Source organism: Hyperoodon ampullatus (assembly GCF_949752795.1).
Source record: "Hyperoodon ampullatus genome assembly, chromosome: 3".
Lineage (NCBI taxonomy): Eukaryota > Metazoa > Chordata > Mammalia > Artiodactyla > Ziphiidae > Hyperoodon > Hyperoodon ampullatus.
In genome coordinates, this window is record NC_136916.1 from 145,814,910 (window position 1) to 146,103,267 (window position 288,358).

The following is a 288,358-nucleotide window of genomic DNA, read 5'->3' on the forward strand; positions in this document are numbered from 1 at the left end:
AAAAAAGCCTTCCTCAGTGTTGAAAGGGATATAAAAATATATATATATATATGAATACACATGCATTTATGAATACATAAATACTTATGTATGTTTTATATCTTGAAGGAATACACACAAAAATTTACAACAGGAGCTGCTTTTGAGGGGGAGTGATCTAGGGGACAAGAGACAGGGCAGGAGGAAGGCTTACTATTCATTGTTAGCCCTTCCGTATTATTTGAAATTTATACTATGTGCATAATTACCTGTTCAAAATGAGTGAGTGCATGCATGCATGCATGCATGAATGAACAAACGAGTCTCCCTTACAAACTCCACAGGACTTGCTTTTGGGCTTCCTTAGGCAACCACTTCCAGTGTTGAAGGGGACAGCAGAGGCTAGTGTCCCACAGTCTGGGGCTGTTCTATTCCAATCCTCAGGAGCTATGAATCCATTTGCAAGCTCAGCCCCTGAAGTCCCACTGGCCCAGTTGAATTTTCACCCTTGGCCTCCTGAACTACTGGGGTCAGCTTTCCATAGAGTCTGGGCACTCAAAATTGTGCATGAGAATTACCCGGAGAATTTATTAGCTGGGCAAATTCCCAGCCTCATCTCCAGAGACTCAGATTCAAACCTGGGGTGCAGCCAGGGACTCCTGTACCACTGCCAGGAGTGAGACTTCTAAAGCCCCTTTGCAGAAACGGACCCTGGTGATGTCTGCCCCTGTTCAGGCTTATAATGAGAGCCCGCAGGATTGGGGAAGAAAGCTCTGTTTTGAAATGCGGATTCTTCCCTGCAATATTCTCCATATTCATCTTCTTTACCCCATATCCACCTAACCAAAAATTGAGTGCTACACTCTCCTCTGGGTGTAGGATTATACTGGTGAGCTGAGGGACTGCAAGGGTTCACTGCGAGCTGCCCGCAGGCGGTGGCCTGTTGGCCTTTCCGGCTCCTAGGCCGGCTCCTTTAAAATAAATGAGTGCATGCATACATACAGTCGTACAGACGCAAGCAAATTACCCTTTAGGCTGTGGCGAGTTTTGTTTTGTTTCAAATTACAAATCAGAACTTTGGTCTGCCAGTGGGACAGACTTCTGCTCCAAATATCCGGGCGTGACGGTTCCTGCAAATCGCCCGACAAATGCTCGAACCTCCTTTTGGGGGGAGGGTCTGGTCTTGTGCCGCGTCCCGCGAGGGTCCCAGTTTGGTTGGGAGCTGAGCAGATGCCGGGGCTCTCCGGCCGCCCCGGGCGGCAGCCGATTCGGCCTCCACAGAGAGCTCGGGGCCGCAGTCTGGGAGACACCCCCCTCCTCCCCGCGGCCCACGGGACCCCGCCGCCGTCCCCGCCGCCCCAGGGACGAGCCCAGCGGTGCGGAGAGGTGGGAGGCTGGAGCCTGCTGAGGTCATTTCCTGTGCCTCTCCGCGAGCCGCCCCGGGAGCCGAGCCCGGCGCTCTGCCTTTAAGGAGCGGGCGGGGAGCGGACGAGGAGGGGGCGCGGCGGAGCGTTGAATGGGGCGCTGCGAGGTCGGCTCGGCTTTGTGCGGCCAGCCGGCGGGCACCCCTCCCGGCCCAGCCCGGCCCGCCCCGCCCAGCCCGACCCCTGCTGCTGGGGAGCGGAGACCCGGCGGCCGCTGCGGACTCGGACGAGATCGACGCAAGGTCAGAGGCGGACGCGCGCGGGGGAGGACCGGGTGCCCGGTGCGCGGCAGGAACGCCTGCGAGCGGGCTGGAGGTGAGCGGCCCCGCGGGCAGAGGTGGGGTTGGGGCGGGGGTGGGGTGGAGGGTTGGTTCGCGGGCCCGGGAGGGTGTTTGGTTGGGCGGAGAGGATCGGCTCCCTCTGGCTGGAGGGCGATTCCGGAGCAGGTGCCTCCCTACCTGGAAACGAGCTCCCAGCAGCCAGGAGCGCTGGGAGCGGCGGGTCAGGCTCTGGGAGCCCGCACTGCGAGGCGAGGAGTAGCCTTCCTGGAGAGGATCCGGAGTTTGGGACCGGCTCGATCCAGTTGCTCCGGGAAGGGCCCTCGGAGCGAACTTGCAGGCTTTCCACCGCGTTGCCTGAGCTCTCGCTAGCTCTCACCCCTCCCGCTTTCCTTAAAGTCTCATCTCGGGTTGTCTCTTCTGTGATTTCTGCGTGGTTCTCTTAGGGGTCCGAGGCTAGACTCCTAGAGGCAGGTCAGCCAAACAGAAAAGAAAACCCGTTGGGTGCCGAATGACACCAGGAGCTCTGCGTCCTAGGAGCTTTAGAGAGGAATCGATTACCGGGGCGCAGGGGGACCTTAATCGAGGTAGCAGAGGCCATGAAGACCCTCATCTGGTAGTAGATCCGCTCTCTGTTGGATCTGGCCCTGCCAGGGGACGTCTCCTCCATAAGCTTTTCACTATGAGTACACCTCATAAAACTCTTCCGGACAGAGCCTTAGTTCCAGCTAAAACTTCTGCTTGAAAGATCATTTTAATAGCAATTTCAATGGAAAAGACATTCGTTCCTTCATTAAACTTTTTGGACTGTCTTCTATGCCGCAGACACTGTGTATGGTAACTTCACTTAACACTTTATAGAACATAACTTCTAGTCTTTCTGCTTGTTATCCCCATTTGATAAAGGAGGAAACTAGGACTCAGAAAAATTGTGATTTGCCCAAGGTCATATAGCAGAAAAGTGGAAGAGGCAAGACTCAAACGGACGCCTCCTAAAGTCCAAATGTGGGGTTTGCTTCACTGTCCACCCCCCTCCATCTCCCATAGGCCTCTTAGGGGGTCTGCCCAGAGCTGGGTTATGGTGGGGTACACCCGGTGGTCCCAAAGTCATTGAAACTAACTAGTGAGCTGAGAAAATGTGACTCCGCTTCACCAGCTACAGGGAAGGGGTGTTGTTCTTCCCAGTGTGCTCCTGGAGGAGTGCTCCTTATTGTTCCCTCCTTCTCTCTGGGAGGCTGTGTAACTGTGTGGATCTCTGTGCTCCCTATCGGTTGAAGAGTGCTTTCTACATGCTGACGCTGAGGTGTCAGGATTCCCTCACTCCCGGTCCCGGTGACTTCATGGCAGGCTGGCCGCTGAGTCACCATCCTTGCATTCTCTGGCCAGCCCACCTGAACCGTCTCTCCCTTCTGTCAAAAACGAGTTCAAAACTGATCACCTCTGTGGGGAAACTGGCACTTGTTGCTGGCTGGAGTATGAATTAGAATAACCTCAGCGGAGGGCAATTTGGACTATTTGGCCATTTAAAAATGTACATTACTTCGTCCTACAATTCCATTTCTGGAACTTTATCCTTCAGATAAACTCTGATGTGTATGAAATGATGTCTATTCGTTGAACATTCATTGCAGCATTGTTTATTTTAGCAAAAGGTTTAAAACAACCCAAATGCCTGTCAGTTAGGGACTCAAATGAGATCATGTAATAGCCATACAGTAGAATACAATAAAGCTGTTAAAAAGCATGAAGGGAGACTTCCCTGGTGGCACAGTGGTTAAGAATCCACCTGCCAGTGCAGGGGACACGGGTTCGAGCCCTGGTCAGGGAAGATCCCACATGCTGCGGAGCAACTAAGCCTGTGCGCCACAACTACTGAGCCTGCGCTCTAGAGCCCGTGAGCCACAACTACTGAGCCCGCGTGCCACAACTGCTGAAGCCCGCGCACCTAGAGCCCGTGCTCCGCAACAAGAGAAGCCACAGCAATGAGAAGCCCATGCACTGCAACAAAGTGTAGCCCCCACTCACTGCAACTAGAGAAAGTCCACGCGCAGCAACGAAGACCCAACGCAGCCAAAAATAAAATAAATAATTTTAAAAAAAAGCATGAAGGGAGAATGGGATAGATAGATAGATAGGTAGATGTAGGAAACTCTCTGAGTTATATTAAGTACAGTGTGTATAGTGTGCCACTGTTTGTGTGTGTGTATGTGTGTGCCTCGTATATGGGAACACTCGTATATGCACTGAACAGCTTGTATTTGCACTGAAAGACACAAATCCCCATAACAGTAATTGCCTCTGGGGAGAACTATGGCTGGAGTACAGGGGTGGGAAGAAGGCTTACTTTGCACCATATACTCTTTTGCTTAATATTCAAAAATAAAGAGATAAAATAATTTTTAAAAATCCCCTGACCTCCTCCCTGATCTGGTGGTGAGCACATCTGTGGGCTGCATCTCCTACTATGCCCAGGGCACTGTGGGTTTGCTTTTTGTTTGTTGATAGTAACTGTCATTTACTGAGTGCTTCCTGCGTGCCAGGCTTTTGTAATACCTCCTTTAATTCTCAACAAAATCCGACATAGTGTGGTCTATGAAATTGCCATTTTCGAAGGTCAAAAAATGGTTAAATGTTGACAGTTTCATATGGTTCCACCTAATATTACGGCTCTCCTTCTCAAATATTATTGCCCTCAATTTCAAACAGGCTCAGAGAAGTTAGGCAAATGGTCAAAGGTCACGAAGGTCACAGGATTAATTCGTGCTTCAGTATTCAAACCCAGGTCTCTTTGGTGCCAGAACTCAGGATCTTACGTACTACACTCTGCCGTTTCTCTTTATTGGTTTTGTCTTCGTGGTTCTCTTAGCCCCTTTTGGTATTTAGATCCCAGAAGGCTTGAACGTGTTCACCTTTTCCTGTCTCTCCCAACATTGTGAAATGTGATGCTTACTCAGTACCCAAAAGAGGTTAAATGCGTGTTGTTGGCTTGATCACATGACAGTGAGAGATGGAGGGAGTTGTGCCCCTGTGTTCACTCACCCTCCCCCCGGCTCCAACCCCAGAAAGGGGGCGCAGAGCTCTTACTTGCCCACCGTTGGGCACGTGGTTAGCCTCATCTGTGGAGCACTTTCTCTTTTTTTTTTTTTTTTTTTGTGGTACGCGGGCCTCTCACTGTTGTGGCCTCTCCCGCTGTGGAGCACAGGCTCCGGACGCGCAGGCTCAGCGGCCATGGCTCACGGGCCCAGCCGCTCCGCGGCATGTGGGATCTTCCCAGACCAGGGCACGAACCCATGTCCCCTGCATCAGCAGGTGGACTCTCAACCACTGCGCCATCAGGGAAGCCCTGCGGATCACTTTCGAATTGAGAATGACAAAAGGTGCTCGTGGTCAGAGAGTGAGCCACAGTGAGGTGACAGAGGAGAGCCTAGTGGAAACTGTACCCAGAACAGAGTCCCTGTTACCTTCCGATGCCTCCTGCAGCGACCTCTGACCTCTTTCTTTTAGGCACTTGTGCTGATCGGCCCTCTTTGCAGGAAAGTCCCAGGATATTCAGACTGTAGACCTGAGCCTCACAAGCCACAGGATCTTTGCTCATCTTTATGTGCCCAACCTCACACATAGGAATCACTTAACAAAAGTCGGTTAAATTTAATTTTTTTTTTTTTTTTTTTTTTTGCGGTATGCTGGCCTCTCACTGTTGTGGCCTCTCCCGTTGCGGAGCACAGGCTCCAGACGCACAGGCTCAGCGGCCATGGCTCACTGGCCCAGCAGCTCCGCGGCACGCGGGATCCTCCCGGACCGGGGCACGAACCCGTGTCCCCTGCATCGGCAGGCGGACTCTCAACCACTGCACCACCAGGGAAGCCCTAAATTTAATTTAATTTTAGCATTTTGTCCATTTCTGGTCAAATCCCTAAACTTGCCAGAGCTATCCCAGTTCAAGTTTGCATTTTCTCTGAGACAGGCTAGAGTCTGAAGTTACGTAACAACGTCCTGTGCCCTCTCTTCACCACAGTCCTACACGCAGCCCCTGCCTCTTGAGGCATATCTCTGCTGGCTTCTGTGGCGTGTCAGTCCAGGGTGCTGGAGGGCTTAGGGAGTTCCAAAGTAGGTGCCAAGGCCATGGCAACCGTTTGACTCTTGCCTGCCAAGCAGTTTAGCATGCTGGGCACTAGTGGGGATCAAGAGAACTGGCTTTCACAAGAGTGGCTATGAGTTGGTGATCATTAGCTGGCTGGAGGGCACAGGGGGATTTATTGTACTGTTCTCCCTACGTATGTATGTTTGAAGCTAAAACATGAAACAAACCACTGAGCTGGGGTTTGTCCCCAGTTCACATCCCGTATATCATTTCCTCATCTAACACAACACATTAGTGCTATATGTGCATTAGGCTAGCCTGGTAGCATAAGACTCTACCACCACTATGGAAGCATCTTCATGGAAAGAGGACAGTTTTAGATGTTGGGAGATCAGGATTCTTGGCCCAGCTCTGATACTACTTGGCTGTGTGTCTGTAAGCAAGCCACAGATGTGATGAGTTTTCTCATCTGTTTACTGTGAATTATATCACTTGTCCTCCATCTCAGGGATATCCAGAGGGTAACAGAGAAATAACACCTGATAAAGCAATGCTTTGAAGAGTCAAGGACCATTCTGCAAGTTCTTTCTGCTTATCCTTGCGCATCTTTATGGGAGGTACAAGTACAAGGTGACTTAGCAGTTGAGGTTCATCTTACTGGTACCTTCCCTTAACATCCTGTGTTATATAGCCGCAGCTCTGGCCACCTGCTTCTGTCGGAAGAGCCTCTGGGCCTTGGCTTGGCAGCAGGCACCTCGTTCCAGATCCATTTAGAAACCTTTTAGCTCTCTTCCCATGCCGAGACAAGCCTAACAAGAGTGCCATCTCCCTTGCCAGCATCCCCAAGGCAGGGAGAGGATTTAGCAGAGCACTTGATGGGTTCAAAGCCTTGATGTCATGAGGATGCTGGATTGGGGAAAGTGCTGCCTACAGACTAGGTATGATCTCAGGTGTCACAGCGAGGCAGAGACCAAGGACATATCTTATTTCCAGAGTCCCTGGAGATTTTGATAATTTGGGTTTCCACTCCCCCTGTGGCATCTGAGCTGCAGTTTTGACAATCAATAAGAGGGAATTAACATTCACCAAACTTTTTTTTAACAACACAAAAGGATTGAGTTTCCCCTGCCCTTTGGTTTTACTTGGGTGCTTTTACTGCTAATTCTTAGCACAGGGCTAGGTTGCAAGAGTCCAAGGTCCTACCTTCGGATCTGCCACTTTTTTTTTTTTTTTTTTTTAATTATACAGGGAAAGTAAAATCCCCTTAAAGCACAAAGAAAACCAAACATGAAGCCTCAGGCCTTCTGTGGAGGCCCCACAAGGTTCTGTTGTGTCTTTTCAGCTGTGATCTTAGCTCAGAGAAGGTCATGTTTTGTTTTCATCCTTTGTCTTCCTGCCCGTTCCAGTTGGTCCCAGTCTTTTGAGGTGGGGATTGCTGGGAGGTCACAATGTCGGATTGTTTGGGATGACAGTTCTGGGAGAGCAGGGCTGACTGAGGTCATGTGTCCAGTGTTCTGAGCATCCCAGAACCGAAAGACTCCATCACCTGACCCATCAGTGGTTTAATTGTTGGGCCATTCTCTACGGGTCTACTGACCCTGTTTTTTAAACAAAAAGTCAGGACACATGATAAATGTCTGTGCTTATGGAGGTTAAAGCGTCAGAATATTTGAGACCAGGGCACCCTGGGAAATCTGGGGTATAGGTTGGCCTTACTGCCAAGGATCCTGAGAGGCCCTATAAAATATTTCATTCTTAACAGTCCACCCGACTCATTGTGAAATCGACATTGTTTGCAGTTTTGGGATGGGTAAGGAGCACAGTAGCTAAAAACAGGCATTTTGGAATGAGAATCCCAGCCCTACTACTTACCAGCTACAGAACTCTCTGTTCCTCTGTGTCCTCACCTGAGAGTGTGGACTAGTGCCCACTCCTTGTCTCGTGGGTTCTCATGAAAATTAAAGAGGCCACATGTGCCTGGCATATAGTAAGGACTCAATAAATAATAGCTGTTTGTTGCGTGTAATGGGAGAATGATATTGTAAAAGTCAGATGTGGGGTGGGAAGCAATATTGGTGGTTAACCTATCATACAGGAGGTGGCTGGGTTTTCTGAAGCCATGTGGCTCCTGAAGAAGGGAAAGGAGATTTTTTTTAAATGACAATTTTTTTAACCTTTCTTTTTTTTAATTCAAGTATAGTTGATTTACAATGTTGTGCTGATTTCTTCTGTACAGCAAAGTGACTCAGTTATACATACATATACATTCTTTTTTTTACATTCTTTTCCATTATGGTTTATCCCAGGATATTGGATATAGTTCCCTGTGCTATACAGTAGGACCTTGTTGTATATCCATTCTAAATGTAATAGTTTGCCTCTACTAACCCCAAACTCCCAGTCAATCCCTGCCTCCCTCCCTCCCTCCGGCAACCACAAGTCTGTTCTCTAATGACAAATTTTTATTATGGGAAATTCTAGGCATATACTCAAGTAGAGAGACCAGTATACACATCACCCAGCTTCAGAAATTATCAACATTTTGACAAATCTTATAGCATGTATCTTCCTCCACTCCAACTCCTCATCTCCTATGGTGAAGTGTTTTAAAGCAAACCCGACGCGTTATAACATTTCACCTGTAAGACATATGTATCTCTAACAGATGACATTTAAAAATACTATCAAGACTCTCTGCTTCCACTGCAGGGGGCACGGGTTTGATCCCTGGTCGGGAAACTAAGATCCCACATGCTGCACAGAGCAGCTAAAAAAATAAAAATTGAAAAAATTAAAAATAATAGGGCTTCCCTGGTGGCGCAGTGCTTGAGAATCTGCCTGCCAATGCAGGGGACACGGGTTCGAGCCCTGGTCTGGGAAGATCCCACATGCTGCGGAGCAACTAAGCCCGTGAGCCACAGCTACTGAGCCTGCGCATCTGGAGCCTGCAACAAGAGAGGCCGCGACAGGGAGAGGCCCGCACACCGCGATGAAGAGTGGACCCCGCTTGCTGCAACTAGAGAAAGCCCTCGCACAGAAACGAAGACCCAACACAGCCGAAAATAAACAAATAAATAATTTAAAAAATAAATAAATACATAAATAAATAATAGGGATTTCCCTGGCGGTCCAGTGGTTAAGACTCCATGCTCCCAATGCAGGGGGCATGGGTTCGATCCCTGGTCGGGGAACTAAGATTCTGTGTGCCCTATGGCGTGGCCAAAAAAATTTTTTTTAATAAATAAATTTTTTAAAAATTATAAATAAATAAATAAATAAATAATATATTATCAATCTAGAAAATTAACAATTATTCTTTAAAATCACCTGATAGTAGGGAGACCATATGTCATGGTTTGGGACAGACCAAATTTATGCTTGTTGCCAAACATAATTATTAATAGCACCCTGGAAGGGGGATTTAAAAAGTCCTGGTGGTGGATGTGTCTTCCAGCCCTTCTCTGCTTTGTGCCCCCTTTGCGCCTGTGTCTCCCTTCTCATACACACTCATACATCCTTCTTCATTTTCTCATCCCCGACCCAGGTTTTCTTTCTCTAAAATATGTTCAGGAGACATCTGGGTAAATCCCCCTGCCTGGAAATATTATAGGTGTCTCCTTGGCTTGTTCTGAATTTGTCTAAAGTGTTTTCTAAAGACTTGTGGTTTTCTCCAGAGGCTACAGCAAAATATCTACCAATTTTCTGGTTTGCATTTTATAACATAAAGGAAAGAATGAAAATCCGTTCCAAAACAGGATGATTTGATGACAATATATGAAATCCCAACTAAATAGAAAGTTGTCAAGGAAATTTGAAGCATTACATTTTCGTTCCATTTTTTCCCATCTAAAATCTATATAGTTGTAAAGAATCAGTACTCAGCTGGGAACCAGGGTTCCGCCTCCAGTTAGCCACGTGATCATGGATGAATCTGTTACCCACTTTAAGCCTTCCCTAAACACCCTCCCCCCAGCATAGTCCACTCCATTTCTCTGCTTCCATTTCTCTGCATATTGATTAGCAATTGCGACTACATTGTAATTTTGCAATTAGACTTTACTAAGAGTTCTTCAAAAAGACAAGGGGACCTCTCTCATTTCCCTTTGCATCTCCAGTGCCTAGAACAGTGTCTGGCACATAGATGTTTGTTGAATGAATAAAATTTTGTTAAATGGATAGTTGAATGAAAAACAAATGAGCCCTACTTTTGTTTTGTTCGTTTGTTTTGCGGTACGCGGGCCTCTCGCTGTTGTGGCTTCTCCCGTTGTAGAACACAGGCTCCGGACGCGCATGCTCGTTAGGCATGGCTCATAGGCCCAACCGCTCCGCGGCATGTGGGGGATCTTCCCGGATCGGGGCACGAACCCGTGTATTCTGCATCGGCAGGCGGATTCTCAACCGCTGCGCCACCAAGGAAGCCCATAAGTGAGCCCTACTTTTCACTTCTGTAACGATGAGACTAGGTCCTCCTTGCGGTTTCTTGGGTTTTGTGATTTCCTGAGGTTGCGCAGCTACCTTCTGATGGAACGGGACGTGCTGAGCTCAGAGAGCTGGCCATGGGACAGAGGGAGAGCCAGGCTCACTTACCTCCCCCATCCCCCCACCCCGCCCTGTTTCCTCTGTCTTCCTTTGGTCTCCTCCTCCTTTCCGCAGAGAACTCTTGCTCACACACTTTTCCCCTCTCTGTGTGCTGGCCCTCAGGGCTCCCTGGAATCTCCAGAAGTTGCTTCCATCATGGCAGAACTCAAGGTGGAGACCCGGACCAGTGTGGACTGGCAGAAGCGCTGCCTGGCCCTGGAAAGCCAGCTTTTCCGGTTCCGCCTGCAGGCCAGCAAGATAAGGGAGCTGTTGGCCGACAAGGTGAGTCCTGGAGAGCAGGCAGCCTCTAATGTCCCTGCAGAGGTCACTGTCAGAGAGGGAGAGTTGGGGAAAGCCAACTTTCTTTTTCTTTTTTTTTCTGAGCGGTTTGATTGATTGATTGATATATTGAAATATATTTGACATAGAACATTGTGTAATTCAAGGCATACATGTTAATTCGATCCATTTATATATTTTAATATGATTGCCATTGTAGCAGTAATTAGCACGTCTATCATATTTCATAATTATCATTTCTTTTTAGTGGTTGGAATAATTAAGTTCCAGTCTCTTAGCAAGTTTGATGATTATAGTACAATATTGTTGTCTGTATTCACTATACTGTGCATTAGATCTCCAGGGCTTATTTATTCTCTGTTGCAGGAAGGTGAACTTTTAGTAAGGTGCTTTCCATTCTTATAAAATGAAACCCAAGGTAGTTTGTTTTTTCAAAGACAAATTCTAAGCAGTTGACTAATCTGTCATCTTGCATCCTTTCCTGATCTGCTTCTCCATATGAGACACCAAAGAAATGATACAGATCTTCATGGTCGTGCATCATCTCTTGAGTCACGTGTATCTACAGTGGAGGTTCTATTATTCCCCTAACGTTTCTTCCTCAGTGTGGAGAAGGAAGATATTTTAGGAGAGAAGAATGGATATCCCCACCCTGCTGCTCACCCTCTATTAAGATTATGAGCTGTGGAAGGCAGGCTGGTTTCTGGTGACAATGATACAGACTTTGGAGCCAGACCTGCCTGGCTCTGCCACTTCCTAGCTACGTGACAGTGGGCAAGTCCCTTCACTTCTCAGCCAGGGACACAAATGTCTACCTTTCGGAATTATTTTGAGAATTGTATCAGATGACATATATAACGGTTCTGGCATAGAGTCGGTTTTAAATGGAAACAGTTATTATCTTTACAGGTTTTTTTTTTTTTTTTTTTTTTTTTTTGCGGTACACGGGCCTCTCACTGTTGTGACCTCTCCCGTTGCGGAGCACAGGCTCTGGACGCACAGGCTCAGTGGCCATGGCTCACGGGCTCAGCCACTTCGCGGCATGTGGGATCTTCCCGGACCGGGGCACGAACCCGTGTCCCCTGCATCGGCAGGCGGACTCTCAACCACTGTGCCACCAGGGAAGCCCTATCTTTACAGGTTTGGGTGGGCTGGGCTGGGAAACTGACCATTATTCATAATGTTTCCATGGGAAGATACATTCTAAACGGCTGTTTTCAGAGGCATTTTGGAGCATAACCCATCTAGAACGTGGCAACCTACACTAAAATATATATATCTTAATTGAATCAACCATTCTGTCTATAGTTTTGTTTACAGTAGCCATCTGCTAGTAAACCCTTCTTTCCTAGTACAAAAGTAAAATTCAGTCCACCTCTAAGTAATGTCAAAGTCTTGATGAATAAAGCCTGCATAAATGACCTGTTTTCTTGACAACCCCACAACCTGGAGTCCAGGAAGACCAGTCATTGACATCACCTCTGCCCTTCCACTGCTGAGGGAAGTGGCCCTAGACTAGCTTGGACTAGAATTCATGAACCTTGGGTGTGTTGGCATTGCTATCGCCTAGTTCAGGCTTTGCAGAATGGAGACCGGCAGGGTTCCTTTGGGTGTGGTTCAGGTACTGCTAGTAGAATTCAGCCACCTCCGGGAAAGGGAAAGAAACCTTAGACAGTGGTGTGGTCCTGGGTCCCCCATGCCAGAAAGCTAGAGTACTGGTTAACCATGTACATTCCTGGGCCCCACCCCAGTCCTCCTGATCCAAGTCTCGTGCTGCTAATTATCTGTATGTTTCAGAAGCACCCAGAAGTTGGTTTTGTACACTATCAAATTTGAGAACTTTGTCTCGTGTATGGAACTGGAGGTGTGTGAGGGAAGGAAGAGATAAGAAGGGATTGATTCAGCCAGCTGGTCTACAGCACATCTCAGAGCCAGGAGACTTCTGTTTCTAGTAATAACCTAAAAATGACCACCATGAGACACCTACTCATACTAGATTAAATATTTAAAATATCCTTCTAAGTGCAGAGCTGTGTACTAAAAAAATAAGAGGAGGGCTTCCCTGGTGGTGCAGTGGTTGGGAGTCCGCCTGCCAATGCAGGGGACACAGGTTCGTGCCCCAGTCTGGGAGGACCCCACATGCCGCGGAGCGGCTGGGCCCGTGAGCCATGGCCGCTGAGCCTGCACGTCTGGAGCCTGTTCTCCGCAACGGGAGAGGCCACAACAGTGAGAGGCCCGCGTACCACAAAAAATAATAATAATAAGAGGAATCTTCAGGGGGCAAAATGAAGAGGAAAAACCAGAGTGGAACTCAACACTGAGTTGGGCAGCTGAGTTGGGACTGGTGAGTGTGACCTCCCTTTAGTAATGAAACTTTCAAGGTTGAGTTTTAACATCTGTGGAGACAGAGATGAGGTCTGGCCAGTTGGAGGCTGGAGCTGAAACGGAAACTTCCAGGTAAAGTCAGGACTATCAAAGGAGTTTACACGAAATAAAAAGGTGGACAAGGAGAAGAAAATCATCCACCAGCACAGGGAGACAACAGAACAGCTTCTCATACTTAGCCAAGGCTCTGGGCAGAAAAAAGAAAAATAAAGAAAATAAAAATTGTTCCCCGAGAGCCTGATGATGTTAGTGGTTTAACATGAGAATTTATACTATCTGTGTGGTTTAGGAACCTGGAGTTCTGGGCCAGTGATACCCCCAGAGACCTTGTAGAAGCAGACACAGAACCTCTCCTGGAGGAACAAGACCTCAGCCCTGATTACACAGGATCCCCACAGGGGAAAAAAAAGTCTTTAGTGAAGATGAATATATGATCCAGGATGACTAAATCCTTGGGAGAATAACCCACAGTGAGTGCGAGTCCACGCATGCAACAAACAACTGGACTCGGTCACCACAAGAACTTCTAATAATAGAACTGTTGGCAACACACTAAATCAATGTGTTCAGAACTATTGAAAGGAATTCCCTGGCGAATTAGGACTCTGTGCTTTCACTGCCGAGGGCCTGGGTTCAATTCCTGTCGGGGAACTAAGATCCTGCAAGCTGCGTGGTATGCCCCACCCCACCAAAACAAACTATTGAAGACATAATAAAGTAATTGAAAATATAAGACAAGAACAAGACACCATCCAAAAAGATGAGGAAAAGAACCAAATAGAACTGCCAGAAATGAAAAATGTTTGCAATGAAATTAAATGTTCAGTGGATAGATTAATGTCAGATTAGGCACCACGTGAGACAGACTTCATGAACAGAAAGACAGACCTGAGGGCAGCATAGAGAGATGAAGACACAGGCTGAGATGTGATTGCCAGAATGACAGGATCCTTATGGAGATTCCAGAAGTGGAGAAGAAAGTGAAAGAGAGGCATGATTCAAAGAGATAATGGCTTTAAAGTTTCCAAACTCGGTGAAAGACTTAAAGCCTCAGATTTAGGAAGCAGGATAAGACCAACCAGTATATATGTTTAAAAAGTCCATTCCTTTTCCTGTAACATTCCAGATATAAGAAATCTAGCTCTGGGGGGAGGTCTGCTACATGTTTGAAAGTGGTTCACCCTCATGTCCACATTCCAGCTCCTTCCCTTTGATAGCACGGGCCAAAGGTTGCCTTCATTCCTTCTACTCACATCCCATTGGCCACTTACTCATGTGGTTATACCAGGCTGCAGGAAAGATTGCAAAGTGTAGTCTTTATTCTGGATAACGATATGCTCTGTTAAAAGTCAGAGGTCGTATGAAAGAAAAGTGGAGAACAGAACGTGGGGAACAAATAGCAGTCTTTAAGTCTAGATTTTAAGTCTAGAACAGTAGAAATAACAAACAGAAATAGAGCATATAACTTTCAAATCAGGAGAGCAGCTACTGGAAATGGAATAAAGTCTATTAAATCCAGGTGAGGAAGAGAGAAAGGAGTATAGAAAAAAAGTAGTAAATACAAAGCACAAAATGCAATGGTAGCAATAAATCCAAACACAACATTTTAAACCAACTATACTTCAGTTAAAAAAAAAAGAAAGAATCCAAATATATTGGTCATAAATAGACCTATACAAGAATGTCCTTTGCAGCAATGATGCATGAAAAATTGGAAATACTCTAAATGTCTATCAGCGGGGGATGGATAACCATGTTGAGTGTATCTGTACGATGGAATGCTACATTGCAGTTAAAAATGAGTCAAGTAAAGCTACATGTATAAGGTCAATAAATCTCAACAACCAACATTGAACAAAAAAGATCAGAAGGATATATATATAGAACAATACAGTTTATATAAAGTTTTAAAACCTGCCCAAAACAGTACTCTCTGTTGTTTAGGGGTGTATACAAATGAGGCAAAAATGCAAACACAGCCAAGCATAGGGTAAGTACACTTATAAGGAGAGGGGTAACATTGGAGAGAGGTACACTGGGGGCTTCGACTGTCTGTTGTGGTCCATTTCTTAGAAACAGCAGAAGCAGAGATGACGAAAATTAAGATTTGACCAAGATGAATGGTGGATACATGTTTTAAAAAAATTATTCTCTGCATGTTTCTGTTGGCCTGAAATATTTCATGATAGAAAAATGTTTTTAAATGCCTTCCTCCTCTATTCCCCAGGGGCCTCAAACACATTATAAACAAACACCTTCTTCTTCCACAGCCCCTTGGGTCTGGGTAGGTTGAACTTCTATAACATCGGCCCCTTCTTCTCTTCCAGACTGTGTTTGCTCACCATCAAAGTAACCAGAATGCCCTCCCATAACAATGTTGGGGGCTCAGAATGTGACTTGGGTAAAGAAAGGAGAAGTGTATAGACACAGGACAGAAGAGCCTGGCGGTGTGGGAGGGGAGAGAAAGAAACCTTGACTAGGAATCATGGGCTGGGAGACTTAAGTAGGGAAGAGGGTTGGGACATTAGCCCGACACTGGACCTCTTGGCAGGAAACCTTAAGGCCGTAAACACCATGTTGCTCAATGTCAGGGCTATGCCTGTCACCTGCTGTCATCCCCAAACCAATAGGCCAGGTTCAACAATTCATTAGAGGTTTTCCCCAATACGTCAAGGTAACTTTCAGGTCACAGGAAGAGATGACCCAGGTTTCTCGGCCACCGTCTCTGTTGGTGCTCCCAGAACTTACTTGTTAGTCATCATCAGTACCCACCTGCACCCAGGTGAGCCAGGTCAGCTGGGTCCCTCTGGCCAGCCCCCTCCCTTGCCTGTCCCCTCCACCTCTGCTGTTCCGCACAGCCCGCCCGGCCACCCGTGGAGATTGCATTGCCTGGATGATGGATGGCCACTCACTCGCTGCAGGCGGTCGTATAGGGCAGGCCAAGCCTGTGAGTTTCCCAGGGGCCCGGCCCTGCCTGGGATCAGATACCGCGCACTGGCCACTAAGGCTTGGACGCAAGCCCTCCTCCTTCCCCACCGCACAGTCTGCTCGTACCTGACTCCCTCTTGCAGAATTGCCATTCGAGACAGGATAATCCCTCACCTAAGGGTGAGAGAGGGCAGGAAGGTCGAGGAGAGGAGGCAGCCCTAGACCTTGCTTCCGCTGGGACACCTGTCACGGTCTGACATGCACTTGCCCAGGCCACCCATTCCGAAGCCAGGTGAGCTGTGGGTCACTTTCCATCCAGCACAGAAGTTGAGGGAATGGCGCATGTCTTAGAGTTCACATCTTGTCTGCTCTTGGGAACCGTTTCCCCAGTGCTCTTCTTGGTTGAAGAAGTCACAGAGGTAGTCAGATCAATCTAAAAACTGATGCTGTTCTAAGAGCTGGATATTAAAAGTCCCTTGGACTTTGTTCATTCTTGCTAAACTTGTGCCTCAGTTTTCCCATCAGAAAAGTAGGAGTATACTGTCTATCCTCAAAAGAGCTTTGTATCATGATGAACACATGGCATCAATATTAGGACTAAAACAAGTTAAATTTTTTTTATTTATTTACTCCCTCTTTGCTTCCAAAAGGGATTTGAGTGGATCTATTAAAGAGAAGACATTACGTAATAAAACATCCGTCATTTTTGAGCTTGAATATTTTTCACTGAGGCACCTCTTCCCGAGGCCTGTTCCGGTGGGACGGTGTGCACTTCCTCTTTTTCTAGAATCCCTTGCTAGTTTCTCCAACCAATGTTTTGAAATACAGTAACTCAGTTTTATATTTATATACCAAAAATTTGTACTTCAGGACTTTTTTTTTTTTTTTTGAGTGTATAAATGGTTCAGTTCAGTCCCTTAAACAAAGGAACAATGACTATTGCTCCTCCCCGCTCTGACCACGGATTATACAGAGGCGGTGATTCAGTTTAGACACCAGCTTCACAACGTGCTGATAGAACACAAGGCCCAGAAAACATATCCGTAAATACCTCAGAATTTGTGAAAAGGCCAGGTACCTTAAAAGGAGAATACTAGGGCTGTCACGACTAGTTGGAAATAAAATCTGCATAAAGTCAGCACAGAATCAGCCTTAGCAGATCTCCTTGCTGACGGATCCGATTTGCTTTGGGAGTAGATGCCTTCTAGAACTTTTATTCACTGTGTATGAGTGCGTACGTGCGTGCATGCGTACGTGTGTGTGTGCGCGTAGAGAAATTTTTTTATTCTCCTAACCCCCATTTTTAATAAGGCCCACTATAGTATTTCTCAGGAACCATAGTCTTGCTAGAGCTTTGTACTCCTATAAAGCCATTCGAGAAGAATCCTGTGCCAATAGGGGCTCTGCCCTGGGATGCTTGCTTTGTGTTCGGTGGCCAATCTAGTGTTTTTCAGAGTGTGGTCTGTAGACCACGTGCATCAGGATCACCTGGGATATTCTTTTCAAGCACATTCCTGGGTCCATGCCTCAGACCTGCTAAATAAAAACCTCTATAGTCAAGGCCCAGGAATCTGTAACAAGCTCCATGTGAATCCTTATGCCCCTGAGGGTGTGAAATCTACTGCCACAAACTCTTGCCCTGGCCATGTCCCTGGGCCCACTCACCTGTCCTTCTAGTGGACGCCTTGAGCCCTTTGAGCCTCAGAGGGGGTTCTGGGTGGCGGGGTGGGGAGCAGTGGACCCACAGACAAGACTTGGAGTCCTTTCTTTCCTGCCTCTTCTGAACTCAGACAGCAGGGCGGCCCCCCAGTTTTATCTTGGGAATGAGCATATGATTTCAATTGAACAAAAGATTTGATACTAAAAAACCAAAAAGTTGAGAAACATTGTCTTTGATTACAACAGAGTTAGAACCATTTAACAGCTAAAACGGGGGGTCGCAGTCTCAAAGGCTTGCAGGTAACTAAACTTACATGAGTAAGGATTCGGAGCAGTGTGCTACAGCTTGAGGAGGAAGCCGTGTATTGCCGTGAGAAAAGGTAATCCTAGCGTGTCCAGATCTCCTGAGTTTTCAGGAGAAGCTGGAAGTCGGGGATTGCATGTGGAATCTGGGTTTTTACGGGATGTGAGATTTGGATGTGAGGGGCACGGTGGTTAAGAGTATAATAGACTCCGGAGCCAGTCCTCCTGAGTTTGAATCCCGGCTCCGCCTCCTAGCTGTGTGAGGTTAGTCAAGTTACCTAACCCCTCTGCGTCAGTTTCCTTATCTATACAACAGGGATAATGATAGGACCTGCCTTCTAGGATTGGGATGAAGATTAAATGAGTTGATAAGTGTAAAGTGCTTTAACCAGTGCTGGACACATAGCAAGTGGCCTTGTTTAGTTATATCTGTGTCGGCTAAATGCCCGCAGCACTGTAGGTCTTACGTGATGCTCTGTAGGCTAATAGTTGGAAACCTCTGACTTAAAGCCATTCTTTCTGTAGATGGATCATAAGTAGGCCGGGTAATTTATCATCTAAACTGGGACACTTTGGAGAGAGAAAAGAAGGCTCTATTACTAATTATTCTGGATGACAAGTGACCACTGGACTGTCCCAGGCAAGCTGACCCTGGTCCTAAGTGCCATCTTTGTATATGAAAATCCAACAAGTGGCTTACAGCTGTGAACTGCTCAGTAAGTGCCAAGTTGTGCACGTGAGCTTGACATGAGGCATCTCCTGTGATCTTCACAGCAGTCCTAGCAGGTGATACTAGGAGGTGGTGAGGAAACTGAGGCAAAGAGAGGTTAAGAATGTATCTAAAGCCACACTGTAGTGGAGCCAGTCAGGCTCCAGAGCCTTAGGCTTACCTGTACCATTCTCTCCAGCCGGTGCAAAGCAGTGGTAAGAATGTTGAACCCTTTTCAGAGGGATAGCTGAGACCCAGCCTGGTGTGGCTCTGGGCTCAGACCACCACTCAGCATGCAGGTCTGTGCTGGGAGCGTGAGAGGGTGCCTGCTGCCTTTGGGGCCAGTATTTCACAGCGTCACCGAGTGTAACAAGGAGCTGTGGACATGGGGATTAAATACCAGGTTGGTGCCCAGTGCATTTCATCAGGTCGCTGCAGCCTGTTCTAGGGTGGCTTATGAGTCTTGGGTTAAGTCGCAGCTGGTGAAAGTAGATCCTGCCTAAAAGTCAGCTGCCCAAACCTGACACCGCCTTGGCTGGTGTGTCAGCCAGACCCACAAACTAAAAGGATAGCTGAGGACACAGTCCTAGGGAACCCTCTGAAAGGAGAAACAGAACCCAAATAAGGGGGGCCTGCAAGTAACTCGGCTTTTCAGAGGTCCAGGTGTGGCCCTCTAAGTGAGCATAAGGAATGATCTGCCATCATGAGAAGTGTTGATGCTGGGGTTAAAAGAAGAGTTTGAAAACCCCAAACATGATATTCCGGCATAGACACCCCTGGGAGTGTTCCAGTGGCAATGAAGAAAATGTGTTTTCATAAAAACAGAGGGAAACATGATGTTAAAGATATTCTCTTCAAACAAGGATGGCAGGATGTTGGTAACTGTTGGAGCACAGTGATGGATACATAGACGGTCATTGTACTCTCCTCTTTTAAAAAACTTCCAGATGTTCCAAATAGTTTTAATGTTCAGAAATTCACTTTAGAGAAAAGAGAATACTCCAGCGTAAAGGTGAATACAGAGCGCTTTGAGTCTCGAGTGTCCTTGCCTGGAAGATAAGAATGGCTGGAGGGTTGGCAGCAGGGAGGACCACGTGTCTGTTGGGCCAAGACTGGGAGGAGACCCTAGGCTCCTAGGGGTGCCTTCCTTTCCATCTGCTTCGCTGATAGCATACCTTAAAATATGTCTAATATTAAGATCTTGGGGGGGTAAAATACTCACCATGTTGTCAATGACAGAGTGATTTCTGCCTCTGACCAGTGTTATTGACCACTCTTGACCCAAATGGAAATGCCCAAGTGGGAGGTAGGACTCAAATACATTCTAGTCATCCCTCTAGCTTGGTTTCTCCATCTGTAAAGTCACGAATATGAATGATCGTTTCCTATGGAAATCGTTTGTGTTCTGAGCTACAGAGCAGATGTCAGATCTAAATGAAGGTTAATCTCTAACAAGGACCTACTGTAGAGCACAGGGAACTCTGCACAATGTTATGTGGTAGCCTGGATGGGAGGGGAGTTTGGGGGAGAATGGATACCTGTGTATGTACGGCTGAGTTGCTTTGCTGTGCACCTGAAACTATCACAACCTTGTTGATCGGCTTTTCCCCAATATAAAATAAAAAGTTAAAAATAAGTAAATTAATGAAGGTTAATCTAGGAAACTTGTCAAGAATCCAAAGCCTTCCCATTCAGTATTTCATTGTATTCTTAAAAATTAAATGTTCCCGGGCTTCCCTGGTGGTGCAGTGGTTGAGAATCTGCCTGCTAATGCAGGGGACACGGGTTCAAGCCCTGGTCTGGGAGGATCCCACATGCCGCGGAGCAACTAGGCCCGTGAACCACAACTACTGAGCCTGCACGTCTGGAGCCCGTGCTCCACAACGAGAGAGGCCGCGATAGCGAGAGGCCCGCGAACCACGATGAAGAGTGGCCCCCGCTTGCCACAACTGGAGAAAGCTCTCACACAGAAACGAAGACCCAACACAGTAAAAATAAATAAATAAATTAATAAACTCCTACCCCCAACATCTAAAAAAAAAAAAACAATTAAATGCTCCCAGTAATTGTATTAGTTAGGGGTGTGTTTCTGATGAGGGCAGAAACGCCAGCTCTGGCCAGCTTAAGCAAACAGGGAATTTATTAGGAGGAGCCTGGGACATCTCAGAGAACTAAAGAACCTACCTAGTAATCAGGACTTGGTAAAGTTTGTGCACGTTCTCTGGTGCAGCCCCCTGGCTCTCATCTCTGGCCTCTTAATCCCACATTTCAGATTCGTGGGGAGAGAGAACCTGATTCTCTCCTGGGGGGAGAGAGTTGGCTCTGGTGCCCAAGGGGGAAGGGTTATATAGTACTAACCTGGTCATGGTTATGTGTCAATCACTCTCCCCAACCCCGCCACCAAGTAGAATTTTTTTGTGTGCTAGGCAGCCACCCCTATAACCATAATATTGGTTTATTCTATGCTGTTACCTCCCCCATGGCTACAAAGGGCCAAGGGCTGTGTGATCTTGGAAAGGCCGTCTGGCTGTAATTGATGCCTGAGTCTGGCCAGAACCAACCCACTCTCTCAGGCTTGAGTCAAGAGGTTCCATCATGTTTATTAAACACAGGAGAGGAAGGAAAGAAGAGATGCAAACATCCTCAGCCTGAGCACAGGAATGCCTGTCAAAGATGGTCCTGTCTGGGCTTCCCTGGTGGTGCAGTGGTTGAGAGTCCACCTGCCGATGCAGGGGACACAGGTTCGTGCCCCGGTCCGGGAAGATCCCGCATGCCGCGGAGCGGCTGGGCCCGTGAGCCATGGCCGCTGAGCCTGCGCGTCCAGAGCCTGTGCTCCGCAACGGGAGAGGCCACAACAGTGAGAGGCCCGCGTACCGCAAAAAAAAAAAAAAAAAAAAAGATGGTCCTGTCTATTGGGAGCCCAGGGGGCATTTTTGTCGCATGGGTTGTAAATCTTGAGTTTTACTTGGGATCCTCAGTCCTTTCAGAGGGACTGTGTACTGAAAACATCTGTCTCTCCCCAACCCCAAGGAGGATAAAACGGATGAGGGAAGGCGGCCCTGAGAACAGAGTTTCCCCAGGTTCTCAAACATGAACTGCCCCCGGGTAACCCTCCTTTTACTGCCCAGCACCAGGCTGGAGGGCTCCTTCTCTTCCATCTTTTAATCAAGGAGGGAAAGCAGCATTTCAGCTGAGCAGATGAGAGGTTGGGAAAGAGAAAAAATTAATTGCTCAGTTCACTGGTAAATATCAAGCCAGGGTCCAGGCCAAAGGGAGAGGTTGAATAGCCAGAGAAAAGGCCAAATCTGCAGAGATAAGGTGGGTGAGGGCTGGACTGGAGCTTGGGAAGCAAGGCCTGTACAGCCTCGCGGAGGACAAGGCTGGGAGGTTACGCCTCTAGCGTATTTTTCCTGCATACCTGTTGCCCTGGGGCAAGGCAGGGCGGGGAAGGAAGCAGTTGCCTGACTAGGCCATGGCCCATGGCGCTTGGTAGGAGAGTGGGATGTATGGCTCTGCTCTGCTTCCGCAGGACTTCTGTGTGATGGTGTAAGGTTTTGGCAGTGCACTCTGAGCCCTGGCCAGCGGGGGGGTGGGAGCTGAAAGCCAGCTCACACTCCACTCAACGGGCTGTGAGCTCACGAAGCTGCAGAGATGCCGTGTGGGCCGTGGGCTGGTGAGCTGCTCCTTAGGCTTCACCTTAGATCTGGTCCCTGATGAGGCTCTGTGTATGAGAACATTGGTCCCTTTTCTTGGGCCAGCTGGCATACGATTCCAGACTGGTAGCTAGATAGAATTTTTTTTTTAATGTGCTTAAGATTAAAGAAATCAAATAAGGTCATACCTGTGAATGCCATTTGCAGTCAGAGGCATTCTTGAAAGAAGGGGAGGAGGTATTTGTCCCCAGCCAGGGAGCCATTCTGGGGTAGGAAGGAATATCCGACGTGATGGGGGCTCACGTGGGAGCACGTTCCATGCCAGGCACGTGGCAGGGCACTGCCTGCAGCCCAGTGCTGAGAGGAGAGAGAGGTCTGGGAGAGGAGCCTGAAAACAAGAGTGAGGGTGAGGATGCCTCAGGGAGGACGATGGTGGTGCTGCTCCCCCTCCCCGGGCGCCCTCCACAGGGAGAAAGACCCAGGCGTTTCCTCACTCAGCAGAGAGGACAGCAGCTCTAGGCTCTTCACCTGCCCAAGAAATTCAGGATAAGGGAGCCGAGGGCTGCCACGGCAATCTTTACCCTGACATCCTTGAGCCCCTTGAGATGGGCAGTTTGAGCCCGGCCTGTGTGTAGCATCTGCACAATTCACCTGCATTGCCTTGAAGCCATGTTCACAGTAGGGACACTGCACCTAGATCTCCCTTCCTCTCTGGTTGAGCAGATGCAGGAGCTGGAGCAGAGGCTGCTGGAGGCAGAGCAGAGAGCAGAGGACGCGGAGACCCAGGTAACCGGGGAGGGGATGGCAGGAGTGTGCAGCGGAAATGACCGTTGGCCTTTCCTGACCCTTTCCCTGGGCACACATGGACATGTCACACCGATAAGCCTCTTACAGGGATGAGGAAAACCAGCAGCCATGTGTTAGACCTTCTGAACAAATGAAGGTGCCTGGGGCTTTCTGTGGGCAGGAAGGAATCTTTGGGTAAGGGTCAGTGAAGTGAGCAGGTGAGTGGCTTAGTCCAAATAGACTAGGTTTTGCTGAGTAACCAATGAAGTCTGACGTGTCTGCGGTTTATCACATTTAGTTCTCACTCATGGTACCTCTCCATTGAGGGTTAGCTAGGGATTCTGCTTCGCACGGTGATTCAGGGATCCAAGGTAATGGAGCTCCCCATCTTCCAGCAGAACCAGCTAGAACATGCAGCCTCCTTGGTTGCCACGGCAGGGAAAGAGAGCTGGGTCCTTGTGCTCCAGCTCTTAAATACTTCAGCCCAGAAATGACTGAGTCATTCCACTCAGGCCCATTGGCTGCAGTGAATTCCATGGCCATCTAACTCCAAGAGGGCTGCAAAGTATCGGGAAGTTCATGGACATTCAGTGAGCAGCATATGTCTCTGCCACAGTGAAGCTGGAGCATTTCCTCTCCAGGGCCATTTGACCTGCCCAGCTTGTCCCTACTGGGGCCCCCAGAGTTAGATGGCCCTACACCCTGCTATTCCTTCCTTGTCAATTCCTTCTTTTGCCCAGATGAGGCTTAATAAGTGGTCATTGAATTAATTGGCCCCAACTGCCCTGGGTATGGGCTCTGCCTGAGAGTCACAGGTTGGGGCATCAGGAAGCATCCCATCCCATCCCATCCCATCCCATCCCATCCCATGTGGGAGGCCATTTCACACACCATACCCCAACCCTATGAGATGACTGGTACTTTTCAGGTGGGTGTGATGGAAGAGAAGGTGAAATTGTCCAATCTGAAGAATGTGGACTCAGCAGGCAGCCTGCACCGGAAGTACCAAGAATTGCTGAATGCCATGCAGGGCAAAGACGAACTCATCGGCCGGCTGGAGGCACAGTTGGAGAAGCAGGTAAGTGCCAGTGCCCCCCTGCAGTGCCTGCACCCGCTACCCATGGCTCCTTGAGCAGAGCCCCTCTGCTTGGGCCGCCGGTGGTGGGGACTGTCTCCCTCACGAGACTGTTCTTCCTCGCGGAGATGTATTGGAAGGTGCGTGAAGAGCCAGGCAGGGGATATGGTGGGAAAGGGACCTTGGAGGCTGACTCATCTGGGTTGAATGCCCCCCGTTAGCACCAGTGAGCAAATTACTTAAGCCGCTGATTCTCGTTTTACGCATCTGTAAAATAGGGGTTGTAGTATGTCATAGGGCTGTCGGCAGAATGAACTCAGGGAATCTGGGTACAGTATCAGACCTGAGGTCGGTGTTTGGTAAGGAGAGCTTTTCCTTTTCCACCCTGGTCTTGTGCCCTGCCAACCTGTGGGTCACGTAGTAGCAGAGCAGCACAGAGCTGGACCGCCAGCCTTGGTCAACTGCTCGGCCAAAGTTTCTCAATGAACCTGAGTAGACAGAGACCAGAGTTGCCACCTCCTCTGAAAAGCGCATAGGAGCCCAGGAGAGGCCACTGCCCAGTATTCCAGCCACAGTCAGCATCTTTGTTCTGGAGGGGACGTCTGGGACACCCCCCTGCCAGTCCCCTGGGCCCAGCTTCCCCTTCACGATCCCATTAGCTTCATCCTAATTCTGTCTCTTCCCTCTGCCACTGGTCTTACCTACCCAGCTTTTCCCTGGTGCCAGAGCTCCATTGTTTCCAACAGAAAACCTCACAGCATGGCCAGACAACTTGAGTTTTCCACATGTGTACTCTCCATGGAGGTCCCAGCTAATCCTGCTGGTGCCTTCCCACTATCATGGGCACATTCGTAATCATTCATCAACAGTCACTGAACATTTCCTTTGTGGGATGTGCCTCCCACAATGTGTGGGGCGCCATGTGTTCCTGAAAAATCATGGGAAAATATCAATAGAATGTTGACATATGGAATCTCTCATCAATTTCCTATTGGTTTTATTTTATTTTTAATTTATTTATTTTATTTATTTTTATTTTTGGCTGCATTGGGTCTTCGTTGCTGCACGTGGGCTTCCTCTAGTTGCAGCAAGTGGGGGATACCCTTCATTGTGGTGCGCGGGCTTCTCATTGTGGTGGCTTCTCTTGTTGCAGAGCACAGGTTCTAGGCGTGTGGGCTCAGTAGTTGTGGCTCGCGGGCTCTAGAGCGCAGGCTCAGCAGTTGTGGCGCACGGGCTTAGTTGCTCCGTGGCACGTGGGATCTTCCTGGACCGGGGCACGAACCCGTGTCCCCTGCATTGGCAGGCGGATTCTTAACCACTGCGCCACCAGGGAAGCCCTCCCATTGATTTTAGATACCTATCTTCTCTGTTATGTGGTTCATAGTTAGAAGTGGCAGCGCCTGGGAATTGGTGGGCAAAATGATTCCTGCTAAAGCTTACTTAGGTGGGAGGGGGGGAATCATTTTACCATAATAATAGGTCCAGATCAGAAGAGAGAGAATGCTGTTTTGCAAGTCAATAGACCTGGTTTTAAGCCCCAGCCATGGCACAAACTGACAGAGGCAAGTCATTTCACCCTCTGGGCCTCAGTTTCCACAGCCACATAAATATCAGGGTATCAAACTAGGTCAGGGGTCGGCAGACTTTTTTTGCAAAGGGCCAGGTAGTAAATATTTTTGGCTTTGCAGGCCACGTGGTCTCTGTTGCAGCTAGCCAACTCTGCTGCTGTAGCCTGGAAGTGACCCTAGACAATACAGAAATGAATGGGCAGGGCTGTTCAGGGAGGGACCAGGTGGAAGGCTGGATTTGGCCTGTGGCCCGTCTGCAAACCCCTAGATAACCTTACCGGTTTGCCAGCTCTCAAATACTGAGTCAGACATTTCCATATGCCCAGCTCATTTCCACAGACTACCTTGTTTGGAGCTTATGTCCATCATCATACAACTTTGAGGCAGTTTTTCCCTAGAAGTGCAACCAAAGTCGTTACTGCTGGTCTCTAAACAACTGAGAGTACACCAGTTGTCTCCATGCTTTTTATTTATTTATTTTTTAAATAAATAAATTTATTTATTTATTTATTTATGGCTGCCTTGGGTCTTCGTTGCTGCGGGCAGGCTTTCTCTCGTTGCAGCGAGCGGCGGCTACTCTTTGTTGAGGTGCACAGGCTTCTCATTGTGGTGGCCCCTCCTGTTGCGGAGCACGGGCTCTAGGTGCACGGGCTTCAGTAGTTGTGGCATGCGGGCTCAATAGTTGTGGCTTGCAGGCTCTAGAGCGCAGGCTCAGTAGTTGCGGTGCACGGGCTTAGTTGCTCCATGGCATGTGGGATCTTCCTGGGCCAGGGCTGGAACCCATGTCCACTGCATTGGCAGGCGGATTCTTAACCACTGTGCCACCAGGGAAGTCCCTCCATGCTTTTTAGAGCAGGGAACTAGTACTCGTTCTAGAACTTGTTGATTACCTGTGCCTCAGGCACTGTGCGGTGCACTTTATGTCCCTTCATCCTCAAGATGGTCCAGAAGGGAGATGTATCTTCGACCATTTTAGAGATGACATCACCAGAGGCTGATGTGGCCTTCCCAGTGCCCCACAGCAAATAAGCCTCAGAGGCAGAGCCAAATCCCCAAAGCCTGTATTTTGTTCTCTCCTAGGCTGCTATTCTTTAGATACAAACCTCACTTTTGAGTCATTTTACAGCGGTCGCTTGGTATCCACGGGGGATTGGTTCCAGGACACCCCGCAGATACCAAGACCCGTGGATGCTCAGGTCCATTATATAAAAGGGCATAATACAGTCAGCCCTCCATATCCACAGAATTAGGTCCGTGGTTGGTGGAATCTGCAGATGCCGAACCCACCAATACGGAGGGCTGACTGTGCTTCACCCTGTTATATCAATATAATGAACTTGAGCATCCACAGATCTTGGTATCTGCTGGGCGTCCTGAAACCAATACCCCTGTAGATACTGAGGGATCACTTTATACTATTGATTATTTTGAGGAAATTGTCCTCATGTGCTAATTTACCTTTATTTTTTATTTTTTAACTGTAAAGGTAATACATGCTTATAGTAAAAAATACAAAAAGACCAAAAGAGTATAAAATGACATTTTTCCTCCGTCCCCATCCTTCATTTTCATTCCTCACCACTAACCACTGTTCATTGTGACCATTTCCTGTGTATCAGAGCAGTGTTCCATTTTCATTTTGTTTATTCAGCCAAGCCCTTATTTGTGGACTCTTAGGTTATTTCCAGTTTTGAGTTTTTTGTTTTTGTTGCTTTATCAAATAATAATGCAATTAACGATTCCTAAGCAGTGGGTTTGTTAGATCAGTGGTATGGACATTTAAAATGTTGACAAATATTATCAAGTTTTTCCCCAAAAAGGCTTTGCCAATTTGTATGAGGTGGGCTGTTTTCCAACACCCTTGACAATTTAGGGTTATATCAAACTTTTAAATTGTGTTAGTCTGGTAGAGGAAAATGATGTGTCACTTTTATTTGCATTTTTAAAATAATAATAAAGATTGCACAGCTTTTCATGGGTTTCTTTCCCTTTATTTGCTGTTGATTTCCTATTTATATCTTTTGCATATATTTATTGGTTTGTTCATTTCAAATTATCCCTTTTGTATGTAAGTCATTTGTGTTGCAAATCATCTCCCAATTGGTCTTTTCATTTTGTTTAAGGGCATCTTTTTTTTTTGGTCATATAGTAATTTATAGAGATGATATAGATTTATTAATCTTTTCTTTCATGGCTATTTGGGATTTGTATCATGCTTAGGAAGGCCTTTCCCACTTTAAGAATATTTTCTAAGAATTCATAAATGAATGTATTTTTTCCTATCGGCCGACCTCCATCCAGTCCCTTAATATTTCTTCTCAGGGCCTCCCACCTCCAATTATTCACTAAAACGGTGACCACCGTGATGAACTAAAGGCCCTCTCTATCTTGCAGAAGAAGATGAGAGCTGAGGAAGCAAAAATCATTCAAGAAAAAGCTGCAAAGATCAAGGAATGGGTGACACTGAAGTTAGCAGAGGTGAGTGAGAGCTTATCTTGGGAAGCCTGCAAGGGACCTGCGTGGGGCTGCTCCTGTCCCTCTGCGTTTTTCTGCCTCTATCTGTTTATGGGGCCTTGCCTGCTTTTCATTTTGTTAACCGTTTGTCTCTCATTCAGCTTAAACACTGAGACACTTCACTTCACTTTTCCCTTCCTGTTGTCAGAGTTGGGTTTCCCTAGAGCTCCTGGTTTGCTTTGTGTCTGGGGAGAAAGAATGAGTCTCACTTCTGAGGGGTCCCATCAGCTTCCTTCTGAGAAGCACACACAGTCCTTACCATCCACCCTCTGTCCTCTGCATTCTTTTTAACTTTTTTTTTTTTTTGGTGCTCAAATATACATAAAATATACCATTTGAGCTGTTTTTGAAGTGTACAATGCAGTGGCATTAAGTACATTCGCAGTGTTGTGTACCCATCACCACTACCTCCTAAACGTTTCCCACCCCAAGCAAACTCCATACCCATTAAACACTAACTCCCCCTTGTCTCTCCCCCCAGTCCCTGGTAACCTCTATTCTACTTTCCACCTCTGTCCATCTGTTTTCATAGCTCATCAATTGCTACAGCTTTACTTAGGAAATCAGGACTAGAAGCTACAGCGCTGCTAGCAAAAAACCAAAAAACAAACTCTTTCTAAACAGAAGGAAGGGGAATCGAAGTTTGGGGAAGGGTGAACACTCACTCCTGACACAAGTGGCTCACACCTGCAGGGGGTAGCGGCTCATTTTGCCTCCTGTCCTTTCTGTGGACACACATCTCAGGTCACCTGCTAGACTACAAGTCCTTGGGGACAGAGCTGATGCCTATAACCTGCATCTTCCACAGCCCTGATCTCTTGCTAAAAGCTCAATGAAAGTGTGTTGGCTTTCCAATTAGAATGGGTACTAGACAGCCTATTAACAGGACCTGGCATATTGGCTGGAGACAATGGAAGAACAGTTATTTTTTGCTCCTAGGTGAATAAGAGGTCAAAGTTACTTTTATCAAAGGTTGAAACAAGAAAAAAAAGTATGTTTTGTCAGGGAAGATAATGAGGAATTAAGGGTCTGTGGATTATGACATGGTGAAATGATATGGTGAGAATAAAACATCAAACAATGAAAAATCTGGGTCCTAGAGCTCAGGATAAAAATCATTAGAATAATTGGAAAAGAAGAATGTAATTAACCAATAATTGTTAAACGCTTGCAATGCATCAAGTTCTAAGGCAGGCATTTTAAACATAGATACTGATTTACTCTCAATGACAACTTTGTGGAATGATTACTGCCATCTTCAATTTATCAATTAGTAAACTGAGACAAAAAAAAAATACAAGCAAGTTGCTACTGTGATAAAAGTAATTTTTATAGGTTGTATATTGTTCCCGACTCCTTTCCAGTAGAAGGATAATATATCCCTGCCCCTTGCCATAAGATTTGCTATGCCTCCCTGAGGAAGGAATATGCTTCTGCAGATCATGGACATTATGCTTGTTTATATGACTTGCTCTAGACATATATGTAAGCTATATTCAATTAGAAACTTCAAGAACAATCACATGGGGACTTCCCTGGTGGCACTGTAGTTAAGAATCCACCTGCCAACATAGGGACTTCCCCTGTGGTGCCATGGTTAAGAATCCACCTGCCAATGCAGGGGACATGGGTTTGAGCCCTAGTCCGGGAAGTTCCCACATGCCACGGAGCAACTAAGCCCGTGTGCCACAACTACTGAGCCTGTGCGCCTAAAGCCTGTGCTCCACAACAAGAGAAGCCACCACAATGAGAAGCCTACGCACTGCAACGAAGAGTAGCTCTCACTCACTGAAACTAGAGAAAGCCTGTGCACAGCAACGAAGACCCAATGCAGCCAAAAAAGGAAAAAGAAGTTTAAAAAAAAAGAAAAGAACAATCACATGAATTTATTATTGTCCTTTTCCTTTTTCCAGGAGATAGGGTTTTCTCCTTCATCCTGGATCCAGTATAAATAAAGCATGTGAAACTGAGTAGAATACATATGATATAAAATATAAGCAAGGAAATAAAATTTTTGTGTTATAAACAACAACAACAAAAAAGTGTGTTGGCTTTCATTTCAAAGAAAATGCAGCCACCCTGAGGCTGGATCTCATGGATAGTATGTTGAGCAGAAGAAGCCAGATACAGAAGTACATCTTGAATATTCCATGCAAATGGAAATCAAAAGAAAGCTGGAGTAGCAATTCTTATATCAGACAAAATAGACTTTAAAATAAAGACTATTAGAAGAGACAAAGAAGGACACTACATAACGATAAAGGGATCGATCCAAGAAGAAGATATAACAATTGTAAATATTTATGCACCCAACATAGGAGCACCTCAATACATAAGGCAAATACTAACAGCCATAAAAGGGGAAATCGACAGTAACACAATCATAGTAGGGGACTTTAACACCCCACTTTCACCAATGGACAGATCATCCAAAATGAAAATAAATAAGGAAACACAAGCTTTAAATGATACATTAAACAAGATGGACTTAATTGATATTTATAGGACATTCCACCCCAAAACAACAGAATACACATTTTTCTCAAGTGCTCATGGAACATTCTCCAGGATAGATCATATCTTGGGTCACAAATCAAGCCTTGGTAAATTTAAGAAAATTGAAATTGTATCAAGTATCTTTTCTGACCACAATGCTATGAGACTAGACATCAATTACAGGAAAAGATCTGTAAAAAATACAAACACATGGAGGCTAAACAATACAGTACTCAATAATGAAGTGATCACTGAAGAAATCAAAGAGGAAATTAAGAAATACTTAGAAACAAATGACAATGGAGACACGACGACCCAAAACCTATGGGACGCAGCAAAAGCAGTTCTAAGGGGGAAGTTTATAGCAATACAATCCCACCTTAAGAAACAGGAAACATTTCGAGTAAACAACCTGACCCTGCACCTAAAGCAATTAGAGAAAGAAGAACAAAAAATCCCCAAAGTTAGCAGAAGGAAAGAAATCATAAAGATCAGATCAGAAATAAATGAAAAAGAAATGAAGGAAACGATAGCAAAGATCAACCAAACTAAAAGCTGGTTCTTTGAGAAGATAAACAAAATTGACAAACCATTAGCCAGACTCATCAAGAAAAGAAGGGAGAAGACTCAAATCAGTAGAATTAGAAATGAAAAAGGAGAAGTAACAACTGACACTGCAGAAATACAAAAGATCATGAGAGATTACTATAAGCAACTCTATGCCAATAAAATGGACAACCTGGAAGAAATGGACAAATTCTTAGAAATGCACAACCTACCAAGACTGACTCAGGAAGAAATAGAAAATATGAATAGACCAATCACAAGCACTGAAATTGAAACTGTGATTAAAAATCTTCCATCAAACAAAAGCCCAGGACCAGATGGCTTCACAGGCGAATTCTATCAAACATTTAGAGAAGAGCTAACACCCATCCTTCTCAAACTCTTCCAAACAATATCAGAGGAAGGAACACTCCCAAACTCATTCTACGAGGCCACCATCACCTTGATACCAAAACCAGGCAAGGATGTCACAAAGAAAGAAAACTACAGGCCAATATCACTGATGAACATAGATGCAAAAATCCTCAACAAAATACTAGCAAACAGAATCCAACAGCACATTAAAAGGATCATACACCATGATCAAATGGGGTTTATTCCAGGAATGCAAGGATTCTTCAATATACGCAAATCAATCAATGTGATACACCATATTAACAAGTTGAAGGAGAAAAACCATATGATCATCTCAATAGATGCAGAGAAAGCTTTCGACAAAATTCAACACCCATTTATGATAAAAACCCTGCAGAAAGTAGGCATAGAGGGAACTTTCCTCAACATAATAAAGGCCATATATGACAAACCCACAGCCAACATTGTCCTCAACGGTGAAAAACTGAAACCATTTCCACTAAGATCAGGAACAAGACAAGGCTGCCCACTCTCACCACTCTTATTCAACATAGTTTTGGAAGTTTTAGCCACAGCAATCAGAGAAGAAAAGGAAATAAAAGGAATCCAAATTGGAAAAGAAGAAGTAAAGCTGTCACTGTTTGCAGATGACATGATACTATACATAGAGAATCCTAAAGATGCTACCGAAAAACTACTAGAGCTAATCAATGAATTTGGTAAAGTAGCAGGATACAAAATTAATGCACAGAAATCTCTGGCATTCCTGTACACTAATGATGAAAAATCTGAAAATGAAATCAAGAAAACACTCCCATTTACCATTGCAACAAAAAGAATAAAATATCTAGGAATAAACCTACCTAAGGAGACAAAAGACCTGTATGCAGAAAATTATAAGACACTGATGAAAGAAATTAAAGATGATATAAATAGATGGAGAGATATACCATGCTCCTGGATTGGAAGAATCAATATTGTGAAAATGACTCTACTACCCAAAGCAATCTACAGATTCAATGCAATCCCTATCAAACTACCACTGGCATTTTTCACAGAACTAGAACAAAAAATTTCAAAATTTGTTTGGAAAAACAAAAGACCCCAAATAGCCAAAGCAATCTTGAGAACGAAAAACGGAGCTGGAGGAATCAGGCTCCCTGACTTCAGACTATACTACAAAGCTACAGTAATTAAGACAGTGTGGTACTGGCATAAAAACAGAAAGATAGATCAGTGGATCAGGATAGAAAGCCCAGAGATAAACCCACGCACATATGGCCAACTTATCTTTGATAAAGGAGGCAGGAATGTACAGTGGAGAAAGGACAGCCTCTTCAATAAGTGGTGCTGGGAAAACTGGACAGGGACATGTAAAAGTATGAGATTAGATCATTCCCTAACACCATACACAAAAATAAGCTCAAAATGGATTAAAGACCTAAATGTAAGGCCAGAAACTATCAAACTCTTAGAGGAAAACATAGGTAGAACACTCTATGACATAAATCACAGCAAGATCCTTTTGGACCCACCTCCTAGAGAAATGGAAATAAAAACAAAGATAAACAAATGGGACCTAATGAAACTTCAAAGCTTTTGCACAGCAAAGGAAACCATAAACAAGACCAAAAGACAACCCTCAGAATGGGAGAAAATATTTGCAAATGAAGCAACTGACAAAGGATTAATCTCCAAAATTTATAAACAGCTCATGCAGCTCAATAGCAAAAAAACAAACAACCCAATCCAAAAATGGGCAGAAGACTTAAATAGGCATTTCTCCAAAGAAGATATACAGACTGCCAACAAACACATGAAAGAATGCTCAACATCATTAATCATTAGAGAAATGCAAATCAAAACTACAATGAGATATCATCTCACACCAGTCAGAATGGCCATCATCAAGAAATCTAGAAACAATAAATGCTGGAGAGGGTGTGGAGAAAAGGGAACACTCTTGCACTGCTGGTGGGAATGTGAATTGGTACAGCCACTATGGAGAACAGTATGGAGGTTCCTTAAAAAACTAAAAATAGAACTACCATATGACCCAGCAATCCCACTACTAGGCATATACCCTGAGAAAACCATAATTCAAAAAGAGACATGTACCAAAATGTTCATTGCAGCTCTATTCACAATAGCCCGGAGCTGGAAACAACCTAAGTGTCCATCATCGGATGAATGGATAAAGAAGATGTGGCACATATATACAATGGAATATTACTCAGCCATAAAAAGAAACGAAACTGAGCTATTTGTAATGAGGTGGATAGACCTAGAGTCTGTCATACAGAGTGAAGTAAGTCACAAAGAGAAAGACAAATACCGTATGGTAACACATATATATGGAATTAAAAAAAAAAATGTCATGAAGAACCTAGGGGTAAAACGGGAATAAAGACACAGACCTACTTGAGAATGGACTTGAGGATATGGGGAAGGGGAAGGGTAAGCTGTGACAAAGGGAAAGAGAGGCATGGACATATATACACTACCAAACGTAAGGTAGATAGATAGTGGGAAGCAGCCGCAGAGCACAGGGAGATCAGCTCGGTGCTTTGTGACCGCCTGGAGGGGTGGGATGGGGAGGGTGGGAGGGAGGGAGATGCATGAGGGAGGGGATGTGGGAACAGATGTATATGTATGACTGATTCACTTTGTTATAAAGCAGAAACTAATAAAAAAAAAAAAAAAAGAAGTACATCTTGAATAATTGCATTTATATAAAGTTCTAATGGGCACAACTACACTAATGTGTGTAGGGTGTATACTTAGATGGTAAAACACAGAAAGCAAGGAAATGAATCTCATAGACTCAGAAGAGTTGTCGCCTTAGTGGGGAGGGCGGATCATGTGATTGGGGAAGGACAAGTCCGGGATGTCTGGAGTGTTGGCAAATTCCTCTTTCTTAATCTGGGTGGCAGTCACATGAGTATTCATTTCAGAATCATTTGTTAAGCTGTTCATTGGTGTAGAATGCAGTTTTTTTGTGTTATATTTCACCATTTTTTTAGAAGGTTAAAGATACCTAGAAAAGAAGGACTTCCCTGGTGGCACAGTGGTTAAGAACCCACCTTCCAAATGCAGGGGACATGGGTTCGAGCCCTGATCCGGGAAGATCGCACGTGCCGCGGAGCAACTAAGCCCGTGCACCACAACTACTGAGCCTGCACTCTAGAGCCCGCGAGCCACAACTACTGAGCCCAAATGCCACAACTACTGAAGCCTGCATGTCTAGAGCCCGTGCTCCACAACAAGAGAAGCCACTGCAATGAGAAGCCCATGCACTGCAACAAAGAGTAGCCCCTGCTCGCCACAACTAGAGAAAGCCCGTGCGCAGCAACGAAGGCCCAATGTAGCCAAAAATAAATAAATAAAATTTATTAAAATAAAACCCCCCAAACCTAGAAAAGAAAGCACAGGGGCTGCCAAATGGAATTCTTTCCCATCTACAACCAGGTAGCGCAGAGAGGAGGAGGTCAGGGCTCCCGGGAGAGTCAGCAGTGTATTGGGGGGCACCATGGGTTCTTTTGTGTAGATTTGATCTTTAAGAAGAATTTTAATCTTATTTTGAATTATATGTCTGAATGTGTAGGCTGAGTATTTATTCTCAATCTTCATTTTTCTTTTTGTCTAGCTTGAGATGGAGAATCAGCACCTGAAAAGCTGCAATCAGCACCTGGTAGAGCAGGTGGGAGCCCTTCAACGTGCACTAGAAGGTGAGTGGGCCAGCATGTGCGGGAGTCGGGGGAGTGGGGTGTGTGCGTGCGTGTGTGTGTGCGCGCGCGCGCGTGCGTGGGGCTGAATTGAGGGAGCTGTTAACATGCCTATTTTTGTCCCAACCACAGCTCTTCAGATGGCACCTTCGGGGAAGCTGCTGGTGGCCCCCCAGGGAACCACAGAGCAGGATTCTGTCCCTTCAGGACCAGGAGCCCAGCCAGTGGGGCAGGACGGTGGGCCTCAGGCCCAGGGTGCCCTGAAGGCGGCTATGCCCGTACCTTCTCCAGGTGCTCTGCCGAGCAAGGACTCTGTTCCTAAAGCAGGAAGCCCCTTGGAGGATTCTAGTTCCAGTATGGTCCACCCTGGAGAAATATCAGAAGCCAAGACCCTTCCACTTCATCTGGGAGGACAGGGCTCTCCTGGCCAGCTGTGCCTGAAGCCTTGCACCCCCAGGCATGGTTTGGCTTCCTGGGGTGAAGGCCTGGTCACTGCTCAGGGAGGGACGCTTCCCAGGACAAAGACCTCTGCCAGGGAAGGTGGCCCCGGCTGCAGCCTGACTCTGCCGAAGGTGCGGGCTCCCAGCACCCACCGGGACAGCATCCAGCTGGCCAAGCGGCACCACAGCCAGCCCCAGGCGGGCCCTGTGCACTTTGACCACGTGGTGAGCATTGAGATTGGGACACTCTCGGCCCTCCACTCCTCCAGCCTTCCCAAGGTGGAGGCTGGACCTGAGCTCCGGGAGGAACCGGAGAAGATGGAGATGGAGGAGCAACCCCCAGCGGGGAAGATGGAGGAAGTGGATTTGGGGAACAAACCACCTACACCCCCCCTGCACCGGTTTCCATCCTGGGTAAGAGGTCCCCTGGGGACAGGACAGAGGGGCTGGGCTGATGGTGCGAATGCTGTCGGGCACAGCCATCTGCTGAGCGTGGGACGAGGCTGTCACCCTCACCCCCTCTGGGCGGTGGGTACCCCTGGGCCTGTCCAGATTACTCCGCCCACAAGGGGTGGAGCCAGGATTTCCAATTGGACGGCGGCCGGCTGTTTCCTGAGCAGGCGCTCACCGCGGGCCACAGCCAAGCTGGGTGCTTGGTGCCCATTTTCTCGTGTAGTCTTCCTGACTCTCCGTGGAGGTACAGTGTGGTGGCTAAGAGCACGGGTCCCAGGATCAAACCAGGAGGTCCCAAGATCAAACTGTGTGAGCCGGGGCAAGCTGCTAAACCTCTGCGCCTCAATTTCCCTCTCTGTAAAATGGAGATAATAGTACCTGCTTTATAGGGTTGCCCTGAGGATTAAGTGTGTTAATACGTATTTGGTGAGTAGTTGCAGCAGTGGTTCACAGTACGTGGAGAGGCTGTTGGCAAGGGCCAGGCCAGGGTGGAACACTATCAGGATCACCCCTCCTCTTGTTCCTTGTTGTCTTGTAAATCCAGATGCTCTGAAACCCTAAAGCAGAGGCAGGCAGTGAGGGAGCATTCGGCAAGGGATGTGGCAGGACGGCTCAGGTCCTTCCGGTCCCCGAGACAGGATCACTCTTGTTACCTTAAGGAACCACAGTGGCCCGAGAACCCAACCTCTCTTCTTAGGTGGGACCAGCTGGGCAGTAGCCACGTGGGGAAGATCAAGACTGAGAATTAAGAGAAGGACATTTCTCAATCTGAGGGAGTCAGATGGACTTACTTGCTGAGTTAGAGTTCCTTTGTCTGTTGATCCTCAAAACAACCGTGTGAGTTAGGCATTAGATAACCTTTTGTAAAACACTCTACATTTGTTGAACCTAAACCCCTCAAGCTTCACACTTTCATTCTCTCTGTGAAGTTAGAGGCCTGTCCGTGGTTGAATTCCACTACCACTGCTGAAAGAAATAATCGTCTTTATGGCTAATTTTACCACATGGACCCAATTTATCTGCCCTACATAATAAGCACGGAATTCCCTGCCCCAGCCCAGTGCCTGCCCCTCCCCTCCTCCTTGCGGCCTCCCATCTCTTCCCTTCCCTTGCCTCCAGTCACCTCTGGCTCTCATCCCAGCCCTCGCCAGCCCCTCCCTCTCTCCCCCAGGTGCCCCAGCACTGCTGCTCCCCTCTGGGGTGACCCGGATAGCATCCACCTTCCTTCCTGCCCCAGCCTAGCCCAGCTGCCTCCTCGAGCTGGGCAGGCCTTTCCCGGTCCTTGTGACTCACCTCTCACCTGAAGGGGCCTTTGTTTTCCCTTTACCTTGAGTGAAAAAGAGATATGGAGGAGGATAGGTGGGGCCTCTGGGTTGTTCGGGAGTGATCCAAACCTAAGAAAAGCTGCCCAGGCCTGTGGGCCTGCTTCAGACCCAGGGGACCCCGAGGGGCGAGGGAAGAGTCGAGGGTGGGAGTTCCCATCGATGTGTCTTCTACCGCGGCGGGGTTCAGGGGTCTGGGTGGGCCAGGACTTGGAGCCTGAAGCCTAACCATGATGGGACATTGTTACTGTAGGAAAACAATGTGTCCCAGTTTCCAAACAACTGGCTTCCAAACAAAAGGGCACGCACGTGCTTGCCGTGGGGCTCGGACGTCCTCATCACCAACCCCCCAACTTCAAGGGCTGTAAGAGGGGAAGATTCAGAGAAAACAGGTCCCAGTTCCCTCTCCTCCTGAACTTCCTTGCCCCACGGGAAGGATGGCAGCAAGAGAGGGAATAAATATCGCCTGCAGGGCACTGACTATGCTCTCCGTGTTAGACGTTTACGTTAATAATTTCAGTTGATTGTCACAACAGCCTGAAAGGTGAGTATTATGACCCCCATCTTAGGTCCAGAAATGATGTTAACTTGTCCCAGATCCCCCCCTGCCGGTCCCTGGCTAAGCGTGTATGTGGACCCAGGTCTGCCCGCCTCCAAAGTCAGAGGCCGGCGTGGACACGGGGGTGGTGAGCCCTGACCCCTTGTGACCTCCCGTTCCAGGAGAGCCGGATCTACGCTGTGGCCACGTCAGGCATGCGGCTATCCGAAGTGCCTGCTAGAAGTAATGCCACCTGCTGCGGTGAGTCCCAAGTGAGCTGCCCGTGGTGGGCAGGGTGGGCGTGCGGGGAGGAGACTCAGAGAAACACCCAGGGCCAGGTCACCTGCAGCCCGTTCCCTCCCACAGCAGGTGAGGTTCAGGTGAAAGCACGTGGCCCCGGCTCCCTTGGAGAGAGAAGGAAGCTGCACAGGTTCAGCTCATCAACTGCCTGTGGGTGGGAGTGGGCGGGAACAGAGCTGTAGCCAATTACAGAGCTGGAAGGGACTTTGGAGGCAAGGCTCTCCAGCCCTGCTGCCCACCTGCACCAGCTTCCCTTCTGCAGTGCAAGGGCTGTGGCCGAAGGCGCCCCCGGTGCCTTGATTTAGATAACCCCCTGAAGGAGCCGCATCCCCACCTGAGTGCGGCTCCTGAGTCGCCGGCCGCCCAGTCCCCACAGGGACGCGAGCACCCCATAGTCACACAGCTTGTAACTCGCCTTGGCAAGAGTGGGGCTGCAGAAGACCTTGGCCCGCGTCCTGAGATCTGTCCCCCCGTCTGTCTCCGGAGTGCTGTTTCAGGGAATGCTGTCTGCACGGATCTCTCTCCTCCTCACTCTGCTCAGGTCTCTGCCTCCCCCCGCCCCGCTTCCTGGGTTTTGCCACCTGAGTGAGTCTCATCCCTCTTTCCCGCCCCTCCAGCCTCAAGCCCTCCAGCCCTTGCATCCCCTGGGCCTTTCTCTGGCCTGGTCTGCAAGAACATCACCGTGCCGGTCTACACAGCCTTGAAGGGGGTAAGAAGCTGCTGTCCGAGGACGGGGTGTCCCCGCCCAGCACCCACTGCCCCACCACCGTGTCGGCAGGCAGTGGCTGGCGTGGGTCTCCAGGGGCAGGCGTCTGTGCACACGTAACTCTGGGCAGGGAGCTCAGCCCCCCATATATCTATTTATTTTGTTCATCTTTATTAGGTTTTTTTAAAAACTCTTTATTTTTAATTTTTTTCTTCCCATTTTATTGAGATATAATTCACATACAGCACTGCATAAGTTTAAGGTGTGCAGTATAATGAGTTGACTTACATACATCATGAAACAATTACCACAATAAGTTTAGTGAACATCCAGCATCTCATATAGATACAAAATTCAAGAAATAGAAAAAGACCTTTTCCTTGTGATGAGAACTCTTAGGATTTACTCGTAACAACTTTCATATATTAACATACAGCAGTGTTAATTATATTTATCATATTCTGCATCACATACCTAGTACTTACTGATCTTATAACTAGAAGCTTGTACCTTTTGACCACCTTTATCCAATTCCCCCTCCTCCCCCACCTCAGTAACCACAAATCTGATCTCTTTTTCTTTGAGTCTGTTTTCTTTGTTTTTGAAGTATAATTGACCTACAACACTATGTTAGTTCCTGGTGCACAACACAGTGATTCAATATCTTTATTAGATTTTTATTAGAAAAATGCTACATTTACAAAAATGTGAATCAGTATGATTATGGGCAAAGTAAAAAGTTAAAGGTTAAACCAATGCCTGCTCTGTGTCTCCTCCTCATCTTTTCACATGTCTATCCCGGAGGCCAGAGGGGCTCCTTCCAGAACTTTTTATGTATTATGTCATATATTCCCCTATGTATTCCCATAACATCTCTCTACATATTTTTTAACAAAAATCAGATATAGCTGCAACTTGATGTTTTTGTATACTTTTTGTCTGCTTTTTTTTTTTTTCTCCTACTGAAACCTTTTATTCTGAATTTGTTGCTGCTTAAGGAAAACAGCTTTGCCCATAATTCACTGTGCCCTGGACTTATGACACCAACTTGTATTTGGCCAATCAGAAACAAGACCAAACTGCATTCTTCTTAGGTCTGTTCAGTTGATAAATGGCACTTAACTAATTTCTTTCATATAATCTTTAACAAGAACTCATAAGTCGTATTAATTATGCCCCAAGAGATGAGGGACCGATGGTAATTCAGATGGCACCTCTGAAAAGATTTGTCAGTTTCCTGTCCCGTTCTAGCCAGATTTTTTGGAAAACTTTAGGGAAAGACTGAAATCCCCCACCAATCTGAGATTGCCTGCGAGATTTTACAACATTAACTGGAAAAAACAAGATTCCCAACATGTTTTTTGAGGTCACAACAGTAATATTTTGTAAAACTTTTTGTAGAAGGATAAAAAGCCAAAAGTGAAATTTCTTCTTACATTGCTTTTCCCTAATTCCTAGCCCCAGAGGCAACTCTCACTAATGGTTTGGTGTTTATTCTGTGATGCCCTCTGGTGCATTTACAAATGCATTTACAAATTTACTCTCTCTTACACACACGCACACGCACACGCAAAGAGGATGATGTCATACATGTCAGTCTACCCCTTGCTTGTCCACCCAGCCATGGGTCAGGTCTTCCTGCTCCACCTCCACACTCAGCACAGCTCTGCCTCCCCTTTCAGGACTTCCCAGTACCCCTTGGTATAGATGCCCCATAACTACCTTAACTTGTCCTCCCCTGATTCACAATGTAGGTCATGTCTCTATTTTTCTGTACAATCAGTGTTGCAATGAACATCACCATGCAAATACATCTCTGTGCACTTATATATGCATATTTCTGTAGGACAGAGTTCTAGAGGTGGAATTTAGGGGCAGATAAAATGCATGTTTTAAATTTTGACAGGTGGTGCCAAATTACCTTCTAAAAAGATTTTATATAACTCTTTTATATAAAATAGAGTACGCTTTTCCGCACAGTTTCCCCAATATTGAAGTAATTGGTCTTTTTAAATTTTTGCCATGATCTCTCGATTTGTCATCCCCACCCACTTTTAAAGCTCCTGTCTCACCCTGGGCCCCGTGGCATGGTTTTCTGGCCCCCTAGTGGCAGGGAGCAAGGGTCTCAGCGGCCAGGTGTTCAGCCCTGGTGGGGCAGCTTCACTGGGGACCACAGAGGATGATGGTGTGTGAGGGAGAGAGAAGCATGGAGGTGAGGACACAGGGGTAAGGTCGTCAAGTCGGGAAGGGACAGTTGTCTTTTGGGTGTCCCAGCTTGGTGATGGCTTCCCGTGCTCTAGACAGGCTGTGTTGGCCACGCCCCAGGCACTTGGAGCGGGAGTGAAAGTGCAGATGGGATGGGGCTTGTCTTGCAGCCTTAGCTGCAGTGGGGAGGGGCCTGTCTTGCAGAAAGCCACGCAGATCAGCACGGTGCCCTTTGTGGATGAGTCCTCTGGGTCCGATGATGACTGCAGCTCCCAGGCGAGCTTCCGAACTTCAGTGCCCTGCTCTGAGTCCAGGAAGACCAGTGGACTGGGCAGCCCCCGGGCCATCAAGAGAGGTATGGAGAAGGGTGGTGGGAGGGGTGCGGAACAATGGGGGCCCTTCATCTCCTCCCATGGGCAGTCCCACGTGGGTGCGGAAGGCCCTGCAGCTCCCAGGCTGTGTGAGCCAGGAGGCTGTGGACCTGGGCCTTGATTCCTCCTCCCTTTGGACAGGCGTCTCCATGTCCTCGCTGAGCTCCGAGGGCGACTACGCCATCCCCCCGGACGCCTGCTCCCTGGACAGCGACTACTCAGAGCCTGAGCACAAACTGCAGCGCACCTCAGCCTACTCCACCGACGGGCTGGGCCCAGGCGGGGTGAGCTGGGAGCTTGACCTTCGCCCCTGTGGGGCTGAGGCAGGGCCGGGTGGGAGCGGACCTCCAGCACGAGACCCAGGCAGCAGCTGCATGAGGCAAGGGGTCCCTGGGATTGGCGAAGGGAGGGCGGGAGTCTGGGGGCTGCCACTGATGATGTGAGGCCATGGGGAGTGGGCTGGGGGTGTGCAGTTGGGGGCCAGGCACACACAGACCCCATCACTATGGTCCAAGGGGCCCAGGAGGAGTTTACACATGCTACCTCGTTTTAGCTCCACACTGACCCTGGGATGCCGAGAGCTAACAATACATTTATTGAGTTTTTAGTGTGCCAGGCACCGTGCTCATGGCTTTGTATGCACTGTCTCATTGGTCCTCACAAATGAGGCTTATTACCCCATCTCGTGGCTGAGAAGCCTGAGGCTCAGAGGCATGCTGTTATGCGCCAGAGCCAGTGGTACATCCAGATGGCTCATTCCCCAGCCCTCGCTCCATAGCGCTGTGCTGCCCTGTCTTCATCTCCCCCTCCACGAACCCTCCACCCCAGTTTGGCTGATGTTCCCCAAACCTCTCTTGCCCTCTCCTGCTGCCTGGCATGGCCTTCTCCCTCCTCTGGGCTCGTCTTCAAGGGAAAGGCTGATTTCCTTCCAAGGTCAGTTCAGGTCTGGCTCTTGCCAGAAGCCTTCCCTGGCCAGCCTCTCACTTGTGCAGCCCCTGATCTACCACCTCCTCAGGGTCGGGTGTTCTCTCCCCCTGCCAGCAGGACCACTCATGCTTTGTAAGTCCTATCTGCACGTGCCCTGAAAACACACATAGTAGATACTCAGTAATTTTTTTAATTGATGACAAAGCAGTGACTCAGCTGGGCCATTTTGGCCTGTGTGATGTCCAGGAACCCCAGTGATTTCCCTCTTCTGTCCACCCCTCATCCCCCTACACCCTTCCACTCTTGCAGGAGTCACTGGAGAAGTCAGGCTACCTGCTGAAAATGGGGAGCCGGGTGAAGACGTGGAAGAGGCGCTGGTTTGTCCTGAGACAGGGACAGATCATGTACTACAAGTCTCCGGTGAGACCCTCCTTCCCCAGGACAGTAGGCAAAAGAACCCAGCCCCAGAACCGCATGAGAGGGGCTGGAAGCAGGGCAGAGGGTGAGGGTCTGGCAGGCAGGGAGAGGCAGCCTGGGCAGGCACCTGAGGCTTTGAGCCCCACACGGGACCATGAGACTGGTCACCGGTTCTCACTGAGGCACTGAGCAGTCAAGGGCACTTCTAGATGAACTGGCTTGGTGATTCCTTCTTCCTTCAGAAGCCGAGCCCTGTAAACGAACCATTCTAGGCTGCCCTCACATCATCAGGACCGTTCTAATAGGCAAGCTTGTCACCTCCTCCATCTCCTTCCTACACTGTTTGGAATTAGGGAGCCTTAGGATGTTGGGACCTAGTTTGACAGGCCCTCCCTAGAGAACCGATGTTAATGTTTTAAAGAAGGCAAAAAGGCCTGACTCTTGTGCAACTCCAGTTGATTGTTAGTTGGCTACCTTGAGCATCATGTGAAGGATTCAGGTCCCGTATCACTCAATGAGTAGGCATGCTCTGATTGATTAGTTACGTCTGCAGTGGCACTGGAGAAGGTGATGGTGATATATATAGGCCACCTGTTTGCAACACTATAAAATATGTAGTAGAAAGAATTTAAGGGCTTTATAGCTCAGGAATAACCTGGTGGTTTCTCACCCAGTTTTTTTTTTTTTTACATCTTTATTGGAGTATAATTGCTTTACAATGGTGTGTTAGTTTCTGCTTTATAACAAAGTGAATCAGTTATACATATACATATGTTCCCATATCCCTTCCCTCTTGCGTCTCACCCAGTTTTTAAAGGCTCAATCTATACTTTCTGAGGCCTGGATCAGGAGGATCCATGTCTCTAATCATTGCTCCATTTAGTTAGAACCAGGATCCAGAACAAGTTATCCATCATACCACAGCCCAGGAAAGCTTAGGAATCACTTTCCCCATCGTGACCTAGAGTAAGATCTGAGGGGAAATGCTGTGCTCTGGGAAGGCTCCAACCTCTTTCCTCTCCATTCCTTTCTTTACAGAGTGACGTCATCCGGAAACCTCAAGGTCAAGTGGAACTGAACTCCCGTTGCCAAATTGTTCGAGGGGAGGGTGCACAGACATTCCAGGTGAGCATGCTCCAGCGGCTAGTGCTTTAGATAGAAGAGGTGCTGGGTTTGGATGTGGCTCAGATGGAAACAAAGATGGGGCAGGATGAGCACGTGTGAAAGCCACTACCTCGACGTTTGCATTGATCCTCATTTGTGGGTTTGAGGAAGGAAGAGGAGGCAGAATGTGAGAGGTGGAGTGAAGGTAGGAGAGACACGGAGGCACAGAGGAGGAGGAGGAGAAGGGAGGGGGCGAGTACCAGGGCAGGAGGAAGGAAGACCCGGCGGGTCAGAGATCTGTGCCGCCGCAGAGCCAGGCCCCTGTTCTTCCATCGTCCTGTCTCCCCACCCCCAACCCCTCACTTCTCCACAGCTCATCTCTGAGAAGAAGACCTATTACCTGACAGCGGACTCGCCCAGCCTGCTGGAGGAGTGGGTCCGTGTCCTACAGAGCCTGCTGAAGGTCCAGGCCATTGGGCCTCCGGCCCTGCCTCAGGGCGGCGCCAAGCCCGCTGTGAAGGGCTGGCTGACTAAGGTATGGGTGGGGTTGGTGGGGGAGGAGCGTGGTGGGCTCCTCCTGAGAGTCAGGGGAGCCAGGAGTGAGTGCTGGGCTGGTGGGTCTCCTCCTGACACGCAGCTCCTTTCTCCAGGAGGCCCCTCACACTGACTGCCTGTGGGCTGAAACACACAAGGTGACGGTGAATGAGTGTCTGGAAAAATAGGGGTCAGTGTTGTTACAACGGCAGCTATTCTCGAGACAGAGGAGGAGAAGGAATGTATCGGACCCTTTTTTTTTTTTTTTTTTGCGGTACGCGGGCCTCTCACTGTTGTGGCCTCTCCCTTTGCGGAGCACAGGCTCCGGACGCGCAGGCTCAGCGGCCACGGCTCACGGGCCCAGCCGCTCCGCAGCATGTGGGATCTTCCCGGAGCGGGGCACGAACCCGTGTCCCCTGCATCGGCAGGCGGACTCTCAACCACTGCGCCACCAGGGAAGCCCAATCGGACCCATTCTGAGGTCATTAGGAGTTGCCCTCACCCCTGCCTCGTACCCACCACAGCTCAGTGTGAATAGTGGGAAGCTGTGACCTCGGCGAGACAGGTGTGGCCAAAGACTTATCTCAGGCTGCCCTAAAGACATTTTAATTAGGGCTCTTCCGGTTGCAGGGAGCTGAGAAGCACTTGTTAATCCCAAGAAAGGGGAAGTTAACAAGGAAGCGCGCGTTAACTAGGCCAGGATGCCGTCAGGAATGATTGTGTGAGCAAGTTCAGTGCTTGGGGCTCTGCCTCTGCCTCTGCTTCCCCGTTCAGTCTGTGTTCACAGCCATCTCCTCTGCCCATGTGCGGTGTTTTTTACACTTCACGATTACACTTGCCCAAGGGCTTCAGCCCACCGTGGCCCTTCCCTTCCGACTCTAGCCTCTGCTGACTAGCAAGTTCTTCTCGTGATCATATTCCTGGGACAGGATATCTGGTTGGCCTGGTCGGTCTTTTAATGGCAGGTCATACGAGGACAGATGGGGTGTCGCGTGGTCCCATGGACCCTCGCTGTGAAAGGGCTGGTTCCGTTAGTAGAGAATCTGGGTGGCCTCTGAGTTTGACCTGGGATTGACCAAAGGATCTGAGTTGGACCAGGGGTTTTGAGATCCGTCTCCCTGTGGCTTCTCTTTGCCAGTCCTGCATCTTCTTCTGGGGTCGTCTGGTTCTAATAATGCTGGTTCATTTCTGGCCTACAGGTCAAGCATGGCCATTCCAAACTGGTCTGGTGTGCTCTTGTTGGGAGAACCTTCTACTACTATCGAAGCCATGAGGACAAGGTACTTCCTGGCCTCCCGACAGTTTCCCCCAAACCACATTCCTGTGGCTCTGTGTCCTTATGAAAGGCCCCAGCTTTACCCTCTACCCCACCCAGCCCCACAACGAGTACAGAGCTGGCTGGCCAGATCCCTCTAGAGTGTGTGACCAGTGTGCATGGTCCGCAGATCCTGCCTGTGTGGTCTGTCTGTGCTTCTCCAAGCCCGCCTCAGCCAGGGAGCTATAGCCTCCCCCTCCCCATCTTGTCATCCACCCATGTCCTTGATTCCCAGCCCTGCAAGGCCTGAGGGTTCAGAGAGAGGAGACTCCTCCGTACCCCGCCGGCCCTCCCATTCACGGAAGGCTCGTGTCCACAGAGACCCCTGGGCCGTCTGCCTGTGCGGGACGCACGCATAGAGGAAGTAGATCGATCCTGTGACTCAGACGAGGACTATGAGGCTGGAGGAACCCGGCGGTTGCTTTCCTCCCACTGCACCCTTGTGATCCACCCCCCAGAGCACAGCCCCACCTACCTCCTCATTGGCACCAAGCATGAAAAGGTAAGGGAGGTGGCTGGGCCTCCATGGCAAAGCTTGGACCTTTGATTCTCGCCTTCCTTCTCTCTTCTGAGCTTCCCCAGATTCGAATCTATTTCCCTCCTGGACATTTTGGCAACTAATATTTCCTGAATATTCCTTGTATTGAATCCATTCCCAGGGACCAACATCTCTTCACTGGGGCCATGAGATGGAGGGAACCACAAGCTTAGGAACTTGGGTTCACATTCAGCCGATCCCAAGTCTTTCCTCTTAGGGACCGGTGGCCTTGACTTGTGCCAACCAGACAGGCTGACCCTCACCCTGGGCTTGGCCCCTTCAGGGAGGCTCCCTTGGAGCTCCTGCCTCCATTCTTCCCCAGCCCAGCCCCACCAGGTGGCTTTCCATCCTCTTCCAGGATACGTGGCTTTACCACCTCACAGTGGCTGCAGGTGGCAGCAGTGCCAAGGTGGGCACTGCCTATGAGCAGCTCATTGGAAAGCTGATGGATGGTGAGGGAGACCCAGGTAAGGCGAGGGTGGCCATCACTGCTGGGTTGGAGGTGGTGGCTGGGTAACTGTTGGTCAGGAACCCAAAGAAAGCACTACTGTACCCTGAAGCTGTTTGGAAACCTTCTAAGCCACAGAAGGGCATTCCCGTCCCAAGCTCCAGGACCCCTGTTTCTGGTGAGGATACTGAGGAGACCACTCAGTATCTGGGGGAGTTGTCTGGGGAGCAGACTTTCTGGTCACTTGGTCAATGTTTTACTTTGTTCACTGCAACTTTGCTGGCTGGGCAGAGGGTTGAGGAAAGAAGGCGGCTGGTTAATCTATAGTTAGAGTTTGTTAATAAATGAAGCCTAAGTTAGGATCAGGCTAACTAAGCCTGGGGCATTTTGGGGTCTTTATTTTGCTACTGATTCTCAGGACCCTGAAGATCCAAGGGCACCCAGAACACACACTGCTTTACTGCTGCTCCGAGGCTTGTTTGTTCCAGGCTGATATACGCTCCTCTATCCAGACCTAGCGCTGCAGGGAGAGGCCCTCCCCTGCACGCACACGCTTGCACTGCGATGTCCACGCCTTGCATTGGACGTTCACCCCTATTGCAGCCCCACGAGCAAAGCAGTAGCCGCCTTCCTGTAAGCCATGCTTGTGAGTGTGCTGAATAAATGCAGTGCACAGCCCACACTCTGTGGATATAAAGCCAGCACAGCCCATGTGTCCCGACTGTGAAAGCACTGTCTTCCCCAGAGATCAGGGTCGGGGTGCGGGGAAGGCGAGTTCCCTCCTCAGCAGTAACGGCTGCTGCTCTCTGGTGCTGTGCTCCGGGCAGATTCCCCCCTCTGGAGGCACCCCATGCTGTGCTACAGCAAAGACGGGCTGTACACCTCCCTCACCACCCTGCCCTCCGAGGCCCTGCAGACGGAGGCTGTCAAGCTCTTCAAGGTAAAGTGGGAGCTGAGCCCAGGCCCATGGACTGGTGGCGGCACCCTTGCCCTGTGCCCAGGCTCTGCCCAGAGCAGTTCTTCCCGCCACGGTGATGCCGGGGTGGAGAAGACCTGTGCAGTTTAGGGGGGAGCTCCCGGAGGGGTCTGAAGAGGAAGGGCAAGAAAGTCCCTCAGGGCTCCCATCGTGTCCTTTATGGCAGGGAGGCTGGAAGCTCTGGGACTTCATGGGCCCTTGGGGAGCACGAAGAGCTGCCCCCCTCCTGTAGTGGACAGCGGGAGAGGGCAGGTCTATGTTGCTTCTGGACCTGAGAGATTCTGGCCTATTTTAGAATATTCTTTGTTCCCCTCTGAATATTCTCTCTTTTTAAAAAAATGAATATGTCTTGCTTATGTAATGGAAACATGTAAAGGAAAGATCCTATCCCAAAGTAGCCTCCTCGGTAAGCGCAGACATGCTTGAGCAGTAACGATGCTCCCTCCTAGAAAGGGCTGTCTGCAGTGACCCGGAGCCTTCCTCGAGCCCTGGGCGGGGGGCGGCCCAGTCTGTCCCCTGTCACAGAGGACGGTAACCAGGGGGCTGTCAGTCTACCTGTGCCCACTGTCATTTCCCTGCAGTCGTGCCAACTCTTCATCAACGTGCCCGTGGAAGCGGCCTCGGTGGACTACCACGTGTCCCTGGCCCAGACCGCGCTGCAGGTCTGCCTCGTTCACCCCGAGCTGCAGAGCGAGCTGTACTGCCAGCTCATGAAGCAGACCAGCTGCCGTCCGCCGCAGAAGTGCTCCCTCATGCAGGTGGGCATCCCTGGGGCGGAACGGCCGACGGGAGCCGTCGGCCAGGGCTGCGCAGGACGTGGGAAAGGTGGAAGGACGTGACCGGGCAGGTATCCTCCGAGCCTGGCAGCCAGCAGGCGGCTTCCGTACTCAAGGCTGCCCGGGTCCCGCTGCCCTCTCTGTGCCCCTTCTAGATGTCTGCGCACAGTCAGGTTGTGTGATTGCGGCTCTGCACAAAGCCCGACCAGGCTGGCCATCCTGGTGCCCGCAGAAGGCTGGGGGCTGCAGTTCGGAGGGGGTGGTGAAGGCTCTGTAGCTCAGGACTGCGATGGTGGTGGCATGGCGGACCCAGCGCTCAGCCCACATTTCTTGTTCCCCCCGGCAGTGCTGGCAGCTCCTGGCTCTGTGTGCCCCACTTTTCCTGCCTCAGCACCACTTCCTCTGGTACGTCAAACAGCAGCTCCAGCGCCACGCAGATCCCCGGTGAGTGCACGTCGTTTCCTCTGGCACTACCGACTGGCATGATCCGGAGGGATGCAGGGGAGACTAGGATGGATCAGATCACCCCGCCCTCTGGGGTTTGCACAGTGGTCATGTAGACTTTGCCCATCACCATGTACGCAGATGGGCACGTGGAGATCTGGGCACGCTCTGCACACCAATCCACGTGTGTGTGGGTATTTAGTGGGGGCCCTCATGTGGAGCTACCGCGCCCCCAGATCATACCCAGATTTGCATTCTCTGTTGCCATGTTTTCTGACTTCTGCAGAAAATATCCGTGTCAGCAACCTGCAGCAGATAGGCCCCGAATGACAAATGAATACCCCAGACCAGTCTTTGGGGCTCGTGTCACAGCCTTCCAGCTGCAGGTTCGGTCCTATAGGTTACATGTAGGTAGGGAACCAGGGTGCCAAGGTGGTAGGGATGAGTGGATTCCCGGTTTTCCTTTCTTCCTTCGCCTTTTTAGAAATGAGACGGGCCAGTACGCCACGTACTGCCAGCGGGCAGTGGAGCGCACGCTGCAGACTGGGGAGCGGGAGGCCAGGCCGTCGCGCATGGAGGTGGTGTCCATCCTGCTGCGGAACCCCTTCCACCACTCCTTGCCCTTCAGCATCCCCGTGCACTTCGCCAACGGGACTTACCAGGTGACGAGCGACCTGCCAGGTGATGAGGCTGCCGCGCTCCCTGCGCTGAGTCTTCCCATATTGCCAACCCAGAGGAGAACACCTTTGGGCCAGTGGCTAAGCCTCCTTAGGCCCAGCAGATCTTAACAGGCAGACCAGCCAAAGGATGGGCCTGGGCTGCAGGGGGCTAGTGGGGCCATCCGTGCCAGCGTGCAGGGAGTACAGAGCTTGAATCACAAAAGTGCTTCACTCTTTGGGGCCTGGGAAGAGGATCTTTTGAACCCACTACGTGAACAGGGAAGCTGACACACTGACCAAGAAAGTGGCAGGGCAAGGGCCTCCCGAAGAGTGACAGCAAAGGAGGAACGGGGCTTACGCGGGGCTTCAGTTTATGGTGGGCGGGCTCCTCCCTTAAGCGCTCGCCCTCTGCACGTGGAAACCAGCTTTCTTTGGCCTCTGACGTCGCTCTCGCTCCTTTCAGCCATGCCTTTCCACCTCCCGGGCTCGGACCCCTCCACTAGCCCCCGTGGGCCCCTCTCAGGAGGTCCCCTCTCCCGGCAGGTGGTGGGTTTTGACGGCTCCTCCACAGTTGACGAGTTCCTCCAGCGGCTGAACCAGGAGACGGGCATGAGGAAGTCCTCCCATTCTGGCTTTGCCCTCTTCACGGACGACCCTTTGGGCAGGGACCTGGAACACTGCCTGCAGGGGAGCGTCAAGGTGATGGTCCCCCGTAAGCCAACTGAGCTTCCTCCTGAGCCACCTTGGTCTTCAGGATTTTGTGTTCCCAGCCTGTTTGGGGCTGAGCCCGAGGCCAGCATTTCTGTGCCATCTTAAAATGTGCCCATATAGGGCTTCCCCGGTGGCGCAGTGGTTGAGAGTCCGCCTGCCGATGCAGGGGACACAGGTTCGTGCCCCGGTCCGGGAAGATCCCACATGCCGCGGAGCGGCTGGGCCCGTGAGCCATGGCCGCTGAGCCTGCGCGTCCGGAGCCTGTGCTCCACAGCGGGAGAGGCCACACAGTAAGAGGCCTGCGTACCACCAAAAAAAAAAAAAAAAAAAGTGCCCATATAGGCAGAGAAAAGTCGTTTGTGCCCTTGTCTCTGGAGAGATCTCCACATCCCTCCCTCCCTCCCTCCCTCCCTTGAGAGGCTGTTCAGCTTCCAGAAGAAAAGCCGCTTCCCAGCTCAGGGTAGGAAGGACAGGGAGGCACTTCTCAGCAGCAGCCCCACCCGGGCAGAGCCTGCTGCCAGTTTCGTACACACATGCGTAGCCGGACAACTGTACGCCTGGACCCAGGAGATGTCGTGTTGTACGCTGGCAGCTCACTCTTACTTACCCTGTCTGCCAGGGCCCGTGCTGTGCTTACAGGTTCCACCAACTTTAAAGAGGTAGATCCTTGTGGTACTTCTGTGCGTAAAGGCCCTTGAGTGGGATTCGAACCCTATGTTGCATTAGGGTCTGGGGTTAGAGCCACGGGTCATGCTGGGTGTTCGTGGGATGTGCTGGAGCACTTGATGAGGATGATGGTTTGGGCTGCAGTTTCTGCTTTCTTTATGGTGACAGGACAAAGGCTCCTATAGTCTTTTACCATTGCCTGGAAAAACTATGCCTGGGCATCTGTAAATGCCCGGGCATCTGTAAGGCTTTGTTACACAGTAGGCCTCCGGTTATATTTGTTGAAGAGAATGGCGGTTGGTGGGAGGGAATGGAGCTGGTGATAGGGGCCATGGTTTTGAACTGGGGCCTGCCTAGCCTCTGGGAGGCCCCCTCAGATGTCCAGGCAATGGCGTCAGCATTCCATGGTTTGCTGCCCACGCCATGCTCAGAGCTACACCTCTGTCTGTGAGAAAGCCGCAGGCACCCTGGGTCCTGGGAGCACGAGGCCCCGCGGGTCAGCCTCCTGATGGAGGACAGTCGTTCAACTCTGCCCCGCTGCTCTGAGTCCAGCCCTGACTGGACCTTGTTCCCTTCATCAGGGGCTTTTCTGACTTTCCTCTTTTGCCTCATGCAGATCTGCGATGCCATCTCCAAGTGGGAACAAGCCCTGAAGGAGCTGCACTCCGGAAAGTCTGAGGGTGGCACACGTGTCGTGAAGCTGATGTACAAGAACAGGTCCTGGGCACCGCCAAGGGGGACCAAGCATGAGGGCTGCCGCCGGGGTGTAGCTCATCACTCCCCCAGCTGGAGGCCTGTCCTGCAAAGGCAGGGCGCCCAGAGATATAACACTGCCTGCTGGTCAGTAGCTGGAGGCCCAGGCTGGCTCTGCTGGCCTCTGTGAGACCCTGGACAGCTCAGGCTCTCCGTCCCTGTACTGTGTCTGCACACTCACACATGCATACACACACCCCTGCCCCCCAAACAGACCAACTTCCTCAGGTGGCTGCATGTGTTACATTAGGAGAGGAAGATTTTGTCCGAGCACTAGATATTTAAGACTAAAGAATAAATTGCTCCTATACCAGTTCCAGGAAATACAGAAGGAGAAATCCTGACTTAATACCAATTTGACTAAGAAAATTCCTCCCAGTATGTCTCCAGGCAGATGATTTCCATTAGTCTCTTGGAATCTTAACTCATTCAGTTTCCTAATAAGCTATGATTCCAGGTACCAGATTCCCCTCACCAAATCCAGTAAGTCTCAACGGTGAATTCAGAACCGACCACGTGCTACTGTTGCTGTGGGACGTGATGGCCCTCTATCTGCTGTGTCATGCTTGGTTAAGTTTTTCTGGAGGCAGTGGAAAATAGGCTCACAAATGGTATAAAAAGAGTAGTTTCTTTCTTTCTTTGGAAATCAAGATAAACAGATGCAGAGACAGCTTCATCCGTTTGGGATCCCAGCTGAGCCCTGGCTTCTCACTCTCCCCTGTAGGCTGTACTTTCGGAGTCAAGTCAAAGGGGAGACAGAGCGAGAGCGCCTGCTGCTTGCCTCCCAAACTAGCGGAGAGATAGTGGCAGGGAGGTTTCCCGTCAACAAGGAGCTGGCTCTGGAGATGGCGGCACTGATGGCCCAGGTAAGGTTCTGTCCAGGAGTCAGGAGGGTCAGGAGACGTCTTGGACTCACAGGTGGAGGGCACCACACAGGCGGAAACAGGAAATTCTGCGGGTCCTGAGGTGCCAGAGAGGGCGGCCTTGCTGACTCCTTACCCAGCAGAGTGCCTCACTGCAGATCCAGGCTACGTGCAGAACTCTGGGCATGGAAACCAGGGGTCTGGCTTTGAATCCTAGCCACCTTCCCGCTATGAGATCTTGGCCAACTCACTTCACTTGTCTGTGCTGTAGTTCCCTTTTTCGTATCCCGAAAACAAAAATACCTCCCTGCCTGCCCCTACAGGGTTGTACTAAGTGTAATTCCTAGATAATGTATGTCATATAATGTATGTGGTTAAGTGTGTACTTACAGCTGTCAAACATTGTAATGAGAACTAGGAAAAGGAACACACATTCAGACTGTGACTCTTCTCCCTATTACCTTTAGGAGGCTGTCTTGCCAAAGGAACCTGGGATACCTTCATGGTTCCCGTAAGAAAGAGTCTGGATCTACATGCTGGAGAGGATGGGGAAATAATAACAGTTGACCTTTAATACAATAAACATGTATTGAGCATGCTGTAGAGGGCCCTGTGTGAAACATTTTATATGTAGTACCCTATTTAGTTCTCACCCCCACTTTATAGATGAGTAAACTGAAGCTCACAGAGTTTAACTTGATCATGGTTTCAGAGCTGGTAAATGGCAGAGCTGGGATTTGAGCCAAGTATCTGACTCTAATGGCCACATTTGGAACAGTCAGCTCTACTGAAGGATCTGTAGCATCTTCAATCCTGTATCCCATATTTTTGGATTAGAAGCCAGAATTTCTATAGTGTTTTCCCTTGTCTGCCACTAATTAACTGTGTCTTTGGATAAGGCACTTAACAGCTGCAAAAGGAAAGTTGATCTAGACAATCTCTAATATTCTAGGACCCTAAGGTTGTTTCTCTAGTGTCTGTGAAACTTGAGATAAAGGGTCTGTTCACAAGAAGTATTTTTTCACATCCATTCACACCTCACCAATAAAGGAATGAAATAATGGTTTATTTCACCTCTCTCAGCAGGCCCCCACCCCATTCACATCCAAATTCCTAATTTGTCCCTCCGTGTGCTTCTACCACAGGTAGAGTATGGGGACTTGGAGAAGCCCATCCTGCCAGGACCTGGGGGCACACCCCCTGCCAAGGCTCTGCATCACCTCCAGCAGGTCCTAGACAGGTTCTACCCAAGGCGCTACAGACACGGGGCCCCCCTGGAACAGCTGAGGTAGGCTGCAAGGTCTTGCAGGGAGTCACCGTAGGGAAGCATGGGCTGCAGTTGGGGAAAACCTCAGAGCTGCAACAGAAACATGGCACCATCTCTCTCCATCGGTCTAAACCAGGCACCTGGCAGATCAGCTGACCACAAAGTGGGCCGCACTGCAAGGCTGCTCCTCTCCTGAGTGCATCCGCATCTACCTGACAGTGGCCCGGAAATGGCCCCTCTTTGGTGCTAAGCTCTTTGCTGCTCAGGTAAGTGTGGGCAGTTTCCAGCAGGAGTGGTTACCACACCCTCAGGAACTCCCTAAGTTTCTCCTGGATTCGGTCAAGTTTGAGCCAGTTCAGTCTGCAGCGCCCACCCTCAACCACTAGGGGTCACTATCTTGCCACCCATTTCTTGCCTACTCCAGCTTCCCCTGGTCCAGAGCAGTTGTGACTCATTGCTTTCAGGCCAGGGTTATTTCTGGGTGATCCTTAACTTTCCTTTATTGACTTCTTTCCCAATCCTACCCTTGAAAAAAAAAGATAGGGTCAACTAATCCACAACAGAGTTCAGACTTGATATGATGTTCCGCTTGAGAATGTTTTTACCTTAAAAAAAGTTTGAAAGAACAACGTGTAACCTAAACGAATACATCTCTGCTGACCTGGTGCAGCCACAGAGGGATCTGACTACTCAGGCACCAGTTAATTTCTCCTGCTGGAAGGCCAGGTGGCTAAAAGTAATTTCAGCTGGAACTTTTCTTCACTGGGTATCTGGTGTGCATGAACCTTTGTACGTAATCACACAGTGTCCTATCCTCGACGCTGGATCATGATCCTGTTCACTGAGGATACAGATTAGACAACAGACATTCACTCATTCATTCAACAAAGAATTGTTGAGCTCCTACTATTATATCTCAGGCATTGTGCTAGTTGTCTGAGGTGACAAGAGGTGAGCAAATCAGACACGTCCTCATCTTCATGGAGCTTCCCATCTAGTGGGGGAGGTACACACTAATCAACTATTCACACATACACTCTCTTTCTAAATATATATATATATATATATATATGTATATATAATATATAATTTTTTTAGAAGCTGTCACAAGTGCCATGAAGGAAGAGTACAGGGGTGTTATAAAGGCATATAACATGGGGACCCACTTAGTCTGGAAGGTTGGGAGAAGCTCCTAAAAAAAGGGACATGTCCATCTCTCTCCCCAGGGAAGGATAGGAAATCTAGATTGCCCTACTGCAGCCCTGGCAGTGAAAATTAGTCATTCTAGGACTTATCCACCAAATAGTCATTTTTCTCCCTGGTAGGGCCTAAAGCCCTTGCATTATTGTTTTCCTAATTATTTTATAGTCCCTAGGAAATTGGTTGAAGCAAGATGCAGCTTGCACTTAGGAGGGCCTGTGGGTGGAATGCTGTCAGTTTCTGAGAGCCAGGAAAAAACAGCCTGTTCTCCATGCCTGTGACAAAACAGCCAGGGCTGGCCTCTGTTCTGGAACAGGAACAAAGTGTACTGTGTTCTGTACCATGGCAGGACGGGCTACAGGTACTACAAGAAAGTGATACTCGGGGGTGTTAGTAGGTGGCCAGAGCCCCAAGCCAGGTGCCTCCTGCCATGAGCAGCCTGTTTACTCCAGCATGCTGTACAAATACCATCTTCTATGTTTTCCAAAAGAAAAAAGTTGGAAATCACTGCCTAGCAGATCCCTGGATGCGCCTTCTTCCTCAGAAAGCTCTAGTGGTTCAGAATCCCTAGCTGTGGATGTCTGATGGGATTTTCCTGTTCCCCCAGCCTGCACAGCTGTCTTCCAAGGAGAACACTCTGGTGTGGATTGCCGTGAATGAGGATGGTGTCAGCATCCTGGACCACAACACTATGGTACGGGAGGATGAGGGCTGGCTTCTTGACCCCTCCTTCTCCTGACAGTATCTTTTCTTCTCTCTGGCCTCAAAGGGCTGAGCTAAGTGACCACGGTTTTCCTTCCCCCACCCCCTGCCCAAGTACTGCTGTCCTCTAGTCTAGACACAACTTGTAGACATTCAAAATGTAGATCTCCAAAGTGTGACCACTTCAGACTTCTCCCTTCCTGGTCTGGAAGAGACCGAGCATGCTGGCTCCCAGCTCAGGAGGCAGGTGGAAAGTTTTTCCAGAACTAACTGGATCTTTCCCCACAGCAAGTGCACGTCACTTATCCCTACTCTTCAGTGATGACCTTTGGTGGCTGCCAGGATGACTTCATGCTTGTGATTAGATCCACTTCAGACCAGAGCTCTGGAAAAGGCCACATTGAGAAGTTGATCTTCCGGATGGCTGCTCCCAAGGTGGGTCTGAAAGCTGCTGAAACATTTTACCCTGCTGTGGTCTGATGAGATGGGCTTGGAGCTTAGAAAGGAAACTGGGGTTAGGACAGTACTCTAGAAGGGCCCTGCCCCAAATGAAACTTTTGGCCCTATCATCAGTACCCCAGAGGGTTCAGGTGGCGTCTCTGCGGTCACTGCTGAGCTGGCAGGTGGAGGGGCCGGCGGGAGAGGGAACTCACTCTGGTCCAGCTACTCTGCGCTCCTCACGTTACCTTCCTCTGTCTGTCAGCCACAGCACCGGACGGGCTTGAATGGGGGCCCTCTTGCTGCTCTCGTCCTTGCAGCAGGCCCAAGTGTTCTCACCTTGCCTTGGGCTCTGCTGTCCCGGCACTAGTCACAAGTGGGACAGTCTGAACATGCTCCCCCTTCCCTGGGGTCTTGAAGAAGGTCCTAGGAACTGTTCACTTTAAGGGCCTTGTTCCTACTCAGTACAGGAAATGTTGATGCAAAAAATAACAATTGCAGAGACTCTGAAACCAAAGTTCTGATTTATAGTTCCTGGCTCCCTTCTGAGCAACTGGAAACCCTGTTGTTTTAACCCTAAAGCTGGAGTTCGCTAAACCACCTCCTCCTTTCAATACTGTCCCTGCCAAAGGAGAGGATATACAGAGCCTTTCCTCCAGGGAGGCTACCTTGCCTTGCCTTGCCTTGGAGACAGCCAGGGTGGAATGTTGGTCCTCCTGTCCTCAGGAGGTACTGGGCACCTCAGGACCTCCAGATGCCTATTTCACTAGGCCTCTGAGCCTCACAGGAACAATCCCCTTTGGACATTTCCTCCCGGGTGGGTATTTTAATTTAAGGGACAAACTGAAGCCCAGGAAGCTTATATAACCAGTGCAACATCTAGTGAGTGAGAGCCAGGATTCAAGCCAAAGCCAGTGTTCAATTCCTTTGTTTCTCTTTCTCTCCTTAGATTGCAGAGGTGACCTTCATCATGGCCAGCTACATGAACCACTGCTCCACAACCGTGGACCCACCCCCCAACCCGCCTGCTGCCTGCCAGCCATGGGAACTGGATGGACGACAGTTCTTTGCTTCTGTTCCATGTGCTGCCAAGGGGCCAACGTTGCTGTGAATATTTCTCCTACCCCTTTCCCCACCACCACCTGGTGCCTCTGGGATTAGAGGGATGTATCCTCGGGTGCGATACTACTGTGATGGGTCTAACAGCCCCCTGCAGCCTGCCCCAGTTGTTCTGTGAAATGTGTATTACAGTGTCCATGAAGCCTTTACTCTCTAGGTGCCTTATAATGTTTCAGGGCCAACCTTTAAAACTCCAGACCCAGTATAAAAACCACTTTTTTTTCACAAGAATACTGAGCTCTGGATGCTGCCCCATTCTAGACACAGATAGGGATGGCCCACTGTTACTGGTTACTGAGGGCATCAGTGCTGTAAGTCAGAATTTCCTGCACTGCTACTCTCAGGGAGACTAATATGTTTATGTTGTGTATGGTCCTCGTGCAGAGATTTATACTTGAAGTTTTCCCGACATCCCTGCACAGGAGAGGACTAGGATTTCCAATTCACCTGAAAAAAATTCATCCAACAAAAGCTTAGAACTCACTAAGACTGGACTTCCTTTCCCATATGGGAAAGGTGTTGGCAGGGCTGGAGAAAAAGGAGGAGACTCACCTTTCCCCTTACCCTGGTGCGAACAAGGAGGCATTGGCGGTGCCCTTCTGGGGCAGCGGCACCTGTCTCTGCAGGACAAGGCGCTATTCCCCTGAGACTGAAGCTGTTCTCTCTCACACTGGACCATCAGCCCAACTGGGTACAGGCAAGGGCAGGGGCTAGGTCCAACCTGACCTCTCCCTGTCTCATTTTAACAACTGGACAGGGCTCAGTGAAGGCTGTGCTTACTACTGTAGGAGAAGGTGGTCGTCTTTGAAAAACCAAGCAAATGCATTCTGCTTTTTGCTGCTCTGTGAGGCCACCAAAGATGAGTCAGAAACAGAAGACCCCCTGCAGGCTCGTGGGCCTGGATTTGCTCCTTAAGACTTCTGGCGAACTTGCGCTGGGAATTAGTTTGAGGGCAGATGCACATATGTGTTATCTGTCCTAGCCTGAGAGCATCAGGTGAAAGAAATTGAAAGTATCATCTTTCACCTTTTGCCTTCCTGACGATGCCAATATCCCGCCATCCCCGAGTGAGACCTTCTGTTGGATGCAGAGATGATCTTGTCTCCGCCCTCCCTTAACAGGAAAAAAAAAAAAAAAAAAGACGAAAGAGTTCATTTATACTCTGATTTTCCAACACTGAAGAAACTGAGTTTTATTTCATAGCTCTAAGGCAGTCTTATCATTTTTCGATAAAGTGCCGAACAAACTATATGGGTTTAGCAATAGCATCCAAGAACCAAGCCTTTAACCCCAGTAAAGTGTGTGTGTTGCACACTGAAAACTGCAAGGCTGGAACTAGTTTATCTGAACACCTCAGCTGCTGTAAGCTTCCCCTCTCTCACCCATTAAACTGACAAGCATGATGAAAAAAGCAGCACATCAGAGTCTCTGCCTTTTTTAAATGAACTTGACTTTGCCAGGCTGGCAATTTTATAGCTGCCTCCCATTTCTGTTCCTGCCTTTCCCCCAGCATTTGGGATTTAGCTGAGACATTTCTACCTCGAACAAGTCACATGTCACATGTCCCACAGGCTCCTGAATAACCCCTCCAGGGCTGGTGTAAAAGGCAGAAGTTCCAGCTCTGGTTTTGTAATATCTTGAGTGCCTCTAAGGCAAATAAGGAATTATCATCTAGCCAGGAGTTATAAAAAAAAAAAAAAAATCCCGAAGAAAAAGTAAGCAAGAATGGAGCTGTGTTCATATTGAATTTGGGGGTCAAGCTATTTCCCCCGCCCTGTCTTCTTCCCAACCCTTCAGGAATCCTCCCTTAGTTTATTAATTTTATACAGAAGAAACTGCCTTATAAACAAAGGCTTCTATAGTATGTATGTTTATCCTTCTTTAACATGTCTGGAAACCAAAGTCAAATTTCTGTCTGGCCTTTTATCTCACCCCTCTTGGCAAAAGAAGTTTTTGAAACCATAGACAATGCTGAGTAACAAGAGTATTAATGTGCTTGATACCCGTGACTGAAATGCCATGATCGTGTTTGTCAGTAAAAAGCAGCTGTCTGAACCAAGCAATTGTGTATGTTTTGGAAGGAGATCTATTTATTAAGAGAATCATCATAAATTAACCCTGTACAGAACACAGGAGCTAGGTGGACAGAGACTAGTCTTTTGTAGGACATTTCTTCCTACTCACCAGCCCCTGAAGGGCTTGCTTTTTTTCCTAACTTTTATACAGGGGTACTGTGCAGTTGAAAATTATCTTTCTCAAGAGATCTGATGTCAGTTTCCCACTGTCTTGCTCTACACATTTCAACAAAAAGTAAACTTGAATGTGCTTCGGAATTTCACAAAGTGCTCTTCATCAACATTACTCCTGCCACACTGTTTCGAGGTCTTCCCTCAGGTGGTAAACAAAATCTTACAAGCGGAACACTAAAATACACATAAATACTTTGCTCAACATCACACAATAAGTTAGGCTTCCAGGCACCTGCTCTATGGCTCTGAGATCCACCGCATCCATACTGGTTCCTAGGACTGTGCCCACTTGATGGTTTAAAATACAGAAAATAAACCAGCCACTGTGGCTTAGGAGTCATCTCCTCTGGAAAACAATACTGGCCTTCTAAATGCTGGGACTCACGGGCTCGTTGATGTGGCTTTCTGGTGTGCCAGGATGTCCTGGCAGCTTCTGTACACTTCAATCAAGCAGTCCAGCCGGGGCTTGGCACTCTGAATTCCAAAGGGGAGAAATGCAGAGACAAGATGAACGTCAAGTGCTTAGTGGTATTGTGTCCATGTGCAACCTCAATCTCTCACCCACGACCAGGGGGTCCAAATGGTACAGGTGTGGGCTTCAGAGAGGCAGAAGTTCAGGCCTCACAGCATTTTGCTGGGAGGAATCCCTAACCAGGCCCACATCCCAGCCTGTGAACTGTGGAAGCAGGAGCTCGAAAGACAGTTTTTAATCTGTCTAAATTTCATGACCTCCACCTAAGAGCAAGCAAGAAGAGTAACAAGGACAGACCCTCTTGGGAAGTATCACAAGCTGCAAAGCAGTTCTCAGAGACAACAAGGGCAGTTTAATATGTAAATATTGAAAATTATTTTGTATAATGAAACATAATACAACCAAATGAAAAGCCACAGAATGGGGAAACTATATGGGGAAAGCATATTTAATAACAGTTTGCTACCCAAAATATATAAATCGTTACAATGCATAATCACTATCTAGTATCTACTTCACTAATAGAGGAGAAGGAGAGTTTAAAACAGAAAATACTGATAGGTAGTACTTACAAGGAAATATGAAAAGTCTCTGTCATTTAAAGAGACACAAATTTAATAACTCTAAATTCCTTTACCTACATACTAAACTAAAAAATAGCTAAACCCACTGTTAGCCAAGACTACAGGAAAACAAGTACAAATTCGCAAAAGTATGGTAAAGTTGTCCAATCTCTGGAGCCAAATCTCAAACATGATTAAAATCTATGAAACCATTCATGAGCTTTAATAAAATAATTTTGAACTATAATGCAAAAGAATTTTAGCTTAGCTTCCTTAAATCCTTTGTGAAAAAGGGCAGTGAGGCTGAGTTAACTGCATACATACTTTATATACCTATAAAATAATTGATTATAATCATGTTTGTATAGGTTGTGTTTTTTTTAATTTTTTAACATCTTTATTGGAGTATAATTGCTTTACAATGGTGTGTTAGTTTCTGCTTTATAACAAAGTGAATCAGCTATACGTATGTTCCCATATCTCTTCCCTCTTGCATCTCCCTCCCTCCCACCCTCCCTATCCCACCCCTCTAGGTGGTCACAAAGCACCGAGCTGATCTCCCTGTGCTATGCGGCTGCTTCCCACTAGCTATCTATTTTACGTTTGGTAGTGTATATATGTCCATGCCACTCTCTCACTTTGTCCCAGCTTACCCTTCCCCCTCCCCGTATCCTCAAGTCCATTCTCTAAAAGGTCTGCGTCTTTGTATAAGTGTTTTTTTGTAAGAGCAAAACAAAAAATAATCTGAACATGATTTCAAAAGCTAGCAAATGAGGTAGCTAAATAAACTGATATTTGACATGATATAATTATTTAAAATAATAAGTATAATGGCCTTTGTAAATGCATGAAAATATGTATATTTAAAAAGCAAGGGGGCTTCCCTGGTGGCGCAGTGGTTGAGAATCTGCCTGCCGATGCAGGGGCACGGGTTCGAGCCCTGGTCTGGGAAGATCCCACATGCCATGGAGCAACTAGGCCCGTGAGCCACAACTACTGAGCCTGCACGTCTGGAGCCTGTGCTCTGCAACAAGAGAGGCCGCGATAGTGAGAGGCCTGCGCACCGCGATGAAGAGTGGCCCTCGCTTGCCGCAACTAGAGAAAGCCCTCGCACAGAAACGAAGACCCAACACAGCCAAAAATAAATAAATAAATAAATAAATAAATATTTTTAAAAAAAGAACAAGAGTGGTGGCGCAGTGGTTAATCTGCCTGCCAATGCAAGGGACACGGGTGGCGCAGTGGTTAATCTGCCTGCCAATGCAAGGGACACGGGTTTGAGCCCTGGCCCGGGAAGATCCCACATGCCGCGGAGCAACTAAGCCCCTGTGCCACAGCTACTGAGCCTGAGCTGTAAAGCCTACAAGCCACTACTGAGCCCGCGTGCCACAACTACTGAAGCCTGCACGCCTAGAGCCCGTGCTCCGCAACAAGAGAAGCCATGACAATGAGAAGCCCACGCACCACAATGAAGAGTAGCCCCCGCTCACCAGAACCAGAGAAAGCCCGCGCGCAGCAATGAAGACCCAACACAGCCATAAATAAATAAATAGATAGATAGATAAATTTATATATGTAAAAAAACAAGACACAAAATAGTGTATAACAGTCTGTATAGATCAATAACATCTATGTAAAATCGCATATTGGCAGACTGACGGAGTCAAAGCAGATGAATGATGACCTACAGGCAGAAGTTGCTATATATTTGTTTTTAGCTCTAAAATTTGTATAAATTCATAATATTTCGGAAAGCCTTATTTGCCTCAGAAAGGAATTTCTGAAATAACTAAAATCCTAATTCTCAGTAAAAATACCCCTCAGGTATCCTCAAATAGTCTTGACAACAGAAGTTCACATTCCTACTGAACATAAGAAGCCATGGATATACAGAGAGGAGGGGAAAGGTAGAGGATTTCTTTGCAGAAGAAACTTAAGTATTCTGTGCTCACCTGGAAGAGAGGTACTACTTGGGATATCCCATGTGGTTCCACTGGATCCTTCAATAAAATGCAGAGGTAGTAAATCACCTTCTGCTGTAAGAAAATAAACCAAATAGCAGAGATCTAAGTAAAATTCATTCTTCTTTCTCAAGGGAAGGCTTAAAACTTTTTCATACACTTGAAAAAGAATGCATTTGAAGTGAGGGAGAAGTATATTCTCATTCTTTAGATGAAAAATACAAAACAACAACAACCAGAGATGACTTTGAAGCAGGGCTAGAAAATAAAGATGAAATGCTGACTCCCTATCCATAAAAACCTATAGTATCTCTTTAAAAATAAAGGACATATGTTTTCAATACAAGTTTCACTTTTATGGCTTAAAGACATGTCAGCCAAAAAGAAAACACTACAGGTACTGGAACAGAGAGCCCTCAAGTTTAATTCTGTGACATTAGTTGCTTTACGTATTAAGACTCAGTTTAGATCTAGGCATACCTCATGGGCTGCCTCATCCAGAGAGGCCTTTAATATTTACTACTTAAATACTTACCATGTAAATAGCCTCATTAATGACAACATCCTTCACCTCGCCCATCTCAATGAAGGTGGTGCTTTCTTTGCCTGAGGCATAGGATGAGGTCATCTGGATGCCAAGGGAATCAATGATTAACAGAGTCTCGTGATCAATCTTCACAAAATGGAGGTAACCAAGCAGGCCTAAGAGAGTGATGAAGATGGCAGCAGAGAGGATCATGCTGTTCTGGAGAGAGAGCCAGACACAGGCGGTAAGGTTACCAAGTGGTCCTCCACATACAGCTCTGCTATTTAATAAGTCAACTCTAGGCAATGTGGAAAAAAGCCTTTGTTCTGTTGTGAGGTGAACAGATGGGAAGAACATGCACGGAGGAAGAGGAAACTACTTTTACTTGGGCTCTGTAGTGCTACGAAAGCATATGATAAAATACAGCCAGAAAACAAATGGATAAGTCTCGGGAGGAGAACCTCCATCAGCAAAATACCCATCACACCGCTTTCAGAGACTTTTCTTCCAAAATTTCAACTTAAGGACTCAGATCTTCTCTTCTCACGCTCCAGAGAGACTCGAGAGTAATAAAGTGCTTAGCACAGTGTAGCAGATAATACTCAACAGCCGCTCCTCCTTCCTAACAGAAGTTGGAGTGAATGATGATTGGTTCCCACTCCTGCCAATGACTGGTTCAGAAATGAACCTATGACACAACTCTAGCCAATGAGATGTGAGGGCAAGTCGGCTGGAGGGGGTTCTGGAAAACTAAGTCCATCTCAAAAAAGAGATCTAAGGAAGAGTAGGCCTCTTCATCCTGAGGTTTTGATGCCTGAAACCAACTACGTGGCCTCTGCCAAACCACGTGGAAAGCTAGGCTGAGGACAAGTAGAGTACATCAAGGGCGGAAGAGCAGTAAGATGAAAAAAGTAAAATCAACAGAGCCTCTTAAGCCCTCTAGAGCCCTCCTTCGTCCTGACTTCTTGTTTTGTTAACTAATAAAGATCTTACTATTTAGGGCTCTTTTAGTTGTTTTGGGCTGTGACTGACTAATGTGTTAAGGCTGACTGACTAGATGAAATGACTGATGTGTTAAGGGCCCCCAAAATGGTATTTACTTCTTTGATTCTAAGACGCATCTACAACCTTTTAACATTTCTGAAGTTGAAATGTGTTTTTCTATCAAGGTATGTTTCTTTCATGTGGCACTGTTTTCCCTTTTTTTCCCAAAAAGCTATTCAGAAGGATGACACAGGAAAAAAATCATCGATGATCTAGAATCAAGAGATTCACTAATTTACGACTGTCATTCCTTGAGCGTAGGAAGTGTTTTATTAATTTTTTGTTACTGACAAGATACCCTCTTTGACCTAACTCTAGTCAAGCTCTTCTAAGTGCTGGACCTTGGTGTCCATTCTTGTTGGGCCTGCATTGTCCAACAAGCTGTAGCAAGAATCTTGCTAAGTGAGTTTAAAGAAGACCCTCACCCTTGGTATCTAATCACGGTGGCCTGCCTTCAGCCAGAAGTCTGTCAAATCAATTTACTCAGAATCCCCCTTTACCCCTGATATTTCCTTTTAGTAATTTTCCATCCACTGACCCCTGACCCTGCTCCTTAGCTATAAATTTCCACTGGTCCCTGCTATATTTAGAAGTGAGCCTAATTCAATACTTAAGTCTCTTTTCTCCCATTGCAATAGTTTCTGAATAAAATCCGTGTTTACTGCTTTAACTACTGACCAGCTCTGGTTTTCCTTGAAGGTACCTTTCGACTTCTTTCTACATAACACATAGTTAACTGTTAGATCAGGAGTCTGAAAACTATTTGGGCCTGTGATATGTTTGTCTGGTCCACCTTGAGCTAAGAATGTTTTTTACATTTTTTAAAGGGTTGGTAAAAAGAAAGAGAGAAAAAGAAACAGAAGAATCTGACACAGAGACCTGAAAGCCTAAAATATTTACTATTCGACCTTTTTTTTTTTTTTTTTTTTTTTGCGGTACGCGGGCCTCTCACTGTTGTGGCCTCTCCCCTTGCAGAGCACAGGCTCCGGAGCACAGGCTCAGTGGCCATGGCTCACGGGCCTAGCCGCTCTGCGGCATGTGGGATCTTCCCAGACCGGGGCAAGAACCCGTGTCCCCTGCATCGGCAGGCGGACTCTCAACCACTGCGCCACCAGGGAAGCCCTATTCGACCTTTTAAAGAAAAAGTTTGCTGACCTCCGTGCTAGGAAATTATTTGTTGATTAACAAATGAAGGATGGAGAAATCTATGTGCTGGGTCTCTGATGACTCTACTTTGAGCTAATTAAATGTCTAGTATCTAGTACAGTGTCTTGTACATAGTGTGAACTGAATAAGCAGTATGGAAGAATAGAGAGAGATAAAATTCAGTTCTGGCCCTTACAGATTTATTAGAGGCAAGATTAACATATATAAAATACTTTTGGAGAATACTATGATTCTGACTAGAAGTGACTAAGACAGGATTAAAAGAGAGAGAAAGCCAGAAAGAGAGACATTAAAGCACACAGGAATATCCTATGAAGACTTCCAAGGAAGCAAGATTTAACTGGTGCAGGGGAGGTGGTGGTTATTGACAAATATACTTAGCTGAGAAAAGGAAGGGGGAAGGACATTCCAGGTTGGAATAAGTAAGGTAAAAACCTAGAATTCTAATAGAACTGTGAATTCAAAAACTGGGAGGAAAGAAGGGATGAAGAACAGTATATACTTAGGGGATTTGATCCATATCAGCTTTTCTATAAAGTAATCCCTGCCCCAAACTTCATTACCCCTGCATTTTTTATACTTCATTTTTCTTCCTGAAATTCTATTTAACAGTTCAATATTCGTTTTGGGTTGAAGTTCAGCCACATGTTTTAATGAATTCCTTCATCAGATTTCTTCTCATCCTAGCTGAGATTCAGTAATTAGTAGTTTTGAATAGGAGGAAAGATAAGAAATTTTGGTACACAGAGCCCTTAAGTAGTGTTGTAGTGGAGTTTAAAGGAAGATAAGGTTACCGAGCCCTGGACATTTGCTGAGGGTAAGTGGGATATACCAGGATGAGAGAGGTGAGTACAAAAGGGAGCTGGCGTAAACACAAACTTCTATTTAAAAATTTTGCCTAAGCAAGCCCCCCGCAATGAGGAGACATCATAATATAGTGGGAAAAAAATGGTTTCAGAGTCAGACAACCCTGGGTTTGAAGCCCCGTATGCCATTTACTAGCTTTATCACTTCGGATAAGTTATTACTCTTTCTGAGTCTTGGTTTTCTTCTAAGGTTGAAATGAGGCATTCAGTAAAGCAGTTGGCACTCAGTGGGCATTTAATAAGTACCTGTTCCCTCCTCCCCACATGACTACCTGACCTGAGCTCAGGCTAGTATTGATATTCAACTATTTTATATATTAAAATCTTTCTTGGGGGAGGAGGAAGGACTGTCTTGGCAACTTAACCATTTTGATTGACTTATGGACAAACTTTTAGATACAATTTGGTACAAATTAGGGCATATATTTTGCATATATCTATACTACTAAATTGCCATGCTCTGAAATATGCTCTGATGGCAAAAAAAGCAAATGGATGCAGTATTGAAAACAATACCCAAATTATAGAAATAAATAGCCTTGCTGTATTTCAGCTCTGGTCAGACCACTCCTGAAATAATACAGTCCACACAGGACACTAAATATGAAACTGAATTCATCCTGAAAAGGCAATTAGGATGATTCCTTTTATTTTAGGTCTGTCACAATGCTACTACATGTGACCCTCACAATGCTGAGAAGTTGGTCTGGCAGATATTAATTCCATTTTAGAGATGTGAAAACTGAGGCTCAGAAAATAGGAATGAGTCTGGCAATTGAGCACAGAAACCACTCCTCTCCGTAATTTCACAATTCTTTAGAAAATACTTGAAGTTGGGGAAGGGATTTGGTGGGGGGGTTTAGATTGCCTTGAAAAAGAGAGATTAGGAAGAACTATCAAACAATTAACTTGCACACAATTCTTGTGATTTATGGAGGCAAAGACAGTTTCTAGAAGACTGTAAAAGGTATTGTTAGCAGTGATTCCTCTGAGGGGTGAAAGTTATGGATGAGGACGATATACTTAGTTCTCTGAACTTTTGGAACTGAATTACTATGAGCATGTACTACAGAGAGCACATGGAAGTTAAAGTTTTAGGCTGTCCTACAAGGACTAGATGTGTGCTGGGTGGAACCACGGCGCAGAGCAGCGACCCAGGAGGGGGATAAAGTACAGGAGCACAAACTTCACTAAACGTAAGGAAGAGAGCTGGTCCAGCAGCGGAATGGCGTCCCCAGAACCACCGAGTTTCCGCCCTCCAGGCCCTACGACCGCAGGAGGGTCCGGCGAGAGGTCTGGGCTCGACCCTAAGGCCCCAATGACCCTTCCAAACCCGAGCCCCCGACTCCGATCGCGGGAAGCGGCCGGCCGGCCTTACCTCGCAGAGGGTGAAGAGTCCGTAGGCCGCTAGCCACACGCTGCAGGTGACAGCGGTGAGCGAGCGCAAGGTGATCCGAGGGCAGCTGAGGCAGAACTCCAGGCAGGAAGGGGAGTAGAAGCGGCGCTGCAGGGCCAGGCGGCCGCCACAAATATCTGAGAAGCTCTGCTCGTCCTCCATGGCCGGCTCGCCCACACCAGGCCATGCCGCGCCGCTCTAGCGCGCCCTCCAGTGTCCTCTCGCCGGCTCTGGACTCACTTCCCCACATCCGGGTTGGCCCGCCCCGCCCCAGGCTGCGCGCAGCCGCAGTTTCGCGCCGACAGCAGCCAAGGCTCTCGGGGTTTTCCACACCCGGACCCGCAAAGATTCGTGGCGGGCCAACGTCTGAGCGGACAGATTAAAACCGCTATTAACGTGCTTTCGCTCGACAAACTGAGTTTTATTTCCAAGCCAGAGTACGCCCCAAGGAGGCAGCCCGCAGGTATTCGTTCATTTCACTCATTCATTCATTCATTCTTTCATTCCGGTGCCAGGTAGTTTTAAGTGCTGAAGGTACAGAGGTGAACAGTATTGACAAGGTCCCTGCCTTCAGGCAGCTTCCTTCCTATTAAGAGAAGCAATATGGAAATAATTTCAGAGAGTGCTGTTGGCAATAATATGGCCTGCAGGGGCTGCTTGGGGACTTTCAATGGGCAAGTAAGGAAAGTCTCTGGGGAAAGACATCAGAGCTCCAAGGATAAGGAGCCAAGACGGATGCTCTGGAGGAGGAAATTGCCAGGAAGGAGGACCAGGAAAGACAAAGCCCCCGAGGCTGGAACAAGGTTGGCTTATTGGAGGAATCAAAAGGTCAGAGAGGCTGACGCATGGGGAATGCAGTTGGAAGTTGGGGAGGTAGGTAGGGGCCAGATCCAGGAGGGTCTTGTAGGGCCCGTAGGGAGTTTGGATTTCACTGTCTCGTTTTCTCTCCCAGACCACTGTGCGGAGCACTGAGAAGGCAGACAAGTCCTGGCTGTGAGGGTTAGCAAGAGGGGAAGATGCAGAAGGTATGGATAGTAAAATTACTAAACACATGACTAATAGTGACCTGTGGGTTCCCCTTTTTCTTCTTACTTGGGATGTGGCCCAAGAGTGCCTGTGTGGCCCATTAAAAGACTTATGGTGCTTCAGCCCTGAGGCAGCATCGTGTATTAAAGAATTTGTGTATAAAGATAAATGGCATGGGCTTCCCTGTTGGCGCAGTGGTTGGGAGTCCGCCTGCCGATGCAGGAGACGCGGGTTCGTGTCCCGGTCCGGGAAGATCCCACATGCCGCGGAGCGGCTAGGCCTTTGAGCCATGGCCGCTGAGCCTGTGCGTCCAGAGCCTGTGCTCCGCAACGGGCGAGGCCACAACGGTGAGAGGCCCGTGTACCGAAAAAAAAAAAAAAATTATTATATTAAATACCACATTCTAGGGATAAGTAGTGTGGTAATATAATTCTGAAGTCTTTATAATCACTTTGCTCTGTCAGATCACAGTGTCATCGTAACTCGATTATGCAGTTTGGCATCCCAGTAGAAATTGAAATCTATGTATTTGCTATTTACTTAGATGCCGCCTGGGATATGAAGCAACAAGTTCTCATGCCCATGACCCTGTAAACACAGCAAGGAGTGATTCTTTCATCTCTCAGTGTTGGACTTCAAAGTATTCACAAGTCTCAAAAATTTAGTAGAATATAACAGCAAGGAAGGGCAGGCTGATGAAAAGAACTTAGACTTAGCAATTGGCAAGTTCCTCCGAGGAGGTTTAATATCTTTTTGCAGGGTCATTAAAGGAGTCTCACAGCTAATTCCCTCATGAATTCAGTTGTGGAGAAGCAGGGAAAGGAAGCATGAGAAACATGTTCTCTGTATTTGTCAAGGCAGGCTAACTGCTACTAAAAACATGTCAGTGGCATAACACAATAAATGTTTGTGTATTGTCCGTCTACAGTTCCACTTAGGTGCTGTGGTCAGATGACCCATCATTTCTGCCAAGTGGTGATTCAGAGACCCAGGCTCCTTCCATTTAGTGGCTTCACAATCCCTTGGGGCCTCCTCAGGGTCCCCTCCATTGGATCCTCTACATCTGGCTAACAGATGAGGGGCAAGCATGGAGGATCACGCATGGGAGGGTTTTAAGGCCAAGTCTTCAACCCACATTCCATTGGCCAGAACTCATAAACATGGCTGTACCTAACTTCAAAGGAGGCCAGGAAACATGATCTATCAGTATGCCCAGTGGGGAAAGAAAAATGATTTGGTGAACAACTGGGCATACACTTTCCAAAGAGTTGTGACTACAGAACTAGGAAATATATTTGAATGCATTGAGCATTGTGGTGGCAATATACAGGATTAATCTGACCTACTTTTGATAAAATGGGTACTTATTTCAACTGTTGAAGTTTTTCTAGGAAGCTGAGTGTCTATGAATAATAAGAAAAAAATCTAGCCAAAGAATTTAGTTAACTTTTTATTTTTATGGCCCATGCTGGATTCTTTTTTTGTTTGTTTGTTTGTTTTTGTGGTATGCGGGCCTCTCACCACTGTGGTCTCTCCCGTTACGGAGCACAGGCTCCGGACGTGCAGGCTCAGCGGCCATGGCTCACGGGCCCAGCCACTCCACGGCATGTGGGATCTTCCTGGACCGGGGCTTGAACCCCTGTCCCCTGCATCAGCAGGCAGACTCTCAACCACTGCGCCACCAGGGAAGCCCAATGCTGGATTCTTAAAACCCTTCTATAGAGCTTTCTTTTAGTACTTACTTACACTTATAGACTGAGTAGTTTTTCTAAAAATACTGTCTTATACTGTAGTTTTTATTCTATTTACTTTTTTTATGATATAGCATTAGTGATTATTGCTACTGTGTTAACTGAGAGTATGTCTTCTTAATTTAGGACCACTTACTTGTAAAAGTAAAGGCCCATCTAAGTGAAAAGAAATTCCAAATAAATAGGGTTTTAAAAAGATTTAAAAAGATTGCCAATTATACTTCAGTTTTTAAAAAGCCAACAAACAGAACTTAAAAAGCTTGTTGCAAGTTTGTGAAACTGATCAAGAAATAATTTACTTTGCATAAAAAAGGTAAATATTACACATTTCATCTTGTTTAGAGTTCCATTTTGGCTTATCTATGTAGTGTGGATATACCTCCTTATGTAGCTTTTTTAGTGGTTGCTCTAGGTATTACATTATATATATGAAACTGTTTTAAAAAAACCTCAGTCTTCTCCTGTGTTTCTCCTTTATTCTCACCCTGCTACCGCACTTATAACACGTCTGACACCAAATGTTGGCGGGGGCGGAGTGGGGGGGTGCGGGTCGCACACCAAGGACAATTATTCTCTGTGACACCAGCTCGGTATCCTACAATTTAACTCAATTCTGACATGGTCTACCTGGAGACCGTGTCAGATCCCACAAGTTAAGGGCTCAGTTCCATGAGACTGCTCCCCTCTTGGCTACAAATCAGAGGTTCCCATGACCTCCTCTCCCTTGGATTCAATTATTTGCTAGAACAGCTCACAAAACCCAGGGAAACACGTTTACCAGTTTATTATCTAATAAAGGATATGATAAATGATACAGATGAATAGCCAGATGAAGAAATATAGAGGACAAGGTCTGGGAGGGTCCTGAGTGCAGGAGTTTCTGTCCCCGTAGAGTAGGCATGCATCAACCTCCTGGTATGTGGAGGATTCACCAATCTGGACACTCTCCAAACCCCGTACTTTTGGAATTTTTATAGAGGCTTCATCTTGTAGGCATGATCAATCATTATGTCCATTTCCAGCCACTCTTCCCTCTCTGGAGAATGGGATGGGGGGATAGGAGGTGAAAATCCCAAGCTTCTAATCATGTCTTGGTCTTTCTGGTGATCAGCTGCCATCCAGGATCCCATCAAGAGTCACCTCATTAGAACAGAAGACACTGCTGTCAACCAGGAAATCCCAAGGTGTTTAGGAACTTTGTGTCAGGAACCAAGTCAAAGACCAAATATTAGAACAAAAGATGCTCTTCGTGCTCTTATCACGTAGGAAATTACAAGGATTTTAAGAGCTCTGTGTCAGGAACCAGGGGCAGAGACCAATATATAAATATAAATATATATATATATATATTTTTTTCTATTACCTCACAACCACTAACACAGTCTACTGATAGCAACATTTTACCAGTTCAAGTGAAGTGTATTAAGCATTCCTCCCTCTACTCTTCTATATTTATAATTGTCTTAATATTTCCTTCCTTCTTGATGTTCTAAGATTCCTTCTTTTAGCATTTTCTTTTTGCTCAGAGAACTTCCTTTACCCATTCTTTTAAGGTAGGTCAGCTGGTGACAGATTCTCTTAGTTTTCCTTCATCTGAAAATTTCTTGATTTCCCCTTCATTCCTGGAGAATGTTTTCACTGGATATACAATTCTGGGTTGACAGTTTTCTTTCAGCACTTGGAAAATTGTGCCACTTCCTTCCGGCCTCCATGGTTTCTGATGGGAAATCTCTGTCACGTGAGTTATTTTTCCCCTTTAAGTAAGCTATTGTTTCTCCACCACTGCTTTCAAGACTTTTTGTCTTTAGTTTTCAGAAGTTTGACTAGGATATATCTTGGCACGAATTTCTTTGGGTTAATCGTATTTTGCATTTACTCACCTTCTTGCATATGTAAGTTTATGTCTTGCCAAATTTGGGAAACTTTCAGCCATTATTTCTTCACTTTTTTTTTTTTTCCATCCTCACCTTCTTTCTCCTCTCTTTCTGATCAAATGATACGATTATTAGATTTTTTTTGTTAGAGTCCCAAGGTCCCTAAAGCTCTGTTCATTTTTTTTTCCAGTCTGTTTTCTCTCTGTTGGTCATATTGGGTGACTTGTATCTTCAAGTTCACTGATTCTTTCCTGTGTCTTTCCATTTTGTTGTTGAGCCCATACATTGAGTTTTTAATTTTAGTTATTATATTTTTCAGTTCTAAAATTTCCATGTGGTGATTCTTGATATCTTCTATTCTTTATTGAGACCCAATTTTTTCAACTGTTTTAAATGTGTTTGTAATTGCTTGTTGAAGCATTTTTATTATGGCTACTTAAAATCCTGGTCAGATAATTCTAACAACTATGTCATCTTGGTATTGGCATCTGTTGATTGTCTATTGTCTTTCAAGTGGAGATTTTTCTGATGAATGACTTTAGATAGAAACCTGAGCACTTTTAATATTATGAGATTTTGTATCTTATTTAAATCTTCTGTTATAGCAGGTCTCCACTTGAGATGGTCTGGGATCTGGGACCTAGGACCCTTTACTAGAGTGCTCGAACCTGGACAAACGTCCCCTCAAGCAACAGAATACAAAGCAACTATAAGGGACTAAAAATAACTGCATGCATGGGCAGTTGGGACAATTATGAACAATAAGATACAGAAAAAACTCAAACCAATTGCCACTTCTAAGGTTCCAGGAGCAAAAGCTGGGTACTGTTTATGATCCCTTCACACAGCACCACCAAGAGTGTGGGCAGACCACCTAATCTACACCTCCTACCCAACCCATGTACCTGCCCGTTCTTACCCCTTTTAAGGACCCAAGCAGCTCCTCTTGTGGAGCGAGCATGGGCACCTGACTCTTGTTTTCACTCCCTCCTGATGCAGCATGAGCCCCAATAAAGCCTTGCCTGGAATTCTTGTCTGGTCTCTTCTCAATATCTATTGATTAAAGAGTCCAGCGGCCCAGGTTGGTAACACACTGATGCTGCTCCAGCAGAGGAAGAGGGGCACCACCACATTACTAGGTAGGGGCAGAGTCCAAGTTCCCCACTTGGCCTCCATTGACACCTGGTGGGGAGGCGTTCCTTGTAACTTCTGGGTGGCTGTGGAAGTCCAGGCTTCCCACACGTTCTCCACTGACACCACAGGGTGGCACTAGGGGAAGCTATTACCACTCAGCCTTCTCTGATGTCGCCCCAGCAGCAGGGTGGGGCTCCTCTTCACAGCCTGGCAAAGGTGAAAGTCTAGATTACCCCCCTTGGCCTTTGTGACAGGATGATGATGGGGCTGCAGTTTTTTCTGTAGTGTTTTGCTGGAGTAAAGTAGTTATTGTCTAAAAGTTTTCTGTGTTGCTAGGCTGCTCTTTATTTTGTCTTTTGGTTAAAGAGAGCAGGTTTCTGTAGAGCATTTCTTCAATTCCCTACAGAGGTTTCTGTAGGCCATCTTCTCCAGCATGCAGTCTGGGACATACGAGGGAAAAAGTAAACCCAGGGAACTCACCACTGTGTCCTTCTAGGGTCCCTAGCCCAGTCAGACTCCTTCTCCCCACCTTTCAGAGTCTTCTTTTGTTTGTTTCATATAAAATGTCCAAGGATTTTAGCTATTCTTAGTGGGAAGGATAGGGAAAGGTATGTCTACCCTGTGGACAAAGAATGTCACCTGCCATTTCAGTAAACAAAGGATGTTGAGGCCATCAAGACATCAGTCACTGGGCTTCCCTGGTGGCGCAGTGGTTAAGAATCCACCTGCCAACACTGGGGACGCAGGTTTGAGCCCTGTCCAGGAAGATCCCACATGCCATGGAGCAACTAAGCCCGTGAGCCACAACTACTGAGCCTGCATGCCACAACTACTGAAGCCCTCACACCTAGAGCCCATGCTCTGCAACAAGACAAGCCACCGCACTGAGAAGCCCACGCACCACAACGAAGAGTAGCCCCCGCTCGCCACAACTAGAGGAAGCCCACGCGCAGCAACGAAGACTTAATGCAGCCAAAAATAAATTAACTAAATTAATTTTTTAAAAAAAGACATCAGTCACTGCAGCTATGCCCCCAGTGGTGCACAGAGGGGAATTCAGGATGGAGAAAAACTAGAGCACTGGCCCTAGGTAGTTAAGGGGCATATCAAAGGAATAATTTCATTAAGCCCAGACTCTTGCATCTTCCCTTACATAGAAAAGTGCTAAATTCATTAACTTGAGATGCCTGGTTTTTCCTTAATTAGCAGCAATCTTTTTGTGTTCTGACTACTTGGGTTTTTTTGTTTTTGTTTGTTTGTTGCAAAAACTCCTATATATCCTGGCTCCTCCCTTACCTCTTTGGAGCAGTCCCTCAGAGCTTCTGAGAGGCTGTCTCCCAGGCTGAAGCCTTTAGTAAGCCAGCAAATAAAACATAATTCTCAACTTTTGGGTTGTACTTTTTTTTTCAGTAGACAACCCCATCTTTCAGAAGCAGAGTTTTTCTTATCTGCCCATATAAAACAATTTTTTATTGAGGTGTTATCATCCATGCAGTAAAATATAGTCTATGCCTACTTTTTCATATTCTTAAATGGTGTCTTTTGATGAACAGAGGTTTTAATTGTAATGAAGTCTAAGTTAGCAATATTTTCCTTTATGGTTAGTGCTGTTTTATGTTTTCTTTAAGAAACCTTGCCTGCCTCAAGTTCATGAAAATATTCTATTCCTTTTTTTTTCCTAGAAGCTTTATTGTTTTACCTTTCATATTTATGCCTATGATCCATTTTTAGTTACTTTCTGTTTAATATGAGATAAGGGTCAAGGCTCTTTTTTTTTCCCCTGCAACATTTGTCAAAAAGAACATCTTTTCTCCACTGATGGCAGTGGTGTCTTTATCGTAAATTAGATGACTACATCTGCATCAGTCTGTTTCCAGACTCTGTTATGTTCTGTTGTTCTTTTTTGTCTTTCCTTGTGCCAACATCAACCTGTCTTTATAGTAGGTTTTGATTTCTCATAGTGTTAAGTCTTCCAGCTTTGATATTTTACTTCAAGACTGTGTTGGCTGTTCTAGGTTCTTTGTATTTTCACCAGAAATCCTGCTTGGGTTGCACTGAGTCTGTCAGTCACTTTAGGGAAAATTGACTTTTTTTTTTTAAACTGAGGTATAGTTGATTTACAATATGTAAGTTTCAGGTGTACAACTTAGTGATTCACAGTGTTTCAAGATTATACTCCATTTATAGTTATTATAAAGTATTGCCTGTATTCCCTGTGCTGTATAACATATCCTTGTAGCTTATTTATTTTTAACAGCTTATTTATGTTGTCTTCTAGCCCATGACCTAGTATATGTCTCCATTTATTTAGGTCTTCTCTAGTTTCTCTCAGCAATCTTCTTGTGAATCTTTCATTACACTTATTTCTAGGTATTTGGTGTTTTTTTGATACTCTTATAAATAATATATATTTTTAAAATTTTATTACCTGTCCACTTTTAATAAGATATGTTTATTATTTTCCCAACAACGTCAAACTGAAATTTTATGAAAGAAAATACACCCATAATTGTGTCACCTAAACACCTTCATTTCCCAAGCATTTGAGTCCTTTTGTTTTAATGTTTTTAATTTTGAAAAGATGATGCAATGCAGAAAATTTGTGGGGACTTCCCTGGTGGTCCAGTGATTAAGAATCTGCTTTCCCGGAGACGGAAACAACCTAAGTGTCCATCATCGGATGAATGGGTAAAGAAGATGTGGCACATATATACAATGGAATATTACTCAGCCATAAAAAGAAACGAAATTGAGCTATTTGTAATGAGGTGGATGGACCTAGAGCCTGTCATACAGAGTGAAGTAAGTCAGAAAGAGAAAGACAAATACTGTATGCTGACACATATATATGGAATTTAAGAAAAAAAAATGTCATGAAGAACATAGGGGTAAGACAGGAATAAAGACACAGACCTACTAGAGAATGGACTTGAGGATATGGGGAGGGGGAAGGGTAAGCTGTGATAAAGTGAAAGAGCGGCATGGACATATATACACTACCAAACGTAAGGTAGATAGCTAGTGGGAAGCAGCCGCATAGCACAGGGAGATCAGCTCGGTGCTTTGTGACCACCTGGAGGGGTGGAATAGGGAGAGTGGGAGGGAGACGCAAAAGGGAGGGGATATGGGAACATATGTATATGTATAACTGATTAAATTTGTTATAAAGCAAAAAAAAAAAAAAAAAAAAAAAAAGAATCTGCTTTCCAATGCAGGGGACGCAGGTTTGATCCCTTGTCGGGGAACTAAGATCCCACATGCCGTGGGGCAACCAAGCCCGTGTGCCACAACTACTAAGCCTGTATGCTCTGGAGCCCACACACAACAACTAGAGAGCCTGTGCACTGCAACTACTGAGCCTGCGTGCTCTGGAGCCCATGCGTCAAAACTAGAGAAGCCTGCGTGCCACAAAAAAGAGCCCACGTGCCGCAACGAAAGATTCCCCATGCTGCACAGAAGATCCCACGTGCCGCAACTAAGACCCAATGCAGCCAAATAAATAAATAAATATTTTTTTAAAAAGAAAAAATGTGAATGAGAGAAAAAAATTACACAAATCCTAAAGACCGTTCACTTTTACATATTACTTTTCCATCATTCTCTTAGTTTCTGCACTTTTAAAAATTATTGTAGTGATAGTATATACACCATTTTGTAATGTTAAAATATAAGCTGAGGCATTTAAAAAATGTTAAGAGTTTATTTGAGAAAAAAATCAATTCAAATTGGGCAGCACCAAACCAGAAGTGGGTAAGAGCTCTCATTCCACTGACAGGAGCTAGGGGAAAGACTTTTATAGAGAAAAGGTGGAAGCAAAGTAAGGAAATCATCTGATTAGCTTTAGCATAAGGTTGTAGTATTTGGAATGCCTGATTGGCCATTTGTGATTGGTTGCCCTTAAGTTTAGATTTCTTAACTTTGAGACATTTATAGGTTTTGGTTTGCTTATGTAGGCAGCAAAGGTATTAGAATCACCTCAGTGTAATTAATTTAACAATAATTAAAAATTAATGTTTTGGCAGACATTTTCCATATTTCTATAGATTTTATAAATATATTTGAAATAGCTACAGTGTATATGTATAGCTGATTCACTTTGTTATACAGCAGAAACTAACACACCATTGTAAAGCAATTATACTCCAATAAAGATGTTAAAAAAAGAAAGAAAAATAAAACAAAATAGATACATAGTGTTCCAGCCTGTTAATCTACCATAATTTACTTCATATCACCCTCTTGTTTTCCTATCCAGTGAAAATGGCTAGTAACTATTTCATATAAGGAAGAATGACAGTGGAAAAAATAGACAACTAGAGAAGAAAGGGAAAATAGACACATAGAAATAGAAGGAAACCTACAGAAACAGATACAGCACAGAAAGCAGAGAGTTTTTTTCTTGGAGTCATGTCCTCATCTTGTGCCATTTTAGGATAGTAAAGCTTAATGTTTTCAATTTAAATCAACGAACCACCTGGCTTTTTTGTGGGAGGTTTCTCTGCCCTTGAAATATCAAGAGACTTTATATCCTTGTACACTAAAATTTTTCTTAATGGAATAAACCAAACGTGGGAAAGTTTAGTTAAAATGATGGATCTAGTTTGACGGACATAGGCTTGAGAAACAGGTTCAGTTAGGTCATTATATTCTCAGCTCAGTTTCAAGTGATGGGTAGCAATGACTTCTTTAAGTGATTTTGATGAAGCCACAACTGTGTAGCCTAGGAAATAAGTTACCTTCATGTGAATATGATTCTGAAGATTTAAAATGAAAAGTGAAAGAAGGCTGGTTAAAGAAAGACTTACCATTCAAAGTGTGGTAGGTAGACCAGCAGCATGGGCATCACCTAGGAGCTTGTGAGAAATGCAGATTCTTGGGTCTCACAGCAGACCTACTGAGCTTAACAAGAGTCTCAGGTGATTTGCTTGCACATTAAAGTCTGAGAAGCTCTGAAAGATCTAACTCTTCATACTGCATTCTCTACCCTGACTGCATATTAGAGCCACCTGGGGAGGTTTTAGAACTGTTGCCTGGGTCCATCCCTGATAAATAATGGGTGGTAGGGGAGGGAGGATATGGACTTGAGCGTTTCTTAAAAAGGTCCCTAGGTTCTTTTTAACAGCTGCCAGGTTCGAAAACTGTTGGAAGGAAACCTTTTCCTCTGTCATTTTAGGTTCAAGTGAGTGGGGGCTTGCGAATTAACTGACAATAGATTAACAGGAGAAAAGGAAGTTGCTCAGTGATGAGTAACTCGCTGAATAGCCAGAGTAAAGCTATATACACCAGCTTAACAAAAGGAGAGGGGGTTAGGGCTTCAAACTTCAAACTATGGAAAGTTCTTTTTTTTTTTTTTTTTTTAATGGAAAGTTCTGTTGGGCTTTTTGACGCTAATAGGCAGCTGGTTCCCTTTTTGGTGTTAAAAGTCAGTCATTTCCCAATCAGGAAAATCCCTCAGTGGGGTGGGCTGGTGGGAGTCAATGGCAGCTGTATTTTCAGGAGGCTCTGCTTAAGTTTCTTTTTTTTTTTTAATTTTTTTTTATGGCTGATAATCAGATATTATTAGTTTAAAGTAATTTTCATACTACCTTGGTGGGCTATTCATCCTTTCAGAACTATTACTCTAGTACCACCATTCTATTACTCTATATTATATGTATCAATATTACTCTAGTACCACCATGCTCCTCCTCACCCAGGCTTAAAATCTCTCTCTCCTCTGTTTCCCTCCCTAATCTGTAGCTAAGTACCATCTATTCCAGTTGCGCAGTACTTTTTTTTTTTTTTTTTTTTTTTTTTGCGGTATGCGGGTCTCTCACTGTTGTGGCCTCTCCCGTTGCGGAACACAGGCTCTGGACACCCAGGCTCAGCGGCCATGGCTCACGGGCCCAGCCGCTCTATGGCATGTGGGATCTTCCCGGACCGGGGCACGAACCCGTGTCCCTTGCATCGGCAGGCGGACTCTCAACCACTGCGCCACCAGGGAAGCCCGTGCAGTACTTTTAACATCTGTCCCTCATCTCCCTGACTGCACTAGTTAAACGAAGTTCTCCCCCATGCATACTCTCTACCACATTACCTTATTTTTCACACATATTTCATTTATCATGCATATCAGTACCTACAATTCTCTGTCTCAAGGAGAGCTTGGATTCTAACACTGTACCCCCAGATCCTAAAACACTATCTGACAAATAGTGGGCGCCCAAATATTTATTGACTCTCTCCCTCCACTTCCATCACTCAAGTTCATGCCTCTTAGCTGAAATCACTATTCTCACCATTCCCCAGACACCCTACAGATTCCTCCTGGAAAATCCTTAAGGCTCGTCTTGAATGCCAATTCCATGAAATCTTCCCTGTCCCATATAAGAGTGGTAATTCCATCCTCAGAACTTTCAGAGCATAAAGAGACATGACTTCTTTTAAAAGACACCTACAATAAACAAGGTCCTCCTGGCTAGCATAGGGAACTGTATTCAATATCTTGTAATAACTTATAATGGAAAAGAATATGAAAAAGAATACATATATATAACTGAATCACTTTGCTGTACACCAGAAACTAACACTATATTGTAAATTAATTATACTTCAATTTTAAAAGACACATGTCATTTAATATCTATTTATTCAATACAAATTTATTGAACACCCCTCATGTAGCACTGTGTTAAATGATAGTAAGACACCATTCAGGCTCTCAAACAAGCTGCTCTCCAGGAGATAATCCTCTAAATAGACAATTATAAGCCAGAGGATTAAGTGAACCATGGGAGGGGTAATTAATACCCTTGGTCTGACTTGGTTTTGGATTCTGCTTTTGACCACTTACTCTGTGACCTTGAGCAAATGACTTAGCTTTACCAGGTCTTGGTTACCATATCGTAAATGGAGACAATACCAGTGCCTACCTCACTGCCTTGTGATGAGAATTTAATTAACACTTGCAAAGTGTTGAGCTGGTATCTAGTATATAGTAATCATTCAGTAATGTTAGCAAGTACTATTATGACTAACTCAGCTTTGGAGGGTCTGGAGAGGCTTCTCTGAAGAAGTGATTTCAAAACAAAAACCTGAAGAATGAGAAGAAATTAAGGAAGGGAAGGGAGGGAGGGAGAAGGACGTAAGGTCCCCAACAGAAAGAACAGTAAAGTGCAAAGGACTCGAAGCTCGTTTTCAGTTTGGAACCTGAACAAAGGACAAAGTGTTCTGGTGTCTTCGGCAGCCCCAGCCTCTGCTGGCACTAAAAGAGATTTCACACCTAAATTTCATTTGGCACTTGACGGCAGCCATTGGTCTGCTTTCACTTCTCCATCACTGATCAGGGCCCCAGATAAAAACCCCTCTGTGTTGTGGTGGTGGTGGTAGGGGTAGGGGAAGTGATGAGTATGTGAGGGGCTCAGGCTCCTGCCTCCACACAGGGCTGCTGGTTGGGCAGGCAATGAAACCAGTCATTTACTCTTATGCCCCCTCCTCTAGTCCCTTCACTCCCGCCTTTCTACTGAACCCAGGAATCTCCATTGCATGGTAAACAGACTCTTAAGTTTTACCCTCCATAGAACTCATCCTTTGCTTCCTTACTTTAACCGTATTCTAGGGTTGTTGTGTTAATTCTCTCAGCTCCAGGATGGAAACATGAGAAAGAAGGGACCACATTTTCCCAACTCCCTAATGCAGATTCAGGACTATTAACCCTCTGCCTTTGTGTAAAAAAGTCTTCTTCTGAAGTTTATGCTCTTCAACGCTACCCCTGAGACCTGACCCCCCACCTACCAGTCTGACCCACGTCACGGTGCTTCCTCTGCTCTGCATGTTTGGGCTACATGGGCATTCTTGTTCTTCCTCTGACCCACAAGCAGGTTTCAACTTCGGGGGTTTTGATCTTGCTGTTCCCGTAAGCCTGGAAGGCTCTTTTCCTAGAACTTGTTATGGCAGCTTCTTCTCATCATTCAGGTCTTTGGCTCAAATGTCAGTTTGGAGAGGCCTTTCTTGACACCCCTCTCTAAAACATCATGTCCTGTCCCATTACCCTGCATAATTTTCTCCATAGCATTTACTGCCATCTGAAATTATGTATCTACTTGACTGTTTTCCCCACTAGGATGTAAGTACTGGGAGTGATGAGATATTATCTGTCTTCATCTTTATCAGCAGCACATAGAACAATGTTTTGCACGTTAAATATTGACAATAAATGAATGAATGAATATCTTAAATTAAGAGGCTCTAAATTTTAGTTGAAAGGTGTGGTCAATGAGCTCAGCTCTTTAGTATGTAAAAGCAGAAGTCCCTAAAGAAATCTTTGGGAATTTCCATTTACCATATCAGAGCCATAGACCAAGGACCATGAGTAAGGGCTTCATAAGAATCTGGAAGGTTTGTTTATTATTTACCAAGCTCCTGCTACGTGCCAGGCACTGTACTCAGGAAAGGACCAAACGATTAACAGAAAAAGTCATGGTTCCTGCCTTTGAGAATTTGCAACTTAGTCCTTTCTGAGTTCCCTTGGATTTGCAGTAAACAGTGGTGTGCTGGAGCCTGCTTTTAGCCACCTGCAAAACCCTACTGTTAAATTTTCAGGAATTTTGCAAGCCAGTTGTTAAACACTGCCATCATTAAAAGTCAAATTATATAAACTTACAAGTAAATTATGTTAAAAACAAAGATAATATACACTCAAAACTTTATGCCTAATTATTTTACTGTGTCTTACTATTTTTTATGCTCTTGAGGTTATTTATGTTGAGTGTATATGTATGGTGGAAACATTATATAGTGAGCAACTTTTCCCAACTCCATGTTCAGTGACATCACTATGGTAGCTTGAAATGGTAGCTGTGGGGGAGTATTTACCCCAGGGAACTCGCCCAACACCATAATCAGGTCTTATCTACTCACCACCCTCACCCCCAACACACACTCCCAGCAACCTATCAAGGGATAGAGTATGTGTTGGCAGCCACTGAATTAAAGAGGCAGAATCTCTAGGTCATCCTATAAAGGAAGAAGAAAAACAGAATCAGCTGGTTTGGACCTGAGGCAGGGTCCTAGAACTATGCTATAATAAGAGTACTACAAGTTTTAAAGTAAATTTCTAAAACTTAATTCATTCTTTTATGCAATTTCAGAATATTATCTTTAATAACTTAAAAAAATAAATTTATTTATTTTAGTTTTGTCTGCGTTGGGTCTTCGTTGCTGTGGGCGGGCTTTCTCTAGTTGAGGTGAGCGGGGGCTACTCTTCTTTGCGGTGTGCGGGCTTCTCATTGCGGTGGCTTCTCTTGTTGCAGAGCACAGGCTTCAGTAGTTGTGGCACGTGGACTCAGTAGCTGTGGCTCGCGGGTTCCAGAGCACAGGCTCAGTAGTTGTGGCTCACGGGCTTAGTTGCTCTGCGACACGTGGGATCTTTCCGGACCAGGGCTCGAACCCGTGTCTCCTGCATTGGCAGGCAGATTTATTTTTGGTAGGACTAACGTCCAGATTCCTGCAAGCCATTCCTGCAAGACACTAGTCATGGATAAGAACTTGGAATCTAGAGTCACATAGCTCTACCAACTTACAAGCTACCTGACTTTGGAAAAGTAAATTATCTTCTCTGATCCTGTAATCTCGTCTTTAAAATAGTCCCTACTTTATGGAATTGTTAGAGGGCTAAAAGTTCTTAGAACTTTAGTTGGTTATTGTTATTAAAATATTATTATTATTAAAACTTTAAGCAGTTACTTTCAGCTCTTTAGCCTCGCTGAAATTTAGAAGTAGTCCAGATATGTTGCTGTTTGGTTTTTAATAACCAGTGCTCCAGTTATTCAGGTAAAGAATTTAAAACTCCTAGAAGGTACTTTGTAAATCCTAACCTTCCCATGTAAAATAGGTGGGTTACTATTAACATGCCCGGCCAGGAGATCTCTAATCTGCTTGATCTCCTAGCCTTCGACGCCCAAAGGTGGGATAAGCACGTTTCCTGGACCTTGAGCTGATACGAAACGGAGCCAAGGGACGCCAGCTTGGTCTCCGCAAGGCACTCACGTGGGGTTGGGCCAAGACCAGCCCAGCCAGCCGTTCCGTAAAATAGGCATCTGCCCGGCGTGCCTCTGTGTGTGAAGACAGCCACCGTCCGCAAGCCTACGTGTGCGTTCGCTTGTTCCGCTGAGTTCGCGAATTTTGCAGGAGCCAACCGCTTCCCGCCAAGGGACACATCTGTCCGTGACCGCACTCTTATTGGCCGGGCCCGATCTTGGCCCTGTGGCGTCAGCGGCAGGGGCTTGTCCTTGGCCGGAGAGCCTGGGCCAGAGCCGAGTGACATCAGCGAGGGCGTTCGGGGCACTGAGCAGCAGTGGGCGGGGCTTTCCGGAAGGTGTGCCGGGGGCTGGTTGGGGGCGAGGCGGCGGCGCCTGGGCGGGGCGAGGCGGCGGTGACGTCATGGGGTGGTGCGGCGGGGCGCGGCTCGCGGCTCGCGCGCCGGTAGGTAACAACTGCAGGCTGCGGTGCTCACCCCCGGCGGCGAGCCGCACGTAGCAGCCTCTCGCTCGTCTACGTCCTGCGCTGCCCATCATGTCCCTGAGAAGCAGCCTCTCGCTTCTTCTCCGTACGCAAGCGCGCTCAGTCCCGAAGAAGTCCGTCCACTCCGTGGCTGTCATTGGAGCCCCATTTTCACGGGGACAGGTGAGAACTGGGACCTGGCACCTTGGTGCAGGATTCCCGCCCCCTCACCCCCCAACCCCCTCACCCAAGCCTGGGGAAATCGGGACCAGTGGGAAGAACGGGGAGGCGAGGAGAGGATGGGGAGAAACGAAGAGAGGACGAGGAGGTGGATTCCCGCGATTGGGCACCGGGAGAGCACGTGGGATTTTCCTCGGTAGAAGGAGGGAGGGGATGAGGGCACCCGGTTTGCCACGTGGGCAGGGGGCAGCAGGCTGGTGGGTTTCTTCGGCCTTACCCCCGACGAGCGAGAAAGTGGTGGTTTCCGCTTGGGGTGATGGAGGAGAGGAAAGGAGGGAGAGGATTTCATGGAGGGGCTGGAAGAGGAGAAACCGACCAGAATCCCCGGTGGAAAATTGAGGGAGGAGAGGTTAAAGAGAGGGACCGAGGATTTAAGGCTCCAGGGTCCATTCTCAGAAAGAGAATTAACTGAAAAGGAAATTGGTGCTTGCCTCTCTAGCGGCAGGAAGACGGAAGGGGCTGTTTTGTTCTCTCTTCAATGAAAGAAACCTGCAGTCGTGGAGAGGTCACTGCTGGAGAAGCCGGGGCTCGGCCCTGGCCTGCGACACGAACACCCAACAGCCAGATTCTGACTTGGCTCAGCCCCTTCCTCTGTCTTGCCTCCACTTGCCCTTCCCACAACGAGGGGCTTGGAAGGTTGATCTGAATCCAGTGATTATTGTTTCTCCTCCTTCCCTGCAAGTGTTTGAAATGACCAGACCTCAGGTGAAAAGAATAAAAGGTTTTCAGAGGGATCTGTTGGGAACTAAGTATAGCATTGCAGACTTCTGTATTTTTGTGAGCTAAAGTGGTCTTATTTTCTAGTCATCTTCCCTCATATCTAACTGTGTAATTTATCTTACAGAAAAGAAAAGGAGTGGAATATGGCCCCACTGCTGTAAGAGAAGCTGGCTTGATGAAAAGGCTCTCCGATTTGGGTAAGTGGCTGGATTTTAGAAGTCTGAGGGCTGGTAACACGCCAGTTCAGAGTCTTATTCCCTTATATCCAGGAACTGCACAGCGTCAGCTGTGTATCTGGAAAGCGTTTCCCATCCTCCCTTGGATTCCACATGCAGCTTAAGATCTATGGAGGAGTCTTCAGGCAAAGTCTTCTTGCAATAAAGAGCCTGTGTGGAAGGCAAGGAGGCGGAGTGGAAGGCAGGGCCTGGAACAAGCTGCTAGTGACTGCAAAGTGGTGCTGAGCATGCTGGCTCTCACTCCCACTGTGCAGTCAACCTTTCCCCAAAATTCTAGCTTTCCTAACTCAGTCAGAGGTGCTTATGATTCATCTGTCTAACCAGTTTCCTCTCTTCAAGTCATTCGTTTCCTCCTTAGTTTTAAGAACTTTCTATTACTGTAAGCAGAGCCTTAGGTCCGTTTTCTCCAAACTTCCCTGATTATGAAAATCACTTGGTTTACTTGTGAGAAAGAGAGATTCCTAGGCTTCTCAGTGGATGAGTCTGGTTTATTGGCTCTGAGGTAGGACCCAGACACGCGCATTTTCACAAGCACCCCAGGTAATCAAAAGTAACGTTGCAGTCTTGTAATCTGGATAGTACTCTAAACGTACAGAACCAGAGGTAAATCCAACCCAAAGATAAATGCCATTTATATAGTAAAGGAAAACCTTTTTAGTAACAGGGTACCAAATTCCAACACCCTTATGGTAGGAAGGTTCTTATATCTAACCCAAATGTTTCTAGCTGCTGTTCAAGGCCATTTCCTCTATTTTATTAGGGCCATTCACATATCTCTTCTGGAGCTATAAAGTGCAAAAGGCATGGCAGTAGGGAACTATAGGTCCTGGAGATACTAATACAGAATCTAGGTGAACTACAAATCCCCTACCCGTGCTTGCTTTGAAACCTCCTCTGCTGATCATTGAGCCCATTCCAGGGGTGGGTTATCTCCCTCTAAAACAGGAATAATGAAGTCACCGTGTGTCTTCCATACACCTCTGGTTACATATGGATGTGGTGTCTTGATTTGAATACTCAAACCTTTTCTGTTAAATAATAAGGAGACCCTACTGAAGAAGGAACTATAATTAATCACTTTAATAATTCTCCAAGTTTACCACCAAAGATGAGAGATAAGACTTACACTTAATGTGTCACAGGTTACCTAATGGGAGGAAGTTGTCCGCCCCCCGCTTATAAATGAAGATACTGTCCCTTTAAATCAGCTGTACACATTCTTTTTAAAAGCATAATTTTACACTGAGGGAAAGCAATTTCTGCTAATCACTATTTTTTAATACCTGGTAATCCTGCAGCTCATCTGATAAACTGAGCCTGGCTTTGCTCAAATTGCCTGCTCATTGTTCTTTTCTGTCTGAAGAGACTTCTGACTAGATTCAATTGTAGCCTCTTACACAGGGGACATTAATAGTATCCAGCTGAGGCTGCTGAATGAGGGGGAAGGGAACATTTATAAGCAGCTTCTCTTACTCATGCTTTGTACACCTCCTTTCCTGCCACAGCTCCTGGTATTTTTCCACTCCAACCTGGGGAAGCCATTCTCCCTAAAATTCCACTCCCTCAAATACTTCCTGTGTAAACCTCCAACCTAAAGTGATGATGAAGCTTCAGTTTATTTGGTCTCCCCTTTAATTTTTTTCAAATAGTTTTCGTTTTACAATTTATATCCTTACCCTGTAGCCGATTGGCAGCCCGGTATCACCAGCAGTCTGAAACAGAATCTCATTGCATACTAATAAGATTGTGGCACTCAGCAGGTTTCCAGCATGTGGTTTTGGCTAATCTCCAGAAATACGTTGGAGAAAAATACCAGGAGAAGTTTCAGTCGCTCTATTCTGAAACAGCACCAAATAAGCGGCATGGGTCAAATTTCAAGGGAGAGAAGACCCATGGAAAGGTAGCTCATAAATCCCTTTGTTCCTGCCTTCTGCTCTGATGTCACAGGCTGCTGGTGTTGCTATGGCATCAGTTATACTTCCTGTTCTCTTGAATGAATATATTTGCCTTTGTCTGGGTTTTTTTTTTTTTTTTTTTTTTTTTCCTTTCCCTGGGCTTAGTAAGGACACTCAATGGTTCCTCTCTCAGGTAACAACTTATTTTAATATACAAAGAGAGCCTGAGAAAAATGAAGAAGTAATTGCTCTGGCAGGGCTTAGGTGCAGTGCCTCTGCTCACGATTCTGGTTAGCTCTTATAGCCACGGTAATTTGACCTTTTTTTTTTTTTTTTTTTGCGGCAAGCGGGCCTCTCACTGTTGTGGCCTCTCCCGTTGCGGAGCACAGGCTCCGGATGCGCAGGCTCAGCGGCCATGGCTCACAAGCCCAGCCGCTCCGCGGCACGTGGGATTTTCCCGGACCGGGGCACGAACCCATGTCCCCTGCATCGGCAGGCGGACTCTCAACCACTGCGCCACCAGGGAAGCCCAATTTGGCCTTTTTTCTTCAGAAGTAGGATGAGTGTTCTGTGGGTAAGATAGTTATAAACAGTTTGTCGTGTCTGTCATTGTAATTATGGTAGTTTGACCCAGCTGTGTTACTGAAGCGGTGACAGCCTAAAAGAACTGTATTCCCGTGACCAGCCAAGGGTCCTGGAGTTCAGGAAGCCATATGGGAGCTATTCTGGTTCCCCTCAACTAGGCTAGGGACAGTTGAGGGACATTTATTCTTCTGCTCCATTTGGTGCTCCATGAGAGAGCAGGCAGGCAACTCTGGTTGAGACCCAAGAATCTGGTCTGCTTCAGCAGGAACCAACAGAGAGCCTGAGATAGTTTAAATATAGAGGTATGAGAGCTGTTCGTTTGGAACAGATTGATATGTGAGTGCAGGGGTCTGTATGTGCTTTCAGTGTTTGGTAGAGAACAGCAGCCATCACAAATTTAGTTTTATGATAGTGATGCTTCAGCCTGGCTCCCGTCCTACCATCACACTGAAACTACTCTGAGCAAGCTCACTGATTTGTCAGCCTCTATTTTGCTGGACCTCTCTACTGTACAACTGACCACTTTATTCCTGAAATATTCTGTTAGTCAGGACACTACTCTCTCCTGAGCCTCCTCTCCATTGCCTGGTCCTTCCTGGACTCCTTTTTGGGATCCTCCTCTTCTTCCCAGACCTCAAATGCTCATGTCCCCAGTGTTCCACCAGCTTTGTTCTAAGTAGCCTCATGTCACTGTCACAGATGTCTCAAACTCTGCAGGTTCGAAACAAAATTCATTATCTTCTCCCTCAAATCTGCTTGTCTTGCTGTCTTCCCATTGTCTGTTTCACACTATCACTCATTATCTAGTTACCCAAGTCAAACTCCAAGCCCATCAGAATTCTGTTGTCGTCCCTTTTGTTCCTTACTTCTGATCACAAAGTCTTGTTGACTTCTTTTCCTCCTTCTAAATGATTAGAGTCCTTTCCCGTAATGGCCCTGCTCTAGTTCTGTTCTTCTCACACACAGATCTAATTTTCCAACAAAGACTCTTGTCCCATTTTGCCTACCTCAGTTCATTCTTTACTGCCACCAGACTGATCTTTTTAAGACTATTTTTCTCCTTTGCTTAGTCTTTCCATGGCTTTTTACATGCATCCATGCTTCTCAGTCTTGTCATTCATATACCATCTTTGCTGACTTGCCCTATTATTTATTTTGGTGTTTTCCTTTAAATTGGCTTTAAAGCTTTATACTTTAAAAATGTAGCCTGCCCCTACAGTAAACAATGAAATCTCAGGCTTGTGCTAGATGCATTTTTCTAATACATTTTCATTTTAATAGTTTTACATTTTGGTATTTGACCTTCAACCACTGGTGGTATGTGTTCCATGCTTAACAACCAGTAAGCAGATCCTCTACAATTTGGCCCTCTTCTACCTCTTTAGACTTCTCTCCATCCACATTCCACCTCATTTGTGTTGTAACTGGGGTTGTGGGCTCTTGACCTAGGCTCTACCAACAGAAACATCCACCCTAAACCTTGTCTTGACATTCTGGAAGAAGGGGCAATAAAGAATTCATTCTGTGATGGGCAGTTGTGGCGGCAGTTCCAGCAGTAGCTTCTGTCCAGTGTCAGTGGGGTCAGCCATGCAAGCTGCAGTGCTTCCTTTTCCTAGTAGTGGAGAGGTGACAGCAGCAGTGGTATCTTCACTGGACCAATCTGCAGTGTGACTTTTGGGGCCATAATCCCTGGCAACGTGACCTTTAAACCACATTTTGGTCCTCTTAAGATGATTCTGGGAGGTACCCAAATTGAAAAAACTGCTTTTCTTTAAATTAGCTAGAAAGGTTTCTGTTGCTTGCAGCTTAAAGATCCTGACTGATAAATCAGTTTACAAATTCCAGTGAGAAATTACCATGTGGATTGGAATATGCAAAGGCCTCTCTCCCCAGGCCCTTGATAATAAATTCTTATTCTTTTGTTTGCTTTTTTCCCCCTAGTACTTGACACAATCTTCTTGTATGTTAACACAAATCATTAGGTTATGCTTTCTTTGGTCTTTAGTTAATCTAGGAGTATGTTTTAGTCCCTTTGGATTTTAGCAACTCCTTGTTCTCTTGGTGTTCTGATTTTTGAACTATCATGTTCCTTAATACAGCTTCTGAAATAGCAGCCTAAAACTTTTTTTTTTTTTTGGCCACACCACACGGCATGTGGGATTTTTGTTCACTGACCAGGAATCAAACCTGCACCCCCTACACTGGAAGCGCGGAGTCTTAACCACTGGATCGCCAGGGCAGTCCCAAGCCTAAAGCTTTAACTTAAAACATCTTCAAGTTCTAGGCATGCCTGACTATAGTAAACAGACCTACCTTAATGTGTTACTGTGACTTAATTTCACTTTCAATGTTCTATATCTTAAGCATGGTGGAGGTTACAGGAATACATATATCTGCCAAAACTCATTGCACTTAAAGTGTCAATACAAAGTATGCATTAAAGGTGTTTAAACATTTTCAGGTTTATTTTTTCTTAGCAGCTTTCAGTCACTAAAAACTATAACAAGTTCGTTGTTTGTATATATTCAAAAAATTTGAGCACTACTAAGCTTTAGGTACTAGGAATACAGTAGTGAACAAAACAGAAATACCTGTTATCATGGAACTCTCATTCTAATGAGGGGTGGTTGGAAGCAGATATAAGTAAAACATACAGTATGTCAGATGTAATGAGCGCTATAGAATAAATGAAAGCAAGGGATGGGGGGATAGGGTAAGCATTGCAGATGTAGGTAGGAGGCCTCACTGAGAAGGGGTCACGTGAGCAGACCTTTGGGAGGTAAGGAAAGGAACCATGTGCATATCTGGGAGAAAAGCATTTCAGGAAGAGGGTAAGTGCAGTAAGTAAAGTGCAAAGACCCTGAGATAGAAAAGTGCCTGGAATGTTCAGGGAACAAAAACGTGTTCCTGAGGTCTTGCCAGTGGTTGTCATGTGGGAAGGGGAGGGCCTTTCTACACTCTTATCTCCCGTTTTTCAAGAAAAGGCAGAAATCTGGGTTTTTATGGGAGATTTAAGAAAAATGTGATATTCATAAAATGGAGTATTGAGCCATAAAAAGGAATAAATTGCTAGTTCATGCTACAAAATGGATAAACTTTGAAAGCATTATACTGAGTTAAAGAACACAGAAGACCACATATTGTATGAATCCATTTATATGAAATGTCCAGAATAGGCAAATCCATATAGAAGGTGATCAGTGGTTCCCAGGGGCTGGGGGGAGAGGGAATGGGGAGTGACCGCTAATGGGTACTGGTTTCTTTCTGGAGTGTGATAAAGCTTTTCTGGAATTAGTAATTTGCTAATGCCTTGGCAAAAGCATACATCACTGATGAACCTGAATATAGGCAAATCTATTATAGATGTTATTAGCATTTGGCAAATTTCAATATAACCATATCTTTCCTGCTTAGAAGAAGGCAGCAAAGAATTTAACTTACATCTTATATTTAAAAGTTGTTTGATATCTAACATTTACTATGTTCTAGGCACTGTGCTAGGTTCTTGCTATTATGTGATTTTTTTTTAAACAAAGTTTGGGATTATCCATGCATTTTATTATTTTTTTAAAAATATTTGCTTATTTATTTGGTTGTGCCGGGTCTTAGTTGCAGCAGGTGGGCCCCTAAGTTGCGGCTCAAGCTTTCCTTAGTTGGGGCTCACCGGTTCCTTAGTTGTGGCATGCGAACTCTTAGTTGTGGCATGCATGTGGGACCTAGTTCCCTGACCAGGGATCGAACCCTGGCCCTCTGCATTGGGAGCGTGGAGTCTTATCCACTGCACCACCAGGGAAGTCCCTATTATGTGATTCTTAATCTTAAGAGCAAATTATGACACCCATTAGGATGGCTAGCATCAATAAAACCCCAAAATAACAAGTGTTGGTGAGAATATGGAGATATTGGAACCCTTGTGCACCGTTGGTGGGAACATAAAATCATACAGGTACTGTGGAAAACAGTGTGGAGTTTTCTCAAAGTTAAAAATAGTTACTAGATGATCTACAAATTCTACTCTGGGCATATATCCAAAAGAATTGAAATGTAGGGTTTCGAAGAGATATCTGTACACCCATATTCACAGCAACATTATTCACAATAGCCAAAAGGTGGAAGCAACCCAAGCGTCCACTGATGGATGAATGGATAAGCAAAATGTGGTACAAACATACAATAGAATATCAGCCTTAAAAAGGAAAATGACATATGCTGTAACATGGTGACCCTTGAGAACATTATGTTAAGGGATATAAGCCAGTTGCAAAAAGACATACTGTATGATTCCACTTATGAGGTACCTAGATTAGTCAAATTCATAGGGACAAAGTAGAATGGTGGTTCAGGGACTGGGGGAAGAGGAATGGAGAGAGATGGTTTAATGGGTAAAGAATTTCAGTTTTGCAGGAAAGTGTTCTGGAGATGGATGGTGGTGATGGTTATGCAACAATGTGAATGTACTTAACACCACCTCATGGCTAAGATGGTTATTTTTATGTGTATTTTACCACAATTTAAAATTAAAAAGGAAACACTTAAAAATAAGTTAGAATAGAATATTCTAAGAACAAGGAAGGTCACTTGAGGTTGTAACTTCTTAGGGACATAATGCTGTAGGCTTGAAAATTTGTTTCAACTTGTTATTTAGCACATTGTTCTGTAAATAAAAGCTGAGAATGGAAAAACGTAAAGTATGGCCTGAAGGTCATACAGTCAGCAGTAGTAGTAGTTGAGAGCCTCATTTCTTACCATATACAATCTAGCCCCTCAATTGGTGCAGTCAGCTGCCTTCTCAGCTCTTACCATGGTTGAAGAAACTGAGTGGCACCATCATAAAGGTAGGGTCTCCAACTTCTTCCAAAAATCCTGTTTCTCATGATGGCTATTTCAAATCTGTACCCTTAATCGTCCTGTTTTTCCAACTCAGGTATGAACTCCCTAACTTCTAGCTCTTCTCCCCATCATCCCCCAATGAGTTGTATCGACAAAGATGCTATTACACTGTCCTCAGAGAATGAGGTATCCAGTCCTTCCTGTATTAGGTAGGTACAATTGCACGTGATAAGAGCCCCAAATAAGCGGTTTAAGAAAAATAGTTCACTCTCTAGGAAATAGTCTAGAGAGAAGTCCAGAACTGGTTAGGAGGCTCAGTTCCTTGAAGTTCAGTTCCTAGATTCTTATCTTGCTGCACTACCATCAAGGCCTCTATCTAATGGTCCCAGATGTCTGTGGCCTCATTTCTGGCAGCAGGATGGGAAAATAAACCAACAAGCGGGCGAAGGGAGAACTTGTGCTTTCCCTTAAGGAAAGTTCCCAGGACACTGCTGCAGGATACCTCTGCTTATCCTTTTGGCTTCAGTGGGTCACATGGCCACAGCTAATGGAAGGGAAGACGGTGAATTTAGTCTCTTCTAAGGGGTCGTGCCCCAGCTAAAATCCCCTGTGGAGGAAGGGAAGAGCAGATATTGGACAAGTGGCTGTCAGCCACACCATCTCCCTGTGCTCTAGATCCCATCCCTTCCTGGCTCCCGAGGGTTCTTGTTCCAGCATTTAGCCCTTCCCTCTCCTTGTTTCTCAGCGTCTCTCTACTAACCTGTCCCTTCAGTAAGTAAGTGCAAACCTTGCCCACCTCCCATCCCCCTCTGCCGTATGTAGCCTTCTGGCTCTTGTCCAGTTATTTTGTTTCTCTTCAGAAACAAAATAACTGGCTTCCCCACTGCCTTTTCACAGGTCAACTTGCAATAATCAGGGGTCCTGGGCCATCATTGCAATGAAACTGGTTTTGCTGAGGTCTCTGACCTACTTTTTAATATGGTGGACCCTGCAACATTCACATTCGACACTATTAACCATCTTATCTTATTGAAACTGCCACTACCCTCTTCTGATTTTATCTCTTCGGGTTCCTTTGCTAGACCCTCTGCTGCCTACCCCTTACATTTTAGTATTCCTCAAGGTTCTGTCCTTGACCCTCTGCTTTATGCTCTCAGTTGGCAATTTGTCCATTTCCACGGCCTTCCTGTTACGTGTATGCTGATGCCTCCAGAGCTTTATCTCCAGCACTTATTCCCCCTCCCTCCCAGCTCCAAACCTGTATACCAGCTGGCTTCCATGTGTCTTAACTTTTTATTACAGGAGTGTTCAAACATAAGAAAAGTAGAGACGGTAACATAATGAATTTGATAGCTATCACCTAGCATCAATTATCTATACCTGGCAAGGTTTCTCACCCCACCTCCATACCTTTTTTTTTTTTTGGTAGGGGGGCACGCGGGCCTCTCACTGTTGTGGCCTCTCCCATTGCGGAGCACAGGCTCCGGACGCACAGGCTCAGCGGCCATGGCTCACGGGCCTAGCCGCTCCGCGGCATGTGGGATCTTCCCAGACCGGGGCACGAACCCGTGTCCCCTGCATTGGCAGGAGGACTCTCAACCACTGCGCCACCAGGGAAGCCCCACCTCCATACCTTTTGAAGCAAATCACAGACATCATTTTGTTTCATCTGCAGATATTTCATTATATGTCTTCAAAATACAAGAATGCTTTAAAACTTAACTACAATACCATTATCACACCTAAAATAAATTAATATCAAACACCAGTACTGGGGAAATATAATTTTAAAAAATCTCCCATCTGAGAACCTATCCACAAAGGTGGTAGAGAAGGAAAACAGTTTATTATTGAATAAGCATTAAATCGGGCGATCTGATAAAAGACTGCAAAGACAAATCTTACTCTTTTCTATAGCCAAGCAGGTGCAACACAATCCATGTTTTCGAGATTAATAACTAGTCCTCCAGTTAGAGGACTTTGATAGTTGACCTTTTGTTACATGTAGCTCATCCTAACTTTATCATGGAAATTGGAGTGATTACCAATTAGCTGACTGGCTTTATCTGGAGGGGAAACAAACTTCTCATATCTTAAAGCGAGGAGGTAATTTTTTGGCAAATTGAAGCAAGGGGCCCACCACTCATACCCATAGAACTGGGAGGTTGGGGCCCTAGATGTTTGTATTTCAAAAAATAGTTCCCAAGTCCTTGAGGAAACATTCCTGGGTTGTGAGGCCTATTTAGTCATTATAAAGATTACGTACCCGTGAAAAGGACAGAGAAAGAAATTCTGAAACACAAGAGAGGAGAGAAGTTTTTACCCTTATTTTCAACAGAGATAATTAAGTCTATTTTCAACTTGTATCTGCCCTTACACCAGTTAATGTTCACATTGCCCGACTGATTTACACTTTTTGTGTTTATTTTATTACAGTTTGAGCTTGGATCCAAATAAGGTCTGTATTGTTATCTCGTAAGTCCTTTATAGGTCCCTCCTATTTTCTTCCTTCTTCCTTGCAGTTGATCCGTAGCGGAAACTAGGTCATTTGTCTGTAGAATCTCTCAGCTTGTATTTTGCAGATCACATCCCTGTGGCACCCTATGACATGTTCTTTGTCCTCTGTATTTCCTTTCTACTGGTTATTGGATCTAGATCCTTGGTCAGATTCAGGTCCAGTTTTTTTTTTCTGGCAGTTCTGCTTCGTATACACTTCCATCGGAAGTGACGTCATCAGCCATTGAACACTGCCTAGATTTGAGCCATTAACTTGTTTCCACGTATTATCAACAGGATAGTCTCTAACACCCCAATGTCAGAGTATCCAAAACTGAATTTACCATCATCTCCACTCCCTTCCCCTGTGGCTTCTCATCTCTGATGTTAGCAGAGCCAGAAAGCTGGAGGGCAAACCTTTTCTCTCTCCTCCACACCCCTCTAAGTATTGCTGGAATCTTGTCAGTTCTGTCTGTCTTGTCTTTACAGCCCCTCTGGGAGCTGCTCTTCTGCAGGCCAGGCCATTTTCCAGAGGGCACCAGATCACTAGATTAACAGTGCAGATTTTTTTTTTTTGGCTGTGTTGGGTCTTCATTGCTTCGCACGGGCTTTTCTCTACTTGCGGCGAGTGGGGGCTACTCTTTGTTGCGGTGCGCAGGCTACTTGTTGCAGTGGCTTCTTGTTTCGGAGCACGGGTTCTAGGTGCGCGGGCTTCAGTAGTTGCAGCACGCCGGCTCAGTAGTTGCGGCACGCGGGACAGTGCAGATTTGATTTGTCACGTCCTAACTTGAACCTTAGTAGCTCCCTGCTGCATTTAGGACCTGGGCCCTGCCCCCTCCTCCTTCCTCATCTCTCTGCAGTCCTCCCGGATGGACCCTGGGCATTGTTCTGTAGGGCTGAAGGTATTATGTACTTCTCCTTGGCAAGCCTTTCCCCTTTCATTCCTGGCTAAAACCTCAGGATTCAGGTACTGATGCTTCTGAGAAGTCCCCTTGGCTCATCCTGGGCCTGAGTCAGCACCTTCCCCTGTTCCCATCACACCCTGTGCACAGCTGCATCTTTGCAGTTTGCACCGGCCTGTGCTTTCCCTGCCTGTCTTCTGACCAGGCTGTGAGCTCCCTGAAGGCTGCAACCAGGTGCACAGTCAGCACACAGTTAGCTTTTGTTGAAGGACGAAATGGGGCAAAGCATCAGGCTTTCTCCTGGAACTTCATTCACATCGTGATCCGTGGGATTTTCCCGGATCACTATTTCCTTACTCTCAAAATGGTTTGTTCCTCAGAAGCCCCCTGGTTTCCCAGATTTTAAAAATGTTTAAATTGAATAACTGTCATATATCAAATTTTAAACTCTTACAAGTGTTGGGCTACCAGTTGATGAATTTAGTCAAGCTAAATGTTGGTAAATGGCGATGGCTAGTTTTTGCCTCCTTTTTAGAAACATACTTATTCCAGGACCTAAGTAGCTAATGACTGCTTCAAGTAAGGCCGACCTCTAGTTGCTTTAGAAAGGAGTGGCGTTACTCCTTTAATATCCAAAATAGCACATTCAGAGGCCTAGAACCTAAGGGGATTACTGTGGTTGCTTTAAATAATTTAATCCTTGAATAAATTTACTTGTCCTTATTAATGACTATGCTCTTTTTTTAAAAAATACGTTTATTTATTTATTTATTTATTTGGCTGCATTGGGTCTTCATTGCTGTGCGTGGGCTTTCTCTAGCTGAAGTGAGCGGGGGCTACTCTTCGTTGAGGTGCGGGGGCTTCTCTTGTTGCGGAGCACGGGCTCTAGGCTTGCGGGCTTCAGTAGTTGTGGCATGTGGACTCAGTAGTTGTGGCTTGCAGACTCTAGAGCACAGGCTCAGTAGTTGTGGCGCATGGGCTTACTTGCGCCGAGGCATGTGGGATCTTCCCGGACCAGGGCTCGAACCCGTGTCCCCTGCATTGGCAGGCGGATTCTTAACCACTGCGCCACCACGGAAGTCCCCCAAGCTCTCTTAATAATGAGGATGTGGGGCTTCCCTGGTGGCGCAGTGGTTGAGAGTCTGCCTGCCAATGCAGGGGACGTGGGTTCGTGCCCCGGTCCGGGAAGATCCCACATGCCGTGGAGCGGCTGGGCCCGTGAGCCATGGCCGCTGAGCCTGCGTGTCCGGAGCCTGTGCTCCGCAACGGGAGAGGCCACAGCAGTGAGAGGCCCACGTACCGCAAAAAAAAAAAAAAAAAAAAAAAAGAATAATGAGGGTGTATTCCTACAATAGGTGTGGTAATGCTAGTATCTGAAGAGAAGAAAGCATCTTTTTGGCTCCCTCCTCCACCCCAAGAAGCCAGAACCACAGAATAGGAAAAGAAGTAGAAAATGCCTTCCTGTGTGACCTGAGAACTGAGTCACAGCAGGGTGTGGCATTGTGGTTAGGGCTTTCAGAGAATTGGTGTTCCGAGTGAAATTGGCCATGCCTTTATATTCTTTTACAGGGAAGGGAGAAAATTTGAACTGTGTGTGACAGCTGGGCTCCTTAGGAGCTATTTCGATGAGAAATCAGTGGGCCTGTGTTTGCTACTTCTCACCAAAAACTCTTGTTCTCAACCACTTGCGCCACCAGGGAAGCCCAAAACTCTTGTTCTTATCCAAATGACATAGTCGTATTGCAAACAAGTTTTGGGAAGTCTTAGATTACACCATCTACTGCAAAGAAAAGAGTAGGGTGGGGAGAAAAACCACAAAGATGCCTCATCTAGTTGAACTAATGATGTAACCCCTAGCACTGCAGGCTTTTCCTTGTTATCTCATTTCAGTCCTTGTAGCGACTGTGTGAGGTGGGACCAACTTAGAGACTGAACTTGGTTGGAGATCTTGACTCTTCTGGGAGGTTAGGGGCCAAAGGACAGGGATTCTTTCCTTCGCAGTCTGTTGTGGCCACTTGACCCACTGTGGCCACCTCACCTCCTGTGCGCTCTGCTTTCAGCCTGGAGTAGCGTGGAATGTGGTCTGTCTGGTTTGTTGAGGTTCCTTGTGAAACTCACCAGGATGCTAGCCCAGGTATGGGGCAGGGAGCTACACATCTGGACTGGTTAACTGGCAGAGCTGTAGTCACTAGCCCTTTAAATCCTTTCTGGAACAAGTTGGAGCATCAAGAATTTAAAGAAGAAGAAAGATCACATATTCTGAAAAGCAGTATTTTAGCCCCAGGGATTGTCGCTGTCTCTTCCCGTGGTTAGATATTGGAGTAGCTTGAAGTTTTGTCAGCATGTTAACAACAGATCTTTTTCTCAGAGAAGCTTAACAGGCTTGTTCTGAACGAGGGAAAGTGGTTCTGTCGCAGTGACCCATGAAGCCAGAGGAACCCTCCTCCTACCTCTGCCCCTGCCTGTGCTGGAACCAGGCTGTCAGGGTGCCGTCAGCTCACAGTCTGCCCAAGAAAGCCTGAGTTGGCTCACCATGGTCTGAGGTGCTTGGAGGGTTGACATGAGTTGGGTTCAGAGGGGCATACATTACTAAGCCCATCCTCAGCAAGTGGTGCACTGTTCTTCTTCGACAAGTTAAGATGTGGCTGGAGAACCAATTAGCAGGAAACATAAATGGTGTTGCAGGTCATCTCAGTTACATGTCTTGAGCCAAACTTTTGGGCTTTTTTTGTATCGGGATTTTTTACTCAAGGATCACATTCATGCAAAGGCATCTATTAACATCACATCTGTATCAGCTGATCTTGAGGTAAACTCCAACAGATGTTAGATGGCCATGTCTGAAGTGACTGGCCTGGATGCCCGGGGTCACCTTCCATCCTCGAGCCCCTAGTGCCACTGGCCTCGGTCTTCCTCATCCATGGTCTTCACCACCTCTGAGAACACCTCCTGTTGAACAGGAGAACAGAGTGGGGAGGAAGCAGGTGTCGAGAGGGTTGGTTGGAGCAGTCTTACGTGGGGCTCTGAAGAAGTGAACTAGAACAAATAGGTATACTTGTGTGATATGATTTCTTTCCCTAAAGCACCAAATTTATTTTGGAGGCTGGGTCTAAGGAAGCAAACAGCTGATTCTTAGATACCCCAGGACACATGGTTCTTGAGGTGGTACAGCTTCTGGGAGTTAAATGCACTAAACAAAATTCAGAGCCCTGCATTTTATTGGTGGTAGCCAAATGAGTTTACCTTATATAACAGTCTGTTCAAAAGTTATTACCCAAATCACATTTTAGGGATAAGAGAAATTCTGCTTACTTCAAATGACCTGAATTAACTGGCATTCCTTTCCTAGTTTAGACTTAGAGTAACACTGCAACTGTTTTCAATAGGCTGGGCTTCCACGTACAACTTTGAGGTTCTAAGAATTAGCAGATGCCATCCTTTAAAATACTGGGAACTCCCTTTCTGTGGGATGAAATCTGCTGTGTACAATATTTGAGTCTATAACTTTAAGAGCCACCAGTGTTCTCGCAGCACCAAATGAGAACTCAGTGTCTTTGTTTTTCTGCATGTTTCACTGACTTGTTATTCCTGACAAATCATAAACATTCGTCCTATTCAAGGACAGTTCGAAAAACTGTACACTAATAGACTCTTAGCTTTTCTCCAAGTCTAATATTCTGCCAGTGGGCTACCTGTGGCTTGGCAGACACGCCCGTGTGTCAGCCCACCTCAAAACCCATCTCTCTTGACTTGCTGGGAGGCCTGGGAGCAGCTGGAGCTACCTGTAAGTGGAAGTCAGAGCAGCAGAGAGAATGGGCTACCCTTATGCTATCAAAATGCCTGCTCACTCATTCTTTCGTGAATCTCTAACCAAAGGAGGATTCAGGCTTGCTCTAAACAGTTGGAGCTATTTAACTTTGCTGAGTTTCTTCCTCCAAAGTATGTGGATAATCATACCAGCAGAGGAAGTAAGGATTAGTAGCTATTGTAAAGCATCTAGCTAGCACTGTGTGGTGTGTGGAGAAAGACAGTTTTGTTCCTTTTCCTTCTTTCCTGCCACTGGCTTCTTTCAAGGATTCACTGGTAATGAGGGCCCTGAAATAGAAGTGCTGTCCACAGACACTGCTAACGTCAGACAGGGCTGTTTGGATTTCTTCCGGTTGCATCATCCTGTGGATGCACTTGTGTTCTTGTTCCACTCCAGTGGAACCTGAGAGGTTTATCAAGGCCAAAAGTAACAACGGGGCCTAAAAGATCAGAGTAGTAGTCAGTGTATTTTTATTACCAGCACTGGGGAGAGAAGCAGTGAGGTGGTGCCAGTGTATACAGAGCTTGACTTTTTCCCACTGCAAATGAAAAATGAGAGCCCTTTCCAGTTGGTTCCAAATCTGTTTGATGTGAGAGCTTCCTTGGAAGTTTCAGGTTTATTTCATCCTACAATGCCTTCTAAAAGAGGAAGGAGCAGCAATGAAATATTATGTCTCATCTGATTTAGACTTGCAGATGAGTTGACCTGAAGCACAAGAAGTTTGAGAAAGGGACAACTCTCTCCAGTATGACAGATATTCCATGTTATAATATTTGCTTTTTTCACTATTATTCCAAGATTCTTTAAAATTAGTGAGACCATTTATCTTTTGAACTAGAAGAACTTGCCATTGCACTCTGCTAAGGTAATTGCTTTATCATTACTCAGTTCATCCTGCTCTTAACAAAAAATTAACCTCCCATCAGCCTCTCTACTCCTCAAAAACTGGCCTATGGGTCATAATTCATGTTCCCTATAACCTCCTTTCACTCCTTTAGCACTCATTGTCCCTAGTCCTTACCGGGAATTTAATGTGGAAATCAAACAGCAGAGTTGAGGGTCAGGGCCTCTCAAGGTATTGATCCCTTCAGGCGGTCTGGCCCTCAGCTCTGTGGGTCCAGGAACAGAAGTCTTGAAGTGTGCAGAGTTTATCAGGCTTTCAGACCCAGAGACTCGTGCTAACCATGATGTATAAGCCCAAATGCCCATGCGTAGTTTCAGTGAGCAAGAGTCCTTCTGGCATCCACTGTCAGGAAGCCCTCTTGCTGGTATGAGGGCAACTGAGAAACTAAGTGAATAATCAGAAGGCTGTTTGGTGAGCAAGGAATTGGAACCCACCATCCAGGCTGTGAATTAAGCTGGTGATTCACTCCACAGAGTTATATGTTTAATGACCAAAATACTTTTATGAAATTCAGTCTCTCTTCCATGGTGAGTGTTGCTGTAAGACTATCAAATTCTCTTAAGTTCCCTTTTTAAGCTTTCTGCAGCTTTATTCTGATAAGTAAATAATAGCCCAGTTTGTACTGTTTTCTGTCATACTTATCTATCTATCTATCTATTTATTTATTTATTTATTTTAGCGGTACGTGGGCCTCTCACTGTTGTGGCCTCTCCCGTTGCGGAGCACAGGCTCTGGATGCGCAGGCTCAGCGGCCATGGCTCATGGGCCCAGCCGCTCCACAGCATGTGGGATCTTCCCGGACCGGGGCACGAACCCGTGTCCCCTGCATCGGCAGGCGGACTCTCAACCTCTGCGCCACCAGGGAAGCCCTGTCATACTGATCTAAGTCTACATCCTAGATTCCATGACTGGACTTAGTGCTCCCCAAGTTCTATCACTTAACCACCAGGTTGATCACTTTAATTCCCATGTATTTCTTATTGGTCATGGAAGGATTAAATGAGTTAATCTTCAAAAATTAATATTAACATTATTATTCAATTAGATTATAAACCTTTTCTAATTATACACCTAATATAAAACGCCAGTCAAGCCATGGCATCTTGCACCTAGAGATGCTGAGATAAACACGGATATGGAAGTTAAAACATCAAGTATAGGCACTGCCATTCAAATCTGTCCAGCTCAAGACTGTGTTGCAACAATGGCAAGACCTGATATTGACTTGAAAGTTAAAGCTTCATTTCTCTTAAATCTAAAGTGTCCTTCCATATTTCGAGATTTAGTAAAGTACATAGTGATGTTACTCGTGGCTTTTTTCTTTTTAAAAGATTTTAAGATTTTTATAGATGTTTTATTTTTTCTCTTGGTTCTCAATGTCTTTGGCCTGTTTTCATATTCTTCTACCTTCAGCACCTTTCCTTCTTATTTAGTCATCCAGATCTTGGTGGTGATCCCTCGGTTGGGTTTATGTTCCAGGCCATTTCTTCTCAAATCTCTACATTCTCTCAGAAGTTTGGCTTTGGATTGAGTTTGGGTTCAAGAGGTAAAGCTCAAACTGTACAATTTATATTCAAGATTGGTCTGTGCTAGTCTTAATACAAATCTTTAATACAAGTCTCTGCAAACATTCAGATGTCTATACTGTGACCACTTGCCCCTCCCCTCAACATACCTGGATTTTGGTTTGAGAAACAGGCCCATAAGAATACAATCTGTGCTAACGTTCTGTTTGCTCAAATCCTTTGGTAGTGTTGGATAATTTAGTCCTCACCCTAAATCCAACCAATTTATTGATATAAGTGGTTAAGATTGAAAGACTGGTACTTACACTAAAGATTAATATGTAGTGACTAATGTCGCAATTTGCTGGAATATGTGAACCCCGGGTGGGAAAATATTACAGCTTACTGTCAGAATATACCACTAGTTCATTCTGTTCGTCTGTTTTAAAGAGAAGTCTGTGCCTTTACTGGCCAAACAAGCTACTCAAGGTGGATGAAGCAGGAGGAGTGGGTGGCTCTGTGCTTCATAGGCTTGTAGGTGATAGAGAACTCGCCCAGGTAGTGGCCAATAATCTTGGGCTTGGTTTCCACCTGGGTGAAGGTCTTGCATGCCCACCATCTGGGCAGGATATCTTCAGCACCTACGGCTTCTCTGTGGGCCGTGCCCCCAGGCTGGCCCTGCCCAGGTGCTTCTGCCACAGCCGCAGGGCACTGTGCAGCTGTGTCAGTGTGTCAACATGTCCAGTGCCTGGTCTAGGTGCTCACCAAAGTGGATGAACTTGCAGAAGGTCCACTGCTGTTTCTGCTCCACTTCTGCCAACTTGTTGGCTCCTTGGAGAGGACTTTTTAAAAAATTTTATTTATTTAGGCCGCGCCAGGTCTTAGTTGCAGCACGTGGGATTATCACTGTGGCATGTGGACTCCTTAGTTGCGGCATGCATACAGAATCTAGTTGCAGCACGTGGGATTATCACTGTGGCATGTGGACTCCTTAGTTGCGGCATGCATACAGAATCTAGTTCCCCCACCAGGGATCGAACCTGGGCCCTCTGCATTGGGAGTGGGAAGTCTTACCCACTGGACCACCAGGGAAGTACCCTGGAGAGGACTCTTTAGTTCTTAAAGTGTCAGAATCAAGAGGGAATCGTTGAGATACAAACCGCAGAGTCGAGAATACACACTTTGCAGCAGATGGCCTGAATTTGGATCCTGATTCTGGCACCTAGCAACTGTGTGACCTTGGGACCTTGCTTCAGTTCCCTCAGTTACAGAATGGCATACTATAGTTGCCTAATAGGATTGTTGTGAGTCTTAAGAATTTCTGTTGAGCAGTTGGAACAGTGTTTGGGATCTTGTAAGTAATAACTGTTAAAGCATCCTAAAATTAAGAAATATTTAGGTCCTCAGATTGGCATTTTTGTTTTTTTTTTTGTTGTTGTTGTTTTTTTGTGGTACGCGGGCCTCTCACTGCCGTGGCCTCTCCCGTTGCGGAGCACAGGCTCCGGACTCGCAGGCTCAGCGGCCACGGCTCACGGGCCCAGCCGCTTCGCGGCATGTGGGATCCTCCCGGACTGGGGCATGAACCCGTGTCCCCTGCATCGGCAGGCGGACTCTCAACCACTGCGCCACCAGGGAAGCCCTGGCCTTTTATTTTTTAAAAAAAGTTTGTAATGTGAAAATTCCTAAGTATGTTTCTTTGTCCTAAATTAACAATACTCAATTCTCTTAAAATCCTGCCAGTTCCTCTTGGTACTTTATTTTCACTCTGTAACTCAGGGATATCTGAGGTCTTACAAATTGCTACCAGTTTTGTGATTGTTAGGTTAAGTTAGTGAACATTTCTGGGCTTTACTTTCTAAAACCCAGCTTCTTTATCTGCAAAATGGTGTTCCTAACAGGATCTACCCCACAGGATTGCTGGGAGGACTGAGAGAATCCTGCCACTGTCATGTGACATTTTGAGTTACCATGACAATAAGTATGATGTGTACTTTGTCACAGTTATTATTTGTGGCCCAGGCCAGTAAGAGTTGTAATAACATATATTATAATTAATCTTGTCATCCCTGTTTCTAGGCTGCCACCTTAAAGACTTCGGAGACTTGAGTTTTACCCCAGTTCCCAAAGATGATCTCTATAATAACTTGATAGTGAATCCTCGCTCAGTGGGCCTTGCCAACCAGGAACTAGCAGAGGTGGTTAGTAGAGCAGTGTCAGGTGGCTACAGCTGTGTCACCGTGGGAGGAGACCACAGGTAAGCTGGGAGCCAGGGGTGGTGGAGGGGCTGGATTGCATCAGCCCATCAATTAGCTTCTTCGTCTCTGTTTCCTCATTTAGAGTAAAATACCCTTTCGAATTTTTAGGGTATAATGTGCATAGTATTTTCATGTCTAAGATCATGAACCACTGGAGAAAATATCACGTAGTATAAGGACAAGTTCAGAGTTAAACTAAGCAAAGTTTTTAGACAGTATGTTTCATGCTTATTTCTTGGAAAGCTTTCTTAAAACTGTCTCATGACTTTCATTTTGGTTATTTAGGAGAATTGGAGGAATCTATCAATAGGCTGAATTTGGGCTTTTTCTTTTTTTAAGCACTTCTGCTAATAGGTTTGTTAGAAATGCCCCACTTGGCATGTGAATACATTCTCTACCCTGCACAGTATTGTATTAGCCTCCCTAGGTGGCTAATACATTAGATCCTTCCTCTCAGTGAATCAGCATGCACTATATCGAGCGCTGTTCTGATGAGTTCTCAAGCAGTGCTAAGGATTATGGGAAACTTGTGATCTATTAGGATTAAATGAAATAAATACACATGGAATGAAAAAAATATTGAATCCTACATCTCAGAAGGAAGAGATCAGTCTGGGCTAGAGTAGTCAGATTTCACAGGGAAGTGTAATTTGACCTAAGTAATGAAGATTTTTTTGGTAGAAAGAAAAATGGCATTGAAGCACTAGGAATATCAAGGACTTCATACATATTCTCAGTTAATCCTCAAAATAATGCCATGAGGCAGATACAGTTTTATCTAATTCACTGCTGGGTACACTGAGGGACAGAGGTTAGATAACTTACGCAAGGTCTTAGGGCCAGGAAGTAGCAGAGCTGGGATTCAAGTCCATTGTGACCTCTATGGGCAATTAAATTTTCTTTTGAGATCCAATCTAGCAACTTCCCCTGAGGTACTCAGAGAGCTTCTCAGATCACTTAACAGAACTGCAAATGCAGGTAGATTCCTCATCAGGAATAAAATTTTAAGTAGAATAAGAAAGTCAGTCACAGGTTCTCTACCAAAATTGATTAAATAACCCAAGGGTGGATCTCTTGTCTCTTAGCTCCATGCTCAAAGTTCATTTATTGTCTCTCTTCTGGTCAGCGGACTACTTGGGGACTGCTTATTATTGTAATTATCATAATCCTTGCTTTTCCTTTTGTTTGTGTCTAGATTGCAGCTCTATCACTGCTCCCTGTTTCCTGTTCAGTGCTAAAACCTAGGCTGTCCGGAAGATTCTAGAAAGGAAGGGATGTGTGTATAACCTGAACAGCTGTTGAATATTTTAAAGGAAGAGGCATTTTTAGGTCACTCAGCTCCCTTTAATAGTACAACATACACTACTGCTTTAATCGTCAAACCAACTCTGACTTAAACAGGCTAAGATTATTATCCCTATCTTATAGAAAGGGAAACTGCAGTCTAGAGAGGTTAGATGACTTGCCCTATTTCACACATTTCTTCCTAGAAAGACCCCCAATATTCGGACTTAATCCAGTGCTTTTAGCGCCAGACCATGCTATCTCTCGTAAAGGTCCTATGTGGGACATGGAGCTTAAAATGCTACCTCAGGCTGTACTGATCAAGGAAGATGACTGTAGTTAGTTCCTAAGATGCTTAAGCTGCATTTCTCATCTATGTCAAATTCTTTGGTTCCTAGGAAGCTTATGCAGCTTTCCAAGCACAATTTCATCAGCTATATTCCTACAGGTCAGACGGGACAGTTGGCTAATGCAAGCGGAGACCAAGGACACGGAAAGCAGAAACCAGAAACACTTAATGATATCTGCATGCCATGCTAATGTATATAAGATAACATGGAAATAAACTTCTACTTTATTCAGTGATCTAATGAGGTCTTTAATTGGGTTGCCCTGTTAACTTTGATGTCTTTAAAAACTTTGACTTCTTGTTTTAGGAAATATCACATAATCTTTCTAAACAGCTGTAATACTAATTTTTATCCTTAACAAGTTAATATAACTGATTCTTTAAAAGTAATTAGATCTCCCTGGTCTCTCAAGAGGTATTAAGTAGTATTAGTGAGTTGTTACATACAGCCCATATCATTTAACAGGATTTCATCTGTTGAACAAATATTTTGGGTCGTTTTCTGGGCCAAGGCTAATGGATCCAATTAAAGGGATTTGGGGGCAGCAATGACACCTGTCACACTACAAGGATAACCAGTTGTCAGCTTTGAATCTTTAGAGCCTTCCATTTCTCCCTGTCTCTCTCTCAAGTCTCGTCTTTGGGAACACAGTCCCAGGGACTCTGTCTCATCCAAATCCAGCCTCAATCTAGGGCCTTGACTTTGCCCTGAGGACAAAGTGTGAGCTGTGTTGGCTGAAGATATTTGTTAGTGATGCTTGCCAAGGGGAAGGCCTTTAATATTACTGTGTTTGTTCTTTGCAGCCTGGCAATTGGTACCATTAGTGGGCACGCCCAGCACTGCCCAGACCTTTGTGTGATCTGGGTTGATGCCCATGCTGACATCAATACACCCCTCACCACTTCATCTGGAAATCTCCACGGACAGCCAGTTTCATTTCTCCTCAAAGAACTACAGGACAAGGTTAGTGGGCTGAAACGAAGAGAACGTTGAACAGCTTGCAAGGGTTATCCTGGGGCTTTGAGAGTCTAGTTCAGTAACATTTCTGTGAAGGATGGCTGTAGTAATGCTTACCATTCCTTCATTTGTTCATCAAACATTATTTTGGACCAGACAGTCTAGATGCTGGGGGCATAAAGATGACTAGGACATGGTCCTGCTCTTAGGGGGGATCATAATCTCATAATAAAGGAATGTGGTGAGTGGGTAGTAACTCTAGTGATCTGATACACTTACAGCTGGAAGACTTCTTGGTAAGAACCTCCTAGGCCTCACTCTCAGACCCACTGGTCTAGAAGACAAGTAAAACCATGATTACATCTAGGTAATCTTTTCCCAGGCTGTTCAGAAGACATGGGAGACCATGCTAGGCATAGACCAGAATCTGTGTATCCTTCCCCTCAGTGAGGGACCAAGTTAAACCAGGACAGTACAAAGGTTATTCACTAGGCAGAATTCACGTTTTGGCTGTTGGGGACTTGAAATGTAACCCAGTTGCCATCTCAAGAACCAATCTGTAAACAATTCAGTAGTGTGCAAAGAGATGGAAAGGCCTAATCAGCGGTATTCCTGCTATTTAGGTAAGTTAATGAGAAACCAAGGCCGCCTTAAGAGAAGGTGTTTTATTCTTCTTCAGCTGTGTTCTTCAGCTGCCCTTCTGAATCACTTCTACTTCTATCCAGTTCCTTCCCAGATCAAGTGTGTCTGCTGCTTTACCCATATACTGTGGGTAAGAGGAGAAAGCACACTGGGAAGCACACGGGGACTATCTTGATAAGACCAAGAATCCTTGATGAATCCTGTTCATTCCTCTCTTCATAGGTCCCACAACTCCCAGGATTTTCCTGGATCAAACCCTGTATCTCTTCCCCAAGTATTGTATACATTGGACTAAGAGATGTGGACCCTCCTGAACAGTAAGTTGATACATTACAGTTGAGCTTTGGGCCTGTCCTGGCCACTAACGTTCCACTTGATGGGTTGTTTCTTGCCTTAACCTGTTGTAGGTCACTATGAAGACAACCCCCCGCCCCCCCCCCACATTTGATTAAAAATGCTCTTTAAACTAAGGCTTCCTTCCTTTATATGTTACCAGTTTTATTTTAAAGAATTATGATATCCAGTACTTTTCCATGAGAGACATAGATCGACTTGGTATCCAGAAGGTCATGGAACAGACATTCAATCTGCTGATTGGCAAGTAAGTAACTACAATGGATATCTACTCTAGGTCCCAGAGGGAACAGGGCAGATTCTCAGTGGGCAGTACACTTTAGCCTGTCTCTTGAGGACCATGACCTTTCTTTTAAAATAAAAGCAAAACATGTACATATAAAAAAATTTAGATAATTCAGAAAGGGAGAATATGAAATATAGGTCATATTTTTCTTCTGGGGTTAGGAGGGAAAACAGCTCTCATGAATTTCTCTTTTTTTTTTTTTTTTTTTTTTTTTTGCGGTACGCGGGCCTCTCACTGTTGTGGCCTCTCCCGTTGCGGAGCACAGGCTCCGGACGCGCAGGCTCAGCGCCCATGGCTCACGGGCCCAGCCGCTCCGCGGCATGTGGGATCTTCCCGGACTGGGGCACAAACCCGTGTCCCCTGCATCGGGAGGCGGACTCTCAACCACTGCGCCACCAGGGAAGCCCTCTTTCCATTTTTAATGCTTACCTTTCGAGAGGAGAAGCATTCAACTGTCCTCTTCTTCCCAGCCTCACTACTGCTTCATCTGAAAGTTTTATATTAAGCAAATCTTGGTAGTGTAGAAAGACGGGAGATGAATACTAATCAAATGCTAGTTAAGAACATTTTCCCAGTGATGAGTCTTCATTTCTGGGTGATTAATTGCCACCTTGGTAGTATGCCATTTCTTAAGCTGTTAAGAAGTGCAAATAATTTACTGTATAGGTGTTTGCTGTATGTTAGCTTCAGCCATTGGACACCTGGGCTAAACAAGTTAGAAGTAGGAGATGGTAAGATTGCAAACATAAACTCAGAGTTAAGTTCAGAGCTGCTGTTATTCTCTCAGAGTATAACAGCAACTGCAACTGTAACCTAGATCAATCCAACTTAAACTAGAATCTGTCAGAACCCATGTCCTATGGAAGTGAGGAATTCCCTCTATTGATAGTTCTTAATGTAAGAGGCTCTGATGCTCAGGGTAAATCAGAAATACAAATTGGAGTTAGTCTGTCTGAGGCACACAGAACAAAGGGCAAAATTATGAAGTGGTGTGTAGGCATCTAACATACTCAGTAACTTCCAGAATAGGAAATCTGGAAATGTGCTATATTAACAAAGTACTAGGATTAACAGCAACAAAATCAAGGAGTTGCAACTGTAGGAAGGATGAATGTCCAAGTACAGCCCAAATGACTATTCTTATTCTATTCCTTTCAAGAAGACAAAGGCCAATCCATCTGAGTTTCGATATTGATGCATTTGACCCTACGCTGGCTCCAGCCACAGGAACCCCTGTTGTAGGGGGACTGACCTATCGAGAAGGCATGTATATTACTGAGGAAGTACACAATACAGGTAAGCAGTGATCAACCTGCTAACTACATAATATGCTGAAGCCTCTTGCCTGCCAGGGGATCTTTTCTACTATTACGTCACTGCCGACCCTGTTTTTGCTTAAACGTCTATAGCTATAAGTCATGTGGTCAGGCTAATAAGGGACAGTCATTTAGAGGCATGTTTGGACCTGGCTTTATAACAAAATATGCCAAGGTAACACTGAATAAAAAATTGTCTGTCTACTTAAACATGTAATAAATACAAGAATAAACTGCCAAACTGATGCAGTTCTTTGCATCTGAATTGTATAAAGGCAGATTAAGATTGAAAGCCAAGGCCGAACAGCTATAATTTTAAGCCTGACACTAAGAGGTTGGTTTACTGGGAGTTAAGAATGTCAAGTCGAAGCTTCTCTTAAAGATGTTTCAAAGCTGGACAATACCTTGGGTCCTTTCATGTAAGTCTTATACTAAGGCTTGTTTGATAGGACCTATAATAGGGGGATACTGGAAGATGAATGGCTGACAAGAAGATGAACGGCTGAAAGGAAGATGAGTAAACTGAATGCTAGATCATCGAGAGTAGCTACAAGAGGTTACTATCCCACAACTCATACTCATTTGCAAACAGTTTCCATTTCTGTCAGAAAGCTTTTGGTTTTAAGGCTACTTTAAATGACCTCTCATTGCAAAACTTAAGCAACTACCACATGGTACTTCAATACCACCTTGTGAAATTGGGGTCAAAATAGCATAGAGACCTCACACTGAAAGGTCCAGGACCATAGAAAACCCTTGACTAGTTGGGATAGATATGGAAATTGAGAAATGGTCTCCCTGGCTCTGGAGCCTACCAGAGCCTTAGGCACTAAAGAAAGGGGAAGAATGCTTGTCTATCAGATCTGACAGGGGTAAGATAGCCTTATTCTCAGACCCACAACTGTAGACGTTGTCAATTGTCCTTGGCCAGTGAACCTGGAAGTTCAATTGTCCATCCTGGTTCCCAGTACCACCACTTAGAGCACAGGTTGGTAACCTCTAGCACTCAGATGGGGCAGTGGTCATACCGTGTCCCTCCCTCCCCTGCTGCAATGTTATTCTAAAAAGGCTGTCTGTCCTGACACTGTCAACTAGATAGATAAAGCAGTTTCCTTAAATTAATTTACAAGGTGGCAACAGTCTAGAAACATGGGTAATATATATTTTTAATAGCTTGTACCCTCTTGATTTACTTCTCGGCTATGAAAAGGTCCACATTTAGTCAGTGGAAATCAGACACACAGCCATCAGACACAGATGCACGTGCAGGCAGGGATTGGTGGAAACGCTATAGTATCATGCCTGCTCATTGTAGTTTTGCACAGCGCACTGAACTCTGCATTGCTAATAAGGGACGGCACACTGAGCAGATGTAATAGCACTGAACATAACATGTATCAGTACTATAATGTAATATCGGTAAAACATTAGGTATATTCACCCCTGCTTCCAGGCTTTATGGCCGCCCTAAATATTCGGATACTTGTATTCTCCAGTGCTAGTTTCTTCAGATGACTCTTGAAGGAGGTAGATTAACTTCATCCAGAATAACCAACTATATATACCCAGAAGTATGTGTGTATATATATGTATGTATGTATGTTTTGGGGCGGTGGTAGAGGGCAGGTCTGGATAGATTCTTTTCTGGTCTAATCTTCCCATCTCAAACCCTTTGGCACAAGTTCCCAAACTGTCACAGAAGGTAACTGGAGTTCAAATTAAAATATGACCAAGTCTTCCCTTGACCAAGTGCAAGATGCTGGGTTAGTCTGATGGGAGGCCTAAAAACTGTGTCCGAAGTGGAACCTGCCCTCAGAGCTCAGGGGTGAGAGTGAGATATGCAGTAATAACTATACTTTAGGGCACATGGTGCCTTAAGAGATACAGATGAAGCAAAAGAGTTCAGAAGTGGGAACCGAGCTCTGGCTAGTGAGATGTGAGATCTGCTCTTCACGCAACTACAGGCAGGCACCTGGGAGGGCCCAGAAACACTGGAAATGATACATTTTCCTGACCAGGTTGGAAACTCTTGCTACCAGCCCCCTACCCGCCAACCCGACCCAGCTCTTACCCGAACCGGAAAGCCTGTCAGCTATGCCTGTTACGTTCACTGAACAGGGATAATTGATTTTATTACCTTAAAGGTTTCTTTCAATCCTACTCTGGTATATGAGTGTTCTTAACTTAAATTCATGCCCAAGAGAATGAGGAATAAGGGGCTTCCTGACGGTGGATAATTTTATAGTAGAAAATGACTTGTTTTTTACCTTAGCTTGTTCTACCCAGGTGGGACAACTCTCACTGAAAGTAGCAGCTAGCAAGTTTTTTTGGTCATACTTTGTTCTTTCAGGGTTGCTCTCAGCACTGGATCTTGTGGAAGTCAATCCTCGGTTGGCTGCGTCAGAGGAAGAGGCTAAGGCTACAGCCAGCCTGGCAGTGGATGTGATTGCTTCAAGTTTTGGGCAGACAAGGGAGGGAGGGCACATTGTCTATGACCAACTTCCTACTCCCAGTTCACCAGATGAATCGGAAAGTGAAGAACGTGTAAGAATTTAGGAAATACTGTGCGCGACACGTGTTTGTCACAATGGGCATTCCAGAGTTGGGAGGCATTTGTGGTGACAGATACTAAATGATCGTCTGGGTCAATACTGCCTTAATGAGAACATTTGTGCATTCTCACAATTGTAAAGTTTCCTTCCCCTTCATTTTGGTGACCGATAATACTACTGTAAATGTATTTGGTTTTTTGAAGCTCACAGGGTATTAATATGTTAGAGCACTATGTAAACTTAAAGAAGTCATAAACAGCATTTACTACCTTGGTATATCATACTGGTCTTATTGCTGTTCCTTCACATTTAAGTGGTTTTCCATCTTCCTCCCTCCTCCCACAGTCTGGCTACACAGTGCCTTCTTGAACTGTTAGCTCACAGCAACAGTAAGATTTTTCCATGTCTCTAACAAACACCATTCACAGAGTCACAGTCCATTCCCTGTAGGAGGTTCAATGCTTGCGAAAGAATCTGTAATAAACCAGGCCTCCCAGGATGGCTAGCTCCAGTAAGATGACAATGGAAAGTAGCAGCTTGTTGGTTGTCACTCTACAAGGAGAAGCAAAGTGGGATGTAGTCAGAAGTCTGGATAACCTTATTTCTTTCCATTCTTAATACTTAGGGGTTTGACCTGGGGCCAAGGCCAGATACTGTGAGGCAGACTGAATTTTTGATCACATAGCCACTTAGTATTACCAGCTAAAGAAACTTATAAATAATTACTACTATCTACCTCACAGAAATACTGAAAATTGGGGCAATAGATACCAAAGCATAACAATGTTTTTTCTAAAATGTCTTCAAATGGTAGTTAGTACTTCACTTTAAAAATAGTTTTTCTATGAGTGGCTAGTTCAAAAAATATTAAATATACATATGAAGAAGTACATCATTTCTGAAATCAGGTTGACTCATATTTCAAAACAGCAGAAATACAAACTCACTACCTAACCATCTAGAGCTGCACTGACTACATGCTACAGCTGTGAGCACACATTAGGAGAAGGGTTGGCGGCAGACACTCCAGTGCTAAGTCCAGCTCGGGTGGGGAGAGGGGTTCCTGCTTTAGGATAAGTAACTAACTAGAAGCTGAGTAGTGCCTTTCAATCTCTTGTGAACTTCTTGCCCTTTTTACTTTCTTCCTCTATGGGTATCTCTATAAAGGCAGTAAATTTTTTGAAGCTCCTATACTCTTAACACAAAAAATCTCATCACTCTAAACTGAATGTATTCCCCTATTCCACAAGGAATTTGCCACTGTTTAGGAAAATCTCACGCTCCTGCTCGTTTCATGACTCGGTTGTAGTTTGTTTCATGCATACCTACACCCACTTACCCCAAATTCAGCCTCAGTGGCAATACTTCCTCTGCCCCTGGTTTTGTTGCTGTCAGCACTTACCTCAATGTTTTTTTTTTCTTTTTTAAGTCAACTTCTACTAACAAGACAGAACTCCCAGATAAGGGGTTGACTCCCGTGAAGGGCAAGCAGAGCCAAAAGCAAGTATGAAGCAGTAGCAGTGAAAAGTTTTCTAATTAAGTTTTAACAGATTTATTTCCAGGAATATGAAGCTCTATTCCCATGTGCTGTCTTCTCTAAGGAAAGTTAAGCTGGGATTAAAAGTCCTTCCAGGGACTTCCCTGGTGGTGCAGTGGTTAAGAATCTGCCTTCAATGCAAGGCATGTGGGTTCGATCTCTGGTCGGGGAACTAAGATCCCACATGCTGCGGGGCAACTAAGCCTGCACGCTGAAACTACTGAGCCTGCGCACCACAACTAGAGAGAAGCCCACGCACTGCAACTACTGAGCACGTGCACGGTAACAAAAAAAAGATCCCGCATGCCGCAACAAAGATCCTGTGTGCTGCAACTAAGACCCAACGCAGCTAAATAAATAGATAGATAGATAGATAGATAAATAAATAAATAAATAATCCTTCCAGTGGACAAACTTTCCACTGCTCTAAATCAGAGCAGTATATATACTTTTAACAAAGGACTTTGTCCTGGGATATTTAACTATACGATATTTTTTATGTCTTCTGCTTTATCGGCACCTTTGCCAGTCACTGTTTAAAGCTTTGACATTCTTGGTTGAAAGATATTAGAATTAAGAGAAATTAATCTTGTGACTATTTTTAAAACTTACTTTCTGGACATTGAACGGAGAATCTTCCGACTTTTGCTCAAGTTTTCGCCTGTGTTTACCAGCTGAGAAGAGAAAATAGCAATTATTTTCCCCTTCTTTTGAAAGTACACACTGTAGAATTGAACATTCCTAAACTGACAGTGGGCATTAAGGGGTATATGTTGAAAAACTCCCAGAAATCAAATCAATTTAAATGATGGCCTCTGCATATAAGTAGAAGAAACTGGAAGGGCCAATATACTTTAGTCTCATCAAGTAGGCCTAGGAATTATTATATCCCAAGGTTGCTGTGGGGAGACTTCTGGGACTCGGCTAATCCTTCACCCTGACTACTCAAAACAAAGTCTTCAAGTGTACCTGCCAGTAACTGAAGTAACTGAGCAACTTAAGATTTGAATTTCATCAGCCAAACTCCAGAAGAGCCCCTTCAGTTAATGTTTGTTTTTGCAGGCTGGTGGACTACCATTTTTGGGATCTGGTTCTTTCTCCTTTTTTCTTTATCCCTTTAAGAGACACACTGAATTGTGAAAGGAATTAAATATTTTTTTAAAGCCTTTTTTTATTCCCTTTTGGTTGCCTGTTACTAATCTATATAGCTGGAGGATAGTTCAACAGATGCCACCTGCCATCTGTTCCTGTTCCCCAGTGGCCTTGTTAAGTTGATCTCTCAGCTCATTCCTCAGCTTTTAAGTTCAACTAATCCACCTGGTAAGTTCAAAAGTGAAAAAAACATACAATCTGTAAACAAATTGCCTTCTCTACAGCATACCTTGAATTCGGTACTTTATTGTGAATTTTCACTAAGGAGGGATGGGGGCATCATTTTGACTTAATTTTAAGAATGGAGAATTACAGCTACTGAGCTGGAAAAATAACTCAGTGTGGGGACTTGAGATGATTTTCTCATATATCTAAGTCTTGCCCACAGTATCTGTTTTTCAGTTTGGATCTGCCTCATGCTCTTAAGAATACAGCATTCCATTGGCAGGTTGTACTATTTTTAAATTCCTTTGCAGATGGTACAGAAAGGAAGGAATGAATTGTTTTCCAGAGCCTCTTAGAGTGTAGTGGATTAGACACCACAGTATAGTCATCATTTGGCCTGAGTATTTGTTTTCTTCTCACAGTGATCTCCCTTACCTTAGGTAACAGTAAAGAGTTAGAGCCCAGAATTGAACCTCTGTAAATTGTCAGTAGTACTATTTTATGACATGTGGAAAATAGCCTTGGCTCTAAATGACATGAAAGCATCATCTACTTAAAGAGATCTTAGCTTTCCTAAGAATAGCAGATGTTCTACTAGACATATGAGAAATGAAAATCTGATTCATAATACAGGACCTAGTAAAAGGATGGAGTGGCTACAATCTTATTTGACAATCTTCAATAAATGCAGAAACTGGATTTCTGCAGTCCACCCCCCTCGTCCCTCCCATGACTTCTAAATTTTAGAAGTAAAATTACTTCCAAGGGATATCTTTCAGCCAAGCAAACTACAGACAGAGAAAAGAGTAAGAACCTAAAAGGTCATACCCTGAATTTGGAACTGTGGTAGCTTCTGGCACCAGCAAGGCATCGGGGTGTAACGGGCCCACCCACCTACTTTCCCCACTCTTGCCCCTCTCCCCAGCCACTCAGACTTACTCTACTCTTGGTACGTTCCAACTGTTCACGTTGCTCCCCCAGCTCTTCTATGATTTCTGAGCCAATCTGGTCAGTCTCTGCAGCAATCCGATGAGAACGCTCAATACTCTGGGTGGCCCGGTTCAGGCTGTCAGTGCCTTGCAGAAGCAATGCCCTTTCAGACTGTAGCCGATTCTGACAGCAGTATGGAAGGGAAATGTTATACTTCTTCCATTATAAATGAAGTTATAAGAAGGAATATCGTGTGCAATAATTTTCATTACTTTTAAGACAACCAAAGATGCTAACAAATCAAACTAAAAGAGAACCTGGGATTCAACCTAGGATCATAATACCTCCCAATTCACTGCTTCTTACACTTAAGTGAGGCAAGAAAAGGATTAAACACATCAGAGCATTTTCCCTGTGCTCCTGATGAATCTGAACTGGTTCATGTGCTTTCTGGACTAGCAACTTCTGAGGGGCAATGGCCCTGATGTGGGGTGCAGTAGCTTCCCCAAAATGCATACAGCCTGTAATTTTGAGAGTGCAAACCAACTAAACTCTACAGCCCTAGAAATAGTTTAATTCACTGAAAATGCCCACTGATTGGTATTGAGGATTGAGGGACCATGAATAAGCTATTTGTTTTCAGCACATATAGAACTCATTTAAAAGTGTGAGACACTACCACATTCTGGGAAAAAAGTGGCTACACTCCTGGTAAGCCTCCAAAAGAATTTCACCTTAGGCCAAACACAGAAAACAAAAACTGAAGTTGTTGCACTGGTGATTTGCTTTCAGGGAAGGTAGTATCTGGAGCCAAGAAAGCTGCCCTAATTTCCCAAGCACCCTATTTCTAAATCTCCACCAAAGTTTTATTCCACCTATAATCCTAAGCACAGAAGGCATAAGGACAGAAGTAGCCTTTGTCAGGCCAGAAATAACCACTGACAGAAATGGATGCAGCTCTAAGTTCTCAGCTATTCAAAGCACGCATGCACACACACTCAAAAAGGGCTGGTTCACAAAGTCTATTACTGAGCAGGTGACTATTAGCACTAGACCCCACCACCAAGAAGGCGAAAGATGCATTCCCAGATCAGAAGCAACAAGAAGGCTTTTCAGTTCATATATGGCATATGAGCAAGTGGATGAGGAAACCACTGAATGAGGCTGAAATAAACCCCAGTTACATTGGCTTAAAAGCAGCAGGAAAAAGGGTTTTTAAAAATAAAAGATGGGGATTTTCATCTGATTAGGCTTAAGAAAGAGCAGGAAGAGACAGTAAGGTCACACAAATCAACCCCAGATTCGGAACAATAATTCTACTGGAGGTGGTTTGTATATCTAAATAGTTTCTGAAACTAATAATTTTAAAGCAAAATTATTATTTGGAATTATCTCCGCCCTTTTTGTTTTCAGGGCTTTTTGGGTCACAAATGACCAAAGTCACTATACACCTTTCATCTCACTTTAACAAGCTCTACTTGCCAGCCTTTTCTCACCCTCCTTTCATAAGTGAATTTTGAAAAGTTAACATTCTCAAATACTCTAGTTTTGACATCAGGAATGTCAGGCTAGTATCATTTGAATATCTCTTAAACTATATTCAGGATGTATCATGAAATAGGATTTGTTTCAAATTGTGCCATTAGCCTTTCTACATCCATGCAGTCTGCACTTGTGGGCCCCCGTTCACTTCTCTCCCACATTACTGGTCAGGCCATTTCTACTTTGTGCTGTGGAATATAATCCCAAATGTAACACATAAAATTTAATCTTTGTGAAGTTTTATTCCTTTAACTATGTTCCCTAGACAGTTTGAGAATACAGGTTTTCGGCTTAGTCAGTCTAATTTTATAAATGAGAATACTGGAGGCTAGAGAGTCAGTCTGGCTCACTTTCTATCACAACAAAGTAAGGTGTTAGCCTGCTTTTTGAGAAGCAGCCTGCTTTCTCTACTGTATCTGGGCTGTTGGGCCATCTTGATATAAATGTAAGGGAAAGCATGGGTTAATTTTGTAACAATACTCTGATAAATTAAAAGCCTAACTGAACTTCGGGGGCATATGTGAGAAAGAAACTGGATCAATGAGTCAGACTAGAGTCCAGATGTAATATGAATAGGTAACACTTGTATATCACCACTACACACCAAGCACTGTTTTATACAAAAAGGATACAAAGAAATCTAAACAAGCAAATTGTTTGGAATGATCTGCATTAAATTCAGTAGAGGCGGGCACCCAAGGAGAGAAGGGGAATTGGATGCAAGAAAGAGGATAAGGTGGAAAAAAAGTCAAGTATGCACTGGTAACATGAACTGTACTCCACAATATGGTTAATCGTTGTACCACAGACCAGTAAGGGAAAAGACAGCTGACGCTTACCATGTGCTCATTCTCTACAGCGTATGTGCCATATTTCATGTCTCCTCGACCCCCAGTAGTGGCTGTCAAAGGTGTGCTTCTCACTTCCCGATGGAGTTTGGCAAGGTCCTTCCGGTAGGTTCGAAGCTTAGACATCATAGGGTTACGAAAAGATAGGGGGGCATAACGTAGTTCCTCTTCCATCTCTGCCAGCTAGGAAGGCAGAAAGTAGTGAGTAGATGGCCTGCTTCTGTTCTCTCTCATACGGGTAATATGTCTAGTTTGGACTAATCAAACCACAGACCACCGTAAATAAATACTCAACCATGTGGTCCAGGAGGGCAGGAACCACATGTGACATGTTCACTTCATTACTCTTAGTGCCTGGCACAGTGCCTAGCAGGCATAGAACAGGCCTTCAAAAAGTATGTGATGAATGAGTGAGAAAACTAATAAGTACCTTATAGCTTATTAAACATTTTTTACATGCATTCTCTCATTTAATCCTCACAACAGATCAATAAGGTAGGAAATCCTACTTCTACTTCATATATAAGACTTGATGAAACCTGCTCAAGATTACATAACAAGAGAAGTCAGGATTCAAAAATCTTCAAATTCTCTTTTCAGTATACCAGGTTCTTAGCCTGTTATGGTTCAAGTGCTATCACGAAGCACTCTGAGATCTACTGTACTAAAAATGCTAGGGGTATGGCATCAAGGTGCTGTCCTTCCTCCTCCTCCTGAAAATCAACTGTTTGTCTCCATGTCAGAATAACCAGGGGTCCAAATCATTTCCATTTTTCTGGGATAAGTAAACTGTAACACCTAGACTCAATTTACATGAAGCCATAAGTTATTTTCATCTGCCTGGGATGGCCAGAGTAGGACTGGTTAATTTTTTTAAGTTCAGGGAAAGAAAGTATCTAAGCACCAAACAAATAAATTGGTATTAATTAAAAGGTTTTTGAAATGCTACCAAGATGTTAAGTGAAAAAGAAGACTGGCTCTGTAACAGGTATCATGGATATGCCCAGCTGTACACAGGTATTAGAAAAGTTTCTGGTACTCCTATTATGAAGGAGATAGTTTCCACAGTCTGGTAGGCTGATCCTTCTTAAAATAGATGCAGAATAGAGAAAAGGATGCAGATAAGCTTAACTTCTCAGAACTGCATTGAGATAAGGAAGTTGTTGTTCAATAAGCAATAAAGAAATTCTCTGGCTTAAAAAGAATTTTTCAGTCTACTCTGGGGTAGCAAATACTAGGGGCAACTATTTCTTCGGAGTACTACCAGGGACCTGGATTTCAGCTCCAGCCTCCTAAAAGGTTTTGCTGAAGCCAGAGCACAATGATACGGAGAACAGAGGACCCTTACTTCTAAACGATGAGAGCAAAACTTGCTTTTTTTGTTTGTTTGTTTGTTTTTTGTTGTTGTTAAAGAAAAGGCACAGATTAAGAGAGAAGCAGTTCTTAAACTGCTCAGCAACCTGGACCAACATCTGACAAGCTCTGGGTCCTGACTGGGAACTCATCCTGTCCATGCATGCCTTGCCCAAGGTACCAAATCCTTCTGTCTTTTAAAACAGAAGGGAATAGGGACTTCCCTGGTGGTCCACTGTGGTAAAGAATCTGTCTTCCAATGCAGGGGATGCAGGTTCGATCCCTGGTCAGGGAACTAAGATCCCACATGCTGTGGGGCAACTAAGCCCACGAGCTACAACTACTGAGCTCGCACGCCTCAACTAGAGAGCCCACGTGCCGCAAACTACAGAGCCCATGCGCCACAACTACAGAGCCCACTACTAGAGAGAGAAAAAACCCGCACACCACAAGAGAGAAGCCTGCCCACCGCAATGAAAGATCCCACGTGCTGAAACTAAGACCCGGTGCAGCCCCAAAAATAAATAAATAAATTTAATTAAATAAATAAAAAACAAAATAAAAACTATACTGGCATATATGCAAAATTCAACACTCTCCAAAAAAAAAAAAAAAAAAAAGCCCCCCAAAAACCAGAAGGGAACATGGCTAGAACCACTTCTGAGCTCCATTTTGTGTGACAGTTAAGTTTAACAAAGGAGAATAACTGATCTTAATCGCCAACTTTTAAAATGAGATTTTAAAAGACCAACCAGGTAGAAGTATGAGAATGTCCTTATTACAGCAGCAATGTATTATCAAAGACTCATTTCAGGAGCGTCTCCAAGCTTTACCCATTTGTGTTTGCCCCTCAACACCCAGCCCCATCAACTGGCCTCATTTGGTAAGAAACAATCAAAAGCAAGATCAATGGACAGGAACAGTTAATCTGTGATCAGGTCACAAGCATTACTTCTGGAAAAGACCAACAAACAGGAAGAAGATATAAGGACTTGTTCCTTGTTCTTACCGTTTCATTTGCTTCCTGTTGCTTTTCATCAAAATCTCTGATCAACTTCTTCTTCTCTTCTGGAAAAGACAGACAAGTTTTCAGTGCTCAGTCCTGCTTCCAAACATTCCTAGAGGCTATACCCTCTGCTTAGAATAAACTCCACATTCCTCTCCTGAGGGTACTACTACAGTACTTAATCACCCCTAAAAGACATTTAGAAACATAGGGGAACTAGTTATCACAGTAACTGAGGGGAAGGGAGAGGGACGGTATTACCAATGGCATTAAGTGTCCAGGGAACAAGAATATCTATGCTACGGACAGTCCTGCATAACAATGATCTGGCCCCAAAGACCAAGAGCATCCCTACTAGGAAAGACAACAGGTCTAAATCAATCATTGTCAGTCTTTTTTCACCCATCCTAACAGAGGAACCAGACACACTTTCATCAATAAGAATGTTTAACAATACTAGTTCTCTGAAATCTTTGTCCCCATTTTCACTCCCACTGTAAATCACATCTCTATATTAACCCTTATCCACTGCTGTTCTGCAAAACAAATTCAAAACCCACCTACTCTGGGCTTCCCTGGTGGCTCAGTGGTTGAGAGTCCGCCTGCCAATGCAGGGGACACGGGTTCGTGCCCCCGTCCGGGAAGATCCCACATGCCGCGAAGCGGCTGGGCCCGTGAGCCATGGCCACTGAGCCTGCACGTCCGGAGCCTGTGCTCCGCAACGGGAGAGGCCACAACAGTGAGAGGCCCGCGTACCGCAAAAAAAAAAAAAAAAAAGCTCAATGTGATTTCTAAATACAAGCCAGCACTTCCATCAACTGAAGAAAGAGCAATCTTTTCCAATGCCAAGAAAACAGCTGAGTTGTGCTTACAAAGGGATGGCACGTGGGTACTCAACATGCTGTCCTAAGATTTTCTTGGATAATTCTGTTTACCCTGATTTTCATCTCACACCTTGACTTTAAAGCCAAATACCATATAAGATGTAACACAACTAATGCTTTATATGGATTTACATTTTGTTAATCACAACAGCATCTAGCATGTCAGCTGTCCACTGCTTTTCAACTGATCATAAATCATTTTGCTTGTGTATATTCTATATTCTCAACTTGAGATCAAGCTCCTTCTGAGTAGAGAAATTTACTTTTTCTTTTATACATCCCACAGCTTCTAGAACTCTAAACCTGGGAGGGTACTCCTTAGACACTGCTATTGCCTACAAGAGCAAACGACAATGCACCCTTTACTAAGCTGCCTTCATTGTCATGTGACATTCCCTAAATAGGTACTCCAGCTAAACTATTTCTCACTACACACCACTCACAAAAACCACGGTTTTTTGTTTAAAAAAAAAAAATAGGAGAAAGTTCAGCCCTGGCAAATGGCCTACATCTTGACTAACCATGATGTAACTGAAATAAGTGCCAAAGCAGCTGTTATTATCCTTGAGTAGTCTGTGTTTTCAGCTATCAGCAGTGAAATAATATCTGCAATCAAGAATGGCTACTTCCATGGAGAGCTATCATATTATTTTGTAACAAGCATTCACTAAAGTGTTGAGTGTCGTCACTCCTCTGAATAGGCACATCTCCAAACTCAAGCACACTCACTTCTGATCCAAGATGACAGTATTCTCTAAGTGCATTCCCATCCTAGATTTTTCTACATCTCTATGTCATAAATTCTCCTCCTTTATTCTTTCTTTGTTAAAAGACATGAAAATCTGCATTCCTAAGAGGCAAATTCTAGAATGACTCAAAGAAAGTAGCTACATAAATAAGAGTGGGGGCGGGGGGAAGGAGGCAGCACACAGATCCTTTCACTAACTTCCCTGCATGATTCTGTTACTCCCAGTCTTTTTGGAATACTCTGCTCTCTACCTGACTTCGTAAGGCGTGCATCTACTAGGAGCGCTCTACAACTTATAGACTTTTAAAGGTTCAAGAGATTAAACCCCTCCCAACTGAGAGGTATCAATAGCTGTTCCTTTATGCTTTAGACTCAGAATCATGAAATCAATGCACATTAGAGCTGAGATGGACCTCAGAGATCGTCTAGTCTAACCTTCTCATTGAGCAGTTGAGGAAATTAGAGCCTGCAGAAACTGTCTTCCCCAAGGCCACAGGAGGAGTAGATGTGTAGCAACACTAGTTCCAGAGTGCAAGTCTCCTGACTCCCAACCCAGTGCTTCTGTACACTATAGCGTTGAGGGGCATTTTCGTGCTCCCAGGTATACAGGTATAATATGTTCAAACCTCTTAACCTCTTAATTTTTTACGGAGTTAGAATTAACACTACAATCAACTACAAAACAACAGGACTGATACTGGGTAGAACGGACACCAGAAACAAGAGTGAGCTACTCCAAATAACACTATCCCCTACCTCACATGCCTTCCCAAACCCTTCACCTGTGACTGACTCACTTGGAAGCTGAATGTTTGGTAAACTGGGTGGATGGCCGCACGATGCCCCGGACATGGAATAAAATGGAAACACCCAGCTCTGAAAGTGCTACAGGAAGCCTACCTCATGTTCGACCAAGGTGGCAGCCTCTCTTTCTTACAGGCTATTTGAATTGCCAGCCCAAGAATGACTAACCTTGGTCCATCAGAACTGTGGAAATAACTTCAGTTTCACCAGGATCTTTAAAATCTGTGATTAATGTTTTTGGCGCCCCATTGTGGCATTTCTAGGACCTACATCCTCTTTGTAGACCACATGGTTACCTGATCCTCTCTAAGCCTGTTTCCTCAACTATAAATAAGAAATATAACGGTACTGACCTCGTACAGTTGTCTGAAGGAGTTAAAAGAGACAATACACGTAACAAACACATAACAGATGCCAGGCATATTAAGGGTTCAATAAATAGTAACTACCACTGTTTTTTAAAGTAAATCCCTAGGTAGGAAAAACTAAGCAAAAACAAAATTCACCAAAGAATATGAAGAGTGTTGGAAAAATTAAAATTCTGCAGTTAGTGAGTAATTGTGTTTACCAACCTGCTACATATGGTCCTTCATAGTTATTATTTTTTCTGGTTTCTAAAATAATGGAGTCTCATGTATAGATACTAAGACTTAACTGAATTAAAATGAAAAACTTTCAATAATTTTATAATGTTCATTAAGACATGTGCCTTCAGGTGCTACAAAACTAAAACTAAAAATCATGACTATAGGTACTTACTCTATTAATTGGATAAGAATTTATAGCAGTCTGAGGTATTTGGAGAGACATCTTCATATGCTGCAAAGCTAAGACTAGAAATTATGGTTGTAGGTGCTTAATGTAATATTAAATGGATTAATAATTATCACATATGCTAATGGATTGTCACTGTCATACAAACTTCCTAAAGTAGGACACATTGTGTCTGTTATCCTATCCTTTTCTTAAATAGGTATATATATATATTGATTTTAAAAGTGGTGAAACTGTGGAAAACATGGCAGAATAGAAATCAAATCACACTGAGTTTTAATACCCTATCATATATTATTACTATTTTCTTCCCAACAATTCACAGTATTTATACAATCATTCAACAAATATTTATAGAGCACCTAGTATGTACTAGGCACTGTTCTAGGTGCTTAGGATACATAATTAACAAAACAGACAAAATATAGAGCTTATGATAGAAGAGGGAACACTTCCAAAGTTTTTTAAGAGGCCAGCACTATGCTGATACCAAAACCAGTGAAGAACACCACAAGAAAATTATAGGCCAATATCCCTGGTGAACACAGATGCAAAAATCCTCAACAAAATAATAGCAAAATGAATGGCATTTTCTATAGAAATAGAAAAAACAATCCAAAAATTTGTAGGTAACCACAAAAGACCCCAATTAGCCAAAGCAATCTTGAAAAAGAAGAACAAAGCTGGAGGCATCATGCTTTCTGATTTCAAACTACAGCTGACCCTTGAACAACAAGGGTTTGAATTGGGCAGGTCCACTTATACACAGATTTTTTTCAATAGTAAATACTACAGTACCACATAACCTGTGGTTGGCTGAATCTGCAGATAATGAGGAAACCTGGATAGGAGGGCGAACAAGTTACACTCAGATTTTCAGCTGCGCAGAGGGTTGGCACCCAGGGTCAACTGTATATTACAAAGCTATAGTAATGAAAACAGTATGGTAGGGCTTCCCTGGTGGCGCAGTGGTTGAGAGTCCGCCTGCCGATGCAGGGGATGCGGGTTCGTGCACCGGTCCGGGAGGATCCCACATGCCGCGGAGCGGCTGGGCCCGTGAGCCATGGCTGCTGAGCCTGCGCGTCCGGGGCCTGTGCTCCGCAACGGGAGAGGCCACAACAGTGAGAGGCCCGTGTACCGCAACAACAACAACAAAAAAAACAGTATGGTACTGGCATAAAAACAGATTCAAAGCTCAATGGAATGGAAAAGAGAGCCCAGAAGTAAGTCCACACATATATGGTCAATTCACTTAACAACAAAGGAGCCCAGAATATACAATGGGTAAATGTATTAGGAAAAACCCAGTCTTTCTCCCTCCTATCTTTCTCTCCTGTATAGGAAAAAACTTAGTCCTTCCTCCTGTTGTTTGTTTCCCGTGTGTCTCCTTTACTACTCACACAGAACACTTCACTTTTGGTCACCGAATGTACGCGTTTTTTTCCTCACAGCAATTTTTTCCCCGCAGCAATTCTCTGAGGTATCAGCTGGGTGTCCTGCAATTCGACTCAATTCTGACGCTATCTACCCAGGGACAGTATCATATTCCAGAGGTTCAGGGCTCAGTCCCACAAGACTGGCCCCACCACCACCTCAGATGCCAATTGCAAGTAGTAGGTCCTCAGGTTACCCACAACTTCTGTCCAATTTGGTTACAAACTGGAGGTTCCCATGACCCCCTCCTAGGATTCAATTAATATGGTAGAGAGGCTCACAAAACTCAGAGAAACACTTACTTAGGTTTACCAGTTTATTAAAGGATATGATAAAGGATACAGATGAAAAGCCAGATGAAGAGAGACACAGGGCAAGGTCTTGGAGGGTCTCTTTCCCTTCCTGTTCTGTCCCGCAGGACCTTCTGTCCCCGCAGGGTTGAGGTGCACCACCCTCCCAGTGTGGATACGTTCAACCACCTGGAAGCTCTCTGAGCCCTACACTACTGAAATTTTATGGAGGCTTCCTCACATAGACATGGTTAATTATTAATTCCATCTGAAGCCCCTTTCCCGTCTCCAGAGAAGTGTGGAGCAGGACTGAAAATCCAAGCTTCTAATCATGGGTTGGTCTTTCTGGTGACCAGCTCCCATCCAGAAGCCACCCAGGAGCCCACCCAGAGCAGCCTCACTGAATAAAAGATGCTCCCAGAAATTACAAGGGTTTTAGAAGCTCTGTGCCAGGAGAGAGAGAAATATTTGTTTCCTGTTCCCTCACAGAAAGGGACAGTCTCTTCAATAAATGGTGTTGGGAAACATTTGACAGTCACATGCAAAAGAATGAAACTGGGCCACTATCTTTACACTATATACAAAAATTAACTCAAAAAGGATTAAAGACTTGAATGTTGACAATGATATTTTGGATTTGGCACCAAAAGTAAAAGCAACAAAAGCAAAAATAAACGAGCAGGGCTACATCAAACTAAAAGCTTCTGAGAGATCCTAGGCAAAACATGCTCTGGCATAAATTATACCAATGTTTTCTTAGGTCAGTCTCCCAAGGCAATAGAAATAAAAACAAAAATAAACAAATGGAACCTAATCAAACTTACAAGCTTTTGCACAACAAAGGGAACCATAAACAAAACGAAAAGACAACCTACGGAATGGGAGAAAATACTTGCAAAGGATGCAACCAACAAAGGCTTAATTTCCAAAATATGCAAACAGCTCATACAATTCAACGACAAAAAAACAAACAACCCAATAAAAAATGGGCAGAAGACCTAAATAAACATTTCTCCAAAGAAGACATACACGGACGGCCAGTAGGCACATAAAAAGATGCTCAACATCACTAATAATTAGAGAAACGCAAATCAAAGCTACAATAAGGTAACACCTCACACCAGTCAGAATGGCCATCATTAAACAGTCTACAAATAACAAATGCTAGAGAGGGTTTGGAGAAAAGGGAACCCTCTTACACTGTTGGTGGGAATGTAAATTGGTGCAGCCACTATGGAAAACTGTATGGAAAAGAGTTGCCACATGATCCAGCAATCCTACTCCTGGGCATGTACCCACACAAAACTATAATTCAAAAAGATACATGCACCCCTATGTTCATAGCAGCACTACTCACAACAGCCAAGACATGGAAACAACCTAAATGTCCATGAACACATGAATGGATAAAGAAGATGTGGTGTGTGTGTGTGTGTGTGTGTATAAATATATATATATATATATATATATATAAAAAATATGGAATATTATCAGCCATTAAAAAGAATGAAATGCGGGACTTCCCTTGTGGCGCAGTGGTTAAGAATCCGCCTGCCAGTGCAGGGGACACGGGTTCAAGCCCTGGTCCGGGAAGATTCCCATATGCTGCAGAGCAACTAAGCCTGTGAGCCACAACTGCTGAAGCCCGGGTGCCTAGAGCCCATGCTCCGCAACAAGAGAAGCCACTGCAATGAGAAGCCCACGCACCGCAACGAAGAGTGGCCCCCACTCACAGCAACTAGAGAAAGCCTGCACGCAGCAACGAAGACCCAACGCAGCCAAAAATAAATAAATTTATATATAAAAAAAAGAATGAAATGCCATTTGCAGCAACATGGATGGACCTAGAGATTATCATACTAAATGAAGTCAGTCAGAAAGAGAAAGAGAAATACCATGTGATATCACTTATATGTGGAATCTAAAATACGATACAAATCAACATATCTACAAAACAAAAACAGGGGGATTTCCCTGGGGGCGCAGTGGTTAAGAATCCTCCTGCTAATGTAGGGGACACTGGTTCGAGCCCTGGTCCAGGAAGATCCCACATGCCACAGAGCAACTAAGCTCGTGCGCCACAACTACTGAGCCTGTGCTCTAGAGCCTGCGAGCCACAGCTACTGAAGCCCGTGCGCCTAGAGCCCATGCTCCACAACAAGAGAAGCCGCTGCAATGAGAAGCCCGCGCACCGCAACGAAGAGTAGCCCTAGCTCGCTGCAACTAGAGAAAGCCCGTGCACAGCAATGAAGACCCAATGCAGCCAAAAATAAATTAACTAAAAAACAAACAAAACAAAACAGGGACTTCCCTGGGGGTCCAATGGTTAAGATTCTGTGCTTCCACTGCAGGAGCAAGGATTAAGATCCCATATGCCGCGTGGTGCAGCCAAAAAAACCCCAAAACAAAACAAAAACCAAAAACAAAACCAAACAAAAACAGACTCACAGATATAGAGAACAGACTTGTGGTTGCCAAGGGAGAGGGGGTAGGGGAGAGAACAAATGGAAGTTTGGGATTAGCAGAGGCAAACTGTTATATATAGGATTATAAACAACAAGGTCCTACTGTATAGCACAGGGAACTATATTCAATATCCTGTGACAAACCATAATGGAAAAGAATAGGAAAAAGAATATATATATGTATAGCCGAGTCACTTTGCTGTACAGAAGAAATTAACACATTGTAAATCAACTACATTTAAAAAAAAAAAGGCAAAAAACACATACCAGAAAATACATTGCTTGAAAAAAAAAAAGCTTCTGGATAGCAAAAGGAAACTATCAACAAAATGAAAAAAATTTATTTACTGGGAGAATATATTTGTAAATTATATATCCGATAAGGGGCTAGTATCCACAATATATAAAGAACTCATACAACTGAATAGAAAAAACCCAAACAATCCAATTATAAAATGAGCAGAGGATCTGAATAAACATTTTTCCAAAGAAGACATACAATGGACAACGGGTACATGAAAAGATACTCGACTAATCATCAGGGAGATGCAAATCAAAGACACAATGAGATATCACCTCACACCTGTTAGGATGGCTATTATCAAAAAGACAAGAAATAACATGTGCTACAGAAATTCAAAGAAAGAGGTATCAGTATGGCTGATAGCAGTTTTAAATGCCTTCATGAAAAGGATCAAATTAAGCAGTTTAAACATTTAAAACTTCTTCCTGTTACTTAAGTAACAAGAAATAAACAAGAGGGGCTTCCCTGGTGGCGCAGTGGTTGAGAGCCCGCCTGCCGATGCAGGGGACACGGGTTCGTGCCCTGGTCCGGGAAGATCCCACATGCCGCGGAGCGGCTGGGCCCGTGAGCCATGGCCGTTGAGCCTGCGCGTCCAGAGCCTGTGCTCCGCAACGGGAGAGGCCACAACAGCGCGAGGCCCACATACCGCAAAAAAAAAAAAAAAAAAAAAAAAAAGAAATAAACAAGAATGCCAATACATGTTGGCTGTGTGATCCTTTTAATATCATATGAGAAGGCATCTATAAGAGTGAACTGATTATCCATTTAACTAACTTCTTCAGGGGTCATTTTTAGAATTAGATTTGCTTATGCTTCCCATTAACAAAAGAAGAATGATTCTCATCTAAATGTTAAAATTTTAAGCAGTGTTTTATGGACTGAGGCCAACATTTTCTTCTGGAGAAAGTAGTCTCTACAATTGGAATGTAATTAATAGAAAACCATGACTTGATTTTCAAATCATTAGTTTTGTACATAAGCATTCATTCAATGAGTACCTGTTGAACACATCTACAGAAGATTAAATTGGCAGGTCAGATTTCACCTGCAGATTTGCTCTGTTTGGTCCGTAAAGCATTTGAAAAATATCTGAGTTGGTAGCTCACAAATAAAAATCAAGAGGCTTCATGTATTAAAAAAAAAAAAGAAGAAAGAAAGAAATAACATGTGTTGATGAGCTTATGTCCTAGTTCAGTGGCCTTCAAACTTGACAGGCATCAGAAATCCCCCAGAGGGCTGTTAAAACAGGCTGTTAAAACAGCTAATGATTCAATAAGTCTCGGGTGGGAACCAAGAATGTGCATTTCTAACAAGTTTCCAGATGATGCTGATGCTGTTGGTTCAGGGATCATACTTTGAAAACCACTGTCCTAGTGAAAGGAAGACAAATAATATACTATAAACATCATAAATATGTAAAGTGTCTGGGCTTCCCTGGTGGCGCAGTGGTTCAGAATCCGCCTGCCAATGCAGGGGGCACGGGTTCCAGCCCTGGTCCGGGAAGATCCCACATGCTGCGGAGCAACTAAGCCCGTGCGCCACAACTACTGAGCCTGTGTGCCACAACTACTGAAGCCCACGGGCCTAGAGCCCATGCTCTGCAACAAGAGAAGCCCGCGTACCGCAACAGAGTAGACCCCACACACCGCAACTAGAGAAAAGCCCGCGCGCAGCAACGAAGACCCAACGCAGCCAAAAATAAATAAATTAATTTAAAAAAATATGTAGTGTCTAGTATGTTAGAAGATACGTGCTCTGTAAAAAAAAGGGAAAGTAGTGCAAGGTAAGGGTAGTTGTATACAGAGCTGGTATTCTTATGTTTTGTTTATTTATTTATTTATTTATTAAATTTATTTATTTATTTTTGTCTCTGTTGGATCTTCGTTTCTGTGCAAGGGCTTTCCCTAGTTGCAGCGAGCGGGGGCCACTCTTCATCGCAGTGCACGGGCCTCTCTTGTTGCGAAGCACAGGCTCCAGACGCGCAGGCTCAGTAGTTGTGGCTCACGGGCCCAGTCGCTCCGCGGCATATGGGATCTTCCCAGACCAGGGCTCGAACCCATGTCCCCTGCACTGGCAGGCAGATTCTCAACCACTGCACCACCAGGGAAGCCCTCTTATGTTTTATTTAAATAAAATATCCAATTTCCCATATGGCTAATCGCTGTTACTACTGTTAGGCAGCATTTTAAGGGCTTTACATATATTAGCTCGCTTCATCCTCAAAAAATCCCTATGAAGTAAATATAATGACTGATTACCATTTTGCAAGGGAAACTAATTATGTTAAAGTAAGTTGTTCAAGGTCACCAAGCTATTAAGAGGTGGATCTAGGATATGAACTCAGGCAGTCTGGCTCTAGAATCCTTGCTGTTAAATATTACAATACACTGCCTTTCAACTCATGTATCTTCTTCATCAATGTTATTTTTAATGGTAGGAGAAGAAATATCTGTCAGGCTAGAATGGACATACGTTCTCTATTCTATATAATCACTCTTGATGTTCTCATCCACAACCCAAACAAGCTTCTACTCTTACATTTCTTAAAGTTATCATTCACTCAACTGACCAAGTGAGAAAATGCAGACATTCTTGAATCTGTCTCCCTCACTCCTCATGTCCAATCAGTATGGTTAATTTCTGTCCAGAATCACCTCTTGGATGTGGGACTCTCTAGATTCCCATGTTACCTAGATGACTGCCACAAAGGCTCCTAACATGGTCCCTGGTATACAGATTCTTGTGCCTCTCTTTCATCCTCTACTCAGTCACCAGCATTCTCCTTCTAAAATTAAATCTAACCATATCAGTCAGCTATTTGAAATCCTTTACTGATTCTCCATGTCAAGTCTAGATGTCTTAATGTGACACTTAGGTCCCTTAACTGTCTGGCTGTGTCTTACTTTCCTCATCTATTACTATTCTCCCACACATACCTTTTTTTTTTTTAATGAAAGTGGCAGCCATTCTTTACTAAGAATCTTTTTTTTTTTACATCTTTATTGGAGTATAATTGCTTTACAATGTTGTGTTAGTTTCTGCTGTATAACAAAGTGAATCAGCTATATGTATACATATATCCCCATATCCCCTCCCTCTTGCATCTCCCTCCCACCCTCCCTATCCCACCCCTCTAGGTCCCACACATATCTTAAGCTCCAGTAATAGCTGTGAATATTTGATTTTTTTCTTCCTTTGTTGCCTCTTCCCATTTCCCCTCTCAGGCAGACTCCTGTTCAACCCGTGACACTCAGTTAGAAGTTCTCCTTTCTGTGAAGCTTCCCTCTTGCTCCCCCAAGCCCATGTTAAGTTTTTTTGTCATGGTCTCAAAACCATCTTAGGACTCATCACACACTTTGTTGTAAATTTGCTCCCATTTAAGGCAAGAACTCTTGGAACTTCTCAGGGCTCAGGACACTAACTGATACGTAATTCTCAATAAATGTTTATTGAAAAAACTGAATTCAACTACAGAGCATAAGCTAAATGCAAGTGATGTGTTATGTACATTATTCAGTGCTTCATAATTCATGGTGGAAAATAAAGCTTCATAGGTGGAAAGCCTACGAAGTAGTCTCAGGACTAGAAAAAAGAGGAATCAGAGGTGAGGCCTGGTGTGTTTGCTTAATTAAATTCAACTTATTCGACAAATATTTATTGAGAAGTATGAATAAAGTAGTGAATAAGAAGACTAAAAGTTGCTGAAATTCTTATAACCTGCGGATATGTGTATATATTCTATTTACTTACTCATTGAACAACTAAGCGTTACCAGCAACTCATGTTAGAGTATTTTGCACTTGGGTAGAAATTCACACCTTTTTGAGTGTCCTCTTTGCAGGAATTAGAAGTTTAGGTAGATGACAAAAGTGAATATAACTAACTCAGTTTTCTATTTTTCAAAACAGAATGTCCTTTTGCATTATTTAGCCTTACAGAAACAGACATTGCAAAATTTAACTCAACACGAGGCTGAAAAAATGGCCTATTTTTCAACCATGTAAATCAGATCCCATCACTCTCCTGTTCTATGTCCTTTAACTGCGAGCCACTACATTTAGAAAAAGATGCAAATCTTTCACCCTGGTCTACAAGGCCCCATGCAATCTGGCCCTGCCTACCTCTTTAAAGCCTCATCTACTACCACTAACTATCTCCCCTGCTCATTCCACCCCAAACACACTGGCTTTCTTGTTCTTCCTAGAACATACCAAGCTCATTTCTGCTTAAGGACATTTGCAGTACTATTCTGTCCTCCTGACACTCACTTCTCCCAGATTTTTGCGTGGCTTACTCCCTTACTTCAAGTCTCTGCTCAAATGCCACCTCCTCAAAGAGGCCTTTCACAGCCACCCAATTTAAAATTAGAGCTCCCCCGCCCCCATTCCTTGGCCCTGCTTTATTTTCCTGTATTGCCCCTAACACCACCTCTTAATATTTATATATTATCATCGACCCATTAGAACAGAGATTTGTAAGTCTTTTCACTGTAATGTGCAATATTACCAGCATCTAGGACAGTGCCTGGCACACAGCAGCCTCTCCCAGTAAATGATAAACAAAGGTATGAATTTCATTCTCACCAGAGTCATTCAATTCATATGACCATGGGTAACTCACAGAGCAAACACTCAAGCTTTGACACTTAAGTAAAAGCAATAAAAGTCTCATCTGCCTTGCCATCAAGATCTATTTGTCTTAAGGCAAAGAACTATAGCAGACCTTCCTATACAGATTCAACTGGAAAACTCTTAGCTCCTCCAAGCAAAGCTTGCAGCACTCTGAATTTTGAAATCAAGAGGCAAGAGACAGTCTAAGCAGAGAGTTCATAAGAGGACCACACCTGAAGACCACAATCCTGATTTTAAAGACCAATCCCCCTCAAGACTGGTTATTTACCAACCCCAAAAGTTATGATTCCCTTGGGTTCTTAACCCTTTTTGTGCTACAAATCCTTTGCCAGTCTGGTGAAAACTACGGACCCCTTTTGAGAATAACACTGTTAAATGTATAAAACAAAATACACAGCAGAAACTAACACAACAATGTAAAGCAATTATACTCCAATAAAGATGTTAAAAAAAAACCCCAGAGAGCTACAAAAGAAAACCCAATTCTACTCAAATACCGGATCGCAGACTTAGGTCTCCTATGCTCTTCTTGCCACAGCGAAAATGAAACGAGAAAAATCTGAAGGCTACAGGAGGATCAAGAGGGAGATGACACTCCGAGGTGCATCCCTGAGCACGCTAAGTGGCGGCAGGGAGATCCTGGGCGCCGGGACCCAGCCAGCCCTAGGGGGCGTGTCTGAGGATGAGAAGCGGAGAGAAGGGAGGGAGGGTCTGGGAAGGGGGTGGGAGCTCTTCTTCCCAGAGCTGGCAGAGCTGGGTGCCCCCCCATCAGCCTGCCCCCGCCTCACCTGTCCCAGCCGTCCCCAGGAGCCGCTCCGGCACCCCTCGTAGGTCTTCATGGAGGCCGCGGAAGATCTCATGCAGTTTCTCGAAATGCTCTGAGGAGGCGGCTGAGTTGGCCATGGCGCAGGCCGTTCTCGAGCACAGCGACAGCCGAGATTCCGGGCACGGGGCCCGTTCCTACTCCGCTGTCAGCCGCCCAGCCGCGCAGGCATCCCGGCGACCGCCGCCACCGCCGCTCAGGACGAGGCGCTTCTGGGGCCGCGGCGGGGTCCTCCCGAGCTGGAACGCCCACCCCCTGCATGACGTCACTGGCGGCGCGCCGGGCGCCAAGGCCTGACGGAAAGTCGGGCGGGCTGCGCTGCCCGGGCTACTCCTGAGGGAGCGGTGGCGCTCGGGCGCGAGTGGCAGTCTCGGAACCCCGGAATTAGCCAGTCCGGGGCTGGGAAGAGCGCCACGGAGGAAGGGACTGTGGGAACCCGCGGGCCCGGCGGCGCGGCCGCCTATCCCCCGGGCCCCGCCTTCCGGCGAGGGGCGGACGCTGCAGTGCATGCCGGAGGCTGTAGTTCGGCACGGAAGACGCTCAGACTCGGAAGTCAAGCATTGGTGGGGGCGGTAGTTCTGACGTCGCCGCGGCCGTCAGCGTGACGCTGACGCGCAATGGTTTGGTATCAGTAGGCGCCTGGTCGTTATCTTTTCGGTCATTGCACTGTTTGGCCACCCTGACTTCCTCAGTTCACATTCGGACTGTTAGCTTTCAGTTCTTGGAAGATAGCTGGGCCAGGTTCCTTCCTGCGCTCGAGCTTAAAGCACTTTTACTGGGGAGTCAAGTGATCAGAGTCACATTCTTTCAGAAGTGGTCCCCGGGCAGTGTGACCCCTAAAATATACGCTCAGCCTCTAGCGGCTGGGCACGCCGTGCAGTCGTTCACTCAGCAGGTGTTTCAATTTAAGCGTGGCCTTTGTGCCTGGATCTGGGCATGTGTTGAATAAAAGATTCACTCTGACCTTGGGTAATTTATGTATTATTTATATATGTAATATATGTGTGTATACATATGTATATATGTAATTTATGTGTATTATTTATATGTAGTGAGCAAGGTGGACCTGGCTTCATCAGGTCTCTTTCTCACTAAGTGTAATTTGTTAACAATTACGAAGTCTTTTCCTGCACTCCGTAGGTTTTCATGGTTTAGTGGACGAAAATTCCTATTTTCGCTGATGGTGTGCCTATGGAGCCCGTTCTGAAATGTTTGCTTGGCAGCCCAATACTTAAGACTGCCCACACGTATTAAAAGACATATGACTGTTCAGAGGGAAATGATTTGGTGATTTATATCTCCTGGACCCTTATTAGACTGAGTTCAAAGACCATTGATTCAACAAACTTTTGTTGAGCTGCTAATATTCATTGAGCATAGAGAGAGAGAGAAAAGTCAGGTTGTTAGTGGCAGTGTACTGTAGGTCCCATAGCATTGTGTTACAGAAGGGACAAGTACAAAAAGGAGAGGTAACAAATAGCCTGGGATGGAAAACGTGATCTTTGAATAGCATCATAAAAGATTAGTAGAAAATGGGTGAATGAATAATCAAATTATCACACAACCCAAGTTAATGGCGTTTGAATTGAGACTGTACTGTGGCTGACTCTGGGACAAATTATCCTCATGAACAAGAAATGATTGCATAACCATAGTAATAAAAAGTGCTTTCTTCTTTTGACCCTAATTAAGCTTTCATTTAATTGTTTTCTTCTGTTGACTCAAATTAAATGTTTAATTCTTACAGTTTTTATTCTGGTAAATAAAAACATGATAAATAATCAAATATTTTATTTGTCATTGACAGTTAATATAAATTAAGTAAAGTATTAACTCAGTTCTGCACTATTATCAAAAGTTTTCCAATTTTTCCATAAAATGACCATGTCTAAATATATAGCCTAATGGTCAAAACAAGTTCAACAAAAGATTATTTACAAATATGAGAAGACTGTGGTCCTATAACTCTTTTCTCCACCAAAGTGAACATGTAAGTTGTTAGTCCAAGAAAATCACAAACTCTATTAGAAGAATGTACTCCAAACAAGTGATGGAACAGTACCAATTTCTCAGCCTTCCTTTGGCAGCATTACTTTTGATAAACATTCTCCAAATAAATTGTAGAATTCTAGCAAATACAGTAGACATTTTAATCTTGTCAAGATAATGTAAAGAAATGCCCTGAAAGATATTTAAATTGACTATAATTACCAATATCAGTCCTTAAGATAATTTTGCTGAATAAATAATTGGGGTTTTTTTGTTTGTTTGTTGTTTTGTTTTTGTTTGGGTTTTTTTTTCTACCACATAGGTTGATTGGTGCTTAACATAGTGCCTTTCCCGTCTTACTTGAACTCAGGTGGTCACCCTCAATTCTTCTATTGCTGGATATTACTAACATATTTAGCTGTTGTGTGAGTGTGTGTGTGTTTTTTTTTAAAACCCTTTTCTAGTCCCTTCAGTGCCTTTGCATGCATTATCTTCCAGGATTCTTCTCTTTTTTGGACTTCTTCCCTGCCACCCATGTGCTTCTTGGTGGGTAGTTATCAGCATATACAGAGTTCATTTTCCATTGTATCAAAGACTGAATGACACAGGTCTGCTCCGTCTCTGATTATTTACCTGCACGGGGGTCCAGTTTAATACTGTTCCTTTGTGACTATTTTGAATACTCCCAGCTGCATAAATACACAAGAACACACACAAAGATATACTCAGGGACAATCACTAAATAGCCTTTCCCTTCTGGTTTTCTAAGAGAAACCAAGGCACAAAAAGGAGGCCTCCATGGATCTAGGGTCAGTAACTGAAGTCAGGTGGCCTACCTTCTCAAGCTGCTTCTTTCACTACCCTCTTGCTGATTTGAGAAACAGCAGGAAAATGAATGACAGTTTAAATTTGATTTTTATTTTTGCCTTTCCCCAAATTTCTGCCATCCTGTAAACTCCACCCACTTCTTAGAAAAGGAAGCTCTTTTGTGGTCTAGGCATGTGAAAGTGTTTTAGCAGCAGTGGCTTTAGGTTGTCAGAGATAAAGCCATGCCACAATCCAGATTCAGTGAAGTTTCCTGAAAGAATCCAGATGTTGGTGCCATGATGGTTTTCTTAAGAGGTGAGGGACAAACCCTGCTCTTGAGCCAAGCCACTGTGACTCCTGGAGTTTAGCTAAGGCTAAAGGATGGCCCCCTTGAAGGTTGTTTGGTTGGGAGGAACTACATTGTGGACAAAGAGAACAGAAACGAATCCAAAGTGCCAGAAATTAACCCCTGCCATAGCTTAGGTTCTCCTAGGTAGTAGGCTTCAGAAGGAAAATATGAGCTTGGAGGTCATATGAAGGTCTACTTATCCTATTATCTCTAGTAACTCTGGCAGTAACAGGAGCAAAATTAATCTGGACAAATGCAAGGAGTTAGATGAATCTGGCAGTGTACACTGGGCTTTTATCAGACATCAAGCAGGCAAGGCTGGAAGGTTTGCTTTCTTTGTGCTCAAGGTTTTGGCCATCCTGAAGGAGAATCATTTTGGCAGGGAGTACTTAGTAGTCTACTGCAGGCTTCTCTTGGTTCCAACTGCCGTCACCTGTCAATCCACAGGGATGCCCAGCAGGTCACAGCTGACATCCCACAGCCGCCTTGCTACTGTCTCATTACGAGCCTGCGCAGAGACCCATGCCACATGGCAGTCACTGGAAAGGAAACAGAAAGGCTTAAAACACAGGGTTAAGAATGCAGTCTGCTCTCTGCCTGGGATAAGGAACACAACAGAAAAACAACCCAGGGACAACATGTGCTCTGGGTGCTTCACAGGACCAGTGTTTGCCCTGTCTCTGCATCCTCCAATGTTTACCTCAGAGAAAATGTAATTACCATTTTGGAGCTCACTAGACCACACCGGATCAGAATGCTTTGTTTGATATATAATGTGTATCAATTAGTCTTTATATTCCCCTTTGTGTGTGTGTATATATATATATATATTTAACTGTAATATCAGTGCCTGTCTGACTCCTGTGTATGTCCATCTTATTCAAACATGTCTCTAAGGTCCACTCTATAGGACCTTGTACACTGTCATGTAGCTGAGATACTGCTATTTACATTGGTCATAGATGCTTGGAGTGGTTAAAAAAAACCTTCTTCTTTCTGATCTACCTGCAGTTATAACTGTTTTTAAACTCAAAGAACAAGTAAAGTCAGCTTCATAACCAGCAAAAGAAGTAAAAGATGATAGCAGAAAAGAAATGGTAATAACAAGGTCCCAGGTGTTTCATATACCTTCTCTTCATTGTTGTAACTACAATTGTTTTAAGTCCCCATTAAATGCAGGAGGGGTGTCCCAACTTTTCACCACCCAGAAAAGTTTCTCAAGGATAATTCTTTTACTCATTTTTGTATTCTCTGCATCTAGTACACAGCAGGGATTCAATGAAGGGTTATTTTCTTTTTTAATGATTGAGTAAAAGGCTCACGATCTTTGATGTCATGTGAGAAACAATTTTTAAAACTATACGGTTTCAAGAAAACTGCTTCCTGGACCATCTAAGCAAACTCTGAAGGTAAAAAGGAGAGTTGATAAGTCTGAAACAACCATGTGAAGCAAACTCCTAACACTATGTCCATTAAAACCGTGTTACTCAAACTCTGGGCTGTGGACAAACAGCAGGAGCACTCTCTGAGAACTTGCTAGAAATGCCAACTCTCAGGCCCCACCCCAGACCTGCTGAATCAGAATCTCTAGGATTGAGGCCTAGGAATCTGTTTTCAACCAGTTCTCCAGATGGTTCTTAAATACATGAAAGGTTGAAAAAAAATACTTAAAGATGACTTTGCATTTAAAAAACAAGCCTTATAAGTGTAGTACTTCTGTTTAAGGGAACTCACCAATACCACCAGCAAAACCTGCCATTTCTGAGTGAAAAGACTATCACTGATGACCAAGAGGGTCTGATTGACTCTCTGGAAATGACTTGGCCTCTGTAGGCCTCTACAGCCTCCAATGCACTAAGCCTTAAATTCTTTATAAGTTTATGGTGAACAGCAAATGATACAAAGGACATGAAAATGCCCTGTAAGCTAAGACATGCTGTAAAAATTATTCAAATACAAAATTCAACTATTACATACAATAAGAAGTACTGAAGTATGGTTATGACATCAGCATGGTCATGATGCTGATATTTCCAGTGGGACTTTGGTAAGTATTAATCAGTATAGGTAAAAGATTGACCAATTTCAAAACTTACTATAAAGCTGCTATAATCAAGATAGTGTTATACTGGCATAGGGATACACATGTAAATGAATGGAATAGAATTAAAAGTGCAGAAGTAAACCCTCACATTTACAGTCAATTGATTTTTGGTAATACTACTGTTATAGACTGATGCATGTCCCCCCAAATCCATAGGTTGAAGCTCTAACCCCCATGTGACTATAATGAAGATAGGGTCTTTAAGGAGGTAATTAAGGTTAAATGAGGTCATAAGGGTGAGGCCTTAATCCAACAGAACTAGTGTCCTTATTAAGAAGAGAAGGAGACACCAAGAATATATGCACACAGAGGAAAGGCCATGTGAGGACATAGCAAGAAGGTAACCATCTGCAATGCAGAAGAGAGGCCTCACCAGAGACTAGCCCTGCCAGCATCTTGATCTTGAACTTCCAGCCTCCAGAACTGTGATAAAATAAATTAATGTCATTTAAGCCATCTAGTTTGTGGTATTCTGTTATGGTAGCCCAAGATGGACTAATACAGCTATCATGACAATTCAGCAAAGAGAAAATAATCTTTTCAACAAATGGTTCTGGGAAAATTGGATATCCAAATGCAAAAGAATGAAGTTGGAACCCTACCTCATACCATACACAAAAATTAACAAAAATGGATCATAGGGAATTCCCTGGCAGTCCAGTGGTTAGGATTCTGCTCTCACAGCCAGGGGCCCAGGTTTGATCCCTGGTCGGGGAACTAAGATCCCACATGCTGTGTGGCATGGCCAAAAAAAAAAAAAAAAAAAAGGAGAGAGGGCAGACAGCAGAAGGAAGAAGAACTATAATTCTTCAGCCTGTGGAAGAAAAACCACATTCACAGAAAGATAGGCAGAGGGCTATGTACCAGATGAAGGAACAAGATAAAACCCCAGAAAAACAACTAAATGAAGTGGAGACAGGCAACTTTCCAGAAAAAGAATTCAGAATAAGGATAGTGAAGATGACCCAGGACCTCAGAAAAAGAATGGAGGCAGGGCTTCCCTTGTGGCATGGTGGTTAAGAATCCACCTGCCAATCCAGGGGACACGGGTTCGAGCCCTGGTCAGGGAAGATGCCACATGCCACGGAGGAACTAAGTCCAGGCAGCACAACTACGGAGGCTGCACTCTAGAGCCCACAAGCCGCAACTACTGTAGCCTGCGTGCCTAGAGCCCATGCTCCACAACAAGAGAAGCCACCACAATGAGAAGCCTGTGCACCTCAATGAAGAGTAGCCCCGCTCACCACAACTAGAGAAAGTCCACACGAAGCAACCAAGAGCCAACAGAGACAAAAATAAAAAAATAAAATAAATTAAAAAAAAAGAAGGGAGGCAAAGATCAAGAAGATGCAAGAAATGTTTAACAAAGACCTAGAAGAATTAAAGAACAAACACCTAGAAGAATTAAAGAACAAACAAACAGAGATGAACAATATAATAACTGAAATGAAAAATACACTAGAAAGAATCAATAGCAGAATAACTGAGGCAGAAGAACAGATAAGTGACCTGGAAGACAGAATGATGGAATTCACTGCTGCAGAACAGAATAAAGAAAAAAGAATGAAAAGAAATGAAGGCAGCCTAAGAGGCTTCTGGGACAACATTAAACACAACAACATTTGCATTATAGGGGTCCCAGAAGGAGAAGAGAGAGAGAAAAGAACCGAGAAAATATTTGAAGAGAGTATAGTCAAAAATTTCCCTAACATGGGAAAGGAAATAGCCACCCAAGTCCAGGAAGCGCAGAGAGCCCCAGGCAGGATAAACCCAAGGAGAAACACGCTGAGACATACAGTAATCAAATTGACAAAAATTAAAGACAAAGAAAAATTATTGAAAGCAACAAGGGAACAACAACAAATAACATACAAAGGAACTCCCATAAGGTTAACAGCTGATTTCTCAGCAGAAACTCTACAAGCTAGAAGGGAGTGGCACGATATATTTAAAGTGATGAAAGGGAAGAAACTGCAACCAAGATTACTCTACCCAGCAAGGATCTCATTCAGATTCAATGGAGAAATCAAAAGCTTTACAGACAAGCAAAAGCTAAGAGAATTCAGCACCACCAACCCAGCTCTACAATAAATGCTAAAGGGACTACTCTAAGTGGGAAACACAAGAAGAAAAGGACCTACAAAAACAAACCCAAAACAATTAAGAAAATGGTAATAGGGGGCTTCCCTGGTGGTGCAGTGGTTGAGAGTCCGCCTGCTGATGCAGGGGACACGGGTTCGCGCCCCGGTCCGGGAAGATCCCACATGCCGCAGAGCGGCTGGGCCCGTGAGCCATGGCCGTTGAGCCTGTGCGTCCGGAGCCTGTGCTCCACAACGGGAGAGGCCACAACAGTGAGAGGCCCACATACCGCAAAAACAAAAAATTTAAAAAAATTTAAAAAAATAAAATGGTAATAGGAACATACATATTGATAATTACCTTAAACGTGAATGGAGTAAATGCTTCAACCGAAAGACACAGGCTTGCGGAATGGATACAAAAACAAGACCCATATATATGCTGTCTAGAAGAGACCCACTTCAAACCTAGGGCCACATACAGACTGAAAGTGAGGGGATGGAAAAAGATATTCCATGCAAATGGAAATCAAAGGAAAGATGGAGTAGCAATACTCATATCAGATAAAACAGACTTTAAAATAAAGAATGTTACAAGAGACAAGGAAGGACACTAGATAATGATCAAGGGATCAATCCAAGAAGAAGATATAACAATTATAAATACATACGCACCCAACATAGAAGCACCTCAATACATAAGGCAACTACTAACAGCTATAAAAGAGGAAATCGACAGTAACACAATAATAGTGGGGGACTTTAACACTTCACTTACACCAATGGACAGATCATCCACGCAGAAAATTAACAAAGAAACACAAGCTTTTTTTTTTTTTTTTCCGGCCTCTCACTGTTGTGGCCTCTCCCGTTGCAGAGCACAGGCTCCGGACGCACAGGCTCAGCGGCCATGGCTCACGGGCCTAGCCGCTCCACGGCATGTGGGATCTTCCCAGACCGGGGCACGAACCCGTGTCCCCTGCATCGGCAGGCAGACTCTCAACCACTGCACCACCAGGGAAGCCCAAGAAACACAAGCTTTAAATGGCACAATAGACCAAATAGATTTCATTGATATTTACAGGACATTCCATCCGAAAACAGCAGATCACACTTTCTTCTCAAGCGCACACAGAACATTCTCCAGGATAGATCACATCTTGGGTCACAAATCAAGCCTCAGTAACTTTAAGAAAATTGAAATCATATCAAGCATCTTTTCTGACCACAATGCTATGAGATTAGAAATCAATTACAGGGGAAAAAAAGTAAAAAACACAAACACATGGAGGCTAAACAATACATTACTAAATAATCAAGAGATCACTGAAGAAATCAGAGGAAACCAATAAATACCTAGAGACAAATGACAATGAAAACACAATGATCCAAAACCTATGGGATGCAGCAAAAGCAGTTCTAAGAGGGAAGTTTATAAGTAATACAACCCTACCTCAAGAAACAAGAAAAATCTCAAGTAAATATTCTAACCTTACACCTAAAGGAACTAGAGAAAGAAGAACAAACAAAACCTGAAGTTAGTAGAAGGAAAGAAATCATAAAGATCAGAGCAGAGATAAATGAAATAGAAACAAAGAAAACAATAGCAAAGATCAATAAAACTAAAAGCTGGTTCTTTGAGAAGATAAACAAAATTGATAAACCTTTAGCCAGACTCATCAAGAAAAAGAGGGAGAGGACTCAAATCAATAAAATTAGAAATGAAAAAGGAGAAGTTACAACAAACACCACAGAAATACAAAGCATCCTAAGAGACTACTACAAGCAACTCTATGCCAATAAAATGGACAACCTGTAAGAAATGGACAAATTTTTAGAAAGGTATAACCTTCCAAGACTGAACCAGAAAGAAACAGAAAATATGAACAGACCAATCTCAAGTAATGAATTTGAAACTGTGATTAAAATCTTCCAACAAACAAAAGTCCAGGACCAGATGGCTTCACAGGTGAATTCTACCAGACATTTAGAGAAGAGCTAACACCCATCCTTCTCAAGCTCTTCCAAAAAACTTGCAGAGGAAGGAACACTCCCAAACTCATTCTATGAGGCCACCATCACCCTGATACCAAAACCAGACAAAGATACTACAAAAAAAGAAAATTACAGACCAATATCACTAATGAATATAGATGCAAAACTTCTCAACAAAATACTAGCAAACAGAATCCAACAACACATTAAAAGGATCATACACCATGATCAAGAGGGATTTATCTCAGGGATGCAAGGATTCTTCAATATACGCAAATAAATCAATGTGATACACCATATTAACAAATTGAAGACTAAAAACCATATGATCATCTCAGTAGATGCAGAAAAATCTCTTGACAAAATTCAGCACCCATTTATGATAAAAACTCTCCAGAAAGTGGCCATAGAGGGAACCTACCTCAACAGAGTAAAGGTCATATATGACAAACCCACAGCAAACATCATTCTCCATGGTGAAAAACTGAAAGCATTTCCTCTAAGATCAGGAACAAGACAAGGATGTCCACTCTTGCCACTATTATGCAACATAGTTTTGTAAGTCCCAGCCATGACAATCAGAGAAGAAAAAGAAATAAAAGGAATACAAACTGGAAAAGAAGAAGTAAAACTGTCACTCTTTGCAGATGACATGATACTATACTTAGACAATCCTAAAGATGCCAGCAGAAAACTACTAGAGCTAATCAATGAATTTGGTAAAGTTGCAGGATGCAAAATTAATGCACAGAAATCTCTTGCAGTCCTATACACTAACAATGAAAGATCAGAAAGAGAAATTAAGGAAACAATCCCATTCACCATTGCAACAAAAAGAATAAAATACCTAGGAATAAACCTACCTAAGGAAGTAAAAGACCTGTACTCAGAAAACTATAAGACACTGATGAAAGAAATCAAAGATGACACAAACAGATGGAAAGATATACCCTGTTCTTGGATTGGAAGAACCAATATTGTGAAAATGACTATACTACCCAAAGCAATCTACAGATTCAATGCAATCCCTATCAAATTACCAGTGGCATTTTTTACAAGACAAGAACCAAAAAATCTTAAAATTTGTATGGAGATACAAAAGACCCCTAATAGCCAAAGCAGTCTTGAGGGAAAAAAATGGAGCTGGAGGAATCAGACTCCCTGACTTCAGACTATACTACAAAGTTACAGTAATGAAGACAGTATGGTACTGGCACAAAAACAGAAATATAGATCAATGGTATAGTATAGAAAGCCCAGAGATAAACCCACACACCTATGGTCAACTAATCTATGACAAAAGAGGCAAGGGTATACAGTGGAGAAAAGACAGTCTCTTCAATAAGTGGTGCTGGGAAAACTGGACAGCTACATGTAAAAGAATGGAATTAGAACACTCCCTAACACCATACACAAAAATAAACTCAGAATGGGTTAGAGACCTAAATGTAAGACCGGACACTATAAAACTCTTAGAGGAAAACATATGAAGAACACTCTTTGACATAAATCACAGCAAGATCTTTTTTGATCCACCTACTAGAGTAATAGAAATAAAAACAAAAATAAACAAATGGGACCTAATGAAACTTAAAAGCTTTTGCAAAGCAAAGGAAACTACAAACAAGACGAAAAGACAACCCTCAGAATGGGAGAAAATATTTGCAAACGAATCAACGGACAAATGATTAATCTCCAAAATACATAAACAGCTCATGCAGCTTAATATTAAAAAAACAAACCACCCAATCAAAAAATGGGCATAAGACCTAAATAGACATTTCTCCAAAGAAGACATACAGATGCCCAGAAGCACATGAAAAGCTGCTCGACAGAGACTTCCCTGGTGGTGCAGAGGTTAAGAATCTGCCTGCCAATGCAGGGGACACGCGTTCGAGCCCTGGTCTGGGAAGATCCCAGATGCTGTGGAGCAACAAAGCCCGTGCGCCACAACTACTGAGCCTGCTCACCTAGAGCCTGTGCTCTGCAACAAGAGAAGCCACTGCAATGAAAAGCCCACAAACCGCAACGAAGAGTAGCCCCCACTCGTTGCAACTAAAGAAAGCCCGCGTGCAGCAACGAAGTCCCAACACAGCCAAAAATAAACAATAAATAAATTTTTTAAAAAATAGCTGCTCAACATCACTAATTATTAGAGAAATACAAATCAAAACTACAATGAGGTATCACCCACCTCACACCAGTTAGAATGGGCATGATCAGAAAATCTACAAACAACAAATGCTGGAGGGGGTGTGGAGAAAAGGAAACCCTCTTGCACTGTTGGTGGAAATGTAAATTGATACAGCCACTATGGAGAACAGTACGGAGGTTCCTTAAAAAACGAAAAATAGAATTACCATATGACCCAGCAATCCCACTACTGGGCATATACCCTGAGAAAACCATAATTCAAAAAGACACATGCACCCCAATGTTCATTGCAGCACTATTTACAATAGCCAGGTCATGGAAGCAACCTAAATGCCCATCGACAGATGAATGGGTAAAGAAGATGTGGTACCATACAATGGAATATTAGTCAGCCATAAAAAGTAACAAAATTGAGTCATTTGTTGAGATGTGGATGGATCTAGAGATTGTCATACAGAGTGAAGTAAGTCAGAAAGAGAAAAACAAGTATCATGTACTATCGCATGTATGTGGAACCTAGAAAAATGGTACAGATGAACTGGTTTGCAGGGCAGAAAAAGAGACACAGATGTAGAGAACAAACGTATGGACACCAAGGGGGGAAAGTGGCGGGGGTGGGGGTGGGGGTGTGATAAATTGGGAGATTGGGATTGACATGTATACTCTGATGTGTATAAAATGGATAACTAATAAGAACTTGCTGTATAACAGGGAGATCAGCTCGGTGCTTTGTGACCACCTAGAGGGGTGGGATAGGGAGAGTGGGAGGGAGGGAGACGCAAGAGGGAGGGGATATGGGGATATATGTGTACGTATAGCTGATTCACTTTGTTATAAAGCAGAAACTAACACACCACTGTAAAGCGATTATACTCCAATAAAGATGTTAAAAAAAAAGAACCTGCTGTATAAAAAATAAATAAAATAAAATTCAAAAAGAAAAACAAAAGGATCATAGACCTGAACTTAATGTTAAAACTATAAAACTGTTGGAAGAAAACAGTAATAAATCTTTTTGACCTGGGGCTAGGCAAGAGTTTCTTAGATAAGACACCAAAAGCACAAGTGATAAAAGAAAAACTAGCTAAATGAGACTTCATCAAAATTAAAAACTTCTGTTCTTCAAAGGACATCATGAAGAAACTGAAAAGACAAACCAACAGAATGGGAGAAAATATTTGCAAATCATATACCTGATAAAGGACTCATATCTAGATTATATAAAGAACTGTTACAACTAAACAACAAAAAGACAATCCAATTTAAAAATGGGCAAAGGATTTGAATAGACATTTCTCCAACAAAGATATAGAAACGGGCAATAGCACATGAAAAGATGTTCAACATCAGTAGCAGGAAAATGCAAATGAGAACCACAGTGAGATATTACTCCATATATACTCAGATAGCTAATATCAAAGGACAGACAGACAGGGCTTTCCTGGTGGTGCAGTGGTTGAGAGTTCGCCTGCCAATTCAGGGGACGTGGGTTCGTGCCCCAGTCCAGGAAGATCCCACGTGCTGCAGAGCGGCTGGGCCCGTGAGCCATGGCTGCTGAACCTGCACGACCGGAGCCTGTGCTCCGCAACGGGAGAGGCCACAACAGTGAGACGCCCGCATACCGCAAAAAAAAAAAAAAAAAAAAAAAAGGACAGACAGACAATAACAAGTGTTAACAAGGATGTGGAGAAATTGGAAGCCTCATATACTGCTTGTGGCAATGTAAAATGGTGCAGCCACTTTGGAAAACAGTCTGGTAGTTTCTCAACAGCTAAAGTAGAGTTAAAATATGACCCATATTCCAGTGAGATTCCATTTCTGGGTTTATACCCAAGAGAAATATCCATACAAAATGTGTACACGGATGTTCATAGCAGCATTATCTTAACAACCCAAAAATGGGAAAAAATCCAAATGCCCATCAACTGATGAATGGATAAATGAAGATGGTGTATCCATAAAATAAGATATTTGGCAATAAAAAGGAATGAAGTATTGATACACCCTCTAGCATGGATGAACCTTTAACATGTAATGCTAAGTGAAAGAAGCCAGTCACAAAAGGCCATATATTATATAATTCCAACTGTATAGGCAAATCTATAAAGACAAAAAGTTGATTAATAGTTTCAGGCAGAAAAGAACAACCAGTGCAAAGGTCCTAAAGCTTCAATCAAGACAGACTTCTATGTTCATGTCTTGCTAGTGGTCTACATGGCTGTGGTTGGATCTTCAAAATGCTTAAAATTAAGAATCCATTGTACTGGAAAGGCTCTTCAAAAGTCAATTCAATAACTATGGATTTGAAGCTGACTCTAAGCCATTCAGTCAAAACCAAGATAAAGGGTTATTTCATTTTTAAAAATCTCCAGGGAAGAAGAATCCAGTCACTCTTGGAAAATCATTCCAGTGTACAAAACTAAATAATCTATCTTCTTGCACTTCAGACCTGCATTTCCAACTATCCGCTACACAGTTCTACTCACATAAATTACGGATAACACACTCAACATGTACAGAGCCAGGTTTATTACGTAGTGGGCAATTGTTCCTCTTTGGTTGAACACCCATCCCACATTCTTTTGGCAATAGAAACCTGATTTCTTTCTATGGAATTACCTCTTCCTCTTGGATATAGTTTGAAGAGCCCATTAATCAAATGCCTGCCTGTCCTCCTGCAGCCAAGCGAGTGGGGGTGAGAGGATGGAGGCGATGATCGGGGCAGGAAGGAGACCCAATGCTTCCTCCCTGGAGAGTGGATGGTGAGCAACACAACAGACTGAAGACAGCTGGCGTTCACTCACTCCAGCAGCAGGGTCCTGGCCAGCTGACTGGCCATTCTGACTGTTCGAAGCCTGACTCTTCAGTCTTCCCTTCGAACCTAGGAGTATCCCCATATTTTAATAAATTCTCTTCTTGCTATGTTAGCCAGAGTCCATTTCCACTGGTTTGGAATCAAAGAACCCTAAGTTATACACATTATTTACCTACAACTTCTGTCTCAGTTAATGTCACAATTAATCTCCTAATAAGTCAGGCTTGAACCCAGGTCACCAAATCCTCACTTGTTGGTCATCAAGTGGTAAAAGTGGTAAAAATGCTGCCTCTTCAGGGTCTCTCACTTAAACCATTCTCCTCATTCCGGCTGTCATTACCCTACATCAGAAACTCATTCTCTCTCATTTGGGGTACTTCATTCATTCATCAAACGGAGTTACTAAGGATATTTTTCTAAACCACAGACCAGATTGTGGCTCTCTCTACTGAAACAACTTCTGTGGCTCCTCTCTAAGCCTGGCATTATAGACCTTTCATGATCTGACTGTCTACCTTTCATTCCAATCTGAATTTATTTACAGCCCTTTCTCTAAAATTTCAGATTATTTCCACAAATCTTGAAGGTGGAGGTGAAACCGTGTTAAAATTTTGATTTTATGTGATATCTGGAACTTGCTTCAAAATAATATGGAATGAGAAAAATATGGGAAGGGGTGGTGGATGGGGATGGGGCAGGATTGGCCATGGGTTAAATGGTTGTTGAGGCTGATTATGGGTATATGGGGATTCAACATGCTATTTTGTCTACTCCTGTGTACATTCAAAATTCCCTAAAATACAAAGTTTTAAAAGTCTTCACTTATTCAAGAAGGGAGTCCATTGATACTATTTTAGTCCTGAAGGCAAGGAAGAAATATAGATTCAAATTCTTTTTAATGTGAAAAAGTAGAACTAGGAGTCCAAAAAGGAACAAAGAAAACTAGATTGACATTAAAAAATGTAGGAAGAAAAGAAACAACCAGAAAGCATAATCATCCATATAAAAGACGGCATGAATAAAATCAAACCTAGCAGTTACCACAAAAAAATGTGAATGGGTCAAATTCCCCTATTAAAAGATAAAACATCAGCATCATTAGCAGCATCATTAACTACCCTCATCCCTAGAGTCAAGAGACAAAAGCCATATTGGACAATGTACCTTTTAAAAAAGGTAAGGTATACATACAGACAATGGAATATTACTCAGCCATAAAAAAGAATGAAATAATGCCATCTGCAGCAACATGGATGGACCTAGATATTATCATACTAGGTGCTAGGTGGAGTAAGTCAGACAGAGAAAGACAAATATCATATGTTATCACTCATAAGTGGAACCTAATTTTTAAAAATAACACAAATGAACTTATTTACAAAATAGAAACAGACTTACAGATATCGAAAACAAACTTATGGTTACCAAAGGGGAAACATGGTAGAGAGGTATAAATCAGGAGCCTGGGATTAATATACACACACTACTATATCTAAGATAGATAACCAACAAGGACCTACTGTATAGCACAGGGAACTCTACTCAATATTCTATGATAACCTATATGAGAAAAGAATATGAAAAAGAATGAATATATGTATATGTATAACTGAATCACTTTGCTGTACACCTGAAACTAACACGACATTGTAAATCAACTATAGTCCAATATAAAATGAAAATTTAAATAAATAAACACCTGCTCCCCCCAAAAAAATAAATTAAAAGGGTATGGTATACCAGACAAATCCAAATTATTTCCTGTGGGCAATGAAATTCCATCTTCAAAAACAGGTACATTCATACCTGAAATGGTTGCCACTTAGAGCTTCAAGACCTTCTGTTAAGGCACAGTACAGGCTGGTCTGGGCTCCTTGCTGAGGGGTCTTGATGAAGAAGGAGAAAAGCCACCAAATCCATCTCATGAGGGATGAGTACCGAACCAATTCAGAGTTGACTGTGCCAGGGTGTACAGAGTACGTTGTAACGCCAGAGCCTGATGCGGGGATGCCATATAGAGAGGGGAAGACAGGTCTTGATGTTTCCAAGTGGCCAAAGACAGCAGAAGACATGAATAAACATTTGCCCCGTGTGGACTCCCTTCCCATGATGCTATCGCAAGCACTCCTCACAGTAATTTATACCTTCATTTCACAGATTACAATTAAGGCTCAGAGAGGTTATTAACTGCTAGGAAGCAGCAGAGCAAGGACCTCTCAGAAGCACTTGACATTGTTAACCACTCTCATCCTAAAGCTGCCTTTTCACTGGCTTCCATGATCTCACACCTCTTCTGGGTTTTTTTAACCTTTCTGGATGCATCCTCTTGTTTCCTGGACCGGGTCATCATCTTCTACCCAAACTTTAAATGTTAAGAGTTCTCATGTCTCACTAAATTCCCTCTCTGTAACTTTATAGCACTCATTTTTATCTATGGTCCAAGTGGCTCCTTTTAACTCTTGGCTGACAATAAAAGGCAGTATAATGTGGTGGTTAAGGGTATGGACTTTGTAGTCAGACTGCCCGGTTTCAAATCCAAGCTTTACCACTCACTAGCTGTGTGACCTTCCTGATGTTGTGACTTAGTTTCCTCATCTGTAAAATAGGGATAATTATAATACCTACACCTCACGGAGCTGTTTTCAGAATTAAATGAGTTCATGTGTTAAAGAGGTTAGAATTCTTTCTGGTGCATGATAAGTGCTAAATGACACTTATGCATGTGCTATTTCAGGTCCCCAATTCTTTTCTAGAAACCCTGGGGTCAGAAATGTTTCCAATTTTTAAAATTTTATTTTATATATATAAAATGTCTATTACCTACTCTCCCTACTACAGGTGAGGTTTTGCTGCCAAATGAGTTTTGGTATCAAGCTTAGGAAAAAACTGAGTTTTCAGGCCTTTGTGGATTTCACAATTACAGAAAAAGGACTGTGGACCTGTATTATTTTCCACTTGACATCTACTCTAGATGACCCATAGTAATGCAGACTCAGAGGTCCAAAACTGACTTCATATATTTAAGGCTAAACCTGGTTCTTGCAGTGTTTCCTACACTTTCAACCAGGCAGGCACACAGGACCAGTCCTTAAGGATCCACCACCTCACCATACATCTCCAATCAACAAGCCCTGTGATTTTCACATCCTAAATATCTCTCAGGAGTGTCTATTACCCTCCATCTCCACCACCCTAGTCCAAGCTACCCTCACTTCTTACCTCAACCACAGAAATCACCTGCTGCATCCACTCCTGCCCTCGTTTTAAAAAAGGATTTCATTTTAATGGTTTTCCATTGCTCTTAGAATAAACACTAAAATCCTTACTGTGGCCTCTCTGGATTTCACCTTCACCTACTTTACCAGACTCAGCTCAGACCTCTTGCTTTCTACATTCTAACTATGACTGCCTTTTCTCAGTTTCTCAAGCAGAGACCAGAGCTTTATGCATTCTCTTCCTTCTGCCTGGAATGCTCCTCAGCCCCCTCAGCTGCCTCACCCCACCCACACTGTAACCCATTTAATTTCTTTCTTTTTTTTTTTTTTTTTTTGCGGTACGCGGGCCTCTCACTGTTGTGGCCTCTCCCGTTGCGGAGCACAGGCTCCGGACGCGCAGGCTCAGCGGCCATGGCTCACGGGCCTAGCCGCTCCGTGGCATGTGGGATCTTCCCGGACAGGGACACAAACCCGTGTCCCCTGCATCGGCAGGCGGACTCTCAACCACTGCGCCACCAGGGAAGCCCTACCCATTTAATTTCTAATCATCCTGCAAGGGCTCAGCTTGCAACTCACTCCCTCAGAAAAGTCCTTCCTGATCCTTCAGACTGAATAAGGTTCTCCCCACCACCCCCCTGCCAATCCATTATAGGTCCTCGTAATTCCCCTTTATAGCATTTATCACAATTATGCTCTCCACTTCCAGGCCACCCTAGCTCCCTGACCAACCTTTGGATAGTTTCCACCATCCAGTTACCCTGATCCATCCCAAGCTGACAAAGGATGTTATGCCCTGGGCATAGACATAACTCTCCATCTCACAGCTGTCCATGTGGTTTGACGATCCTGTTCCAGTGATGCGGATAATGTGTCTGATACCTTCAGCCTGAATTCTGCCTGCCTTAATCCTAAGCAACTCTAATTGTCCACCCTGGATTTCCTGTTCTATTTATTGGAAATCCATAGTAGACCATTCTAAGGACCTCTGTTTATTTGTGACAGGAGACTCCCCTCCTCAAGCATACATTTCCCTCTTATTTGACCCTTTGTTGTTAGGGAGACCCCCTCCATAGTCCCAGTACCTGTTTTATCCCAATGGTTGTAGCCAGTGCCAGTTCTGGTCCCTCCCTTCTATCTAGTTTCATTACGAGTCAAAAAACTTGATTTGCTCATGAGGCCTGAATTAATCATGACAATAACCCGTGAAGCAGTCCCATTTTACATATGAGGAAATAAGTCTTGAAAAGTTAAGCAACTTGCTGCAGATCATGCAGCTAGTAACTGTCAAAGCCCAGCCTTCAGAATTTTCCCGTTACCTCCCAGTCACCTCCAACATTCACTTGTGGGCTGTTTACTAAAACTATACCCAGGTAGAGCCATGGAAGCAGGTCCTGTCCAGAGGATGGGCTCCAGAAAACAGTTCCTATTCCTGTGGCTTTTAGCTACTTCCCATTGACTCATGTCTCCACACTCATTTCTTCTAAGCTTACCTTTTAGTCTCCGGGCCAGTTCCTGGGTAAAGAGAATGTTGGCTAACTTGCTGTGACAGTAGGCCAGACCTGCATGGTAGAACTTCTCACCCTGCAGGTTATGGAAGTGGATCCTTCCCAGGTGATGTGCTAAGGAAGACACATTCACTACCCTTGATGGGGCTGATTCCTTCAACTTCTCTAGCAACAGGTGGGTCAGGAGGAAGTGACCTTTGAGAAAAAGTAGAATTAACAGAGTTCAGGGCCAATGTGAGGGTGAAGGGAGTAGTGGTGAGCCGGGCTCAGCTATGGAAGGCAGAGCATTCAAGAATAAGGCTTTTTGCCTCATTAATTCATTATCAACTACAGAATAAGTTCAGTGACGGTTTAGGGAAATAGGAACAGCCAAAGACATGAGACATCTTTCTACGAGGTAGGTCTGGATTATGTGAATATGAATACGAAGTCATGTCTTATTCCAACTTTGAATAACATCACTGTTTAAGGGCAGGCGGCCTCTACTTGATGCTGGCCACAAGGGTTTCTACAAAGAAAGCAACACAGCCCCAATCCAATTAGGTTGTTCAAAAATATTCTAAGGTAAATTGAATCTGAAGCACAGATTAAAAGTGGGAGGAACCTCAAGCGAGCCTGAGCTTTCAGGCAGGACAACACTATTCATTATACACTTATAGTCTATTATGGCCCAAAGGTCCAATCACACCACAAAGAAGGCTCCATATGACCCTAAGTTTTCCAAGGAGAACTTCAGTTTCCCTCTAGCTTTGTGATGAGACACAATTTCTTACCTAAGTGGTTGACTCCCATGTGCATCTCAAAGCCGTCGGCTGTCTTGGAGTAGGGACACATCATCACTCCTGCGTTGTTGATCAAAATGTGGAGATGCTTTTCCTCTGCAGGGAAGAGGGGATGGAGTGTGGAAGTGGCCAGCCACAGCTGTTACATCTTTGAAATCTGCCCCATACCCATGCTTTGAAAATGAGGATGCATGGCTTCAATCTTTCCTCTATTTTCCCCTCATACTTATTTTGTATTGTTTTTTCATTTTAAGACTTTAGTTGAATCATACGTACCCTTAATACAGGGCAAAATTCCACCTGACATTACCAAATGGCCTTTCCAATCTTTCCAATTCAGGAGCTACTTACTCAGTGCTTTGGGGAAGTGTTCTGTCTATCTCTCCCAACAGAAAGACTTCCCAAGCTGAATGGGAAATTCCAAAACAAGAGAAAAAGGATACTCTCTATGCCTCCCTGCCACTCAGATTCAGGTCCACAAAGAAACACTGGTTTCACCCCTTTGTTTCATCTGCCAACTCTCTCTTATGACTTATTTCCTCATATGAGTTGTAATTTCTGACTAAAAGTATATATCAGTGGAAGTTGCTTCCCTTGGGAGGCCTAGATCCCTGGGTTATGAGGGAATAAGCCTACAGAGTGCTCTTGGACTCAATTTTGATGTGATACTACGGGGTTTTACGTTAATTTCTCCGCTCAAGTTTCTTGCACCATTTGGTGGTGTGAATGGATTCCCCCCCACCCCATAAATGATGTCAGCTTGAAGTTCTAATTTCTTGCAGATGACCATTTATTCATCCATGTTCTAAGAGATGTTAAGCTTCTTTGTCAGGCCCCTGAGCTGGTGACCTGGGTTTTTTTTTAAGCTCCCTGTACCAAGGACCAGATGGCTTTTTGCGAATCCCAACCTTATGTGGAGCCTCAGATACAGACAGCAACCCAGCCCTCAACATCCTGAGGTCTCATCTCCTATCCCTGTACGGATATTTGGACTCCAGACCTTAAAGCCCATTTTGAGTTCTGGTACACGTATGAGATTTCTGGCTTTAGTTCTTATGCACTGTTATGAACCTTTGAATTCACTTTTTGTTTCTGCCTCTTGAGTATTTCCCTTTGTTACTAATGAGTTCACCTATGAATCATAAGTTTTTGGCTATATTTTGTCTAGCATTTCTATGTGTCAGAGAGGGAGAGGAATCTTTTCCTTTTAGCTAAGTCTGCCATGTTGATTGCAAGACCCACAGCATAGTCTCCAGTTCCACACTTACCTGCTAAGAAGCCCTTAGCAAAGGCTCGAATAGATTTAGTATCAGCCAAGTCCAGTTTCCGCACCAACACCTGTTGGTTCCCTGTCATGACCTGGATCTCTCTGGCCACCAACTCCCCCTTTTGCACATCCCGGCAAGCTAAATATACACGGGCTCCTGTCAACCAACATATAAAAGAGACAAACTGTCGGCTCTGTTTTTGAGTGAGCATCAAAGACCTAATACTAATGTTAAATGTTATTTTCTACTGTTTTTTTAAAAAAGGAATTACCCCTACTTCACACAGAGGTATCTGATGAACAAATCAGGAAAGAAAAATAAATCAATAATATTCATTGTGTCCATTATATGTAGAACATTGTACTAGTGTCAGACCAGCAAATCAGCGGGGCGCTTGGAATGTTCTTGAATTCCAAGACTGGGAGGAAATAATGAGAACGGTCATCACTGCAAGGGATAAAATAGCAGTAGCAAGAAGAAGACCTAAATAGACATTTCTCCAAAGAAGATCTACAGATGGCCAATAGGCACATGAAAAGATGTTTAACATCACTAATTATTAGAGAAATGCAAATCAAAACTACAGTGAGATATCATCTAACACCAGTCAGAATGGCCGTCATTAAAAGTCTACAAATAACAAATGCTAGAGAGGGTATGGAGAAAAAGGAACACTCCTACACTGTTGGTGGGAATATAAGTTGGTGCAACCACTATAGAAAACAGTATGGAGGTTCCTCAGAAAACTAAAAATAGAATTACCATATAATCCAGCAATCCACTCCTGGGCATATATCTGGACAAAACTATAATTCAAAAAGATACATGCACCCCTATGTTCATAGCAGCACTATTCACAATAGTCAAGATATGAAAACAGCCTAAATGTCCATTGACAGATGAATGGATAAAGAAGATGTGGTACATATATAAAATGGAATACTACTCAGCCATAAAAAAGAATGAAATAATGCCATTTGCAGCAACATGGATGCAACCAGAGATTATCACACTAAGTGAAGTAAGTCAGAAAGAGAAAGACAAATACCATATGATATCACTTATACATGGAACCTAAAATATGACACAGATGAACCTATCTACAAAACAGAAACAGACTCACAGACATAGAGAACAAACTTGTGGTTGCCAAGAGGGGGGTGGTGGGGGATGGATGGACTGGGAGTTAGGGATTGGCAGATGCAAGCTATTACATATAGAATGGATGGACAACAAGGTCCTACTGTATAGCACAGGGAGCTATATTCAATATCCTATGATAAACCACAATGGAAAAGAATATATTACTAAAAGAATGTATATATATGTATAACTGAATCACTTTGCTGTACAGCAGAAATTAACATTGTGAATCAACTATACTTCAATTAAAAAAAAACAACAGTGGCAGGAGGGAATTAGAAGCAGATGAATTTGCCTCTTTGAGCTAGCTCTTTGGCTGTCTCCTTCCCGATGCCTGTGTTGGCTCCAGTGACCACAGCGACCTTCCCAGGAAGCTGGATGGTTGATGTACACACCCCGCTGGACAGCATTTTCCTGCAGACAGAGGAGAGCTCATCAGTTCTTCATTTTCTTTGTCTCAGCCAGAGATTCCTGCAATATCCCCGCGTCTACAGGTCCCAAGGCTGAGGGCTGTTTTGGTTCCTTCTACTGCTGCCTTTTTATAGATTAAAGGAAGGTTGGAGGAAAGAAAACAAAATTTTCTGCTCTTAAGATTTTCTTGCTCTTGCTTCCCTGGTGGCACAGTGGTTAAGAATCTGCCTGCCAATGCAGGGGACACGGGTTTGAGCCCTGGTCCAGAAAGATCCCACATGCCACGGAGCAACTAAGCCCATGCACCACAACTGCTGAGCCTGCGCTCTAGAGCCTGTGAGCCACAACTACTGAGCCCGCGTGCCACAACTACTGAAGCCCGCGCGGCTAGAGCCCATGCTCCGCAACAAGAGAAGTCACCACAATGAGAAGCCCGCGCACCGCAACTAGAGAAAGCCCGTGTGCAGCAACGAAGACCCAACGCAGCCAAAAATAAAAATAAATAAATAAGTAAATAAATTTATTTTAAAAAAAAAGATTTTCTTGTTCAAATGTTTCTGCTCTTGCTTGAGGACAGAAGTGATTCTATTATAAGGGCAAACCTTAGCACTGTTCCCTGCAGTTACAAGAACTGATGAATATCTGTTTAGCCAGGATCCTGGTGGAGCTCTTTCTTAGGCTTAGGAAATCACAAGACTCAGCCTAGAAAAAGAAAGAACTGGTTCACTGATGTTAATCTGTCCGTAACAGTCACTTTATGGCCTTAATAAAACAGCTTACCCAACACAGAGTTAAAATTATGAAAACTTGTCAACCTGGACAAAACGAACAGAAACACACACACACACTTAAAAATAAGACAAAGAGGGACTTCCCTGGTGGCACAGTGGTTAAGAATCCATCTGCCAATGCAGGGGACACGGGTTCGAGCCCTGGTCCGGGAAGATCCCTCACGCCGCGGAGCAACTAAGCCCGTGCGCCACAACTACTGAGCCCACGTGCCACAACTACTGAAGCCTGTGTGCCTAGAGCCCATGCTCCACAACAAGAGAAGCCACCGCAGTGAGAAGCCTGCACTCAGCAACGAAGAGTAGCCCCTGCTTGCCACAACTAGAGAAAGATTGCACACAGCAACGAAGACTCAACGCAGCCAAAAATAAATAAATACATTTAGAAAAAATAAATAAATAAGACAAAGAATAATGTAAGTAAGTACAAAGGGGAGCTGAGATTCAAGTCCTGGTTTCACTGATTTGAGTCCTTCTTCCTTCATCCTGCTTCTCCAAAAGAATGAATGCACAAACAGGTATTAGTAGGCCTCGAATTGTTCTTTTCTCTGCAAATCTTGGGGGCTCAATTTAAAACAATTTGTTGACTGGGAGATGCATTTTTAAGAGCATTTCAACCTTTTTCATTGAACTTAGAATTGCAAAGTACACACTTCTAGCCACTCAAGTTCCTGCTTAGAGCAAACAGGCCATGAAGGAAGCAAACTAACTCAAGGTGACCACCAACGGATATCTTCCTGCTCAGAACAAGCCTCCCTGCTCAGTTTCCCACATTCCTTCAGCTTTAGCTCCAGGAGCCACAACATATCAGGGCCTCTACCCAGTTCTTCCTTCTGCTTAACCAGCAGGAAGAGAAGAGACAATCAACTATGAAAGTCCAGCTCTGGTCGAGCCCCCATGACCTAGCTAGGTGGTTTGGAACATCACCCTTGGAGTGTAACCTTCCTTAGAAAAATCTTGCTGAGGTATGAGCACTATTTTCAGTTCAGGTTCAACTCTTCAGTGAGATTCTATGTGGATAAGAGGATGTCGTGGCGGAAAGAGATAAAAAGGAGCGTTTCGGCCCAGTACCAACGCCCATGTGTGCCTAGAGGTGGAAAGACTGCGTGTGCGGAGGGGAGGAAAAATACAACTGGAGGAGGGGCTCGAGGGAGGTGGGGAGAAAGGGAAGAAGGGGTGAATGTGGTAAGAAACTGCAGAGGGTGATCTAGCGCGCCTTCCAGTTCCACTCAGACAGTGACCGCGTCCCCTTTCCCCCGCCCATCCAATCCCCACCGAGGGAAGGAATGTGTGTCTTCAGTCACTGGTCCACCGTCACTACTGGTGATTTACTCAGCACCAATCAGCAGTGTGCAACTCGCTGCTGATTCTCCGGGGCACTCAGCCAGCCATTGGCTGATGTGTCACCTGGTCAAGAGACCACGACCCTCAACCTCTCCTCCCCACCCCCAAACCCCAGAGCAGGGCTCGGACCACCTCCCACCCCCAACTCCTGCTGCGAAGGCAGGAGAATGTGATGAAACCCTTTCAATTCTCTCCTTTACTACATCTGTCCAGAGAAAAAGCAAATCTAACAGCAACAAGAGAGCAAGCAATGGAGCTGCAGATGTCACGAGTCGCACTGAGGAAACAAAGCAGGGTGCTCCGGACTGCAGCCCCTTCCCACGTCCTGGGGTCTCCTGGTATCGCCCTCCTCACCCAGGGCAGCTGGACCTCCTCCGACCAACCGAACTCCCCTACTTGGAGCCCCGCGGGGAGTCTCCCTTTCCTTCTTTTGAAGAACAGAGCTTCGATGGGGATGAATGTTTCCCCCGAAGACTTCTCAAGAGAAGGCAATACATTTGCACAGACCTGATTTGGGGTGCAGCGATGTACAGGAGAAAGGGGAGGAGGAGTAGCAGGAGCAGGAGCAGGACCCCAATCATCTCGCGGGGAGGCAGGTGCGGCTGCCGGAGGTGAGCGAGATGCCCCAGCGGTGCTCGCCGGCTGTGGCCTCTCTTCCAAGACACGCCCTAGTAAAGTGCGACAGCCCGGGGAGTAAAGCCGTCTGGGAAATGTAGTCCAAAGCTTGGCATGTGAGCACGCTGTTCCCAGACGCTGAGAGAAGCTGAATCTTGCACGAGATACGCAACGGGTCCCCAACCAGCTAGTATCTAGGGCCTTTGGGATCATCGAACCAGCTCTCCCATGGTCCTTCTGGCCACCATGAAATCTCCCCAGTCCTCTCTGTGCCGGTGCCTAAGTCCAGACCCTGGTTCAGTTTTCCCCAATTATGGTTAGGCGGTTACCGCATGTTTCTCCGGGAGGTCAATTATTGGCGTCTGGGAAATGTTCTAAGGCTGATTGCACAAAAGAGGAGCGGTTGGAGTCTGACAGTTGGGGGGGAGGGGGGAATCTTTCCTCCTTAGGGATTCCTTCACGCAAAGAAGCAGAAGCAATCGGTCCCTGAAGACACTACCAGGAGAATCATTTTATTGTGTCTTTTTGGAATTATAATGAAATATAAAGTATAATCATAATTTTCCTGGTGTTTGAGTGTGAATTGATGATAGAATATAGTTTTCTTGATGACTTGGGTTAGTTATATTAACTTCCAGGGTAGCACTGGATTTCTCAAATTAGCACAGTTGGTTTTGCCTACTCATGAAAGTATTTAATCCTGTCTTGAATTAAAGCCATGGAAATTCTCTGGGAACAAGCAGCTTCCCTGGTCAGTCACTCCTTTCAGTCTGCCATCTGAGGACTATGTCTCGTTTCCTTGGGGGTGAAGGTGGGGAATGTTTTAAGTCATTATTTGTCTGTGGTCCCTGACTGCACACAGTAATGTATTCTGGTTCTTCTGGATAATTCATTTCCATTTGATTGAAAGACACATATTCCAAGCTCAATTTGAACCAATATATTTTATAGCAGTTGGAGAGGAGAGGGTTTCCTTCACACAATACAAATTTCTACTGATTTAACATTATATTACCTAAGTCATCAGATTTTGTCACACGCTCATTATTGGGTTACCTAATATTTGAATAGAGTTTTACACCTGTATTAAAAGCCTTTTCCATGTTTTGTTCCTTATTCATTCACACATTTATTTGACGAATGTTTATGGCATTCCTACAATGTACTAGGCACTGTGCTGAGGTCCAGCAAGGAGCCTAGTACAAGGGAGAAATTACCTCTGCAACAAGTGATCACTGTGAATAAATTGTGATGAGGGTTATGAGGGAAAATAGAGAAAGCTTTGGGAGGTCATAGCAGGAGACCTCTCCTGGTCTGGAAATCAGGAAGGCTTATTTGAGGAAATAACATTTGAGCTGAGGCCTGAGGAAGGTCAGGAGTTAGTGGGCAAGCAACATATAGGCAAGAGTGCTCTGAGCAGAGGACTTGAGTGAGTGCACTTGACGGTGCAGAGTTAAAACAGGGGCCACTAGAACAATGGAAAACACTGGTCTAGTTGAGGCACAGGGGCTGGGGCAGTGCCAGAAATGGCAATACAGCCAGTGCTTATATAGTGCTTATTATGTGCCAGGCCCTGCCCAAGTGCTTTATATCTATTAACTACCTTGACTCTCATAACAACTCTATGAGGTAGGTACTATGATTTTCCCTATTTCACAGACAAGGAAACTGAAACAACAACAAGGTTAAATACGTTAGCCCAGGACATAGTGGCAGAGCTGGGATTCAAACTTAAGCAGGTTATATCCATCGTGTGTGCCCTTAACGACTGAGCCGTGTTGCCAAAAGATGAGGCTGGAGAACTTCTTCTTATACATATGCACATTTGGGCATCTATGCAAAATTTGCATGCAATTTCATCCATAGAACCCAGATTAAAAACAATTGGTTAAACCTGTCAATTTTAATAATGTAATAGGGAGTTATTTACAAGCAAAAGCGAGTTTATTCAGAAATAGCCATAGGAACCCGCAATTCAAAATATGCAAACTATGGTGGCCCATGGGCAAATCCAGAGAACAAGGAAGGGGAGCTTGCTTTTATAGCAAAAGGTGGGGCGGGGGTGGGGGGGTGGGAGGGACTGTGATAATCAAAGAGTCCATTGGAGAAAGCTGGGAATCCAAAGTATGGAGGCTTCTCATTGGTTGGGCTGCTAAAGTCTGATTGGCCGGACTGTATGCAGTGGAGAGTTTTCTTCTTCCTGCTGGATAGTGATGTAGGCAACACTTTCCTGTGGGAGATATAGGCAAACATCTCTTCCTGTTTTGAGTAATTGATGATGCATGGCTGGGCATGAGAGCTGTCCCACTCCAATTGTAGCTGAGGTTTCTTTAGTTAATTCCACAAAATTGATGACTGAAGATGGGTAAGCAGAAGAGTCACTTGGAGAGGAAGTTAGAGAAAGTGCAGAGGAGGACCTTGAGGAGCACTCAAATTATGGGATAAGTAGAGAAAGGTAAGACTGAAAATGGACTGTGAAACGGGGACAGAGAGGTTGGAGATGTATTAGCCTGGGTCTGAGCAGGTTAGAGAAACCACACAGTAAATTTAAACAGGGAAATTTTAATGTGAAGAATTATTAACCATAACAGGGGATTGGAATAATGAGGAACTGGCTTGTACAGGAGTGATTAAACTTTTCTTATAAAGAAAAGTAAATATTTTAGGCTTTGGGGGCCATCTCTGTTGCAGCTACCAACTCTGCTACTGTAACATGAAAACAGCCATAGACAGTATGTAAATGAATGAGCATGGCTGTGTTCCAATAAAACTTTATTTACACAAACAGGCAGTGGACTGAATTTGGCCTGTGGGTCACAGTTTGCCAACCAGTGGGCTAGTAAGAAGTAAAGAGGACTCTAGGGAATTCCCTGGCAGTCCAGTGGTTAGGACTCCCCGCTTTCACTGCCAAGGGCCCAGGTTCAATCCCTGGTTGGAGAACTAAGATCCCACAAGCTGTGTGGCGTGACAAAAAAAAAAAAAAAGAACTCTAAAGGCTAAAAGAACAGATAAAATAAAAAATAGATATAATTAAAATTTTTAATACAGATATACTATAAATAATACAACATAATATACAATAGCCCCTATCTGGGGCTGAGATGGAGCTCCCTAGGAAAAGACCCCTTCTACTCCCAGACTGAAGCCCAGGGCTTGCTGGAGAGTATAGCACTCTGAATGGCAGAGAAGTCACTGTCTGCTGCACCACTGAAATTTGCTGGAAATCCACTGTGCTAGGGAAAGCTGTCCACAGGGAAGTGTCTCACTGGAGGCACTCTGCTACAAAACCACCTGAGGGGAGGGTTGCTGGGGGACGCTGCCGGCCACTGAATGCCGATGGAGCCAGGCACTTGATGGTGCAGAAGCTGCGTGGACCACAGGAGCCTGGCACCGCGGGAGCCAAGCCTGCTGCAGAAGCCTGCAGAGCTAGCGCAACAGAACCAGAAAGCAAGCCCCTTTCCTTCCGCAGTGTCTCTCCAGTGCCATCTATTGACAAAGCTTAATATCGTGCCAGATGCCAAAGAAGAGAATATAGAAAATAGAAGGGTCATTTTCCACTCTCATAAAGCAGGAAAAAAGGATGAATTGGAGCTGAAAGGCAATAAATTGATAACTGACACCAGAGGGAACCCAGAGGATGTGGTGTAATAGAATGCATTATAAAGGCATTTAAAGAAGTGGGTACAACACCAAAAGCATGATCCATAGAAGAACAAATTAAGTTAGACTTCATCCAAATTAATAACTTCTGTTCTTTGAAAAATAAAGACTGGGAGAAAATATTTGCAAATCACATATTTGATAAAGGACTTGTAGTCAGAATATATATTTTAAAAACTCCCCAAACTCACGATTAAGAAAACAACCCAACTTTTTAAATGGTCAAGTGATTTGAACAGATACTTCAACAAAGAAGATACATAGGGACTTCCCTAGTGGTCCAGTGGTTAAAAATCTGCCTTACAATGCAGGAGATGCGAGTTCCATCCCTGGTTGGGGAACTAGGATCCCACATGCTGAGGAACAACTAAGCCCGGGGGCCACAACTAGAGAGCCTGTGTGCCACAACTATTGAGCCCAAGCACTGCAACTACTGAGCCCACGTGCCGCAACTAGAGAGAGAAGCCCATGCACCACAATGAAGAGTTCGTGCGCCACAACAAAGATCCTGTGTGCCGCAACTAAGACCAGACACAGCCAAAAATGAAAGACAGGAAGGAAGGAAGGAAGGAAGGAAGGAAGGAAGGAAGGAAGGAAGAAAGAAAGAAAGAAAGAAAGAAAGAAAGAAAGAAAGAAAGAAAGAAAGAAAGAAAAGAAAGAAAGAAAGAAAGAAAGAAAGAAAGAAAGGAAGAAAGAAAGAAGGAAGGAAGAAAAGATATATAGATGGCAAATGAGTACATTTTTAAAGTGCTCAATATCACTAGTCCTTAGGGAAATACAAATTAAAACCACAATAAAATGCCACTACATACCTACTATAATGGTTAAAATAAAAAAGACTGACCATATCAAGCACTGATGAGAATGTGGAGCAACTGGAACTCTTATACACTCCTTCTGAGAATACAAAATTATACAACTACCTTGGAAAACAGTTTGGCAATTTCTCAAATAGTTAAATGAGAGTAAACATACATCTATCATATGACTCTTAGGTAATTTCCCAAGAGAAATGGAAGTTTATTCATTCAAAGACTTGTATGTGAATGATCATAGACTCTGTTATAATAAAAAAATAGGAAACAACCCAAGTGTCCATCAACAGGTGAATGGCTAAACAAATTGTAATACATCCACACAATGAATACTACTCAGCAATAAGAAGGAATAGACGGGCTTCCCTGGTGGTGCAGTGGTTGAGAGTCCGCCTGCCGATGCAGGGGACACGGGTTCGTGCCCTAGTCCGGGAAGATCCCACATGCCGCGGAGCGGCTGGGCCCGCGAGCCATGGCCGCTGAGCCTGTGCGTCCAGAGCCTGTGCTCCACAACGGGAGAGGCCACAACAATGAGAGGCCCGCGTACTGCAAAAAAAAAAAAAAAAAAAAGGAAGGAATAGACTTTCAGTGCACTCAACAGCCTGAAGGAATCTCAAAGTAACTACGTTAAGTAAAAGAAGCCAGACCAAAATGATTCCATTTGTATAAAATCCTAGAAAACGCCAACTGTAGGTTATAGACTGCAGTGATAGAAAGCAGACCAGTGGCTTCCCGGGGATGGGGGGAAGTGGAGAGGAATGGGAGGGTTTTACCAAGGGGAATGAGGAAGCTTTTGGAGTGATGAACTTGTTTATTGTCTTGACGGTGGTGACAGACTGTGTGATGAGTGTATGGTAATGTGAAAACTCATTAAATTGTATACTTTTAACATGTGCATATAAATTATACCTCAATAAAACTGTGAAAAATAGAAGTAGGTATTGATCAAGTGTGCCATGCTACTGAGAAGTCAGGCAACAAAGAACTGAGACGTGTCCACTAGATTCAGCACTGTATCAGTCATTGGTGACTTTGGGGAAAACAGCTTCAGAGAAGTGGTTGGGTGGGAGCCTGATGGGAGGAGGCTGTGGGGTGAGCAGAAAGTTAGAAGATGTAGCCAATGTTTTCAGGCTGGGGAGGAGAAAAGAGTTTAGTATCAGGAAGAGGAGGTGGGAAGGTAGGAGCATTTTTATTTATTTAATTTTATTTTTTTGGCCACACCACGCGGCTTATGGGATTAGTTCCCTGACCAGAGATTGAACCCAGGCCCTCGATAGTGAGAGTGTGGAGTCCTAACCACTGAACCACCAGGGAATTCCCTGGTAGGAGCATTTTTAAAGAGCACAAAGGAAAAAGTTAAAGATAAAGGGGAGATAGGAGATAAATGATAGAGTAAGGTCCCTGAGAAAGCAGGAGATGATGGGCTAGAGACAGATTCACTTCAGGAGGAAAGGAAAATGTGATGAGCATGAATTCAAATAGAGTTCTAAACTTGGTAGCAGAATATTCCTTCTGGTGGTCCCTATTTGTGTGTGTGTGTGTGTGTGTGTGTGTGTGTGTTAAGAGGTCAGGATACACGTTGAAATTGAGGCAAGGAGTTTAAGAGGGATAGTGAAGGTTTGGAATAATCTTTGTGGAGATTAGGTTGGTGGCAATTAGTGAAATAAAAAAAGATGGACAGTTTCATTGGAAACCCTAGGTGACGTTGGTGGCTATGTACTTATAATGGCATCAACATGCAAGGTGATGTGATTTGTCTCTAGCAGCTCTCATCAGCCAGCTGCACAAAGAGGACCAACGCATGGGTTCATCCAGAGTTGGGGTTTTCAGGCTCTCAGGGCAGAAAGACAAGGGGGTCAGGGGGCTGAGGATATTGGCAAGGGAACGATTGAAATGACGAGTATGAAATCTCAGTTGGATAAAAAAGGAAGTGATGACAGCAGGGCCTTAGGGTGGTCTGGAGGTCCTCCTGGGGTTAAATAACTGCTACATTGGGATTCGTGCCACAGGAGAGCTAGATGAATAGGAGGTGCTGTGGTGGGGTTGTCTGAATGCAGGATTTTAGAGGTGGATGGTTCCAGGTGTTGACAGGCTGAGGGGTGGAATGAGGTAGAGGAGGTTTCTGATGAGGAGGAGGTCAAGGGCCTGAAGGTCCAGGGAGTTGCTGGCACATCTATGAAGATAATTAAGTCACCTGGATGATGGCAGTGTTAGGATGAGAAGGCTGAGAACCAGGCACCAAAATCATCCGTGAAAAAAGAGACATGGGAGGGAAGTAAATCCAGGACAGGGTCAGAGAGGAGGAGCCTCATGACTTGAGGCTCAAAGGAGCAGGTGTTTCATGTCAGGATGGAGAAAGGGTCTGGAAGTGGGGGTGGGCTGTGGAGAGGACAGTGATACCTTGCCCCCGGGAAGCTGAGGCATGTGGGATACGGGAGAATAAACAGCCTCCACTTCAGAAACTGCAGGCAAAGAGGTGTCCACAGGACACAGCCAGTTCTCAGTTGAGGCCGGGAATTGGGGGTACATTAGAGATACAAAGGCTGAAGATGTGAGGGTGTTTATTATTCATGAAAATGGAATTCCGGTGAGAAGTGTGGAGGGGAGAGGATTGTGGGCTTGGGTCAGGGAGAAGACCAATGGGTTTATGTTTGGGAATGTTCATTTAGCAACTCTGTGTGCAGTGTGGTACGTTTGTTCTTTCAACAACCAAGAAAACTGTCAGTGTGCATGCACTGTGATAAGGGCTGTTGTACAAATAGCACAGGGCGTTTGCAAGTAGTGAAGTGGAGCACTCCTGGGGAAGGCAAACGAAACTCCAGCTGATGAAGGAAAGGGATAGTCGAGAGGCCAGGAGGAGGGGCCGTTGAGCCAAGTGAGCCAGTAGATGGGGTGGAGGGGTGATCAAAGCATACCAGGTATGGGTTTGAAAGCACATGGTGTGATGGAGCTCACAGTGTTCTAAGAACGTGAATGAGTCTAGATCAAAGGGTGGGGATGGGTGAGGGATGGTAGATCAGGTCAGAGACAGGCAACATTCAGACCATGAAGGGCCTGTGTGCCAAGCTAGAGTTCGAACTTTATCCTGAAATCAAGCCTGTGAAAGGTTTTAGGCAGAATGAGATCATTGGATTTATGCCCAGCTGCTGTCCTCCCAAACAAATTGTAATGCTCAATAAACCAATTTCTCCCGCCCACACTTCTCTGAGCTCCAGACCTATATTTCCAGCTACCTGCCAGACCTCTGCCTTTGGCTTTCCTGGCCTCTTCCTGTGTGTGCCTTGAATCTAGTGGATGACACCACCCTTTTTTTTTTTCCGGTATGCGGGCCTCTCACTGTTGTGGTGTCTCCCGTTGCGGAGCACAGACTCCGGACGCACAGGCTCAGCGGCCATGGCTCACGGGCCCAGCTGCTCCGCGGCATGTGGGATCTTCCCAGACCGGGACACGAACCCGTGTTCCCTGCATCAGCAGGCGGACTCTCAACCACTGCGCCACCAGGGAAGCCTGACACCACCCTTCTTTATGCCTACATCCAATCTCACAGGTGCTGTTAGAGAAAACCATGCTCCTGGGGAGGTTGGTGCCAGGACAAATCAATGGTTAACAGCAAAGTTGTCTAACATGCATATTCATTAATTTGCTCCATTATCATGCTCAATCAATGTTTGGAGATGACCCAGTCCACATACTGGGTTCAGGATAGAAGTGATCTATGGCATATCATTTTCTTTGTCTCTTCCAAGCTTTCATTTAAAAGATAAATCCGTACAGAGTAAGATTTCATTAGTAAGACTATCTATTACTTTCTATTGCTTAAGGAAATTATTTTGCAAATACAGGCTTAGCAAGAATTCTCCAGGATAGTTCTCTTAAGTTGTTTTTTCAGTTATCTATAGTTTTGTAACACACTATATATGTAACAATCCACCCACACATAAAGATTAAATAGAATTTATTTTATAATGTTCACGATCTGTGGGTCAGAAACTCAAGCAGGGTTCATCTAGGTGTTTCTTCCCCTGCATGTGGCGTTGACTGGAATTACTCCATGGGGTAATCCAGATGATGTCTGGGTTGGTCCAAGAAGGCTTCCCCTCACATGTCTTGAATCTCGGGAGGATAGCTAGAAGCTGAACTCAGATGGACCACTCTCCCTCTCCATATAGACTCAGGGCATCTCCGTGGTCTTTCCAGCAGGCTTGTTCAACTTCTTCCAAAATGACAGAACTCGAGGAATGATATTTAAGAGATAGAAAATTTCTTAACTTCTGGGCTTGGAAACTGGCACAACATCACTTCCATGTAGTCTATTGGTCAGAGAAGTCACGCTACAGTCACACAGAGCCCACCAAGATTCAGAGAGAGGAGGGGCACATAAACCTACCTCTCCAATTGTCAAGAGACCAAGAGAATGTATGCCATCTTTATTTTTCTTTCTTTTCCATTATGGTTTATTACAGGATATTGAATATAGTTCCCTATGCTATACATAGGACCTTGTTTTTTATCCATTCCATATATAATAGTTTGCATCTGCTAGTTCCACAATTCCCAATCCGACCCTCCCCACACACCGCCCCCCCTTCCCAGCAACCACAGTGTATGCCATCTTTAAACTGTGCTCTTGCTCAGGATCTAGAAGGATATTTTACAAGTGAAATTATTCTTTTGGTATTTCTGTAAAATTACTGAAATCGTTATCATTCAAAATATGTGTGAGGGCATCGTTTAAAAAATTTTAATATCGGGCTTCCCTGGTGGCGCAGTGGTTGAGAGTCCACCTGCCGATGCAGGGGATGTGGGTTCGTGCCCCGGTCCGGGAAGATCCCACATGCCGCGGGGCGGCTCAGCCCGTGAGCCGTGGCCACTGGGCCTGCGCGTCCGGAGCCTGTGCTCCGCAATGGGAGAGGCCACAACAGTGAGAGGACCGTTTATCGAGAAAAAAAAAAAAAAAATTTTAATATCAATCCATTAATTTTTATTGAGCTGTAATTAACATACGACAATATTCATCCTTTTAAAGTAAACAATGCAGTGGTTTTTATTATATTCACAAGGCTGTACAATCATTACCACTGTCTAATTTCATAACACTTTCATCATCCCCAAAAGAAACTTTATACCCTTTGCCAATCACTCCCTATTCCTTCCTCTCCTCAGCTACTGCCAGCAACTAATCTAGTTTCTCTCTCTATGGGTCTGCCTTTAGAGATTTCATAAAAATGGAATCATACAATATGTGGCTGTTTGTGTCTGGCTTCTTCACATAGCATAATGTTTTGAAGATTCTTCCACATTGTAGTACATATTAGTGCTTTATTCCTTTTTATGGCTGAGAATAATTCATTGTACAGACATACCATATTTTCTTAATCCGTTCATCAGTTGATGCACAGTTTAGGTTATTTCCACTTTGGGGCCACTATGAATAATGCTACTATAAACATTTGTGAACAAGTCTCTGTGTAGATATATATTTTTATTTATTTTGTAGACATACCTAGGAATGAAATTGCTAGATCGTATATTAACACTATGTTTAATTGTTTGAGGAGCTACCAGACTGCTTGCCAAAGAAGCTATTTTACATTCGTATCAGCAGTGTATGTTGCCAGTTTCTCTACATCCTTGCCAATACTTGTTATCATCTGTGTATTGATTTTAGTCATCCAAGTGGGTATGAAGTAGTATCTCTTTGTGGTTTTTTTTTTTTTTTTTGCGGTACGCGGGCCTCTCACCGTTGTGGCCTCTCCCGTTGCGGAGCACAGGCTCCGGAAGCGCAGGCTCAGCGGCCATGGCTCACGAGCCCAGCCGCTCCGCGGCATGTGGAATCTTCCCGGACCGGGGCACGAACCCGTGTCCCCTGCATCGGCAGGTGGACTCTCAACCACTGCGCCACCAGGAAAGCCCCTCTTTGTGGGGCTTTTGATTTGCACTCCTCTGATGACTAATGATGCTGAACATCTTTCCATGTACTTATTGGCCATGTTATTTTTAGGTACGTATCCTTGGAGAAATGTCCACTCTGATCCTTTGCCCATTTTCAGTTGGGTTATTTATCTTTTTATTATTGAGGAAAGTCAGGATTTTGACCCAGGAAATCTGGCCCCGCAACCTGTGGGTCTAACTCTCATGCTCTCCTCCCTCTTGCTATGCATCATGGTTACAAAGTGGTACAAATTTTGTTTTATTACTATTTATTCTAGGTAAGAAGTAGGATGAAAAGACATTTAAAAACTGGAAAATATAGCTTCTCTTGGAGGTGATAACTCTCTTGGTTTGGGAAAAGAAACATTTATAACACTTTTAGGAAGGCAACAGGTACCCAATGGAGACAGTTTAATAAAGAAATAGCTAAACTGCCTTGCATGAGAAGATAAAGGAATTTGGGGGTTTGGGTGAATAGTCAAAAAGGAACAAAGATAAGACTCCCTAAAGAAGAGAGCTAACTAATCATCACATTGCATACTTTAAATATCTTACAATTTTCACACTACTATATATAAAATAGAGAACCAACAAGGACCTACTGTATACACAGGGAGTTATACTCAATATTTTGTAATAACCTGTAAGGGAAAAGAATCTGAAAAAGAATATATATATACATATATATATACACAACACACATATGTGTGTGGGTTTGTATAATAATATCTGTGCTGTATACTTGAAACTAACACTTTAAATCAACTATACTTCAATAAAATAAAATTTAAAAAATCTTACAATTTTATTTGTCAGTTGTGCCTCAAGAAAACAAGAAGGAGGAGGAGGGGGAGGAGGAGGAGGAGGGGGAGGGGGGAGGAGAGGGAGGAAAAGAAGAAGAGGGGGAGGGGAGGAAGAAAAGAAGAGTAGTATTAGTAAGAAACATGTCAGGAACTAGAGTTTACAGATAAAAGTAACCAGTGAAAATTTTTCAGTGTCAGGGTAACCAAAGGGTTTTAAGAAAGGGCTGTTTAAAGTTTAGTATTAAGTCAATTATGTTGCTGAATTATAAACCCCCTCCATTTTCCCAAATCTTGGAAAAATCACACAATGTGTGAATTCACAGAAATCTTTGGGAGATTGATTGTTGGTCTTCCCAATAGATATAGGAAAGGGATCTAAGCCAACTTTATGTAAAATCAAAAGATGGGATGATTTCACTAACATTCGATTACATCTTATCAATAAAATGTAACACAGTGATCAAGGATTGTTAAAATAAATGTGGCAGAGTGAATTGATGAGACCTTAAACTTATGTTTTGCTTTTCACTGCTCTGAAAAGAAATCTCCATGTTGATTGTTAGGGGTGGGTGTAGGGGAGCCAGATGTCATATCATCGTATGAATGTGGTCCGATGGTGCCCAGCACTGTAAGTATGTGGATAGGACACCAGTAATAAGATTTGAAATGTATGGAGCTAGAAGCAAATCAGTGGAAAATTCTTCCAATCATCAGAAGTGTAAAAGGTAAGTGGAATGTGGACTGTTTTGTTCTCATAAATCCCTGGTCAAAATGGAAATTATTCAATAATGCAGCATATACAATTACAAATGTACCATTTTTTCTTGTTTTTTTGGTGTGAATACATGAAAAATAATTGATCAGAATTTCTGTTTCTAGGGCGGCAATACTACAAACCACAAGTGTATGTGACTGTGTATGAAAGCACATAATTTATGCAACTATCAATAATTCAAAACAAATTTGAATAAAACCTCAATCTAAGCATGAGAAAACATCAGAAAACCCAAATTTAGAGACATCCTACAAAATAACTGGCCAATACTCTTCAAACGTGCCATTGTACCTAACAACTAAATGCAGTGTAGGGTCCTGAGTTAGATCCTGTTCAAGAAATAGAACATTAGTGGAAAAACTGGTGAAAATACAGTAAGTCCTTCAGTTTACTTAATATTATTATACAAATGTTAATTTCCTAGTTTTAATCATTGTACTAAAATTATTTAAGATGTTAACATTAGAGGAAGCTGTGTGAAGGGTACATGGGATCTTTCAGTACTATTTTTGCAACTTTTCTGTAACCCTTAAACATAAAAATTTTTTTAAACAAATTTGATCATCCATGATAGAGGTAAGGCTGAATTATCTTTTATTTCTGTCTATGGAAAATGATATTTACAAAATCATTGTCACAGCAAGAGGCCATCAGAACTATGCAGCCAAAAAAGTGAGAAAAAAATATTATTAAGCATGTCAGGCAGTTAGTTAATAAAAATATAATATTCTGGACTTTGTGATCTTTGTGGCAATTAGATTTTTTAAATTTTATTTTTTATTTTATTCAAGTACAGTTGATGTACAATATTATATGTTACAGGTGTACAATATAGTGATTCACAATTTTTAAAACTTATACTCCATTTATAGTTATAAAATATTGGCTATATTCACTGTGTTGTACAATATATCTTTTTAAAAATTTTAAATATCTATTTTATTTATTTATTTGGTTGTGCTGGGTGAAATACAGTGAAGTGCACAAATTTTAAGTGTGTATTCACTGAGTTTAAGAATGTCTGCCCAGGGCTTCCCTGGTGGTGCAGTGGTTGAGAGTCCGCCTGCCGATGCAGGGGACATGGGTTCGTGCCCCGGTCCGGGAAGGTCCCACATGCCGGGAGCGGCTGGGTCTGTGAGCCATGGCTGCTGGGCTTGAGTGTCCGGAGCCTGTGCTCCACAATGGGAGAGGCCACAACAGTGAGAGGCCCGCGTACAGCAAAAAAAAAAAAAAAAAAAAAAAAAAAAGAATGTCTGCCCAGCAGACATCCACTAGGAGGAAGGCATCGGGGAGCACCAGCAGAAAGTTCCCCTCAGGGGCTTCTGGGACTTTGCAGTATTTGCAGCTGACATTGCTGCAGTGAACTGGACCCAGAGCAGGAGAAGCGGGAAGAGATGGGAGAGGCAACCTGGGAGTCAAGAGGGATTCCCCTTGGGAATGACCTGACTACTCCTTTTTCTGTTCATCAGGTTCTTGGGATTTGCAAGGGGCAGGAATGGAACCAGGAAATGCTCAGTAAGTGTATGTTAAATGGATGGATGAATCAATGAACGAAGGAGTGAGCACCTGCCTGCTACAGGAGTCTTCTTTCATCACTCGTGTCTTCTTGGAGCCTCCTCTAGCTTTGCAGGAAGGAGCAGATCTGGGGCATGACTCTTGGAGTCATGTCCAGGAGAGGACTACTGAGTGAGCAAAGGCTGTGAACCCTACATATCCTCCTCCCATCCCCTCACACACCTCCAGAGGGCGCTGAGAGTTTCTGCTTGGTTTGTTTCTCTCTTTCCCCTCATCTTTAATAGCATTCAACTGAAACATCACCTGCATTCATTACCTCTCCCTTTTCTACACTAAACCCTTGAATAAAGCAAGTAGGACAGAAATCAATACAGCTAATCATAACAGCCAACTCTCTCTATATATATATATATATTTGGCCTTGCTGCACAGCATGCAGGATCTTAGTTCCCAGACCAGGGATCTTAGTTCCCTGACCAGGGAAACTGTGCCCCCTGCAGTGGAGGTGCAGAGTATTAACCACTGGACCACCAGGGAAGCTCAAACAGCCAACTCTTTTTCTTTTTCTTTTTTTAAAATTTATTTATGTTTTGGCTTCTTTGAGTCTTCGTTGCTGCGTGCGGGCTTTAGTTGCGGCGAGTGGGGGCTACTCTTCGTTGTGGTGCGCGGGCTTCTCATTGCAGGGGCTTCTCTTGTTGCAGAGCATGGGCTCTAGGTGCCCGGGCCTCAGTAGTTGTGGCGTGTGGGCTTCAGTAGTTGTGGGTTGCGGGCTCTAGAGTGCAGGCTCAGTAGTTGTGGCACACAGGCTTAGCTGCTTCACAGCATGTGGGATCTTCCCAGACCAGGGCTTGAACAGGTGTCCCCTGCATTGGCAGGCGGACTCTTAAGCACTGCGCCACCAGAGAAGTCCCTGAACATCCAGCTCTTATACCGTGTCTACTATGTGCTAGTCTCCGTCTCAAATTTCCTACCTATTTAATTAATTTAATACTTAAAAAGGTAGGTGTATATTTTATCATGCCATTATGCAAGTGAGTTAACAGAGAGGTTTAGTAACTTGCCCAGGGCCACCCATCTGGTAAGCAGTTCAGCTGAGATTTGAACCAGGAAGTCCATGCTAAGAGCCCATGCACTGAAACACTATACCTTTTCTTTGGCATGTACAATACATGTGTGTGTTAACTTCATTGAAACAGAACATAAAACACAGTCAAGTGCACAAATCAAGTGTGTGACTCAGTGAAGTTTCACAAAGTGAGCACACCTGTGTAATAGCAACCCCCCCCAAAGAACAGAACACTACCCGCCCCCCCAGGAGATCCCAACATACCCCACTCCAGTCTCTACCCCTTCCCCACCAAGGGAAACACTCTCCTGAATTCTCTCACCTCTCTTCTGGGGGTTTCTTCCTTGTCTGTCTATTTTAATCACACTGTATTTCAAGTATCATGGGGTCTGCTGCTAAAGTTAAAAGTATTCTATTTTGCAGGAGTGGAGGTCAGGGTGGTGGAGGGAACACATTCCCTAGATAAGAGAAATGACTGAGGGTGGGAAAGTTAGGGGCAGTTCTCCATCTCCCCTCATTCTCTTTGCCAGTAAGTGTGAGGCTCTGCTGTTTTCTCCATCCTTCTCTCCCAGGACTACATCTCCCAGCAGGCTGTGCTCTGACAGCTCTCGGATTTAAATAGGATTCTGGGCTACGCTTAGAGCCAGGCTGTTGCTGAACACCCAGGAGCGAGAGGAGCTGGAGGAAAGAGAAGCAGCAAGAAGCAGCCAAGAGTTGGAGCCAGACCAGGAGAAGCCCGAGCCAGAGTTGGAGTCAAAGTTGCTCTTGGTAAAGCAGCAGCAACTAAAGAAGTTGAAAAGATGCTGGTTTTCTTGGGACTGCTCACCTCCTTCCTTTCTTTCCTGTATGTGACAGCTCCATCCATCAGGTTTGTCTTAATTCAGTAACTCATTCAATAGTTTACAAAGCCCTGAATTGGGAGCCACGGAGCTTGTAAGAAGATGAGTTCATAGCTGCTGAAGGAAGAGAAAGGGATGGAGGCCAAGGGAGAGAAAGTCAAGGCAGGAAAAGCAGGAAGGAAGGAGGTAGTTATGAATACTGTGGTGGAAAACGAGAAGGAAGCACCTGGGGCTGGGAGAGGAGGGGCGGGTTTGAATTCTGATGCTAGTGGAAGGCTGAGTGGATGACTCTGGTAAGTAGCTTGACAGACATTTTATGGGGGAGTCCTTGCTCTTTCACTCCATTCCCTTGGGTTCCTCTGAAGGTCTCCCTTTCTTCACTGTCCCTAGTCAAGGTGGCCCTGCTGTGTTACGGTGGGTGGTCATTGCCAAGGGACTCAGTTGTTAAGTACCAGGCATCTGGGGAAGGGAACAAATTCTCTTCCCTTTGAGACTACCCTCAACTAACGTTTTGGGTTGGCTCTTTTGCTGTGGGATTTCTGGAGATGTCAAAGAAATGTGTGTTATGAGTAGAGAACTTTTAAATTATTGATGATAAAGAAGGTTAAATGGACATATCAGAGACAGAGTGTTGCTCTAGGTCCCGCCATAGAAACCTGGGTTTGGGTTCCAATTTTGCCACCATGAGCAAGTGACTTGAACTTCTCTGAGCCTCAGCTTTCTCCACTGTAATGTGGGGATAATAACAGAGTGGTTGAGAGAATTAAATTCCCTTGGAAAACGCCTAGCCTAGTGCTTGGCAGTTGGATGATGCTCAGGTAATGTTAGTTTTACTTCCTCCCGTCCTATTTTTGGGAACTTGTCAAGTCAACTCTATGTAAAAGGAGGCTCTCTGCACAGAGGTCTGAACAAGGGAGGTTTTCTCTCTGTGCATTGATGGCGAGTATGAAATCTCTAGTGGGATGGCAGAATATTCTTGCTCTCTAAAACTGGAGAGGCAGCCCAAGAGCCGTATTTCTATATGGGACCCTGGAGGTGCTGTTCATCAGTTACTACTCACCAATGATGCTTATTGAAGGTGAGGGCTCAGGACCACTGATTCCACTAATGCCCATCCCCCTCGTGTTTTTAGGGCAGGATAGAGAAGGAAGATGACCTCTGGGAACCTCTAGAGATAGGAGCGAGGTATCTTTGTTGTTTAACAAGGGACCATTGGCCCTGGCTCAAGAGAACTTATTCTATTTGCCCAGATGATCATTTGTAGCTTCCGGGCACGTGACCTCCCAACCTGAGCTGATAAGCAGGAGACTGCCTTGCCCACTGGGGAGACGCTGTCCCCTGAAGATTAGCTTCTTTAAGTCTCCTGACAACAATGAAAAGAAATCCCTCTTTGAGGCTGGGTGGATTTTATGTATCTCAGTATGGGGGTGGAAAGGATGGTGCATAAATGTTTTGTTTCTCTTGCCTGTAGGAAGTTCTTTGCTGGTGGGGTCTGTGGAACAAATGTGCAGCTTCCCGGGAAGGTGGTGGTGATCACCGGTGCCAACACAGGCATCGGCAAGGAGACAGCCAGAGAGCTTGCTCGCAGAGGCAAGTCCTTCCTTTCCGTTTCCACAGGGCAGCACCTCCTGTCTTTCTCACTAGGAACTCTACTCACGTTCCCTTTTCTTTCCTCCTGGGCTTAGAAATTCTGGTCAGGAACTCAAGGAACCTGGGATTCAAGTCCAGCTGTGACACCAACTTACTCTGTGACTTAAACTTTCCTTCCTTCCTGCTCCTTCTCTATTATATAAAGTAAGGAAAACAATGATGTCCGTGTATAATATTGGTCAGGTCAGTTATTCTAAAAGGAGATCCTAAGCCATGTTAAATATCAGGGTGTAAAAACCAGGGTTCCCAGCCTGGGGTTAAGCTGATAGCAAGGAGAATCTGGAAGCGGCAATTTAGCCACTCACTGCTTTAGGGATGGTGCGGGGAATGCTCTGTGCACCAGTCCAGAACTCACTTACTAGACTCTTCTTCCGCCCAGGGTCTGACCACATTGCTGTCTGTTTGTTTTGGCCCCAGGAGCCCGAGTATACATTGCCTGCCGAGATGTACTGAAGGGGGAGTCTGCTGCCAGTGAAATCCGAGCTGATACAAAGAACTCCCAGGTGCTGGTACGGAAACTGGACCTATCTGATACCAAATCCATCCGAGCCTTTGCTGAGGGCTTCCGGACAGGTGAGGCCCTGGGGACTGGCTAGAAAGGCAGGAAGCTGGGTGTGGGAGTGGCTGCTCCACTCTGGACCAACTCTGACCCTTACATCGGACCCATCATGGATTCCACTGCACAGGTTCTGCCACACGAACCAGCAGGGCAGGGAATTGGCACGGGGATGGTGGGTGGACAGGCTGGGCAGGATCCTTATCATCTTGCCTCAGCAGTGGGAATGTTGGAGGTGACAGCTCCCTGCCTGGGCTTGTACCTTGGCATCGAGGTGTGGCCCTGATGCCACTCTCTTCTTTCATCCTGAGAATCAAATTTCTGTGGCCATAAGCACAAGAGGAAGTTGTGCTGCTGCAAATATTCTTCTGTATCTTGGAAAATGACCATCTTCTATCAAGGACTATGAAATCCATGAGGGACAGGAACCATGTCTGTCTTATTTTACCACTGTATGCCCAGTGCCCAGCCCAGCTCAGAGTCAGTACTAAGTACACATTTGATGAATGAATGGATGAATGAATGAATGGTGTCCAGGAAGATAACAGCAACTAAAATTAGAAACCCAGGACTTTCCTGGTGGCACAGTGGTTAAGAATCCGCCTGCCAATGCGGGGGACACGGGTTCGAGCCCTGGTCCAGGAAGATCCCACATGCCGCGGAGCAACTAAGCCTGTGAGCCACAACTACTGAGCCTGTGCTCTAGAGCCCGCGAGACACAGCTACTGAGCCCGTGTGCCACAACTACTGAAGCCTATGCACCTAAAGGCCGTGCTCCGCAACAAGAGAAGCCACCACAATGAGAAGCCCACAGACCGCAATGAAGAGTAGCCCCCGCTTGCCACAACTAAAGAAAGCCCGTGTGCAGCAACAAAGACCCAACCTAGCCATAAATAAATAAATAAATAAATACATTTATATATATTAAAAAAATTAGAAACCCAATGACAGTGGCTACTGAATATCACTGAGATAGGTCCAAAGGCAAGGAACAAACACTCAGGACTGGCAGCTAGCTGACTCCTTGCTAACCACATGGTCTCCTTGGTTGTGCTCTTTAGAGGAAAAGCAGCTTCATATTCTGATCAACAATGCAGGAGTGATGATGTGCCCATATTCCAAGACAGCTGATGGCTTTGAAACCCACCTGGGAGTCAACCACCTGGGTGAGTATCTTAGAGTGAGTGAAAAGCGAGGCATATGCCAGCATGTTCTCTGTAGGGATATCACCCTGTACCAGTGCTGAGAATCTCCACTGGTCCTCATAGAGACCAAGATTCTGCTAGACTGGAGATATTGGTTTTTCTTTCACTACCTCTCTCCTAACCAGTACAAAAAAGAGAGCTCATCCTACTCATACTGTTAAGAAACCCCAAACTTAGGAGATACCAGGAAGAAGAAGGTCCTTCTTGAATGGGACTGTGGTAATGCAAGACTTGCCAAGCAGGGTCAGGAGTGGGGGTGCAGAAGTCCGTGTTTGGCTGGAGGGGGGGTCATATCTATAACTGAGGACCGAGCAAGCAAGGGTTGGTCCATCGTGGAGGCAGACCTTGAGGACCTGAGGTATGAGAGAGGCTAGTGTTCAGAGCTTGAGGCAATGGCTCTAGTGAGGGGATCACAGAACAGGTTCTCTGATCCTCGGCAAAAGTTATTTCCCCTGACTATTCCATCCTTCCTTCTGTACATGCCCACAGTTGTGTGATCGTAACCAGACGAGGGATGTCAGAAGCCAGCAGTTGCTCCTGACCGGGGCAAGGACAGAGGAACAAATAACAACAGATTACGTATATATTGCCTTACCTGGAGTACAGCTCTGGCCCTTGCCTTGAGGACTCCACTAACTCAGACTGACTGACCATTAGCACTAAGTTACTCATGGTATCAACATGTTCACACCCAGAAGATAGTGAGCTAGTGATGAAGCCCTGTCATACATCAGCTCCCACACCCCGAGCCCAGGCTGCCGTTCCACTCTTGAATCTCCCCTGCTGGCTCTCCTCACAGGCCACTTCCTTCTCACCCACTTGCTCCTGGGGCAGCTGAAGGAGTCCGCTCCTGCACGGGTGGTGAACCTGTCATCAGTGGTCCACCACGCTGGCAAGATTCGCTTCCATGACCTCCAGGGTGAGAAGTCCTACAACCGGGGTTTTGCTTATTGCCACAGCAAGCTGGCCAATGTGCTCTTTACTCGTGAGCTGGCCAAGAGGCTCCAAGGTAAGTCTAGAGAAAGGGCCAGGGTTAAGACAGAAAAGCAGGGGCTTCAGTCCAGATTAGAGGTTCACAGAAACTTCTGAAGTCAGGATGTCAAACGTGCACATTTCAGTGGCAGCTCTGTGCACTTAGGAGAATGAGGTTATAAAACTGAGTAAAAACAGAGTCCTTGACCTTGGGAAGCTTAAAACTGAACAGAGGTCAGGAACCTATAAACCTTATGTGCTTTGTCACATCTTATTTCATATTTATCATCTCATCTGATTTTTCACAACAACCTCTTGCAACAGGCAGAGTAGGTATTGTTTTCACTATTTTATGGGTCCACACTGAGGTCCAAAGAAGCTGCTGGCCCAAGATTATATGGCAAGTGAAGGAGTGAGGACTGTGCCATTTGCTGAGGTTTACAGGGTGAGCTGAGCTACAGAGCCGCCACTTACTGCCTGGAGTCAGGGTTTCAGATACTTGGGTGTGAGTTCTTGCTCTACCATATAGTAGCCACGTGTGTATACAAACATGTCCCTTTAACCTTCCTTGACTTCATCCCCTCAACTGTAAAATGAGGTGAGGCCACTCTTGATCCTATGATTCTGCGCTCCCCTGGAGTTTTTGCTGAGCTTCTGACACTGACATCTGTGAATCTGGAGGACCATTTGCTACAGTGAATAAGCCAGAGTTTGGGGAAAATGGTATTTACTATCAGAATGCAGAAAGTAGAAGAATAGGGTAATCATTTAAATGAATACTAATAATGACAACAATAATTGAGAGTTTGTGTGTGCCATATACTATCTGTGTCTCAACTCATTTAATACACTATTCCTATGAGGTAGGTGCTATCATTTTTCCCCTCCCTACAAAAGAAGAGGTAGGTACAGATATCTTGAGAAACTTGCCTGAGCAAGATATATTAATTCCGAGGTGAGCCAGCATTCAAATCCAGGCAATCTAGCTCAGAAGTCTATGCTCTTTACTCTATATCGAGGTTCAGACCTTGGCCCTGCAACCAGCTAGGTGTGACCTTGGGCAATTTACTTAACCTGTCTGTGATGAGAACTCAGTTTCCTCAGCTGTAAATGGGCTTCTTAATATTACCTACCTCATGAACCTCTTTGAGAGTCAAATGAGATAACACATAAAACATGTAGCACAGCCCTTCTACGTAATAAGTACTAAAAATAGTGGAGACAGCAGGGGTGTCTTGGGGGCATGTTAACTCTCATCATTTCCATCAACACCTCTCAATCTACACCTCATTAAATGTGCTTGCCCGGCAAATGCAATTCACAACAAGGTCCTAGCTTCCTACCTTCTAACAGGATTGCCGCCCCGAAGACCCTCCAATAGAAATTCCAAAGATACCATTTAAGCCAAAGATTAAGGTGACACTAAAATAGAAGGATGTTCAACCAAGCATTCCTTTTGGAGCATAGAAGGCTGAGAAGGCTATAGATCTTTCTGGATAAGATCAATTAATTACTCATGAGATTCTACCTGGCTAGAGGTGGTGTCTTCTGAACACTGGGGTTCTGTTTCCCAAGTCCCTTCTCACTCGTGCATGTTGCTGCAGGAGATGAGCTGTTTCCCGGCCTCGGAGTGTGTCTCTGGTCTAACTGTGCCCTTATTGCCCTAGGCACGGGGGTCACCACCTACGCAGTGCACCCAGGCATCGTCCGCTCCGAACTGGTCCGACACTCCTTCCTGCTGTGCCTGCTCTGGCAGCTCTTCTCCCCCTTCCTCAAGACGACGAGGGAGGGGGCCCAGACCAGCCTGCACTGCGCCCTGGCTGAGGGCTTGGAGCCCCTGAGCGGCAAGTACTTCAGGTGCGCAGAGGCCGCATGCGTTCTCCCCATCACCTGTGTGCATGGGGAGGCATAGGACTCCCTGGGCTTTGCGCCCCCAGTGGCCAAGTTTGTGCCTGAAGGGGGAATCCAGGTTCACGTTGGGCCGGCCAGTAGACCATACTTTTCTAAGGAAACATTTGAAACATGGCAAAGGTTGGTTTTATGGCTCTGTTTCAAACCTGTGTGCCACATTTCCAGGTAAGCCTTTGTAGAGCCTTTTTCTCTTCCTTGAAGCTTTTGACTGACTTCCTTCATGAATTTTTTTTTTTTTTTGCGGTACGCGGGCCTCTCACTGCCACGGCCTCTCCCATTGTGGAGCACAGGCTCTGGACACGCAGGCTCAGAGGCCACGGCTCACGGGCCCAGCCGCTCCATGGCACGCGGGATCCTCCCGGACCGGGGCCCGAACCCGTGTCCCCTGCATCAGCAGGCAGACTCCCAACCACTGCGCCACCAGGGAAGCCCCCCTTCATGAATTTTTAAATGACACATAGCACGAAACTCCAGGGCAGTCACCTGTTCCTAGTGTGAACTCTGTCTCCCAAAGCTGCGAAGACTGGCACTATCTGTTGGAACATAAAAATAGACATTTTGGTGTTGAGGTTTATCACAAACTCAATGGGCAATCAGAGTCTGGGAATATAGGGAAGCCCAGGATTACATCTCTTCCCATTCCATGACTTGATCCAGCCCAGTCTGCTTTTCTGTCCCACTTTGTTCAAGATGGTTCACTGGTACACCATTTATTAGGTGAAGCATTGGAAATAGCCTCAGTGTCCAACAATAGGGGAATGGATAAATGATCATAGCTAATGTTGCTTGAGCTCTTACAACATGTTTGGCACTCTTCTAAGTTTTACGTGTATTAATTCATATAATCATCATAACTCTGAAAGGTAGATCGTATTATTGTCCCCATTTTACAGATGAAGAAACTAAGGCACAGAAAAATTAGCTTGCTCAGGGTCATATAGTTTATAAGTGGTAGGCCTGGGATTTAAACCCAGGCAGTCTGGCTCTAGAGCCGTGCTGTTCAGCGTGGTTGTCACTAGCCATATATGGCTACTGAGCACTTGAGATATGGCTAGTCCAATCTGGGACATACTGTACGTGTAAAATGTACACCAGATTTTGAAGACATAGTGAAGCCCATGATCCCAGTTTTATATAAAAGAAAGAGAAAGACTTTATATCTATATATACACAAACAGAGCAAAAAAGAGAGTAAGGAAAGCAATTAAATAATAGGTTTTTTGGGCTTCCCTGGTGGCGCAGTGGTTAAGAATCCACCTGCCAATGCAAGGGACACGGGTTTGAGCCCTGGTCCAGGAAGATCCCACATGTCATGGAGCAACTAAGCCCGTGTGCCACAACTACTGAGCCTGCACTCAAGAGCCCACGAGCCACAACTACTGAGCCCACATGTCACAACTACTGAAGCCTCCATGCCTAGAGGCCGTGCTCCACAACAAGAGAAGCCACGACAATGAGAAGCCCGCTCACTGCAACTAGAGAAAAGCCCATGTGCAGCAACGAAGACCCAACACAGCCAAAAATAAAAACAAACAAATTAATTAATTAATTAAAAAAAAAGAAACTCTTCTTTAAAAGACAAAATAAAATAATAGGTTTTTCTTCTTTATCAGTACTACATTTTCCAAGTGCTCTACAGGACTTTTATAATTAGAGAAAAACTTCTATTTATTTATTTATTTTTATTTAGGCTGTGTTGGATGTTCATTGCTGTGCACGGGCTTTCCCTAGTCGTGGTGAGCGGGGGCTACTCTTCGTTGCGGTGCGCCAGCTTCTCATTGCAGTGGCTTCCCCTGTTGCAGAGCACGGGCTCTAGGCGTGTAGGCTTCAGCAGTTGTGGCATGTGGGCTCAGTAGTTGTGGCACATGGGCTTAGTTGCTCCGCGGCATGTGGGATCTTCCCGGACCAGGGCTGGAACCCGTGTCCCCTGCATTGGCAGGAGGATTCTTAACCACTGCGCCACCAGGGAAGTCCAAAACTTCTATTTAAAGAAAAACACCATGAACACTGTGCTCTGCCCCAGCCCCCCTCACCTGCTCACCCCAAAACAAAACAGCGGTGCTTAGTCGGGTTCATGGCGCACAAGGGGTCTGTGGATAGAATTTAAGGGGTCTTCGAACCTGGATGGAAAGATAATTTCATCTTTAGTTTCACTAACCTCCGTCTGAAATTTGCCATTTCCTTTGATTATGAATGTAGGAAGTGAACTGCAGTAGTAGTGATACCGGTGACTTTGTCCCCAAGAAAACTATAAATAATTTCATGTCACATTGCAATTGTTGCAGATACCTCAGGATGTCACTTCTGCTCACCAATACCTTGAAATCTGGTGGTGATTAGACCCAGTGCTAGCCCTTCTAATAGAACACATTACTATACCACACATTGTTTTTAAAATATTTTATACTGTATATAAGATAGATAACCCTCAAGGACTTACTGTACAGCATGGGGAACTCTACTCAGTATTCTGTGATAACCTATATGAGCAAAGAATCTAAAAAAGAATGAATATATGTATATGTGTAACTGAATCACTTTGAGGTACACCTGAAACTAACACAACATTGAAAATCAACTACACTCCAATAAAACTAAAATTTTTAAAAAGTCAATACAAAAAAGAAAAGGAAATATTTTAAAACTGCATTTCAATACAGTTAGTTTCTTTTTATCTAATGTATTTTATTACACATTAAAAATATATTCTGAAGAAGATGACATAAACTTTTCCAGACTGTCCATTTTCACTCCTGGATGTTCACCCCCTTTCTATGCCCTCCAGTGACTGCAAGAAGGCTTGGGTGTCTCCAAGGGCCCGGAATAACAAAACGGCTGAGCGCTTGTGGAACGTCAGCTGTGAGCTGCTGGGAATCCAGTGGGAGTAGAGCTGGTGGAATAGGCACAGGTGTATCAGGCCCAGCCCACGCCATAAGGAAAGGGGACCGAGGAGAAGGCCCGCCCTGCAGGATTGTCCTGGCTGGCTGCTGTTGCGAATCCTGCCCTGCTCTGATACTCCTGACCCTTCTAGAAATCTTCACACACCCAACCCTCTCATGAGGCTGGCTCATGGCACGAGACAGTCACACCTACAGAGTATTCTTCTCCAAGACTTGCAGAGTCGGCCAACCTCTCGGGCCAGGAGGACTGGGCAGATGCCAGGCTGGGCACGGTGATGGCAGAAGAACCTGGGAAATTGGGTCAATTTCCTTACCGAGACCAGCTAGCATGCTCAGCTGAGGTGACAGGAGCATCAACGTCACTTCTTTCCGGGGACCATAGACTCAAAAACTCTTGACGGATCTCTTTCCTCTTTGAAACATTAATCTGGAGTCTGGACCAACTCAGGAAAGTGTTGGCTCAACCTTGGTCGATTTTAGTTCCTTCCTCTGAGCATCCTGGAGCAACGATGTAAAGCTGGACCTTCCTGTTTTCTTTTTCCAGTACTTTTTTAAAAATTAAAAACAGATATTTTCAGCTTTACTGAGATATAATTAACATATTGTGTAAGTTTGGACCGTCCCATTTTCAATGTAGATGGTTTCTTTTTCTAAAGAGTTCCCTTTTACCTCAATTTTTAGAGAAAATAAAGACTGCACATTCACCTTATTGCCTTATTTATTCTCTCAGGGTAGCAAGGGAGAAATGAAACCAAGTTGTTGTTTTTGTTTTGTTTTGTTTTATTATTTATTTATTTATTTGGCTGCACCGGGTCTTTGTTGCTGCGTGTGGGATCTTTGTTGTGGCGTGCAGGATCTTTAGTTGCAGCATGTGGGATCTAGTTCCCTCACTGGAGATCAAACCTGGGCCCCTTGCATTGGGGGTACAGAGTCTCAACCGCTGGACCACCAGGGAAGTCCCGAAACCAAGTTTAATGAGTACTATCTCACCCTACCCACCCACCCATAACCTTCTTATAATATCTCCTCTGCGTGCAGAATAAGATGGTTCAGTTGAGTATTTTCTCCAGTTTCTTCCAGCTCTCACATTTGATTATCTAAGAAGTGATGAGTGATTTAAATTATACAGATGCTGAGCTTCACTATAGATTAAGCCCAGAGGTAGTAGAGGACTTCATTTAATTTGATATACAGATGCAGAAAAACCAAGCTCTGATAAACCCTCTGCCTAAAATCATAGCTCTTTTCTCTTTTGGCCTCCCTGCTCTCCTCTGCTGTGGCCTTGGGTGACCTGTTTCTTGCCTTAAGTGCTGAAGTTCTCCAAGAAGAGCAGAGAGACATGCCAAATCTTTTAGCCAATTGACCCAAGAAGTTATGTTATTGCTTCCAGTTTGAAAGCATCCAAAGGGCATGTGGTGACAAAAATTCCCTTTCCTTCCATAGCAATTAGACTTAAAAAACAAACAAAAAACCATTTTACTATGGAAATTTTCAAATAGATGAAAGTAAAGCAAATGGTATCATGAAAAACCCCACGTACCTACCTGTCACCCAGCTTCAACGTTGTTAACATTTTGTCAATCTTGTTTCATCTATTTCCCCCATAACATTTTCTTGGGGGTTGGGTATTTTATTTTATTTTTAAAATTTTTAAAATTTTTAAAATTTATTTATTTTATTTTTGGCTGTGTTGGGTCTTTGTTGCTGCACATGGGCTTTCTCTAGTTGCGGCGAGCGGGGGCTACTCTTCGCTGTGGTGCGTGGACTCCTCATTGCGCAGCTTCTCTTGTTGCCGAGCACAGGCTCTAGGCACGCGGGCTTCAGTAGTTGTGGCACATGGGCTTAGTTGCTCCACGGCATGTGGGATCTTCCCGGACCAGGGCTGGAACCTGTGTCCCCTGCATTGGCTAGGCGGATTCTTAACCACTGCGCCAATACAGTAATTTTAAACAAATGTTGCCAAAGGGGAAAGGGAAGGGGAAGGGACAAATTAGGAGTGTGGAATTAACATATACAAACCACTATATATAAAATAGATAACAACAAGGATTTACTGAACAGCACAGGGAACTATATTCAATATCTTGTAATAACCTATACTGGAAAAGAACCCGAAGCTGTACACCCGAACCTAACACAACATTTTATTTATTTATTTTTAAATTTTAAAATAAATTTATTTATTTTATTTATTTATTTTTGGCTGCTTTGGTTCTTCGTTGCTGTGCGCAGGCTTCTCACTGCGGTGGCTTCTCTTGTTGCGGAGCACGGGCTCTAGGTGCGCAGGCTTCAGTAGTCGTGACACACGGGCTCAGCAGTTGTGGCTCATGGGCTCTAGAGCACAGGCTCAGTAGTTGTGGTGCATGGGCTTAGTTCCTCTGCGGCATGTGGGATCTTCCCAGGCCAGGGCTCGAACCCGTGTCCCTTGCATTGGCAGGCGGATTCTTAGCCACTGCACCACCAGGGAAGCCCTAACACAACATTTTAAATCAACTGTAGTTTAATAAGTAAAATTAAAAAACAAAAACAAATATAGTCATTTTTATCAAATTGGAGTCTTCTCTCTCTAGAACATCTTTTTCAGAGAACAGAATGCTAACAACATTCAAAAGATTGTTCTTTAAAATATATGGAATCCTTAGAGTGTGTGCATTTGGAATCCTTTGGGCTATTACATTTTATACTTTTTTGTTTGCCAGATTACTTGCTAGTATGATTGGCTTAATGAAGTTCATCCGATTCTTGACTTGTGTCAAATATCTGAAGTCTGAAATTTGAAAAACCTCTTTGTATTTTTTCTAAGAGACTCAGAGAGCTTGGGACCAATTGCTGGGGGCAGGAGGCTGATAGCCTCAGTCTGGAGTACAGGGGCTGGGGAATGGCAACTGAGCAGGGCCTAGGACTCAGGACCAAGACAGAAGCTTGAATATAGAATCCTCAGAGTCTGTGAATGCTAGAAGGGGCCCATCTAACTTGGGGAGGCAGATGAAAGCAATCTGAGTGGGAATCTGACTCCCAAGAGGGAAGGACAGCCTAATGGCCTTAGGAACTTTGTAAGATGATGGCTGACCTTAAGGTCATGGTGTTTGGTGGAGAAATACTTCCTCTTGAGTTTTAGGGCGGGGGTTGGAGAAGATGGCGTTCCCTGCGTTATCACCTAACCCTGGTCTCTGGAAAACACAGAAATTGCCCCAGTTCTGCTTCCCTAGTCATAACTTCCATACTGTAGATCCCCTCACTTCCTGAAGAATGACTCTACTTGAAACATGCCTCCTTTCCTGCCATTATAGGCAAGTGGCATAGCTTAACCAGTTCAAGGAGGTACAGGCTGGAGGTGGTTACTCCTGACCACAATGCTATGCTGCTTCTCATTGAAAGAAGTCTGTGAAATATTATTTGGCCAGGGAAGATATTTTAAATTGGAAGTTTTCTCTCCTATCAAATTTTCGGATGTGTTTATACCTAACAGCAGTGATGCCAACTATGGGAGAGCTGAGAAGCAAAGAATGCAAAAAAACACAAAAGAAAACAAAACAAACAAAAAAACCCAAAGAGGTGTGGGTATTGATTTCACATTTTGTTGGTATTTTCGGGCTATCAAGCAATCATTGTTTCCCTTTCTCCCTTGTTCAGATTCCAGACTCTGTCACTGCTCGTGGCCTTCGGGTGCTCCCATGCGATAGCCTCCCTCAGCACTACTCCTCTTTTGGAATCCTCTCATGCTCAGGCTTCATCTTGCTTCTGTGTAGCTCCCTGCCCAGCACCAAAAATGTTGTCTCATATGTTCAGCCTGGGCAAGGAATACGTACCAGCCTTGGCCTCTTGCTATGTTTCCTGAAGGGACTTGACCCAAGGTCACCACCACAGGGAAAGGTCTTGGCTCAGCACAGACAAGCTGGGAATTCAGTGGCTGAGTCACCCTTCCACCTTCCCATCTCTGCTCCTTAGATTCTCCCATTACCACAGAGCCATTTTCCTTCCAGTCTGTCTGTGCTATGGATATGGCTTCCAGGCTTCCTGGCTTCCTGGAAGAGTGCTCCTTACAATACAGGAGACAAAATCATGGATGAAGGCACAGGAATGACAGTCACCATGGATTTCTCTGCTCCTAGATGTCTCTCTAGCTGCCCCAGGTCACTGCCTTCACTATTCCTGGTTTCTGTTATGCTTTGAGACTCTCAGCTAGCCTAGCCCAGGTGAGGAAAATCTTTCCCTTTGGCTCCACTGAGATTGGCTTACATTTCTTAAAAGGAAAACTTGTCTGGGAAACTAAAGGGAAAGGAAATCAAAGAGACATATGAAAACTGAGAAGCAAACAGTTCCAGACCACAGATCACCTAAGCGATGACTAGCTGCCACAGATTACCTTAGCTGGCCCTTGGTCCTTGTCCAATTCAAGTCTGTGCTATGTGTCACCATGCCTTCAAGCCCTGGAGGATCTACCTTTTGTGTTTGGCCTCTTTTACAAGACAGACACCCACTTTGAGCAATCTTAGGCCAAAAAAACCATGGAATATTTTGCTCATAAATGCAAAGAAGGGTTGAAACTGAGAAGTGGGAAAGGGCAGGGATAGATCTCAGAAATAACTAGAACTCAAGAAGCGAGAATCACCACACTCCTATATATGTGCCTTTCTCTGGATGTGGGCTTCATTTCAGAGTAAGTGGCAAAACACTTGGCTGTTGAAAACTCTCAAGCTTTACACCTTGTGGTTTTTACCATTGAAGAGGCACTGCAGCTATTTTCTATTTTTAGTATTTAAAGAATCTCAGGTTTAGGGCTTCCCTGGTGGCACAGTGGTTGAGAGTCCGCCTGCCGATGCAGGGGACACGGGTTCGTGCCCCGGTCCGGGAAGATCCCACATGCCCTGGAGCAGCTGGGCCGGTGAGCCATGGCCGCTGAGCCTGCGCGTCCGGAGCCTGTGCCCCGCAACGGGAGAGGCCACAGCAGTGAGAGGCCTGCATACCGCAAAAAAAAAAAAAAAAAAAAAAAGAATCTCAGGTTTGGCTTGGGTCTGATGCTCACTAGGAAGCATTCAGCTATGTAAACTAATTTTTTTAGTTTTTAAAAATTTAATTATTTCTATGAATTTTTATAAAAATAAAACTATTCATGATTCTAGTGTTCAATGTCCCTTTAACCGCCAATGTAAACAATGGATATCATACTTCATGCATGTTTCCTCTACACCTACATGTCTATCAATTTAAAAGTAATATAAATTAATTATTTTGTAGCCTCCATTATACGTGTTGCAAATGCATACATATTGAAATATGGAGAGACAAGAAAATAGACACTCAGCACTACTATGTGAAAATGATGCTCATTTTAAGGCAAGTCTCCATTACGATCACGCTGAGAAAGAATTTGACACATTAATTAATTAATTGTCTTTTCCCCAACTGCTTCCTCTCTTCAAATTCTCCCTGCACTCAGAAGCAACAGCACAATCTACACACCTTGAGAGCATTTGGATGCAGTCAAGGTGTGTTCCCCTGGGGCTTAAACAGTGTTAGTCATGGGAGCCGATGTCCAGGGTATCAGGTTGTATTATGTCAGAACTGAGCACCAGAGCCTAAGTAAAAGAGATGTCCACATATTCTTAAATATATTTACTATTTTCTAACACTAGTATTTGAAAGTGTCCTGCACGTCCACTCAGACTCAGTTCCCTGATCTCCTCAGTACTGACCTTTTCCTCTACCCCTCTTCGTCTCCCATTCCCATGACAAGGACCACACCTGGTCACTTTGTCATCACATGAACTTGCTGCTTCTCAGATATCTTAACTTCCAACATCCCACTCCAACCACAACCTTCTGTTCCCCCAGCTTTCTCTCTTGTCAACTCTCTGTGCCATTATCATCCCGTCTAGCAAAGGCTAGAAGAATTCAACTCTCTGATTTCTACACGCCAAGAGTGCTGCTGGAGAAAATCACTCAACCTGGCAGACTGGAGCCACTATCAATCACTGGTCCTCAGTGTCAACTGGGCTTTCAGTGCTGCCTGATCACCTGTTCTTCCACAGTCAAGGATGGATCCAAGGAAGATTACACAATTCATGGGATCATCTTTAAAAGAATAATACACAATTACAGTTACAAAATTAGGTACAAAATTGGACATTGACTTAGAATGAAGAAACCCACCACCCCCAACCAAAAGTAACTAGAGCCGTGGGAATTTAAGGTCTTCTGAGATCTCTTTAGGTAATGTGACAGCAATGCTTGCATAAAAATGCCTTCAGAAAGCAACCTGGCTTCCCCGCCCCCCACCTAGAATACAACTTCCAGCAACTCCCTTAACTCACAGGGGCCCAAGTAAGCTTCAAAAACTTCATAGTGAAAATGCCTCTTAGGTTACAATATGGAGAGGTTCACGTCCTCTCCATATTCTCAAGCCACTCCACCCAGCAGCTCCCTTGAACTATTAACAGCTGATTTCTCCTCTGATTTCATGGAGAACTGGGAAGCCATCAGTCTTAACTCCCTCATCTTTCTGCTACCAAACCAGCAAACTTGTCTATATCCCACTCATATTGTATTCCTTGCCTCTTTCCACAGTAGAAGAGGTGTCACTCCATCCATTGTTTAATCTTCATGTTGAGAATTTCTCTTAACATTTGTCTCCTTCTTTCATCAAAGATGAAGTTCATGTTTCTATTTGTTGCCCTCCTTGGCTCTTTGGGGATGGTTTACAAGTAGAGCCATATGGAACCTAGAGATCCACACTTGCTCCCTTGGCTTCTGTGACCTGCATTCTTCTGGTTCTCCTCCTCCTTCTGAGACTGCTTTGCAGGTTCTTCTTCCTCTACTTGCCCCTTAAATTGTAGATACCCTCACGCCACCATTAGATCATTCATTTATTTAAAAAAACCACTACACTTTGTGCCAGGACTGTTGCAAGCATGGGCGGTAGGAAGTGAGCCAGAGAGATCCTGTTTTGGCCCTCACTACAAGGACACGTGGCAGAAATGCCCATGCTAGTCTGGGGTGGAGGGAAGAGATCTGAGAAGACGTCCTAAACCAAGTAGCATACGCTTAACAAGACTTGTTCACTAGGTGAAGAGAAGGTAAAAAGTGGTCCAGGCAGGAGGCTCAGAGGGGGCAAAGCATATATCACATCTGAGAAGCTGAAAGAAGGAGTTGGGGGTGGAAGGTGAGAAATGAGAGGTAGGTAGGGATCCAGTAAGGAGGAGCCTTATGAGCCCTGGTGAGAATTTGGACTTTATTATTATTGTTATATATATTTTTGGCCGCACCACATGGCACGCAGGATCTTCCCCGACCAGGGATGGAGACCACGTCCCCTGTGTTGGGAGCTTGGAGTCTTAACCACTGGACTGCCAAGGAAGTCCGAATTTGGACTTTATTCTGAGGGCTACAGGAAGCCTCAACTACTACCCAAACTTGGTAACATCTCTGCTTCTACTTTTCCCCCTGACTAACCTGTGTGCCATTCTGCAGCCAAAGTGACCTTAAAATTTGTCACGTCATGTGACTCCCTTGCTTAGAACATTTTGGTGTCCTTCTATTATCCAATGGGTTAAATCCCAAACTCCTTAACAAGCTTACGAGACCCCACATAACCTGGTCACAGCACGCTGACCAGGCTCCAGCCTGATGCGATTTCTTTGATTTCTCTCAGTTAGATACTCTGTTGTCTCTGGACCCCTTTCTCCCGCTACTTGTATCCTGAGCATCATGTCTGCTGGGAAGACTTCATTGGTCTCCCTCCAGTCTGTATTCAGTACTCCTCCCATGAGCTCTCATTTACACTCTGGACATCCTCTCAATATTTAATATATGAGACAATAGCAAGTGACCGGGCATCTGCTATGACTCTGTAAACTCCAGCATACAGCTCACAATATAACCTTAATATTTGTTGAATAAATAAGTGAACAAAAAATAAAATAGGGGATGTAGTCAATATCTTCTACGATCACTTCTAGCTCTAAAAAATACATAGTTCTTTGTAGCTGCTGTCTGATGCAGGTGACTTAGGAACAGTTCAATAATTTACTTTTAAAAAGATACTGGGAGTCAAATTTCTATTCATTGAGCTCCTATTTCCATTAAATTGGAGTAACTAGTATATTGGATTTTTTCCCTCAGCTCAAAGGTTCTTAAAATATCAATACAGAAATGAAAAGGATCTTCTCAGCTTTTCTTTAAATATGTTCAATCTTGCCTATTTTCCCTACAAGCAAAGAATGTTTTTCTCTCTAAGGAAATGACTTCTATACTGGTAGTTTCCTTAAATGAACTATTTCCATTAGTTCAATCCAATTAAAAAATTCAGCTAAAGTTTACTGACAGCCCTTCATGTGCCAGGCTCAGTCCTGGGGATATAAATAAGGCATTTGAACTTATAGTCATTTGACCAGCTTACAGTCTGGAAAAAGACTCTTGAACAGATAACTTAAAAATGTTTCATTTTGTCAACTATTTCTGGTTCAGGACATGCTATATTCTTTACAATTTAATTCAAAAATCTTTATTTACTGGTAAATAATGTGCAAGTAATTTGTGGGTGAACTCAAAGTTGAGCAAGAGATGATCCTTGCCTTCGAGGAGCTTATGGTCTATGAAGTAACAAAAGGACAAGTAAAAAAATGACTGTCAGGAAGGCAGAATAGGGGAGTTTTAAGAGACACAGAAGGGTTAAAGGAGTAAGAGTCCACATCCACAGGGCAGGAGCAGAGAAGGAAGCGGGGAACCAGAAAACAAAAATGTTCTCAGCAGAAGTGCCATTTGAAAAGGGCCCTGAAGTACTGATAGAATTGATGTAGGTGACTTATGTAAATGGAATCATATATTATTTATTATTTGTCCTTTTGTATCTGGCTTATTTCACTTAGCATAATGAAAAGACAATTTTTATGTAATCAAATGTATTGCTCATGAGTTTTTAAAATACACTGTAACAGGGCTTCCCTGGTGGCACAGTGGTTAAGAATCCGCCTGCCAACGAAGGGGACATGGGTTCCAGCCCTGGTCTGGGAATATCCCACATGCCGCGGAGCAACTACGCCCATGTGCCACGACTACCGAGCCTGGGCTCTAGAGCCTTCAGGCCACAACTACTGAAGCCCGTGCGCCTAGAGCCCGTGCTCCACAAGAAAAGTCACTGCAGTGAGAAGCCCGCGCACTGCAACGAAGAGTAGCCCCTGCTCGCTGCAACTAGAGAAAGCCCGCGTGCAGCAACGAAGACCCAATGCAGCCCAAACAATTAATTAATATAAATAAATAAATAAAATACACTGCAACAAAAATAAAAGGACCATCAAAACCTAGAAAAACATGTTTGCAACATATATGACAAACAAAGGTCAAATGCATTACGGTGGTTACCAGGGGCTGGGGACAGTGGGGGGACGGATAGAGAGTTAGTGCTTCATGGGTACAGAATTTCAGTTTGGGAGGATGAAAAAGTTCTGGAGAGGGACAGTGGTGATGGCTGCACAACAGTGTGAATGTATTTAATGCCACTGAACTGTACACTTAAAAATGGTTAAAATAGTAAATTCTTTGTTGTTGTTGTTATGGGCATTTTAACCACAATAATGACGATTAAATGTTTCAAGGATCCTTGGGTTTGTATCTGCTTAAAAAGACTTCCCATGCCTGAAGATGATAGAGTTGTTTATTCTTCTAGAAGTATTGTTTGTTAATATGGAGTTGGTAAGAGAACCAACTTTTGCATAGGTGTTTGAGGTGAAGAAAAGAGGCTTCTGCAACAGTCAGGGGAGAAAGTGACAAGGACCTGAAGTAAGGTGATGCAGTGGAAGGGTCAGTGTCTTCTGACTGGGAAAGTAGGATGAAAGGATTTGGCTTTCAATGGGATATATGCATGGTAGGTACCAGAATGTTTGTTGATTGAGAAGGGAACAGAAAGTCAATACAGAGAACCCCTGAGGTTTCTAACCCAGGCAGCATGCACAACAGTAATAATAACATTAATGGATTGATACTAATATTCACTGACACAGGAAGATTAGGTTTGTGGGTGGAATAGGATGTGTTCCATTTTGGACATACTACTATTTTTAGAGGCAGGCAGGTCAGCCATCTGGGTGAGTTCCAGAAAGCAATCAAAAGGTGGATCTGCTGTGGAAAAACGTTAAGGGGGAAAAATTTGACTTGGAACTCAGCCAATCAAGATGATTGCTGAAGCTATGGGATTGTATGGGAGAGTATAAGAGTGTCAAGAGAGAATGGATAAGACCTTGAAGAATTTTAGCCCTTCAGTGGGACGAAGAGGAAGTATAGCCAGAGCAGCAAATAATTTGTAGAAAAGGTACTTGAAAGGGGCTTGACGAAAGGGCTTTAACAACAGAAGACTGGAGGGTTGGGGTAGCGGAGGTGGTTAGAGTTCCAAGCAGAAATAAGAATGTGAAGAAATAGCAAGCAGAAAAGCACTCCACCAAAGAAGCCCTTCAGTAAACCAGACGTTGAATAAATTTGTTGTAGAATCGGAGGTTTCAAGGATGGGTTAATCAACATCATTACCGTGGAAGAGAGGATGATGACCAAGAACAGGCCATTTCCCTCAGGGTCACTGTGACTATTGATATTTGGTTGCTTGAGCATGAAAAGTCTGACAGCATTTGATCTACTTCACTTAAGCTCCAGCCAAAGATATCTGGTAAATTTGGAATGTCTCAGGTTTCTAAACATAGTCAGTGTCCTCTATCCTAGGTTTCGGTTGGGTGTTCCAATTTCCTTTGTTGTGATGCATCTTTGTGCCAGATCCCCAACAGGTGGTTTTCAGGTCTACTTTCATCATTACTTTTTTTTTTTTTCTTTTGCGGTACGCGGGCCTCTCACTGTTGTGGCCTCTCCCATTGAGGAGCACAGGCTCCGGACGCGCAGGCTCAGCAGCCATGACTCACGGGCCCAGCCGCTCCGCGGCATGTGGAATCTTCCCGGACCGGGGCACGAACCCGTGTCCCCTGCATCGGCAGGCGGACTCTCAACCACTGCACCACCAGGGAAGCCCTCATCATTACTTTTTGTTTGTTGTGTTTGTTTTTGAAGTTTTATTTTTTTAAATGAGAAATTGGATGAGATCCTGTTTCTGGGGAAAGGTGATAATGGCAGTAATGTTACTGTCCATGGTTCAAGTATCATACTGCACATGCGTGCTGTCAGAGGGTGGCAAGAAAACTATCTAAGTCCAACTTGAGTTCTACTTTCCCCAAAGACCCTACACCTGGTTTCAAAGAGTCACAGTTTGGTTGCTATTAAAAAGATACGTAGAATTAACAGCTTGAAAAAAAACTACAGAGTTCCATTTTTCATTCTCAGCCTGGCAAAGATATACAAAGTTTGATAACTGTGGGAAAGCAGGCACTGTCCTACAGTGCTGGTGGGAGAGTGAATTGCCATGACCTCTTTGGAAGGCAACTGACAATATTTACCAAGTGCACATACCTCTGACCCAGGGTATTCGAGACGATTCCCTGCAGCATAATCTGTTGTGGCAAAGATGGCAACCTAAAATGTCCATCAACAGAGACTGGTTAAATAATTATGGTGTATCTTCACCACGAAATACTTTAGGCGTTACTGCTTCTTTATGCATAATAGCTCTGGAACTATATGTTAGAAACTGATCACCCTGGTGGCCTCTGGGAGGGGACTGGGCTAAGGGGACAGGGATGGGAGGGACTTTTCATTTGCCTTCTATACCTGATGAATGTATACCCTACCTCCACCCACCACTCTGAATGAAGCAAAACAGTTTCCTGGTGGCAGAGAGTACACTAATAGTTTTTAACATATTAGGAATCTTGAGATAAATCCTAACCAGAGTCCTGAGTTATGATGGGAATCATTTAGAGAAGTTCAGGAGTTGAAGGCCATCTCATGTTTCCCACTCACCTTTTCTCTCCACACAGAACACAAGGCATGAAGGAAGGGAAGAATAAGAGCAAGACAGCACAAAGGAGCCATGAAGCCAAGATTTTGTAGGACAGACACTTTATTAAGACTTGCTTGCAGTAAAACATTCAACCCTTTGACGTGTCCGTTAGTTTGTTATTTTCTTTTTTGCTGGAGACCACAGCCTGATGCCCAAAAGCCTTTAGCCTCATCTTACGTCAGTCTAGTCAATGGCTGCCTGTTTTATAGTTCAGCTAATTGAGAGGAAAATCTGGTCTTAATATCCCAAATTGAGGGCTATAAGATTTGCAACCCATTTATATAAAGTGCTTATGTTCAGTGCAAAAAGGGCAGACTCAGAAGGGCAAGCAGATGCCAGGAAATGATGTTTTCTGGGAGACAGATGCATTCTATGACTCAAAGCCGCTTGTCACACTTCTCCATAAAGGGGTCTAGTATTTTCTTTTCAGTCTCTCTCCTAAGAGGACCAAAACTTCGAAGCTGACAGATGCTCTTACAGCTGTTTATTTTACTATTAAAAAAACCTGGTTCAGAGGGAAATCCACAGGGTTTCTAAGCACCAGAGATAGTGACTTTGGCTTCTAGCTCCCGTTTCTCTCAGCAGCAAACGTGAGATCAACAGGTTGAGCTCTGGCTGGTGGGAGGCTCGCAGCTGCGGAGCTTTCCTCACACCCCTCATTTGCAAATCCAAGTCATGGACTATGGCAGACCTTTTCCAAAACGCTGTAACATCTCTGGTGGGAAGACAAGCCAATGCTTATTAAAAGAGCACTTCACCTCGCTGCCCAACTGGACATGACCTATTTCACCATCCCCTTGTTTAATTCTTCTTTTTTAAAAATAAATTTATTTATTTATGGCTGAGTTGGGTCTTTGTTGCTGTGCACGGGTTTTCTCTAGCTGCGGCGAGCGGGGGCTACTCTTTGTCGCGGTTCACGGCTTCTCATTGCAGTGGTTTCTCTTGTTGCAGAGCATGGGCTCTAGGCATGCAGGCTTCAGTAGTTGTGGCTCGTGGGCTCTGGAGTGCAGACTCAGTAGCTGTGGCACACGGGCTTAGCTGCTCCGTGGCATGTGGCATCTTCCCGGACCAGGGCTCGAACCTGTGTTCCCTGCATTGGCAGGAGGATTCTTAACCACTGAGCCACCAGGGAAGCCCCCCTTGTTTAATTCTTGTCCGCTGGCCCAACTTCAAAGTGAACCCGTGACTCCTTTTGTTAAGACAAAGAAGTGCACTGCCTTCTCAATGACCTTGGGTCTCTGCATGTCCGTCCCCCTTCTGTTCCGAAGAGACTGAAGAGAAGCAGTAGGGAAGAGGAAGTGATTTCCTAACCAATTTAAGGGGCACATATAGGACTGTAACTCAAACAGGCAAAGTCTAGCCATTCAGTTCCAGGGTCTTGGCTACTGTTTCTCTCCCCAGACTCTCAAAGAGGAAGCTACTTTCTCTCACTTTGCATCAGGCATATTGACAAAAGCCAGTTCTTTGCTTGTAAACAACCCTCCTGCAATCCTGTTTGGAGAGGTTCCCTTTTCTCTCCCTGTGGATAAACGTCATGGCACCCCTCCTGCCCATGTGTAGGGCTCCAGACCCCATCACGTGTACAGGTAGCCACAGTTTTCAGATGCCAGCACCTGAGGACTTTTCTGTTCAGACCACCTTCCAAAGATTCATGGTAACTCTTGCGCTTTTGAGAGGAGAGACACTCAGAATGGTTTTATACCACAGGAAGCAACTGCCCTAAAGCCATCTCTGAATTTGGGGAAGGGAAGGAGGGAAAAAGAGGAAATCCTTTTGATGCTGCTCTATAATTCTCTGTTAAAACCCTTCTAGTCACAAGGCGCTACTGGAACGTCTCCACACAGAGGGAACTGTGTACAAACAGGATGAACCCGGGTTAAGAACCAAAAACGTGGGGAAGGTTTTCAGACAGGCAGAAGTCTAAAGTAAAGTGCCTCTTTGCAGTGGGGGCAGAGTTTCAGTTGTTCAGAAATGCTTGGGCGTAAACATGAGCGCAAAGAGCGTGCACACCCACACACTCACTCTGAGGTAGAAAGAACTGGTCATCTCCAGACGAACACAGACTCCACAGTTTTACAGAAACATGGCACTTGTGTGAAAGGTCCTGTCTTTGCCCAGGATGGCAAGTCGGGTCCAATTCCAGCTCTTTCCCACCTGGGGTGGAGCCAGGGAAGTCCCGTCCCACAGGAGGAAAGAGCTGGAAGCATGCCCATCACTCCCCTCCCATAGCTGTCAGGCCCCACAGCCCAGGGTCACTTCCTGGAGCCCGAGCCATGGGCACCCCGGCTGTGGCTTGTCAGAAGCCACTGGGAACAGATGTCTTGCACTACTGCGTCCCCACTGCTCTTGGCGGCCTGCTGCACCTGCTGGACGAGGACCGCAGCCCGTGAGTGTTCTTGCTTCACGGCAATCAAGTAGGCAGAACGCAGCTTGCAACACGTCAGGTAGGCCTGAACCTGCCAGTTGGGTGTAAGAAACAGTGGGAAGGAAACCGTCACTGACAAGTCACCAACAGGCACACAGAGAGCTCATGCAGATGAGATACCACTTCTCACCTACCAATCAATAATTGGGTTCTTGGGCTTCCCTGGTGGCCCAGTGGTTGAGAATCTGCCTGCCAATGCCGGGGACACGGGTTCAAGCCCTGGTCTGGGAAGATCCCACATGCCACGGAACAACTGGGTCCGTGAGCCACAACTACTGAGCCTGCGCATCTGGAGGCTGTGCTCCGCAACAAAAGAGGCCACGACAGTGAGGGGCCCGCGTGCCGCAATGAAGAGTGGCCCCTGCTCACCGCAACTAGAGAAAGCCCTCGCACAGAAACGAAGACCCAACACAGCCAAAAATAAATAAATAAATAAATAAATTAGTTAATTAAAAAGAAAAAGATACTCTGTCAAAACAGATTAGAGGTTATTAGGGAAAAAAATAATTGGGTTCTTGCCTTTTATTACACTACGGCCACTCTTTAAATATTACATTGTGTTATTTTATAGTGTAAAAAGTTAATACAAATAAGCTAAGAATTTCAAAAAGAAGAAGGTAGGCAGGCAGAGTCTGGCCTCTAACCACTCCCTCCAAGGCCCTCCTCACTCTCCTGGGCTCTCCAGCTTCCTCCTGGCCACACTGCCGACAAACTGTGGTTTTGTAGTTATTTGGCTGATGATTTGATTGATGACTGCCTCCTTGGCTAGGATGGCAGGAATAGTGTCTGCTTTTTCTAACCATTCCTGGTGCCTAGCACAGTGTCTGGCATACAGGTGTTCAATGAATATGCATGAAGTGAATGAGTGAATGAATGAGGCCTCATACATCCCCCCTACAATGGGCACACAGAGCCCCTTTCTCTGTTTTCTGTTTCTCACCTGCTGAAGTAAAAATCTTTTAACAGGAAATGTTGGTAAGAAAACACACACAATTAGAAAAACTCTAAATAAGGCGTGACCCCAGGTTGATCTGACTTGCAGTTTGGCACAGAGGCAGCTCAGTTTCCTACATTCAGGATACCTTCCAGCTCAGGAATGCCCAGCTGGGTGGAGACAGAGCCCCTGCCTTCCCTGGTCACGACCTCACCAGCACCTCCCTGGTTAGCCAGGGTTCCAGGCCAGCGAACAGCAAGGCCCAGGTGAGTTGCCTCAGAGCTCCCGCCAGCAGCTGCCTTTCTGCCGTGACAGTCCTTCTGGTGGTTGGAGGGGACTCTTCTCTCTTGATGTTTCAATGCTCTATCTTCTTTTTTTACCTTGGTCACTAAAGTCTTCCTTTCCTAAGCTCATTTATAGATAATCGCCTACAGCTAGAAGACATGTTCTGACATGTCTGAGCTCACTGAAGTGATCGAGTCCTGCAGTATGGTTATCTACCTGCTGCCCTAGGACATTCGCTTCACCTAGGCCCTCAGGTCCGCTTGGTACCAGTGTACGTTAAACAGAATATCACAAGTTGGCAGGCAAAATCCCTACCTAGAGGAGGAGGGCATTTTTCCAGAAAGTCTGGCATAGATACTGAACGAAGCTGTTTTTTGGCAAGATCCTGTGACCTGAGATCACGTAAGTGTGTTAGAACAGCTGCTGTCAGAAAAAAACTGAAAAAGTAGTAACGACGGTATAGCTTTCAGTGTCCATCTTTCCCAGGCACAAAGTCTCTGTCCTACAGAGCAGGAGGATCACTGAAGGCTTGGGAAAGAACCATAGTCGGAGAATCAAGAAACCTGGGTGTCTGGCCTGGCGGTCGGGTTCTCATTTTGATTCTAGAAAAGTAATTTTCCACATTTCAGGATGTCAGAATTCCATCCTTTCCACAGGATCTCATCAGGATGTTGCAGAATTAAGTGAAGAAATGTTAAGAACAGCTTCTCCCTAACCTCAAATGAAAAATGCCCTGCAAATTCAGTCCAGGGATTAGCAATACCGCCATGGCGGGGGGGCAGCAATGTGGTTGCGTAAGAAGCTGTTTGCCTAACATTAGTTTTCTTCACAAGGGACTCAGCTGCCAGATCATTCTGCTGCTAGTGGCCAGGGCAGGCTGGCTTGGCTTTCTCCTGCCTCTCTTGGCCTGTGGGCCTTCCTCCAGATGGCAGGTGGATTGAACCTGCGGTGAGCTACAAACAGGAGCAGCTGGCATGCTTCACAAAGGTTCACCGATTTCCTACTCAACAGGAAGAGCTTGCAGGCCCCAGGGGCAAGGCCTGTTCTGGAGACTGAGGCACCAATAGACATTGTTGGTCAAAGGGTTGGGTGGGTTTTTTCTTTACTGTAGAGGGTACACTAGTTCCTCCAGGATAAAGAGATGCCTGCTCACTCTGAGAACCTCATGCAGTGAGTCCATCTGAAGATGAAAGTGAGGATTTCCTAGGGCTCTGAGAGAAAACCTCCATAGGAAATGGAGAGTTGAGAGCAGCCTAGGACATGTGTGTCTTGGGGGATAAAGAAATGGGAGAGCAAAGGCTCATGTGGTCAGGTTTCTCATGTTCCCCACCTATTCCCTCCCATCTACGCACCTATCTGGGTCTCAGCCCCACCTCTGATAACAAAGAGGCCGAGATACAGATATGGTAGCGAGCAAAGGATAAAGGTGAAAAGGCAAGTCCAAAGTGCTGTCCCCGAGCACTACTGGGTGTAGGGACAGTTCTGCTCACCTTGCTGTCATCACTGTGCATCGCCTGGATCAGGCCCTCCAGCTCCTGTGCAGAACAGAGACACAGTAGTCACGAGATGAAGGGGTCCCCAGCGTGGGAGCCGGGGCCCCACCCAGCCTCAGCCCAGCCGTTCTGACTCAGGGTGGGGATGCCTGCCTGACCCTTCTCTACAAACTCATCTCCTGGGAATTCACAGGCAGTCCAAAGGTTAGGACCCCATGCTTTCACTGCCGAGGGCCCGGGTTCAATAGCTGGTCGGGGAACTAAGATCCCACAAAGCCGCGTGGCACGGCCAAAAACCCCACAAAAACCAAACTCAACTCCTGCTATAAGAGCAACAGAGGAAAGCTAATGATATCGCTAAGCTTGGGAATCTGAGAAGCAACAGCAAACAAGAGCCCTGTCCTTGGCCTTCAATAGAGGATGTGGGGCTTCCCTGGTGGCACAGTGGTTAAGAATCTGCCTACGAATGCAGGGAACATGGGTTCGAGCCCTGGTCTGGGAGGATCCCACATGCTGCGGAGCAACTAAGCCCGTGCGCCACAACTACTGAGCCTGCACTCTACAGCCTGCAAGCCATAACTACTGAAGCCCGCACGCCTAGAGCCCGTGCTCTGCAACAAGAGAAGCCACCGCAGTGAGAAGCCCGTGCACCGCAAAGAAGGGTAGCCCCAGCTCGCCACAACCAGAGAAAAACCCACGTGCAGCAACAAAGACCCAACGCAGCCAAAAATAAAATAAATAAAATAAATTTATTAAAAAAAAAAAGAAAGGATGTGGCTTTGTTCAGCCCACTAGAAAGCCATCGGGGGACAGTTTTGCAGGCGACATGCTTCAAAGGCCACCTGCAGGCCCACGATGACCTCCTCTACAATCACAGGGAGAAACTCAACTCTGTCGGTCCGCAGACACTTCCGGGTGCCAACAGCATCAGACAATGGGAAGCTGGGGGACGGCCTCTGGATTTGGTGGTTATCACCATGAATTTTCTTTCCAGGGAAGGGTTGATTAGTGAGGCCATCATTACAGAGGCGTCAGAAAGACAAAGGGATCTTGTAGAGTTTCAGGTACAGTAAGTATGGGGAAAATAAAAATAAAGAGGGGGATGTGAAGACACTGAAATAGATAGAGGAGCTGAGAGGTCTGGGGGTGGGCGCACCTGGGGTGGAATTCTCTTGAATGCTTCCAAGCAGTTGAGGAGAATGGTGTCCCTGTCACTTTTGGCTGCCATGCCTGACTCGCTGACACATTTGAGCAGCTGTCGTATCTCACTGTACTTCTCCCTCTCCACCAACTGCCGGGCGGCTTTGCAGTAGGTTGCGGCAGCGTCCAGCTGGAAGTCCTAGAACAGAACATGGGGTGATGGGTGTAGGGAGGCAGGGATGCCAATGGCGGGAAGGAAGGTGACATTTATAGAGCTCCCATTGGGCTTGGGGTAGACAAGACTGTAGTCCCAATAGAGAACATACATAAACAAACAATCAGCAAAAAGTTCTTCTTTTGGAGTTCGGCAGACATTTAGGAAGCATCCATAAAAATCGTAACTTTGATATCTACACTGGTACATCTCACTTGCTGCCATGTCACTTTCTGAAAATATTCTAATCAAATGCCCAAGACCAGTTCATTCTCTCTCTAACGAGTCACCTTTCTCTTGGAAAATGGATGTCGGGGGCTGATATTGGCTGCCCTGGACACTTGGTGCTCTGTTAAGAGATGCCTTGGTGTTAGACCCATTCACCAAAAGACTGATTTGCTAGAAACTACCAAATAAACATTTTGTTGCCTTGGGGTCTTTGTTCAACATGGAAAATGGTGGGAAGCAAGAAATCTGTCAGATTGTTTGTTGTCTTTTTTTTTTTTCCTTTTCTTTTTTTTGCGGTACGCGGGCCTCTCACTGTTGTGGCCTCTCCCTTTGCGGAGCACAGGCTCTGGACGCGCAGGCTCAGCGGCCATGGCTCACGGGCCCAGCCGCTCCGTGGCATGTGGGATCCTCCTGGACCAGGGCACGAACCCGCGTCCCCTGCATCGGCAGGCGGACTCTCAACCACTGCACCACCAGGGAAGCCCCTGTTTGTTGTCTTTGATCATTTAGACGCACACTGCATGAAGACCGTGTCTGCCTGGAGGGTGATGGGCCCCAGTGTGCCTGCGTGTCACTGTGTGGTGGGGAGTGGTCTGGCTTTTCATGGTTTTGGCACCCTGCTCCATCCTCTGCTCCAGTGCCACAGCTGTACCCGTGTCCTTGTATCACAAGCAACAGAAAATGTATGCCTCGAGCCGGCTCCTGGGCAGTAGGATGGAGGGGCAGCTCTTGCTGCCAGTGGCCCCTCCCCCTGACTAGGACCCCCGCACCTCAGCCCCTCTGCCACCTCCTCCAGCCACGCTCCCCTGCAATGAGGACAGCTGTGTGGAACTCTCCTAGACCTCGTTTCGGGTAGTTATTTGATAGCTTTCGATGAACTCGTCATTGGTTGCTTGGCTTTTGGCAAAGTGGCCTACAGTCTTGAATTTGACCCAGTTCTGTAACAGCCCTCTTGTTGATTTCATCCTTGATGTACGTGTAAATCTGCTTTCCTTGGGATAAAAGTTTTCTGAAGAATGATCTCTCACAGAACTGTGGTCATGTGCTGATCGCCCTCGGTATAATCCTGAGTAATCTGAGTCATACCTGCAGAACACGGAATGCAATTCCAAAACCATCTTCTACATTTTTCCCTCCTAGCATGACCTGAAAATGAGAGGGAAACATGCTTAAAGAAGCAAGAATTACTGGAGCAGCCCCTCAATCAAGAACGAGGCCCTCATTCATTCATTTATTCAACAAATATTTGTGGAGACTCTACTGAGTGCAGGCACTAGCGATACAAGGGTAATCAAACCGGACTCGATCTCCAGCCTTCCCGGGGCTCTCATTCCATCGGGGAGGCAGCCATCAAAAGAATGACTGAAATGATGATAACTAGACGATGACACGTGTGATAGGCGCTCTGAGAGAGAACAGCCTGCCAGAGGTCTGACACATCGTGCATACCTTGCAGGCAACATCCATTTTCATGTGGTTGTTTCCAAACAGGGTTGGCAGAGGCAAGGGGGTGATCTGAGAGGTCCCAGCACTTTCGCAGCGATGTAAGAACCTGGTCACTTCCATCTGCAGCTGAAGTGTGTTCATGTGCCTACGGGGACAGGAGATGCACAGTCTAGCCTCAGGAGTAACTAGGGCCAGGTGACTGAGAAATCATAATAGGATGGCAACGGAAAAGGCAGAAGAAAGGATGTGGGGGGAAAAGAGATCCAAAATACCCTCTGAGCAGTTACGACAAGGCGAAAGCAGCTGATGAGTGTTTATGGAGCACGGTGTGCTACTAACAACGAAAGTGGTTGAGAGAGACATGAACCCTGCCCTCCAGAGTGCAGAGGCTAGAGGAGAGGTGGATAACGAACAGACACGTCAAGTATCTAGCGATTGGGACTGTGAAGGAATAAACGGTAGCGGTGGAGCATTGACTCCAGATGTTGTGTTCTCAGCAAAAAGGCTGAGAGGAGGGAAGGACTTGGGGTGCTGAGGAACCCCCTGGAGGCCAGGGTGCCTGACGCGCCACAAGAAAGGAGAGAGTAGCATGAGGTAAGGTGGAGATGCAGGCAGGGGCCACATCACCCAGGACCTCTTTTGTCTCTTGTAAGGGGGAGGGGCTTAGTCTGACTGTCACATGTGATCCCAGTCCCCGCCCCTCCCCTACTTCCCTCTTCTCCTACAGGCTCCTCTGGCGACTTTCTAGGCTTGTACCGGACAGTGTCATCCAGCAATGATTCCTGTTAGGTGTGGGCGTGTATGTGTTTGTTTCCCAAGAGTTCAGAGATGGGCAAGAGCAGCTGCATCACCGACAAACCCTCGGTTCCAGCCTTTCTGCCCGGCCCCAACTGTTCCCTGAACCCCAAGTTACCTTGACACATCAGCTGCCGTCATCTTCTTTCGGAAGAAGGTGGTTTTCTTCCTTCCAGTACGGCGGGAGGTTTCTTGGAGGTAGATCTTCAGGTGGTCCTTGGCCTTAAGCAGCCAAGAGAGCTTCTCTCCCAGCTCCGTATATGTCTTTGCTTTGTGACTGAAGAACCGAATACAGGTCATGGCGGCCCGGATGTGGTCCTGGAAGAGGAAAATGAATGTTCAGATCAAAGGAGGTTTGGAGGGTGGGGGTGTGAGGAGAACTCTGATCTGACTTCCCCCAATGAAGTCTGGCTGCCAGCACCCTTTCCCTCAGAGGCCCAAGAGATCCGAAAGTGAACTGACGGGCTGGGACCTTAGGTAGGATGTTATTCCACCACAAAAGAGATCTTTAAAAAGGAGACTTCTGATTCTCCATTTGACTTGCCTTCACTTTCACTCTGGCGTTGAATAAGCCAATTTCTCTGTGATTTAGTGTTGGCCACCCTCAGACAGATCGGAAGAAACATGATCCCTCTCCTTTCATGAATCTTCTCTAAAAACACTTACTTCTCCTTCATTCCTTATGAATTCTGCATTCATGCCCCATGTTTATCTTGAAACTACCATATCCCTCTTGTTTATCTTTACATTCCCTGAATTCTGAAGAGTGCTATTACTGACAAGATTAAAGTCTGCCTCCTTAGGATGAGAATGGAAATCCTGATATCATGTAAGAATGCTAGACAGTAACATGGATTTGCTGTAGGCTTAGTCAAGGAGCAAGGCCAGGAACAAAAATGACAGGCTTGTTCCCTCATCCTGCACAGTCTCCCCACGTGACAGGCCAACAGGGACAGAGGTAGAAGGCAGGATGGGGCTGCTGTTACCTTCATAAACTGCTGTAGCTCATACAGAATGTGGTAGTAGTTCTTCTTCTGTAAATGGTGGCAGGCGGCAATCAAGTACTTTCCCCAGCTTTCCAAGGTCGGATCAATAGATTCTAGCAAGTTTTCTAAAACGTGTAGCTTCCCACTTTTATAGCTTGGCTGGAAAATGCCTTCTATGAAGATTTCTGGGGGACTCTCCTGGAGCAGGGCAAAGCAAAAAGTCAGAAGTCTTGAGCCTGGTCCTGGCACTGTCTGGGCCCCATTCGGAGCTTCCTTCCACTCACAGCCCTTCAGCCTCCTCCCACAGCGGCGCGGCTTATCTTGTTGCACATCACAGATAGAACCCTTTGAGAATCCTGCTCGGGTGACTGCTCCCCTTCTCTCCTTCTCTGTACAGAAAAGCCCCTTGACAGAGTTATCTGCACCCCCTGTCTCCAGTTCCTCTCCGGTGACTGTCTCCTGAACTCACTCACATCTAGCTTTTGCACCTACAACTCCATTGCAACTGCCCCTGAGGTCACCAATGACCTCTATGTTGTTAAATCTAAAATTCTTAGTCCTTGTTTTCCACCTGCTCTGTCAACAGCTTTTGATACAGCTGATGGCTTCTTCCTTGAAAATTTTTCTTTATTTGGCCCCCAGGATACCACCCCCACCAGGTTTTCTTTCTACTTCTCTGGCTACGCCTTCTCAGTCTCCTTTGCTGATTCCTCCTAATCTCTCCAGGGCTTAGGAGGGAGCTGTTCTCTTTTCTTTCTTTTTTGGCTGCGTTGGGTTTTTTGGCTGCACGTGGGCTTTCTCTCTAGTTGCGGCAAGCACGGTCTACTCTTTGACGGGTGCGCGGGCTTCTCATTGTGGTGGCTTCTCTTGCTGTGGAGCATGGGCTCTAGGCGTGCAGGCTTCAGTAGTTGCAGCACCTGGGCTCAGTACTGGTGCCTCGCATGGGCTTAGTTGCTCCGTGGCATGTGGGATCTTCCCGGACCAGGGATTGAACCCGTGTCCCCTGCATGGGCAGGTGGATTCTTAACCGCTGCACCACCAGAGAAGTCCCTGTCCTCTTTTCTTTACTCACTCTTTTGATTCCATAAGTCTTAGGGCTTTAAATTTATCTATCTGCTGATTATGTCTAAATCTCTATTCCCAGCCTGTTTATTCTTTCTGAACTCCAGAATTGTATACCTAACTTATACCCAACTGCCGACACAAAAAGTCCTCTTTGGTATCTAGAGAACAATACATATTGATATGAAACTGCACTCCTGATTGTTTCTTCCCAATCTGCTCTTTCTGCAGTCTTCCCCTTCTCAGATGGCAATTTTGTTCTTCTATTTGTTCAGGCCAAAAACCTTAGCCATCTTTTTCTTACACCACAACATAAAAGTCATTAGCAAATTCTATTGGCTCCACCTCAAAATACATACAGAATCTGTATGTAGCTGACCACTTCTCACCACCTCCATGTACCATCCTGGTCCAAGTCATCATCACCACTTGCCTGGAGGATTGCAATGGCCTCCTCCCTGGTCTACCATCTTCCACTCCTGCCTCTTTTTTGACTAATGCCAACCAATCAACCTGAGTGATGCGGTTAAAACATAAGTCAGATCATGTTACTTCTCTGCTCAGAATCTTCCAATGGTTTTCCTTCTCAGTCAGCACAAAGCCCAAGTCCTCATAATGTCTACAAGGCTCTATATGATCTAGGCCCTGTTAGCTTTCTGACCTTACCTGCTACCACCCTTTCCCCAGCTTACTCTGCTCAAGCTGCCCTGGCCTTTGCCCTTGCTACTCCCTCCACCTGGACCGTGCTTCCTCCACAATCTGCACAGTTCATTCCCCACCTACTTTAGGCCTTTACTCAGATGTCATCTGTCCTAGGCACCCTGTCTAAAATTACACAATCCGTCCCTTCCCTCTCCCCCACTTTACTCTTCTTATTAATCATCACCTACACTATATATCTTATTTACCTTGTTTATTGTCTCTCTCCCTGCTATAATGTAAGTTTTATAGAGCAACTATTTTTGTCTGCCTTTTTTTTTCTTCACTGTTGTGAGGAATAGTCCTTGGCTATTTAATAACTATTTCTTCGATGAATGAATAAATGATAAATATCATAGACCAACTCATCAGGAAAGTGCAAACACATACTAATCTGCTCACTTCTGAAGTTCATCTGTGGTTCAGAGACCGTGAGTCATAAACCCCCATTCCACAGTCATAGAAAAGAAAACCATTTGGCCATTCAACCCCTTAAGAACTTCCATTTTGGGACCTCCCTGGTGGCACAGTGGTTAAGAATCCGGCCGCCAATGCAGGGGACACGGGTTCAATCCCTGGTCCAGGAAGATCCCACATGCCGCGGAGTAACTAAGTCTGTATGCCACAACTACTGAGCCTGCGCTCTAGAGCCCGCGAGCCACAACTACTGAAGACCTCGTGCCTAGAGCCCGTGCTCCGCAACAAGAGAAGCCATCGCAATGAGAAGCCCGCTCGCTGCAACGAAGAGTAGCCCCCGTTCTCCGCAGCTAGAGAAAGCCTGCGTGCAGCAACGAAAGGAAGACCCAACACAGCCAAAAAAAAAAAGAACTTCCATTTCATCCATTCATCTATCCACTCATTCACTCATAACTGGCACCAGGCCAGATGCTTGAAGACACCAGGTAAGGTAAATATGGGCCTTCTCGCTCCAGATGCGAAGACACAATTGTAAACAAATAGTTGCAATCCAGTGGGATAAATGCAATAACAGAGTTATGTTCTAGGTATAGTGATGGTTTATAGGAAGAGGTGAATGCTCAATACAGAGGGTCTGTAAGGATAAACAGGAGTTTCCAAGAAAACAAGGAGGGGCACGGCATTACAGGTACGGGGAAGCAGCAATGCAGACTCATGGAAGTAAGAAAGGGCATGGTACAATCAGGAAAATTTAAGTAATTTGGCAAGTCTGGAATATAGAGCATAGATAGGATTTGCAGTGAAAATAAACTGGAGAAATAAGGGGGCCTGATACTACTGTTGGGTCCTGCATTCATACTAAGGAATTTGGACTTCATCTTGTGGCCATGGGGATCCACCGAAGGCCTTTTAGAGAGAGGAATAACATGAATTAAGAATAACATAAATAACATGTACTATGTTTTAGAAAGCTCACTCTGGGGCAGTGTGGTGGGTAAGGGGTGAAAAGGCAAGGAATGAGGCTAGAAACACCACATCTTCCATGCTCTAGGCATTCAGTCGTAGTTTTCACAATGTTTTTTTCTGTTGTTCCCCACCTGCTTGAGAAGGTAAGATACTTCAGTTCAAGGGTAGTTGTGATTACAGGAGATAAAAAGAAGCCTTCTTTCCTAGCTCTGACTAATGTAAAGCAGGGGCAATGCTGTTGTCAGCTTATTCCAAAATAAGTAAGTAAGCAGCTTAACCCTCTGGAGTGGTCATCAGTTAGAAGAAACAGAACTGGGTGAGGTGAAGTAGCTTTACCTCAAAACTCTTTTGGAAACTGAGGAAAAGGAAACAGGTTAGCAATTAAATGCCAAATAATATAACTTTTACAATATTCTTGACACCCGGTTAAGACACAGTAGCTAAGGCAGTAGTGAAAACATTTCCCTTTTGCTGTCCTGTAGGGGTATCATTACCACGACCCTGTACTGTTGACCCACTTGGAGAAATCCTAGAAGATACGCCTATTTGTAAACTTTCAATGGCTGTCATTTTGGATGAAGGCAGCAGATTGGAATTAAAGCATACCTCAAGCTCCCTTAATTTTATATGAAATTTGGTAGTAATCAGTCAATTCCTCAGAAAAATTTCATGGGACTTTCAGATAAAAAAGAGAAGGCCAAAGAGTCAAGGTGAAACAGAGTCCTGACTTGGCTTAACAATGGCTCCAAAGAAATAATGCACTTCAGGGGTGCCTTTGCCCCCGGTGGGAGGAGGGCAGAGGATGTCAGAGGAAAAAAAGGAGGGCACACTCTCCTTCTATGAGATACTTGTGGCCCAAATTTAGGATCTGGCTCAGGGGTGCTTCCTGGCCTTTGTGGTGTCAACCCTGAGTGGACGAGCAGTGGGGTCAGCAGCAGGATGCAGCCCAGAGCAGGTGGGAAGTGTGTGGAAACAGAGAGGTTAGGCAATTTGCTCAAGGTCACACTACTTATACCAAGCATCTCATTCCAGAGACCATGCTCTCAGCTATTACTTGGTTCTGCTAAATGTTCTGGGAGAAGGGATGAAATTTGTCACTGCCAGTCAGAAGGGCAATCTGGGATCCAGGTTAAGACTTTCGCACACTCATCAAATCATGATTTGTGCAGATAGAATTTGCCATTTGTGTTTTGTTTTGTTTTTTGGCTGCACCATGAGGCTTACAGGTTCCTAGTTCCCCGACCAGGGATTGAACCCGGGCCCTCGGCAGCGAAAGTGTGGAGTCCTAACCACTGGACCACCAGGGAATTCCCTAGAATTTGCCATTTGGACCTGACTTTGCCAGAGATGATCTCATAGCTCAACCCTGGGGTAAGGTTAAGGGGGGTTATTGCCTCCATGAAAGCTGGATGGGCCAAGCCAAGCAGGCAAAGCAGGCACTGCCGTGTGAGAGCCAGCCGTGTCTGCAAGTCCCACCTTGTGGAGGAGGTGCAGCAGGGCTTCCCGCAGGCAGCTGTGCCTCATGTAGAAGCTGATGATGGCCAGGTTGGTGCTGTAGTTATGCAGGTAGAAGAGGCATTCTTGGTAGTAGGTGTTGTTCATGATCTTCCCTTCAGGAATCACCTCCAGAGAGAGGCTCTGGGTCCGAAGGGTAGCTTCCAGCTCTTTCAAGGTGGCCAAGTAGTCATCATCTTGCTGCCAAGAGAGGACAGAGTGTGAGGGAACGATGGACCTCAGGGAGCTCTCAGCAGCCGCTGGAAATACTGTTTTCAAAGAATAGTTAACAATGTGGAAAAGTGCTCACTATTATGTAGTTTTAAGGGTAGAAAACAGGCAGGATATAAAATTCTATATATTATAAACTGTATAACACCAATTAAATCAAAAACATAACAAAAGAAAATTCACTAAAATCTAAACATTGCTTAAGTCTGGGTATGGGATTATACGTGATTTTCATTGTTTTAAAACTCGTTTTCTTTTTTTTTTTTGAAATTTGACTCTTTATGACTTATCTAACCATATATAATGGAAAGAACGAAATCCAAACCTGACAGCTCTGAGCCAGGGCTGCCACTGTCCGCTGAATGGAAGCTGACACTTTCCCCGGGCCATTACTGACCCTGGGCCTCCCCCTGGCCCTGGAGCCCACCCTCTGCCTGCTGTGCTCTTACCACAGATAGAAGTGGCCTTGCTGTGGACTCCAGGTACTCAACCACATCCTGTACCAGTCTTGAGCCATGACTCAGCTGACTGAGGTCGAGAGGGGGCTTCAGACAGCGACTAAACTTCTCCCGTGCGGTGGTGAGGTTCCCAGCTTTGAGGCAGGCCATGCCCCAAGCGTGCCATGCCCCGGTGGTATCAAGGCCAGTCTTTGTAGAGACCTGGAGGAAAAACTGCTCCTTTTAGGGGGAGGCACCCACAGCCATGCCTGAGGTTCCCAAAGACCAATTCTATCCCCTTGGTGTCCATCATTTCCCTCCCCACCACCCCACCTGCCATTACTCCCACACTGGCAAACTGGTGATGCCTTAGACACTCCCCATGGCCAAGGACAACTAGAGGAGGTAACTCGTTGGGGCAGATGTCAGCTTTGTCTGTGCCTCACCTCAACGCCCAGTTGGTAGTACTCAGCTTCCAAAAGCTGGTTCCTTAGCCTGGTTACTGCAGCTGGTTGCAAGATCTGATCCAGAGATGGCACGTGGCGATAGGCAGCACCAACTAAAATATTCAGCACATCTACCTTGCTGATGTAGCTACAGGGAGGAAAAGGGCAAGGCAGTGAGGCTCCACAGGGTCATCCCAGGAACAGGTGCTGCTTAAAGGTTTTCTATTTCATTTCCAATGTGAAATGTGATAATGAGAATTGTGAGGTACATGGGAGAAAAGACTCTGGAGTCAGACTCTCGGAAACTCAACTCTATCACTTAGTGGCTCTATGACTTTGGGCAAGTTAGTTAACCTTTCTCAGCCTCAATTTACTCATCTGTAAAATGGATAGAATAACGGGGAGTTTTAAGGATAAAATGAAATAACCGGAGGAAAAGGGCTTAGGATGGTGTCTAGAGCTTTGTAGGCACTCATCGAACTTTAGCTATCAATACATGGAGTACGGACGCTCCGGGACACTCAGGTCTCCTATTTTGAGGCAAGGCCTTTATAGCGAATGCTGGAAGCTCGCAAGCTACCCGTTTTTGTTTTTTTTGCGGTACGCGGGCCTCTCACTGTTGTGGCCTCACCCGTTGCGGAGAATAGGCTCCAGCCGCGCAGGCTCAGTGGCCATGGCTCACGGGCCCAGCAGCTCTGCGGCATGTGGGATCTTCCTGGACCGGGGCACGAACCCACGTCCCCTGCATTGGCAGGCGGACTCTCAACCACTGCGCCACCAGGGAAGCCCTACCCATTTCTTTTTGATTCTCTGGAACCCTGCTTGCTTGGGAGAGTGTATATGGACTGTATCAGCAGCCTGCACTTCCGGTCAGTACAGAGGTCACATCTTTACCATCCTCTGGAGGTGCTGCTGGGCAGGGGCCTCAGATTCAAGTGCCCTGGACTTGACATCCTTATTCTGGGTTAAGGATGGACTCTTGTTACTAGGACTGCTGCCTTTGATCTTATTCCTGACACCTGGTGATTGCAAAAACCTTATAACAACAGAGCCCAGAGAGCTGTCTGGGATCATTCTGTTTAGTCCTGCCTGAGACAGGCCTACACTCAAGGTTCTTGAATCTTGTATCATAATTCTGTCAAAACCCCCTACGGATCCTGACTTGTCCACTGATTTCCCTGGAAAGGGATTCAGTACATCAGTGATTCTCAACCTAGTGGGGATGGGCAGGGGAGAGTATAGTGTGTAAAAGCAAATTCGGTATCATAATGTATTGGACGTGTGTAATAGGCGGTGTGAGTTTTGTTTTTAAACATTTATTTATTTGTCTACAGAAGAAGGTATGAGTTAAAAACAGCGGAAAAATACTCTGCAAACCAGGAGTTCTAAACACACATGAGAGATGAATCTACTATCATTAGCAACTGGGCACAAGTGCAGCGATTCCCTAAAGTGAGTGTACCGATTCCAGGGTTGGGGAGAAAGAATGTGTAATTTGAAACCACTGCTATTAAGTGTCAGAGAAGCCCATGGCACCTGGGGATGGGGGAGAATCCCACTGAAGCAAGGACTTCCTTAATTTCTGCTCCCATAGCCCAAAGTGGATATTTCCTCCATCTATGTTAGATTTTGAAGGAAGTATAGGACTTGCTGTTAGATTTGTTCTCCAGCCCCCATCTAAGTATCCTTTTCTGTTAATAAGATTTTATCTCATTTACATTTCTGATAGTTGAGAAATATTTAGATATATCTTTATTTTTGCCTTAAATTCTACCTCTTGCTGTATAAAATGGTTTCTGTTCTTTCCTTGTCCTCCATTTCTGATAAATTGGTAGAGTTTTGGTTCTTTTCATGGTTATTTCAAAAGTTGTATTTAACATATTATACAGCTCATTTTTCATTTGTCAACTTGAAAACTGACGTAGCATCTTTTGCCTCTTGATATGAGTGAAATTAACTCCTTCACATTTCCTTCCACTTTCTGTCCCACCTCCTTCTGCCTTTCTCAACCTTCTGTTTGTTACTAATAAAACTAACATTTTTGGAGTGCACAGGCTCAGTTCTTAGCCCTTTATATGGATACAGTACTCTCATTTTACAGCCATATGAAATAAGTATTATTATCATCCCCATTTTCCAGAGGAGGAAAACGAGGCCCAGAGTGGTTAACAGACTCATCTAGGGTTACAGAGCTAGGAAGCGGTAAAGCTGAGAGTCACTGCACTCTCTGTTACCTGGTGAGTTTGCAGGCCAGTACTCTGGGCAGGTGCCTGAAGACCTGACACGTCAAAGAAAATTATGCTCTTTGCTCTCAAATCTGGCTAGGACTGAGAGCTGGGAATGCACAACGTGAGTCACACATCTGGGCGGATAAGCCGGGAATTGGGAGTTTTCATGGTCAGGTTAATGAATGGAGGCAGAGCAGGTTGTGTAGGGAGCTGGGGCCTAATCCTCACTTTTCCATAGAAACTTCTACTTTATGACTCACACGCCTCCCTGGGACATAGGGATAGACCAGTCCGCAGTGCGCTTTATAGATCTGTTACCCAGAACTCCCTGAGGCCACAGTCTGAATTTGGTCAAGACTAGGGTAGAGGACACATCTCCTTTAAAAGCCAGAAAGTTCCACAGAGACTAAAGGTGCTCTCCAAAATTGACGTTCATTACAAATTAACCAAAGTCTTTGTTTCCAACTGGAAAAGAAAGACTCTATAGCTAGAGAACCTGCCTTGAGGATCCACTCAGGGAAAGAGAAGAACACAGGCTATCAATGCAGGGTGAGGAAGACTGCTTGTGATCTGGTAACAGCATTTCATCAACGTCAAATGGAGATGCAAAACAGTTCAGCATGTCTTGTCAGAGGATTGGGAGGTGAAAACCCACAGTAGGGTCAGAAAAACAAGTTGGACAGACATGACCACCATGTAAAAGAAGAGAGACTCATTTCCACTTACCTGTCGCAAAGAGCCAGGTCCTGGCTCCGGCCCGCCTTGACGAACATCATCTTGGCGCTGAAAAGCAGCTGCTTCATGATGTCTGTGAGCAGCCCCGCATCTACCTCTGGGTTCGTGAGCCCCTGAGACAGCCTGCAGCAGTGCTCAATCAGCTGGTGGCCGCAGGCAACGCTGTCCTGGTGCAGATTCAGGATGGCGATACACAAGGAGGCGCTAGGGGCCTGGCCCAGGTGGAAGAGGAGAGAAGCGCACTGTGAGTTCCCAGACCAAAGCAGTCTTCAAATGTAGCTGGGAGGGAGGAATTATTCTTCCCGTTTCACAAAGCTTGAAAAACCCTGGGGGAAGGAGCCAAAAATCCCACGGCAAAGCAGAAGTAGAGCTAAACATACTTCAGAAGTTCTAAGTAGCACTGGCAAAGCTCTGGCTGCTAGGTTTTTGTCTCCTTACTGGGAGGAAGGCAGCTGTGTCCATGTGTTACCTACTTCTTGGGAAGCAGGTGCCCTTCTTTTTTAGCCTACTGTCCCACCAGCGCAGGTGTTCCTTAATGCTGGCTTGGACGATAGTCATCTTGCTAGTCTGGCTACCTGGAGAAGTCTTTGTTTCAAGCCACTGGAAACAGTGCTGCTAAATTAATATTCCTAAAGCACACTCTGAAACCTTCCATGGCCCTGATGCCTACCAAGTACATATATCTTACTGCAGAGTACAAGGCCCTACACATAAATAGCCTGTTTCAACCCTACCTTTCCTACCTCTCTATTAACACCCTATGTTCTCTCCAAATTAAACCACTTCTAATTCCCCAATCATTTTTGATACTGTGCCTTCGCTTGGATGTTTGAGTTTGGAACTCTTTGGCCTTCTCCTATCCTCACTCCACTCAGGACCCCCAAACTTCTGCTTGTCAAACCCCTACTGCACTTCCAAGGCTCCCCTTAAATGCCACCTCTTCCACGAAGCCTTTCCTGATTTCCTCTTGTGTACTTCTCAAGCTGTTCCTCATTTTCTGCTTTAACTGGTTTACTTGTCTTAGCTCCCATGATATTACACTGCGAGCAAGTGAAGGCCTGCTTGTGTTTGCCCAACTCTGCATTTCCTGCCATGCTACTACACATCATAGGAAACTCAAATGACCGTCACATTTTATTGCTATTACCTGCTCATAGTAAAATTCACTCCGCACCAGCTCATTTTCCTCCTCATTCAGATCCAAAATCCATTCCACCTCAGCTGCTTTGGGGACTCTCACCACAGCTGAGTATGGAGGGCTTTCGCTCTTGGGGCTGTCTGGTGCTGAGAAGACAAATGCCGTTCATGTGTCATTCACTGGCCGGCAGTCCAGTCTAGCCCAGCCCAGGGAGCCATGAGCTGCAGGCAGATCCCTGCCTGATATCTTAGGGCCCTTTCTCTCCTTTTGGTCCCTTTTATTTCTTTTAGGAGACCACCTTGGTTACCTCAAACTTTCTTCCCCAGGCACAGACCTGGAATGAGTGTTACAATGTTTGTCACACAAACTTGTTGCTTCACACGAGAAACTCTGAATGCTGCATGCTTCCCAAATGGAGGGCTGAGCCATTGGCTACTCTAAAAACTAACCTGCCCAAACTATTAATAGTGATTACTGAGGGGAAGGAGGGAGCATTAGAAGGCAGGATGGTGGTGAAGGGAAATCTAGGGGGGGAAGAAAGAGAAATAAGCTACTAGAAGTTAAGGACCAAATTCTTTGGCTGCTGGTCTTCTCGATGCTGGAAGCTAATGGGCCAGTATGATAGGTTAATATGATGACAAACCTTAAGGGAAACAGCCTAACAGAAATGCCGAGAATTTTCTTTGGTCAACCTGTTGGACTGAGTTGCCATTGAGGGTGTCAGTTGCAGCAGATATGCTGAAGGAAGAGCCAACTTGAGCATAGAGACAAAAAGTCACAGGGAGGGAATTCCCTGGTGGTCCAGTGGTTAGGACTCCACGCTTTCACTGCTGAGGGCGTGGGTTCAATCCCTGGTCGGGGAACTAAGATCTCACAAGCTGGGTGGTGCGGCAAAAAAAAAAAAGTCACAGGGAATGTGATTCAGCCTTACCTCCTGGTTGTCCTAGATTCTCCTCTGGTGCACTGGAAACAGAGAAAGAAAAAGTGAAATGCTTGAATCCCTCCTCCTGCTCTTTGTTTTGAGCTTAGTGTATAGCACTGACATTTACTGTTACTTGAGTGAGATTATCAGGGAATCATCCAAAACTCTTTTCTCTCCCTCACCTGTCACAGCCAACTACTTACCATTTCTTGCCCGTTCCATTTAAAATACCTGTTTAAAAGTCCCCATCTCTCTCCTCATCCCTGCCTCAGAGAGGGCCCTCATCGTTTAATGCTAGAGCCTTTGCAATAGCTTCCCAATTGGTCTCCTTGATTCTACCAAGCTATTCTCTACTTTGTAGCTACAGCAAGCTTTCAAAAATGCAAATCTGGTCATATTATGCTTCTGCTTAAAATTCTTTGATAGCTCCTCAGGGTAAAATATTCCACATTTGCAGTTTAGCAGACAAAGCTCCTTATGGCTTGGCTGCCTCTTGAGACCATCTCCTACCACCCATGACCTCTGCTCAACCCATAAGAGTCCTCCCCACACTGCTATGGGCTCTGATCAAGTTCAGCCGGTGCCACCAACCACTAAATCCCAATGTCACAAGCCAGAGCCCAAGTCTATCACCTGCACGAGGAGCTTTCTGGTCAACCCCAGCCCATGCTGTCAGAGAGCAAGCTCCAAGCCTTTGTGCCATTCCCTAGGTCCTCCCAGCTCAGCTGCCAGCCTCTGAGTCAAGAACCTAGCCCATCACCTACCTATTTACACTTCCTCAAAGGACCCACATTTTCTCCTGCCCCTACCTTTGCAGTTGTTACTCCCACTTTTGGGCATGCTCTGTTTCGGCTTCTTTTCCTACCAACTTCTCATCCTCTAAGTCTCAGACCAAGTGCCACACCTCTAGAAAACCCTCCTGATCACTGGGCTAAGCTGGGTGTGTCTCCACACAGCACTTACCCAAGGGCTCTGTGGTCTGTGTTATGGCTGTCTCCCCACTAAAATGGGGGCTCCTCAAGGGCAAAGTGATTATTGCTCAGTGATTGCTGAATGAAAGAAGCCTCACGGATACCAACTGCTCATTTCAAATCTCAGCAGTATGATAAATGGGTAATTTCCCTGTCCCCCACCCCGAGGGAGGCAGTGGTATGCCAGGGTCACAGAAACTGTGGTATGAACATGGCACGTCTTCCTTCCTATCAGGTCAGTAATCACCATGGTAAATAATGTTAAAAAAAATGTTCATAGTAAAAGAAACACAAAAATGCTGTTGAGCTACTGGGCAGAATGTAAAATCCCTTTAAGTCTGTTAGTAAAACATGAAGAAGTCAAAGTAATTTTGCTCTTGGATAGCTGCTTTGGCTCATATTCCCACATGCTCTAGGAGTCTTAGTTTCACCCTCCTCTGCTGCTAGAAGTAGTAGAAAAAATTGAGCAATACTGGGCTGGCAAACACAGTCTTTTTTTTTTTTTTCTCTGCGGTACGCGGGCCTCTCACTGTTGTGGCCTCTTCCGTTGAGGAGCACAGGCTCCGGAAGCGCAGGCTCTGCGGCATGTGGGATCCTCCCAGACCGGGGCACGAACCCGTGTCCCCTGAATCGGCAGGCGGACTCCCAACCACTGTGCCACCAGGGAAGTCCCAAACACAGTCTTGACCTGTCTTGCCAGAGGCATGAGCAGTTTCTGAGGCTGGTTCCCAGCTGAACTGTGCACAGGAAAGTGTGTGGGCTCTTCTAGTTGTGGATAACAAGCCAGAATGATGAGCTCAGTGAGAGCTGATGCAAGTGAGGGCCCCAGCATTCAGTAGCTGAACGTGTCTTTTGGAGTCCAGCTGAGACCAACTGAAGCGAGAGTGGCTGGAAAAGAGGTGAGGTTGTTGGCAAACTAAGATCCATGGCCTCAGTTAGGGGACAGGCCGAAGAACTAAGTGTCCTGATCCCAGAGAGAACATCATGTAAGAGCTCTGATCTCTGCTTCTACTCATCCCTACTTCCTCTCTTAGAAGTCTCTCTGACCAGGGTCAAACATTACACTGTAGAGTTAATGGCATTTCAGTGTGAATGTGAAATGAAAACTTTTTGTAACTGCTCAGATTTGAGACACTTTCCATAATGAGACCCCTAGGAGTGTCAGGACCCGGGGGAGGGTGCAGTGGTCAATAGCAGCAGCAGCCCCGCTGCAGGACACTCACTCTTTGTTGAAGTAACTATAGCACTGGTCACACACGCGAGTAGGGTTCTCTCTGCAGCCTTCCACCACCGTTTTCTTAGTGGAGCAGGAACTGCACACTAGCCGACCACAGCGGCGACAGTGATGACGCCTGTTAAACTGAGGAGTGTCATCAGGAAGAGGAGGAGGGAGGAAGAGAAGGTGAGATGGCAGGACCTGTGAGCACCCGTCAATCCATTTATCCTTGGAATTGGCCACCTGTGACTTACTAAGAATACCATGTGCCTGGGCCTCTATTGAGAAAGGACACACTAGTGCTTGCCTTCAAGAAGCTGACATTTAAAGATCTCTCTCATCTGATGGGCAAAGATGTCCAAGTCATGGACGGTTTTTCAACAGCTCCTGACAAGTCTTGTCTGTCTGTGCAGGAAACATGTGAAGACACCGCAAAAAGCAGTGGGGAAGAAGTGACTTTCTCAGCCAGTGAGGATCACATGTCTACATGGTATTGATGATGATGAAAAAGTGTCCTTTTTTCAAGATGCTTTTACAAATACTGCCTTATTTCATCATAAGAGGTTGATAGATATATTACACCGCTTTTATACACAAGGAGGAAACAGACACAGAGAAGTTACATCATCATCCTTTTCATCAGCTGAGCTGTTGTGCCAGTCAGGTACTGTGTTCAGTGTGGTAACACTGGTTACTGTAGTTAGTGTTTATAGCTCCATGAACCAAATAACCTATCATCCCTTGTTTACAAGTGAGCATCTGAGACCGAGAAAGTTAATAGTCACATTGCTAGTAAGAGGCAGTGCTGGTATTAGGACTGAGGTCACCTGGCGCCAGCACATGAAACCATTACCAGGTCACCCGTCTTTTTGCGAAAGACACAGGAGCTAGAAACGAGATGCCCCGACAGTTGGTGACTCCTCCCATGCAATACCACTCTGGCTCTTTTTATTTATTTCATGAGAATGGCGGAGATTTTAGAATTTAAGGCTCCTTGAGGGTGTCTACCATCTGTCTAAATTCAGAAAATATATTCAGCTCAGGTCAAAGATAAACCCAGAGCCTTAGATCTGGTAGTCAGTTCTTCTGAACATACCCATATCCCCTTGGGGACAGGAGGTGACTATAAACTCAGGCTCAGGAAGTAGAGCTTTCCTTTAATTTCTCCTGCAGGTAAAGCCGGAGACGGATGCTGCTTACCATGGTGAAGCGCTCCCTGCAGCAGACCATGCAGGTGCTCTCACTCTCATCTGGTACCCACTGGTGCCTGGCAGGGGGCGTTGCTGGGGGCACAAACTCCAGGGGCGGCTGACTCTGTGGGAAGCTCCTCTCCCTCGGAATGGGGGAATGCACAGTGGAGACACCTGAGAGTCAAAGCCACAAGTCAGAGTAAAAGGTGATCAGTAATCCAGCTAATAAACAAAGAAGGGATGAGAGAGTTAGAACTGTACCACTTTACAAACCTCTACTGATATCAGAGATCCAGTTATTGATCATTGATGGCTGACTGCAAAAAGAGCATTGTGCGTCTCCTGATGGAAGGCACATGACCGCCTATCAAATATACTAACCAAAAAATATTAAGCCTGAATCAAATCAAGCTTCTAGATCTATCTACCAGTGTACTGGAAAACACAGGGGATGGAGACCCAGATTGCCATGGGGTGACCATCAGCAAAATGCAGTGTGTGGGAAGCTCTAAAGGACAAATGACCTAGTTTCCTCCACAGATAAAAAGAGGTAGGGGAACCTACTGATTAAAACAGATTTAAGAGAGAGTTTAGCCGAATGCCACATGTGGACATTATTTACATCTTGATTCTAGAAAGACCAATTCTAAAAAAAATCTTCATGAGACAACTGGGGAAATCTGAATAGTGACTGGAGAGTTGATAATAATAAGGAATCATTCATTTGGTTTTAGGTATGAGAATGATGTCATGGTTTTGTTTGATAAATGTCCTTACCTTTTAGAGATATACCCTGTTTTATTTATAAACAAAATGGTATGATATCTAGGATTTGTTTCAGAATAATCCAGTAGAGGGACAGGGGTAAAGATGAAACAAGAATGGTCCCACTGACGTGATAAATATTGCAGCTGGGTACTAGGTATGTGACACTTCATTACACTGGTCTCTCTACTTTCGTGTACTGGAAATTTTCTGTAATAAAAAGTTAAAAAAATTAAGTAAACCAAAGCTGCTCAGGCTGCCTTATGCAGATTTGTGAAGCTGCTCATATCCCTGTATGTCTGAGCCCTCCTGTCAGGTCTGCTGATTATTGTGAAGCATGGCTAATTCTCAAAGCATGGCCACGAAATGCCATGGTCTTTGTTTTATGATATCTAAGGAGATTTCTTGTCAACTAGCAGAACGATGTTCTCAGGTCACAGAAAAAGAGAACTGGAAAACACAGTGACTCTTAGCCGCACCCAGAAGAAGAGGGGCTGTCGACCTCTCCCCAGAAGCCTGCTCTCCTAACTGTGGGCAAAACAAACACTTGCTGAGCTGCTTCTGAGTGTAGGCCATTGGGCAAAAGTCAGGAGACTGTGGGAGAAGAGGGGTGGTGAAAAGGGGTGACAAAGACATGGCAGAGGCCTTCAAGGACCTTGCACCCTGTGTGGGTGACAGATATAAATAACTACCTGCAGGACAGGGTCAGAATGAACATAAGGACTAAATAAGTCGATTCTCCTTATTAGTAGATTCCATATTTGTGAAGTTGCCTACTCGCTAAAATTTGTTTGTAACCTCAAAGTCAATATTTGCATTGCTTTTGCAGACATGCACAGAGTGGTGAATAATTTGAGTTGCCTGGTATACAGCTTCTCATCTGGGGTTGAACAAGGTAATGTTTTGCTTTCTTATCTCAGCTCTCATACAGAGATGACCAGAGGATGCAGATGGTAGGGGACAGTGCAGCAGGGTAGTGTAAGAAGATCCACTCTGGGGCTAGTTGGACAGGGTTTGAATCCCAAAGGCTCATTAGGCACTCATTAATGGCGTGGCTTCAGGCAGGTCACTTTAACACCCTGAACCGCTTTTTCTCTTTTGTAAAATAAAGAAAATAGAATCTACTGGGATGAATTGTTTCCAATTTGAGATTATAATGTATGTGAAATGTGTGTGTGTGTGTGTGTGTGTATGCATGTCCACACATGTATACACACACACATGTGCACGTATTTTCCTTAGGAGCAATGGTTTAGTATTTGCTAATTCAGTGTTTGTGGAGCCTTCATAGATATACTACTGCAAATAATAAGAATCGGTTGTATGTTGAATTTTCTGGGATACAAAAAGCTGGAATGAATCAAGAAAAACAATTAATAAGAATGTTGTGCCTGGAAATGAAAAAAGAGGCAAAAGAATCAGAAAATCAGAGTAAGGCAAGATTGAACTGAAAAATGGGTAACTCTCAGAACCTGTCCTTACCAGGAGCAGCAACAGAAGAGAACTCCGCTGATGGTGACCTAGACAAGGTCTCGAGGTCTGAAGCTGGGCTGACAATTTCCTGGAGGTAAATCACAGGATCTGTAGGGAGGGAAAATGTTGACAGATTGTTCTATCATAAACATCCTTACTTGCTGTGCTAGGCATTTAGTTCAAAGCCCTGTTGGTTTCGCTGACTGTCACCCCATGACTCTACTAGGTATGCAAACAATGGCAGAGGTACTTCTAAGACGACAGCAAGCATGCTTCTTAAATGCCTCAATAAACAAACTATGTTAGGCACGTGAGATAAATGAAGTAGACACTAGGATTTTACAAAGTAAATCTAAAGATGCCCAGGGGGAAGTAGAAGACATTTAAATGGTGGTCCTGGAGGGTAGGAAATAAGAAAAAAAAAGCTGGCTGGGAACATCAGCCCCCATTTATTTCATTTTCTTCATTCTAGAAGAGGCTGAGTCAGTTCACACACTAGTGACATCTGATGTGATCCTGGGAATAGCGCATATGCTCAGTACAAAATGATGGCACTTAAGAGCCCAGTGCACCAAGGCCAGACAGAGACCACCCCCAGCATGCTTTTCTGTTTTTGTTTTTATTTATTTTTGGCTGCGTTGGGTCTTCATTGCTGCATGCGGGCTTTCTCTAGTTGCGGCGAGTGGGGGTTACTCTTCATTGCGGTGCGCAGGCTTCTCATTGCGGTGGCTTCTCTTGTTGTGGAGCACGGGCTCTAGGCTTGTGGGCTTCAGCAGTGGTGGCTCGCGGGCTCTAGAGAGCAGGCTTAATAGTTGTGGCGCATGGCTTAGTTGCCCCGCGGCACGTGGGATCTTCCCAGACCAGGGCTCGAACCCGTGTCCCCTGCATTGGCACGCGGATTCTTAACCACTGCGTCACCAGGGAAGTACCCCTCAGCATGTTTTGTTCCCCGAACCTTTATATTATTATGCACGTGATGGTTATCTACCATCCTTTCATTCTGGTTAGCCTGCCACTTCCTCCAAGACTGAGATCTCTCCTATATAAAAGAGCTATCTCTCCTGAAGTGTATCCTTTCACTCTCAATCAACTCAAAATTATAAAAGAGGAAAAATGAAAACTAAGAATGTAGCATGGTATCTCCTTCTCCATGTAGAACCCCCATCGAGGATGCTGGCAGTTACCTGAGCGTTTCTCCCGCAGAGGGTACAGAAAGTCCAGGGCTTTTCCTGCGTATCTGGAAAGCAGCAAGTCCACCTCGTCCATGGTGAAGCCAATCTCCTGGCCGGCCAGCAGCTGGTGCAGAGTCTGCACAGCCATGGTGGCCCAATCCACTTTCATGTTCATGAGCAGCTGCTCCAGCATGAGCAGGGGGTTAGAGGACAAGTGGGAGTAGCTGGCCCGGTGCTGCTCGGGCAGGGTTAGCAGGACCTGGGTGTGGGGCAGAGCCACAGAGTGAAGGAAACAGGACACGAATTTCAGAAGAAAGCCAAGATTCTTACTGGGAAGGGGGAAGGGTATCTGGGACCAAAGGGCACTTGGCCAACCACTGAAACTGGCTAGGAGTCTCTTAGGAAGCAAGGCTGGACTCCTCTCTAAATCCTCCAGGTGGCAATCAAGAAGAGGGGCTGGCAAACTTTTCCTGTAAAGGTTTAGATAGTAAATATTTTAGGCTTCATAGGCCATAAGGTCTTTGTGGCAACTACTCAACTGGTAAATGAATGTACATGGCTTGTGTTCCAATAAAACCTGATTTATAAAAGAAGGCAGAGGACTGGATTTGGCCCACAGGTGGTGGTCTCCTGACCCCTGGCCTAGACCAACCAGGCATGGTTGACCCCTGCCTGATCCTTAAAGCCACCATTCTGTCCATTTGAGGCTTTACTAGAATAAGCAATATAAGGTGGACTAAACCTGGCACCTCCAGTGTTCTACAGGTGAATGATGACTCTAAATTCCTCCTAGAGGCTGTTATCACTGGGCTTGAAATACATTCACTGGCTCTGCTCATTGCCAATTTTCAAAGATTCCATTTAGGTACAGTACATCCAAAAAAAAAAAGTGTATCCTCTAGAATCATTTTACATAGTTGAACTCTTAGCAAGTAGGCTAGTGGTCATATCCATGGCTCTCCCAGCACTCATTCTATTCATGGGGCAAGTTCTACACTCAGGGGGCAGTATATATGACTTCCAATCAGAATCATTATTAGAGGGTTAGAAGGCCTTATCTCTCCCCAAACTCTCCTTCACTGGATTACTTTTTCTAGCTTATAATTTCTTCTATTAGTGTCTCCAAGGTTACACATCAAAGGTAAAGACTTATCTCATTGCCTAGACAATTAACCCTTTTCCTTTAGCACAAAGTAGTTTTAAGGATTTAAAGCAGTACTTTTAAATCCTCGCAGCAGAATCCTTTTGGAAGATAGGCAGGCCCTGTCCCAGGGGGTTCAGTTTTAATTACTCTAGGGTGGAGATTAACTACTGCTATTTTGAGAAAGTCCAGGTGATTCTAATTCATGGTCAGAATTGAGAAGCCTTGGTACAGCAGATGCCAAGGAAAGCATAAAGAGAATTTAAGAGGACAGTAAAATTCACTTTGGAGGCAGAGCAGTAAGAGAACGGTAAGTCCTAAGGGATGTGGTGGGCTGTTAGGGTCAAGATTTTATATACCACAGGTCAAGGATGGCAGGTGCCTGGAAGGGCAAGTTCTGAAGTGGGAGATGGGCCAGCAGTCCCTCCCTCAGGCATGCTTTCCCAACACCCCCTTCTCCTCCTGACCTTGGATCCCATGTACAGTGCTTGGATTTCACGGTGTCGGTCAGCGGTCAGTTCTCCATAGAAGTGGGTGGTGAGGTAGTTGGCCAAGAAGTGAGAAGTGGCTAAGCTAGAGTGCTGGTCGAGGGACTGCTCTGTGACCTCGAGGCACATGGTGAGGTCAGGAATTCTTCGCAGGAGCTGTTGCAGGAGGAAGGTAGAGGAGAAAGGTGAGACCTGTAGAAGAACTCTTAGTCCAGCCTTGTTTTGTTTGAGAACAGAACCTTTAGATTTAGTCACTGTGGATTAACCCCTTCTCTGCACTCATTTTTTCACCACCCCCAAAGCTTCACAAATGATGGCTTTGACAGGACCAGAGATCAGCAGAGTCTTGGACCCAACTGCCCATCTGGCACCTAATGCAGGGCTAGGCACCTACAGGGCAGATGACTATAACCAGCTCCTGAAGGACACGGAGGGGCAGATCTGAGACTGTGAATGCTTTGCATGGGATCCACCAGGAACAGAGCCACCTGATTTGACTAACCTTCTTGTCCCCTGCCAAAAGAAAACTGGGAAGAGTTGGAGGCTTACTTGCAGAGCCTTTTCATGATCGCCTCTTTCTAGAAGGTGGAGAAGATGCTTTTGATGTAGGTTGATTAAATGTTCTCTTGGAATGGGGTATAGGCAGCCCCACTCCTCACACAGCTCATACTCCTGGAAGGAAACACACATGCCTTCAATCCCTTTAAATTCCTGGCCTTGTCACTCATCCAGCTCTTGCCTGATTTTTCTCAGCAGTCGTGAGTCTGCTAAAGCCCCAGGAAAGTCTGGGAAGTGCTGATGGGAACGTCACTGTGGGGTTGATTAAAGTGGGATCATAAAGGACTAGAGTGGCAAGGTAAGTTATGAAAATGATCCAAGTAGGCTGACTGTTCAGGATGTCCCTTTTCTTTTAGCTCTACTATAAAAAAGAAACAGATGACATACAGCTACTGACACTTGGTGTCAGCCCTGGGAAGATACTAAGGAAGTGGGGAAGACCGAGAAGACTGTCCAAAGGAGACAGTGCCTACTCAGCTCTGACTGTTGCCATATGAATGTGCAGGCCCAGTGGTGTCAGACTTTTAAAAATGCCAAAAAAAATTTTTAATGAAAAAATTCCCTATTTTACAGTGTTGGCAATGAAATCAATAGGAAAAACTAAAAATTCTGCAGAGCAATACTACATGAGCCTAACAAACACGTTGGGGTTGGATTCCATTGATATCACCCCTTGTTACTCCCCCTTCCAACACCAAATTTGTGAACTCTGGATTAAATAGCTTCCCAGAGCTTTGTCCATGTATTCTAACATGATGGCATCTGGAAGGCCCTCCCCACAACTCTGCCTGGGGCCACCTTCTTCAGGATGCTTCCTTGTTTCTTGGGCTGTCTTAGGCACCTGGCTGTGCTCCCGCCATAGTCTGGGCTTACTTTGGTCACCTGGTATATCGCAATCACCCAGGGATGTGTCTCGCATCGCCCCGCCCCGCTCCCTCCTTTCCCAAAATGTGAGCTGCACAAGGGCAAGGACTAAGCTTAATTATCTTTGTTTCAACACCATCTAGGCACAGTGGTAAATAACAGACAGTCAATAGAGGTTTCCCGGATGAATGAACATCTGAATAAATACATCTACATTTTGAACTATGGTATATCAGCTCCTTAAAGGGTAAAAAAAAGTCTCCTTAGCACACAAATGTCCAATAAACACATGAAAAGATAATCAAGGTCATTAGTAATCATGGAAATGTAAATTAACACAATGACATACCATCTTATTGGCAAAAAAGTGAAAAGCTGGACAATGCCAAAGTTGCTAAGAAGATGGAACCACAGGAACTGTGAGTGGGAGAATAACAGGGACAGGACGACGGATCTGAAGAGCAATGTTGTAACATCTTAGAAAAGGTGAGGATGCTCATGCCTCATGATCCAGCAATTCCAATGCTAGGTATACATTCTGTACCTAGTGTAAACAGTGTAGGAAATCTTGTGTATGAAAACAAGGGTGATAGTACAAAAGTGTCAACTGTATTATTCTCTATTCTTCTACGTATGTTGGTAAGTTTCACACACACAAAAGAGAAAAAAAAAGTGTTATGTAGTTACAGAAAAAACGTGAACCTTGATATGCGGAAAGAGGTCTACATAACCAGCTAAGGAATAGCAACTCTGGAAAGAGGAGGAAGGGGAATAGTACCCAGGAAAATGGTACCTTGGCTTCCAGAATCACATTCATGACAGTTGATGGGTCCTCAACACAACAGTTCCTCAGGGTCTGCCAGTCACACCACATGGGGGTAGTCTGCAAACCTAGGATCTAAGGAAAGACAGAAAAAGCTATCAAACCACACTGCAATTTCTCTGCTCAGGAACAAGTCATTGGAGTTTCCAGGGATGGGTCATCCCCAGGTCTCTGTCCCAAAGTCAGGCTGTCAGAACTTGACAGGACAGAGGAGGGATTAGAGCGAATGGGACAAAGAGTGTTTGGAGAGGTGAGAGAACCTATCCAGCAAGTATAATCAGGGAGCAAAGGCTGAGTGGGGAGGCCAGGATTGGGGCCTTTCACTTGGAGGCCAATTCTCAGAGGCTTCTGTGCTTTGCAGCTTGTTCAGTCTTCTGGAGTCACTTGTCCCCTGCCCCTCCAGCTCAAAACTCTACACAGGTTATTCTTCTGTCCTGAATGCTCTGTGGGATCACCTTTCATGCAGCATTTTAGCTCTACATGAAAACTGCTATGGAAGAGTGGAAAGAAAATCTTTTTCACCTGCCACTTTCCCTTTCCCTGGTTGGGCTCTGGGCTCTGTTCGGTTCCAAGCACACATGGAAAAATTAGCATCTATGTATACTTGTTATGTAGCTGTACCATCGAAATCTGTCTTCCTGAGCCTCTTGATCTTGAATATGACACATATATCCAAGAATTTTTCACTGTGAAACTGTCACTCTCATGCATCCCTTTCAAAATGGCTCTTGAAATTTAGCTGAAGTTTAAAACAATCTTTAAAAAAGACATAAGAGATGAAATTCTATAAAAACTCTTGAACAACAAGACACAATATACATAAAACATTCAGAGAGCTCAAATATACAGAGATACCTTGGGGATACTGTGGGTTCAGTTCCAGACCACCACAATAAAGTGAATATTATAATAAAGTGAGTCACATGAATTTTTTGGTTTCCCAGTGCAAATAAAGTTATGTTTACGTTATACTGTAGTCTATAAATTGTGCAATAGTGTTGCCTACAAAAAATGTACAGGCCTTAATTATTTTATTGCTAAAAAATTAGTTTTAGCAATTAATTTGAGCATTCATCTAGTTATAATGTTTTTGCAATAGCAACATCAGAGTTCACTGATCACAGGGACTTCCCCGGTGGTCCAGTGGTAAAGAATCTGCCTTCCAATGCAGGGGACATGGGTTCGATCCCTGGTCAGGGAACTAAGATCCCACGTGCTGCGGGGCAACTAAGCCTGCATGCCACAACTACTGAGCTCGTGCACCTCAACTAGAGCCCACGAGCCGCAAACTACAGAGCCCATGCCCTCTGGAGCCTGCGTGCCACAACTAGAGAAGAAAAAAACCTGCACGCCACCACTAGAGAGAAGCCCATGCACCACAATGAAGAGCCTGCGCACTGCAACAAAAGATCCTGCGTGCCACAACTAAGACCTAACGCAGCCAAAAGTAAATAACATAAATAAATCTTTAAAAATAGTTAAAAAAAAGAGTTCACTGATCACAGATCACCATAACGAATATAGTAATAATGAAAAAGTTTGAAATACTGTGAGAATTATCAAAATGTGACAGGTAGACATGAAGTGAGTTAAGTGCAGTTGGAAAAATGGTGCCAAGAGACTTACTTAATGCAGCGTTGCCACAAACCTTCAATTTGTAAAAAACATAGTATCTGCAAAGTGCAATAAAGCAAAATGCAGTAAAAAAAAAAAGGTGTGCCTGTACATATGAAAAAGGCATTGTGGACTGTAAAGCATCATTCCAGTGTTAATTTTATTATGAATTTTTAATCCTTGTCTGACCTGTACATATTTAAAATTATAGGAGTAAATAAAATAGGAACCAGACAGAGGTTCCCTTGCTCTTCAACTAAGAATGGAAGCCAGATACAGAGCAGAAGCCAAGATACAGAGCAAAAGCCAGCCCCAGATTTTCTTTCTTAAAATCCACCATCAGGCTTCCCTGGTGGTGCAGTGGTTGAGAGTCCGCCTGCCGATGCAGGGGACACGGGTTCGTGCCCCGGTCCGGGAAGATCCCACATGCCGCGGAGCGGCTGGGCCCGTGAGCCATGGCCGCTGAGCCTGCGCGTCCGGAGCCTGTGCTCCGCAATGGGAGAGGCCACAACAGGGGGAGGCCCGCGTACCGCAAAAAAAAAAAAAAAAAATCCACCATCACATGAGAACAGGCTGGAGTTGGTAATAAGGTGAGAAGGCTATTTCCTTTCTCTTGATGCCGAATCCTATACCTTCTGATACACCAGCAGCTCTCCTAGCTTTCTCTGTAGCTCACACTCCAGCCCATCTTGGAGAGCTGTGTCTGAAATGCAGTAGGCCAGGATCTCCAGGCATGACTCCAGGGGCCACCGGTCCACGAACTGCAGTGTTAGCCGACTTCTCAGAGATGCATCCTTCACAGCAAACAGGTACTGCCAACCTTCTTTGACTACAAGACAAAAAGATGCTCAGCAAGGCTGGCGCCGGAGCTCAAGAGTCCAGGTTACTTCTTAAGAGAAGGGCTTTGTTCAATTTCACAAAACAGGAGTTTGGAGGATCCTGAAGATCCTTCTGACCTGAATTAATTTTTACACTTGGAACACTATAGGAGAAATACTATACCCTGTTTCTCTTTATGCAAATGTAATCATAGTCACGGGACTTTCTGAAGAGAGGGAGAAGGCGAAAGGAGAGGAAGAAAAAGGAAAGATTTTCTCCACTCCCCACAGCCCGCCCAGCTCTTGCTCCCCCTAGTGGACGGCTGTAGGTCACTGCTCTCAACTCTGGGTACATATCAAAGTCTCCTGGGGAGCTAGCTGTCAAACAGGCCCAGAGTCTGTTTTTATAAATAAAGTTTTATTAGAATACAGCCACGCTCACTCGTTTATGTATTGTCTATGGCTGTTTTCATGCTTTGATGGCAGAGCCAAGTAGCTGCAACCGAGCCTGTATAGCCTACAAAGCCCTTTACAGAAAAACTTTCCTGACCCCTACTTTAAAGCAAACACTTGCCTGAACCTATCATGGGCTTCTGGAAATGGGGCTCTGATATTTGTAGTTTATAGAATTTCACAACGATTCTGCCATGCAGGGTGGAGAATATTGGTTATGAGTGCCTGTCCTAAAGTTCGATGGAGTTGGGCTCTAAGCTCTGCTCTACCACTGACTCTCCTGGGCAGTGTCCTACCCTCTGAGCCTCATTCACCTCTCACTATCATGAGATTATGGTGGCACCTTTCTCTAGAGTTACTGTGAGCATCAGATGCGGTGATCCACTCAGTGAATGCCCAATACTATTACCACTGGTGAAGGAGGGAGGCACGGCTTTCTGCTCACCACCTGCCGCAGCACAGCTCAGGACCGCATCCTGTATGCCGCTCAAGTCGTCCACATCTCGCCCGTACACTTCAGTGAGCTGAAGGGCCCGGTGCCAATCTCTGGCCACCAGGGCTTCCTCGAAGGCCTTGGTGAGCACATCCAGGGCTATGGGAGAATGCAGGCCCAGGAGGACGGTAGAGAGACTGGCCCGGCCACAGAGACTCGCTGCCAGACTCTGCCCCTGCTTGGAGGACCCTCGTAGGGGCTCCCAGGCAGCTAGGAGGGAGGCCTCAAGCATAGGGAACTGTTCCAGGAGGCGCTCACACTCCCGAGCTACCTGCTCTGCAGTTAGAGGCACCTCCCTGCGGCCACGAAGCTCCTTCCAAGACAAGCTGGGCTTGGTGATCTTTGACCCCTGGGAAGCCCCCAGACAGGCCACGGTAGCCAGCAGCTTCGAGCGGGACTTAAGGAAGGCCAAGGCAGAGGAGGTGAGGGCTGGGCCTGACGAATCCCTCGGGGAGGAGGGGGGCTTCCTCTCCAGCGTGGGATTCTCAGTTGGCTTTGAGGAGCTCAGTGTAGAAAGTGGGAGGTCCTCCAGGCAGTGGGAGGTATGCAGCTGGGTCAGGATGCCCAGCTGGGTCAGAAGGGATGATGTTTGCTGGCTCTGACGGGAAGAGCAAAGGGCAAGGGGCTCACAGCAGCAGTTGACAATGACCTGTGGCACACTCAGGCCGAGACCCTCTCGGGCCAGAAGGGCTGCCAGCCTGGAGGGAGAGGAGCAAAGGGCATGTAAGGCCTCAGTGCCTGGGCACCATCACCCAGTCTCAGAATTTCTTTATGTGTAAACAAGCAAATGTAAATGTAGACTCTCTAATTGTTCCCCCTACCCCCTGTCTTTTTAACTCAAAAGGCAGCCTATTAGACCCAATTCTCTGCCCCTTGCTTTTTTACTTAATAAAAAATCTGGGAGATCTGTCCATAGCCCTCTACAGAGAAGCCACTCATTCTTCTTTTACAGCTACATAGCGTTCCATTATGTGGAAGAAACTGAATTTAACTAGTCTCCTATTAGCGGACAACGGCTATGCCATACAAAGCTATAATAAAATGACTTGGTACATACAGCATTTTTCATACTTATAACAATGGATAAATTCCCCAAGGTGGACTGCTAGGTCAAAAATGTGGCTTGTCATTTTAGTGGATATGGACAAACTGCCTTCCCACAGGGGCTGTACTAATTTATATCTTGCTGGCAATCTGTGAGAACGCTTGTTTTCCTACAGCCTCGCCAACTAATGTGCTATCAAAGTTTTGGATTTTTGCCTACTCATAAGTGAAGAGTCACCCCTTAATTTTATACTTGCAATATAAACATTAGAGGTGGAGAGAGAGAAAGAAATGAGGCACACTGAATTTTAATGTAGCTTATATAAGAGTAAATGCAAATTAAGGGAAAACTCTGGAAGAAATCTCAACTTCCTGTACTGAACTCAAACACAGCCCCACTGAGCCCTTGGTTTCCTTGATGAACAATTAGGAAGGCCCAGGCCTGGCTCCTACCTCTCTGGGGGAACTTGTCGCTCAAGCAGGAGGTGTGACACCAGTTGGGAAGAGCTCTGTTGCAGGAGAACAAAGGGGTTTCCCACCTTGACCTCCACGTGATCTGCAAAGGTAAAGAAAGTGATCTTTGCACCACTGATTGCAACATTCAGAGCGCTGTTTTCCAGAATCAATAAAAAAGTAGTGTCAAAACTACATGGAAAGCCCTTCTGTTGATATCCTTCTAGGTAAAAGGTATTCTTGACATGATGCTGACCACAGGTTTATCTACGCCTTACCACTGTTCTAAAGACTTCCAACTACAGACAGACTTCAGTGAGCAGGCCTAGCCACAGACAGCTCATACTGCTCCCTTCGATATGACTGAAGTGTAGGTAGTACTCGCTCTGCGGACTTGAGTAAGAATCTGGCACTCGACTCAGAGGCTTAATTCCCCTGGTCGGTCCTCATGTCCACAATAGATCGAAGATCTGGGAGAGGTATTTTTGAGTCATTAATGCCATCAAAATGTATCGAATACTCTCATGTGCTGTACCATTGTACGAGGCATCAAGGAGACAAAGGTGAATCAAACACAGAGGTGAATAAGAGAGGACTTCATATGTAGTGTCCTCGGCTACTGCTGTATCCAGAACCTCTTCAGTGTGCGCCTTCCTCTTCCTTGCCCCTAAACACCTGTGGGCCAGTCCTGACTCTATTTTCTCTTTCTTGCTACTTACCAGGCTCAGAGCTCAAACTCCGCAGGAGAACGGCAGCCAGGGTGCTGCAGTACCTGAAGAAGGTGCCCATGTAGTCAGTCTGCCTGCCGCCTGCTGGCATCTGTTTGCCCAGGTTCTTCTGGAGAAGCTGAGTCTGGATATACACAGGGTGGGCCTCTGCCTCCAGAGCTTTCTCGGCTACCTGCTCCAACAGGGAGGTGAGTGGAGTACTTCTGGGCTCTGGGAGGAGTTATGAAAGGAAGAAGCATGTAGTGTTGAGTCTGTGCATCTGGCTTTGGGTCAGTTTCCAAACAATATGGGAACTGGGCCTCTGTACACTGTGTGGGACATCCTATAGCCTGGCTGCTACACTGACAAGGCAGTTATAAAATCCTAAGTTGGTTGCTTATACAAGTGATTCTCAGCCAGGAAGAGCTTTGAGTCTGGAGAAATCAGGGTGGAGAGTTCCATTTTCACCCATGTCTCGGGTGGAACAGCTCTGTGAAGCTCACAGCACTCTTTTGCGGAAGGGTTAATCAATGTTTATGGAGTCCCTTCTGGGTATATCTCTCATAAGGAATGAGAAAAATGTGCCAGCTACTGGAGTGCTAAGTAGCCCTTCACTTAGGAGGTGGGGAAACAGGTGGAATTAGTTACGAGACAGGCCCTGGTTAACTAGAGGGCTGGGAGGGCCCACTTCTGGGTCCTCAGCCTCTGCTCCAAAGCACTCTTTCCCGTTCCACTGTGTCCTCTCCCCATTTCAACCTCATCTGCTCCCATGCAGTCGGGCCTGTACCTGGCAGCTCCAGTGCTTCTCTCAGTGACTGAAGGATCTGCTCCAGCTGCTGGGAGAGGGTAGCGTGGCTAGCGACACAGTCCTCGGTGAGGCTGGGCCAACACATCTGAAGCAGCTCAGCAATGCTGCACCGTGGGGGACCTCCCCCCTTTTCCTCTGCACTCTCTACGGAGAGCAAATGAGAAAGAAAAAGTGAGGTCTGATGCTGACCTCATGTTCCGAGGCTGGGAGGTTAAAAAGGCGTAGTAAAGCAGCTCACCTGATTTGATTTGTCCGGCTGACAGAAGTGGGTAATTGAGAATCTTACTGATCTGCTGAAGAACGCCTGGAAAACCTCGAATGCCATCAGCACTGAGGAATCCGTGGTCTAGCCGGCGACCTGGAAACAGGATGAATCGAGAAGGAATGCAGAAAAAAATAAGGTACTTTCAGAGATTGACACTCAGTCCTGTAGTTACTTGTGAAGTTTTATCTTCTCCAATATTGAGGAAGAAACATACGCTGTGCCATTTTTCATGACAACCAGCATACCTGGCTTATTCCATGCCTGCTGTTCCAGGGCTACCTCTGGCAAGATGCCTCAGCTGTCCACAGCAGCAGACCCAGAAGCTCTGGCATTCCTAGGGAATCGCTGTCCCAAGCCGATCAGGCACTTCTTGTGCATTTGCCCTGATACTTCCTTCAGCCGAGAACTTGAGCTGGGATCTTATCTGTATCTTTGACACCCTGACTAGACTATAAATAACCTTATGGACAGAGATTATTCCTTATACCTCTCCTGTACTCCCATATACTTGGGATAATCTGGAAATGCAGTAGGTACTAAGTTAGTTCCTGATTGATTGGCATGAAACTGATCAGCTTGAATATTATTAATAGCTTGGATAATATCTCCATTCATTTTAGAATATAAGTACTAGATGAGGGAGAGGGAAATTTTTCGATAAAAACAGCATGGTGGGGCTTCCTTGGTGGCGCAGTGGTTGAGAGTCCGCCTGCCGATGCAGGGGACACAGGTTCATGCCCCGGTCCGGGAAGATCCCACATGCTGCGGAGCGGCTGGGCCCGTGATCCATGGCCGCTGAGCCTGCGTGTCCAGAGCCTGTGCTCCGCAACAGGAGAGGCCACAACAGTGAGAGGCCTGCGTACCGCAAAAAAAAAAAAAAAAACACCCCAAAACCCCCAAAAAACCAAAACAGCATTGTGTATGCCACGGCATACTTTCCTAGAAGGACTGTGTCAACATTAAAGGACTTTTAAATCAACAGCTCAGAAGTGATTTGGAAGGGTGTGCAGAATAGAGTCAACACAGCAGGCCTGAGACTGCTATCCTTAGAAAGGGCTGCTTGCAAGGTTGGTCCCTGCTTGGTGTCTGTGAACTTGACTGGTAAACGGTTTCCTACACTGATATAAAACTTTCCCTAAATGATGAGAGCGACTGATTGTGCCTAAACTGTTTGTACAATGTGGTTTATGCTGAACACCTGCCTTCCTCCTTAGAGCCTGGAATTTTGGTACATGCTGGGCAGAGGGTCCCTCTGTCACCAGCTCCCAATAAAAACCTTGGGCACTGGCTCACTAATGAGCTTCCGGTAGACAACACTTCACACTTGTTTGTTGTCACAACTCATTGCTGGAGGAGTTAAGCACATCCCGTGTGACTCCAGTGGGAGAGGACTCTTGGAAGCTTGTGTCTGATTTCCTCCAGACTTTACCCCATGAACCTTCCCCCTTTGCTAATTTTGCTTTGTGTCCTTTTGATGAAATAATTCGTAGCCATGAATATGACTATATGCTGAGTCCTGTGAGTTCACCCATCGAATCACTGAGCCTAAGGGAGGCTATTCATGTCATATCTATTCACCATTCCTCCCTCCATATGACTCAGAGAGAACATGTTTCTTTCTCTCTCCCTGGTCAGTCCTTCCAATGCTGGGTGTGTGTATCAAGGATGGGTGGGGAGTGGAACTTTGCCTAATTCTTTCTTCACATTCCTCTACCTTCACTCCTCCAAGAATTCCATATACACATTCTGGGATATTATTAACCTCAAGGTACAATCCTCCCTCCAACTGTGATCCACTAAATTTTCCCTTATACCTGGTTTACAAGCTTGAGACTCAGTTTTTAGGTTAAGTGGGATTCACTCTGGAGGAGGTATGCAGTTTAAGGGCACAAATTCCATTGGTACCATTTTTTTTTTTTTGTGGTACACGGGCCTCTCACTGTTGTGGTGTCTCCCGTTGCGGAGCACAGGCTCCGGACGCGCAGGCTCAGCGGCCATGGCTCATGGGCCTAGCCGCTCCGTGGCATGTGGGATCTTCCCAGACCGGGGCACGAACCCGTGTCCCCTGCATTGGCAGGTGGACTCTCAACCACTGTGCCACCAGAGAAGCCCCATTGGTACCATTTTTTTTTTTTTTTTTTTTGGCGGTACGCGGGCCTCTCACTGTTGTGGCCTCTCCCATCGCAGAGCACAGGCTCCGGACGCGCAGGCTCAGCGGCCATGGCTCACGGGCCCAACCACTCCGCGGCATGTGGGATCTTCCCAGACCGGGGCACGAACCCGCGTCCCCTGCATCGGCAGGCGGACTCTCAACCACTGCACCACCAGGGAAGCCCTGGTACCATTTTTGAATGTATATTTCTTCCTTGAATTTATCTATAAACCAGAAGAGAATTTCCCCAAATGACTGGAATTTGCTATATCTGTTAAGAAGGCGAGACTCTCAGTAAACTATATTTAAGTTGCCAGACCGGACATGAGGAAATGAACTAATAATCCTTTCTCCCCGCCCCTCCTTCCCCGATAACTTTCTTCTTGCACGATTATTAAGCATCTCAGAACCCCATCTCCTCATTTGAGAATTAAGGGATCAAGCAAAAGCAGCACACTCACCCCGACTCTCAAGGCTGCTGTTCAGACGCCGTTCAGCGGTTTCCAAGAGCTGCTTGCCGGTTTTCCAGAGCTGGCACTGAGAGCAAGCCAGGTCAAATGCAGCCATGGCGGGGGGACTGAGGTCTTCCAGAACCTCTCTCAGGGGGGCAGTGGGCTCCACCGAGCTACTGCTTATCCAGAAGTCCTCCTGGAGTGTGGGGATGGAGTCTCCCGAGGTGCTGAGCAGCTTGTCAGTCACATCAGAGATGGAGTAAAATACCATCCCTGGACACCCAGCAGTGGGATACAAGGCAAGAGGTTAAAATGACTCTCACTAGCACTTTTATTTTGAAAAGTAGTGATTTAAAAAATGTCTGAGGTCCTTCTGCACAGTATACCATCTATGCATATCAAGACCATCATTATAGCCCACTCTTACGGCATCAAAACAATGGCATGGAAAGAAAGACCAAGAGAAACTCAAAAAGGTGGAGTTTAGATCCAAATGGGGTCTAAAAGTAGGATGAAATGAGGTAGATCTGTGTGTGCTCATCAGAAAAGGTCTCTAAAATACATCACTAAAAAAGCAAGGTAGAAAATAGTACTTGTTGGAAGAGCTCATTTATATTAAAAACAAAAAGGATATGCATAGATTCTTTTGAATTTGTTAAGAAAATCTCTGGGAGCTTACAGAAGGAGCAACAAGCGATGGTAACTTGATATACAGAGCCTAGACCAGCAAGAGATGTAAAAATATGGGGCAAGATTCCACTTTCAAGAAATAATGAAAGGATGAGCCCTTTCTGCAGTGCAGCCAAGGGTGGGAATTGACATCTGTGAATCCCAGGCCATAGGTGTTAGATAGAACTTCTTCACTTGCTAGAAAAGTAGAATAATATGCTTTATCCCTGAATGATTACATGGGAAGAAAATAATCAGTTCTCCAAATCCCAAGATTAATGGCCATCAAAACACATGGTGGAAAGTGTAAGTCACGTGGGACAAGCTTAATGGAGGAGCTCGAGGGGCAGGTAAGTGACCACCATGGTCAGCGAGGCTGGGCACAGCTAGAAAATGACTCTGGAGGTGTCAGGACTGCTGTTCTTCAAGGCAAGCATCCTTCTCTAGGTTTCTGCTCACCTTCATGATGAGCCTCTGATTTGGGTGGTTTTTCCCCCATACCCTCCTCCCACAGCTCCCTTACCACCTGGCAACAGGGAAGCCGGACCTGCGGCTGCAGCGCTGCCAATGGCCTGCAGAGTTGAGCGGCCGCTGCCTGTTCTTCGGATGGTGCCACTACCCCCGTCCGAGTTCCGGTTTTCGATCTTGTGCTCTACTCGGGCCAGCTCCTGGATGACCTCCTGGTAGCGCTCCATGAACAGCAGCTCCCCGGAGCTGGGCGAGGACTTCAGGTTGAATGTGAACACCACCTGCCACAGGAGAGGAAGGAGTGTGGCTTGCAGCAGGCCCACTGAGGTGGAGAGTGTCTACAGATCTGAGATCTTGCTAGTCATCAGACTCTGGCCCTAAGACAACTGCTTTGTGGGGCTGGAAGAACACTGGACATTCAAAGAGTAGGTCAAATGTAGAAATAACTCGTAAAAGTCAGCAAGAGGGCCACTGAAGCCCCAGCAGAAAATAGGCAAAAGATGAGGACAATTTCAAAGAGAAAATACACAGGACTAATACACAGGTAAAAAATGTTTTCCCTTCCCAGTAATTCAGGGAATTTAACATTAATACTACCTTGCATCTACCATAATGACAAAGTGTAAAAATAAACCCTCAGGGGGTGGTGGTGGAATGAACTGTCACAACCTTTTTGAAAAGCAATTTGGCAGTCTACAGAGCTTTAAAAATGTTTATATTCTTTGACTCAGTCGTTTTTATGAAAAACTTTCTTAAGGAAATAATTCAAAAGTCAATGTATAAAGGTGATAATCTTGACACTCTTTACTACAACTATTACCAGGTTGAAAATAAATGTGAGTTAACAGGGAATGGTCAAATGCAGCTACTAGATCAGACTATCATAAGGTCACTAAAATCAGTTACTAGGCAAATGCTTATATTATAATGTAAAAAAGGCACTAAGTTTTAGATTCAAAATGATCTTGGCTCTATATAAAAGTCACATACATCTTGGAAAAACATTGGCAAAAATATGCTTTTATCTTTAGTATTGGTTGTTCTGGACGATAGGTTAAAAGTAATTTTATTTTCTGGTTAATACTTTTTGGTATTTTCTTATAAATAGGCACAACTTGCTCTGTAACCAGGTTTAAAAATAAAACCTTTTATTAAAAAAGAAAATGAGGGGCTTCCCTGGTGGCGCAGTGGTTGAGAGTCTGCCTGCCGCTGCAGGGGACAGGGGTTCGTGCCCTGGTCCGGGAAGATCCCACATGCCGTGGAGCGGCTGGGCCCGTGAGCCATGGCCGCTGAGCCTGCGCGTCCGGAGCCTGTGCTCCGCAACGGGAGAGGCCACGACAGTGAGAGGCCCGCGTACTGCAAAAAAAAAAAAAAGAAAAACAAGAAAAAGAAAAGATCAAAGCCCCAGGAAAGGAAGAGGAAGTGAGGACATTTAGCGGTAAAGCATCAGGGGACTCACAACTGACTTCCTCTTGGTTTGGGGGTCAGAAAGGCTGGTGAGGGTCCTATCCTTCCCAGAGGGATAGAATTATCATTATCATTAAAGTACAGGATTTAAAATGTGTCAGAGGAAGTTAAGTAAAAATTATCCAGTCACCTAGATGTTTCCATGATTTATTCCTCAACAAGTAAACTCACATGAAAGAAAAATTCTGACCTATGTGTTAAGGGACCAGTGCAAGCGTCATAAATATATCAAGAGAGTTTTAAAAACTAGAAGAGTGGGCTTCTATGCTTTTAAATTTAAACAATAGCAGAGGATTCTTGTATTTCTCACAGCTTGCACATAATCCGCTTAACATTCCAAGAGGTAGCACAAGCAGGTATTATATTTAACTCCAAGTTTCAGATGAGGACACCAAAGCTCAGCGGGAGTACAGTCTTTCTGGTTTCTACTCCCTGCACTTTTCCCTACACAACATTCTAATTTGCTAGCTCCCTACACTTCCTGTATGTTAAAATGGCATTCTATTTATTATTAAAAATTGTTTGCATAGTGATTTCTAACTATATAAAACCACATATGTGTTCAGAGAAGGACTACAAAGAAAGAAACAAAAATATTTCAACGTCTTGACTGTGGCCGAATGTTTTATCTTGTTAAAAAACTGTTTTATGGGCTTTCCTGGTGGCGCAGTGGTTGAGAGTCTGCCTGCCGATGCAGGGGACTTGTGCCCCGGTCTGGGAAGATCCCACATGCCGTGGAGCGGCTGGGCCCGTGAGCCCTGGCCGCTGAGCCTGCGCGTCCGGAGCCTGTGCTCCACAACGGGAGAGGCCACAACAGTGAGAGGCCCGCATAACGAAAAAAAAAAAACCCCAAAAAACCTGTTTTATATTCTGAATACAAACATGATTCAACAGCTTAAATCTCCTCCTTCTGGATCTTGAAATCCACAATGCTCAAGATCAGGCTCCATACATGGAAACTCCCTCCTGCTTCTGCTAGACGTGGCTCCTCAGGTGCGCCCGACTGGCTCTTCTTGCACAAGCATCTGGCTTTACCTGATGCCCCGAGCGTCCCAGACAGCAAAGGGCTACCTTAGCATTCTTTACTGTGACAAAGTAGAGCCTAGGCTCCTAACACCTGCTGCACAAGTACCTGCCTCACCTGATGGGCTTCTGCGAAGTTCCCCCGGAGGATGCAGGATGCCAGCAGTGACTCAGGTGGGGAGAACATCATGTGGATGAGTGAACTTTGAGGTTGAGGCTGCGACTGGCCATCCAGCTCATTCTTCCCAGATGCAGTACTCAGACTTCCCTCTGTCAGGACACAAGAACGTTGGGGGCCAAGGAAGGGATAGAAATTGAGGAAAAACTATTCTGTCACCTGCTGCCAAACTCCTATCTTCTCAAAGCCCTTCTCTAAAAGGTCTGTAAATGGATCTTGAATTTTCCTCAAATGAAGTGCATACCTATGCTATCATCTTTTTCTTTCTTTCTTTTATTTTAAATTGAAGTATAGTTGACTTACAATATTGTGTTAGTTTCAGGTGTACAGCAAAGTGATTCAGTTATACATATATATTTATTTATATATATATATTTTTTTATTCTTTTCCATTATTGGTTATTATAAGAAATTGAATATAGTTCCCTGGGCTATACAGTAAATCCTTGTTGTTTGTCTATTTTATATATGGTAGTGTGTATCTGTTAATATGTTATCATCTTTGAATATAAGACTTATGTACCAACAGCCTTCCTTGGGTATTCACCTCTGTTTCTCTGTACTGATGAGTAACTCAGCTGATAGTGAAATAGCCCTTTCCCCACTGAACACAAGCATGAACTGCTCAGTCCAGGTTTTCACACCATGGTGCATGGCAACTCTTTATGGGGGCAAAGCTGCTGGAAGTTGGCAACTGGTTGGGACCCCCATACCTGAAGTACTTGTGCTCAGCTCACTACTTGTACTTTCCAGGGATGGGTTGGAACCTCTGTCCCGGCCATCTAGAGGTATTAGGGGGAAAGAGAGAAAATCAACCATCAGTGCCTTACAGTGTAGAAAGTGAGAAGTTGGCTTGAAAGCTGAGATCTGGATAGAGTGAGAAGATAATGGGTAGCTACTATACCAGTGGCTCCTTCTACAGTAAAATGCAAATTCCTACAGACCAAAGGTACAGGGGTGGGCTTAATATTGTCCCAGTGCTCATTTGGATAGTAGCTTATACCAGCGGTTTCCAGTCTCTCGGTCTCAGAGCCCCAGGAGCTTTCAAGTTACTTCTAGGGGTCAGCGACCCCCATTGCTCACTAAGCACTGTGAATAGTCTGAAAAAAAAATTAAAGCACAACTATTATGACATGGAACCAGTACGGTGCCAAAGAGGGTCACAAAATTTTCTGACATAGAAAAAGTTGTCCTCATAGTTGAAAAAGTAGGGAACCAAAGTATAAGGCCAGGCTGATCAAAGACCATGATATTGGGACTTCCCTGGTGGTGCAGTGGTTAAGAATCCACCTGCCAATGCAGGGGACATGGGTTCGATCCCTGGTCTGGGAAGATCCCACATGCCGCGGAGCAACTAAGCCCATGTGCCACAACTACTGAGCCTGTGCTCTAGAGCCCGCGAGCCACAACTACTGAGCCACAACTAGAGAAGCCCGCGCACTGCAACGAAGAGTAGCTCCTGCTCGCTGCAACTAGAGAAAGTCCACGTGCAGCAACAAAGACACAACACAGCCAAATAAATAAATAAATTTATATATATAAAAAAAAGACCATGATATTGAAAGTCCTGGAGAAAAAGCATCTTCTCAACACCTGCCTTCCTACAGCTGTAGGAAAAGAGAAGATGGATTGTGCATTCTGGGCAGGATGGGTCAGGTGGATGCAAACTGACTCAAACCAATTAACTGAGCAACTTAAGGGGCTCAGCCTTTAAGTTTTCCATGTTTCTCTCATGGTAGTCTCCACCCCAGCCAGCATGTTCATGTCTCTTGTTGCCGCTTAGCTAAAGCCTACTCATTCTTCTGAGCTTGATTCAAAAGTCAACTCTTTCAGAAAGCCTGTTTCTCTGCCTTTGTACACTACGCTGACCTCCCCGTCCATGAGATCTCTTCTGTTTTCAGGCCGTGACTCCGGGCAGTTTAAGTTTTTCATGTATACTGTCTATGCAGGTAAATTATGAATTCCTTGAAGGCAAAGTCCTGGTTTATGCCTCATTCACCTCCCTCAAGATACCTAGTATTTTTTTTAGCACACAGGAAACTCTTTTTTTTTTTTTTTTTTTTTTTAAAAAGTGCCATTTTATTAACAAAACATTCTTTTTGAGGCTAGAATTTAAGACTCTCTGAAGGTAAAACAATGCTATATAAAAATGTGAAGTAAGGCTAAGAGTTGGATTTTTATATTTGTTGTCAGTCCTTTTGTACTTAGGGAAATACAGATAAAAACACCACACTGAAACTATTATTTAAGTATCTCCACAGCAAGAATCTATCCATGTTTCATGGCAGATTGAATTCTGTGAATTAAGCAGAGAATTGCTGTGCTTAGCTCTGTTCAGTTATGTGGATACTTTTTTTTTTTAATTTATTTTTTTAAATTAGTTTCTGCTTTATAACAAAGTGAATCAGTCATACATATACATCTGTTCCCACATCCCTTCCCTCATGCATCTCCCTCCCTCCCGCCCTCCCCATCCCACCCCTCCAGGCAGTCACAAAGCACCCAGCTGATCTCCCTGTGCTCTGTGGCTGCTTCCCACTATCTATCTACCTTACGTTTGGTAGTGTATATATATCCATGCCTCTCTTTCGCTTTGTCACAGCTTACCCTTCCCCCTCCCCATATCCTCAAGTCCATTCTCAAGTAGGTCTGTGTCTTTATTTCTTACCCCTATGTTCTTCATGACATTTTTTTTTCTTAAATTCCATACATATGTGTCAGCATACAGTATTTGTCTTTCTCTTTCTGACTTACTTCACTCTGTATGACAGACTCTAGGTCCATCCACCTCATTACAAATAGCTCAATTTCATTTCTTTTTATAGCTGAGTAATATTCCATTGTATATATGTGCCACATCTTCTTTACCCATTCATCCGATGATGGACACTTAGGTTGTTTCCATCTCCGGGCTATTGTAAATAGGGCTGCTATGAACATTTTGGTACATGTCTCTTTTTGAATTATGGTTTTCTCAGGGTATATGCCCAGTAGTGGGATTGCTGGGTCATATGGTAGTTCTATTTGTAGTTTTTTAAGGAACCTCCATACCGTTCTCCATAGTGGCTGTACCAATTCACATTCCCACCAGCAGTGCAAGAGGGTTCCCTTTTTTCCACACCCTATCCAGCATTTATTGTTTCTAGATTTTTTGATGATGGCCATTCTGACTGGTGTAAGATGATATCTCATTGTAGTTTTGATTTGCATTTCTCTAATGAGTAAAGATGTTGAGCATCCTTTCATGTGTTTGTTGGCAGTCTGTATATCTTCTGTGGAGAAATGTCTATTTAGGTCTTCTGCCCATTTCTGGATTGGGTTGTTTGTTTTTTTGTTATTGAGCTGCAGGAGCTGCTTATAAATTTTGGAGATTAATCCTTTGTCAGTTGCTCCATTTGCAAATATTTTCTCCCATTCTGAGGGTTGTCTTTTGGTCTTGTTTATGGTTTCCTTTGCTGTGCAAAAGCTTTTAAGTTTCATTAGGTCCCATGTGTTTATTTTTGTCTTTATTTCCATTTCTCTAGGAGGTGGGTCAAAAAGGATCTTGCTGTGATTTATGTCAAAGAGTGTTCTGCCTATGTTTTCCTCTAAGAGTTTGATAGTTTCTGGCCTTACATTTAGGTCTTTAATCCATTTTGAGCTTATTTTTGTGTATGGTGTTAGGGAGTGATCTAATCTCATACTTTTACATGTCCCTATCCAGTTTTCCCAGCACCACTTATTGAAGAGACTGTCCTTTCTCCACTGTACATTCCTGCCTCCTTTATCAAAGATAAGGTGACCATATGTCCGTGGGTTTATCTCTGGGCTTTCTATCCTGTTCCATTGATATATCTTTCTGTTTTTGTGCCAGTACCATACTGTCTTGATTACTGTAGCTTTGTAGTATAGTCTGAAGTCAGGGAGCCTGATTCCTCCAGCTCCATTTTTCGTTCTCAAGATTGCTTTGGCTATTCGGGGTCTTTTGTGTTTCCATACAAATTGTGAAATTTTTTGTTCTAGTTCTGTGAAAAATGCCAGTGGTAGTTTGATAGGGATTGCATTGAATCTGTAGATTGCTTTGGGTAGTAGAGTCATTTTCACAATGTTGATTCTTCCAATCCAAGAACATGGTACATCTCTCCATCTATTTGTATCATCTTTAATTTCTTTCATCAGTGTCTTATAATTTTCTGCATACAGGTCTTTTGTCTCCTTAGGTAGGTTTATTCCTAGATATTTTATTCTTTTTGTTGCAATGGTAAATGGGAGTGTTTCCTTGATTTCACTTTCAGATTTTTCATCATTAGTATATAGGAATGCCACAGATTTCTGTGCATTAATTTTGTATCCTGCCACTTTACCAAATTCATTGATTAGCTCTAGTAGTTTTCTGGTAGCATCTTTAGGATTCTCTATGTATAGTATCATGTCATCTGCAAACACTGACAGCTTTACTTCTTCTTTTCCGATTTGGATTCCTTTTATTTCCTTTTCTTCTCTGATTGCTGTGGCTAAAACTTCCAAAACTATGTTGAATAAGAGTGGTGAGAGTGGGCAACCTTGTCTTGTTCCTGATTTCAGTGGAAATGGTTTCAGTTTTTCACCATTGAGCACGATGCTGGCTGTGGGTTTGTCATATATGGCCTTTATTATGTTGAGGAAAGTTCCCTCTATGCCTACTTTCTGCAGGGTTTTTATCATAAATGGGTGTTGAATTTTGTCGAAAGCTTTCTCTGCATCTATTGAGATGATCATATGGTTTTTCTCCTTCAATTTGTTAATATGGTGTATCACGTTGATTGATTTGCATATATTGAAGAATCCCTGCATTCCTGGAATAAACCCCACTTGATCATGGTGTATGATCCTTTTAATGTGCTGTTGGATTCTGTTTGCTAGTATTTTGGTGAGGATTTTTGCATCTATGTTCATCAGTGATATTGGCCTGTAGTTTTCTTTCTTTGTGACATCCTTGTCTGGTTTTGGTATCAGGGTGATGGTGGCCTCGTAGAATGAGTTTGGGAGTGTTCCTCCCTCTGCTATATTTTGGAAGAGTTTGAGAAGGATAGGTGTTAGCTCTTCTCTAAATGCTTGATAGAATTCGCCTGTGAAGCCATCTGGACCTGGGCTTTTGTTTGTTGGAAGATTTTTAATCACAGTTTCAATTTCAGTGCTTGTGATTGGTCTGTTCATATTTTCTATTTCTTCCTGATTCAGTCTTGGCAGGTTGTGCATTTCTAAGAATTTGTCCATTTCTTCCAGGTTGTCCATTTTATTGGCATAGAGTTGCTTGTAATAATCTCTCATGATCTTTTGTATTTCTGCAGTGTCAGTTGTTACTTCTCCTTTTTCATTTCTAATTCTATTGATTTGAGTCTTCTCCCTTTTTTTCTTGATGAGTCTGGCTAATGGTTTATCAATTTTGTTTATCTTCTCAAAGAACCACCTTTTAGTTTTATGGATCTTTGCTATCGTTTCCTTCATTTCTTTTTCATTTATTTCTGATCTTATTTTTATGATTTCTTTCCTTCTGCTAACTTTGGGATGTTTTTGTTCTTCTTTCTCTAATTGCTTTAGGTGCAAGGTTAGGTTGTTTATTCGAGATGTTTCCTGTTTCTTAAGGTGGGATTGTATTGCTATAAACTTCCCTCTTAGAACTGCTTTTGCTGCATCCCATAGGTTTTGGGTCGTCGTGTCTCCACTGTCATTTGTTTCTAGGTATTTTTTAATTTCCTCTTTGATTTCTTCAGTGATCACTTCGTTATTAAGTAGTGTATTGTTTAGCCTCCATGTGTTTGTATTTTTTACAGCTCTTTTCCTGTAATTGATATCTAGTCTCATAGCATTGTGGCAGGAAACTCTTTATGAACTCCCTGTTAATTATTTAAAAACTACCAAAAACCATAATGGAAATTTGATTATCTAAAAATTTAATACTTCTGTATAATGCTTCTGTGTTAAACTCCTTTAGAAAAACTCATTATCAAAGTCAAAAGACAAAATGGAGCAAAACTTGTAGCACAAAATGACAGAATATTTTCCTTAAGGTATAAAGAGCTTCTTACAATTCAACAAGAAAGACAAACCCAACAGAAAATATGTACCTTAGACTGAAAAATATAAATGGCCAATAAATATATGAAAAGACATTCAATCTCAAACTAAAAATTAGTATTAAAACAATGACACACCATTACTATATTAATCATATTGGCAAAGACTAAAAAGAAACCTGATACTACTCATTTTTGATGAATGTATATGCAAATAGGCACTTACATACAGGTGATGGGAATGTAAATTGGTCCACCTTTTTTGGGGGCAATTTGTTATATCTGTATTTATACCCAAATATACTTTGACCTTCTATATTATACTGCTAGGGACTTATCCTATAGATATACTCACACAAGTATGCACAGACATACGTACAAGGTCGTTTACTGTAGCATTGTTTATAATAGTAAAAAACTGGAAACAATTTAAATGCCCACAAAAGGGTACATATGACAATGAACTACTAAGCAGCCTTTAAAATAAGTGAAGAGAAGTGAGTTCTCAATATAGAGTATGATACGTTTACGTATGTAAGAGGATATAAATGAAAAAAAGAAAGTTGCAGCTCTCTATATGTAGTATGATGCATCTGTATATCTAAAATGATATACATGCTTGTATTTCATGGAGAATTTTTGGAAGAAAACTATTAGCAAGGGTTACTTTGGGGGAGTGGGATTAGGATAATCTTAGATCACTTTTGTTTGTACCTTATCTTAAAGAATTGCTTTAAGATACTTTAAGATCTTATCTTTATCGTTAGTGTTAAGGTACTTTAAGAACTGCTTTATCTTGAAGAATATTAGACAAGTGGCACTACACCATTTGCCGCTTGTGGGAAGGAGGCATGGAGAGAGTTCTTCAGATTACCTGCCCGGCTCCTTCTTGTCCGACGACCCCGGCGGAGACTGGGGTGCCATGTGGCGATGGGCCGGTATCTTCGGGAGGGTTGCTCCTCTGAAACAGCAAACCCAGTGGGTCATACGGGAGGGTGATCAATTTTTTTTTAATTGAAGTATTGTTGCTGTACAATATTATATGTTACAGGTGTACAATATCGCGATTCACATTCTTAAAGGCTATGCTCCATTTATAGTTATAAAATATTGGCTATACTCCCTGTGTTGTACAATATATCCTTGTAGCTTATTTTATATCTAATAGTTTGTACCTCTTACTCCCCTCCTCCTATGTTGCCCCTCCCCCTTCTGAAAGTGATCAGTTTTGATTTGACCCACCTCCTGGGGTTACAGGTAGGGGAAGATCTGGACCAGCCTGTGCGACACTGAGCGGTACCCCGGAGTTCTGACACAAGTGGCCACGGCGATATGCCCTGAACTAGTGTTGACTCCATGCACTCCTAGCTGTCCCACATTCCCGAGACTTTTCTCCCTCCTCCCTTTCTGTTATCTCCTCTCACCTGAGCCCTGGTTGCTGGTCACCACCTTGTACCTCCACTGGGCCTCACAGAGAACCTTGGAGAACTGGTGCAGGCGGCTCTGCAGTCCGTCTCTGCTGCTGCTGCCCAAGCCACTCTGGCCTTCAAGCAGCTTTGGCTTCTCAGGGGGGCTGCGGCTGCTTAGCTCATCCATCTGCTCCTGGAGCAGCCTGAGGAAGGCCCCTATTACGTATTCATCAGCCAGGAACCCACTGATACCGCTAGTAAAGTGCTTTAGGTCCAAAAAGCTGTGCCTGTGAGGCTCTGGGGAACTCTCTTTTGGCTCTGCCTTCAGAGAGCTTGGAACTGTGTCGGCCAGGCTCCTGGAGGCCCCCAGGGAACCCTGTTCTGACCTCCTCTCAGGCTGTGCTATGTGCTGAGGGCTCTCTGACGGGGACCTCAAACCCAACGGGCCCTTCCCCTCAACGTCATCATCCTCAGCATAGTCCTCGGGCAGGTGAGGCTCTGGGTGAAGATCAGCAGAGGTGATGAGGAGCAATGAGAAGATGTTTTCTAGAAGTTCCAGGCACAGAGCGTCAGGAATACTGCACAGATACTGTTGACACCTGGCCAGGTATGTTGAAAAGAGATCTGAAGCACCTGAAGAAGCATGTATAAAACAAGAGGCCAGAGAAAGAGAAGGAAAGAGAGAAAATGCAAACATTAGAAACAGTACTTGCCAGACTCAAACATTCTCCCAAGTTTAACTCATTTCTTTCTTTGTAGTGACTCAGAACTGTGGTTACAGTCAGAAGACTAAGAGGCTATTGAGCCATGTCTTTTCATGATTTGTAGAAAGATTTTGCTCCCTTAACTAAAAGTACAGTTCAGTGAACATTCATTATTTTGTTTCTGCTTTTTAAAATTTCATTACTCCTCATCTCTGAGAAGTACTCCATATTTCAGTTCCTAGAATGAAGGCAGCCTTATTCCTCAATTCCTGTTTGCACTCATTGTTATACTACAGGTGATCACAGCCTACCCAGATCTCTTAAAATGACCATGCTCAGAGGTGAAGGTCTATTCCAAAGCTGCAGGGGAGAGATACTTGACCACTGGTCACAGAAAGCAAGGTAAGGAGTTATAAGTTTTTAAGAAAAATGAGAGCTAATAGGACAGAAGGTTCTTTCAAACTGTAGGCTGTGACCTATGACACTGACTTAGACGGCTGCATTTGAAAAAATGAAATAAAGCAGAAAAATAATCAGGACTGTGCTCTGTTTGGAAGGGTAAGTAATGTTTCTTAAAACTTACTTCAGTTGACACATCACATACACACATATACACATACACATGAAAGCACAAATTATATACCTAGGTGCAAACTGGAGTGATGTGAAATGCTATCTACTGTGGACTGGAGTAAAAAAAAGCAGCACTTGGAAAACACTGTACTAGGTGTTCAGGCTCTGTTAGAACTTATGCAGATCACTTGCTTTCCCCATGTCCCTTTGATTCACAGAGGCTGATAAATGGATGAAATTATTCGTGGGCATAATAAAACCAAGGCTACCTCCCAGCCCTGGTGGCAAAGGGTTCCCACGCAAAGAACCTGCTGGGACAGGTTGTTCCCAGCTCCCGCCAGGGAAGGGGTGGGGGGCGGCGCTGCACCTGGGGAGGAGAGAGAATCGTTCACTGGCTCTGCAGCCACCGCCAGGTCCTCAGAGGGACCGTCTTTGCATTCCTGGCACTGGGAGTGCCGGTGTGAGTTCACACAGAGGGCATAGATGGCATACTTCATGGCACAGAAGCTCCGGTAGAGTGTCAGGTTCTGACACTGGCTCAGGTGCGCAGGGACCGTGGCGTCAGTTGAATCTGAATTATAGAGAGAAACAGGCAGAACTTCAGAGATGCTTCTTTTTTTTTTTAATTTATTTTATTTTTGGCTGCATTGGGTCTTCGTTGCTGCACGCAGGCTTTCTCTAGTTGCTGTGAGTGGGGGCCACTCGTCGTCGCAATGCACGGGCTTCTCATTGCGGTGGCTTCTCTTGTTGTGGAGCACGGGCTCTAGGCGCGCAGGCTCAGTAGTTGTGGCTTGCGGGCTCTAGAGCTCAGGCTCAGTAGTTGTGGCGTGGGGTTAGTTACTCTGCGGCATGTGGGATCCTCCCGGACCAGGGCTCGAACCCGTGTCCCCTGAATTGGCAGGCAGATTCTTAACCACTGCGCCACCAGGGAAGTCCCAGAGATGCTTCTTTCAGGCAGGGGCTGCATGTTTGGCTGAAGCAAAGAGATGCCACCCTGCTAGTCCCCTAGGTGTTCTCACCCTCTCTCCTTTCTGTCAGTGTGACCTGCGTCCCTTCCAGGCCTTTTTTTCTATTCAACAACTTTCAGTCTCTTGGTTTCCTTTTCCCCACCAACCTCCCCTCTACATGTCTGTTCAACCTAGGCCTCGTGGCTATTTAACAAATCTTTCCCTTACATTTCTTAAATACTTGTTTTTCCTTTTTAAAAAAAATAAAACTTGAACTACATGTTTCGTCTACCTTTCGAATGCCACATTACCCAAGAGGCAGGCTTAAAATGTGTTTAGATTGAGAAATAAGAGAGCAAAGGTAACACGGTGTTTAAAAAAAAAATACTTGATATTTTTAGGAAAGCCCTGAAGGAGACATCATGAGAAAAAACATAAACTCTGTTGAGATTCCATACACTTGTTTAATAATTTATAATTTTTCATTAAAAATTTGTTTTGAACTTAGGAGGAAGGAAGGTTACCATCTTTACAGAATCTCTAAACATCTTAATCTACCCCTAATTCTTATCATAGCAAAAGTATAACCTGTTCAAAGAAAAAACATTAAATGTAATAAAGCAAAAAGAAGAAAAAAATACCACCCATAAGCCTACCAGCTAAACACAACCACTGCTACATTCTGGTTTAACCCCTTTAATAGTTTTGTGTACATGTGTATGTGTTTGAGTGTAACATTTTATAGACTATTTAATTTTCCTACTTCTTAAAAATCCTTTAGAGCATAAGCATTTGATTATGTTTCTTTACAAACGAAATCTCTGCTGGCTGCATATAGTTCTATTGAATGAATCCCTTGTCTAGGCATATTCCTCAAGGGCAGGACATTGGAATAGTTAGGGATGTTTTGCTACTACAATGCTGCAACAAGCCCCTTTAGGTATAGGTTTCCTAGTGATTACTTCTTAGAAGCTTGGCCTTGCCAAGGTCAGGGTAATAAGCAGAACAAAGTCAATACTGTTCTATGGCCTTGACCTCTTCATGGCATTATTGCCCAGAGCCAGGACTTGCAAGCACGCTGAGAGGGAGTGGCTCCTTACATTTTTGCCCCAGATGCCTCTCTTGCCTCACCCTAGTCCCAGCCCTATTATCACTCCTCTTTTGCCTTTTCCAAGTTCAAGTTCTAAGTATGTTCTGGTGGGTCACCAGGGATAGATTTCAAACACTTCTTTGGTAGCCTTTTGTACTTGTATGTAGAAAACAGAGAGTTCCAGTTCCTTCAGGAAATCTGCTAAACAAGTTGTCTACCTTTCCAAAAAAAATATAGAATGTAGTAACACTAGTTTTACAATTAGTGGTAAGTCCTTTAAAAAAGTAAGTCAAAGCAATATCTAGGCTGACAGACATCTGCTGCCATATGAGAATGTTTGTTTCTCTCAAAAGTAAGGTCCCTGGCCTGTGTAGTAGGTTGTGACCACACCATCATATGATTTTTGAGAGCAAAAAGAGTGAGCTTGTTAATGGGGACTTGAATTTTAAGCAAAGATCTAAGGTTAAAACAAGGCTTTGTTACTGTTTCAGGCAAGTCTTTCTTCTAAAAGAAAAACTCTAAAAAAAAACTCAAAAAAAGAATCTTCTAGAAGAAAGACTCTTTACCTGTTCAATAGACTATGAAGAAGATATGGGAGGGGGGCTTCCCTGGTGGCACAGTGGTTGAGAGTCCGCCTGCCGATGCAGGGGACATGGGTTCGTGCCCCGGTCCGGGAAGATCCCACATGCCGTGGAGCGGCTGGGCCCGTGAGCCATGGCCGCTGAGCCTGCGCACCTGGAGCCTGTGCTCCGCAACGAGAGAGGCCACAACAGTGAGAGGCCCGCGTACCGCTAAAAAAAAAAAAAAAAAAAAAAAAGATATGGGAGGGAAGGAAGGCACAAAATGTGCTATAAGAAAGCTTATGAAGCATGGAGAGACTCACCAAGAATTTGCATAAATACTGCCAAAGACAATGCTGTGAATTCAGAGGGCAGTTCCTAATTCTGTTTCAGTGAAATGAGGGTATGCTCATGGTTCCTGAGCTGGATCCATGAGGACAAAGGTTCCTATGGAATTGTTCTCATAGGATACCCAAGGCCTCACCAAGAAAGGGGAATGTGTCCCTGCATCTTGTAATCTGATTGTGGCAAACAGCGCTAATTTAGAGGGTACCTGCTGGACCACCCATCTTGATAGATCCCAGCAATCACATCTAGATAAATCTTGTGCTGTAAGAAACATCTGCAAGATTGTCCTAAGAGGGAACCTCGCCCAGGTCACTCCATCGCCGACTCACCATGCTCTTGCTGGGGGTCCTTGGCTGGCACCTTCTGTAGGAGCTTGAGGACATCTTCCTCCCTGAGGGCTGGAAGGTTTGTAAGGTGATGGAGAGAGTGGAGCACTGAGTGGCTTTCTCCACCATGTAAGTGACACAGGAGATCTCTCTTTGGTATGGGGTTGCTGAAAGGGAAAGTTGGGAGGATGGAAGGGGAGGCAGTTTATATAATTGCTTTGAGAAAGACCAATCTCCGTTCCCTCTTATTCTTTCTCTCTGGGCTGTAACACCACAGGTTTCACTTCCCCAAACACTAAATTTCAGTTGGTCTATGATAGAGGATAGCATTTATTTACCCCCAGGGAAGGACATTCATCAAGCTGGCTTTACTTGTCTAGTAAGGACCTAGGAAGGGCCTCTGTGCTCAGCAGGGTCTAGAAAGGGCCCACAGATTAAGCTTCCTAATTTCTGTAATTTTCCTAGCTGAGAGCTGACACGAGCTTCTCTGCTCTTCTTTGAGTCAGGGCCCCTTGCTACTTCCCCCAGCAGCCTACTCGACTTCAGAAGTGCTGGTGAGGTGGGTGAAGAACAAAATAAGAACCCAGATCCAGGGAAGACCCAAGGCTAAGTTATCAGGAAAACACAGGGCCGTGCACACATTTCAAGAGGCTGTTGTTGAATAAAAATGTGATCCAAGATAACACGTGGCTAAGAATGTGGACCACACTCACTAGCTGTGTGACTTTGGGCATGTTATTTAACACCTCTGGGCTTCAGGTGCCCCACTTTTAAAATGAGGATAATATTGGTGTTTATCTCACAGGATTATTATCAAGCTTAAGTGAAATCATCATGTAAAGGGCTTAGAGCAATGCCTGGTGTATAGTAAATGCTCAGGAGATGTGAGGTTTTGTTCTTGTGATCATTGTCATCCTTAAATTATCCTCTAGTTATGACCTTATGGCTATGGTGAAGATAATCACTACTTATGTTTCTTTCCTGGTTTAATAGTTGGAACAATTATTTGTTGCTGGTCAACACTGTCAACTGAAACCATTTACAGGGAAGATGTCTTGAAATGGCCACACGTGCAGAGCATGGGTCAAGTGTGCCCAGTGGTGGGAAGAGGGCTGGCTGTGCAGGGCCATACCTGCTCTGCTGCACACACCACTCCAGGACCTCCAGGTGAGCCCACAGCCCATCACAGGCATCCCTGAGGAGCTTATCACAGCCATGGTCCTGTGTTGATATGGGAGAAGAAAGAGATGCTGACTCAGGCACCTGGGGTCAGAGATGTGACCGACTTCAGGACCCTGCATTCTGCCTCAGCCCAAAGTGCCAGCACACTCATTTCTGGAGCAGCTTGGGCTGCAGAGTGAGAGTTACCTGGGTCCTGTGGAGTGTCTGGAGCAGCCTCTGGGCTGACGTTAGGCTCTGGCAGTGTGTCCAGCCCAGGAGCACGAGCAGTCGACTGAGAGGGCTGAATTCTCTATCTAGCAGGCAGCCAAGACTTGGGAAGTCTTCTTCCTTCAACAGGGTGAGTGCTGTCACCTGGAAGCCAAAGGAGGCTGCTAAAGGTAGCTCTGGGGACTTGCTGCTAATCAGGGTAAGAAGCTTTTTAGTATAGAAGGGAGGTTTCTGACAATGACAGAAGTGGCCAGTTGAATACAAAGTGTTTAGGAAAACACTAGACTGTAAGCTCCTAGAAGGCAGGGATTGACTTCTGTTGTATCCCCAGATCCTAGCATAGTACATAGTACATAGAATGAGGTTAATAAATAGCTGTTGAAGAACTTTTCTGGTGGTCCAGTGGTAAAGAATCCCCCTTCCAATGCGGGAGACGTGGATTCCATCCCTGGCTGGGGAACTAAGATCCCACATGCTGTGGTGCAACTAAGCCCGTGCGCCACAACTATGAGCTCGTGTGCCTCAACTAGAGAGCCTGAGTGCTACAGACCCCACACACTCTGGAGCCCACGTGCCACAACTACAGAGCCCACGTGCCCTGGAGCCCACGCACCACAACTAGAGAGAGAAAACCTGCACGCCACAACTAGAGAGAAGCCAGTGCGCCGCGACAAAGAACCCGTGTTGCAACGAAGGATCCTACATGCTACAACTAAGACCTGACACAGCCAAAAAAAAATAAATACAATAAATAAATATAAAAAAATAGCTGTTGAATTAAACTAAAGCTCAGTTGCAATCTGGAAGGAGAAGGTTAGAGTAATTAGAGTCCCCTGTCAGCTAGGCAACATATCGCTGCCACTGTCTTTTCTTCCTCACACCCTCCAGAAAACTTACATGTATCCAGCATTTCAGTGCCTGCCCAAGGACTGATACAAAATGCTGGCAGTTCTAATTATGAATGATACTGGTTCTCAGAGCCTTCTGGAACTGTGGGATGGACACAAACTAGATGACTCACTGCTAATTAAACTGCTTTGCGTTGGATAAATGAGTGCGAGAGAAAGGAGGAGTGAAGAAGCCTGGAGAGAGTCCCTGGGTAGTTGAGTGGTGGAGAAGCACTGAGTTTGACTTACCAGGATCTGCTCGAGGAAGTGCTTGCTGTTGCTCAGGCAGTAGAAATAGGCCAATTTCCAAGCCTGAGCTGGGTCAGGATTGGAGAACAAGGCTAGCATTGCCCGCTCAGGATCTAGATGAGCCGGTGAGACTGAAAATCAAACCAGATGGGGTTACTGGGGAACTGGACTCTTCTTTCCTAAGGGTAAAGCCCATTTGAAAAACCAATTGATATGAGAGTTCACTCTTTTAAAAAGTTAAACCAGGTTTTCTACACTTTTCTCTTAAAGACTCTTTACTTCTCTCAGTAGTGTCTGCAAAGTTCTTTTCTGCTATGACTATTACTTCATTTTTTTCTCCATCACTCTTTAAGCTATGAAAGCTGTGCTTTCATAGAAGAACATCTTGCCCATTTTTGCTTAGCTTCTCCCATTAGGTTTCCTGAACAACATGGAAGGGAGTAGGCTAGAGGGAGTCAGAGGGGTTGGGCAGAGTGGAATTAGAGAAGCAGTGCAGGGAACACACCTTTTCCCGAGGGTGTGGTCGTCAGTGGCTTTTCTGCGGCCTTCTCTGCATAGGTGTGGCCATACAGGGACACCAGGCCCCGCCCGGCCTTGTGCAGCAGGCAGCCGAGCAGCCGCTCCTCCCGCAGGGGACTCCCCTCCGACCTGCTGGCCTCCAGCAGTTCCTCACACAGGAGACGCAGCTCAGCCCCGAGCGGCTCTGCAGGGCAGCGCAGAGTCCGCAGGGCTCCATAGATGGCATCGACTGCCCGTGGGTGCCCGATGGCAGAACCCCGCAAAGCTCGCAGTGCCTTTCGAATGAGGTCCACCAGCGCCTTCTGCAGGGGCCAGCCTTGGAGGCCCGCGCCATCTTCCTCCCCAAGCAGGAGCTCCAGCAGGGCCTGTGCAGGCTGAGGGGCCTCCCGCAGGAGATCCCAGAGCAGAGAGACAGCTTCTGAGCTGAGCCAAGGGGGCCAGCTCTCTTGCCTCTGATTTCCATCAAGCACAGGGTCTGCTGCATCTTGTGCTAAGACCGTGTACAGCTCCTAAATAGGGGATGAAGAGAGGGATGGGCGCTATGTCCAGAATGTTATCACTTACACACCTTCATGTTTTCCTCTGTTCAGTGTATATATATGCATGTGTGTATATACAATAGTAGCAATAGCAAATACTTCTGTAGTAGTTACTATGTGCCAGGTCCTTTACACAGAAAAATTAAATTAATTCTTACAACCACCTTAGGAAGAAGACACTACTATTATCCTCGTTTTGAAGGTGTCCTCAAATCAGGGGGTTGAGGCAAAGAGGGATTTGCCCAAGGCCTCCATGCTCAAGCTAGTCACTCCCACCCCCATTGCCTCCGAAACGTGCACTGTCAATCTAAATCAGGCACTGCAAACTCATAGACCAGGTAACAGATGGGAATAAGACACTATGCCCAGCTCAAGGCATTTAAATTCAACTTTTAAAAGAACACTACAGACCAGTTTTTAACCCCTGATCTAAACCCCAACCAAGATTTTGGATACAGCCCATTCTTCATCCTTCCCTAAAACCTTCCCCAGTACCTCCAACTCACACAACTCTCCCTCTTTATTGGGCTTTCAATGTTCTTAAAATTAGTACCATATGGCTTAGTACCTAATTGTGCCATGTGTGTATTCCCTTCCTCCCCAACTAGATTGCAAGCCTTTAAAAGGCGAGATATCTGTAGCCTATAATTTGTTTGGTAGGTTATTTCCCACACTTCAGCACCATTCCTGTGGGTGGTACTCAGGGATACCTGTTCATTAACTGCCTCCAAGATGGTCACAGGACCATGAGTCCTTGACCTAATACAAGTGAAAGTCCCTACCTTAAATCCTATTGTGAATATATCTTCAGTTAGCTGGTGGCTGGGTCATGAAGAAAATAAGTATTGAGCCTCAGAGCATCCCTCAGGCACTTAAGTATAGATCTAGTTAAGATTTTGAATCTGCTCCCAGAAGGTGGCTGTAAGGATTAGCTTTAACACATTCAGTGCACCTGTTACAGAAAAGGTATTCATCAAATACATACTAGTTCCTTTCTCCCTTTATATTCCCTGCCACATTCTGGTGAAAAATTTAAACACCTAGTTTAAAACGAAGTTAGGTATTCCTTTTACATGAAATGAAAAAAAAAATTAATCCTCAGCTATAATTAGTACTTCTGGCCAAGCTACTGCTAAGAATTCTACAATCAGATAAGTTTCCCCTATCTCTAAATTCCCCTCAAGGGGCCTCCACCTAGCCTCGTCTTGCCTGAGAACAGAGAACTGCCAACATCCTGGGGACCTGTTTCTGCTGGATCCCTGAAAGCTGAATTTGTTGAGTGACTGCAAACCTGGGCAGACAGATCCAGGGCCCTCTCTCACCTTGAGGATGTCCTCTGGGATGTCACCTGGGAGGTCTTCTGACAATAAAAGAAACTCAAGTTTTCTCCGGAAGCCAGCTGGAAGTAACTTCTAGAAGAGTCATAAGAAGGAAGCATAGATATTAAGCATATGCTTTAGCTGACAATTATAAGTAAATACTTCTTTCCGGTTCATCTTATTTCTGCTGTTTTCTCTAAGATAAAGTACTTCTGACCATTAAATTCCTGGGTATGTCTTCAGACACTTTTCTTTATAAACGGAAACAGCTAAACTGAACACATACTCCTCTTAAATACTAACACTTAAATCCTGCACTGTTTAGCCTCAAATGCCAAGGCTTGCTTATTTCATGTGATGTTTTGCCTCTAACTTGAAGTCCTTCTCCAAGACTCTCCCTTGCAGTGTCCAAAACACCCAGTTATGGGTAAGCTGGGATGGAATGGCCCACATGATCCTCTTTTGGCCTAAACCCGTTTTTGGTATTCATTTTTAGTTGGAAAATAAAAGTAAAGGGGGAGAGATCTAATGTTTATGAAACACTTATTATGTGCCAGGTACTATGTGCCATATTTTCATGTGTTTTTTAAAATCTCACTATATCGCTAAATCAAACAAAACTATAGCATCAGGATGTTTTTAAGAATAATCTTCAGAAATAATGAAATGGTTAGGAAGTATTTTCTAATCATTTCAAGCATGAAAAGGAAAAAGTGACCCCATTGTTTGTTAATGAGACAGGACATCAGAGACTAATGCATAAAGGAAGAGAAAGCCTCTGACTCTTCCTGCACCTGCTTGTTTCACAATAACTTCCCCTCACCTGGTCCTTAAAACTAAAATGATAGTCCCCCCTTTCTCCAGACACAAATACAAATGAGATGAAAGTCTGGGACTAATTCTGACAAGCACTCTTTTAAATCAGAGACACCTGGGCTTCCCTGGTGGCGCAGTGGTTGAGCGTCCGCCTGCCGATGCAGGGGACGTGGGTTCGTGCCCTGGTCCGGGAAGATCCCACATGCCGCTGAGCGGCTGGGCCTGTGAGCCATGGCCGCTGGGCCTGCGCATCCGGAGCCTGTGCTCCGCAACGGGAGAAGCCACAACAGTGAGAGGCCCGCATACCGCAAAAAAATAAATAAATAAATAAATAAATAAATAAATAAATTAGAGACACCTGTAAATCATGCCATCTGAATGCTTATATAATGCTAATGATTGGAAGGTGTAGAGAAAATTCATTCTGGCAAGCTGAAAGTTAGTGATTCTATCAAGGACTAAGAGGAAGGAATAGATAAGCCCAGACAGCAGCCCCTTAATAAAAGAACTGGTTAAGATTTTAGGACTTTCATTAAAATCCTAAAGACTGACTAGCTTGTATCTTTTTTCTACTCGTGTAATTACTTTATGCATATGCAGGGTCATAGACAACTAACATTCCTAAACCAGGCAAGAATTTGCCAATGTTTCTAAGCACAGATTTTCTTACTATAAAAGCAAGGCATGTTCAATGCAGAAAAAGCAGAGAATACAGGCAAATGAAAACACACATACACAACACACCCCCCCCCAAATCTTTCCACTGAAGGAGAACTATAGTTACAACTGTGTTCTAAGGGTATTCAGACCATTTTCTACATATGCATATATGCATGCATAACAAACATACTGTTTTCTAAAATTTTTTTTTCTTCACATAGCAGAATATAAACATCCTCCCATATCACTGAAAATTCATTTACCACGTAATTTTAATAGTGCCATGGTATTTTACAAGTAGATTAATCAGTCTTGGATTGTGGACATGGGAGTTGTTTCTATTTTTCCTTTATTAGAAGCAGCATGCTGTGAACATCATGCTGTTCACGTGATAAAAGATAAAAGGGCATAAGGCAAAAATGGATGAAGGAAAGGGAAAATGGAATCAGTTTCAACGAATAATTCAAAAGGAGCTTTTGGCAGCAGGTGGGAGACTGTAGCAGGAGCAGCCAGCAAATCCCTAGAAGATGAAGGCCAGTCCAGGAAGGCCAAGTACCTAGAAGACAAAGTCCAGTTCTGGCTTTGTTGAACTACCTCAGGAACACATTTGAAGTCTTAGTCCTTGTATTAAGTTTTAAAACTCTCTGAGGTTCTTGTATAAAGTTTAAAACATTCCCATGACTTAAATTCCCTCAGTTTAAATAACTGAGGTACTGGAGCTTTAAGGACCAAATGATCTTCAATTCTGGGAAAAACAACACTTAAGTCCGTGAAAAGGAGCCAAGGAAGTGAAATCCACCTCCTGATCTGGTTGACCAACTGTCCAGAAATTTAACAACAACCAATCAGCCATAAAGTAAATAAATACCCTCTGCTGAGGCAAAAGTTCATCTGGCTTGACAAATTCCATGTTTGTACTGAAAAGCTCCTTAGTCAGTAACAATAACATTTGTTATTTTTTTTCTTTTCTCTTTGAAGATACTACTGAATATTTTAGCTGAAGATGTCTCTTTTAGATCTGAAACTACAGCCAACTCTAAAACAACCTGGGGTTGATTATTTTTCAGTTTTGCTTCTTTTCCTTCCCTCTCCTGCTGAGCTTTTTGTCATTTTTTTTTTTTTGCTAGACCATTACCAAAAGCCTGGATAATAAATACATTTAGATTAGTAACTTCTGGTGCTTTTTGACAGCTATGTGAAGAAGGGTAAGTGTCAGGCCAAAGCAGAACTAAAGACAAAATTCATTCTGATGACTGAGAGAAGTTAAGAAGGAAATTAGGCTAAATTATAGACATTTACAAAATAGAATTTATGGTTTCTTGTGGCTTACCTGGTGGCGCAGTGGTTAAGAATCTGCCTGCCAACGCAGGGGGCACGGATTCGAGCCCTGGTCTGGGAAGATCCCACATGCAACAAAGCAACTAAGCCCGTGTGCCACAACTATTGAGCCTGCGCTCTAGAGCCCGCGAGCCACAACTATTGAGCCCATGTGCCACAACTACTGAAGTTTGCATGCCTAGAGCCCATGTTCTGCAACAAGAGAAGCCACCGCAATGAGAAGCCTGCTCGCCACAACTAGAGAAAGCCTGTGCGCAGCAACAAAGACCCAATGCAGCCAAAAATAAATAAATAAATAAAAATTTAAAAAAAGAATTTATGGTTTCTCAATTTTAAGTCTATGTAGGCTAAAAATATTGTTGAGGTGGAAAAAGCAGAGGACTGATGACTCAAAGGCAGAAGACATTGGTTCCAGCTCCAATTTTGCCAGCTAACTTTAGGGTGTGACCCTGGGCCAGTCATTTCTTTTCTGAGTCAGAGGTTCCTCACTTAAATCTTAAAGTCTCAGGTTTAATACAAAATTGCCTGAGAATTTTTTTAATGGATATCAATTTCTGATAATTAACACATATTTCTAAAAGTGCTTTGAATGGTAATTTTTCTTAAAAAATAAAAAACAAAAAACCCTTCCTTACAAGTTTTCTTTCACTATTAATTTACTCACTTTGTTTTCATATTTGGTAACTTTTATTTCAATTCATGTGAGTTGTTAAATAATTAATGACGTTTAAATCTATAAGATTTCATTGTACTGGACTAGTTAAAATAAGATTTTTGGATGAACAACTAAGTTTCAGCTCGGCGCATTCTCCCTTACTTGAGTATTATGAGGATTAGACTTTATTCACTATCTTGTCACTTTCACTGATTTCTGCAAAGTTCTGTTTGGGCACAAGACCCACAATAGTATTTAACACAATAGTATCACCTCAGATGGTAGGTTAGTGAATTAATGCCAATGTAAGTTAGTGAATTAATAAATGAATTTAGGTAAAGAGACAACAATAAATACTTAAGCCATTCTCACTGTCAATACTGAGAAAGGAATATGACAAACCTCAAAATAAAGCAAGCAACAGACAAAAGGGAAATTTCATTAACTCCTTCCAAGTTCTTTTCAGTCTTGGCCTCGGGCGAAAATTTTAAATGTAAACCTACTTACCTTTTCCAGGGCCAACCATTTTTCCAGTACAAGAAGCCAGACCCAGGCTAATCTTTGAGGGTTGATATCCTGTCCACATCTGAGAAATGTAAAAAGAAAAAATTTCTAAACGAAGAGTTTCTACTGACCTTTTCTCTTTTGTGATCCAAGATTTAGATTTCACTACTCAGTCTGTTTTAAACCTGAACCGGCAAGACATTGTCCTGAGAAATTTTTGAATGTATATGACAGATCAATAAAACGAGAACCAGGGCTTCCCTGGTGGCGCAGTGGTTGAGAGTCCACCTGCCGATGCCGGGGACACAGGTTCGTGCCCCGGTCCGGGAAGATCCCACGTTCTGCGGAGCAGCTCAGCCCATGAGCCATGGCTGCTGAGCCTGCGCGTCCGGAGCCTGTGCTCCGCAACGGGAGAGGCCACAACAGTGAGACGCCCGCGTACCGCCAAAAAAAACCCAAACCCCCCAAACAAAACAAACAAACAAACAAACAAAAAAACGAGAACCAGAACAGAACTAGCAGCTTTCATAAAAAAAAAAAAAAAGTCGCAATTCTACCTCCACCTCCCTATCTAGTCTTTAAAAACAAACTAATATTACACAGAAAACCATAAGAGCAAAGCTATCTGAAACAGAAAACTTGAAATCTTGAAAACAGAATCAAATAGTCAAAGAAAAAAGGAACTTCATAAAAATTTATTTTTAACTCTATGCCAGAAACAGAATTATAGGAATTCATAAGCCTTTCTTTGAAGTTAGTAATTTAAATTAGATAGCAATTGGCTAGAATCCAAATTTAAGGGAAAAAACAAAGGAAGAAAAGAATCATGTAAATCTCCATTCTATATGTGTTAATACAGTACTTTCTCATAAGTAACTGCCAGAGTAAGGAAAAGTGAGGGAGAGACTGTACGTTTAACTCCTATACCACTAATTGTTAATAGCACTGCCAGGAAGAACTTCATTCAAAATTCAGATAGAGAACATTGGTTGCCAGAGGACAAGAGGGGATCAATGTACAAAGAGGTATTCCCAGGGAGCAAGGGAATTCTTTTGTGCTGATGAAATAGTTCTGTACCTTGATTATACTGGTAGTTATATGAGTCTAAGAATGGATAAAGATACACAGAACTACACACATAAAGGTGAATGCAGATTGGGACTTCCCTGGCAGGCCAGTGATTGGGACTCTGCACTTCCAATGCAGCGGGGTGCGTGGGTTCGGCCCCTAATAGGACCCCGCATGCCCTGAGGTGCGGCCAAAAAAAAAAAAATGAATGCAGATTTTAAAAATGGTGAAAACTGAATAAGGGCTGTAGTCTAGTTAACAGCACCAGTGTCAATTTCTTGGTTTTGATATTTACTATAGTTATATAAGATGTCACAATTGGAGGAAGTTGGGGAAAGGGTACTCTTTGTATTGTTTTTGCACTTCTTGTGAGTCTATGCTTAATTATTTCAAAATAAAAAGCTTTAAGTGAATTCACTTCTGGTCCTTTGTTAAAGCTACAACAATATCTTCAATTTCACAAGCAAGAAGGGAGCAGGTTTGCTCTTTTGGGGGTAAAGAAAATGCTTTTCAACGTAGTTGCACTATCTACTTTAATGATAATAAACAAGAAATGGTGGTTCCAGGTTTAAATACCGCTCCAGATGATAATTCAAAGCCAAACTGATAAAGTAATAAATAGGCATGTATTATAGAGGTAAATTTTCAGAACATGTGAAATACACTCTACCTTTGTTAATTCTTCAGAGGTGAATGAGTGAGGCACGTGGACCAGAGCTCAAGTATAGAATCTTGTGTCTCCCGCCCTGTGACTGCCTGGCAGGAAGACAGAGTTCCCTTACCTCAGCTGACTGGGACACATGACCAGCGCCTGAAGTATATCTTCCACCTTCTTTGGGATATCCCCTTGGGCCTCGTGTAGCTGAGGTACACATGCCTGTGCCAACTCCCATTCTCCTCTCCGAAGGCATTCACAGAAAAATCCAAAAAGCTGCTTCTGAGAAGCAGTTTCCTCTTCTCCAAATGGATGATGCATTTTCCCAGCACAGAGTGCAGGGAGATAGAAAGAGATGAATTACGCAAAACACACTGTCAATTTTCTCATTCGTGGAGTACCTCCTACAAACAACACACACCCGAGTCAGAAGAAAAGGAAGGAACTATATTTAGACAAACTAGCCAGTACTAGCAGCACTAGGAAAGGCGGGGCTTACTTTTCTAATTAACGTTGTAAATTTGATTTGACAGGTTACTGTCTCTTTTGGGAACTTCTACCTTTCCCCAAGGGGTGAATCCCATCTCTCTAGGCGCATCCAATATTTAACGAATATTAATCGTCATATTAGCCCGCGGCGCAGACCCGAAACTCCACTTCCGTATTTCCTCCTGAACTTTATGCTTAATCCGGCTCCAAATCCCCAGGTGGTAGCCTCTTTACGGATGAGAAATTCAGCAGGAACCTCCCTAGTTTGAGCCCTCTTTTAAGGCAGAGGATTGAAGATCAGGAGAGGAATCTGTGTCGGAACTGGAGGGCAGTTGGGATTGGGGCTCAGGGACGCTCCCTACCGGGGTCGTGGAGAGCGCTCCCGCCTTCTCTGGGGCGCCTTACACTCACCTGCTCCCGCCGCCCAAATCAGCAGAGCTTCCAGCGCAGCCATGTTTGAGCTGAGTCAGGTGACAAATCCCGTTCAGAAGGTTGAGGCGGGGAGAGGATGACGACTGACAGCAGCTACTCTAATTGGTCAATCGAGGAAAGATGCAAATAAAGCGCCATATTTGTTTGGGTCACGTGACTGCACCTCCGCATTAGAAGAAGCTAGGAAAGAGATATCAGCTACCTGGTTTAGGACCACCGCTCACGGTTTTGACAGATCCTCCGCCCGTTAATTGAACTGTGTGCTAGGGCCTACTTTAGAAGCTGAATAAGATACGGTCCTTATCCTCAAGGAGATCACAGTCTAGTGAGGGGGTGCAGGTCAATAATTAGGACGCAGTGGGCTAAATTATAAGATAGAGGTATGCACGGGGAGATAGGAGCAAAGAATGAGCAAAAGCCTTTCTCAAATATAATAATCTGAAACCGAGTCTTAAAGTAACGGTTTACCAGTTTGCTAATCACAGCTGCTTTTATACTGAACCTTCTGTTTGGTTTCCTTGGTGTTCTTCAACTACAGACTCTCACGTTTCCCCATTACATGTTTTCGGTTTGAGCAATTTCATTCAGCATTTTCCAAACTATTTCACCACCAAAGTGTGGTGAAAAAAAGCAAACCAAAACAAACCAAAAGCTCTCTTCCAAAACCTCTTCGATGATTGGTGGATTCTTATCTATTCCCAGAAAACTAACATGTCTCTCTGGTCCATTAATCAGTTTTTAAATGAAGTGACGAAAGAAAGAAGAGAGAAAATTACAAGCAAGTTTTTTCCTGGCTCATATTCTCCTTGCTGATGTTCCTCCACCGGATTTTGATAATCACTATATTGAGAAGTTGGGACTCGTAGACTTATTACAGAATGTGAACTACAATTCCCAGCAAGCAGCGGAGCCGACCTGGGCCTGTGCCTATCTTTTATTGGATATTTCGCCAGGGTGACGACCCAACCAGTGCTTCGTTTGTTGCTTTGCGTCCCTTTCGGCGGGGAACTGTGTGAGGGGTAGGGGAAACTTTGAAAGTTGGATGCTGCAGACCCGGTACTGGAAAGTTTCATGTGGGGGGCGGTTTGGGGAATTGGGGTGCGCTCATTATTTCCTGCTCCCTTTCTGGGCCAGTGTTGTTGATATCGGGGGAGTGGAGAGTCACTCTTGGGTGCAGGGCACGCCCCCTTAGGTCCATAAAGATCTTAACTTGAGCCCCGCCGCAGATCTGAGGCGTCTGGCTTTCCTTTGTGGGGGACGCTTGGAAGCTGCACCTTGCTGGGAAGAGTTATTGTTAGGGGACTCTGGGGTGATGTTTTCGCCACTTGATGTCCACCCGTCTTCCCACTTGTGGGCAGTTTGAGGTCTAGGCAGGGGAGCCCGTCATTAAGGGAAGTTTAGTGTCTGACCCACTTCAGATGGTGTTGAAGAAGAGGTATTTTAATAGCGTGGAATATGGAGTCAGATCCCTGGGTTCGAATGCTTACTCCACCATGTGCTAGTTGTTAGACTTCGCTCAAGATTTTCAACTCAATGCCTCAATATTAGTCTGTAAAATGGGGTAAAACATCTGAAGCTCTTGGAACAGTGGCACCTAATAAGGGCTCAAGAAATATTAGCTATTATTTGTTAATTCACAGTTTTCATTGACCATCTAACGTGGATTTTTTTTTTTTCTTGATGAGGAGAGGATTCAGTTTCCAGGATTGAACATCTTCCCTCACACCCTCAGTTACATGCTCGTGCACACACACGCAGAGCAGGGATTTACGGTTTCTGGTGGAAAAAACAAACATGCAAGCCATAACAATACGTTAAGAAGATTATCGAACAAATGTGTACACAGTGTAATGAGAACATTGGAGAGGAAGAGCCTAAGTAGCGGGAAGTCTTTGTGGAGGAAAGTCAGGGAGGCAGGGGGGCGTTTGTGTAACCTTCCAACTTTACCGCCAGAAGGCAGTTCACGTGAGGCAACTAATGCTGTTTTCCTGAATGAACTGATCATAATCCCTAGCCTTGAGCACTACGGAGCCAGGCACCATCCACATCCTTTAACCTTCAGTGCATTCCTATGAAGTGGATATTTAAATGACGCTTGTTTTTCAGATGAAGCTAAGATACGGGGAGGCAAGTGATTTTGCCAGAAAGGCCAGAATGTGGGCCTTGCAATCTGATATATGAATGAGAGGGAAGTGAGGAACCAGTTTATGAAGAGGCTATAGGCCATCATAAGAAGTGTGGAATTTATCCTGTGGTCTCATGGTCCCATGGGTGGTTTTAAAGGATGAGAGTGACAGGATTGGAGCAAATTTTTAGGAGGCTACCTCTGACAGGATTGTGACTTGCAGGTCAGTTTGGTGCTTATTCCTCTCTGCTTCCACAGCACATTTATATTCCAATGACAATACTTGCTGCATGACTGTAATTATTTGTGTATATATCTCTTTTCGTCTTTTACTGTGAGTTCCCAAAGGGGAGGAAATATACTTAGATGATTCTTGTGCCGCAGAAGCGCAGCAGAGTGTGTGCTTAAGAAGCATCTGTGGAAAGAACAAATGAATGTTTTTGTTTGTTTGTTTGTTTTGCGAGGCAGGAAGTGACCAGAGGCTGTATGCAATAGTCTAGGCAAGTGATAGGAGTGGTCCTACTAAGGCAGAGATAGCAGAGTTGGTCATTGTTCAAGTATTCCAGGTAGTTTGGTGTTTACAGTTTTCCTTTTTTTTTTTTTTTTTTTTGCGGTACGCGGGCCTCTCACTGCTGTGGCCTCTCCCGTTGCGGAGCACAGGCTCTGTACGCGCAGGCTCAGCGGCCATGGCCCACGGGCCCAGCCGCTTCGCGGCATGTGGGATTTTCCTGGACCGGGGCACGAACCCGTGTCCCCTGCATCGGCAGGCGGACTCTCAACCACTGCGCCACCAGGGAAGACCCAGTTCTCCTTTTTGATTGAATTTATCAGTCTAAATTGTGTCATTGCCCAGAGCTACCTGATCTGTGAAGACCCTAGGCAATGATACAGCAGATGTCACTTGGTAAACTTTCTTTTTGAGAGACAGAAACCAATACTGACAAATTCCCTTTGAGTGAAATGAGAGGGATGTATTTTGTGTTTGTGGGAAGGATGTGTGTGTGTGAGAGAGAAAGAAGGAGAGAGAGCGAGAGAGAGGAAGAGAGTGTTAATCTGATCTGAGAATATCGATGTTAAGTAGAAATTTGGACCATGGTATTGGAAATAAATATCTACATTCTCAGTATATATATTTTTTCCAAAATGTGACTCTTTTTCTGATAATTATGTTGTTTTATCCCCTGGAACAATGAAGAGTTCCTATTTCTACTCTATTCAGAGGATATTTTGCCATCTGAGTGAGATACACAGCTTCTCCTTTGCATGAGTTATTAAGGGAATCAGAGTGATTCTATTCTAACTCTCTGAAGACAAATATATCATGAGCCTCATTTAGCCTCACAGGGTTCAGCCAGAAGGGTGAAATTTAATTGCATGTGGGGATGTGAGCAGCTAGTATAACAAAAAAACAATTTCAGTTTGTAAATAACACCTGAAATAATAAAATCTCATTTGATTCAGAAGGTTTGTTCTGATTCATAGAGAAAGGAGAGTTTAAATATGATTACAGACTTGTGGTACAGTCTACTGGTTAAGAGGTTAGGCCTAAGAGTCAGACTTCCTGGGTTCGAATTCTGGATCTACCATTTACTTTTCCTGGTAACGGTGGAATGGCTAACCTTTCCAGGGTTTAGTTTCTCATATGTAAAAATGAGATCAGTGATCAATCTTCCTTATAGGGCTGTTGAGAAGCTTGCTTTGGAACAGTGCCTGGTATACAGTAGGTGGTCAATAAATTTATTATTGTTACAGTACAATGAAAGTAAAGACTTTCTGGGAGTGCTGTTTGGAAATATGTGTATTAATTACACATCCAAATAAAGTTTATAAATGCACTGAAAATCTTAAGATGCTGTATAAATGTGAAACGGTGTTATTATATTTGTGTAATAAGTTTTAAAGAATTGTGTGAATTGCACATTCTTATATTGTCTTGTTTCTGTGTGTGCATATTTGACAAACGGTTGTCTCCCCTGTTTAAAATATTTGGAAAGATTTTATTGCCTTCCTTTATTTTATCAGTAATATTTTAAATACCATACGTTTCATTTTGTATATGGAGACGCTTGAAGGATTTTTTATTTTGTAGAGTGTTTTGGATAGCCCATCTACTGTTGCTTATGCTATTTTCCAGCTTTTTTTCAAGGTTCTTCTTTATCTTGCTGCATCTGAAGGCATGGGTAGCAAGAAACTAAGACGAGTGGGTTTATCACAAGAGCTGTGTGACCGTCTGAACAGACATCAGATTGTTACCTGTCAGGTAAAATTTATTTAATATTTTTCAGTGAGAAATTTTAAGTACAAATTAATCTTTTTTTTTCTTTTTTTTAAGATTTTTTCTTTTGATGTGGACCATTTCCAAAGTCTTTATTGAATTTGTTACAACATTGCTTCTGCTTTATGTCTTGGCCTCTTGGCCATGAGGCATGTGGGATCCTAGCTCCCTGACCAGGGATCAAACCCACACCCCCTGCATTGGAAGACGAAGTCCTAACTACTGGACCGCCAGGGACGTCCCACAGATTAATCTTGTGTACCTAAATAACTCTTAATTACACCTGAAATATGAACATTTAGGTTTATAAGAAAAGATAAATATGGTGCTTGCTAATTTTAAATAACAAACCACTTAGCTTGTATTTCCAAATGTGATTTCATTTATCCAAATGCAAGATTTTTGCATTTTGGGTGGGGTTGGGTGGGGAGAATGCTCATAGCAGAAAGTGAAGTACACCTGTGCCATTTATTTGGGATTCTAGAGAAGTTTTGTCCTCAAAAGAAATTTTGCAGTTACATGAGAAATATGACTCAAATGAGGAGACAGTATTCAAAATGGGTAATTTCTCTTGAAAGCAAGAAAAATTAGTAGTTAGGATTATTTTCCTGTTGAGGAGTGAGAGAAATATATAAAGCAGATGTTGTATATTTAAGCAAAAGAGTAAAGCAAATCCCTCTTAGGAGGCTAAATAAGATTTAAGATTTTCTGTTAGGATTTAATCCTTAATAAGACAGACTTTCAGAGCGTGCTGCAATTTTTAAAAAATTGCTTTGTGTGTTAATGATGTCTGTGCTTCCTCTGTTATGCATTTTATAATCCTCATGTTCATACTTTGAAATACTCTTAAAAGTATGAAATATAACATTTCATTCCGTAGTTTTATTTATTTGTTTGGCTGCATTAGGTCTTCGTTGCTCTGCGTGGGCTTTCTCTAGTTGCGACGAGCAGGGGCTACTCTTCATTGTGGTGTGCAGGCTTCTCATTGCGGTGGCTTCTCTTGTTGTGGAGCATGGGCTCTAGGCACCCAGGCTTCAGTAGTTGCAGCATGCAGGCTCAGTAGTTGCGGCATGCGGGCCCTAGAGCACGCGGGCTTCAGTAGTTGCGGCGCATGGGCTCTAGGTCGCGCGGGCTTCAGTAGTTGTGGCACACAGGCTTAGTTGCTCCGCGGCATGTGGGATCTTCCCCCGGACCAGGGATCGAACCCATGTCCCCTGCATTGGCAGGCAGATTCTTAACCACTGAGACTCTAGGGAAGTCCTTCCGTAGTGGCTTTTATTCTCTTTCAATTATTAAATACTCCCTCTGAAAGATTTCATAGCTTAGGAAGAAACTCATTTTTTTTAAGTAGTACAACCTTGTATTTATTTATTTTAACATTTTTATTGGAGCATAATTGCTTTACAATGGTGTGCTAGTTTCTGCCTTACAACAGAGTGAATTAGCTATACATACACACACATCCCCATATCTAACCCCTCCTTGCGTCTCCCCCCAACCCTCCCCATCCCACCCCTTCAGGCAGTCACAAAGCACCGAACTGATCTCCCTGTGCCATGCAGCCGCCTCCCAATAGCTGTCTATTTTACATGTGATCGTATATATAAGTCCATGTCACTCTCTCACTTCGTCCCAGCTTACCCTTCCCCCTTCCCGTGTCCTCAAGTCCAATCTCTATGTCTGCGTCTTTATTCCTGTCCTGCCCCTAGGTTCTTCAGAACCTTTTTTTAGATTCCATATATATGTGTTAGCTTATGATATTTTTCTCTGTGACTTACTTCACTCTGTATGACAGACTCTAGGTCCATCCACTTCACACAAATAACTCAGTTTCGTTCCTTTTTATGGCTGAGTAATATTCCATTGTATATATGTGCCACATCTTCTTTATCCATTCATCTGTTGATGGACACTTAGGTTGTTTCCCTGTCCTGGCTATTGTAAATAGAGCTGCAGTGAACATTGTGGTACATGATTCTTCTTGAATTATGGTTTTCTCAGGGTATATGCCCAGTAGTGGGATTGCTGTGTCATATGGTAGTTCTATTTTTAGTTTTTTGAGGAACCTCCATACTGTTCTCCATAGTGGCTGTATCAATTTACATTCCCAGCAACAGTGCAAGAGGGTTCCCTTTTCTCCACACCCACTCCAGCATTTGTTGTTTGTAGATTTTCTGATGATGCACATTCTAACTGGTGTGAGGTGATACCTCATTGTAGTTTTGATTTGCATTTCTCTAATGATTAGTGATGTTGAGCATTCTTTCATGTGTTTGTTGGCATTCTGTATATCTTCTTTGGAGAAATGTCTATTTAGTTCTTCTGCCCATTTTTGGATTGGGTTGTTTTTTTTTTGATATTGAGCTGCTTGTAAATTTTGGAGATTAATCCTTTGTCAGTTGCTTCATTTGCAAATATTTTCTCCCATTCTGGGTTGTCTTTTCGTCTTGTTTATGGTTTCCTTTGCTGTGCAAAAGCTTTTAAGTTTCATTAGGTCCCATTTGTTTACTTTTGTTTTTATTTCCATTACTCTAGGAGGTGGGTCAAAAAGGATCTTGCTGTGATTTATGTCGTAGAGTATTCTGCCTATGTTTGCTCTAAGAGTTTTATAGTGTCTGGTCTTACATTTAGGTCTTTAATCCATTTTGAGTTTATTTTTGTGTATGGTGTTAGGGAGTATTCTAATTTCATTCTTTTACATGTAGCTGTCCAGTTTTCCCAGCACCACTTATTGAAAAGGCTGTCTTTTCTCCATTGTATATTCTTGCCTCCTTTACCAAAAATAAGGTGACCATATTTGCATGTGTTTATCTCTGGGCTTTCTATCCTGTTCCATTGATCTATATTTCTGTTTTTGTGCCAGTACCATTCTGTCGTGATTACTGTAACTTTGTAGTATAGTCTGAAGTCCAGCAGCCTGATTCCTCCAGCTCTGTTTTTCTTTCTCAAGATTGCTTTGGCTATTCGGGGTCTTTTGTGTTTCCATACAAATTGTGAAATTTTTTGTTCTAGTTCTGTGAAAAATGCCATTGGTAGTTTGATAGGGATTGCATTGAGTGTGTAGATTGCTTTAGGTAATATAGTCATTTTCACAATGTTGATTCTTCCAGTCCAAGAACATAGTATATCTCTCCATCTGTTTGTATCATCTTTAATTTCTTTCATCAGTGTCTTATAGTTTTCTGCATACAGGTCTTTTGTCTTCTTAGGTAGGTTTATTCCTAGGTATTTTATTCTTTTTGTTGCAGTGGTAAATGGGAGTGTTTCCTTAATTTCTCTTTCAGATTTTTCATCATTAATGTATAGGGATGCAAGAGATTTCTGTGCATTAACTTTGTATCCTGCTACTTTACAGAATTCATTGATTAACTCTTGTAGATTTCTGGTGGCATCTTTAGGATTCTCTATGTATAGTGTCATGTTGTCTGCAAACAGTGACAGCTTTACTTCTTCTTTTCCAATTTGGATTCCTTTTTTTTTGTGGTATGCGGGACTCTCACTGTTGTGGCCTCTCCCATTGCGGAGCACAGGCTCTGGACGTACAGGCTCAGTGGCCATGGCTCACAGGCCTAGCCGCTCCACGGCATGTGGGATCTTCCCGGACCGGGGCACGAACCTGTGTTCCCTGCATCGGCAGGCAGACTCTCAACCACTGCGCCACCAGGGAAGCCCTGGATTCCTTTGATTTCTTTTTCTTCTCTGATTGCTGTGGCTAAAACTTCCAAAACTGTGTTGAATAATAGTGGTGAGAGTGGACAACCTTGTCTTGTTCCTGATCTTAGTGGAAACGGTTTCAGTTTTTCACCATTGAGAGCAATGTTGGCTATTGTTTTGTCATATATGGCCTTTATTATGTTGAGGTAAGTTCCCTCTATGCCTACTTTCTGGAGAGTTTTTATCATAAATGGGTGTTGAATTTTGTCGAACGCTTTTTCTGCATCTATTGAGATGATCATATGGTTTTTCTCCTTCAGTTTGTTAATATGGTGTATCACATTGATTGATTTGCGTATATTGATGAATCCTTGCATTCCTGGGATAAACCCCACTTGATCATGGTGTATGATCCTTTTAATGTGCTGTTGGATTCTGTTTGCTAGTATTTTGGTGAGGATTTTTGCATCTATGTTCATCAGTGATATTGGCCTGTAGTTTTCTCTCTTTGTGACATCTTTGTCTGGTTTTGGTATCAGGGTGATGGTGGCCTCATAGAATGAGTTTGGGAGTGTTCTTCCCTCTGCTATATTTTGGAAGAGTTTGAGAAGGATAGGTGTTAGCTCTTCTCTAAATGTTTGATAGAATTCGCCTGTGAAGCCGTCTGGTCCTGAGGTTTTATTTGTTGGAAGATTTTTAATCACAGTCTCAATTTCAGTGCTTGTGATTGGTCTGTTTATATTTTCTATTTCTTCCTGGTTCAGTCTCAGAAGGTTGTGCTTTTCTAAGAATTTTTCCATTTCTTCCTGGTTGTCCATTTTTGGGGCATATAGTTGCTTGTAGTAATCTCTCATGATCCTTTGTATTTCTACAGTGTCAGTTGTTACTTCTCCGTTTTCATTTCTAATTTCTATTGATTTGAGTCTTCTCCCTTTTTTTTCTTGATGAGTCTGGCTAATGGTTTATCAATTTTGTTTATCTTCTCAAAGAACCAGCTTTTAGTTTATTGATCTTTGCTATTGTTTCCTTTATTTCTTTTTCATTTATTTCTGATCTGATCTTTATGACTTCTTTCCTTCTGCTAACTTTGGGGTTTTTTTCTTCTTTCTCTAATGCTTTAGGTGTAAGGTTAGGTTGTTTATTTGAGATTTTTCTTGTTTCTTCAGGTAGGACTGTATTGCTATAAACTTCCCTCTTAGAACTTCTTTTGCTGCATCCCATAGGTTTTGGGTCATCGTGTTTTCATTGTCATTTGAAGAAACTCATCTCAGCCTGACTCTTTCTGGCCATCTGTTTGTGCCCAAACTCTTTCAGGCACAAGGGCAGCGCCAACATACACCTGAGTTGGATTCTGCTGCTGTGTGTTGCTACTTGGTGTGTCCTCTGGTGTATGCCAAGGTGGATAATTAGAGGATAAGATTATATCATCATATCTTTAAGTTAAGGGCTATTTAGGGGGAAAATACTATAAGAAACATATAAATCTTTGATCTACAATAAATTTAAAAAAAAATACTTATGGATTTATTTGGCTGCGCCGGGTCTTAGTTGTGGCATGTGGGATCTAGTTCCCTGACCAGAGATTGAACCCATGCCCCCTGCATTGGGAGCGTGGAGTCTTAACCACTGGACCACCAGCGAAGTCCCTGATCTACAATAAATTCTGCTTTTATTTACACATGGATAGTGTCAATTGAAAGTTTCCTTTTAATTCCAGTATCTTTGTTGCACATATATATTTAAAATATTTTCTTTATGTTTTTTAGGACTTTCTATGTCTTTCCCCACTGGAGCTTATGAAGATGACTGGCCTTAGTTATCAAGGTGTCCGTGAACTTTTGTGTGTGGTCAGCAGGGCCTGTGCCCCACGGATGCAAACGGTATGTATATATTTTAGAATTATGATTTTATTTTTACTTTGAAACGATTCTGTATCTCATTTAAAATCTTTGGGGCATTGAGGCAAAAGCAAAAATAGAGATGAGCACCTCAAAAATACCAACCCTCACAGCATAGAGTTAGCCCTCTAATGAGAATATGTATAAGAAATTTATGGGAGACAGTTCCTAATTATGGGAATGAGAGGGTAATAGGATTTTTTTTTCTCTGTAGCTGGTACTGATATTTCAAAAGGTCATCTTTCTCTTTTGTTTGTTTGGGTAGGATTTGTGAACCTCATGGTTAAAGTATAATATACTGTTAATTTTAGAATGCTCCTGTCTCTGTAATACTAACTTTTATCATCATTACTTACTGTGCGTCATAAAGCACACCTGTTGGACTTATACTCTCCTACTGATTGAATGAATAATACTTGAAAACTTATCCTCACTCCTGAGAAGAGTTAAAGTGTTTTGTAATAAGCCCTCATCAAGTTGTACTATTATTTCATACTTTCTGTCTCATGACTTTAGCTTTTCAAAATGTAGGTTTAGTGCATGGTAGAAAATATTTTGTTTTCCCAGAATAAGAGTTGCCTAAAAGTCTGTCCGGTGTTTTGCAAATGTATTTGTTTATGTGGGTTGTATATTACTTACCTTACTACCTTATACTGAAATTTGGTAACCACCAAACAATAAAATAGGGTCTAACTCTGTGGAGGAGGAAGGAAGGAATATTTGTGTCATTTGAAACTTTGAAAACAATGAACCAATTGAGTATTTTCTTTGGTTCAGATTTAGCTCATTATCTAAGGAAAATACATTAAAGGCAAAATAGTCAGAAGGAGAATTAGAATTGGAGTTAGAGATGGGAAGTAGTCTTAGCTTTGTCATTGATCTAGTATCTTTGAACAGCTCACTTTGTTTTATGGAAGAAGTTAGAGAGTTAAAATAGTATCTTATGATTCTGTGATGAGGTTCAAGTTAACTTGTCACTCTTTTGAAGGTTGTAAATCACCAAGAGAACATTTTGGTTTGACATCTGTCATTCTATTTGGTCAATATCTATGGCATATTTCTAGTTAGATAATTAAGTAGGAGATTGTGGGTAGGAAATTCACCTTTAGTCTCCACTTCCATCACCACTTTCAACTGCAATGTCACTACCATTCCAAACGCCAGTTCAAAGAGCCATCTTTCCCCTTCGTTGTACATTACTCTTGTAAAATTCTTTAGATTTGAATCCTGTCTTAAATATTGGCTTAGCCTTAGTTCATTCCCTCACAAAGCTTTTTCTGTTAATTTATTTATTCAATAATTTATTCCTTCAACCAATATTTATCGAGTGCCAGCCATGGATCTGTCAGGCACTGGGGATATTATAGTGAAGATGACTGATAAAGTTCCTGCCCTCATGTAGCTTACAGTCTAGTGGGAACAGTCAGACAGTAAACAAATAATTATACAAATGATTAGTTAATTGTAGTAGTGATGAGTCCTATCAAAGAAAAGTACAAAGAGCTTAGAAACTGAATAACAGGGACGTTACTTAGTTTAGGGGTCTTTAGGAAGGGCTCCCTCAAGGAAGCGATACTTCAGCTCAAACCTGAAGGATGAATAGGAGAGAGATGGACAACGGTGTTGGGAAGGGAGGGAGCAGGGAAGAGTTTGCAGGCACTGTGACTGGGAAATGCAAAGCCTCTGAGAAGAGCAGGAGAATGGTGCTTGTATGGTAAGAAAGTCAGGCCAGTGTGAATGAACGTAGTGGCAAGGAAGAGAGTGGCAAGAGATGAAGTTGGAGAAGCAAGCAGGGGTCAGGTCACTGGGGCCTGCAGACCATGTTAAGGATTTTGGACTTTATTCTGAAAGCAATGACACATCATCAAAGGGAGTAATCTAATACGTATTTTTAAAAACTCAGTCTTTAAACATAGACAAGTGATTGAAAAGGAACAAGAAAATATTTGTGAAGACTAGTTAGGTATCTATGACTGTATTACAGACAGATTGTGACATGGACTATTAGTGTGGTACTGATGCCGATGGTATAATGTCAGTTATCGTGAGAGATACTTAGGAGGTAGAATGAATAGGATTCGGTGATGATTTGGCTGTGGGTGGTGGTGAGGTACAGGAAAGTGTCAGAGATGGTTCCTTGATTTTGCTTTGAAAGATTGGGTGGTACCATTTCCTGAGATGAGGAATATTGGAAGAGGATCAGGTTTGAGGGAGGCAGGTCATGAATTCGATAGTTCCTGTCGAATTTTTGGTGCTTGTGAAACATTGAGTAGAGATGCGAAGTAGGCAGTTAAATATGTGGACTTTGAGCTTGAAGGAGAGGTCTGCACTAGAAGCGTGCATTGGGGAGTCATCGGTGTGAACATGGTAGTCAAAGCCGTGCAAATGGGTGAGAGATTGCCTAGAACGTATGTACAGTAAGAATGTAAGCGTGCCCAAGACCAAGTCCCGAATCCAGCCAACATTTCAAGATCAGATTAGACAACGATGAGTCTAAGAAGCAGCCTCCAAGGTAGAAGAAAACTGGTGGTGTGTCATATCGCAGTGTCCCTCTTTGTCTCACTTATGTACACACTATTATTTCTGAAGTCTTGTTCTGTTAGTTCATTTTAGTAGTTTTTTGAGTCACGAGATCTATTATTCTAGTAGTTACATTTATAGTTGCAAAGGAAGTACTTTAATATTGACAGATTGGGCTGCCTTTACATGTCTGTAAAGTGTCCCCATGCCCACCTATGTTGCCTGATAGATTGTAGGCAATATTTAGGTATTTCTAAATCAGATGAAAGGCACACGCCTTTTACTGTAGCTTTTCTAGTTATTTTATGTGCCTGAATGTAGCCTTTAAAAAACTCTGTGGCAATCCATGGTTTAACTGATCTAAGAACTCAATCGGTGAGATTAGACAAGAATGGGCACATTTATGGCTCATACATATTAATATACTGGTCTTCCTACGTCCTCATAGGAGCAGAAGAACCTTGGATTTGAGACCTAGACTTATTAAATTGTAAACTTTAGGTGGGTAGAAACTAGGTCTGTTTGGGTTACCACTCTATTCCCAGAGCTTATCATAGTATATGGCATGCAGCTGGCAATTAATTCATATTTTTTGAATGAAAGAAGGAATGAAAGATTTCAGTTCTGTGACTTGACTTCAGTTTTGGGCAACTTAATATAATAGTAGTAATTTTTAATGTTAGAGATTGCAGAGAGGCAAGTGTTTTTACACATTGCTGGTGAATATGTAATCATGTTAACCACATCTGCAAAGACCCTTTTTCCAAAAAAGGTAATATTCACAGGTTCCAAGGATTTGATGTGGCTGTCTTTTGGGAGGCCATTTCTTAGTCTACCCCATCCACCTTCAAGCTGTTCTTCGCAAAGCCACCTCGGTTTGAAATGGTAGCTTGGCCGTGTCACTCCCTGTTGCTCTCAGCCTACACCCCACGCTTCAGCAACGCTCTTCCTGATTAGGCCCCTGCTTATTTCTCCAGCCTCATTGCTTGCCACACAACGACCTCGCGCCTTCTTTCAGACGTTCTAAATGAACTCTTTTTGTTTTTTGTAGTTTTTGTGAGTTTCCATTTCCTTTCTTTCTTGCTTCTTGACCTTTCTTCGTACATTCTTGTCTCTTTGGCAAGAACATGCATATTCCCGTTGCCTGTCTAACAGTCATTTCAGGTTTTAGCTCAGACATCCAGATGTCCCTTGAAGCCTTCCTATATCACAAAATCCAGATCAGGTATTCTCTCTCCAGGTCTCCACTTGCCCTATCACAGTATCTCTTATTTAAGTGTATGGTGATTGCTTAGTTTCTAGTCCTAATTGCATAGTCCCTAGTTGGCTATAAGAATTGTGGGGCAGGGGCTCTGTCTTTTATATCACAGCCCCCAAATCTAGCACAGTCCCCAGCACAGAGTAAATAGTTGTTGAATAAATAAATAGTAGAAGAAAAAAAAGGGGATTGGGGTTCCAACTGCTAGAATTTGAGTTTGGAGTTGACTTACGTTTTTGAATAAATATGGAGGTTGAAAATAACTTAATCTCTTCTTTGTTCAGGCTTATGAGATAAAGACACAGAGGTCTGCTGCTCTATCACCAGCATTTTTATCTACAGCCCTCTCTGCTTTAGATGAAGCCCTGCGTGGTGGTGTAGCTTGTGGATCCCTCACAGAGGTAAAAAAGAAACTTTCCAAACCTTCTTCCATTGACTTAGAACCTTCAGAGCCAGGGGAAAAAGGTTAATTAAAAACATAAATTATTTTGGGAATATTCATCTAAATTAAATTATAAGTACCTCAAGGGCATGGTTCTCCACTCAGTCCCTAGAACAATACTAGTACAGTACATCAAAAGGAAGATGGTCCAAAAAAATCCCTGCTAACTGACTGAAATCTGCTTGGGTTGCTGTTTCTTTGAATTAGAAAGTGATGAATATTATGAAATAATATGAAACAATTTGGGGGAATTAGAAAAGGATCACTACTTAGTGTATTAGGAAGGAAAATTTGAAATTTTATTAACATGTGGGCAAATTATAGTATTAAACTGAAGTGAGCTATTTTCACTGCCTGTTAAAGATAAAATTTGGTTCTAGGAAGTAATAGGTTGTTGTATTAGTTATATATTGTTGCATAACAAATTACCCCCAAACTAAGTGGCTTAAACAACAATAAACATTGATTTCCGTTTCTTTGGGAGTGGCTTAGCTCAGTGATATTGGCGAAGGATGCGAAGGGGCAGGTTGGTGCTGGTTGTTGGCGGGAGGTCACGATTGCTCCCCAGAGGGCTCTCCACAGGTTGCTTGAGTCTCCTCATGACACGATGTCTGACTCCCTCAGGCAAGATGGAAATGGCTATTCCTTTGATGATTTAGCTTTGGAAGTTATACACCATCACTTCTGCCTCTTTCTCTTCTTTAGAAGCGGGTAATTAAGTCCAGCCCACATTCAAGGAAAGGGAAATTAGACTCTACCTTTTGAAAGAAGTGTCAAGAATTTGAGGATATTTTAAAACCACAACAGTTCTTTTCCTTGAAAACTGCATTCATGTGCTTACTGGTCCTCATGTGGTGACTCCATAGACTATGTTTACCAGTACACTCCTGAGGGACTTCTTGCCTGAGAGTTCTAGGGGAATAGATGCTTGAAACAAACTTTTATCAAGAGTAGACGCTTATATTCTGATAGGCATAAATTTAACTGTAGATATTTTCCCTTGAAAATAGGGGACCTGTTTTAGATAGTATACATTATTTTATTTCCGGTCTTCCAAGAAAGATTTTTTTTTATAAATTAAAAAAATTTTTTTATTTATTTTATTTTTGGCTGTATTGGGTCTTCGTTGCTGCGTGCGGGCTCTTCTCTGGTTGTGGCAAGTGGGAGCTACTTTTCATTGCAGTGCACAGGCTTCTTACTGCGGTGGCTTCTCTTGTTGCGGAGCACGGGCTCTAGGCATGCGGGCTTCAGTAGTTGTGGGTCGCGGACTGAGCAGTTGTGGCTCGTGGGCCCTAGAGTGCAGGTGCAGTAGTTGTGGCACATGGGCTTAGTTGCTCTGTGGCATATGGGATCTTCCTGGACCAGGGCTCGAACCTGTGTCCCCAGAATTGGCAGGCAGATTCTTAACCACTGCGCCACCAGGGAGGCCCACCAAGAAAGATTTTAAAATGTGTGTGTGCTATGCCTAGTAGATGCCTATTGGATAGTAGGTAAATGAACGAAAGAGTGAATTAACCTTTAATAGAAATTAGAACGTGCTGTTGCAGGGCACTGCCACCAGATGGTGCCAGAATCCTATCTTACATAATATTTTTGTGATCTAGTTGGACCTTTGTTGAAATATGTTTATTTACAAAAAAAAAAGAAAGAGGCTTTATAGTAATTGTGATCCACAGTTATAAACTTACTTATTTAAATAGAAAAACTTCGGGAAGATTAACCAACAAATACTTTTTTATTTTTTAAGTTTTGGAATAGTTTTCAATACTTTTTCCTGTAGCTTTTATCAATTCTTTCTGAATCCAAGAGATAGTTACAAGCCATTAGGTGTTTTTTCATCATCTGATTGGCTGACATGGAATATAAATACCCTGATTGCTTATAAGAGGCAAGTTCTCTACTTTCTGTTTCAGCTACAGGTAGCCTCTGCAGTCTTTTTGGGATTTTTCAGCTGAGTACAGGGAGTATTTGTTGACCTTGGATTAAAAACAAAAATTTAATATCTATCTTATGTATACAAGATTAAATACATCCTGCATGTGTAAGTTATGAACATTTATGAGCCTGTGACCCAATATAAAACAGAGAACAATACCAAAATCATTGAAACCAACTGTGGGCTCCTCCCTGATCCCATCTTTGGCCTTCTGTTGGGAGGTAACTTTCATCCTGAATTTCCACCATTGCTATACATTTTTTAAAAAATTGAAGTATAGTTGATTTACAATATTATATAGTGTCAGGTGTACAGCATAGTGATTCTACCATTGCTATACTTTTTTTCCCCAATGGTTACCAATACCTATAGTTTTCCTTTATCACCCATATACATAGGAAATGTAGCATTTTATTTAGTTTTGCTTATTTTTGAGCTCTATTACACTATATATTGGTGATTAAATCATATATCTCTTCTATGAATTGATTTTTCCACTTAATATTATTTTCTAAGATTTATCCATGTTGCAAGTAGCAGGAGTATAATTCACTTTCACTGCTGTGTCATACTCCATTTTGAAAATATGGCCACAGTTTATTTATCTGTTCTCCTGTGAGTGAACATTTGGGTTGTTTCCAAATATTAGCAGTTTGCTGCTAACGTAAACAAGTCCTGTGAAAACTGTTGTACATGTCTCCTGGATCACATGTACAGGTATTTTTCTAGGGCAGAGATTGGCAAACTACTGCCCAGTGATCCAATCTGGACAGCTGCCTGTTTTTTATAAATAAAGTTTTATTGTAACACAACTATGTTCATTTGTTTACATTTTGTCTGTGGCTGTTTTTGAGATACAAGGCAGAGTTGCGTTAGTTGTGACAGAGACCTCATGGTTTGCAAAGCCTAAAATATTTACTAGCTGGCTCCTGTCTAGGGGATCTACCTTGGAGTGATTTGCTGGTTATTATAGAGTATGCACATAGGTAGCATTGCAGAATCAGGACAAATTGTTTTCCAGAGTGGTTGTGTCTGTTTACATTCCTAAGAGCAATGTGCACGAATACCTCTTGCTCCATGTCTTCTTGCCTTGGTATTATCTGACTTCTCAGTTTCTGCCCATCTTTGTGATCTTAGTTTTCATTTTCCTGATTACTAATGAGCTGGAATATCTTTTTATAAATCATTCGGCTATTTAAAAAAATAATTTTATTTTATTTTTTTGTACAGCAGGTTCTTATTAGTCATCCATTTTATACACATCAGTGTATACATGTCAATCCCAGTCTCCCAATTCATCACACCACGATCCCCACCCCCTGCCACTTTCCCCCCTTGGTGTCCATACGTTTGTTCTCTACATCTGTGTCTCTATTTCTGCCCCGCAAACCAGTTTATCTGTACCATTTTTCTAGGTTCCTTATATATGTGTTAATATACGATATTTGTTTTTCTCTTTCTGACTTACTTCACTCTGTATGACAGTCTCTAGATCCATCCACGTCTCTACAAATGACCCAATTTCGTTCCTTTTTATGGCTGAGTAATATTCCATTGTATATATGTACCACATCTTCTTTATCCATTCGTCTGTTGATGGGCATTTAGGTTGCTTCCATGACCTGGCTATTGTAAATAGTGCTGCAATGAACATTGGGGTGCATGAGTCTTTTTGAATTATGGGTTTCTCTGGGTATATGCCCAGTAGTGGGATTGCTGGGTCATATGGTAATTCTATATTTAGTTTTTTAGAGAACCTCCATACTGTTCTCCATAGTGGCTGTATCAATTTACATTCCCACCAACAGTGTAAGAGGGTTCCCTTTTCTCCACACCCTCTCCAGCATTTGTTGTTTGTAGATTTTCTGATGATGCACATTTTAACTGGTGTGAGGTGATAAATCATTGCAGTTTTGATTTGCATTTCTCTAATGATTAGTGATGTTGAGCAGCTTTTCATGTGCTTCTTGGCCATCTATATGTCTTCTTTGGATAAATGTCTGTTTAGGTCTTCTGCCCATTTTTGGATTGGGTTGTTTGTTTTTTAATATTGAGCTGCATGAGCTGTTTATATATTTTGGAGATTAATCCTTTGTCCATTGATTAGTTTGCAAATATTTTCTCCCTTTCTGAGGGTTGTCTTTTTGTCTTCTTTGTAGTTTCCTTTGCTTTGCAAAAGCTTTTAAGTTTCATTAGGTCCCATTTGTTTATTTTTGTTTTTATTTCCATTACTCTAGGCCATGGATCAAAAAAAATCTTGCTGTGATTTATGTCAAAGAGTGTTCTTCCTATGTTTTCCTCTAAGAGTTTTATAGTGCCCAGCCTTACATTTAGGTCTTTAATCCATTTTGAGTTTTATTTTTGTGTATGGTGTTAGGGAGTGTTCTAATTTCATTCTTTTACATGTAGCTGTCCAGTTTTCCCAGCACCACTTGTTGAAAAGACTGTCTTTTCTCCATTGTATATCCTTGCCTCCTTTGTCATAGATTAGTTGACCATAGGTGCGTGGGTTTATCTCTGGGCTTTCTATCCTGTTTCATTGATCTGTATTTCTGTTTTTGCACCAGTACCATGTTGTCTTGATTCCTGTAGCTTTATAGTATGTCTGAAGTCAGGGAGTCTGATTCCTCCAGCTCCGTTTTTTTCCCTCAAGACTGCTTTGGCTATTTGGGGTCTTTTGTGTCTCCATACAAATTTTTAGATTTTTTGTTCTAGTTCTGTAAAAAATGCCACTGGTAATTTGATAGGGATTGCATTGAAACTGTAGATTACTTTGGGTAGTACATCATTTTCACAAGTTTGATTCTTCCAATCCAAGAGCATGGTATGTCTCTCCATCTGTTTATGTCATCTTTGATTTCTTTCATCAGTGTCTTATATTTTTCTGAGTACAGGTGTTTTACCTCCTTAGGTAGCTTTATTCCTAGGTATTTTATTCTTTTTGTTGCAGTGGTAAATGGGAGTGTATCCTTAATTTCTCTATCTGATCTTTCGTTGTTAGTGTATAGGAATGCAAGAGATTTCTGTGCATTAATTTTGCATCCTGCAACTTTACCAGATGCATTGATTAGCTCTAGTAGTTTCCTGGTGGCATCTTTAGGATTCTCTATGTATGGTATCATGTCATCTGCAAACAGTGACAGTTTTACTTCTTCTTTTCCAATTTGTATTCCTTTTATTTCTTTTTCTTCTCTGATTGCCATGGCTAGGACTTCCAAAACTATGTTGAATAATAGTGGTGAGAGTGGACATCCTTGTCTTGTTCCTGATCTTAGAGGAAATGCTTTCAGTTTTTCACCACTGAGAATGATGTTTGCTGTGTGTTTGTCATATATGGTCTTTATTATTTTGAGGTAGGTGCCCTCTATATCCACTTCCTGGAGAGTTTTTATCATAAATGGGTGTTGAATTTTGTGGAAAGCTTTTTCTGCATCTATTGAGATGACCATATGGTTATTATTCTTCAGTTTCCTGATATGGTGTATCGCATTTATTGATTTGCATATATTGAAGAATCCTTGCATCCCTGGGATAAATCCCACTTGATCATGGTGTATGATCCTATTAATGTGTTGTTGGATTCTGTTTGCTAGTATTTTGTTGAGGATTATTGCATCTATATTCATCAGTGATATTGGTCTGTAATTTTCTTTTTTTGTAGTATCTTTGTCTGTTTTTGGTATCAGGGTGGTGGTGGTCTCATAAAATGAGTTTGGGAGTGTTGCTTCCTCTGCAGTTTTTTGGAAGAGTTTGAGAAGGATGTGTGTTAGCTCTCTCTGAATGTTTAATAGAATTCACCTGTGAAGCCATCTGGTCCTGGACTTTGTTTGTTGGAAGATTTTTTTTTTTTTTTTTTTTTTTTTGCGGTACGCGGGCCTCTCACCGCTGTGGCCTCTCCCGTTGGGGAGCACAGGCTCCGGACGCGCAGGCTCAGCGGCCATGGCTCACGGGCCCAGCCCCTCCGCGGCACGTGGGATCTTCCCGGACCGGGGCACAAACCCGTGTCCCCTGCATCGGCAGATGGACCCCCAACCACTGCGCCACCAGGGAAGCCCATGGAAGATTTTTTAATCAGTTTCAATTTCATTACTTGTGATTGGTCTGTTCATGTTTTGTATTTCTTCCTGGTTCAGTCTTGGAAGGTTATACCTTTCTAAGAATTTGTCCATTTCTTCCAGGTTGTCCATTTTATTGCAATAGAGTTGTTTGTAGTAGTTTCTTAGGATGCTTTGTATTTCTGTGGTGTCTTTTGTAACTTCTCCTTTTTCATTTCTAATTTTATTGATTTGAGTCCTCTCCCTCTCCCTCTTTTCCTTTTTCTTTTTTTTTTTTTTTCTTTTGCAGTACGCAGGCGTCTCACTGTTGTGGCCTCTCCCGTTGTGGAGCACAGGCTCCGGACGCACAGGTTCAGTGGCCATGGCTCACGGGCCCAGCCACTCCACGGCATGTGGGATCTTCCTGGACCAGGGCACAAACCCGCGTCCCCTGCATCGGCAGGTGGACTCTCAATCACTGTGCCACCAGGGAAGCCCTCCCTCTTTTTCTTGATGAGTCTGGCTAGTGGTTTATCAATTTTGTTTATCTTCTCAAAGAACCAGCTTTTAGTTTTATTGATGTTTGCTATTGTTTTCTTTCTTTCTATTTCAGTTATTTCTGCTCTGATCTTTATGATTTCTTTCCTTCCGCTAACTTTGGGTTTTGTTTGTTCTTCTTTCTCTAATTTCTTTAGGTGTAAGTTTAGATTGCTTATTTGAGATTTTTCTTACTTCTTGAGGTAGGCTTGTATTGCTAAAAACTTACCTCTTAGAACTGCTTTTGCTGCATCCCATAGGTTTTGGATCATCGTGTTTTTGTTGTCATTCGTCTCTAGGTATTTTTTGATTTCCTCTTTGATTTCTTGGTTATTTAGTAACGTATTTTTTATCTTCCATATGTTTGTGTTTTTTATGTTTTTTTCCCTGTAATTGCTTTCTAATCTCATAGTTTTGTGGTCAGAAAAGATGCTTCATATGATTTCAATTTTCTTAAGTATACTGAGGCTTGATTTGTGACCCAAGATGTGATCAATCCTAGAGAATGTTCCATGTGCACTTGAGATGAAAGTGTAATCTGCTGTTTCTGGATGGAATGTCCTATAAATACCAATTAAATCGAAGGCCTGAACCAAGATAGCAGAGTAGAAGGACGTGCTCTCACCCCCTCTTGTGAGAACACCAGAATCACAGCTAGCTTCTGGACAATCATCGACAGGAAGACACTGGAACTCACCAAAAAAGATACCCCACATCCAAAGACAAAGGAGAAGCCACAGTGAGACAGTAGGAGGGGCACAATCACAACAAAATGAAATCCCATAATTGCTGGGTGGGCGACTCACAGACTGGAGAATACTTATACCACGGAAGTCCACCCACTGGAGTGAAGGTTCTGAGCCACACGCTAGGCTTCCCAACCTGGGGGTCTGGCAACAGGAGGAGGAATTCCTAGAGAATCAGACTTTGAAGTCTAGTGGGATTTGATTGCAGGACTTCGACAGGACTGGGGGAAACAGAGACTCCACTGTTGGAGGGCACACACAAAGTAGTGTGCCCATTGGGACCCAGGGGAAGGAGCAGTGAACCCAGGGGAGACTGAACCAGACCCACTTGCTAGTGTTGGAGGGTTTCCTGCAGAGGCAGGGGGTGGCTGTGGCTCACTGCAGGGACAAGGACACCGGCAGCAGAAATTCTGGGAAGTACTCCTTGGCATGAGCCCTCGCAGAGTCCTCCATTAGCCCCACCAAAGAGCCCAGGTAGGCTCCAGTTTTGGGTTGCCTCAGGCCAAACAACCAACAGGTGGGAAACCCAGCCCCACTCATCAGCCGTCAAGCGGATTAAAGTTTTACTGAGCTCTGCCCACCAGAGCAGCACCCAGCTCTACCCACCACCAGTCCCTCCCATCAGGAAACCTGCATAAGCTTCTTAAATAGCCTCATCCACCAGAGGGGAGACAGCAGAAGCAAGAAGAACTACAATCCTGCAACCTGTGGAACAAAAACCACATTCACAGAAAGATAGACAAGATGAAAAGGCAGAAGGCTATGTACCAGGTGAAGGAACAAGATAACACCCCAGAAAAACAACTAAATGAAGTGGAGATAGGCAATCTTCCAGAAAAAGAATTAAGAATAATGATAGTGAAGATGATCCAGGACCTCGGAAAAAAATGGAGGCAAAGATCGAGAAGATGAAAGAAATGTTTAACAAAGACCTAGAAGAATTAAAGAACAAACAGAGAGATGAAGAATACAATGACTGAAATGAAAACTACACTAGAAGGAATCAATAGCAGAATAACTGAGGCAGAAGAACAGATAAGTGACCTGGAAGACAGAATGGTGGAATTCACTGCTGCAGAACAGAATAAAGAAAAAAGAATGAAAAGAAATGAAGACAGCCTAAGAGACCTCTGGGACAACATTAAACTCAACAACATTCGCATTATATGGGTGCCAGAAGGAGAAGAGAGAGAGAAAGGACCTGAGAAAATCTTTGAAGAGATTATAGTCGAAAACTTCGTTAACATGGGAAAGGAAATGGCCACCCGAGTCCAGTAAGTGCAGCGAGTTCCATACAGGATAAATCCAAGGAGAAACATGCCGAGACACATAGTAATGAAATTGGCAAAAATTAAAGACAAAGAAAAATTATTGAAAGCAGCAAGGGAAAAATGACAAATAATATACAAGGTAACTCCCATAAGGTTAACAGCTGATTTCTCAGCAGAAACTCTACAAGCCAGAAAGGAGTGTCATGATATACTTAAAGTGATGAAAGGGAAGAACGTACAACCAAGATTACTCTACCTGGCAAGGATCTCATTCAGAATTGATGGAGAAATCAAGAGCTTTAGAGACAAGCAAAAGCTAAGAGAATTCAGCACCACCAAACCAGCTCTACAACAAATGCTAAAGGAACTTCTCTAAGTGGGAAACACAAGAGAAGAAAAGGACCTACAATAACAAACCCAAAATAATTAAGAAAATGGTAATACGAACATACATGTCAATAATTACCTTAAACATGAATGGATTAAATGCTGCAACCAAAAGACACAGGCTTGCTGAATGGATACAAAAAGAACACCCATCTATATGCTGTCTAGAAGAGACCCACTTCAGACCTAGGGACACATACAGACTGAAAGTGAGGGGATGGAAAAAGATATTCCATGCAAATGGAAATCAAAAGAAAGGTGGAGTAGCAGTACCCATATCAGATAAAATAGACTTTAAAATAAAGAATGTTACAAGAGACAAGGAAGGACACAACATAATGAGCAAGGGATCAATCCAAGAAGAAGATATAACAATTATAAATATGTGTGCACCCAACACAGGAGCACCTCAATACATAAGGCAACTGCTAACAGCTGTAAAAGACGAAATCGACAGTAACACAATAATAGTGGGGGACATCAACACCTCACACCAATGGACAGGTCATCTAAAATGAAAATAAATAAGGAAACAGAAGCTTTAAATGACACAATAGACCAGATAGATTTAATTGATATTTATAGGACATTCCATCCAAAAACAGCAGATTACACTTTCTTATAAAGTGCGCACAGAACATTCTCCAGGATAGATCACATCTTGGGTCACAAATCAAGCCTCAGTAAATTTAAGAAAATTGAAATCATATCAAGCATCTTTTCTGACCACAATGCTATGAGATTAGAAATGAATTACAGGGGAAAAAACTTAAAAAACACAAACACATAGAGGCTAAACAGTACATTACTAAATAACCAAGAGATCACTGAAGAAATCAAAGAGGAAATCAAAAAATACCTGTAGACAAATGACAATGAAAACACGACGATCCAAAACCTATAGGATGCAGCAAAAGCAGTTTTAAGAGGGAAGTTTATAGCTATACAAACCTACCTCAAGAAACAAGAAAAATCTCAAATAAATATTCTAACCTGACAACTAAAGGAACTAGAGAAAGAAGAACAAACAAAACCCAAATTTAGCGAAAGGAAAGAAATCGTAAAGATCAGAGCAGAAATAACTGAAATAGAAACAAAGAAAACAATAGCAAAGATCAATAAAACTAAAAGCTGGTTATTTTAGTTCAGTAAAACTAAAAGCTGCTTCTTTGAGAAGATAAGCAAAATTGATAAACCATTAGCCAGACTCATCAAGAAAAAGAGAGAACTCAAATCAATAGAATTAGAAATGAAAAAGGAGAAGGTACAACAGACACCGCAGAAATACGAAGCATCCTAAGAGATTACTACAAGTAACTCTATGCCAATAAAATGGACAACCTGGAAGAAATGGACAAATTCTTGGAAAGGTATAACCTCCAAGACTGAACCAGGAAGAAATAGAAAATATGAACAGACCAATTACAAGTAATGAAATTGAAACTGTGATTAAAAATCTTCCAACAAACAATAGTCCAGGACCAGATGGCTTCACAGGTGAATTCTATCAACCATTTAGAGAAGAGCTAACACCCATCCTTCTCAAACGCTTCCAAA

General features: G+C 44.4%; 7 protein-coding genes across 10 annotated transcripts; 3 read left to right on the forward strand and 4 right to left on the reverse strand.

Annotated features, from left to right (window-relative positions):
• Positions 1 to 10,496: 10,496 nt before the first annotated feature.
• On the forward strand, positions 10,497 to 57,546 carry PLEKHH1 (pleckstrin homology, MyTH4 and FERM domain containing H1; the record flags this gene model as incomplete). Its single annotated transcript, XM_079700629.1, has 28 exons — positions 10,497 to 10,622; positions 23,001 to 23,063; positions 23,992 to 24,141; positions 28,101 to 28,184; positions 35,284 to 35,365; positions 35,495 to 36,216; positions 38,298 to 38,376; positions 39,033 to 39,124; positions 41,531 to 41,681; positions 41,839 to 41,981; positions 42,934 to 43,044; positions 44,080 to 44,166; positions 44,519 to 44,680; positions 45,879 to 45,959; positions 46,314 to 46,496; positions 46,891 to 46,999; positions 47,808 to 47,920; positions 48,538 to 48,714; positions 49,079 to 49,176; positions 49,661 to 49,838; positions 50,379 to 50,534; positions 51,829 to 51,929; positions 52,690 to 52,831; positions 53,974 to 54,116; positions 54,232 to 54,361; positions 55,903 to 55,989; positions 56,286 to 56,432; positions 57,385 to 57,546. The coding sequence occupies 28 exons, from the start codon at positions 10,497 to 10,499 to the stop codon at positions 57,544 to 57,546; spliced, it is 4,059 nt and encodes a 1,352-aa protein (XP_079556755.1).
• Positions 57,547 to 60,184: 2,638 nt separating this feature from the next.
• Positions 60,185 to 67,975, reverse strand: PIGH (phosphatidylinositol glycan anchor biosynthesis class H; the record flags this gene model as incomplete). Of its 2 annotated transcripts, none has more annotated exons than XM_079700131.1 (4): positions 60,185 to 60,277; positions 62,791 to 62,874; positions 63,335 to 63,544; positions 67,781 to 67,975. In XM_079700131.1, the coding sequence occupies 4 exons, from the start codon at positions 67,958 to 67,960 to the stop codon at positions 60,185 to 60,187; spliced, it is 567 nt and encodes a 188-aa protein (XP_079556257.1). The 2 variants fall into 2 exon arrangements, with proteins under 2 accessions (XP_079556257.1, XP_079556256.1); XM_079700130.1 differs by having other exon boundaries at positions 62,791 to 62,871; positions 67,781 to 67,960.
• A 16,159-nt stretch (positions 67,976 to 84,134) lies between these two features.
• ARG2 (arginase 2) lies at positions 84,135 to 112,457 on the forward strand (the record flags this gene model as incomplete). The annotated part of the gene is made up of 8 exons (XM_079700844.1): positions 84,135 to 84,245; positions 85,147 to 85,219; positions 104,260 to 104,437; positions 106,876 to 107,035; positions 107,894 to 107,988; positions 108,168 to 108,272; positions 109,471 to 109,607; positions 111,978 to 112,457. 8 exons carry the CDS (start codon positions 84,135 to 84,137, stop codon positions 112,181 to 112,183), a joined length of 1,065 nt encoding a protein of 354 aa, XP_079556970.1. The 3' UTR covers positions 112,184 to 112,457.
• Positions 112,458 to 112,592: 135 nt separating this feature from the next.
• On the reverse strand, positions 112,593 to 134,039 carry VTI1B (vesicle transport through interaction with t-SNAREs 1B). The gene is made up of 6 exons (XM_079700845.1): positions 133,835 to 134,039; positions 120,716 to 120,774; positions 118,345 to 118,536; positions 115,973 to 116,146; positions 114,329 to 114,390; positions 112,593 to 112,731 (listed from the first exon to the last, which is right to left on the reverse strand). The coding sequence occupies exons 1-6, from the start codon at positions 133,947 to 133,949 to the stop codon at positions 112,635 to 112,637; spliced, it is 699 nt and encodes a 232-aa protein (XP_079556971.1). The 5' UTR covers positions 133,950 to 134,039; the 3' UTR covers positions 112,593 to 112,634.
• Positions 134,040 to 137,293: 3,254 nt separating this feature from the next.
• Positions 137,294 to 159,197, reverse strand: RDH11 (retinol dehydrogenase 11; the record flags this gene model as incomplete). The annotated part of the gene is made up of 7 exons (XM_079700374.1): positions 137,294 to 137,553; positions 149,967 to 150,156; positions 152,866 to 153,075; positions 153,654 to 153,758; positions 154,931 to 155,086; positions 156,369 to 156,487; positions 159,124 to 159,197. 7 exons carry the CDS (start codon positions 159,195 to 159,197, stop codon positions 137,451 to 137,453), a joined length of 957 nt encoding a protein of 318 aa, XP_079556500.1. The 3' UTR covers positions 137,294 to 137,450.
• Positions 159,198 to 174,596: 15,399 nt separating this feature from the next.
• Positions 174,597 to 183,817, forward strand: RDH12 (retinol dehydrogenase 12; the record flags this gene model as incomplete). 2 transcript variants are annotated; one of them, XM_079701132.1, is made up of 7 exons in its annotated part: positions 174,597 to 174,664; positions 176,107 to 176,225; positions 176,703 to 176,858; positions 177,903 to 178,007; positions 178,846 to 179,055; positions 180,686 to 180,875; positions 183,715 to 183,817. In XM_079701132.1, 7 exons carry the CDS (start codon positions 174,597 to 174,599, stop codon positions 183,815 to 183,817), a joined length of 951 nt encoding a protein of 316 aa, XP_079557258.1. The 2 variants fall into 2 exon arrangements, with proteins under 2 accessions (XP_079557258.1, XP_079557259.1); XM_079701133.1 differs by having other exon boundaries at positions 177,939 to 178,007.
• A 14,196-nt stretch (positions 183,818 to 198,013) lies between these two features.
• On the reverse strand, positions 198,014 to 263,118 carry ZFYVE26 (zinc finger FYVE-type containing 26; the record flags this gene model as incomplete). Of its 2 annotated transcripts, none has more annotated exons than XM_079699599.1 (41): positions 198,014 to 198,217; positions 200,896 to 200,940; positions 202,055 to 202,237; positions 203,567 to 203,626; positions 203,930 to 204,071; positions 204,840 to 205,039; positions 205,708 to 205,905; positions 210,328 to 210,546; positions 211,026 to 211,235; positions 211,460 to 211,607; positions 214,414 to 214,634; positions 215,570 to 215,700; positions 216,492 to 216,523; positions 218,677 to 218,813; positions 219,870 to 220,033; positions 222,107 to 222,205; positions 223,282 to 223,528; positions 224,878 to 225,054; positions 225,448 to 225,570; positions 227,114 to 227,218; positions 229,390 to 229,586; positions 230,474 to 231,219; positions 232,019 to 232,121; positions 232,738 to 232,956; positions 233,513 to 233,677; positions 233,772 to 233,891; positions 236,412 to 236,675; positions 237,619 to 237,820; positions 240,148 to 240,299; positions 240,921 to 240,989; positions 247,117 to 247,203; positions 247,667 to 248,284; positions 249,296 to 249,499; positions 252,203 to 252,366; positions 253,332 to 253,420; positions 253,568 to 253,732; positions 254,725 to 254,855; positions 255,230 to 255,752; positions 257,105 to 257,194; positions 261,078 to 261,156; positions 262,925 to 263,118. In XM_079699599.1, the coding sequence occupies 41 exons, from the start codon at positions 263,116 to 263,118 to the stop codon at positions 198,014 to 198,016; spliced, it is 7,626 nt and encodes a 2,541-aa protein (XP_079555725.1). The 2 variants fall into 2 exon arrangements, with proteins under 2 accessions (XP_079555725.1, XP_079555724.1); XM_079699598.1 differs by having other exon boundaries at positions 215,570 to 215,706.
• Positions 263,119 to 288,358: the final 25,240 nt, after the last annotated feature.

Excerpts from the sequence above, each read along its gene's own strand:
- VTI1B (XM_079700845.1), bottom strand. The coding sequence starts at position 133,949 with ATGGCCAACTCAGCCGCCTCCTCAGAGCATTTCGAGAAACTGCATGAG. Across the intron at positions 120,775-133,834 it reads CCTGGGGACGGCTGGGACAG|AAGAGAAGAAGAAGTTGATC; the intron begins GTGAGGCGGGGG and ends TGTCTTTTCCAG. Across the intron at positions 118,537-120,715 it reads AACAGGAAGCAAATGAAACG|CTGGCAGAGATGGAAGAGGA; the intron begins GTAAGAACAAGG and ends CTGCCTTCCTAG.